Source organism: Thermobia domestica, chromosome 3 (genome assembly GCF_964235325.1).
Source record: "Thermobia domestica chromosome 3, izTheDome1.hap1.1, whole genome shotgun sequence".
Lineage (NCBI taxonomy): Eukaryota > Metazoa > Arthropoda > Insecta > Zygentoma > Lepismatidae > Thermobia > Thermobia domestica.
Genome location: NC_137456.1, coordinates 216751348 through 217039705, shown reverse-complemented (window position 1 = coordinate 217039705; position 288358 = coordinate 216751348). Strand labels below are relative to the sequence as shown.

General features: G+C 36.1%; 4 protein-coding genes across 5 annotated transcripts; 2 read left to right on the top strand and 2 right to left on the bottom strand.

Annotated features, from left to right (window-relative positions):
* Positions 1-125015: 125015 nt before the first annotated feature.
* LOC145681582 (uncharacterized) lies at positions 125016-206722 on the bottom strand. The gene is made up of 6 exons (XM_081753212.1): positions 206593-206722; positions 174740-174825; positions 134275-134407; positions 133246-133360; positions 128804-128974; positions 125016-125473 (listed from the first exon to the last, which is right to left on the bottom strand). Exons 2-6 carry the CDS (start codon positions 174811-174813, stop codon positions 125361-125363), a joined length of 606 nt encoding a protein of 201 aa, XP_081609338.1. The 5' UTR covers positions 174814-174825; positions 206593-206722; the 3' UTR covers positions 125016-125360.
* A 5280-nt stretch (positions 206723-212002) lies between these two features.
* Positions 212003-255895, top strand: Ostgamma (oligosaccharide transferase gamma subunit). Of its 2 annotated transcripts, none has more exons than XM_081752179.1 (9): positions 212003-212148; positions 215813-215971; positions 219358-219530; positions 227266-227383; positions 230006-230146; positions 237212-237352; positions 245133-245283; positions 251373-251538; positions 255562-255895. In XM_081752179.1, exons 2-9 carry the CDS (start codon positions 215882-215884, stop codon positions 255575-255577), a joined length of 996 nt encoding a protein of 331 aa, XP_081608305.1. In that variant the 5' UTR covers positions 212003-212148; positions 215813-215881; the 3' UTR covers positions 255578-255895. The 2 variants fall into 2 exon arrangements, with proteins under 2 accessions (XP_081608305.1, XP_081608306.1); XM_081752180.1 differs by having other exon boundaries at positions 212094-212235.
* A 2130-nt stretch (positions 255896-258025) lies between these two features.
* LOC145680964 (uncharacterized) lies at positions 258026-274639 on the bottom strand. The gene is made up of 2 exons (XM_081752178.1): positions 272068-274639; positions 258026-262169 (listed from the first exon to the last, which is right to left on the bottom strand). The coding sequence occupies exons 1-2, from the start codon at positions 272311-272313 to the stop codon at positions 261231-261233; spliced, it is 1185 nt and encodes a 394-aa protein (XP_081608304.1). The 5' UTR covers positions 272314-274639; the 3' UTR covers positions 258026-261230.
* A 279-nt stretch (positions 274640-274918) lies between these two features.
* LOC145680963 (uncharacterized) lies at positions 274919-283021 on the top strand. The gene is made up of 4 exons (XM_081752177.1): positions 274919-275910; positions 278725-279383; positions 280694-280934; positions 282884-283021. Exons 1-4 carry the CDS (start codon positions 275745-275747, stop codon positions 283009-283011), a joined length of 1194 nt encoding a protein of 397 aa, XP_081608303.1. The 5' UTR covers positions 274919-275744; the 3' UTR covers positions 283012-283021.
* The last annotated feature ends 5337 nt before the right edge of the window (positions 283022-288358 follow it).

The window sequence follows — 288358 nt, the reverse complement described above, 5'->3', positions numbered from 1 at the left end:
ATATATATATATATATAAATGATGAAAAAATAACAACATAATTATCTAAAATATAAGGTTTTTTCTTTATGTACAGAATCATTTAATAACAAGAGTATTTTACAAACATTAATCTGCAAAGTATTACAAGGTTAAAAAAGTAATGTTAATCATGTCCACCAAAAACATAATTGTTGTGCATTACGAAATGCACATCCTGATTTTTTTCTCAAGTTTAATATTTTGTTCATAAAACGATCATTAAATACGTTCGCGTGCAATGTGTATAATGCACCTTTGCAATAAAAGGTTGCATCTTGTTTATAAACTTCATATAGAATGTTACGTATATGTCATACAGTATAATAATATTACACGAATTTAACAACGGTAGTAAATTATATTCTACTGGTAATTTTATTAAGCAATGCAAATTTACTGTATCATCACATGCAGTTAAACAAAATTCACAAATAATAAATTCATAATTTGAAATCTTAAATCTTGTATGTCAATAATGTATTCATTTGCACATGTTTACGTTGCAATAAAAAATGGAATAATTTGTCCAACAAATTCAATGTTTCGTATAAAGTTTATACTTGAGATTTCACTATGTCTTTCTTCAAACAAATCAATAAGAGTTACTTCATTGGATAAATACTGCACTGCAAAATCGTCAATGTTCTCAGTGTTCATTACAATTGTATTAAAGAGTAAAACATCAATAACTGGAATATTATATCACAAATATTCACTAATATAACAAATCATTTTGTAAGTATTTACACAGTCACTTCACATATGGTTTTATCATGTCTTTCAAAATTGTTATCCACTCAGTTAAGTGTACATGCACATTTACACAATCACTTTGCATATGCTTTATTTTTGTCTTTATTTTCAAAAATGTCAATCAATTCACTCATAAATTTTTCGTCTCTTTCTTCAAGTAAGTCAAAATAAGTCTTATAAAAAATTTCTAGTGTACAAATGCCAATTACGTGTGATTTCGCATACGTATAAAAAAATTTCATCAATATCAACATCCATTAAAATCGTCACTACTCTTTCTTCTAATTCTTCTCTCGACATAAACAAACAGTCATGTGCCATTTGATTCTCAACCCCTTCAGTACAACAACTGCAAATTAAAATTTGTCTGTCTCCCACTCTTTAATCGATTTCACAATGCACTTCACATCCACTTTATAATTACTACAACAGCAATTCAAACTCCAAAATCGTGATGTTCTCGATAATAACGATGGAGATGAAGGTGGTGTCCGTGAAAATAATTCTTCGATATCTGTTTCATTTGATGATGCATCTTCTTCTTCATCCGAAGATGACAGGTATACAACATCTGCTCTCTTTTCTTTCTTTTCCATTAATTCTCGGCTCTCGTCATCAGAAGATGATGATAAATATACAACTTCTACAGAGTCCAAACTGTTAGACTTCAACGGGGATTCAGTTTTCGATTTCTTCCGCGGCAATGGCGAAGAAAGCATAGTTTCTTCATCGTCGTCAAACACTAGCTTTCGTACAGGAGCCATACCGAAATACATACAACATGGTCCTAACATCGAGTATTTATGCGTTTACGTCAAACAAAATGGCGTCCATTGATTAAACAAGCTTCCTATCAAATTTTAATATTCTCCCAAGTATATTCTACACGATAATCAATCACTTCTTATCAACAATACAAATTCCTAGAATTGTAATCATGTGTACGTGCCATCAAACAAAATCAACATTCGCATAAACGTCCACATACGCCCACGCGTTGCGTCGCGTTTTCCGGAACTTATCTTTATTATTATCATTTATATGATACCCATCTTCTACTACATCCTGTTCCTATTTATCATTTTCTACTTATCAACAACATACCACTCACCCCCTTCCACTACATCCAATTAGCGTTTATCATTATCAACATCCGGAAAACATTGATATCAAAAATATAGGGTCTTTATAACATAGTGGATACCAATAGCGGAAATACATTGATAAATCATTCTTATCAGACCGGATATCCTGAATATATATTGGCATCTAACTACTAATGTCCCTATCAGCAGCGATGCCATATGAGACGGGACCTACAGATTAACGTGAAATCCGAATCACATGAGTTCCCGCTGGACATCGAACCCGGTCTCCCACGCCAAAGGCGTGTACGCTAACCGATTTATAGTATTTATTTCTACTATGCATTAATACACGCAAAACTTACAATCCATTGAGAAAATACTGTACACACGTTAAATTATTTTTTTTCAATAGTCAAAGAGGGTTTTCTGTACATATGGCTGCTTGTCTGCTCAACTTTCCACAGAGATTTTAGACAGAGAAACTATACTAAGTATGTCAGTGTCATTTCGAAGTATTACATATGTTGCAATCCCTTTAAACTTTTGACAGAATCTTGATATGTCTTTAGGTTTCTCCTTTCAGACTTTCCGTATAATTCTCAACTAAAGCATATATATCAGTCTGGTCTACTTCTGTTTGCACATCACTGTCTGTTGTGCTAAAAATATATCTTACAATTGGATGTCTAAAAACTTTCTAAATGCTACACTCCGAAAGTTGAAATTTTCTGTTAGAAAGCTTATTTTGATTTCCATTGTCCTCGTAATACAGTTTCCATTTAATTAAAGGAACTTAAGACGATTTCGCCAGTAAATTCATGGGGCCGTGAAATATTTCCATTTAACAAGTTTCCGTTTATCAAAGGGTCCGTTGAAGACAGGTTTTATTGTATTTGTATTTGCATCTTAGTTACTGTGATAAACGTTTGCTATATATTATTAGCGTAAGCAACGAGTTACTGAACAGTTGAACGAAAAACCAAATACAATTATAAGACAAGAAATTTCAAAATTGGAAGATTAATTTTGAAAATCTGTAGGATTTAAATTCCAAAGATTCAAGCTGTAAACGTGAAATGTTCTGTAAATATATATTTTGCTCTATAAATATTAGAATTCAAAGAAGTATATCTCACAAAGCAATGACGTTTATACATTTTATTTCTGGGCAAAATTTCACATGATTTCCTGTTGTTGGCAACGTCGCGGTGAAAATTTGCGCAATTTCAGCACTTTCTGCTCCTCTTTAATAAGTCATAGATTACAGAGATTATCAACGATCTAATCCTTAGAAAAATTCGCGCAATGTCGTTGCACCGAATTGACAAGGTAATAACTGAAGGAGGGGATGCTCTGGAAATAGTGGGGGGCGTAAAAATTTGAAGTCCGTAGGGCGCCGGAGAGGTTAAAAACGGCCCTAAATATAATGCTACTGCAAAAAAAAAAAAAAAAGTTATTATAGGAAATAGCTTTTCAAAGATCTTCACATAAGGCAGAATTTCGTAAATAATACTTATTTAAGAAGGTATATCAATTTTTTAAAAAGAATGTATCAGTTCTGTTAAATAATTGTTGTTATTTCGTTAAATAAGTCTAGAACGATGTATGGCTTTCGTTCGTAATGATTTTAATAATGATAAGACGAAAGCAACAAGTTTTATAGCTACTGCTACTTGGTAGTTTATTTCAGGGTTGTAAGTGAGCGCGCTCATTTGAAAATGAAATGAAATGAAACCTTTGAATTTTACGTCCCACTGTTACGCCGGCCAGGCTGATGAGTAATGAATGAAATGGTGGAACGAAGAAAGTGGGAGGAAACGGGAGAACCCGGAGAAAACCCACCCACGCGGTGTTTGTCCACCACAAAGTTCACTTGGCGGGGCTGGTATCGAACCCGGGACCCCAAGCACCAGAGATGAACGCTCTACCACTGAACCACCGCGGCCCCGCGCTCACTTTTCGTGAGTTTTATAATGAGCTAACTCCTTTTGAAAATGTCGGTTTTGAGTTGAGTTTAACTCGAAATATAAGTTAGTTTGAGCGAAAACTACGCTCAAATTCACGCTCAATTAAGATTATTGTTATTTTAACACAATATTGTAATTGGCCATATGTAGAGTTATTCCTGTCCGATCTCTGAGAAGAGAATTTCGTAGGCATAGGCGGAACTAGAGGAGGCCCAGGGGAGGCCGGCCACCCCCAGAAGGAGGGATGGTATCGAGACAAGACGAGACGACACTTTGTACAGTCTCGGTTTCGGCTCGGTTGATAAGTAGCGGTCTCGGTCTCGGTCTCGATCTCGTCTCGAGTCAAAAGTCGCCGTCTCGGTCTCAGTCAGCAGATGCTTGTCTCGATCTCGGTTTCGGTCTCGAAGGCCAAGTCTTGGTCTCGTCTCGAAAGTCTCGAAAGTCTCGAAATAACTAGTGTGAAATTAAAATTGTGAAAGTATTATTATCGTAAAGTCTGTCGTTTCCGCTTCTTATTTTTTGCCTTCATTCTTGACTTAGAATTATGGTATGATGTACTACCATGAGCAAAATAAATGACGCGTCTCTTTAGTTTGAAGTTTTTTGAAAATATCTCCGTTTTCTTTATATGTTCGAAATTTCGGAAGGTTTCCCCAGCAGGACAGGTTAATAACAAACCCGTTTTTAATATTTGTGTTAGATATTAGCTTAAAATAAAGAAATTAGAAGCAAAAAACATTAAATCGACAGAAATCTCGAGAATTACCAACTCTGCTAAAGTGGGAAATTTTCAAGAACACGAGGGAATTCTGCAGTTCAACACGAAGCAGCGACATCTATGTCATTGAGAGAAATGTGGATTAAATCTACAAACTAAACTTTTAACGAATATTTCTAGTATGTCTTATTATATGCATTATCTGCAAACTCCAAATATATGAATATATGCTAAGTATTAACATAAAGATAGAGCAAATAGTGGAAATTATCTATGGAAAAGGACGAATTGGTAGGACGATCGTAATGAAATGTCGTCTTTACCGGAACAGGCTCAGTTCACGTAAAAAAACAAATAGCTCAGTTAGTTAAAGCAACGAGTCTGTATGCTGAAGGTAGCGGGTTCGATCGCGTGGAAGTGCCGTTATCATTTTTATCACTACACTACGGTTATTTTTTTTTATTTTTTTATTTGGGAAAGAATCAAATTGTAACGTATGTGTACAACTCATGACGATACCAAAAAAAGAAAAAATGCTGTTGTCGCACTTGCATTAGCGTCCCTAATTTTGTTTGCAAACAGTTTCGTAATTATTTCCCCTGTGCTCACTGCTCACCATATGCTCGCTGGCGCATAACGAATGTTTCCCAGTAAATGTTAATTCTAATTTGGAGAATTTTATAAAGTTTCACAATATTTATCACTACATAGTCTTCTATCTACGTGTTTGAATATTTTGATAACAGATTTCCCTATTAAATGTTTAATTTTCCCTAGATGTTTAATTAGGGAAAAGTTTTACAATGTATTTGTATTGAATTGAAATTGTTTTGAATTTACTACATAAGGTAAGTAGACCGAAGGAGGAGAACTCAAGTAATTGATATTCTACGTAAAAGCAACCTATTGTAGAATGATGATGCTTCTTACCTTCAGCACATAATCTTTACGTTAGAGAGTCAGACAGAGAAAAATCTTGGTTTTTCCTCCTCTATGACCACCCATCTTAAACCTCTACATATCATTGTTCGTCTCACAAAATTTCGGTGCTCCAAAAACATTCAAATAATAATAATAATAATAATAATAATAATAATAATAATAATAATAATAATAATAATAATAATAATAATAATAATAATCCTGAATATGCCATCCTTACATAATGTAGGATATCTTAGATTCCTAGTTTAAATCTTAAATATCTTAGTTTAAAATGCTTTCTTTAGTACTTATTTGAGCAACCATGTAGGAGGGGGTACGACTTTTTATTTTGCCCCTCTCATTTCAGTAGCCTTCCAACTGAAAGTAATTTTTGATAAGCAGGACAGACAAAATGAATAAGAAATATATTTACAGCATCCTCTCCCCTTTCATGATTGGAATATCACGTAATATTTTTTATTCTACGAAAGATGGCCCTGTGCGGTTAGGGGTAGGTAACTAAAAAAATACCTAATATATAGCGCCCCTTGATTGTAATATTACCGCTTCTTTATTTGTACGAGGGAGCCCCTACACAATCAAGGGTGACAAAAAGAATAGGAAGAGTGTCTATTGATTCCAGTGGTGGATCCAGCACGAACTCCTGGGGGAGGGGACGGGAAGTGAAACATTCTTTTGATGATGTGAAGCTGTCACAAATTACCACTTAACTAAACTAAACAATAGTGGGGGGAACTGGAACCCAGTCAGTTTAAATTGATGTAAAAGTTTAATTTTTGGATTCATATTAAAGTTTTGGTTTCAAATGAGAATTTCAGTCCAAGTGGTCAATGATCAAATCTCGTGGGGCTCTTCAGTGTAGGCTAATACGGCCCCCTTATGAGAAAAGGCAAAATTATTAACATGTTTATAACTTTCGAATTTTTCGTCTATTTTAAAGAAATATTTTGCTTCGTATTAAAGTGTTGGTTCCAAATGACAAACTCAGTCCGAGTGGACAATGATCAAATCTCCGGGGGGGTCTTCAGTATAGGGGGCTACGGCTCCCTTATGGGAAAAGGCAAAAATATGAAAATGCTTATAACTTCCGAATTTTCCGTCTATTTTAAAGAAATTATTGGCTTCATATTAGTCTTGGCTTCAAATGACAATTTCAGTCCGTGTGGACAATGATCAAATCTCGGAGGGCTCTTCGGTGTAGGGGTTTCGGCTTCTTTATGGGACAAGATTCACGTAGTTGATATTGCAAAATTGTTTTGTATATGTAAGTGGAAACTTGCACCATTTGGTTAATTTTACCTCTTATGTTTTGCAGATTCATATTCCAAGCAATAGTTACTTCGCAGAGCTAAAAGAAGGCACTTACTAGTTTCATTAAAATGAAATGTCTTTTATGAGAGGAGCAGACGAACGAACAGGCACCCAAACGTTGGTTGAGTCGTACGGTTGAAACTCGTTAAGCTCGCTTCAATTATTATTATTATTATTATTATTATTATTATTATTATTATTATTATTATTATTATTATTATTAATAATAATAATAATAATAATAATAATAATAATAATAATAATAATAAAGCATTGCAGGGACCTTTGGTGCAGGGGGTCCGTGGCTCGATTCCACTTCGTGCCAAGTGAAATTTGAGGTGGACAAATACCGTGTGCATGGGTATGTGTTTTCTTGAGATTTTCCATTTTCCTCCCACTTTCTTCATTTCACCATTTCATTCATCATCATTCTCCCTTAGCGTAGGTGCATAATCGTCCAACGTTAAACTAGATATTGCAATTTCAATAATAATAATAATAAAAATTAATTCAACTGAAAGGACTGTAATTTATGTGGACAGCAATTATCATAAATATGCAACCATTATAAAAACAATGCTTTGAGTAGAAAGATAATCCTTCCCAAGTGTTAACGAATGCGCACGAGATAAGACATGTCTCGAGAAAGAGACAAGACGCGCTTTGTGACATCCAAGATAATACGAGGCAAATGTTTTGGACACGAGATAGCTTGTAAAATGTCTCGTCTTGTCTGGAATGTCTCGAAAACAAAAGTCTAAGTTTTAAAATTATTTTTCAAGATCTATTCTCTCAGAAGTAGTTCTCTGCCTTAAAATTAATAACGACATTTGTGATTTAAAAAAAGATAAACAATGCCTAAAGTTAATAGTTAACTTTTCGAAAAGAAGCTTCATTAAGGGTGAACCTGAAAGATGTCCACAAACTTCGGGAGGTGATTGGTGACATCAAAAGGAGAGAAATGGTCCTCTTGCAGTTTTCGAATTCAGCTTCGTTGTCGAGATACAGGGTTGCCAACTGGTCGTGTTTGAGAAACTCACTGGGAATAAATTCAAGTCCAAGAATAAACTACTACTCATATATTTTTTAGGTCAATTGACTTATACCATGTTGTAAGGTCAAATATTTATTTATGAAGTGTGTACAAAATTCGCCAGGGTCTTTTCTGAGAAAATCGTCGAGAAAAAGTCACCTCCAAGAATAAACTACCCCTCGTAAATTTTTCTAAGATAAATATCTGATACTGCAATATAGGGTTGTTAATTAAATATTGATTAATGAAAAATAAACAAAATTGTTAAAACCATTTTTGAGAAAATAGCGTTTTTCGATTTTCGGCTGTTTGTAAACCACACTTATTTTTAAGTGGTAGGAAAAAATGGAAAAGCTCCTGTAAGAATACTAAGTAAACCCTAAGTTTAAAATTTGGTGTAGATAAGTTGAACGGTATGGCCTCTAGGCGAGTGCATATAAAAGTGTGCCGAACGGACGGACCGGAAGGACGGGTGTCGAAAAGTCACATTTTCGGTATGTAGACGCCATGAAACATGTAAATCCGTTGAAATCTGAATTTGATATTATTTTCACAATCACTATATTTTCTTCTCTCTTTTGTCGCTCGAAAAAGAAAAGCCTGAGTTTACCACAAAAAGCTAGGGAGTTTCTCAAAAAATATTCAATTACAGGGCCACCGCACTAAACTTTTTCAATTCAATTTCTTAACTGTGTTAGGCCGCAGTTGTTACTGAAGTGTGTATTTGGATAATACGAATAAAATTATCGTATTATTCAAATACATCGAATGTCAGATTATCGAATAAAAAACTTCGATTGAAGAAAATCCATACTACAAAACTAACTCACACTTTGAGCACATTTTCATTAGACATATAATAGACCAATTAATGCAATCATTGTTTATGAAATATGAAAAAAATCAAATGAGTCACTTTGGGAAAGTCGTTCAAAAAGAACACGTCAGGAGTAACCTACCTCTTGTGAATTGTTTCGAACAATGAGTTAAGATATACTTTTGGTTATTAATGAAATATTTATTTGCGAAATTTGAACAAAATCGCCTGTCGTTCGAGAAAATTGTCGGGGAAAAAACCTTGACCCCAAAAATAAACTATCCGTTGTAATTGTTTTTCATAGAAATGACTTATACTAAAGTATAGGGTTATTAATGAAATACTTATTTATGAATTATCAATAAAATTGTCCGAGTAATTTTTGAGAAAATCGTGAGGGAAAAATAACTCCCCGAAGAAACTATCTCTTGAGGATTCTTTCAGGGTAAGCGAGTTATTCCATATTACTATTTATTTCTGAGTACGAACAAAATTGCTTGACTCATTTTTGAGAAAACCGTGGAGGAAAAACACCCCCAAGAGTAAACTACCCCTCGCATATTTTTTCAGGACAAACGAGTTTTGCCATATTGTTCGGTTATTAACGAAATATTTATTTTTGAAATATGAATAAACTCTTGAGTCGTTTTTGAGAAAATCGCCCAGACAACACTCCACCAAGAATAAACTACCCCTCGCATTTTTTTAGGACAAACGAGTTATGCCATATTGATAAGTTATTAATGAAATCTTTATTTATGAAATATGAACGAAAACGTTTGAGTCCATTTTGAGAAAATCACTGAGAAAAAACTCACCCCCTTAGTATAAACTACCCCTTGTAGATTTTTCTCAGATAAATGCCTTATACCACAAAATAGGGTTGCTAATTAAATATTGATTTATAAAAAAAAAAGAAAACAAGATCGTTAGAGCCAGTTATGAGAAAATATCTTTTTTTATTTTCATCGTACAGGAAACTACCCTTGTTTTGGGAGTAGGAGGGAAATAAAAAAAAACTATAGAAAATACTATGAAAATCTTAAACTAAAATTTGGTGCAGATAAGTTGAACATACCATAAATTTTTCAACTAATTTACGGTATGTTCAAGTATGGCTTCTAGGCGAGGTATGGCTTCTAGGCGAGTGCACAGAGAAGTGTAGCGAACGGACGGACGAACTGATGGACATGTATCGAAAAATAACTTTTTCGGTGTTAGGGGCTATAATACGTGTAAATTCGTTGAAATCTCAAATTTGATTTTTTTTTTCGAACACCATACTTTCTTCTCTCATTTGTCACTTCAAAGTATAAGGAACTCAGAACTACAGATAAAAGACACCTACTTTTACACATAGACATTCATTGATTTAAAACTGTTTTAGTTTGTGTCATTTCACTTCCAATTGAAAGGTTTTACAATGATTATCGGCATACCAAAGACGAGACGGAAGTTTTCAGGAAGTAAATGCATTCAGAAGTCTAGACTGCATTACAGCCTGTTTTTATTTCTGCAATTGTTAACAGCTGTAATTTCGTCCAAACGCTACATGAAATAATTTTTGGTTGACGTCATTGTATTACTATTTTAGTATTGTTCTCTTCAGACTTGGTTGAAGTTTTGTCTTAACGGTTATACATTTTTTCTTTCTTATTTCATCGTTACACATAAGAACAAAATGTTATGGTGAGTGGATAGATTCGAACCTACGAACATTGAGTTTATATTCTTCCAACACTTTACCAATGGACCAAGCTTTGTCTTCACGTTAACGCCCGGTTACAGGGTTTACTACGATTTAAATAAAATGGCTGGCTGTTAGAATTCCCTGCTCACATATTTCGATAAATAATTTTCATTGCTTCGAAGATACGTAGAGCAATGTTTAGATACACATTTTAGGAGAGTGAATTTTGGTGTATATAATAATTTCATGCCAGGTAAAAGCTAGATAAGTTTTGATAAAATGTTTCATATGTAGTTCTCAATAATAAGCTTGCTGTTCGGAGTGAAGTTCCAAGGTTCAGCATTGCCTAGCAGTTTTTGCTATTAATATCCCTTCTAACAATATTGGCAGTGGACAAAAGTTAGCCTGTGTTGAAGCTTTTTGCTCCTAATTTAGTTATTTTACTTATTTAAGGAATATATTGAAAATTGTCAGCAGGCACGTATGCAGTAATTTATTTCGGGAGAAGTCCGACTTCAATATTAGGATAAATTATAATAAAATTTAAAAGATAATCCTTAAATTTAGGCTAAATTTACAGAGAAGTTGGGATTTCAGAGGGGAGTCCGGACCACCTGGACCCACCCCTAAATGCGTCCTTGTTTGTCAGTAACGTTTCCTCATTTTGAAACCCTCAAAAACTTCGGATATATAAAGGAAAACGAGTTATTTTCGATAAAATATCACTTCAGAAGACGCGACAGTTTTATTGCACATGGTGGTATCCCAAGTTCACAAGGGCAAGAATTCATTAATTTTGATTCTCTGTCATTGTGCTCTATCCAAAGGTTAGGTTTGTAACATATTACTCCTACGAACAAGCATGACTGGCAGATAGGAATACTGAACACAACTCCAGAGAAATGCATGCTGAACTTACGTTTATAGCTACGCTTTGGTGATTTGCCCTCAAGGTCAATCGAGTGGTAATTCAGTTCCGTCTCTGTTCTTAAGTCATGTTCGTATTACTTCGAACAGTTTTGATAATGAAAAGCATGCCTCTTAATATAACAGACTTCTTTCGCGTAAGAAATCGAAACTCAGTTGGTCAGAGCAACTAGTCTGTAAGAATTAGGTTGTTAGTTAGTTAAAAGCCCAGTACGAGTAAGGGTTTTTATTACTGTTGTTTTTATCTTTTTTATGTGAGGAAAAATCAAATTGTGACATCGCGATATCAAATGTATTTGATTAGGTAGCTTTGTCTTAGCTAAACTTTAAACATCAGTAACCGTCGAAATTATTTCACCAACTGATCACTTACTGAACATTTCAAACACGTCAAACCAGTGGCATAACATGAAGGTTAACCTCTCCTTCGCAGTCCTTAGTTATGCGTACGTACTTTCAAGGGCGGACTAAGGGCCGGGCGACTGCCCGGGGCGCCAGAGAAAGAGGGGCACCAAAACGAGCCTCAAAAAGTAAATTTTATAATGTGCTTTCTACTGACGTTTTTGGTTTATATTCTTGTAAAGTAGTGGCAATTATATGATCTTTTTCCATTTCACTATGGAAGAAGAGAGTTTCATAGTACTAAGGGGGCTGTATCGAAAAATTGAGAGATGGCATGTAGAATAAAGAGTGCCGGGAATTAAGTATTGTTTGTTTGTTTGCTTGAGTTTAGCGTTCCACGGTTATGCCTTAATGGGCAAGGGAGATGTGGATACTAATTATAGTGGAATCCGAACCACTTTTATCGTTCAACAGTAATCCACCGGGAATTGGACCCGGTACCACAGAAGGCAGGAGTGCTAGCCACTAGACCAGGGGGGGTGGAGTTGGTATTGTTTATAGCGGGCCATATTCTTTGTGAACTTTTCCTAGGTAATGGATTTCTTTTTGAAAATGGGTTTAAAACAGATGCGTCATTTAGGGAGGGCAGGGAGGGGCATTTGCCCCCCGTGAGTTTGAGATGTATATAGATTTTATCATTAGAATAGTAGTAAATCAGTGAAAAACGCGAAATTTTACTTATATCAAGAGGTCTTGCCCCCCCCCCAAAGCAAAATCTGAAATGAAGCTCCTGGTTTAAACTATTAAAAACACTATGATAAAATGTAAAATATAGGCTACTACTAGGGGAAGGGCGCCAAAAAGTCACTTTGCCCGTGTGAAAATTTGGCCTGCTCCGCCCCTGCGTACTTTCTGTATATTTTTTGGCCTTGCAGCTTGTGCGGTCCCCACGCCACATTGTTGCGGGGGCGCTATTTACGCCTACCCTTCGAACGTAATTCAATAACTGTTTAAGAAATTCTACCATCAGCGTGAAAACGGGAATATATTTTTCTAATAGTCTCATAGAACTTTCACTCAGAATGCCAGATGCAATTTTTCAGAGTGGGCTCTGGCTAAGTAGAAGGAAGATCTGTTTCCTAAGTAAGTTCCTTTCAGAAAGTTTGCTATTTCTTTAACAGTGATGTAAATAAATATACTTATCGTTATTAGCTCGACACCAAACCATCCTGGACAAATCCCTCTAGAACAATGATCGGCAAAAGTTATTCTGCATAATTTTATAAGCGACTCAAGGGTGAAACACTTGTTAACGAAAGCAATGTTGTGTATATACTGCCTTGTTTCTGACAAAATATAAAGTCTTTTGTAATCTTTAGACACTTTTCCTATTCTTTTTGTCACCCTTGGTTGTGTAAGGAAGCCTCGAACAAATAAAGAAGAGGTAATATTACAGATAAGGGGCGCTATAAATATATTAGGTATTTCTTTTGTTACCTAACCATAACGGCCTAGGATCGTCTTCAGTACAATAAAAAATGCTACGTGATATTACATTCACGAAGGAGGAAAGGATGCTCTAAATATATTTCTTATTCATTTTGTCTGCCCTGCTTCTCAGAAATTATATACCTTCTGTTGGAGGGTGCTGAAAAGAAAGGAGGGGAAATAAAACGTCGTGCCCCCTCATACACTTTAAATTTTGTGACGTGGTTGCTCAAATTATTACTAAAGAAAGCACTTTAAACTAAGATGTGTAAAGTTACAACATTATGTAAGGGTGGCCTATTCATTAATAATAATAATAATAATAATAATAATAATAATAATAATAATAATAATAATAATAAATATGAATGTCTTTGGAGAGCCGAAATTATGTGAGACGAACAATGATATGTAGAGGTTTAAGATGGGTGGTCATAGAGGAGGAAAAACCAGGATTTTTTTCTCTCTGACTCTCTAACGTTAAGATTATGTGCTGAAGGTAAGAAGCATCATCATTCTACAATAGGTTGCTTTTACGTAGAATATCTATTACTTGAGCTCCCCTCCTTCGGGCAACTTTGCTTATGTAGTAAATTCAAAACAATTTCAATTTAAGACAAATATTTATAGAGAAAATTAAACATTTAATAGGGAAATCTGTTATCAAAATATCCAAACACGTAGATAGAAGACTATGTAGTGAGAAACATTGTGAAACTATAAAATTCTCCAAATTAGAATTAACATTTACTGGAAAACATTCGTTATGCATCAGTGAGCACAGGGGAAATAATTACGAATCTGTTTGCAAACAAAAATTAGAGACACTAATGCAAATGCGACGATATTTTCTTTCTTTTTTTTTTTTTTTTTTTTGGTATCGTCATGAGTTTTACACATATGTTACAATTTGATTCTTTCCCAAATAAAAAATAAATAAAATAACCTTAGTGATAAAAATTACAACAGTACTTCCACGGGATTCGAACCGTCTACCTTCGGTATACAAACTCGTTGCTTTACCTAACTGCGCTATTTGTTCTCTTACGTATGCTGAACCTGTTCTACAGTAAAGACGATTTTTCATTACGATTGGGCTAACAATTCGTCTTTTTCCATAGGTAATTTCCACTATTTGCACTATCTATACGTTAATACTTAGCATAGATTCATATATTTGGAGTTCGCTGATAATGCATATAATAAGACATACTAGAAATATTTCGTTAAAATTTTCGTTTGTAGATCTAATCCACGCTTCTCTCAATGACATAGATGTCGCTGCTTCGTGTTGAACTGCAGAATTCCCTCGCGTTCTTGAAAATTTCCCACTTTAGCAGAGTTGGTAATTCTCGAGATTTCTGTCGATTTAATGTTTTTTGCTTCTAATTTCTTTATTTTAAGCTAATATCTAACACAAATATTAAAAACGGGTTTGTTATTAACCTGTCCTGCTGGGGAAACCTTCCGAAATTTCGAACATATAAAGAAAACGGAGATATTTTCAAAAAACTTCAAAATAAAGAGACGCGTCATTTATTTTGCTCATGGTAGTACCTCTTCGTAGCTAATTTGCTAGCACTAAAGCTTTCCATGCGTGTGTTCCAGATTCAATCATCAGTGGGCATGTCATACCTGGCATAAAACTCTAAAGTAAAAGATATTTCACTTTCAGTAATAGACTTTGTCTCATATAGCCTCAATACTGCCTATATAATTAAACTCAATTGAATTAATCTCCAATACACTCTGCTTTGACAGTCATTTTAAAAACAATGTTCATTATCTTAACAAATAGAGGAAATTATTACTACAATATATTTTGTTTCAAATTGACCAAATGCTTTATTACCGTTTCTCATATAACTGTTTAGTTGATACTTTAAAATAGGAACTTCTTTAACCTTGTGGTGGGAGCTATGGCTTTCATCTTTGCTATCTGTGGTTTCGGGTTTGATCACCAAGCAAGTTGGATTCAAAGTCCGATATTTCGTATAGTTCGCGTCTCACTTTAAGTAAATTCTGTTTCTTATACTAGTTTATAAGGTCGTAATGTATTACATAAGCATATATCCAGTGCCGTAACCGATTTTTCGCTTCTCTTGTAAAATTACGAAATTGTGACTTTGTTTAGTTCACCTCTAGGGTCCAGATATAATAAAAACACAACCATAATCATAATCAACCATTATCAATCCACTGCTGGATGGAGGTCTTTCCAAGTCTTCTCCACAACTGTCTATCTTAAGCAATTCTTTTTCAGGTTACTCCCTAATTGTTCTTGATTTTGTCAAACCTTCTTGTATAGGGACGCTTCCTAGGCAGTTTTTATCTCGTAGTATCCTATGTAGAATTGTTTCTGTCCATCGATCATCATTTCTTACAAAATATCCAGCACATTTTCCAGCCCATGTTAAAAATTATTCAATTAGTACCAGTCATTAGTTACCAAAAATTCATTTCTACTGTAAATATTTGGCCTACAAATAGTTCAAATCCGTTACTTTTGGAGCACAGACACGCTAGTTTTTGATCCTCGTATCTGACAACACTGACTCAATTATTTAAATCAACGCAATGTGAGGACCTCCATTTGATCCTGCGGCTAGCACGTTTGACTTCGGTTCGCGTGGTCCCGAATTCGATTTCTGGTGGGGATACAGTTGAACGACCGAAGTGGTTCGGATTCCATTATAATCATTAGTTCCACGTCTCCGCCTTAGCATAATCGTGGGACGTTAAACTAAAACAAACCAAATTAAAAATCAACACAATGTGTATTACTATTTGTAAGTCCTTGAATAATTGCATATAGCTATATGGTATGGATCGAGCTTGAGGTGGTCGATGGTCAAACTAAAACAAGTGAAATGTAACTAGGGTGTAATTAGAACTTTTAATTAAGCATGGTTTTATGTACATCAGGCCTAACGCTTAGGGGAACAACTAGTGTTACTGAAAAATTATCAGTCCCTACATTTAATTTCAGTTACAATTTGCATTTAAATGTATTGTTAGAATCAAAACTTTTGACATTAACATTAACATTATAAAGACTATGAAAAACATCGTCTTTTGAAAATATTCTTGCACCATAAAATAAATTATGAGTAATTTTAAAATATTTTATAGATTAGCTACGTTATTTGAACTATATTTAGAATAATATTTAACAATTTAAGTTGGCAACACTGCTTAAAATAATGGAACTGCGACTTGTAATTAAAACCACCAAAAACTATTGTTGTAATATTAGGGCTATAGAAGCAAACGAAATCAGCAATCATTATAAAAAAATAACACAAATACGTTATTTTAAGCAGTATAACAATCACTATCCATGTGTTTGGTATCTCTGAAACGGTTTGAAATAACAATTGTTATAAATGACATTATAATCACTTAAGTGTTTTGGAAGCATCTGCATGATGAGACGTGATATGTCAGCACGTTTTCGAAGTAAAGTCTTTAGAAAAATTTAAATTTTCCATTTCTGATAACTTTGTTCATTCATTCGAAATACATTATACCACGATCATAGTATTTGACGCTAAGATACAAATGATGTGCATTGCACCGTTTATGCCGTTTGAGTTATTAGAGATCTCCAAAATGTTGATGTAAGTGATATTGTATTGTCCTTTGTTACACTGAATAATGTATGTGGTATTGTGGTTTTATTTAATATGTAAATTAGAAATAGATAATACCTTACATAGTGCAATTTGAGAAAATAGCACTTTATTTTGCGTTGGCAACACTGCATGTTTATCTATTGGTATTCCAGAATATATAGAAGAATTTTCCTTTCAATATTTCACACAACATGGTACAAAATGTCAGCATTTTATATATATAGGCGCGGATCCAAGGGCCTATATCCCCCCTTAAGGCTCAGGTAGTGCCTATACACTGAATGAAATGAGTTTCAATTCTGCTTTACACTTCATAAAGAGGCAAAGGATGGTTTAGCCCCTACCTTGATCATATCCTGGATCCGCGCCTATATATATATATATATATATATATATATATATATATATATATATATATATACAGAGAGAGAGAGAGAAGATTATATGCAACAGTACTGGATTCTGTTTCGGAAGAGGCTTGAGGAACGGGTAAGAAACATTTGTGTTGTACGTGCAATGCGAAAAAATTATCACAAATTTATTTCGGGAGGGGCTTGAGCCCGATACCTACTCCCTAAATACGCCACTGTACATCAGTCAACCAGGTCACGTAGTAAGGTCACTTAACAAAAAGAAATCATGTGAAAAACTATATTGGAATCATATTTTAGAAAAAATGTGTTCAGGTTGGTGCGGAGAATGGGGTTTTAAAGATTTCCAGAAGTAATAATTCTTTTGGAAACCTTTCTGTATCGAAAAATAATAGTATATATAGTAACACAAACGAATAAATAAAGTACGGGTGCTGTTCCAGAAAATTTGCTTAAAATTGTTATAGAAAAGTGTTTCATTGTTTCATATTATATTTTTTTCTTTTTAACATTTTTCTTTTTAACGTTTTCTCCACTTGATAACCCTGATAGGTTAATCCAACGATATTTTGAGATTAGATGGGTGTTTAATGTTAATAACAGAACCATTTAAAATACAAAATGTATTATACTTGATTTTCGCTAATCCAGCCCTTAGTAGTCCCGCCTCACATGACTCCTCTTCTGCATGAGTGGCAACAATCTGTCGACGATTAGATTTATTTATACTGTAACTACGGATAAATACTCGTACGTACAGTACTATTATGGCTTCCATTTATTGTTGCTTGTAAAGCAGTTGCATGATAAAGCATCTACTGTCGAGCATTTTCATTGTGGGAGGTATTTTTCATATTCTACGTACAAACTCAAGGCTTAAGTTTTTCTATTTTTTTCTATGTTAATATACGTGCTTTTAGTATTGTATGGATTAAACTAAATTTCCACTGGATGGAGACTCTTCCAAGTATCGTCGCTAATCTTTGCAAGGAAAGGCCAGATTGAAGAGTTTAGTGTACACTGTTCTTTTAGAAGCTTATTTACAATACAAAAATATGAAACATATGAACTTGAACATATGTCCGTGATAGGGGTTGACGATACCTGAAAACGTAAACCGTAGAGGTTCGGGTTCCTGTTTAAATCAGTTTGGAACAGAACCGAAACTGAACCGAACCGTTCCTAAATCGTTCAGAAGCCTAACTGAATTGAACTGTCGTCAAACCGAGCCAAAGAGTTCGAAACACGGTCTCGTTTACTATCGGCTAACAAAATTAAGCGAGCTCCGTCAAAGCGAATTCAGCTGTGTGCAAATGGAGCTTAATTTAACCTTTTAACTCACTTGTAACTTACGACAAGTTAGCAGATTTATGTATAATAAAACATTTTTACGTGCCAAAATTTTTACGTATAACGAATTATATTGGATCATTGTGGATCATAATATTGTTGAATTTTGTATTAAATATTGTACTGTTATATGCGAGTTGATATTGATCCAAACAATAACAATTTACAAAATTATATTGTACGTAATGATAATATTCAGTTTATTTTCATGGACTTTGTTAGGGTTAGGAGTTGATAAATATTTGTATTTATAAATTAAATAATGGTCTTTTCCACTACCCTTTATCTAGGGAGTAATATCCCTAAGTCCTAGGAAGATGAAACTTGGTAAGCAGTTACCCTATTGCTCAAAGGCGTGAACTAATATAATGTGCCTGTGAAATTCCCAAACGGCGGACCGCAGAGGTTTCTTTTTACAATCAGAATTGCAAATCTCAAACCCCAGAATACCTAGAAATATGAAATTTTGTAGGTGGATATTCTATTATTCAAAGGGGTAATACAAATTGTTAAATTTTACGTACTTTTAATACTCACTTAAATAGTATAACGGTAATATTTCCATTGTGCAGTAATATTTCCTTCGTACTAGAACATGATTTAGTACTACTAAAGTAAAATAGATCCCAATACCTCAGTCGATTATCATATGTATATGATTCTTATAATAAAATATCAATAGAAAGAAACGAGTCAGTCTTAACTCAAAATTACTTATCTTTCCTTTTCTCTTATATTGTATTGTATTGTAAGAAAGTTCGTGCGGTACGGCTTTTGTGACACTGTCTCGTTTTCGGAACTGCTGTTGCCCCAGGTGGTTATCCATGGTCAAAAACAGATAATAGTCCGATGAAGCGATGTCCGGGGAATATGGTGGATGAGGCAAAACTTCCCAGCCCAATGCTTTGATTACCTCTTTGGTCGCTTCTGCCTTATGAAGTTTAGCAAGATCGTGGAGGGGGAGAATACTTCTGTTGACCAGTGCTAGCTGCTTCTGGAACAGTGCAGCTAAAACTCATTGCAATTGTGACGAGTAGAACTTGACTGTTCTGGGTTTTACGCTTTACGCTTTCTAGATATTCATAGTGGGCTATGCCAGCGCTGGTCCACCAAACACATAGCATCACCTTCTTTTGATAAATGTCCGGTTTAGCAGCCAATGAGACCGAACCAGAAGTCGACCGTTAATATTTCCTCTTCCGGTTATCACATGATCAATTTTTCACTATGTGTCAAGATTTGGTCCAGGAACGAGGCTATATTATGTCGCGACAGCAACGACAAACAGATGTTTAACCGTTGAGCATGTTTCCTTCGGACATAAGCAACCAACTTGTTTAGCTTTCATGTTATCCCAAGCTTACGAAAATGTGGTCGAAAGGTTTCGTCAGATTCTCCAATCCTGTGTGCCAGTTCCTATCAAGTGTGATGAGGATTCTGCTTGATATTCTACTCCAGCTGGACTTTGTCGAGGGTGGAGTGGCGACCAACACGATGCTTGTCTTCAAGGCTACGAAAAGCGGCTGAACCACTTTTGAGCAGTCCGTTCATTCACTGAAATCCCTCTAAACTCGAAGCATAGACTAATTTCTAGCGGCTTCTACATCTTTGTTTTCTAATTTGTACTCGTAAAGCAAAATAGCCCTTAAACTCTCCCTTTCCAGAGACATGTTTTTTCGATGATTGCGCTTCCTTAAAAAAAAAAAAAAAAAAAAAAAAAAAGCGATACGTGCTATGCATTGAACAACTCTCTATTCTATAAGGTTTGAAACGAATGATATAAACATTTAAGACATCAGAGTCAAGTTGACCACACTAACGACACAAAAGTAATTGTTCTTAAAAACTGCACGAACTTTCTTGGTTACCTGGTAATATAGCACCATGAGATAATCCCCATAGGCCATAAAGTATGGGTCCCCCAGTCATTTCAGGATGGGTTAAATGTTTCGTTCTAAACGTAGCTTCCCCTGGAATAGCATCCACCTTTCAAGTAATTGCCCCCCCCCCTTCCAGGGTATCTCTCCTAAATACGCCCATACCGTAAAGTTGTCTTCCAACTGATATTAAGAGTTTTATTCCAATTTCCAAAGCATCAGTATATGAATCCACACAGTATGAACCCCCAATTATTTCAGTAGTATCGAAATAATTTGACATCTGAATAAAATTATACCGAAAAAGATAACATTACAGCCTTATTATAATCTCTGGGTGGACGGTTCCTTATAACGCAAACTGCATTTCCATCGATTTTGAATGTTGAACTGAAATCGAACAAAATAGTCCCCAAACAGGCCCCAATAGTTCTTAAACCGAACCGAACCATTCTACAATCCAAACCGAAGCGGTTTGAAGTCCAAACTGATTGATTTGGTTTAAACAACAAACCGAACCGAAACTGGTTAACCGATTTTTGTAACACCGCTAACTCGGATATTACATCAATACCGAAATCATAAGGAGTAACTTTATTTAATTCTTTGCAGAGGGCGCACCCTAAAAGAAAATCAAATCCAGGAGTTAAATACAGGGAGGAAGCCAAACGAAAAATAATGTAAAAACAAAGATTCCGTAGAGTAGACAGTTAACATTAGAAGATGTCTGCCAAGAAACGTTGAAAGTGAGTGATAAGATTGACAGGGCTGTTATGGACTGGATAATTGATTCTTTTGTACCGCCAAAGTTATGTCACAATCGCACACTAGACTGCTTGATAAGCACTTTGAAATGCAACTGTTATTTAAAATGAATTCAAAATTGTAATTTAATCAGGTTGGAATAAGCGTGTCCGGTCTCTGACCTGCATTGTAGGGGCGGGCACTATTCAAACTCATACAGAGACAATACTTTAGACAAATGCATATGCAGTGTCGGCATACAAATGATATGCGGGGCACTTCCTTTATTGAGTCATATATGATGGTCAGGTTTATGTAATCTATTTTATTTCTACCTTATTGTCGCTTGTATAAGTTAGTTTCTTAGGCATTCTTTCTTATTATTATGCATTGTAAAGTAATACATTTTACCGTAAAAGATCCATTTGTATGCTGGATAGTTCTCAATATGCACCATTATAAATATTTTTAGTTATTAAATCATCGGACAGTTATATTTGTAATATTTCTTATGTTGAGCGTCAAGTTGAGTTAACTCGAATAAAAAATTTAGCGTGACCTGAGCGCACTCCTTTTAGAACCTTGAGTTAACTCACGTTTTACCCTCTGAGTTTAAGCTGAGCTAAGCTCGTTTCAAATGTGAGCGTTTACAACCGTGGTTTATTTCATGTTGATTGATTTGTATGGGGATTCGGCACAAGTCCAAAACGGCACAAAACTTAAACGGCATAAGACCTAAAGGGCACAAGACCTAAACATTAGGTCTAGTGCCTGTATTTTTTAGGTCTTATGCCATTTAGGACTTATATTTCCCATTTGTATAGCGTCCTTACCTATTTTGCTAATTTTTTTGGAAAGATTAATGTTTTTCAAAACTACCTTTTAATTTCCAAGTTTTTTCTCAAATATATATGATATTAATGAGAAGGTCAACTTGTAAAAGGAAATATAATTTGTGTGAAGCATGAAAGAATATATTGTTTGGTTTTTACCTTTATGTTCATGTTTCGTTTTTCTACGGATACAGTAGTTCTTTTCCACTAAAATTACTCAGAGTATGAGTTGGCTTTCATTTCTGATATTTAGTCTGCATACTCTGAAGAAGTTCCAGTAGACGTGACACATGATACAGAAGTATCTATCAAACAAATTTTACAATAAAATTTTCGCATAACAATCTAGTTCTACATTTACGATTTTTAAAAATATATTCAATAATATACCTAGTTCTAAAACAATAATTATATTATCTCTTTAAAATCTTGAAAGAATTAGTGTCTGCTAATTATCCAATAGAAATAGGGAAAATATATCAATCGATAGAACTCGTTAAGCAGAACAAAATGACTGAGAGTAAATCCTCATTTGTACTTTTTTAAGAAAATGAACAAAAACGAATTTTTACGATAGCAAAAATATTATTATTCGTGGACAACAACAACAGACTCAATAACACGGCACCTATATTAGAGTGAAACTGATTATAAAACATATTGCTCAAGTTTTTCGTTAAACCTTTTCAACTCTGAGATTAAATACGAATTTTGCCAAAATTCAGAATTTTATTTCTAATAATGTGTCCCCTTGAATTGGGATTGTATGTCTTACCACCCCGGACAAGTGTTGATAACAACTATAACAAGCATATGAAAGTGGTCGCTTCAAGTATGATTAACTTACCAGAGGGCGATGTGGACATTCAAGTGAAACGAACTCCAGTGAAGGAGCAGAGTAGGATATCTCTATTTTTCAAGATGGCGTCCGTTTAATTAAATTGTAATCAGGCTGTATTACTGGCTTTTGTAGTGCAGTATTGCCAAATTAGGCCCTAAGAGGGTTGAAATTCCCTATATTTTGCTTATTTATCGAAAATTAGGCAACATTGTAAGAAATAATATCAAACTCCTATCAATTTAATTATACCTTTAATAAACACCTATTAATTTATTCAATCAAAGATGATTTCCTAGAATTAATTTAATCGCGTATGATTGTACACGAGACATCAATACCTTATAGTATTGTTTAATTACTTACCTTAAATACATTTATTCTTGGCGCCATAAATTCGTTTCCTGATTGGTCGCTTTTATTTCTTTTGCGGCGGATACTTCATATACGAAATAGAAAAGATTCGGAGTTTCCGAATCTTCATGATTGACTATTTTTGTAAACCATAATGTTAGAATATCAGTTACGTTTAATAAAATAATAATTTAATGAACTTGATATTATAATTGAAAAATTAGGCAAAATATCGAACCTTTAATGATTACGTAGCGATAACTGATACTCTATTTTCCGGATGAGAAGTATACGTATTCTTCCTTTATCTTATACAGAATACACATACTTATATTATTAATGTATGTAAATAAACTTATATAATACTATATGAAGCATATGTCTTCTTCCTTTATCTTATATAGAATATACATACTTTTGTATTAAGTACCTTATATGGTTATTTGTTTGTAAATGTACAGGATGTAGAAATAAAATACCGTAATATTAATTTTAACAAAAATATTCAGAAATTTGTTTGAAAATGTTTAAAACGTAATAAAATAAAAAATAAAAATTATAAATATAAAATAAAAAGTATTTTAAAAATAGGTAAAAGGATATACACATAACTAACCATTGGCTAGCTGGGGGCTCCGCACCCAGACCCCCGGCTCTGTTCGGCCTAAGGCCTCGTACCTTTCGAACCCACAATTCTGTCGTCTCTCCCTATTTCAACTATCTAAAAGATAAGATTTTGTATCCTTATTCGCATTTCGTATCTATCGGCCTTTGCATCAACAGTGAATTTCGTGAACTTTCTCTTCATATTTCCTGAATCTGCCCATCCGTGGACTTCTCCCTCACACACTGTCTTTGCGCGGCCTACGGCCACGCACCTCTTGAACCCATAATTCTATCGTTTCTTTTACTATTTCAACTAAAAGATAAGATTTTGTATCCTAAGAAAACGCCCATTTAAATAGCATGGGAACTTCTTCATCCTCCTTTAGACCCATAAAAAATTAAAAACATTCACTTTTGGCAATTTTCCTGTCGGTTGGTCCTGGAAAGCTACAATCATGCCAAATTTCATCATTTTAATCATGCCGGAAGTGCCTAAACATTTTGGGCTGTGGAACATGGGAAAAATTTTCAGTTCCCCATAAAACCACTCTATGGTTGAACATTTTTATTTATGATAATTTACTTAGGTAACGCTAACAAAAACGTATAAGCATACCGAATTTCCAATTCTAAGTACCTAAATCATGAGATTATAGGTGAAAAAAGGCCCTTTTAAATAACATGGTGAAATTCTTCATCCCGTCTTTAGACCCCAAAACTTAAAAATATTCACTCTTGGCAATTTTTCTGTGGGTTTGTCCCGAAAAGCTACAATCATGTCAAATTTAATCATTGTAATCCTACTGGAAGTGCTCAATAATTTGGGGTGAAAAGGTGCCCCATATAAATAACATGGAAAAGATTTTTCAGTTCTGTACATAAACACTGTAACGTTGGATTTTTTTTTTATTTTTACTGATTTACTTAGGTAGTGCTAACGAAAACGTATAAGCATACCGAATTTCAAGTTTTTATTCCAATTCTAAGTACCTAAAACATGAGATTATAGGTTCCAAAAAAGTCCATTTAAATAAGAGGAAAATGTTTCATTCCCTCTTTAAACCCCCTGAAAATTAAAAATATTCACTTTTGTCAATTTTCCTGTGGGTTAGTTCCGGAAAGCTACAATCTTGCCGAATTTAATCATTGTAGCCCTACAGGAAGTACTCAATAATTTATGTCAGCTAATGTAGTTTTATATATAGTTAAGGTATTTATTTGTTATACGTTGAACTATAGTTGGTTATATTATATGTTTATACTTGATTATCATTTGAACAAAAAAATTAAGATTTGAAATACACAATTAATATTTATAATATAATATATGAAAACTATTTACAATATATATTACTTGAAAATACTATTTACAATATAAACTTTTTGAAAAATATTATTTACACCTGAAGCTGTAGATTTTAGGGTGTGAGGGTGTCGCGAAAGATTTAAAGAATTTGATAACATAACATACCCAGGAATAACATAACATAGTGTATAATTGCAACGTGTTTCCTTTTCATTTATACCGTTATTATATTTTCCTCATTCACTCATTTTATTTACAATGATCTATAAGTTTATTATTATTGCATATTAACAAAATATATACAAATATTTACATTACATACACACACATTCACACATTTGAAAACCATTAGGCGCGATACCCAAAGGGTAATGACCTGTAGTCGGTCGTGCTGTCAGGATTTAGCCGTCGTCTCTTGTTGCATACCTTTTGATGGGTCTTCGTCTCAGGACGTGAAACGATTAAAAATCCTCGCTTAAATTCCCACCCGCTTAAAAATTCCCACCCATCTTTTACTTCGTCTGTTAATTCACCCAAGTATGATTCTAATGTAAGTGGAGATTTCTCATCACTTCGTTGTACGTACATGATACTATCAGTATCGCAATACAGTTTTACAGTTTTAACCGCACCAGTGATGTAATGAACGCTGCAAGAACAACGTTCGAGAATTTCCAAGACTTATTCTTATTCTCCGTATTGTGATACGTAAGAATAAGATGATTATCTCCGATTGGCAATACATTTTGCACCACCTATTGCGGTGCCCTGGATATCTCAAAAAGTTTTCTGGTGTGTCAACAATCACATATTGCGACAAGTCCGTTCTTTGTCCCCATTTCCCATAAAGCAAATTGAGGAATATTTTAGAAATATGCATCAGGCCAGGGTTCAATCCAATATTATCCTCCATTAATTCTATGCCTTCGTGGGAATAATCATCTGCTATGTATTTATTTTCGTCTTCTTTAGTTTTGCACCAAGCAGGAAATCCAAAAGATTCCTGCTTCATTTTCATGAAGGAATTCACATAGTCTTTGAACAGACTATCCGAATTATTTTCCTTACATCCAATCAGTTCTAATTCCCTCACATCAATAATTTGCAGAAATCTATATCCAGCCTTTAACGCTTTATGTAGTTCTGGGATTCAATACGTGTCTGTTAAGGTATGCTCCGAGTCGCAATGCGTGCAATCATTGATACCTTTCTCCATACACGTGTGATATAAGCCAAACATAAGTCGACCGTTACAAGTATATAACAGCACCGGAAAATATAGATCTTTTGGGGGCAACACGTACAATTAATCATCCCATGAATTCTTCCCACATCTGGGAAGTTCGGCCCCTTGTATATTTTTGGTTTACCTACAGACATCGGTTTACGTGCCATCACTAAGGGTACAATGATGTTACATAATAGTACACAATGAACTCATCGGAAGTACATTCGTACAAAGCATTGAAGCACTCGGTGCGACCAGCATGAAAGCCGTGCTTGGGTACGAGATGATCAACAAGATCGTTCCATCAAGTTTTAATAAACTCTTGCAAATCTTTGTCATTCTTCACCATGTGGTCCCTATCACATTCCCGCATTACAACTAGATTAACACCTCGTTTCTTGAGGTAATTAGCTTTTATGATGTTTTTTGTAGTGGTCTTGTAGGGATGTACTATCCTTAAAGATAGAATCGAGATTAACGTGGTGCAACGTTGTACAATGTTTACAGCAGTGGAAAAACATCCATGAAATTCCTAAACTGTATTTGTTTTACTATCATATTGGTCGACTTTATATTTGCCAATACGTTTTTTCCAATCCATTCCCTGAATGTTCAATTCTATTACCTTTAGTACGTTACAAATACCGTAACCAATACAAAGCCTTTAGACTTTCGGTCACGGTGATCGAACCCATAAGGCAGAATAATTGGATTAACTTCTTTTGGTAAATATAAGGACCGATAGGTTAGTATTGCCAAACTTGCAATCGTAGGAAGGAGATAAAACACTGGATACCATTCGCTTTCTCTTCGATTAAGTTCGAAAACAATCACAGCCTTTGGAAGAATCTTAACATCGTTCCTACAGTTTTTCACCATATTGTTTCGGAGATCATAATCCTTGCCACTTAAAGCATGTTCTTGGTGCCAGGCGATTAACTTTTCCCGTTCTTTCGGGCATCAAAATACTCTAAAGACGAAATTTTGCCTACATAATTTTGATTTTCGGATGTATTGAACAAATATGGGAAATCCCTTCCGCAAATTTCCAGACAAACCAAACGTTTCCGAAAGTTTGGACAGTTTAACTCACATATACAAATATGCCTCTCGAAAATATATCTTATTACCAAGTATCATTTCATCAATTTTTTGGTACGTAATTATTACATCTGGTACAAGATCATTTTGTACAGAACTGCGTGTCATAGTTACTTGCATTATGTGAAAGTACTATGATCTTTTTGAACATTGGCCGACTTATTAGCACGTGACTAATAAATCCGTCATTGTCCTGGAAATCAAACGAACGGAATCCATTTTTATCCCCGCATACAAATCATGGATCATGCAGCTTTGCAGCTTTGCATTTGACAGATATTAATACAGCTCATGAAATTTACGTGATGTTCTCGTTTGCCTCGTTCATTTTTGGGTAATAACATCGCCTCTACGTCAAATACGATGCACAAGAAGGTGTCAACATGCTCCACTTTGGCAGGCTGAACAAAACTAATATGATCACCATCCACATGCATGTAACATAATTTGCAGAAATGTTCACCACATTTGTGTTCACACTTCCTGTTTCGCATTTCGAACATATCACCACAATCGGTACAAACTGTCTGTAACTCACACATTGTCTTGCCGCGTCCAATAACCATTTTGTGAATGGCAAAAAACTCATGCGAAGGAAACAATCGAAAACAATCATCACACTCGCGTTTAATAGCATCATTGCAAACACCATGATATTTCTTACACATAGGGCACTTATATTCACACTTGTGATATTGTATACTATTGAACCCTTGCAGGCAATAGCGACAAAACTAATCTTGTCCAGAAGTGTAGTAATATTGGTAATCAGCTCATAATGCCCCTCTCTGTACAATATTAAGATTTGCTTGACTGCATGAATTCCCGGATATATTATATTATACTCTCGTGTTATTTTGTTTTTCTCATAGATGGCAATTTGGTAATGAGGGCTAGTTTGTTTTGGAACTTCTTCGCATCAGCAATAGTTCAACAATTTTGATGCTTAGTGGTAACATCAGCATTATCACACAATTCCTCGGTCTGGTTCAATAATCGCTCAGGATGATTTTTCAACGCATATACTTGTCTATAATTTTAATCGGCCCTAGCCTTCCCGAGGATGATAGCCTTGGGAAGACAATAGATATTTTTTCCATCGGGATGGTACACTTTTCCAAATGAGAAACATAATCCTCATACTTGGCTGATCCACGAGTTCGACCCCTTCCTTTACGTGGATTAGCAATGTGGATCTTAAAATCCAACTTCTTCCCAATAGAAAATGTTCATTACTATTTAAGGCCTTTTTGTCGGTATGGAACAATATATCGGGGTTCAATTCCTTTGTAGGACGCCATGACATGTACACCAGTTTGTTTAATTCCGACGCAGAACTTTCAATAATAATACCGATATACATATCATTATCAATGTCATGTAACGTATGCTCTTGTACAAATTGAAATAATGAGCGAATATATGCTTGCGGGTCATCAATTCCAGTAGTGCGCATACGATCAACGGTAACTTCCTTTCCACGCGGCCAAAATAAGGATAGTGCTTAGTTCTACTATTGACAATGCGAAAGTAATCCGCTTTGCCTGCAGCATACGATGTGACTTACGATGTAGAACATGTACTATGTTTTGGTGCAGTACTCGTACTAGCCCCTGCAAAAAACACCCAATAACTCATCGGAATCATAACCAGTTGGACCAGTAGTTTTTCCTGCAGACACAAATTCCATAAATTTTTCACGAGCTGCTTCTAGCATATTGGCGAAAGAAACCCATACCATACAGAGCAACAATATATTTTGCGGACTTGCAACTCTTCAATACAATAGCCAAAATGCAATACCAACTCTGGCAATAACTTTGTATATGATTCATTGCTTACCCTCAAACCCGTGGCATGGCATTGTGTTAACACTTCCCATGTAAAAAACATTTCTTCAGAGTTTTCGTATCCATGAGATTCTTGGGCTGACGACATAGTACAAATCACAGCATGACCTGCCATTGTTTAGTCATTTACCACTGTTTAAATAAAATACGTAGTTTTAGTTTTCAATTATTTTTATAATAACTTTTCTAAATATTCTTACACAACTTTTGTACTATAATTAAATTAATGATGTTATTCACTAATGATATAATTAAAGTTTCCGTGCTTCAAATCAACAACTTATTTTCTTCATTTTACCGAAGTTTATCGGCAAGTACTTTAGTACTTTCCGATAACAATTCACAATGCCCCGTAATAAAACTACTAATCACTACATGTAGTGTGCAATAGGGAAAATCTTTACCATACGATTTTTTGCTATGCTGAGTCGTCGGCAGTTTTACTTCTCTTATATAGACACAGTGATTATAGATTCCAAGAATTTCACCCGAAGTTGTTCGAAGATTACCGAAACTTTCTAAAATATCACTCCTGTAGTAATACTGTTTATCGAAAACATGGTTAGATGTTTATCGGCAAGTCCTCCAATGCTTTCCGATAACTGTAACTCCGTAACTTTTTCACTTTACCGAAAATCTACTTCAAAGTTTATTACCAAAACCGCTCACAGTTTCCGATAACACTAAATGACAACGTCCGTAATTTTTATCTAGCTGTTGTATGTTTAAATCAACATTCAAAGCATAATAAGGAACGCCTTCACTGCAGCAGTCCTTCAATAGTGACTGCGCGGGCGCACTGCACAAAATTTATAGTTTTGAAAATGTAATCTCGTATACAAACGAGCTTAGTCTGAAATCTCGTACCCAGACGCACTTAGTCTTTGAAATCTCGTACCCAGACGTACTTAGTCTTTCAAGTCTCGTAACCAGATGCGTTACAATCATGTATTAATGAAAATCTCTTATAATAAAAATGAATTAGGAATTATTATGATGCATAACTCAAAAGTTAATCGTGATGATTTCATACTATATTCTCGAAGTTTCCCGAACTAACCGAATCTTTTCGAACATTACACTTTTAATTTTCACTGACATTGGTATTTTCATATTAAAATGAACATCTATAATGTGAAGTGTCACAAATAAAATTTAGTAACATTTCTAATTATTTAATTTACATTTTTAAATTGCCTCAAATTTTTTATTCACATATATTCAAATATTAAAAGTTATTTTTATAAATTAATTTAAATTTGCATTTGTATGTGTGTCAATATTATATAATATTGCAACAATTTAATTACAAATAACAACAAAACACAAAGCACAACTCGTATACAAGCGGTGCTCAAATTTCAAACAATACATTCACACACACAAGTTCAAGCGCACCGTAAATTCTTGGTTGCTAGGCAACGGCAAAAAAATTCTTATTGGCTAAAATTAATCACCATATTCTTTTAGCAAAAAAATAAAAGCAATATTTGTCGTAAAAAGAACGTGCAGTTTAGTAAACATGCTCTAAAAAGCTGTTTATATATAATCTTAAACCTTTTAAAGTGTTATAAAACTTTTAAAAATTATAACAATATAAAGGCCCATCTAAATAAATATCCAAAATGTTAAATCAACATAGTTTCCGTCACTAAATTTGTAAAGTAGATTCTTGCTTTTAAAAAGGTCAAATGAAGAGAAGCATAAGTATACAAGCGTAAACGCGTGGCTGTTATAGAAACAATAACATTCTGTTACTATAAATACAGTTTTTAAACATTAAAATTATATCAAACTCGTCTGTAATATTATTATTTATTTGTAATTACTTCAATTCAACTAGCGCCATTGAAGTTTATATCATTACTAAAATTTAACAATCTTGCTAAATTTCCGCAATCTTTTCAAATTGTTAACACAACCCTTTCCAAAATATAGAAAAACCACTGAATACGGCGGGAAGGAAAAATTACCAAAAACAGTGTGTTAAGCTATTACTCCATAAAAAAATAATTATTCAAATCTCTATCACACCTAAGGAAACAGTGTTTCAATAGTTAAAGTGGACAGGGTGACCCCTCAAGGCAGCTTCCCTCAATAAGTCGGTAACAGAACTTAGAGGAATAACATTCCAAAAGAATAAAATCACAATCATTTTAAGAAATGACATTAACAATAAGGCAAAACGAATAACAACGTAGTAGTAAACAGAAACACATATTAACAGAAACAGCATAGTAAACAAGAAATAAGAGAAATGAAATTTAGCATTTAAGAAATAAGGAAGATAAAATGTTAGAGAAAAGGTTAGAACAGTATAAACACATTATTTACAGCATATCTGCACTACAATATGTAAACGACTATCCATAGGAGGGAAGTTTTCATAATGAAATTATTTATAAACCGCAACACACATTTAACACCGAGCGTACTATGGAATTTTAATATTTTCACAGCACGGCTGTTCTGAATTTTCCAGGCAAATGAACCAATTAAAAATCCAAACAAGTTGCCCATCAATTATTTAGAAGTTCACAACAAAGTTGCTCAAAGAGATTGATTGTAAACAATACCAAGAACAAATAATTAAGAAAGGAAATGATTATACAATAAAGAAAATTAACAATAGACAAACATTTAAGGAACATGTAGAAAATTAGCAATCATTTAGCGGAAAGAAATATAGTAACATAAATAGAAAAATAGTTATCTTGGGATAGGTTGATTAAAGAAATTTATTAGTTCGCAGCGTAGCTGCTGTTAGGAGTTTGAGCTACAAAATAAACAATTAAAGAAAGAAAGAAACGATTAGAAAAGTTTACGATACTTTAAACAAATTATTTATCATTTCACAGCATAGCTGCTCTTACAAGTTTGCGCAGCGAACGAAACAATTAAAGAAAAATTATTAAAGAAAGAAAATAATTAAAAAGCAAATTAGCATGCTATATGTTAGTTTAAACAGTTATTTACCAGAACACAACGTACCAGCTGTACAGAGTTGGGTAACAAACCAAACGTAAAAGACAGGAAGCAATGCTTGAAAAATAGAAATTTTAGTATGCTCACACTCAACAAGTGTTCTACAGAGTGTGTGTAACAAACGATTACGTAAATATTGCGTTTTCATAAACGAAAACGAACCTCGAAAATTACACAACAAACGAAAGAATTAAAAGACACAGGAATTCATGATCAAAGAAAGTAGTATAGAATTCGTGAAATATTAAATAAATTAATGTATGTAATTTACAATATCGTTTTAATGTAACTGAAAGTATATCACTTAACGTAATTGTAAATTAGTTGCAATACATGATTTATTTATTAATAAAATGTTGTTCATTTGTAATGTTTTTTCTTCATTAATTAAGTGTTAACGATATTCTATTGCCAAAAAATGTTTCTACTTTGATATGTATATATATTTTAACTATTAGAATTATTACAGCAAAATCCTTCAATAATGTTTTTATTAGTAAAACTTTTCAGATTTGTAATTTACTCGTGACGGTACTTAGAAAAATGTTATACGTTTAAAGAATGTATTTAAATTATACAAACTAAAATGCAGTTTGTAAAACAAAATGTAGTATGTAAAAATTAAAAATACAAGTTTAAAAAACGAAAATGCAGTTTGTAAATCAAAATGCAGTATGTAAAATTAAAAATGTATCTTTGAAAAAATAAAAGTACAAGTTGCATAACAAAAGTGCACTTTCAAAAAATAAAAGCGCAAGTTACAAAATTAAAAATGGAAGTTACAAAAATAAAAATGCAATTTTCAAAAATAAAAATCCAAGTTTAAAAAATAAAAATGCAGTTTTTAAAACAACAATATAACTGGAAAAAATAAAACTACAAGTTAAAAATAATAATGTATCTCTACAAAGCTAAAATACTATTTTCAAAACAAAAATGCAGAATGCAAAATTGAAAAATGCAAGTTCCAAAACTAAAAATATAAGTTGCGAAAATGAGAATGTAATTTTCAAAAATAAAAATATAAGTTTAAAAATGAAAGTGGAAGTTGTAAAAAAAATGTCAAAGTGAAAAATGAAAATGTAATTTTCAAAATTAAAAATACAAGTTTAAAAATGGAAATGCAGTTTGTAAAACAAAACCCAGAATGCAAAATTAAAAATGGAAGTTGCGAAACAAAAAATGAAATTTGTGAAAATGAAAATGTAATTTTCAAAATTAAAAATATGTTCAAAAAGTAAAAATACGATTTGCAAGAGAAAAACACAACTTTGAAAAAAGAATTAAACGAAAATTCAAAATTGAAAATGGAGTTTGTAAAACAAAATGCAGAATGTAAAAATAAAAATGCAAGTTGCAAATCCAAATTAGTGGGTGACATAATGAATTCCTTCTCGAGTAACTAGTGTCCGGCATGACGTATTTGGCTCATGCGCAGCAGTTGCAGCCAACATGGCGGTAAGCAGTGTATCTGTGGCTGTGGAGCAGCGTTGTGTAATCAAATTTCTTGTGAACGAGAAAGTTAAAGCCGCTGAGATTTTGAAAAGATTGCTAGCACAGTATGGTGAACAAACGCTATCACGGAAAAGAGTGTACGAATGGTGTTCACAGTTTTGTAAAGGACGGGAGAAGGTGACAAATGAAGTGCATGGACACATTCGCAGGACTGCAGTCACACCAGTGAATATCGCAAGTGTTGAGCAAATGATTCTTGAGAACCGGCGAGTAACAGTGCTGAGACAATCACTATCGGGAGTGTTGAAACAAGTCAGGAGTGATGAGACAATCATTCATGACCACCTACGCTTCCGCGAAATCTGTGCAAGATGGGTTCCCTGATCTGAAGTGGACACGCATGACGGCCTGTGAACAGCTTCTCAATCGGTTTCGAGCCCAAGGTGATGAATTGTTGCAATCTATCATGTCGTGTGATGAAACATGGTTGCACAATTCGAACCCAGAGACCAAAAGATGCTGCATTTAGTGGTGGTATAAAGATTCCCCGGCGCAAAAGAAAAGCAAAACGCTGCCGTTTGCTGGAAAGATCACGGGAAGTGTCTTCCGGGACATGAAGGGTGTTATCTATGTGAACTTTCTGGACAAAGGGAACACAATTAATGCCCAGTATTACTCCACATTGTTGAGTGGTGTTGTACGAAAGTCCATACGCAAGGAAAGACCTGGTATGCAGTCTGGAAAAGTCATTCTTCTCCATGACAATGCCCGTCCTCACACGGCAAATGTGACAACAACTCTGGCCGAAATGCTCTGGGACGTGTCAGGATCATCAGGATATACCTTTGCATACGTCCCTACAACTAGTTAAATGTTAAGCGGAATGTATCTAGGCAAATTTTGTGTAGAAAGTAGGGCTACTGAACTCACAAGAGCCCTAAGAAAATTTCTTTTTAAGTAATGGTTATGCCGGCTAAGCTAGAGAGACGTCGATGATGAGAATGAAACAAATTTTGGAATAAAGAAAGTGGGAGGAATCGAAACCCGGAGAAAACCTTCTCACACAATATTTGTCCAGCACAATGCCTACCAAGCAGGAGCTGGGTGGAAAAGAGTGAACCATTACATTCACAACACTTCAGTAACAAAATAATAATAATAATAATAATAATAATAATAATAATAATAATAATAATAATAATAATAATAATAATAATAATAATAATAATAATAATAAAAGTTTTAAAGTTGAACTAAAATTTGGCGAAACTTACTTAAAAGTAGAGATTTTGGGGACATGACATGGTGCCTGTATCCAGTGATGAAAATTTTCCAGAAAATTTTCAGGAAAATTTTCCGATTCATAAAAACATACTCCACTTATTCCTACATCATTGTTTAGCCGTGATGTGAGATGGAAAATTTTCTTCTATATTTTTCCGGAAAATTTTCCGTTCTTAACAAATATCAGTGATCAAGTAACAATCCTTCAGTATTCATAAAATTGATTTAATTCATGTATAGAAATGTTAAAAATTGAAAGATCGTTTAAAGAATCTGAAAATTTTCATGGGTCAGACAATTTTCAGTACTATGTAGGAACAAGTGAAACAATTTTTCATGAATCGAAGTATTTTCTGTCTTGTATGAAAAAATTGAAGAACTTTTTGTCGGAAAATTTTCATCATTTTGAAGCAAAAAGTAAGACAAATTTTTGTGAATCGGAGTTTTATTGCTCTGTAGAAGCAAGTGAAAGGAATTTTCATGAATCGAAAAATTTTCATCAAGATGTAGAAACAAGTGAAAAACTTTTCATAATCCGGACAATTTTGGATATTATGTATGGTGATGTTTGGTGGAAGATTTTTCACTATATTTACCTGCACATTCAGCTATAAAACTCAATTCCTGTAGAGGGAAGTTAGACAGCAACAAATTATCATTTTTCCAATTAGGTTTCGGAAACCAGAAAATTTTGTAATATTTCAAATTGGGAATTAAAAATATACAGTGTTTCTCTCTCTCTCTCTCTCTCTCTGTGTGTGTGTGTGTGTGTGTGTGTAAATTGCAGGGAACATACATCGAGTTCGTCGAGAACAAATATCCCATTCCAATATTTAAAATGTAACAAGAAATCGAAAAGGAACCTTTGTGAATTTATCAATTTCACAAACAGATAATTCCACTGTTCCTTCACATGTAGGACTGCGTATATAATGAAATAACTATAAAAATTCCTTATGAAGATTATTTTTGTAACAGAAAATAATAAATAATAATTTTATTGTGTTTAACACTCGTAAATCATAATTTTAGTATTGGAATTTTGTATAATCAACATCTTAGAGCAGATATTTTTATTGTAAAACTATCATTATTATGTATAAAAATGTATTAGAAATAATGATGATTCGATAGAACAAGTATATATATATATATAAGAAATATGTTTTTTATTTTGTAAATTAAAATGAAATTACTTCTTGCTTTTAGAACGCAGCGCTAATAGTGTAGCTTTTTGTGTTTCTTTTATTATTTTATTGGAAGAACAACTACAAAAATCAGCTTCTTTATTATTTATATTTCACTTTCTCTTCTGAATGAATATATGAATAAATAAATGTTTATTCCCTGAAAATAGTCAGTATTTGATTTAATGAGTTACTTAAACCGGAAGGCACTTTATATTATATCTACGTATTTATAAATGTTACAGTATGTAAATCTATAAAAATAGTAAAGCTATGAGAAAACCGTCTTATCCGTTTTAAACTGACGAAATCTAATATTGTAAGATCAAAGGTGGATTCTGAGGGAAGAACACATTGAAGTTTTTGAAACATTCTTGAAATGAAGAATCGTTAGATTTTCACTTCATGAAACTTTTTAAGACAATATTTATTACCAATAAATTTTACAGCTAAACAACGATGTAGGAATAAGTGGAGTATGTTTTTATGAATCGGAAGTTTCCGTTACAAAATTTTACGGAAATTTTTCATCACTGTACAGGACAGACAATTTTTCGATTCACGAAAAATGGTTTCACTTGTTCCTACATAGTACTGAAAATTGTCTGAGCAATGAAAATTTTCAGCTTCTTTAAACGATCGTTCACATTTTAACATTTCTATACATGAAAAATCAATTTTATGAATACTGAAGAATTGTTGCTTGATCACTGATATTTGTTAAGAACTGCAACTTTTCTGGAAAAGTATAGAAGAAAATTTTCCACCTCACATCACGACTAAACAACAATGTAGGAATAAGTGGAGTATGTTTTTATAAATCGGAAAATTTTCATCACTGATGTGGTTAAATATAATGGAAAATTTTCCACCTAACATCACTATACATATTATCCAAAATTGTCCGGCTTACGAAAAGTTTTCCACTTGTTTCTACATCGTGATGAAAATTTTCCGATCTATGAAAATTCCTTTCACTTGCTTCTACAGAGCAATAAAACTTTCCGATTCACAAAAAGTTGTTTTACTTTTTGCTTCAAAATGATGAAAATTTTCCGAATCATAAAAAGTTTTTCAATTTCAATATAAGACAGAAAATATTTCGATTCGGGAAAAATTGTTCCACTTGTTCCTACATAGTACTGAATATTGTCTGAGCCATGAAAAGTTTCACATTCTTTAAACGATCTTTCAATTTTTAACATTTTTATACATGAATTCAATGAATGTTTTGAATACTGAGGAATTGTTACTTGATTACTGATATTTTTAGAACGGAAAATTTTCCGGATAATTTTCCACCTCACATCACTACCTGTGTCAGATAAAACGTCCAGTACCACTAATATGAAAACAGTTGGAGATAAATGAACATGATAAAACTCGTATAGGAAATCACAGAGGATATTTATCATTCCACGCCTCGAAAATAATCCAACGTTGAAGAAGATTATTAAAGTATAAGTGACATAATGCTAAAGACAAAATCTAATTCTTAGAAAATTATCTTTCCGATCTCCCTCCGTAAGTGGGTAAAGTGGGAATGAATGGTAAAATCGCAAATGAGAACCCCACTTTTACTTGCAATAGGGATGGTTTGTCTGAAACACTTGGATGTATGACTGGTACTGTAATGAACCAATATTGTGCACACGACTTTTGAGCAAAACCAACGTTTGTACATATTGTTCTAAAATTGCATTGTTCGACAAATTGGGTTCGCATTTCAGTTGACTCATTTTTACACAAATCATTGCCTGCAATCAAAATGGAAGGTACCATTTAACAATAATTTTACCTATTTTTTTCCATTTCAGATCTGTATCTCTTATAAAAACACATTTCAGATAATTTTGTTGTGTAGATACAATTTGTAAAAACTAAAGTTCTCATTTGCAATTTCACCATTCCTTTCCGTCCCGCTTCACCCACTTACGGAGGACGTTGGAACGATGATTTTCTAGGAATTATATTTTCTCCTTTGCATTATGGCACTTTTACTCTAATCATCTTCTCCCCTGTTGCAACATTTTCGAACCGTGGAATGATAAATACCCTCTGCGATTTTATATACGAGTTTTATTCTGTTCATCCGTTATTATCTTCAACCGTTTTCATATTAATGGTACTGGATGTTTTATGTGATACAGACACCATGTCTCCTCGGCCATTTTGAAAACGGTGACCCATATGAACAATCTTTTGCCACAACGCTGTTTAGTGTATAAAGATCTATTGAACGAGATATCACTTGACTCATATTTTTGTTTAAAATTTCTAAGTTGGGCCAGGGCCTCCATGAAAGGCGCCCTTGGGGGACGCCGCGACATCATTCCATTCGGTCGTTTTTGTTTGGTTCATTTATGTTGAACCGTTTCCATATTAGTGCTACGGGACGTTTATCTGATACAGATAACAAATCTTGGCGGCCATTTTGAATATACAGTATATCGGGTGATTCCGTTAGTCCGTACCAGGCCTTTAAATCGAAAACGGTCCGAGATATGTACAAACTGAAAAACACGTATCCCATTAGTTGCAAAGGACAACAGAGCAAAGTAAAAAGTTTCGCCCCAGGGTTCCCCGCAGGGTTCCAGACGGGGTCCAACTCAAAATTGTCAAATGGAAAGAGGGGTCAAGTGGCATATCGCTTGAAAGCTCTTGTAGAAAGAAAGAAACTACAACAAGTCCCGATTCTCTACGATCACCCTATGCAAAATGGCGGCAGGTCAAAATGTCATCAAAATTTGCATTGAAAACAATATGGCCACCCCCTATAAATCTGAAACGGGCAGCCAGACGGAAAAACTGAAAAACAAGTGTCACATGATGTTCAATGGACAACAGATCGAAGTAAAAAGTTTCGCCCCAGGGTCCCCCGCAGGGTCCCAGACGGGGTACAACTCAAAATTGTCAAATGGAAAGAGGGGTCAAATGGTATATCACTTAAAAGCTCTTGTAAAAAGAAAGAAGCTACAACAAGTCCCGCTTCGCTACGATCAACCTATGCAACATGGCGGCGGGTCAAAATGTCATCAAAAGTTGCATTGAAATGAATGTGAAAAAACACATATTCCAATGGAATTGGCGGTAAAATTGCTGGACAGTGCCCGGTAGCCCTGGAGAGTTGTGGTGTTCATCATAAAAACACATCAGCGAGTGGTGCACACCAGGGCCTAAAATTCAACGAAATCACAGCTCCACACTGGTAAAAATTTTATATAGTATAGGAAAACTAGTTTAGTCAGCATTTGTTATGACATATAATCAGTGTTCTGTCCAGTACATCATGTTTACCTGCGACCCAAAAATTATTATTATTATGTAGGAAAAATTTGGCATATTTAATTGTATTGTATTAAACCATAAAATACAGGAAACAAACTGGTAAGAAAAATAGTCACACTGGAAGAAAAAACTCACTTTTTCTTACATAATAATTTCACTGTCATTTTTCCGTGATCATCCACGCTGTCTCAGTCTGTTTTCTGCCGAGGCAAATACACCGTTATACCAGGGCTGTTCCTTTGACTTCCTACCAACTTCAAAACGCCTTTCCTTTCTGGCCAGCCATTTCATAACAGAAGGGGTTGGGCTAAAATCTTCCAACGGACTCATTTATATTAACGTGAAGGTAATTTTTCACAGTAGTGGGAGCCAAAGGGAGTCTGTTATCTATTTTCAATATGTTGTAGTCACTCAAAATCGGAAGAAAATGGTTTCGAAGCAACAACTCGGACTAGACTTGTTGACAGAGCATGAAATGACTGATTTCCACAGATTTTCATGAGAAGGCTTTTAACGTCCAGACCTTTCAACATACTGCACGATGATTGATGCCTCTCTATATTGCATGGCGAACTGCAAAAGATCTGTATCAGGACAAATAACTTGTGGCGACTTAGGAATGGGTTTTCAGATTTGACAGGTATTATACTGTTTGCGATTGTATGTTGTACAGTCAAAAATTCAGATTTTTTAACTGTTTATCAAATAGATTTTAGTAATTTTGCACTTATTGTGTTTTTGCACTCACATTGACATATGCTGTTTTCAGCCTGTAAAACACAGTAAGTGGCATTTCTTGAAGTAAAACCATTAAAAAACACGTAACAATATTTAACAACACTTGTAAACTCAACATGGGCCTATAATTTTGAAAAAAAAATGAAATATATAAAATAGGTTCATAAAAGCGATACGGGGGGGTCTAGTCTACAGCATTCTACTTACTCCCCATTATCACTGTAGCATACACAAAACGATGGAAAGTAATGACGAAGAAACAGAAACATATGTTACGTTTCTTATATTAGTAGACGTACCTATTTTCAGGGATCCCTCCACGTGGGGCGTCGTTTTCCGCACTTAACATCGCCGGGACGCCGCCCCGCACCTTACCCGCACTTAAAATTTCCGTGTTAATACGTGAAAAGAATAAAAATACTCCGAGTTGGTGAAGTACTTCTCCACTGACAAGATAATGTATTCTTTTCCCCAACATGCCCAACTTGGCTCAAATTTACTGCGTTATAGGCTACTGCCTTCTGTACCTGTTCATACTGCTAACTGTGAGCGCGATTTCTCAAAACCGGGTAATATTTAGTCAGTACTGACTCAGTAGGGGTGCCCACACTAAGAAATTCCTGGAGGGATCCCTGTATAATTTTACTGAGGCTTTGAATTTCAGTGTTTCATATAAACATAAATAGACCTAATGTCCAACGCCCAGCAACATGGAAAATTGAATACCCTATGCTGCTTGTAGGCAAAAAGTACCGGTAAATCAACTAGATGAGACCCATGTGTCAGGTGTCGTGTCTGCAGGCATAAAGACGAGGAACATTGGCTTACTTTTTGTTTCTTTATTTCCTTCCTCTGTTCCATTTTCGTTATTGTTTCTAAAGTAATGAAATTACTTTACCGAAGACAACAATGCATCGTCACCAAACAGCGAACACTGATCTATAGACAAAAGAATTAACCCGGGTCGGCTAGTGAGATTTTTTCCCCATGCAACTTACGAACGGATAATATTTCCTGTGTTATGATTGGTTGTTGAGAGTCTACGGTGCTTCGGCTAAATTTTTGGCGGTTATTGATGTATGTTATCTCTGGTAGTACATATTTCTATAACGGATTCAAAGGATCGTGTAATTTTTATCTACAAAACAACATATTTCATTATATCGGAAAAGTGTAATGTCCTATTGAAACAACAGATAAACGTGCAGTTAGTTGCATATTTTACAACTATATGAATGCAACCGAAAACGTTTGAAAACTAAGGAGTGTATCGAAAAGTAGTTAGCAACATTGCATATGTCAGGAAAATCAGAAAAAAAGATAAAAAGTGAAGCAAACCCACATTTTTATTAATAGAGTACCTCTATGTATCTACATGACAAAGAAAATACAACTTACATGTCCCGTCGTACATATGAACGTAGTTTCTCTTTAATTCCAGCCATTAACCGTTGCACAGTCTCGACGGTGCATTTCCTCGATGCTGCAGCCCAGTTTCTCTTGAAGTCCGACATGTTGTGCACTGGTTTATCATTCTTTCGGAAGTTGCGTTTGACAATTGCCCAATATCTTTCGATTGGACGGACTTGTGGGCAGTTTGGTGGATTCATGTGTTTCCCTACAAACTCGATGTTCTGTTCATTGAGCCACCGTATTGTCGTCTTAGCATAGTGTGGTGTTGCTAAGTCGGGCCAAAACAAGGGGGGATAGCATGCCTTTTATACAATGGCAGCAGTCTTTTTTGTAGACATTCCTTTCGGTACACTTCTGCGTTTATGGTGGATTCTGTATAAAAATACCGGAGCGCAAACCACAGGAGCAGATTGCCTGCCATTCTAGTACTTTTTTACCAAATTTGTCCACATGAAAGTACCTCTGTGCAGCACATACATCCCCAGCATTGCGTGCAGTATAATATTGGGGTGCCGGCAGTGTTTTTGAGTCCTCTTTTAGGTACGTTTCATCGTCCATCAACACATATCGCTCTGGCGACTTTATGATGTTGTCATACAGCTTGCGGGCTCTTGTTTGTGCCGTTTGTCTCTGTTTTGGTGTTTGTTTCAAACGTTTTTGCTTCTTATAGGTCTTTAAATTATGCCTGGCCTTGATGCGCTGAATCATTCCTATGGACGTTCTCGCTTTGGTAGCCAAATCCCGCACAGACATTGATGGATTTTGGTGTATAAACCGCACAACTTCAAGGTCGACTCCAGGGTTTCTGGGACCCTTTTTTCCCCCGGATCTCGGCATATCTTCAATGCTGTAATGTTCACCGAATATGATGAACCCCACACTTTTTTCCTATCTGATTGTATGTTATGCCTTTGACGGTGCACCAATTGTGCAGGATTTCCCACTTCACTTCCCGTTTCACACGACATTTCCCATTCAACTCGGAACACAGCAACAAGCACGCAGTTATCCGTTTACAAGACTTCAACTGACCAGGTGCTTCCAGGTTTTGTCGTCTATGCAGCCTCGCAAGTGCACACCGACACCCCCAATGTTGCTAACTACTTTTCGATACACTCCTTAAGTATAGTTAAAATGTTCCTTCACCTCAAAATTGGCAATGGTTTTCCCTGCCATCTAGGAGACACCTATACATATTAACTCTGGCTTAATGTCATATACTAGCAGTTATATGGAATTAAGTAACCCATTGCATAATGAATGCATTGAATCAGTAAGACTTAGTTTGACACACTAAACGCGCTTAAATGTATAATCCGAGAAAAGCAAGGTACTCACATTAATACCACTCCACACTTTAAGAATTATAGTTCCACACTCCTTTCCTACAGTTCCACAAAGTGTGGAGTACTCCACTCAATTTTAGGCCCTGGTGTACACAGCCGAAATATTAAGTCAATGACACTAGTCGGTCGGGAGAAAACAACTGTTTTCACTTTGTTTGCACAGAATTCTTCGAGATGTGGAACGAGGCAAGCATGTTCTACCAATGTTTCTGCATCGGTTTTGTAAGAGGTCTGGGGCTCTTCCCAGATCTTGACCTTGGTGTCCGCACAGGATGTGTATTTGAAAGCCCTTTGTCGGTAGTTCTGATGTTGCTTCTTAGGGTGGCCTCTCCCCTCCCAGACCTCCGATACTATGGGATCAAGGAAATTGAACACTGTATCCTATCGACTGTCTAGTGCAACGGACAAAATATTTCGGCTGTGTGCACTACGCGATGATTTGTTTCCATGATGCACACCATAACTCTCCAGGGTACAGCAATTATACGGAACATTCCCCTGGGACATGTTTTGCACCATTTGCCGGCATTCAGCCCAGAACCCAAAACGGCAGTATAAATAGATCTGTATTCTGGACTTGCCGTGTGCTATCCAATGACGTATAAATCTTGCCAATCCCCGAGTGTCACGTTGCGACCCTCTCCGCGTTATTGTGTTATTTCCGTTCGAGAATGCATTTTCCCCCCAATTTCCGACCTAGGTTTGAATGATGTCACAGCCTGGTTCGTCTGTATACCTATCTTAAGCTCAGTGTTCCTCAGTAACAACAGGCGAATAATGGGATTGACGCAAGGTTCCAGCCCTGTCCTTACCTGCCCTTTTCTTCCCTATGCATCGTGTAAAAGTAAAATTCATGAGACATTAATGTCGTGAAACGTATAACTTCAAATGAAATACCGAAATGAATAAACATACACATCTTTGATAACGATTACTGCAACTGGATTATGCTGTTTGCTGGTTTATGTTTGTTGTACAAAACATACGCCTTTCGTTGCGTCGAGAAACAGTCGCAGACAACCTTGAAAGGCACGAACGTGAGGTACGCTGGAACACAGTTTGTTCCAAAGTAAGTTGAGCAGGCTTTGCTGAAGGGTCGTTAGTACGAATTGTAGTGAAGTACTTGTGCTGTGCAAAAGTAATACACGCTACAAATTGAGTTGTGTGTGTGTGTGTGTGTGTGTGTGTGTGTGTGTGTGTATGTGTGTGTCAGAAGGCTTCCATTTCATTGTAGAAGGTGGCACGTACTACCCTAATATCGTGTGTTAGTGGAGTGTAGGCTAAAGATAGCATTGTATTGGAACAATGCCATATACGAACGGGGAGGTATTTGACATGTTAATGGTGTTAGGGGAATGTAGGCAAAACTATAGAACTGCAGCCCGAATTTATAACGCAAGGTTCCCACAGCGACAATCAATTTCCCATAATGTACTTCGACGGTTAGCAAATCGTCTGAAACAAACAGGGCGCATAGTTCCTCAATATGAGGGTCACAAACATGCTCCAATTGTAGATAACAACGATGTCGTTATTGATGTTTTGGCTGCTGTCGACGTACGTCCTAATGCATCCTCAAGAGATATTGCCCGGGATCGCGGAATTAGTCAAACAAGTATACTGCGTATACTGTGGAAGCATAAACGCCACCCGTATCATATCTCATTGTGCCAGGTGCTAACAGATGCCGTCCGTAATAAGCGCCTCCAGTTTTGTAATTGGGCCCGTCAGAAATTGAAGACAAACCCAATGCTTATCAATATGTACGTGCTGTGGACAGACGAAGCAATATTTACAAGTGATGGTCATGTCAACCTACACAATGCACATTATTGGGCTGCGGAAAATCCGCACTGGACACTATAGATCGACCGACAAAGACATTGGAGCATCAATGTGTGGGGTGGTATCATTAAAACACATGTAATTGGGCCTTGGTTTATTGATGGAAATTTAACGTCGGCTCTGTTCCATCAATTCTTGACAGAACATCTACCGCAACTGCTGGAAAACATCCCACTTCATGTTCGGCGTAATATGTGGATGCAATTGGATGGTTGTCCAGCACATGCTGCTCGTATATGCAGAGGTGCATTAAATACTTTATTTCCGCACCGTTGGTTAGGAAGAGGGTCCAATACTCCTTTCCCTCCTCGCTCTCCAGACCTTACGTGCATGGACTATTATTTCTGGGGTCGACTCAAGGAGCTTGTTTACACGAATAGACCAACTACACCAGAAGATATGAGGCAACTTATAATGACTGCATTTCGAAGCATAGCAGAGGCAGAGCTTGAAGCTGTGGGCTATAATTATTATCGCCATCTGGACCGTTGTCGTGCTGTACATGGACGACAATTTCGGTAAAACGTGATGTAAAACGTGCTGTGTGAAGTGCACATCTGTTACATAACGGACAGCAGCCGTCTCCAAGGTAAATATGATACGTTATGCGATGGCAAATTAATTCTTAGAACAACGTTAGACGTTTCAATATAATATGCTTACCTGTCCACCATAACGCTTCCATTTCCATACCGTGTATGTTACCAGTGTTGACTACGAGACGAGACAAGACAACACTTTTCAGTAGTGTCACGAAAGAGGACTGAACAGTCTCTGTAGTATTGTACCCGGAAAACGTATGTTACCAAGGAAATATATAGCTGTTCAAAATGTTCAGGGTCTTCCCTCCAGCACAATCAAACAACTGCTAATTTGGAGGTGGACCCTGCCTGAATATCTAGAACTGGTTACCGTGATAAGTTGTACTTTTGAAATAATGAGACACTTGTTTTTCAGTTTTTACGTCTGGCTGCCCTTTCAGATTTATAGGGTTGGCCATATTGTTTTCAATGCAAATTTTGATGACATTTTGACCCGCCGCCATTTTGCATAGAGTGATCGTAGAGAATCGGGACTTTTGTAGCTTCTTTCTTTTTACAAGAGCTTTCAAGTGATATACCACTTGACCCCTCCAGTGACGACGCCAGCTTTAATTTCGTAGGGGGGCAAAGGAGGGGCAGATATATTTTTGGGGGGGCAGTTATTCTTCATGCCAAAAATAATAGTTTTATTATGTTTGACTTACATTACAGTATAACGTGTATTTCGTTGTTGTTCTCATATCGTATAATTATAAATTAAACTTATTTCAAGTAAAATTTGTATCTAACAAATAAGGTAACGTCTGCACATGAAATATTTTTCAGTACAACTTATGACAACTTAAACATAAATTAATGAATTTTGCGTATGCTACAAGTGACACATTTTCTCTTTATTATATGTAGTAATATGTTATATATATATAATATGTAACTAGGGGCTGCTGAAAAACTAGTAGTCCAACCGAGAAGAAGTGTAGGTAGAATGATGAAATTGTATAGTTTTGAAGAACATATCTCTGTATATACAAATACAAATTTTCATATTAATAATGAAATTCTTATTGCGTTTTCAGACGTGTCTGAAGTGATTATGTGTGCCCAACCAGCGAACTTTAAGAACATCGAGATCACAGCTCTCATAAAGAGGTAAACTCATGAGGAAATCAGTGAAACATTATGGAACTCTCCTTCGTTATACACAATTAGAGATGCAAGGGCTCGGATAAAAAAACTCGGTTTTTTCTACTTCGCTTTTTTTCTGGGAAATTTTGGGCTTTTTTCGGAATTTGGCTTTAAATTAATAAAGCAGACTTTGTTTCGCTTCTCTACAGCACAAGAACTCATTTGATTAGTGGTTGATGTAGATAATAATATAGAACCTCTAAAATAAACCATGAATTTCGAAAAGATTTTTCTAAAATTCTTAACATATTTACATTATGAATTCCAAAGGATTAACCAATATATATATATATATATATATATATATATATATATATATATATATATATATAATTTTTTCAACTTTTTATATACAAAAATAAGTACTTTTCTTTTAAAAAAGATACACAAATGACTAGCAAAATTATATGTAGTATTTTTACTTCAAAATACCACACACCCTCTTTTTGAAACAAAAAATAAAACATGAGAGAAATACATTTACATGATAATCTTAAAAGCTGCACATCAAGAACTTGGTTTCGAGTGGTTCTGTACATTCTTGAAATTTTTAAGTTTTAACTTTCATATACATTGTATGAATATTTCGAACAAATTTTTCATTCATTGATCACATACGTAATAATGTTAACACCTATCAGGTGCAAAATCGGTAAAATTCCGAATTCTATAATGCACTGACTGTTCCTTAAGCTTGTTCAGAATCGGGAAAGTACCAAATTTTGTGTTAATGGATCATATGCGTAATAGCGTAGTAGACTGTTCATCTGATCGTGCGGTTTCCTAGACTTATAACCACCATCACGGTTTACCCGTCCTAAATGTTTCTGAATTTTTAACGACAGGAATTCAACATATCATTACGAACCTTATAAAAAAAAAAAAAAAAAAAAAAGGAAAGCTATGGAATACATTTAAGAAGAGTGGAAAGAATCAATCACTGTTCCAATTCACAAGAAAGGCGCCAAAACTGAATGTAATAATTATCGAGGCATTTCTCTTAATATTCTATTTATAAGATTGATTCCATACGCAGATGAAATTATTGGAGATTATCAGTGTGGATTTAGGGAAATCGATCAACTATCGACCAGATATTTACTATTCGATAAATACTCGAAAAGAAATGGGAATATATTACCCAGTACATCAGCTGTTTATTGATTTTAAAAAGGTTTACGACTCGGATAGGAGGGAAGTATTGTACAATTCTTACAGAATTTGGAATACGGAAAAAGCTAGTTAGAAAAATTAAAATGTGTTTAAATTAATCCCAGAGTAAAGTTCAAGCAGAAAAATTCTTGTCCATGAGCTCCCACGTCGAGAATGGCCTGAAACAAGGAGATGCGTTATCGCCATTTGACAGATATACTGACAAACGTACGCTCTGACCGATATATTGAAAAACAAAAGGTGGTATGTGATATGTGGTAGAAGCTAGAGTAGGCCTACTAATTTCTAGGAAATGGAACACAGATGACTAAAAAGAAATGATGTAGAAAAGAAAAAAATGTCAATAACTTAGGAGTTAAAATAAAGTTAAATATCTTCTACAGCTGCCCTCAAATACTACGTACTTTATGTTTACTTTAATTCATAAAACATGTGTTCCATCCATCATGATGGTAAATTCCAGAGCGAAATATACCGGTAGCATTTAGGTCATGAAATGTTATTTAACTTTAGAGTATACTATAAGAAAGCTATTTAAATAGAAAAATCATGAAAATGAAAAAAGCCAAAATTTCCAAAATTCTCGTTTTTTCCCCAAAAAGCCGGCTTTTTATGTGCAAAAAACCATCAATTCAAAAAAGCCGGCTTCTTTGCATCTCTATACACAATGGTGAAGAAATGAGTGCTACAGGATTTAAAAGTGGTGATTTCTCAACACATGATGCTTTACATCCAGGATGACCAAAAGCAGTGACTGTCCCCGAAATCATGGATGCAATTCGTGATATTATTCCTGAAAACTGCAAAATTTCAGCACAATCTTTTGATTGTGTGTCAAAGATTGTGGGCATTTTTGTGGAACGTGTCGGTAGCATAATTCATAATGACTTGGGCATGCGCAAGTTCTCGGTATATTGGGTTCCCAAAAATCTATCAGGAGATTAAACGAGTAAAAGAGTGACGACATCAAAGGAAGTCTTCTCCCATTTTGACGATGATGCACATCAACTTCTGTCACGAATAGTAACCATGGACGAAATATAGTTGTTCTAGGTTAAAATTGGAACTGAAAAGGTAGGGGCTAGGGGGGCGTATAACGTCACGCCATCAACCTTGTCTATCATTGCCCATTGTAATTCTTTCAGAAAGTGGGGGGACGCCACAGATATTCTCTGAAACTGAGAGGACGAAGTCCCTCCGCGTTCCCTTCTCTTTTACCCCTGGTTGTACTGCTACGATTCTGAAACAAAACAACAGTCAATGGAGTGGTAGCATTCATTTTCCCTCGCCCCAAGAAGTTCAAGAGACAGAAATAGGCTGAGAAAGTGTTTACAGCATTCTTCTGGGATAAGGACGGAGTCGTACTCATAGACTACCTGCCCAAGCGTCAGACATTTAATGCGAAGTCTCAGCATTACTCACAAAACAAAGAAAAATTGAAAATACAACGCCGCAGAAAATGAAAAGAAAGAATTTTGTTACTTCAGGAGAATACACCTTTTCATCAAGCATGACAAGAACAACTGACCTTGCATGATCTAGGATTTTAATGTCTAGATCATCCTCATTCCCCAGATTTAGCTCTGTCTAACTATTACTGATTTCGCAAACTCAAGTAAGATTTGAAAGGATGTCATTTTAGATTTCTAAGGATGATGCTATGAACAATGGTGCGAGGAAGTCTCTAGATTTTTTGAACTGGTCTGCAAAAACTGGAGCACTGTACAAGGAAGAGTATTGAACCTCGACGAAAGTATATAGAATAACTAAAATTTAACCATTCCACGTACGAATTTTCTAGCAGTTCCTCGTACATTTCTACTCACGTTACGTTAGTGCTTTGAAGCAAAGTAACTAAGGGAGCACTAATTAGTAACTAAAGATCAACACTCTGACAATATGTTTCATTGAGACAAATCAATTTAATTCCCTATCTTTATTATTATTTGCAGTAAGAAAAAACACAACTCTTTTTATCTCCTTCATAAATTAACTTCTGGTACTCGCAAATTAAGCTTTATAAGAACATTCTATGAATATTGAATGCTGTGAATAATGTTTCAGAAAAAAAATACAGAACCTTTAAATAAAACAAAATGTGTAACTGAAAACTTCAAACGTGGATCAATACACACGAGTTATTTAATGTATTTAATATAATTAACGGTTTTACCTTCCTTCTGTTTCTAACAAGTTCATCCAATACGTAGAAAACAAGTCGACCAACTCTATTATTGTTATTTGTTAGGCACAATGAAAAGTTATGTTTTCAGTTGAATCGGACTTATAATGTAACCTATTCTCACTGTTGGAAACTAACAATCATAAGAAAGAACTATAACTAAAAATTTACCGCGAAAGACGCTAAATTAGAGAACAGAAACATACGTGCATGCTCAAAGAAGAAAGCTTGAGGACTAATCTGCCACCTAGTAAGTGTAGTATATATATAATATAATTTGACAATGAGATTGGTTATGATACTGATGTACAAAATAACCTATGTAGAATATTTGAAGATCGTAGAAGTCTGGGGGGGGGCAGTCCGGGTTGCAGTCAGGGGGGTAGTAGTAACTACTAGGGGGCGCTCGCCCCCCTTGCCCCCCTCTGGCGTCGTCACTGGACCCCTCTTTCCATTTGACAATTTTAAGTTGGACCCCGTCTGGGACCCTGCGGGGGACCCTGGGGCGAAACTTTTTACTTCGCTCTGTTGTCCTTTGCAACTAATGGGATACGTGTTTTTCAGTTTGTACATATCTCGGACCGTTTTCGATTTAAAGGCCTGGTACGGACTAACGGAATCACCCGATATATATATATATATATATATATATATATATATATATATATATATATATATATATATATATATATATATATATATATATATATATATTTGGTCTAGGAATTAATTCGTGCGGGTGGACAAGAGATGGCGCAACGAACGGAGCGTCCCACAGTTCCGTGTATCCACACATGTGTTGCAAACCCCTGTCATCGCGTATCGTTCGTAGTATAGGGCAGTGGATTAAAGCGTCAACAACACCAGTTTGTAGTTAAGTGAACATGGCGCAATTTGTGCCTGATAAAGTGTTTTTGCGGGGTGTCCTGCTGCATTACTTTAACATGCAGAAAGTGCGACTAAAAGTCATCGTATTTTGGTGGAAGTGTATGGTGACCATGCTCTAGCTGAGCGAACGTGTCAGAAGTGGTTTGCACGGTTTAGAAGTGGTGATTTCGGCTTGGCAGACCAAGAGCGAGCTGGACAGCCAAAAAAATTTCAAGACGAAGAATTGACAGCATTGCTCGAGCAGGATTCGTGTCAAACGCAGGAACAACTTGCAGCAGCATTAGGCGTTGATCAAACAACAGTCTCCAAACACTTGAAAGCCATGGGAATGATTCAAAAGATGTCACATTGGGTTCCACATGAATTGAAAGACAGAGACGTTGAAAGACGAAAAAACATTTGCGAATTGCTGCTTCAACGACAGAGCAGAAAGGGGTTTCTGCATCGAATTATTACGGGTGATGAGAAGTGGATCCATTACGAGAACCCTAAACGAAAAAAGGCCTGGGTGAAACCAGGTGAACCAGGTCCATCACAACCAAAACGAGATATTCACTGTGCAAAGGTTATGCTGTGCATATGGTGGGATATGAAAGGTGTGGTGTACTATGAGCTGCTGCAACCGGGTGAAACTATGAATGGAGAACGTTATCGACGACAATTAATGCGTTTGAAGCAAGCTCTGGCCAGAACACGACCAGAATGGGAGAACAGACATGATAAACTTATTGTTCAACATGATAACGCTCGCTCACATGTCGCAAAACCGGTCAAAACCTATTTAGAAAATGTCGGATGGGAAGTTTTACCCCACCCGCCGTATTCACCAGACGTTGCTCCTTCGGACTACTACTTGTTCGATTGCATGAACAACGATTTGATTGGACAGCGGTTTACTTCTTCAGAAGATATCGAAACATGGGTCTCTGACTGGATCGCTTCCAAGGATGAGGACTTCTTTCGCCACGGAATCCGTACATTGCCTGACAGATGGGCGAAAGTGGTGGCCAGCGATGGACAATATTTTTCTTAAGGTATTTATGTATTTTGTGTTTGTACTACAGCTTCAATGTGTGCGTACCAACCGCACGAATTAATTCCTAGACCAAATATATATATTTAATATATATATATATATATATATATATATATATATATATATATATATATATATATATATATATATATATATATATATATATATGTTTGTGTGTGATATAAGGTAAAACCAGTAGAGAGGAACCCCCCTGGGTGAGACGAACCAGGGTCATAATTCGTAAACTATCCACCAGAGTGCCGCATGAATATTGGTATAGTGCAAGGATCTTATAAAATAGAGGATCTGCCCTTACAACGAAATCTTGAAGCCATACATCACAATTTCGCCACCCCTACTCTGCCCACTCCGCCCAATAGGATCGCAATGTTTTGAGCCAACAATCATGGCGGAAACGAAAGTAGCCAATCAGACGATGGCAGAAACGAGAGTAGCCAATCAAACGTGTCGATGCTCGGTTGTTTTTTGGCTTCATCGATATAATAGGATGAAGATACATATGGGCAGATCCTCTATTTATAACATCCTTGATATAGTGTTATGGTGGATGTATGTTAGGCACTGTGTGTTTTCCTGAATGAGAAGTTCATACATTTCATCAGAAGATGAGATTTTTGATTTCATGTAGGCCAAAACTTTTTTCTTTAACCACATTTTATTGAAAGCAATATTCAACATTTTTTATGTAGATTTCTTCGGTTTTATTTTTTACTAGCGCATTTCATCATAAATGAATGTGTAACTGAAAGCAATGAAGTTTCCCGGGTTCAAAAACTATAACAAGTTAACTACTCTTCTTAGCCCTCCTTCTTGGGATAGATGAACCACTGCCATTGTAAGATAGATGGACCACAGCAGCTTACAGAGAAACGGAAAGAGGAATGTTAAGTACACCAAATCAAAAACAAAAAGAAAATTCCGATCCATATCTTCATCTTCATCCAGTGATGATGATAAATCGATAGTATATGCTGGCAGTGATGATATCGAGGAGTATCATGAAAATGAGTGTGTTGGATGCGTCGAAAATTATAATAGAACAAGAAGAGAAGACGACTGGATATAGTGTATTATGTCTGAATGCTGGTTACATGATGGCTGTTCGAAATATGAGAATGTGTATGATCTGCGTAGCAAGTTTTCAAATATACAAAACAAGCTGCAATGTACGGTGTAATGTAATCACTGGCACTCACTTTTCTTCTTGAAACGTGAATCATATGTCTTCTTGCAATTTGCAAATGTTTCTTTTCTAGATTCCATGTTAAAAAGAAAGTTCAGTTCTAGATTTTGTATATTTCTATCTTACTTTAATCATTATTAGATTATATGAGATGAATATTAAATTTTAGGAAAAACTTGGTAGCTATAGATACAATAACTACTTTATTAATATAACATGTTTATAGACAAAACTGTTCCTTTTTATTTGTTTATTTATTTATTTATTGTTTAGGTTCTGCATATGGTCCATTACTCCTACAGTGCAAGGTCCATCTAACCCATAGAACTATGAGTCAGATAGACCAGTCAGCTATTTGTTCAAGCTTCAATTTCGGGTAGAAATATATCTTTTGTAATCCTAAAACCTTCAGTTATGGTTACAGAAAGTCCTTTCTCGGATTTCGTGCAGAAAAACAATCTCTACATACACAATTATTTGAGTTATTGGGGACAGAATAAAAGCATCTCTACCGGACTTACTATATTAAAATATAAATAAGTAAATAAAATTTCACATTATTGAGATATTTGAGGTCCTGCTCCATTTTCATCGCTCTGAGAGCGTGTGTATGAGTATTGGTTTGAATTATACTGTTGCTGAAATAATTTCTTGTCTTTAAGTATCTTCTGATGAAACTATACATATGGAAGATCGATAAAACGGGTCTTTACTGTCACATGTGCTTCAATGATATCGATGTTCAGTTTATTCCTTTCGTTTGTCCATAATGAATTTATTATTGAAGACATATGTTCTACGGAGGCGTTAATCCCGGGAAGAGCAAGGATGAATTCTTCCATAGATAATAATACTGAGACAACGATTCCTCCATGAAATTACTTAAAAAGTTGTACCCATTTATGATAGACAAATCATTTGAACTGGAACTCCACATCAGCCTCATGGATTCTATTACATTTTTGACGAATTTATACTGCTCCAAGTACAAGACATCATCTAATATGAATGATCAAATTATTTAAAACAACTGCCAACGATGATTTAGCTGTAGCCTACGTCTTTTGAGGTCAAACGAAGTCAGGATAACAATACAAGATTTTCAATACGACTTTTTGAGACCCACTTTTCAATGTAACTCACGCAGAAATACAGTTGAAAATAGTGGAAGGCAATATTATTGTAAAAACAAGCTTTAAATAGACCCCATCAACATCTGATTGCTAGGCGGATGCAAAGAGAAATAATGGCAATATTACAGTACCGGTACATATTTTGGGTTTGTCAGTTCATGTTAAGGCCTTTGTGCTTTGAGATCTTATATCCATATAGTGAAGAGAATTTAAAATATATATTAAGAAAATATATTTTCCCTTGTTCAATGAAAGCCGGGATATTTATGCATCCCGAGTCGGCGGGACGCAGATACTGGAAATTCCGGAATATACAGCAACTCTATAACAGTGTATATAAAATTTGTTTCATTACTCTTGCCTAAACATAAGTAAAAATATGTCTTTCTTTCAGTGCTCGAAATGGACCAATGAACACAGGTATGCCATTACGGCACTCTTTATTTCATTAATTTTTATACCAGCACTTTTAGATTTTTTTTTTTTTTTTTTTTAGTGGTATATTAATTCCTTATTCATATGGGTTGGAAATTCCCGAATGAAACAACCATTATTGCATTTTCATCGAGATTAAGAAAAAACTAAAGAAATAGCTGCAAATTTATTTGTCAATACCAGGCGCGCATCCATAATTTTTTGATGGGAGAGGTCCAAGGTTTGGGAGGGTCCAATAATATAAAACACTCTGTTTATGTAGTATCGAACGGGCGTTATTCTACATCCGAAAAAGAAGCAAAAAAGAGGGCGTTATTCTACATCCGAAAAAGAAGCAAAAAAGATAGGTAATTTTTAGGTACTGACACGAACAATGATAACATTCAATTGTTTTAATCAAAAACGAAATAGTACGGATGATAAATAGGTCAAATCTTTAGTCTATATCAAGTATTTCTCTGCTAACAAGTGCAGTTTTATTACGAAAATATACAAATATAAGTCGTTACAAAGTTCTGGGGTCTGGACTCTATTGATCCCCCGTGAATGCGCTCCTGGTCTATACAAACGATCCTATATTACGTAACTTTTTTTTCGCTTTGTCCTGAGTGTTTGTTGGTGGTTGAAGTGAGTTCAACTTGCTATGGATAAATATTCCCCAAAACAAAATAACAAACGAAATATCTTTCATAGTTGCATTCAAGTAGAATGTTTTATTTATTTATTTATTTATTTATTTATTTATTTATTTATTTATTTTTGTTTCTAAAACACTTGAAGTCGATTAGTAAAAGAGAGAGAGAGCAGCTAATAAGCTACTCAATAAGACAACAAATGGTGAAAGGGATCGAAACAGCAGTCCACTCTGCGCGTACTGTGGGATTAGAAGGACCCCATGCATCACAGATGAACACCCTATCACTGAAGCATCGCAGTTTCTATTATTATTATTATTATTATTATTATTATTATTATTATTATTATTATTAGTAGTAGTAGTAGTAGTAGTAGTAGTAGTAGTAGTAGTAGTAGTAGTAGTAGTAGTAGTAGTAGTATACGAGCGAGAAAATTTAGGTTATCTACTAATATTCAACGTTTTACTGGACGGTATACAGTGAGCGCAAAAAAGTGTTCGTACACCTTTACTATTGAAACGAGAATGCCTGTGAAAAAGAAAGTGTAATAACTAGGGCTCGGAAGTTGAAGACCTAAAAATTGCCCAAAAAGGACCTATAAAAAAGACCTAAAAATATCTTTAAAAAGGGACCTAAAAACTGGAAAAAAGGACGTAAAAATAAGACCCAATGTAATTAGAATTACATGTTTAATGATTATACTGTTCAAGAAATACAAGCTTCCGGTAGTATACAATATAAAGTTAAAAGAAACGGTGCGGCGTTGCACATCCTCCTTTCGGAGGGTCAACCCGTCAGGAATCTTCCGATTTGTATACTGCTCCAAAAATATTTTGAAAGTTTAATTGTTTATCTTTACCGACGGGATTCTTGCTCCAACCGGAGACGACTTAGAATGTCTACGTACTTTGTCCTAACAGAAGCTGTATTTCCTTTTTCTCCGCGGCCCGGGAAGCTGCTTTCACGTGTTTCTCACGTCCTACGGGCTATTGGGCATGGAATCTTTTTTTTTTTTTTTTTTCTGAACTCACTTTCACTTCGCAATATTTGCAGAAATTATTTCCATCCGTAGAAAATAGTTCTGCTCCAAATTCGGACACAAACTTGACGTAAAAAAGAAGTTTTTTTACGCTTAATTTTAGGCATGTTAACGATCTGTTCTTCCATAAACTGAAGTCCAAACTAAAATATCCCCCCCCTCACCCCCCTGCTGTAGAACATTGTTACGTCTCATCTGACTTGCGATTGTTGCAGATCTGGTCTTATCTGTCTAATCGTTGAAGAATGTCTTATCTTTTGAATCTTCTTTACTAAAGAAAAGATGTTTAAGAGGTGGTGGTGATTCGAGTTAATGGCCAGTAAATTTATTGTCGAAAGATGAAGTTCAAAAAAAGACGTTAAAACCTATAAAAGCTTTAAAAAATACCAATAAACAAAAAACGCCGAAAAAGGAAAAAATGAAACAAAATCCACCATTTTCTGACCTATAATGACCCAAAATGAACATACAGTATATTATGTTAAGCCTCGTCTTCGGGCACTCGTCAAAAAGAGGATTTTCCTCAACTACCGGGCCCTAGTAATAACACACACAATATGAATAATGAAAACTAAATTTTATCAATATATCAATAAAGAACCACAAAGACAAGTGTAATGTTTAGAAAGTAAACTTCTTAGAAAGTGTGTAGAGTAGATGCAAAAAGTGGTCGTACACCTGACGTAAGAATACGAAACGAAGACACCACTACTGGGGTTCACTAGTATTCATCTGAGTATATACCGTACCTCTGTATAGCAGTGACGACTGATAGAATGAGTTTAGCTGCGAATAGGAGTGAAAAAAACTGCACAGTGGACTGTCAAAATGGGAAGCAACCGAACAGAAACAAGTGAGGAGACAAGGGAAATTATTAGGCCTACTAAATTGCTTAAGAAGGGTAAGTCGTTGAGAGAGATAGCAAACCTTGTAGACAGCCCTTGTTCAACAGTACAAACAATAATTGCAAGGTATATTGTTTCTAACACGATGCAAAACAAAAACAACAACAAAAAAGAGCTGGAATACCAAGACTGTTGAGTGCACAAGACAAACGTTACATCATGAGAGAAATAAAAAGGTTCCGAAAAGTAGTGCTGTGCAATTGGCAATGAATCTGGAAAAACGCGGTGCTAAAGTATCAGCCAGTACAGTGCGGAATATTTGCAGAAAGAATGGACATCATGGTCGGGTAGCCAGGAAAAAGTTATGGGTGAACAAGACAAATCGTATAAAGAGACTAAAGTTTGCAAAAGAGTATAGAGGTAAGGGATCTGACTTCTGGAATAGGATCATATTTTCGGACGAAAGTAAATTTAATCTTTTCGGGACCGATGGGAAGTGTATGGTGTAGCGCAATGAGACTACAGAGATGAATCTTCAAAATCTGGTCTCTACAGTAAAACACGGAGGAGGGTTCGTGCTCGTCTGGGGTTGTATGAGTGCCTCAAGAGTGGGTCGTCTCCACTTGATCGATGGCGTGATGGACTACAAAGTGTATATTAACATATTAAAGGAAAATCTCGATACTAGTGTCAGGGTTTGAAAAAACCCGGGTTTTTCTGAAAAAGCCCAACCCACCTGGGCCCATATGGGTTTTTCGGGTACTTTCGGGTTTTATTGGTTTTTTTCGGGTTTAATTGGGTTTTATCAAAATATTTCAATGTCTTTGGGGTAAAAGTTTAAAATGTGATTTATATTTCAAGATTATCATTGTCACAACTTGCAACAATTTTCTATTCACTGCTGTTTTGAAAAAATGGCCGCCATTTTGAAATTTTACGTTGGATCATCGCCAAAATATATACAGCTAATTTAGAGTATCTCGTGCTTCTGCTCTAAAAATTTCGACTTAAAAGACAGAAAATTGCGCTTTGTAGCGTGCATACCCGCTATTTTGAAAAAAATAAATTGTCACCATTTCGAAATTTTACGTTGGTATGCCGCCAAAATCTATACAGGAAATTTAGTGTGTCTCGTGCTTGTACTCTGAAAATTTACACTTAAAAGACCGGAAGTGATTTCCCGAGCACTTGTTGCAAGAGGGATCTTTCCAAAAAATTAATTTAAGACCATTAAGAAAGATATATACTACCGGTAATTCATATTTTATAAAATAAACTAGCTTTGCCCCCAGACCCCCGAGTTTGCTCGGCCTACGGCCTCACATTTCTTATCTATCACCCTTTGCATCAACAGTGAATTTCGTGAGCTTGCTCTTCATATTTACTGAATCTGCCCATCCGGGGGCATCGCCCCCCACGCACTGTCTTTGCTCGGCCTACGGCCTCGCATCTCTTGAACCCACAATTCTGTCATTTCTTTTCCTATTTCAACTATTTAAAAGATAAGATTTTGTATCCCAAGAAAACGCCCATTTAAATAACAAGGGAATTTCTTCATCACCCTTTAGACCCCTAAAAATATTAAAAATATTCACTTTTGGCTATTTTCCTGTCGGTTAGTCCTGGAATGCTATAATCATGCCAGATTTCATCATTCTAATCATGCCGGAAGGGCCTAAACATTTTGGAGTGTAGAAGACGGCCCATATAAATAACATGGGAAAGATTTTTCAGTTCCCCATAAAACCACTCTACGGTTGGAAATTTTTATTTCTGATGTTTCACTTAGGTAACGCTTACGAAAACGTACAAGCATACCGAATTTCAAGATTTTATTCCAATTCTAAGTACCTAAAACATGAGATTATAAGTTAAAAAAAAGGCCCATTTAAATAACATGGGGAAATTCTTCATCCAATCTTTAAACCCCCTCAAAATTAAAAATATTCACTTTTGGCAATTTTCCTGTGGGTTTGTCCCGAAAACCTACAATGATGTCAAATTTAACCATTGTAGCCCTACAGGAAGTGCTCAGTAATTTGGGGGTGTAATAGGCGTTCCATATAAATGACATGGGAAAGATTTTTCAGTTCCCTATAAAACCACTCTAAAGTTGGATTTTAAAATTTTTACTGATTTACTTAGGTACTGCTAAGAAAACGTACAGCATACCGAATTTCAAGTTTTTATTCCAATTTTAAGTACCTAAAACATGAGATTATAGGTCCAAAAAAGGCCCATTTAAATAACATGGGGAAATTTTTCATCCCCTCTTTAGACCCCCCTAAAAATTAAAAATATTCACTTTGGCAATTTTTCTGTCGATTAGTCCCCGAAAGCTACTATCATGCCAAATTTAATCATTGTATCCCTACAGGAAGTGCTTAATAATTTATGTCAGCTCATGTAGTTTTATATATAGTTTGGATGTTTCAGAATGTCTTAAATGAAATTAACAATCTTCCAGCATAAAATAAATAGTTTTATTGTTGAAGTATTCAGTTCCGATGCTTTGTGCGTTCAATTGGGAGAATTTCCCGAGAACTTCTTTCGGGACTTTTTTTTTTCTCCTCCCTCGAAAATGCAGCTACCTTTACTGTACATCGAAACTTCCACTAGTACGAAAGTTTGAATTCAGCACTTGAAATAGTAATCGGTACGTAGTTCGGAACTCTGAGCATCGAGTTTCTTAAATTTGACGAATGTTAACACTTTTGTTGGTGTTGATTCTACAGAATGCTTATTTGAAGAGTACCTACAAATAGTGATGTGAGGTGGAAAATTTTCCATTTCGGAAAATTTTCTGCTATATTTTTCCGGAAAATTTTCCGTTCTAAAAAAATATTTGTAATCAAGTAATAATTCTTCAGCAATCTAAAATTGGTTGAATTCATGTACAAAAATGTAAAAAAGTGAAAGATCGTTTAAAGAATCTGAAAATTTTCATGGCTCAGACAATTTTCAGTACTATGTTGGAACAAAAACAATTTTTCCTGAATCGAAATATTTTCTGTCTTTTATGGAAAAATTGAAGTAGAGAAAAACACTATGTAAATTTTTACTTCCCAACTTTAAATATTAGAAAATTTTCTGTTCCCGTAATCTAATTGGAAAATTATAATTTGTTGCTGTCTAATTTTCCTCTACAGGAATTGTATATCTCAATGTGCAGTTAAATATAGTGGAAAATTTTCCACCTAACATCACTATACATAATATCCAAAACTGTCCGGATTATGAAAAGTGTTTTCACTTGTTTCTACATCGTGATGAAAATTTTCCGATTCATGAAAATTCCTAACATTTGTTTTTCAGAGCAATAAAACTTTCCGATTCACAAAAAGTTGTTTCACTTTTTGTTCCAAATGATGAAAATTTTCCGATTCATAAAAAGCTCTTCAATTTTTGCAAGACATAAAATATTTCGATTTATGAAACATTGTTTCACTTGTTTCTACATAGTACTGAAAATTGTGTGAGCCATGAAAATTTTCAAATTCTTTAAACGATCTTTCAATTTTTAACATTTTAATACATGATTTCAATCAATTTTATGAATACTGAAGAACTGTTACTTAATCACTAATATTTGTTAAGAACGGAAAATTTTCCGGAAAAATATAGAAGAAAATTTTCCACCTCACATCACGGCTAAACAACGATGTAGGAATAAGTAAGTAGAGTATGTTTTTATGAATCGGAAAATTTTCCGTTTCAAAATTTTCTGTAAAATTTTCATCACTGTATAGGACAGACAATTCTTCGATTCATGAAAAATTGTTTCACTTGTTCCTACATAGTACTGAAAATTGTCTGAGCCATAAAAATTTTCAGATTCTTTAAACAATCTTTCAATTTTTAACATTTCTATACATGAATTTAATCAATTTATGAATACGGAGGAATTGTTACTTGATCACTGATCTTTAAGAACGGAAAATTTTCCGGAAAAATATAGAAGAAAATTTTCCATCTTACATCACGGCTATACAAGGATGTAGGAATAAGTGGAGTATGTTTTTATGAATTGGAAAATTTTCATCACTGCTACAAATAACTGCACTAAACTGTTGTTGTTAGAAAACTAAATTTTACTGAAGAATACTTGTGTTACCATCAAAGGTAAGAAATAATACTAATAGTTTTACTAATGCACTACATGTTTACTGGTAGTACCGGCATCTATGGCTTTAAACGCGTCAAACGTATGAGGGACAATGTCCCTCGGCGTCGCCGAGCTGAGGAGCACACTATTCACGGAAAGTATTTTCTAAAATATAAAATTGCATTTTTTCCTTCGAATAGGCTATAAGCTAAGGTAAGTTTTTTTTTTTAATTTATTTATTCAGTGCATTCAGAACTTTATAAAGGTCTTATATTGAATGTTGTATACCTTAACGGGAAAGCATTCAATTCGCCCAAGGAAAGTCCAAAATCTGATAAAAACCACTTTCAATGTGACCACTTTGGTTGTATCAATAATATATTAATAAAAAGCTCAAAAACCCAGGTGGGTTTTAAGGTGGGTTTTTTCAGGTGGGTCCAACCCGAAAAAACCCGGTGTTTTTTTTCGGGCTGGGCCCACTTGGGCAAACCCTGACTAGTGTTCAGTAGATGAGTCTTGAAAACAATTTTATTTTTCAACAAGACAACGACCCCAAACATACAGCGGAAAATACTCGATTGTGGCTCCTTTACAATACCCCAAAACAGCTTTGCATACCTTCTCAATCCCCAGACATTAACCCCATAGAACATCTATGGTCTGTTCCGGATACAAGAATCAGAAGGCACAACTTCTCTACTAAAGAAGGCCTGAAAAAAGCTACTCAAAAGGAATTGAACTTAACCAGTCCCGAAACTACAGAATACTTGGTAAAATCAATGCCGCGAATACTAGAGGCAATCATTAACGCACAGGGTAATCCCACAAAGTATTAAATAACGTAATATACTTTATAAATATTAGTCCAAGCATACATGAACGGTGACTTTTTGCGCTTACAAGTTAGGAATTCTCTTTTTTCTTTTGAACAAAGCAGTGATTGTGTTTGTTTGGCCCTTCTCTTGTAGGCTATATAGAAATAAAATGTATGAATGTGGTCTTAATTCCGGATTTGTATATATTTTCCACCTCCCGTTTTCATTCTATGCTGTTTTCTATATAAAGTGTACACGGTGTACGAACACTTTCTGCGAACTTAGTGATACAGCAAATGGTGAAAGGGATCGAAAGAGCAATCCATTTGGCGCGTGCTAGGATTACAAGGACCCCATGCATCACAGATGAACACCCTATCACTGAAGCATCGCAGTTTCTATTTTATTATTATTATTATTATTATTATTATTATTATTATTATTATTATTATTATTATTATTATTATTATTAGTAGTAGTAGTAGTAGTAGTAGTAGTAGTAGTAGTAGTAGTAGTAGTAGTATACGAGCGAGAAAATTTAGGTTGTCTCTAATATTCAGCGTTTTACTGGACTGTATACTGTACATCAGTGTTTCTCAAAGTGTGGATCGCGAGCCGTTTCTAGGTGGGTAGCAAGAAGTTTTTTCTTTTAATTATGAAAATTTTATTTTGATGTAGAAACATATGAACTACTATTCAGAAAATGAAAATTGGAAGTGTTTGTTAATGAGATGAAGAGTAAGGCCTAAAGTTACTCAGAGCCCTGCCCTGTTGTACAGTCAGTCGAGATACTGGGCAAGAGCGTGGGTGAGTCAAAATCTGTCACGGAGTAGAGCATTGGTTGGGAGTAGTGATAACTCCATGTTGCCTTTCTATGGAAACACTTTAGCCCTTTCTGTGCATGCCTACAATTTCATATGAATAGTTATTGAGAAAGAAATTTACATTACACTTGCTCGATCGTCACTGACTGATATTTTCGTACCAAGTGGGAAGCTATGTTCATAAATTTACATTACAATTTAGTTTGAAAGTGAGATATTTACGATAGATATAAAAGAAACCAACTAAATTTTGATTTATTAAAATGTAAACATCGAACTCTACTTTGTAACATTCGAGGTTGCTCGGGGTGTTCATAACATCCCCAATTAAATTACATGTTAATCACTCATACGAACTGCTATTGAACGAACTGGATTAGAGATATGATTTACAAAATCTAATTACTTTGAAATATACCATTACGTTGAATGTGAATGTGTATTTGAATAAAAGTAGGTGGGCCACAAAATACTTTTTATTATTTAATGTGAGTAGCGGTAACAAGTTTGAGAACCACTTCTGTACATGTCTGAACATTGAAATACAAAAATTGAAATTCCATTGAAATACCAACACTTTTTATTATCCTTTTCGACTACTGTTTCTTTCTACACATACTACGCACCAGTCTAAATCAATCCACCAGGAGACAGCCTTGATAATAAAGCTGATAATAATCTTATAGGTCAATACAGGTATTATATTGATTCATCCTGTGTGCAGCGATCATTATGACTAGAGCATGCCACCACCTACCGGCAAAAATTTCAACTTCCTGTTTGTGCAAAGTAGACAGACTTATCATTTAATGCTATCGGAAGAATTATTGTGCAATGAGTTCAGTGTTGTTGTTGCTCCCACGATTGCCAACTGTACTATTTTTATCTTGCACTATAATTCTTCCGTTTGTATGACAGCGGTGGTTTGTACCAGATAATTTGGAACGAAGTGCATCAAATGTTTTATGTCCTTTTATACTTTTTTTTTAAACTATGCAAGGGACCGACGTAGTGTAGGCAATACCGTTCCATTTTAAATTTTGCCTTTGATGCAGGAGAATAACTTAAATGTTTTAAGTCAACTTTCGGTAGCCTCAGTAGCATAGCTACAGTTTTTTTCAGGGGGGGCCAATGAAGGGCCCAAGAGGATTTTCAGGGGGCCATCTCCAATATATATATATATATATATATATATATATATATATATATATATATATATATATATATATATATATATATATATATATATATATATATATATATATATATATATATATATATATATATATATATATATATATATATATATATATATGTGTGTGTGTGTGTGTGTGTGTGTGTGTGTGTGTGTGTGTGTGTATTCAAGGTGAATGTTTCCATCTTTGTTGTTCATGATTTTACTCTTTGGAAAACAGTGAAAATATAAGAATTTAGTACCTCAAACAACTAGGATTCATTAATGCAATTGATTTCCAATATAAGTAAATAGTTGTTTAATCATGGCGTTTAAAATGTGTGTAGCTGGTTGACTTAAGTGGAAGCAAACTCACTTTTACAGGTAAAGAAAATAGCTTATAGGTTCATGCCTCTACTTGAAGAGGATCTTTCTATTCGTGTGGGTAGCAGCAAACATACCCACCACAACTTGTTAAAGATCTAACGATTTAGCAATTTTCTTCTCAATATAAAGTAACACTAAGTTTTTCAACCTATCATGAGTCATTGAATTACGTATACAAGTCTTTAATCTTTTCAAAGAAGAGAATGACCTTTCACATGTAGCACTAGAAACTGATATAATCACAGAGATGATACCTAGCTTGTAGGTTTCTAGGAATGCGTTTTTGTAGACACAAAGAAGATCAACGAAATTCGTTAAGGAATCAGCTTTGGTTTTCTTCTCGTCTTCATACAACTTAATTGTTAGAGCAACCCACATTATGCTTTATTTCTTGTTTAATTATGCTTTTTTTTCAGATTATGCTTTATTGATAATTTCAATGATTATTTTACATTAATCGTGTATAATGTATAATATTTATTATACATTAAATAGCCTATTCTAAATATCTTGATCTATTTATTGATATTTTTGCAACTAGTTTCTCTCATATTTAATGAACTTTCTACTTAATTCATTGTAAAGAGGTGTGCTTTGCTCGAATAAATTTTTTCTATCATTTGTTTTTTTTTTTTTTTTTCAATTGAGGTTTATATATTTATTTCTATTCACCTATATTACGTAAGTTCTAGTGACGTATATTACGTATTACTCTTATTAATTGTTATTTAATAAAATAAAATCATAGTTCACTCGACTCTTCTATTACTAAATGTTTCATAGTATAAAACTGTTCATCATTACTTGCTTTAAGGGATCTAGATACGGTTAATAATGTTCAAGTTTAAACATCGTTTGTATTTTTTTTTTTTTTTTTTTTTTTGGCTGTCAAACAGAATATTTATTAATATCAAGTGTGAGTATTTTTTTTAAAAACATAGACTGCGTGTAAGAGGTCTACATATATTATAATTTCACATATATTTTGTCAATTCGAAGAATAACAGAACATTGAAACTTTAAAAATCATATTTATGTATACAAAAATTTGACACATATTTTTTTGTTTTCTCGGATTAAAATACTGCATATTATAACACTTAAATTCCATACAATTGACGAGTTTTTATATATAATATATGTAGTATCCGTAATTTCTTATATAATATGTAACATAATCAGCAGAAATTGGTGAGAGGAGTTTGGTGAGAGGAGGGTGGTCACAGAAGGAAGATTTCTTCCAGTGCTTTTCCCGGTGGAAGTGTTCCTAGCATCGCTGCTACGTTCCCTCTTTGCACAGCCATACTTAATCTCTGTATAAGAAAGGCTGAAGCTCGAGTGTCGCCTGTTTTGAGAGTTATTCGGCGCCCAACTTCTTTAATAAAGTTTAGTCCTTCATGACCCCCAGGACCCACAAGTTTCGATGGCGATGGTGATGAAGTGGTATTTGTCCAAGAGGTTGTTATATTTTCGTCTCTTTTCAGATTCTCTACGAGTTGCGACCATCTCGGCTTTTGTATTTGGTCTAGGAATTAATTCGTGCGGGTGGACAAGAGATGGCGCAACGAACGGAGCGTCCCACAGTTCCGTGTATCCACACATGTGTTGCAAACCCCTGTCATCGCGTATCGTTCGTAGTATAGGGCAGTGGATTAAAGCGTCAACAACACCAGTTTGTAGTTAAGTGAACATGGCGCAATTTGTGCCTGATAAAGTGTTTTTGCGGGGTGTCCTGCTGCATTACTTTAACATGCAGAAAAGTGCGACTGAAAGTCATCGTATTTTGGTGGAAGTGTATGGTGACCATGCTCTAGCTGAGCGAACGTGTCAGAAGTGGTTTGCACGGTTTAGAAGTGGTGATTTCGGCTTGGCAGACCAAGAGCGAGCTGGACAGCCAAAAAAATTTCAAGACGAAGAATTGACAGCATTGCTCGAGCAGGATTCGTGTCAAACGCAGGAACAACTTGCAGCAGCATTAGGCGTTGATCAAACAACAGTCTCCAAACGCTTGAAAGCCATGGGAATGATTCAAAAGATGTCACATTGGGTTCCACATGAATTGAAAGACAGAGACGTTGAAAGACGAAAAACCATTTGCGAATTGCTGCTTCAACGACAGAGCAGAAAGGGGTTTCTGCATCGAATTATTACGGGTGATGAGAAGTGGATCCATTACGAGAACCCTAAACGAAAAAAGGCCTGGGTGAAACCAGGTGAACCAGGTCCATCACAACCAAAACGAGATATTCACTGTGCAAAGGTTATGCTGTGCATATGGTGGGATATGAAAGGTGTGGTGTACTATGAGCTGCTGCAACCGGGTGAAACTATGAATGGAGAACGTTATCGACGACAATTAATGCGTTTGAAGCAAGCTCTGGTCAGAACACGACCAGAATGGGAGAACAGACATGATAAACTTATTGTTCAACATGATAACGCTCGCCCACATGTCGCAAAACCGGTCAAAACCTATTTAGAAAAAGTCGGATGGGAAGTTTTACCCCACCCGCCGTATTCACCAGACGTTGCTCCTTCGGACTACTACTTGTTCGATTGCATGAACAACGATTTGATTGGACAGCGGTTTACTTCTTCAGAAGATATCGAAACATGGGTCTCTGACTGGATCGCTTCCAAGGATGAGGACTTCTTTCGCCACGGAATCCGTACATTGCCTGACAGATGGGCGAAAGTGGTGGCTAGCGATGGACAATATTTTTCTTAAGGTATTTATGTATTTTGTGTTTGTACTACAGCTTCAATGTGTGCGTAGCAACCGCACGAATTAATTCCTAGACCAAATAGAAGAAATAGGAAGATTAGAGGGGGCTAGAGTATCGGCACAAGTGAAATCCCATATTAAAGCCTTCCCTCGTTTCCATGGCACCAAAGACATTCCATATCAGGTCTCTTGCCGTCAGAACGACTACACCCTATTGGCTCTCTCACGGAAGGCGTTCCAGAAGAGATGAGGGCTCTCATGATGAGGTCATTAACATCGGAGTAGCGAGAGTATCTGCCAGCACTGTGAAGACATGATAGGCCATGCATACCTTTCTTATCCACTAAACTTCCGCAAGCAAGGCACCGGTGTTGTTCGCAGACATCTGCTCCCAAACGTAACGCACAAGCGATTCTAAAACTTTCGTCGGGAAGATGCAGCCCTAGAGATGGAGATGGAATAGCCTGTACCCAGGCACCTGCTTCAGGGGATGAAGTAGCTAGAAGACGTGCCTTATCCTCAGGATTGGTGGAGGACTGAAGAAGAGAAGAAAATCTGGAGTTTATAAGAGAAGCGTCCCATGAAGATTGTAAACTTCTCTTATCAAGATCAGGTAGAGCAAGTCCGCCGCACGATGTCCACTGGGAGATACAATCATTAATCTCAGCTTCAGAATCTTGATGAATATCCTGGCGAAGAAGAGAAGAGATCAATGGCATAGAGCTATGAATGGAAGAAAGGAAAGGTGGAGTGGCCAAATCAAGGGCTCGACGAATACATAGACCTCCATGATCCACTGGGAGAGATGCCTGTAGCCTTGACCTAACCGTAAGAGAGCAGTTGAGAAGAGATTCGAGGCCAAGTTGGATGGAATTATCGTATTGATTTAAAAGATCTGTCTCGCGCTAGGATGGAGAACTACGAAGGAATATAACAGTCTAGGTATTGCTAATGAGGCCCGCAAGAGATATACAGCTGAGTGTGCAGAAATCTTAGATAGGCGAGTGAAAAAGAAATCTAATTTGGATATTTTGTCCAGTAACATGATGCGTCGACTGTCAGTGTTTAGTGCTGCACCTAAAAGGAGGGTCTGTCTGGTGATATAAGTTGAATTCCAGGTGCGACTTCGTTGAGGAGGGTGAATATCATTTGTGTGCGCCTTACAGGTACATATATACAGAAAGGGAAAGTAAAAGATGCCACCAAAAAGTAAACATAACAATATAGTATGGAGTTCTTGCATACTATTCATTGTTGGCGGAAAAATTTCTTCTTCTACTTTCTTTCTTTTCTCCACATCAAAGGATTACACCGAAAAGTTTACAGAAATGAAAATAAGCTTTTCATTGTTGCATTGTTATGTTCTCAATGATTTTGCATTGTAAATATTGGTTTTAAAAAATATTAACACAGTATGTTAAACTTTCAGTGAAAGATAATTTTCCAAGAATTGTGCTATATATTTTAAATTATGCTTTATGCTTTATTTTCTAAAATTATGCTTTTAAAACTAGTTTCTTCTGAACTCTTAGACAATCACAATCATGTTCAAGGTACCAACCATATGTGTAAATTGCTGTTATGCTTTATATGCATTTATGCTTTTGGGTTGCTCTATTAATTGTTTTTGGGAGGATTTTGAGTTCTCACTTTAATGTTTGCAGATCACTCCATAATGCTGGGTTATAGGCTCGACAATGTTGTAATTTTAAAAAGTTTTTACTTTTTGGATGTAGAGTGGTGATTGATCTGATGATTTTGCAACATGATACAAAGCGGTTTTCCATATCAGTGATTGTCTATCAATAGTAGGGAGAAAAATGCCTCTTGATAGATATATTATCTTTAGAAAATTCGTTTTCTGCATCCAATGAAGGAAAAGATTCATCCAAAATGAATTTGTGATATTTCGATGGCGGATGTCTAGTTCGTTTCCACGAGGAACCCCTATATTCTATCTGTTTCCGGCTCTGGAATTCGAGACAATTTTCTTTGCATATCTCCAAACATTCTTGATAAATTTGTTCGAATATTGTTCGTTGAGAGTCATATTTACCAGACCTCACCTTGGACAGCGTTTGAGCTAGTGTATCTACAAGGATCAAACCTTCTGACATGTCTGCATCTACTTGAGATAAGGCGAAACTCAAAGTTATAGCATGGCACCAGTAATCTTAATTTTAGCAGCCCAAAAACATTCCCTCGTGTACAGATCACACTAATTTTCCGGATGGAATAATGGAGGTAAATATATATCAGAAGTTCCAGATTTGTTTTAATACCGCATGATAATATAATGTGTTGAAAACAGATTTTATGAAAAAAAAGGGGTAAATGGATATGATAATTTGTAAAAAAAAAAATGATAGTGCTTAAGTGAATTATAAGAAAAAGCCTTGAAAAGTAATCAAGAGGAACCATTAATATGATTTTCCTTTGTTATAATAACTTGTCCAAAGGGACAACGGTGATAGAAACTAATGAGACTTTATACTTGCAAAAAAAAAAAATCATAAAGCACTTAATTTGAAATTAAAGATTGATAATATTTGCTAATATAATGGGGATTCAGGCTGGCACAGAGGGAGAGTGAAAACGGAGGCAACAGAGACGTTCTTTTTTTTCAGCCATGTGCAAAGAGATTAACCTTGGACTTCGGATGAGAGGTTACCATATACTCATGTGAATTTCAATTGCTACCACTTGTAAAAGTTAGCTAAGAAAGACAGTCTGAGCATAGTTTTAATTTCCTACCGTAATTAGTTTTTGTGACAAGTAACTCGTATATGCAAATAGCATCGTTAATATCATCTTGTATGTTAGAATTGTCTTTGTGTAAATAAAATTGTAATTAAGCATTTCGAGGTAAAACAGGTTCTTTTACTTAACTTCTACAAAGAAAAGATTAGAACTTACCTCTTATGCACAGATACGACAGCGTGGGATACTGTCGGTCAATAAATAATATAATCTGAAGTCATCTAGCATACGTAACTAAATATAATTGATTGGTAGATAAACTCATAATAATAAAAAATAATAATAATAATACCAAATCATTTAATAGATGCTATGCATTTGTTCTATGTCGCCATAATTAATGGAAATCAATTACTTTGTGTACGAAGACTTTTTTCGTCCAACACAAGTGTAATGTTTTACTGCAGTGCATGTTATTTGTAAGTATGCATATCATATTTTAGTATGACTTTCAACATTGAAGCGAATCAGAATGCCGACTGATTTTCTATTTTTCTGGTTGTTTGTCAAAAACAGAGGAGATAACTAGATAATGGACAGAGGTTAAAATGAATGTCCAGATGGCGAGGTCAATGCAAGCATCCCACAGATTTCCGTGAATTAGATCTTCCCGTACTACAAACTAAAACGAGTGGAGCTATTTTATTCGGAACGCAACGGTATTCTGCAGTTCGTAACTTTGTTGTCGAGAGATGTTTTGGAAGTAGTTTCACTTGTAGCCACTGGCAACTCACCGTTTGTCGACCTATAATAGCATCATCTGCGTGGGATGGGGCACTAGGGGGCCAAGAATTTGAGCAAGGGGGCCTGGCCCCCCTTGGCCCTCCCTTGGCTCCGCCACTGGGTAGCCTATTGACTAAGCTTCCTGAGACAATTGGTAAGCTCCTCATATAAGAAGGTAGCGACTTCTAATGTAGAAATTTCTAGACAGGAATCGGATGAGTATTGAAAGTAAATGATTATGAAAGAATTGATGTAATAAAAATGTGGGAGAAAACGGGAGAACATCGGGAAAATCCACAGACATGATGTTCACCATGACCATAGCTTTCCAATCTAGAAAATCAGATTTATCGGCTGTAGAAACCGGAATATTGACTACCTATTGCCCAGTGGTAAATTTAGGCACCGGGCGGCGGTAAGGAATATATGGCTAGTGGTCTATCATACGCCATTACCTACCCCGTGATAAGCTGGCCATTAATAGAATCGGCCAATCCAACGTATGTTTGACTTTCGCCCTAGTCGCCTAGACTGTTTTACAGTATCTACTGTATATATTTGGGGCAGTGACGATAAGCCGGTATCAGCGAAGCGGTTGTTAAAATTTATCAGTTTCCTGGTAGGACTGTGTGATATCCGGACTTGGATATCGAAAATCGATATCGACAAACTATCAAAACTTGATCGATATATCGAAAAATATCGGAGCTATCAAAATATTAAAGCTATTGAAAATACGATGGAAAACTAAGTTCATCTTTTGAGCCTAAATACAAAATAATAATAGGGAATGGAAAACAGAGAGAGAGAGGGAAATGTTTCTCTCTCTCTTGTGTAGAAAAAAAAACACATAAGGTAGGGGTCATCTAAGGCTTATCTTGAATTGCAACTGTGTAACCTATTCTATTCAGAGTTTCAAGGACATAGGAAATTGTTCAAGAATAAGGAATTTTAACGCATTTGATTTAATAAAGGAAACTTAATCAAACATGACAGGAAAGACTAACTTTTGAATACTAGTGTACCTAACGAGTTGTGTATTTAGCAAGATTTCTATGTAAATACCAATATGTTACTATATGTGTTGATGTTGTTAGTTAATCCGTCTAGAAGATATTTAGTGGTGTAGTGCTTTATATAAACAAGTGAGACATTTACAGAGGTTGTTCAGTCTATATTTGGCCAATTTCGACTTACCTAAAAATTTAGAAGAATCCATGCCGTCATATCCGTAAGTGCTCGGTGTGTTTCCCTTGGTTTCTAACAATAGCCCGTCAAAGTAATTTCCACTGTGATAGGCTTCTCTGAAGAATTGGGAGAGGAATCTTATCCCATTCCCTTTGCACAGCTTTCCAAAGTCCTTCCACAGTTGTCACACGCCGTTTCCCCAAAGCCCGCTTCAGCAATCCAAACCCACAATAGTCCATGGGACTTGCATCTGGAGATTTAACAGGTACCTCATTGAAAGGTATCATCTGTATACACTTGCCTCCATGGGCGCCGGCAGGATATTTTCCGAGGGGGGGGGCAAGACACACATACACACACAATTGCTAGAATGAACCCCCCCCCAAAAAAAAACTTCATTGCTATCAGCACCACGTCAGCAAAAGAAACAAAGAGCGAAATTATCTTTTCAACTCAACTGACGGATACTATAATTCAAAATACTTAGCATTGCATGCAGCATCAGGCTCAATATAATTATGACTTAAAAAATATGAAACATCACATGGGAGAGAGAAGGAGATTAAAGTTTTGGGGATGTATTTGACTAAATTTTGTTACTCCAAATCATTTAGTGATGTTGATTTTAAAAGTATACTATTGTCAGCAGAACAGCCTATAAATGTTAACCTTTTTCAAAAATCCAGGGAGGGGCAATTGCCCCCTCTCTCCCCCTCTGTGGGCGCCCATCCTTGCCTCCTCCATCTCCCTGTAGAATAAGAGGGACGATCGTGAGGTATGTAATGAGGCCTTGTCCATGTGAATGCGCACCAGATAGGCGTCATTTCCGTACATTGTTGAAATCTCATGCTCGTAGATCGGCCGCATTATCTGCTCCTGAAAATACTGCGAATTTATTTTGGAGTTCTTCGCCACTCTACGAATCTTCAGTTTACCTCGATAACAGTAGCCAGTAACGACCATGAACCCTTTTGGGAAGGATTCTTTACAGACTCGGACCGACCTTCTGAAGTTCTTGGCCCCTTTCTCTCGGTACGTGATGGCTCTCGGTTTGCCGCAGTCAGAAAGGTAAATCCATGCTTCATCGACCGTTACGACGTACATCCAGCTTTGTTTTGCCAGATGCCGTTCGCACAGCTTCCGGGCGTTACACTTTTTTTTCCTTTTAGTGGGAAGATGGCCGCGAGGTTTCATTACGTTTTCCAGCTTGAGTTGATGGTGTAACGTCCGGCTTACAGTCCCCAAAGACACGTCAAGACGAATACCCATACACCTTTGTGTTGGCGGATTTTCTTGCATTGCCGTTTTGCGAAGTTTCCTCTGCATGGTGGAAGTGGCCTTGGTGCATTCCCACTTCCTAGGCAACTTCATTAGTGATCCAAATGGTGGAGCTTCGTTGCCCTTGTACTTTTTAATAACATTTTTTTATTTCACTTAAACTGATGTTGCAACCATTCTTCTTGCACTGTTTCCTAATGACAGAAACACTAAAGTGGGCGTCATAAAGAGCCGCAACACAGCCTTCCCAAAACCGGCTTAGTTTGGGCGGCATTTTGGTCACAGAGGGAAAACCCACACACTTGGAAACAAATTCAACACAACACTCACAAAAATGGTCCTGTTTTGTGCGTTATTGTCGTCCGCGCGGAAAAACAACCCCGTTCCCAGGAAGCCACTGCACAACACTGCAGGACGCCACGAGCCAGGTCGGGTGAGTCAATTCTGCCCGGGAGGGGGAAGGAACGAAATCGGCCAAAGGTAGGCTGAACAACCTCTGTAGTACAGCTTGGTTTAGGAAAAAAAAACCTGGTTTAAATTATAATAGATAATAAAGCTACCTAACCCCAGTAAATAAAAAAAATGTTCGTGCATTTGTGCATTCCAGGTATTCCACTGAGCCCCCTTTTACCTGCAAAGAAAGTGAGTCAGGAATCTACCAAATTTCCTTGAAAATGTTCAGGAAGACATTACTAGAGTAATAACAAACACTTGTTTATTTTAAGTCATCAAAACAAAATGTGCAACTACATAAAATACGCCATTAGCTTTTGTCGACGACAGAACGTCACATGATACAGTAGGAAGTGTTCTGTCCGTTCATGTCTATTAGTAAGTTACTATTATAACGCTCTTTCTTTATGTGTAGTTCCAGGTTTAAATAATTATAGCGCGAAATTTTTGGTCGGCAGGTAGCCAAATACCTTTAATTTGGCAATATGCGTTTGCATAAATTAGATCTGTGCAATAAATAAATAAATAAATAAAATAAATAAATAAGAATAATGAAAACCTGAAATTTCATGATTTGCATATACTGCATGTAAGCTAAACAGGAGTTCAGAGATAATTTTCAAAACTTATTAGAACATATACTTTCTTCCTTAATGCTTCTATTTGCAGCCGCAGACAGATTTTGATGCATATTTTGAGAAAAGAGCAAGTAAAGATGAAGAAAATAGCGTATAACTATTTTGCTGAAATCTTCTGAAGGATTAAATATAGGGTTTCTAAGAAGTAAGTTTTCTTTGAACATTACTGCAGTAAGTACCCGTGTACTTGAGGCGATCGCAAAGCGTATTTATTGCTCATGCGTATGCTTGGAATACGCTGACCATGTATTTAAATGTAGGTGGCTAATCTCAAACGCGAAAGCAATAAAAACGCGACGAAAACGTCAGTACGAGCGTATTTTGTGCATTTCGGAACAATAGGCCGCCTGCTGTTTAAAATATTTCAAAAGGAAGGACAAAAAGGAAAGACGTGTTGCCAGGCAAGGGGATTGTAGCAAGAAACAGCTGCTTGTAAGACGCTTTGTGCATAGATTGGAACTCTGCTATTATGAAGTACGTGTGTATATATATATCAAAAGAAAATTCACGAAAATACAAGGAAATTCCGAAAAATTAGCTAATCACAGAAAAATCTATGTAACACAATAGGTTTATTTCTCGTGATACACTTGATTGACAGTTAACTGGTGCCATGATAATGCATAAGCAAAATATTTGGCTTTAGGCAAAAAATGAAACAACGAAATAACTTGAATTTGAGCTCCTATCTCTGAAGCTCGAACTCCACCCCGAAGCAGATAACCACAAGTGAATCACAAAGAGAAATTTTCAGTTGTGTTTGAAAACGTGTCCTGTGTAGGGGAGAGGAAGGGAATGGCTATCAGCCCACTTTGCCCTCTTGCGTGACTAGGGATGCGCACGAGTCGAGACATGTCTCGAATCTCGACTCGACTCGACTCGAATTCGAGTCGAGATTAGAGTCGAGACACACTTTGTAAAATTCGAGACGAGTCGAGACAAACGTATTTCTCGACTCGAATTTTCGGGTCGAGACTCGAGTCGAGTCGAGACAGCTGGTTAAAATCTCGACTCGACTCGAATGTCTCGAAAATCTTTCTATAATTTTTAATATTATTTTGAAGAAAGTACTCACTCAGAAACACTCGGCACGAGAATTTTGGAAACTGCAGAACTTGTCAGGTGTTCGAGGAGTGCTGTGGTGATTGTCTTCAACAAGTGGCGAAACCAAGGGGAAAGGACGTCCAAATGTCGAGGGGTTGGGCGCCCCCCACCTCATTACAGATATCGGACGTCGTAGGCTGAGCAGACTGGTAAAACAGAACAGGCAGCGAACTGCGCTGGAACCAAGATCAGAGTTTAATGCATGCTGACTGCTGTTGGGTGCATGCTGACTGTACTGCTGTGGACTCACCACGTGGGTATATCTGTGACGTGTCTTTGAAAAAACGTCAATAAAACATTCAGTTGACGTTTCTCAGTCTTTAGAAGGCGCAGTTTAGCAAAAAAAAAAAAAAAAAAATCATGAACTGCCTATGGAACTATGTATGTTTATTAACCATGTACTGTGATCGCCATTACCAACATTGATGGGAATGTCGACCAAAATAGCAATTTGAGTTTTTCCCATCGTGTTCCCGAACTGAAAGAATTATCCTCTTTTTATTGTACACACTTATTGTAGAAGGATTGGAGTATATATTTACAAATTTGTTTCAATATATTTTGCAAATGAAACTACGTAATAACCCATTTTTCTTAGGTGATCGCCATTGCCCAGCTCTCCCCTACATCCCCAATCATGGTTAGTGTGTTTAACACAGAGGCGTTTATAATCGAAATACAAAATAGGCCATGCCTATACGATTTAAGAGATCCGAACTACATGAATCGTGATTTAAAAATAAAAATGTGGAGAGAAGTGGCTGAGATATTTGTTCCAGACTGGAAGCGAATGGAAGGAATTCTCAGAATGAAGAAAGTAAGAATATTCTTATTTTATGATTTCATTTAATACTGTTAAGTAGAGCTACATCGAGCCAAATTGTATGTTCACTTAATAATAATAATAATAATAATAATAATAATAATAATAATAATAATAATAATAATAATAATAATAATAATAATAATAATAGTTTGTTAAAGTTGTGCCAACTTCCAATATACCTAATATATACCAAACCTTACGGCGCAACAGCCCGTAAGGGCCAGGGCTGGCTATGCGACATTTTATGGGGGGGATATGTTAGATGGTCGAACAATTGCCCTTAGATGGTCTAGGTCATAGATGTGTGCACAGGAGAAAGGCGGAAAATGCCACCTCTAATAGTTTGGTACTTAGGTATATCGAAAATGTTTTAAACAGCAAAGACCATAATTTTGAATTGGAATTCAATATATCTTATTCTCTTTCCAGCCTTTGAAATGACCGAAAAACTACGTTCCCAAATTATTTCGAAACTTAGTTTTGTAAAACAAACACATAATGTTTCAGTTTCCAGACATTTCTTTCCATGCAGCTTAGAAATATTCCTGGGAAAGATTATTTTATTTTATTTATTTATTTTTTTAACTGCAACTTCTCGTGTTGTATCAACTTTGTTCTGAAACTGAGAATAAGATGCTAAAATTGGAAGACAATAGGAATTTCAGAATAAGGCAAGATCATGGGAAGAGGAAAACTATCAGATTAAACCAGAGAATTGGTTTAAAATATCAAGATGTAAATTTTATAATTGGTGACTTGGAATTTAGCGGCCCTTTCAACACCAAAGCTATTCAAGATGTGAACCTACAGTTTTAAGGTGGAATCTAAACTACCTTTATGCGTTGAAACTTTTCAATGATCTCCCACCAGGATTCGAATCCGGAATCCCATGCTCCAAAGGCACGTGCATAACTAGTAAAGTATAAAGTAATGTAAGTGTTGGAATTTATTGATTGAGGTCTAATATTTGTTTTCGATACAGAGGATATATTAAACAAAATGTCTTTTGCTCCGTCTCTTTCGACTATATTAGCGAGGCTACATCAGACGTGAACTACAGCTCAACGTGGGATCCTAACCACATAAGCTCCTGCCTAGAATTGAATCCAGGTCTACCACGCCAAAGGCACGTACGCTTACCGCTTTGTCACGAAGGAGCTCCATATATTGATCGAAACGAGACCGACTGATACGATGTTTTTCGACTCGAGACGAGACCGAGAGTGTATTGAGTTTTATCTCGTCTCTATACCATTCCTAACATACATACACATCCTTTTTATACAGATACACAGATTAATGTGGATGTAGGAATAAATTGAAAAAGCAACAATCTAACACCAACTGAATTGTTTTCCAAGTTTGATTAAGATAAAGTAAGCTGTTTCGGTCGTTTACTTTGTCTATACTTACTTCAACAAAGGGGGAAAAATAACAGTTTCCTATATGTTAATACTATGCTGATAAATTTACCGATGACGAAATTACTGTGTAAAAATTTCCGGTAACAAAATTACCTACATGCTAATATTTTCGTGACAAAATTACCTAAGTTTGGCACATTGTCCAGAATGGAGGTGGCAAATTGTCCCCTTTAAGTAAATTTGGTGCAAATTGTTCGGTGTCAAATTGGCATACACAATGGGCCTTGTATCCAGTAAATTTCGAAACCACAAGCACGATGATCACTATGATCGTGCTAAATTGGGTCAACGTAACTCAAACCGCTTTGCAAAACGAAGATGAAGAAGTGCATTCTGTAATACTTGTAATGTTATATTTATCCACTTGACGAATGTCTGATATTTGATGCTGTGATTTGATTGTTCAAACATCTTTGGAAATATAAATGTTTTTTTCTTTCATCCATTTTTGAGTGGTGTTTGAGGCTGACATTTATTTTTGTTGTTTTAGTAATGCCATCTCTCTCTTTCTCTCTCTCTCTCTCTCTCTCTCTTTTTTTTTTTTTTTTTTAAGATTAAGATCATAGAGTAAGGAAACTTCTTGTCCTTCCGAGGTAGGAAATTTGTATACTAACAACTAATGAAACTGTGCGTTCATAGAAAAGTCGAGCGAAATATGTATTATTTTAATTGTAGGTTTGATAAATCCCAAAAAGATTAGCACTTAAGAGTGTTGAATATCGACACCATCATGGTTTCTCAGTCCTTTAGTTTATGTGAGGAAACATTCTATTTATTCTTTGAAATAAACGAGAATTTTAACTAGTTTATTTTATGGTACTGATTTATTCTTTTGAGATCTTTAAATGTATACTATGCGAAATTTAACTACTGTATTATGTAATGTTAATATTTATAAATAAAAACTAAAGCAATATAACATTAATATTAGAGTATTAATATAAGAATTATAATGATATAAGAACATTTTTAAAGCAAGTGACACTTAAGTAGATCAGAAGGAGAAATTAGTAAAATCATACAATGAAAATCCTGTCCATTTAAAAGAAAAATACTTCCTCATATAAATCAATGGGCTAGAAAAAAAGGTCGCAATTCAACATCCAAGAAAACACACACACGCTTCCTTTCATTAAAGTCTATTTTCGAAAGCTACTCTGAAACATTGGCGTGTCGTTTGTCACAACTCGATTTTGGTGTAGTTTGTCACAATAATCTTATTGCGGATATATCTGCTCCTATTACAGTGAAGATTAGCACATACCGTACCTGACGAAACAGCTAAATGTTGCTAGGCACTCAGGCCCGCAACCAGAGAGGGGCTAGGACCCCCTCAACTTTTCGTGGCCCCTCCAGACCTCGATATAAAATGCGATTTTGTAATTATTAATTGGGTGCACTTTAAATCGGCGTTTGCCTCTGCGTCTTTTCTTCTTTATATAAGAAGAAACTGCAGCTAAGACCAATACTTCTTCGATAACCTTCATGTCTTCTCACAAGAAACCAACTAAAGCAGGTCATTCTCATTTTACACTTCTGGCGCGGGAAATGAAAACAAAAGACCTGGAAACCCTGACTGGCTCATAGTATGATTTATAACTCTGGTGAAAGTAAAATTAGCCAGTAGCCACCTAGGTCGCGTTCGCTGTGGGGGGTAACGCATTGAAAACGCTTTCTCGACTAGCCACAGTCTAAAAGTCTGCAAAATCTTGAGTTAAGAGAATCAATGGCGCCGACCGTCTGGAAGCCGATGCTCCCTCAAAATTTGCTTCGCCTTCTCACAATCTGGATCTGTTTGCTTGGATCTTTGTTTGGATATATGACAAAAACTCATGCCTGAAATACCCTCCCAAAATTATATAGAAACCGGCGTCGCTGGTAGAATTGGCCACCGGATTCATATCCTGGAGTCAGAGGCGAAGTTACGGGGGCATCGGGATATTCGCCCCCTAGCCTTCTGAAACGATTTTTTTTTAAATGTAGTATCCCTTTATCAAGTATTATACAGGATATAATCATGGAAAATAGGAACAAAATAGGTATTGTGGCTAGTGCTCTCAACGGGTCGGGTTGAAGACCGTCCCGGCCCGACCCGTGACCCGAATTGATTGACCCGACCCGACCCGTGATCCGATCCGATTGACCTGACCCCACAACCCGACCCGTTTGAGAGCACTATGGTCACGACACTGGGTGAACGCCAAAATGCACTCCCATTGGGAATTAAACCCGGACCACGTGTACCGAAGTCTTACAAGTTAACCACTAGCTAGATCAAGCGGGGGATTTGTATATGCATCTTAATGAATATTTGGCACTTTTGAGGTTTGGTTATTATATATATATATATATATATATATATATATATATATATATATATATATATATATATATATATATATATATATATAACTGATACCAGTGTCCGACGTGGGAGAATTTTTTTTTCTTGCTTTAGTTCTATGTGACGAAATTTTTATCCAAGATCAGTGTTCTCACCTGCTCGGACGGCAGGAGGTCTTTTCGGCAGGCAGTAGCAAGAGTCTCTTGGCGGAGACAAAAGGAAATCGTTTAACTACAATGATAAGGGTTGAGGAAACGGGAGAACACCTGTGATTTTGCATTTTGCATATAACGCTATGATAATGAAACTGTAAAGGTAAAAGTAACAAACATTAACATAGTTACGGAAATAAAAATAGCTGTCCTTTATAAATGTTTGGATACTGAATATGAATATAAAAAATATCATGTCCTCCTGGCACACTATCGGTGTAATAGCACTCTTAACATTTTGCATATAGCGCTACAGGACAAAAACTGTATTGGTAAAATTTACCTAAAGTATCTGTTTTAAACACGTCGTCTCTTTGCTTGTTTCTTGTGAGGAACATCTGGAATATCTCTTAGAATCATCCAGCAGAAATCCGCTAACATTGAAACTGACCACTTTCCTTTGTAATGTTGTTCCATCTCTGAAATATCCTGGTGAAATCGCTCTCCTTGCTCGTCACTGAAAGATCCACAATTCACTGGAAAGACATCAAGATGGTAATGGAGGAAGTGCATTTTGAGTAACATATTGCACCCAAGTTTCTCGTAGGAAGATAGCAATTCTTCTACTAATTCTTTGTAATTTTCGGCTCGGTGGTTGCCCAAGATTCTGGTACAAACATTGCGGAAACAATGCCACGCATGGAGCTCATCAGCACTGAGAATAGATTCAAACACCTCGTCTTGCAATAGCTTGCGTATTTCAGGACCAATAAAGACTCTCTGCTTAATCTTTTCTGTGCTTAGACGCGGAAACTTTTGGCACAAGGATACCAATGTGCGTTCATTCTTGTTCATGGCCTTCACAAATGCCTTCATGAGTCCAAGTTTGATGCAATGGTGGTAGCACAATGCTTTGTGGGTTCACGAGAGGTACATTTGAAATGTTTTTTTCGCCTGGCAACAAAGCTGTTCGTCCCGGCCATCCCTTTTGAGTGTAATGGACATTTTTTGCATGACTATCCCACTCACATATGTAACAACTGTACTTTCTATAACCACCCTATAGAACAAGAAAAATTGCGATCACCTTAAAATCACCACTTGTGTTCACGATATTTTATAAGAGCCAGAAGGCGTTCCAACATGGGATAACTTTCTTTACCTAGGGATGCATAGGCAACAGGGATTGATTCTGATATCTTCTTACTGTTGTACAGGAACACAGCCTTAAGGCTTGTTTTGGAAGCGTCTATAAACAGTCTCCAATCTTCTACTTTGTACGGAATCTTCAGTTTCTGCATCAAACCTGCAACATCATTGCAAAATACTAATTCATCGGTGCAGCAGAAATATTTTGCGAGATCTTTTTGACGATCGCGTAGAGTTGATACCCTAACTGTATCCTCCAGAAGGTTTCATTGTTGTAACCTAGATGCTAAGAGCTCAGCTTTATTCTTTGGCAGTTCCAAATCTCTAATCAGATCATGAAGCTCCGCTTGTGTGCGTCGGTGTGGTTCAGGATAGTTGGTTTTCGGCTCAAATGAAGGATCAGTATCACTGTTATGTGGAGCAGATTCAACTTTACTTTCATTCTCTGTGTCACTTTCCGTCGGAATGGTAGCTGCGGAATTGGGAACAGGCAATCCTTCTCCATGGGCCACTAGACGAATGACAGATGGTATCACTGGGTATTTGATCTTCCTCTTTTTCTTCGTATTTATACCTTTCTTCAAGCAGAGTAGCATGCAAAAGTAGCAGTCTGTACTATGGTTTGTTGGTTGACGCTAAATGGTGGGCACAGCAAAGAGCATGCAAACGTTCTTCACATGCATCCAGACATCGAGAGTGGATGAACAACTCGTACAACAAACGTGGGGAGCCCGTGATTTATCCTGGTCTTCAAGACGACACCCAAAGTATAGTAAATATGCTCTTCGCACTGCAGCAGTCAATGGCCGCTTCCTGGAACCACAAATCATGTCCGGGCATGCTAGCACACACTGTCCACCGAATTTTTATAAACGCGGGGCATTGCTGCACTTTCCTTGAATCACTGACACTTTTCAATGAAAACAATATGTACAACAACGATAATGTCCTCATTCACTATTTTCAAATTGCTGGTTCACCAGTAACACAAACAGTCTGCCCAACTACTGTTTGAAGCACGCCACGAATACGATTAGAGATGCTAACTGGAGCTAGTTGCAACTTGCAATCATTGCCTCACGTGATTCATGAGACGCTCGCACTAGCTGTTGATAACGTACAACGTTGCCAAGTCGAATATGCAGCAAATACTTGTCAAGAACGACACTTTGCTGGCTGTTAACTGACTCCAGTAGTGAGACCGTGTCTTCCTTGACTTTTCGGTAGTGCGTTTATGATACACTACAACACTACGCTTCCTTTATAGTGTGATGTAGATAGGGGTAGATCATATTCTTCAAATAGCTCGTAGAGAAAACAATCGCATGGTGATAAATCAGGGGAGCGTGAACGCCATTCAATGTCTCCGAAACAAGAGACTCTTCGTTAAAAATAAGAAAATACGTGTTTCTAGGGATGCGCACGAGTCGAGTCGAGACACACTTTGTAAAATTCGAGACGAGTCGAGACAAACGTGTTTCTCGACTCGAATTTTCGAGTCGAGGCACGAGTCGAGTCGAGACAGCTCATAAAAATCTCGACTCGACTCGAATGTCTCGAAAATTTTTCTAAAACTTTTAATATTATTATGAAGAAATTATTCACTCAGGAACAGCCTTGAAACCGATTCCAGCATTTATTACTTTAGAAAGGTACAGAACGCATAAATTTAATAGTTAATCTTCCGAGATCAAGATTTAATTTTCAGCTCAATTCAGTTAATTAAAACTAGCAATTAATGTCGTGATATTTGATTGTACTTCAAATATAATAATAATAATAATAATAATAATAATTGATTATCTAGTTTGTATAAAACTATTATCTGTAGCCTATATCTAGTCTGTATAAGAACATTGCAATAAAGTGAACATCATAAATTCTCTGAATGAGCAATTGGCAGTCTATAGTAATTTAGCATAGTTATAACTATTGTGTTTTTTTCCATGAACGCCATAGGGCTACATAACTTCTGGACAGGGCTGGATTAAGGGATGGTGCAAAGGTGCACGCTACCCCCCCCCCCTTTGTTGTAAATATACCTATCTAAAATGAGAAGCTAGCAGTGAAAATACCGCGACACTGGTGTGTCGTGAATGGGCCACTGGTGTATTGCGAGGATATCAAAACAAAATTATTAATTCTATAGCAATCAAATTGCAAAACGTAGGGGAAAATGTATATTTGTATTGCACGTTACTATCAACCTCTACTATGAATATACAATTTTAAGTTTCATGCCGTGTTACTTCTCTGTACATTTCTAATGTTGAAAAAAGTATTTGTTATTGTTATGACCATTATTGCTTCTTTATCGTTACAGACTATTTCGTAACTTGAAAATTAAAATATTATTCAATCCTTTCGATAAATTATTTACATTTGTGTTTTAAAAGTAAAATAGATTTATTTGTTCGTTCGTTATTTAATGATCTTCATTCTTAGTAAAGGGTTGGATACAGTTTTCGAAAGAGTAAGCGTATTTTTAATAACCTGAGTCCAACATTTCATTGCAGTTGTTTTCTCCTTTTAAATTAGAATGAAAAATAAGCATAGTGATTTACCACGAGGAAAACCCAGTGATTGAGCTTTCTTCTCTGTGCGAAGGAGATAAGTAATCAAAGAAAAAAATACCATTGTATTTTATATTTACAAATAATAATATCTATGTGTGCCGCGAGAATTCATGTTACACCCGTAGTGTGCTGCAAGTTGAAAAAGGTTGGGAAACGCTGGTTTAGAGAAAAGAATAATTGGTTCACTCCATCCTCCCTGCTCTCTCTCTGCCTAGTATATTTTCTTTATTTTATTGTCTCCGAAACACCATTCCAGACAAATGCTTTTCGGTAGAAAAGTTAGAAACAAACCATCCCGCTCTTGGACAAAGTGGGCAACATGCGGTACTCAGGTCAATGAACCTGCTTTGGAAATTTTCGTGCAATTTAGGTTACTGAGAGGGTGTAGTTTCTTCAACTATGCCGCCTTCTACTATGGCACGTGCCATAAATAAGTCATCGTCTGATCGTATGGGAAACACCGCTAGTTGTCCTTGCCTGACATATGTTTCATATTCATATTAGCCAGTGACAGCGATAAAGGGCGCGCATACCCTGGGGTGCGGGGGAGCATACTTGAGGGGGCCTCTACAACGTACGCTCAGCAAGGCACCTTTTACTTGTCATTTATAATTTTAATGCATTTTGAAAGCGTTTCTACACAGCTTATAATTAATTCTAACAGTTTCACAGAATTAAACCAGTTGAGAATGCTCCATGAGCATTGCCAGAACGAACTTAAAAAGAATGGAGAGATGGAGCGGGAAGGAAAACTGTCATTGTTCCTACCTCGCAAACTTACAGTTCTCGAGATATGGCTGCTTAAATATCTAGAAATTTGAACTTTTTGGCCAGTATTTGGGGAACGGTGGCCAGTTGGCCAGTAGACAGTTAATCAGTGGACACTGTTTATTATTTGGTATTAAAATGTTCACCACCCTCTTAGGTATTGATCAACACCAATATGATCTCTCTACAGCTTACGGCTCCCAAGCTATGGCTCGTTAAATATCTAGAAATTGGCCATTTTTGGCCAACATCACGGGAACGGTAAGTCATAGAGAGATGATATTGGTGTTAATCAATACCTAAGAGAAAGGTAAACAATTTGGTACCGATATTAATTCGTGGCCACTGGCCATTGGCCAAACCAGTGGCCAGTTGGCCAGTGGCCACCGGTTACTATTTGGTACCAAAAAGTTCACCATCTTCTTAGGTATTGATCAACATCAATGTCATCTCTCTACAACTTATGGTCCCTGAGCTATGGCTCCTTAAATAGGTAGAAATTGGCCATTTTTGGCCAATATCACGGGAACGGTAAGTCATAGAGAGATAATATTGGTGTTAGTCAATACCTAAGAGGATGGTATGCATTTTAGTACCGATATTAATTGGTGACCACTATACAACTGGCCATTGGCCAAACTAGTGGCCAATTGGCCAGTGTTAATCGGTTACTATTTGGTACCAAAATGTTCACCATCCTCTTAGGTAATGAACAACATCAATGTGATCTCTCTGTGACTTATGGTTCCCGAGATATGGCTCCTTAAATCTCTGGAAGTCGGCTATTTTTTGGCCAATATCTTGGGAATGGTAAGAGTGACGCGAAAAATTTAATCACTTTTTCTGATAGTTTTTGAAGCTCTATCAAATACACGGTTCAAAATTGAAAAATCGCAAATAACAGACAGACGGACCGACAGACAGACATACACAGACATAGAGAATTCAGTATCGAACTTTTTAAGTTCGTTGATAATGAAGTAATAATTAAAATCAAATAATGAGGAATGACTGTGAACATGAATGTCAGGTTCCTCTTTGCGATTTTCCAAAGATTTTATTTTCCAGTGTAATATTTGCATATTATTATGTTAGTCTATAATGCCATATTTTCGATATCGTGTATCTTAGACTAGAATTACAGTGTATTACAATAAAATATCGTATTTACCAGAAATATCTTCCAAGAAAATAATTCGAGATATAACAACTTGTTATTTGAAGAAGACAGTTGCTTACTGACAAGGGAGTGGCTCCACTGAGATCCGAACGAGACAATTGTGTTCGCATTGGATATGTTATAACTAGACGAATCCCGAAGTTATACGTGTCACCGGGCGGGATATCGTGAGTTACAACATATTCAACGAACTTAAAAAGTTCGTTACTGAATTCTCTATTTTGTACACTGCATTAGATAGAGCATCAAAAACTATCAGACAAAATGATTAAATTTTTCGCGTCAATCTAACCGTTCGCAAGATAGTGGCCAAAAAATGACCGATTTACAGAAATTTAAGCAGCCATATCTCGGGAACCGTAAGTCATAGAGAGATCATATTGGTGTTGATCAATATCTAAAAGGATGGTGAACATTTTGGTACCAAATAGTAACCGGTAGTCACTGTCCAACTGGCCAGTGGTTTGGCCAATGGCCAGTTGGCCAGTGGCCACCAATTAATATCAGAACAAAAATGTTTAACATTCTATTAGGGATTGATTACCACCAATATTATCTCTCTATGACTTACCGTTCCCGTGATATTGGCCAAAAACATGGCCAATTTCTAAATATTTAAAAAGCCATAGCTAGGAAATTACCTGCTAGAATAGTTTGAACCGAGTCATTTGTTCGGAAACGATTGGGTAAATGGGAAACTCGGTGAACATGTATCCCATCATTTTCAAGGCCACACTTTTTTGGGGTAAAAAGTTTGCCCCAGGGTTCCCCGCAGGGCCCCAGACGGGATCCAAGTAAAAAGTTTCACATGGCAAGGGGGGTTAAGTAGCACATCGTTTGAAATCTGTTGTAAAATGAAGGAAAATGGAGCAAGTCTCGACTCTCTACGACAACCCTGTGCAAAATGGCGGCGGGTCAAAATGAAAACAAAAACTTAATTGAAAAGTTCACGGCCACTCGTATAAATCGAAAATGGTGAGACAAATGTAAAAACAAAAAAGGACGTGTGGCATTACGAAATCGAGCTAAAGAGAATTTCACAGTAAATATCAAGCTCAAGCTCGAATTAGTGAGAAACTTGACTAGTGTGATCCTCATTGAGATTAGCGAACGCGAGCTCCATTGAGGATAGAGAGCATGAGCCCGAGTGAGTCACGGTTGCAAAATTACCAATTTTACTTCTTTCTTTCTTTTCTTTTCTTTTCTTTTTTTTCCTACTCCAATGCGTAAGGTTTATGAACAGCAGAAGTGCTTGCTAGAAAGACTTTAATTAGCATTGCTTGAATTATCCATAGACTAGGAACTACTTAGATATCTAATGCAACTTACGTTCGTATTTTAACAATTCAGGTTGTAATTAAAACCTTGAATACTGAGCAGATGAGCACGCAGAATGTTTTGTTTGGGTGTATTTCTAATACGCAATTAATTATTCGTAAACAAATACAACTCTATAGTATCTGAAGCGGCTTGAGTTGGATTGAATGAAAACGTGAACATGTATTCGAACTGCGCAATGTATTGTTAATTATCATGAACTGGAACAATTAGAAAAAAAATGGAAGCGCGACTGATGAGCACCAAACATCAACATTTCACAAGGCATGGTCAAAGCTCACACCTCAAAGACCAGAAAAAAAGATTGCCCCATCAACTAACCGTTGTCTTGTCCAAGTCAGTTGCTTCTTTTCATTGTGAAATTTCCTGCAAGTTAATCAGAATGTTGAAAATTTCCTACATTTTAAATTTATTTAGTATGTACTGATCAGTCAGAACATTATGACTACCAACCTACTATCGATATAATTTCCGTCCAGGCGATATCTGTCACCTGCCGACGAATGCCTGCTAGTCAGTCACGCGTACGGTGCATGCAGTATCAGTGAGAGTGCTGGCCGTGTGTAGAATGGGGAAGGCGCGCGATCTGAGTTTGACCGAGGGCAGGTTGTAATGGCCCGCAGACTCGGCAGGAGAATTTCGGAAACTGCAGGACTTATCGGATGTTCGAGGAGTGCTGTGGTGAGTATCTTCAACAAGTCGCGAAACCAAGGGAAAACGACGTCCAAACGTCGAGGGGTTGGGCGCCCCCACCTCATTACAGGTGTCGGACGTCATAGGCTGGGCAGACTGGTAAAACAAGACAGGCAGCGAACTGTGGCAGAACTAACATCATACTTTATTACTGGGCAAAGTACAAGTGCGTTTGAACACACAGTGCACCGAACACCCCTAACGAGGGGCCTCCGAAGCCCATGTCCCATCTATGTGCGAATGTTAACACCACGACATCGGCAACTACGACTGAAATGAACACATGACCACCGTCATTAAACCTTGGCACAGTGGCAGAGCGTTGCACTGTCTGATGAATCCCAATACCTTCTTCATCATGATGATGGGAGGGTGCGAATCCGTCGTGTTTCAAGAGAACAGTTCTTTGACACCTGTTCTGCGGGACGGAGACAAGCTGGCGGTGGCTTAATTATGCTCCGGAAAACATTCACGTGAGCATCCATGTGTCTAGTGAAGGTCGAGCAAGGCACCATGACGGCCAAGGCATATCACACACTGCTTGCAGACGACGACCATGTTTCCCAACGGTAGTGGCATTTTTCGAAAAGATAATGCACCATATCACAAGGCCAGGATTGTGATGGAGTGGTTCGAGGAACACAGGGGCAAGTTCCAAGTGATGTGCTGGCCGCCCAACTCGCCTGATCTGAACCTAATCGAACACAAATGGGATGTGATTGAACATGACTTCAGAGCGCATCGCCCCTCTCCCTGGAATTTACGGGAATTAGATGACCTGTGTGCAAGGGCGCCGATCCTGGGGGCCGAGGGGGCCCGGACACTCCCAAAGCTCATGTGAGCCCCCGCATTGTATTTATGAATATACAATATTTGGCATAATTTGAATACAATTTGTCTTAAAATCCTCATATATATGCCTTCTGCATCTGAATGCCCTCCCGCATTTACAGAAAAATCGGCGCCCTTGCCTATGTGTACCAATCAACTCTCTCCAGTGACCTTTCAAGGGTCATTGCGTCCATGCCAAGACGCGTCGCCATTGTTATCCGTGCCAAAGTTGGACACACTGACAATAAGGTAGGTAGTCATAATATTCTGGCTGATGTGTGCGTATATTTTAACTCGTATATTTTGTCTCGACTCGAATTTCGAGACGTCTCGACTCGAATTCGAGTCGAGTCGAGACAGAGTCTGTCGAGTCGAGACACGAGTCGAGACAGAAACATATTTTCGAGTCGAGACACGAGTCGAGACAACATTTTCTCGAGACGAGTCGAGACAGGCTTAAATCTCGACTCGACTCGACTCGAACGCATCCCTACGTGTTTCAGCGTTTTCGAAACTTCGCTACTAAGTAGAAAAGAGGTATCGTTTCTCTAGAAACCAAACCACTGGCGTGACAGTCCTTTCTGGACCTGAGCTCCTCCAGCATCATCTGTTAGAGAAAGCTACGTTTAGCCTAACGACAACACGTGGTCAGTGCGTTGCTTCGTCCTATCTCTAACAAGTGTCTCAGGAGCTTTCTGGACCTAGTGACCGTCACGTCTTTCATTCACGTAATTCCCGAGTTTTTCTTCACGGCGCTGGGTGAACGCCGAAAGTTGGGGTGCACCGGCCGGGAATCGAAACCGGGACCACGTGGACATGAGTCCAACGCTGTAACCACTTGATTTCGGAGATCCCTCTATCGTTTCTCTAATATTCAAATTTCTCTTCCTTTATTCAGAAAATGCTGAACGTAAAGAATCACGTTGGAAGTGTGAAATTATGTATATAGACTTTTAATTACAAGTAATTACACATGTTTCAGTGTTTTAAAAAAATCCGCTCTTAATGGGGTCATTTCTACATCCAAATTTCCCTTCTTTTTCTTTATTTTGAAAGTGTTGAATATAAGGATTCTTTAGCATGAAAGTGTGAAATTTCGTATTTCTTTTAAAAAAATTAAAAATAAGGAAATATGTGTTTCAGTGTTTCTAAAATGTTTCTCTTCTATGGATGGAAAGTAACTCATTTATATATATATATATATATATATATATATATATATATATATATATATATATATATATATATATATATATATATATATATATATATATTAGTTTTGTTTATTTAGAAAAAGACCAATCTAAGCATGGTCAAGTTGGAGGTGTAAAATTCGGTATATAAACTCTTAATTAAAAGTAAGGGAACACTTTATCGGAAACTTCTCTCTAAGAAAGAAAAGGGAGAAATTTACCTAGGTATAACATATTGAAATTTCTGTTTCTTTATTCCGGAAATTTTCTATATTGAGATTTGCTTAAGTTGGAGGTGTGCCATGCGGTACAATCTATTCATTTAAAATATGTACCGGTAATTTTAAAAATTGCTTCCATATTTGAAGCGGGGAAAGGATAACAATTTCATCAATATTCAAGGGGCAAGACTCTCCGATATACATAGTCTCACGATTTTCATTAGTACAGTAGAACTCCAATTATCCGAACTCCGACTATCCGAATCGCTTTCAGGATTTCAGAAAAAAATAAGACTGAAACGAACTGCCATTAGCAAAATAATGATTCGTCTACGCGCGCTATTGTCTTTCCCTCCGCAAAGCTAGTGTAGACGCAGCGCGAACATTATTGGGATGATGAGTCATAGTCTCATAGTGCAGTTCTATTATTGGCTGTCGTAAGTAGCCATGTGGCTGCCCGGCCCACCTGTCATTGTTCGTTTTGATTACTCAGTTAGTGTGTCGTTGACCTGCTACTGTGACAGTACTCTTTCGCGTATGTGCGTTTTGTTTGTGAGTACGTTTCGTCGTTCACCTGCTTTCTAAAAGAAAACGTTTTGTTATCGTTAGCGGATAAACTAAAAATTATAGAGCAATAAGGTAAAGAAGTTACGGATAAACAGTTGGCTGAGATGTACGGTGTTGGACAATCAACAATTTCAGACGTTGAAATAAACAAACCTACACTTCGTGTAAGTGCTTGAAAACGAAGATGGAAGTTCTTCAAGAAAATCAGCGAAGGCAGCGACAAACAAAAATTTAGAAGATGCCGTTTTCAAGTGCTTTTTACAGAACGTTCTACGGGAAATCCAATTTCGGGTCCGATTCTTTGTGAGAAATCTCCCCTTTTCCCATCTTCAACATACATACAGGGCAATTAAAATAGACCCTTTTTCGAAAAAAATCCAATTATCCGAATGGGGTCCGATCCCAATTGATTCGGATAATTGGAGTTCTACTGTATATTATTATAGTACTAGCTAAACCTATGCTCTCCACACAGCACATAATTCACGTATGACCATGAATCAGTCATTCCTCACAACATCTGTACATGTCTCTTTACAAACACAAGTGAAGGACATCTTAATAAAAATCGGCAAGGGGTATGATAAAGGGGCAATTTTTTCGATTATTTTTTCAATATCTTGCACCGTTTGCAAGATTCTAGCCTACTTCCGATTGCAGTCTCTAATTCATGTATGATCAGTGTTTTCTTTCTTCTTGCATGCAGTATGTAATAAGCACATACTACACACACACTTAATTATGTCAGTGATATATGGTGTTCATTGGGCAAAACACTCTAAACAGTAAAGATTCATCTTAGATTGGAGAAATAGTTATCCTTTGTTTTTCATTATCATTTGGCCATAAAACAAAGGCCTGAGAGGCCACAACTGTATACTAACCCCGGATACAATTGCGTGCCTTTGGGATGCATAACTCGTAGGATAACATGCTTTACTTTTTAAAATTACAATACTTCCTGTGTACCCCTAAAAAATGTAATATAGAAATAACGGCCACTTCTTTTAAATATTCAATTAGAACTGAGCAATCTAGCCTACACAAAATTTGTAATCGATCAGTAAAAACGGCATCTTTCCAGAGCTTGTGGTTTCCAAGATATCATTGTCAAAAGAATTGGCCACAAACATATAAACGTCCACAAACGTATAAACTTTTCTTGACCACAAACATATAAACCTAGCATTTTAATTTATAGATTGATTAAAATATACGCGCGAATTACTAATGAATTAGTTTCTAGGATGAATCTCTCTAAATATTGCTATCTGTTCAAGAATAAACATTAGAATATGCTGTATTGGTCTTTAGCGTCCCTTTCAACACCAGGGTTATATAAGACCTGGACATATTGTTTAACATGGAATTCGAACCACATGAGCTCCTACCGGGAATCGAATAAGGATCTTCCACGCCGGAGTAAACGTTAGAGATAGAGGAGAAGGAGAAATGATTTTGTTTAGTTCTAACGTACTATATTACATAGCTGTGATATATATGTTTCCTGCATTTAAATATGCATGCTCTTTGTTATTAAAACGCAGATACTTTATTTACTAAAAAAGGTTGCCCAGCCATGTTAAAAATAAACATTTGCACGCGAGTCCACTATGTTATTCCCTAGACCAAGAGCATATGCATATTAGCATTTTACGTTTGTTTCTATTACTATTCTGTTGACGGTGTACTTTCCACATATTTTAATCTTGTATCATGTAGTATGCCAATGAGTGTTTTCTTATATGCCATCTGAATATTTACTTGAAGGAGGCAATGTCCAGATGATTTATTTCTATTAGACAATACACACATTGCTCTGTAACAGAATGGAGGGGGAAATAGATTTCTTTTGTAAATACATACGAGGGTACTCAGTATCTAAGTTCAACTTTTTGGAAGGCAGTCCCACTTTTTGTAACCTATCCTTAGAATGTTAAATCGATCTACTCTACAGTGATCAACGTTGAGACCAGGAGCGGTTTATTTCTCACTTCTGGTTTTAGTAGGGAGATTAGAGTAGAAATAGAATCTATTCTTGAGACATTTAATTCAGTACATAAAACTGCTTCTCGGTATCTATTACAATTTTCACTCTTCAGCTACTAATCTTCTATTAAAACTGGAAGTGGCAGAAATCAATTACTTCCAGGTTGAATTTGAAAATTAGGAGGAAAGACGCTACATATTCTTAAAATGCTAAATCGATTTTTAAAAAAGACTCTTCTCGTTTTCTATAACTGTTTCTACTATGTAGCTAGCTTTCAAAGTTTGATCTATTTCTGCCACTCCTAGTTTGAATAGTGAGTTAAGAGGGAATATGCTACCTATTTCTAATAACTCTAAATTGATTTTTAAAAATGATTCTCGCTATCTCTTGTCGTTTTTGCTCTGTATAGATCAATATTAAAAGCAGAAGTTTTAGTGGATTTCTATCACTTTCGGTTTTAATAGATATTTAAGGATGAAGATGAAGTGTATTTTTTGGGACGCTTAATCGATTGCAGGAAACCGCTTCTCACCATCTATCACAATTTTGCTCTATAATGATTCTTATCACCGGAAATGGTTGGTTTATTCCACTTCCGGTCTGAATATCAGTTCTATCAATGAACTCAATTTCCAAGTTAGTGGCTCAGTGGTAGAGCGTTCACCTCCGGTGCTTGGGGTCACTGGTTTGATCCCAGCTCGCGCCGTGTGGACTTTGTGGTGGACAAACACCGTGCTCGTGGGTTTTCTCGGGGTTCTCCCACTTTCTTCATTCCACCATTTCAACCATTTCTCATAATCACCGTCTCCTTTAGCCTAACTGAGGGACGTAAAACTTAAAAAAATCAATCTCATTTCAATTTCATATATATGCAAAGAGAGAGAGAGAAAGAGAGGGTAAATATACAAAAGGAATATTGCTAAATCAAACTCTTAAAAATGTGAAGAGAAATCAGATTTCTTTTATTTCAAGAAAATATGTTGGAACCGGGTAATTGGGAGAATCCATTAGAAAGAAAGCACTGGACACAAGAACAGCAACCACTAATTTTCGTTTTCCTTCTAATATATCTTCCTCTTTTTTTTTTTAAAAAAAAAAAGACGTCAAATTGCTTTTTAAGCCAACACTATTATGTTATTATTCTTTTCTACTCTATTTACGAAGAAAGTATAAAAATAATAATTGTTGAGTGGCTCTAATAGAGAACTTCCATAAATTTTTGTTTACATTTTTCCTCTTTCCTTTCTAACAGTGATTTGTTACCAAAATGAACTTTGATTTAGAGTTCTATGATGTTCTATGATGTAACTTTTCGTTCATAACTATACGTGCAACTCCTCCATAATCTTCGTCGTACAAAGTATTCTTTGTCGCCAAATGCTCAGCACATTGAATGACAGCTAGAATGAAATAAAGCAAAGGAGATGTTATTGTGTGTACCATTTAGATAGGGAAAAGAAAGATTCAACAGGTAATTTTTACAATAGTAAGCCTAATACATATACAGGGTGGCCGAAAAGTAGGTATACAGTCCTACAAAGTATGACATTTTAGTTTATTAACATAATTAGTTTATTTGCTTCTGTTTGTTCAAAGCTTAAGGTATGAGTGAAAATTGATTAAAACAATTAATAAACTGTAAATCACTGCTTGTATGGATAACAATAAGTAAATGATATAAAATGCTATGAGCCGGTCAATACAGGACTGTATACCTACTTTTGGGCCACCCTGTATACAAATAATCGAAGTATTTTAGTTAGGAAGAAAATTATGTAACATTTTATATAAGGTACAGTATACTTGAAAGCAGGAGCGGTGATTAGGGGGGAAGGAGGGGGCAGTGCCCCCCACTTTTGAAGTGACCCCTTAATGTATAGTATATAGTTTCATTTGGAAATGTAAAGTTTATTTTTCTACGTAGTACTGGTTCATTAAAAAAAATGATGCCGTATAATATTTGCCGTTGTGTATGTACGTATTGGTTATTTGTCATCCCGTTGAGTTAAGAAAGCGACAGGAACTGCATTTTAATCTTCACGGAAAATGGTCCCAAAATTAATCTATTTGAGCGCAACAATTCCTGCGTATTTTCATTTCTTGTTACAAGGGCTCCATACCATAATCAGAAGCTTTGAAACTAATTTCGCAAAAATAAAAAAAAAATAATAAAAAAAGTCTTTCACAAGCTATTCTTTAATTGCACAAAAATCGACAGTCCCTAAAATGTTTGTTCTTCTTTCTAATAGAAAGGAATATTGATTTAAAAAAGAGTAATAATAAACAACTTGTATCTCTTCCATTATTTTGCCTACAGCATTTATATTTCACAGTTACAAATTGGTGGTGAAAGAAAAAAAGTTTCTGTTTTTATTAGCAGACAACAATGTTACTCGTTTTCGTTCGCTTTTCGTTCTTAATAACATATTTAATAATGTGCGTGAACCTGGCAGAAGTCATTTTCGGGAAAACGAGTATAAACCATGTAGATCGTTTGTTCATTGTTTATTCACGATTATTCACAACATTTTCGTTTGTTCACGATTTATAAACAATTTATACATAAAACAAAATGAGCGGTGCCAACTTCAAGTACCAGAACCCATTTTCAGAAATCGGAAATAAACCATGTAGATCGTTTGTTCATCGTTTGTTCACGATTGTTCACATAAAATTTTAGTTTGTTTACGATTTGTAAGCACTTTATACCAAAAACAAAATGGGCGGTGCCAATTTCACGCAGTAGTCCCACACTGAGAAAATCTGTTCTCCGGACAGCGGTATATTGCACAAATATACGGTATCCTCTTGCTTACTACAGAAATCAGTACGGAGCATACGACATCCGTGTGCTACATAGGCACTGCCCTTAGATGTTACATCATGCCGTTGCAGGATGTCTGACATCTAACAGTTTTCCGTATATCACATACATATACTTATGTTACATTCCTCAGCTATATGTAATATACGTCCATTTGTGTGTGAGATCCTGCCCGCCTATATTGTTTCATACGGAAAGTACGTATAGATGGAACACTTATACGGAAAGTATTATAAAACATGCGTTTTCAGTTATACGTCTGCTGTACGTTAAGTCCAAAAACTACAGGAATTACGCATGTAACCTACTTTTTACAGTACGCCACCTACATTTTTTTCTTAGTGCAGTTTCGGAAATCGAAAATAAGCCTTGTAGATCGTTTGCTCTTTGTTTGTTCACGATTTTTCGCATAAAATTTTCGTTTGTTCACGATTTATAAACAATTTATACGAAAAACAAATTGGGTGGTGGCAACTTGACGTTCCTGAAAAAAGTATTGAAAATCGAAAATAAAGCATTCAGATCGTTTGTTCTCGATTGTTCACATAAAATTGGTTTATTTACATTTTGATAAACTATAACTTTGAAGAACTTTTTCTATTTACCCCTTTATTACTAACCGACTTCAAATGGGGTGCTACTGTAATGTAAAGAAAGGAATCAAATGAAAACAGCATATTTTCTTCCATTATTTTACTGCAGGGAGAATGGTTCTTTGTGCATTATTTTCCTACATATCCTCTCATAGTCCAATACAGTTATACCATCAGATAAGAAGTGCTTCGAGGTACCGCGTAACAAAAATATTTTGGTTGATACTATAGCCATTCGCCCACAGCCGATTGGACGTCTTCATCAGACTTGAACTTCTGCCCTCCAATGTCCTCTTTAATGCATCAAAGATGTGGAAATTTGATGGTGCCAAATCTGATATCTATGGTGGATGTAGAATGGACTCAAAGTGTAGGTCGTCAACAGTTTTCATGGTTCCACGAGTAGAATGAGAACGGATGTTATCATGTTAAAGCAAAACACCTGCACTTAGTAATCCCTTTCCCTTTGTGCATATTGCAGGCTTCAAATGGTTTTTGAGAAGGTCGGTCTAGGTGGCACTAGTTACTGTGGTATGTGAGTACATGTAATGTTCCAGGATAGTGCCATTCTTATCTCAGAATAAATCAACATGATTTTAACTCCAAACGGCTGGCTGCCGAACTTCTTTGGTTTCGGCGAAGGAGAATGTCGTCATTCTTTGCTTGCACGTACGGTTGAAAAATGTAGGATCCCTGGTGATAATGTGACCTAGAAAATCCTCACTCTCCTCTTCATAACGGTTCAGCAGCTTTTGACACATGTCAATCAGACGATCTTTCACTTCATGCGTCAGCTGTCGAGGAACCCACTTGGCGGACACTTCTCTGTAGTGGAGTTCATCATGCACTATGTATTGTACTGAACCAAAGCTCATACTCAGCAAGGAAACCATTTCACCCAGGGTGATATACCGCTTTTCTTGAATAAGCCGAGCGTCGGTTGCTCAATTGTAGAACGCTTCCCTCTGGTGGGTGGGTTTCCTGGTTCCATTCTCGGTTAAGTAAAAGTTTATGGTGGACAACATCGTCTTTCGGGCTACTCCCGTTTCCTCCCACTTTCTTTTCTACCAATTCTTCCAAAATCAATCATTTGCTTTAATCATCGTCTGCCTTAGTCTAAAGGGCATAATCGTGGGACGTTAAACTGAAAGATTTCATTTCATTTTCTGAATAAGCCAATTTGCTGCGGCTATAGGCTTCTTTGTAAGAACTTGATGAGCCGGACCCGGGTGAGGAGCATTAGTCAATAAAGTCGTACTTTCTGTGAATTTCTTGCACCACTTGTAAACTTGCCGCTGTAAGAGACAGGCGTCCCATTACTTCGTCTTCACTCTTCGATGAATATCAACCGGTTTTACAACTTTACTCTATAAAAATCGAATAACTCCACACTGTTCTTCCTTGGTACAACAGCATAGTGGTGCTGTCAGGTTGAATCAGCAGTTACTCAGCTCCAACCCCATTTACCAGCACTGCTTCGTACTACCCACTTGAAAGGACATCAAGGACTGTGCCTGCAAATTTTCAAACACCTAAAAAATAATGCCACTTTTGCGGTTTTCATTTGGTTCTTTCTCTTATGTTCTGGTAAATTGAAATAGCTGTACGTAAGATATACTGGAAAATTGATTTTAATATCAACTTCCAACATGGGGCGTGCATTACCTTCTTTAGACACTTTATTCTTGATGGATTGCAACCCCAATCGTTTGTTTCCCAGGGTTGAAGAAAGTATCATACCAAGATTCATTAAAAACCGATAAATTTTACGAAATTATACTGGAACAGACCATAGGCGCAAATCTGTCTGCAATGTTCAAAATATTTATGAAGTTGAAAAAGAATGCTGCGAAGGATCAGGGGAGCAGAATTGTCTTCAGTGACGTATTTAGAAGTCTATCGGGCTCATTCTCTCCTCGAAATAATTTATTAGTTTTACGCATTCCACATACAACAATAATCCTTCTTACCATTTCTAAGAATGTCATTGACTTTTCATTTTCTTATGCTTTTTGTTCAGAAATAATACTGTATTTGTCAAATTTTATTCCATGTAGGCCTAAGAGCTGCGTCCTTAATTGTTCTTTCTGTCATCCTTTCTATTTTTCTGTTTCTTTTTCTTGACGTTACTACCTTCATTTCGCCTATCATACTTTATCGACCGTTGTCAGTTGTGATTCAAGTTGGCCGTCATCAGTAACACCAAAACTAAGAGGAGTTGATAAGCGAAACTAGTGTTCCACACCAACATGCGCGGATATCAACATGACAGGACTTTAGTTATTATAAAAAAGGAACAATTATATCGTTTAGTTATTTTTAAAAGAAGGAAACGTTTGAATTAAAGAAAATCAAAATGGGGGAATAATTAGCCCGGGAAATTAGGACGGCCAAGAGGATGCTTTCTTTTTCTTGTATGAATAGAATAAAGGGTTAGATTCACTTCTAAATTTTTGTATCATATCATATAGGATTTATCGATTTGTAATTCTTGCCATTATAACTTCAATTTATGCATAAATTAAAATATATTTAATTCTCAAACTCAGGTGGGCAATTGCCCACTTCCTTCCTTGTGTTGGGCGTAGCCCTCGAAAGAAAATCCTAAATACGCCATTGGTTGTCTTCAACATTGGAAGATGGGCAGATTTGAGGCTTATTCTAGATAAGTGAGATGAAACTCATATTAGGGTAGATGAATCTGATCAACTGTTTTAGAGTATATTATATATTAGGTGATGTAGATGAAGTAGTTGTACATATCAGTATTACAAATCACTGCCGTGAAAACATTCTGAAATCTGAATACATGCATATTTATAATTGGTATGTTTCTAATTAGGCATCCACAAAGATCCACGTTAAAATTGTTTTATAGTAATATAATAATATAAATGACGACTTCCCCAAAACTATGAAGAAAGAATATCAATTATGTATGACTCAACAATACTCTTTGAGCAAAATGATTATAATCTCAATAACATTACAGGAATCGTTTCAGAAATCTGACGCATCTCTTTACTTAACAGATGTAACCTTAAGATTATAGAGAAAAATATTCCAGCAATTGAATTCTTTTCTTTGCTTACGAAACATCCTCTCTCAAAAGAAAAATTGGGACACGCGGAAATACGTAGGAACAAACCATGGTTCGAACTAGCAGAGAAGAGAAAATAGGCAAAATTACGTTGGCTACAAACTCAGAATGAAATAACTACACAAAATTTCGTAGACATCAGGCGAGGAACTTCCAAAACTTTTAGAACAAAAAAACGCGATATTTTGAAAGCTAAAATTTAGGAACTTGAAGATAATAGTAAAAATAAAAACATTCGGGACATGTATAAAGGGATCAACGAATTTAAGAAAGGCTATCAACCTCGTGCTTATATATTAAAGAAATCTGACGGTACAGTTTTGACTGATACGGATAGCATCTTAAATAGATGGAAAGATTTCTTTGACGATTTGCTTAACACGCAACCAAAAACTAGTGTGCGTGGAGAAAAGGAGATACACACCGCAGAACCATATATTCCAGAACCCAATCGAATAGAAGTAAAAATCGCTATAAAGAAATTAAAGAAACACAAATCTCGGGTGTAAACGAAATTCCGGCTGGGTTAATTTTAGCTGGAGGCAAAAAATTGTAGAACAAGATACACAAACTCATTCTCCTTATCTACAACAAGGAAGAATTGCCACAAGAGTGGGAAGAATCAATCATTGTTCCAATCCACAAGAAAGGCGACAAAACTGACTGTAATAATTATCGAGGCATCTCTCTTCTGTTAACATCCTATAAAATCCTTTCAAACATTCTATTAGCAAGATTGACCCCATACGCAGATGAAATTTTTGGAGATTATCAGTGTGGATTTAGACGAAATCGATCAACTATCGACCAAACATTTACCATTCGCCAAATACTCGAAGCGGGAATACAGTAGTCCGGTACATCAACTATTTATTGATTTTAGAAAGGCTTATAACTCGGTTAGGAGAGAAACATTGTACAACTTCTTACAGAATTTGGAATACCGAAAAAGCTAATTAGATCAATTAAGGCATGTTTAAATGAATCCCAAAGTAAAGTCCGGGTAGGAAAATTTTTAGCCACGAGCTTTCACGTTAAGAAACAAGAAGATGCGTTGTCGCCATTATTATTCAACTTTGTCCTGGAATAAGCTATAAGGAAAATCAAAGATAGCAACCAGGGCCTAGAGCTGAACGGTGTTCACCAGGCTATGCGTACGCTGATTATGTAAATTTAGTAGGGGATGATAGGAGAAAAATAGAAAGAAATGCAGAGGTCTTATTAGACGCGCTTGCATGGACATGGGTTTAGAAGTAAATGCAGAGAAAACTAAATACATGGGAGTGCGTCGGGACCGTAATACGGCAAATTATGTATGTGTTAAAATATTAAATAATATTTTTGATAAAGTGGATACTTTCAAATATCTAGGATCAATATTAACAGACGAAAATCATATTCACGAAGAAATTAAATGTCGACTAAAAACAGGGAATTCGTGTTATTATTCAGTTCAAAACCTGTTGTCGTCGCGAATTCTGTCGAGGGATTTGAAGCTTAAAATGTATAAAACGATAATCATACCTGTTGTTCTGTATGGTTTCGAAACATGGTCGCTTACTGAGTGCAGAGCATAGACTGAAAGTATTTGAGAACAAGATCCCGAGAGAAATATTCGGACCAAGAGGAACGGGAATGGGGAATGGTGGAAACTTCATAACGACGAACTACGTAAATTATACGGCTTACCAAACATTGTTAAGGTCATCAAGTCTAGGAGGCTTAGGTGGGCAGGACATGTAGCCAGGATGGAAGAAAGTAGGAACGCTTTCAAAGTATTAGCGGTAAGACCAATCGGAAAACGACTATTAAGAAGACCTAGGCGCAGATGGGAAGACAATATTAAGATGGATATCGCAGAGATAGGAATACAAAGTAGAAACTGGATCCAATTGGCTAAGGATAGAAGTCAGTGGAGAGCTTTTGTGAACGCGGCATTGAACCTCCGGGTTCCATAGGCTATAGAGTTAGTTAGCTTACGAAGCATGAGTTGATGCCTAGGCTGATACTACAAATAAATTAAATGCGCATTTACTGAAAATATGGGATCTACTGACATTGGATAGTGTATATACTCTTCGTGTGCTAGGGCCTAGGGGAGAGGAGGAGATAAGATTTCATATCAGGTTACGTCACGCATAGTCGCACGCCTTCATTTTCATTAAAAATGTTAAAGCCAAGAGAAACAAATTTCATCTCACTTTCCTTTGTGGCAGTCGGATACAGTTCATCACAGTTATCTGCAAAAAGCACTTTTCAAATCGGATTATTGGGAGAGCCTCCAGTTCCAATGTTGGGGGGGACATGTCTCCCCATTTCCCCGGAATTTGTGCCCGTACCTAGTGTTGTAAAAAAACGGTTTTTTTCTGTGAAGTTTTTTTCCAATAAAAAACATCGTTTTTTTTCATGTTTTTTTTCAAAAGTCTGTTTTTTTTCTGGCAACTATTATTTATTGATTTATGTTGCAGATTATTGAAATAATCAACAGAACTTGAGTCGAAGCCCTCGTAACTTACAAATCGTTTGTTTCTTTGAACCTATACGAGCAAAATTGTGTGATTATTCCTTTCGCCCCAGGTCATTTTTGGCGTTTTCCTACATTTCCAGTTAGTGACTTATTGCTCAAAAACTATTCATTCGATTGATATGGTTAAGGCCTTGTTTTTAAGAAAATGGATGTGGCTATTTTTTGGTGTAAGTTGTATTGCAGTGTTGCCAACGGGTGGGAAATTATTAAGGGAAATGTAGGGGTGAAAATTTACAAAAAAATCCCTAACCGAATTTCAAAAATTTTTTGTATCTAGCACCACTGCTGCTATATGGGTTCAAGTCACCTAAACAAATATTTGGTGTGTTGACAAGGTAAAGTAAAATCCTGAAGTCGCTGGCTTCCATTCAAAGAGGGAAAGAAAAAATTCTGTCATACACATGAAATTTTGACACTTTTTACGCCTTAGAAGCAAAAATCAAATATGCCGGGGTACAGCTTCTCTAATTATTCTATTGAAACTTTTTATGGTGCGTTCTATAGGGCAAAGAGGAAGCTTTCAGGTAGTGGTACGTTTTTTTCAATGTAGCCAGTAAGAGGGTAATAATAGAGGGGAAAAGGGAAATTTTCCGAATTTTTCACCTAATAGCGGGAATTAATTGTTTTGGCTGAAAACGCTGCCATCAGACAGACGAAATCTACCTGAAAATAAACCGTAGTGCTCCAAGAATATATCCTACAAGTATCATGGCGACATATAACAAAGTAAGCATGAAATTTTAAAAAAAATCTCATTCTACCTTAGAAATTCACCATTTTCTTATCATTTCCAGAACATGGTTTATTATAAACCTCAACTGTACTTCCCCTAATTATTCTAGTAAAACTTTTTATGGTACGCTGTGTAGGCTAAGGATGAGGCTGTTACACACTGGTACATTTGTTCGAATGTAGCCAACAAGAAGGAAATAATAGAAATAAAAAGGGGAATTTTCTCCAAAATTTGCCCCTAAAATCTGGAATTACATTTTTTTTTTTTGTAGCTAGCAACTCTACTATCAGACACACACAAACTATCTTAAAATAAGCTTTGGTATCCCTCTAATACATCCTACAAGTATTGTGACGATATCTAATAAAGTAAGCATGTCAATTAAAAATATCTCATTCTACCTTTCAAAAATCCCAGTTATCTTTCCAATTAGAGAACAAGGTCCACTGTAAATCTCAACTGTATTTCCCCTAATTATCCTATTGAAACTTTCTATAGTGCATTGTGTAGAGCAAAGACGAGACTTTCAGATACTGGTACGTTTGTTCCGATATAGCCAACAAGAGGGAAATAATAGAGACAAAACATATAATTTTTCCAAAATTTCCCCCTAAAATCTGGAATTAAAATATTCTGTAGCTGGCAACACTGCTACCAAACAGACGCAAACTATCTTAAATTAAACATTCTTACACCACTAATATATCCTACAAGTATTATGGTGATATTTAAGGAACAAAGCTTCTAATTACCAAAAATATATTACGGTAAACTGAAAAGTAAGGGAAAACTAGGAAAATCAAGGGCTAGAACCTAAATACGAATTTTATGTGCGCCCCCTAATTACCCCATTGTAACGATCTGTACTTTCGTTTGTTAAGTAAGGACAAATGTTTGATTGGCGTAAGTTGATTTGCACTCGGACGTATAGGTACAGATTTATAAACAAAAATTCTAATTTTTTGCCCAAATATAGGAGAATTTTAATTTCCCTAAATGGCAACACTGCGCGCAGGCCCGTCCAATTGATGTCAACAGTTAGGTATCCATTTGAGGTATCTACCTGGCAAGTCTTAAGGATGTCTTTGTACAACGAAGGAAGCTACAGGGAAAAAAAAGTAAAGGAAATTCGAAATTAGAAAATTTTCGAATTTTTGACTGGGGTGAAATTTGAGAAGGAAATTCGACACCAGAAGAAAAAGAAACTCTGGTGAAAGTAAAATTAGCCAGTAGCCACCTAGGTCGCGTTCGCTGTGGGGGGTAACGCATTGAAAACGCTTTCTCGACAAGCCACAGTCTAAAAGTCTGCAAAATCTTGAGTTAAGAGGATCAATGGCGCCGACCCTCTGGAAGCCGATGCTCCCTCAAAATTTGCTTCGCCTTCTCACAATCTGGATCTGTTTGCTTGGATCTATGTTTGGATATATGACAAATACTCATGCATGCCTGAAATACCCTCCCAAAATTATACAGAAACCGGCGTCGCTGGTAGAATTAGCCACCGGATTCATATCCTGGAGTCAGAGGCGAAGTTACGGGGGCATCGGGATATTCGCCCCCTAGCTTTCTGAAACGATTTTTTTTTTAAATGTAATATCCCTTTATCAAGTATTATGTGGCTAGTGCTCTCAACGGGTCGGGTTGAAGACCGTCCCGGCCCGACCCGTGACCCGAATTGACTGACCCGACCCGACCCGTGATCCGATCCGATATGACCTGACCACACAACCCGACCCGAGCTGACCCGACCCGTTTGAGAGCGCTATGGTCACGACACTGGGTGAACGCCAAAATGCACTCCCATTGGGAATTAAACCCGGACCACGTGTACCGAAGTCTTACAAGTTAACCACTAGCTAGATCAAGCGGGGGATTTGTATATGCATCTTAATGAATATTTGGCACTTTTGAGGTTTGGTTATTATTATTATTTTTTTTTTATAACTGATACCAGTGTCCGACGTGGGAGAAATTTATTTTTTTCTTGCTTTAGTTCTATGTGACGAAATTTTTATTCAAGATCACTGTTCTCACCTGCTCGGACGGCAGGAGGTCTTTTCGGCAGGCAGTAGCAAGAGTCTCTTGGCGAAGACAAAAGGAAATCGTTTAACTACAATGATAAGGGTTGAGGAACCGGGAGAACACCTGTGATTTTGCATTTTGCATATAACGCTATGATAATGAAACTGTAAAGGTAAAAGTAACAAACATTAACATAATTACGGAAATAAAAATAGCTGTCCTTTATAAATGTTTTGATACTGAATATGAATATAAAAAATATCATGTTCTCCTGGCACACTATCGGTGTAATAGCACTCTTAACATTTTGCATATAGCGCTACAGGACAAAAACTGTATTGGTAAAAGTTACCTAAAGTATCTGTTTTAAAAACGCCGTCTCTTTGCTTGTTTCTTGTGAGGAACATCTGGAGTATCTCTTGGAATCATCCAGCAGAAATCCGCTAACATTGAAACTGACCCCTTTCCTTTGTAATGTTGTTCCATCTCTGAAATATCCTGGTGAAATCGCTCTCCTTGCTCGTCACTGAAAGATCCACAATTCACTGGAAAGACATCAAGATGGTAATGGAGGAAGTGCATTTTGAGTGACATATTGCACCCAAGTTTCTCGTAGGGAGATAGCAATTCTTCTACTAATTCTTTGTAATTTTCGGCTCGGTGGTTGCCCAAGATTCTGGTACAAACATTGCGGAAACAATGCCACACATGGATCTCATCAGCACTGAGAATAGATTCAAACACCTCGTCTTGCAATAGCTTGCGTATTTCAGGACCAATAAAGACTCTGTGCTTAGACGCGGAAACTTTTGGCACAAGGATACCAATGTGCGTTCATTCTTGTTCATGGCCTTCACAAATGCCTTCATGAGTCCAAGTTTGATGCAATGGTGGTAGCACAATGCTTTGTGGGTTCACGAGACGTACATTTGAAATGTTTTTTTCGCCTGGCAACAAAGCTGTTCGTCCCGGCCATTCCTTTTGAGTGTAATGGACATTCTTTGCATGACTATCCCACTCACATATGTAACAACTGTACTTTCTATAACCACCCTGTAGACCAAGAAAAATTGCGATCACCTTAAAATCACCACTTGTGTTCACGATATTATATAAGAGCCAGAAAACGTTCCAACATGGGATAACTTTCTTTACCTAAGTAGAATAGTGTCCAATCTTCGCCTTCGCCTTTTTAATCCTTAGGATAGGTATACAGGTATATACGGATTTACGATAGTTTTTATATGCTTAGAGGGACTTTTTTACCTGTTTGTGGATTGATAATGACATAATTTTACCCATAATTCACCTGATTTTCATTAAATAAACACAATTCATTTTTTATTTTCCCTGTTCATTTTTTATTAGACATTAGAAACCCTCTATTTATTTTTTATCAGCCCACAGAAAGCCCTGTTTATTTTTTATTAAGCATTAGAAACTCTTTATTTATTTTTTATTAGTCTACAGAAAGCTCTATTTATTTTTTATCAGTCCACAGAAAGCCCTGTTTATTTTTTATTAGTTCTCAGAAAGTCCTGTTCATTTTTTAACAGCCCTCAGAAGGCCCTGTTTATTTTTTAATAGTCCACAGAAAGCCCTGTTTATTTTTTATTAGTTAACAGAAAGTCCTGTTTATTTTTTAACACTGGTTTATGTTTATATTTTATTGCGCATTAGAAAGCTATATTTATTTTTTAACAGTGCTCAGAAGCACTGACTGTTTTTTATTTAATTTATCACGTATGTGTGACCTTTGCGCTGACGCCATTACTGTCTGACCGTAGTGCGACTTCCCTTTATACTTTCCCCGCCCGCCCACTTTGTATATTACCGACTGCCCGGCAGCCGCACTGTATTGAACGTTAGCTTTGCACTGGCGCCATTACCGTTGCGAGTTTTTTGCCCGTCTGCTTTGTATTTTGCCGCTTGGTAGCTGTGGACGCTAATGGTATTTTCCTTTATAGATACCGGCACACTTTGTATGTTTATTTAATATTTTAACTTAAGTAAGAAGAGAAAGTTTACTTATTTAAATACCTTTGATGACACGCCCGCAATTTCGCTGTTTATTTCCTGGTTGCGGTTGGTGGTTCATTGATGTTGACAATCTTCTTTATGACGTAGAAGAACTTGTTGCGCGAACCGAAAGCAAACAAATATTGCGATACCGCCGTTGTATTTTCGGTTTTAGGTATATTTATAACCTCGGTTGACTATTTGATTCAGGCTATTTTTGAATTTAATAAAATAATAATTAATTGGATGAATATATAAATTTGATATTGTAATTTTATGAAAAACATAATTATTGTGCACTTATGTATTGAAGAATTTTTAAAAAAGTACGAGAAACTATACATTATTGGAGTGGGGATATTTTTATGGCGCTTACACGTACACTATCCGAAACTAGCTATGTTTACAAGCTAATGTTGTATGTTGGTATTTTTATGTTGCCTTTTTCCGGAAGCATGGCTTATTTGACACTGATTGCAGGTACAGCATTTGAATGTAGGATATTTGTTGTATCTTGCAAGTCAGAACTATGTTCTTTTACACATTTGGATTGATAATACAGTTTCAATTGGAATTTTTTTGTTATTACTATTTATTATTATTATTATTATTATTATTATTATTATTATTATTATTATTATTATTTGAAGTATGAAAATAAGTATTATCTTACGTAAATAGAATTGGAACTTGGGCTCTGAATTAATACTCCGTTATGTTAGGATATATATGACTGGAAGAAAGTTAGTTTTGTATGTTGCAGGAAATTATTATAAGTATGTGATTGCGTTTTTAGTATATGAAATTGGATATAGAAATAACAGTACATAACATGTAGATGCGATCGTTTTTATTGCATGCCCCTATTATTTAAATGTGAAATTGCACGTTACAATTATTTGATATGTGTAATACAGTTATTATTTTGTTACTAATTGCGGAGGCCATATGATTTTAGTTTACTTTTGGATTGTGATATTCAGATTTTAATGTTTAGTGTGTGTATCCTACCAGTTATGTAATTGGCAAGATCGGACAAATAATTTGAAAATGCGTAGAAGGCTTGTTTACCAACTTAATTTTGCGATGTTTAGATTTTCATATTATATATATGCATAAGAATAGACATTCCATATATAGGATGAATATATTTGAAACTGAAATTGTATTTTTAGATATTTTGGAGGGTGGATTTTAAGGATACCCATTTTTTGTTTTGTTAAATACTTATTCTTTTATTTAGGGTGCTGCATTTTTATTTATAATATTAATGCATAGACATTCAGGATATAAGACCCGAATTTAATAATTTTATTACTAATTTAATACAGCTTGTATTCAAAATAATGGTGACATTATGGATTGTCAAGTCAAACGTGAATTTTACTAATTAAATTATATTTACTACGTATGGCACTAATTTTACTAGAACTTGCAATGGTTTAAGCTGTTTTGCTTGCATGAAATTAGCATTAGCGGTTTGATTTACATTGGAGTTATTTGAATTATGCTTTGAAATTAGAATTTTTTCTTTATAACGGGACACTTTATAGTTGAATTTACTTAGAAATTTTGTTTCAGCGTTTGAATGGTATATACGTTTACTGCATGATGGTTGTTTTTGTAGGTGAAATGAATATCTGTTTACTGAATGAAGATTTGATTACAGAAATATTTGATTTTTTGATAGTATTATCAGGAATTGAACTAAACATTTTACGCTCCAGAGGTTGCAATCGTACACTAAATAATTTTAAGTTTATCGTCCTGCGATTATGCATGTTAAGGTAACATGTATCAGAACACTTTGTGGTGACTTTTCCTTTTAAGATGAATGAAACGATGGAATGAGAACGTAGGAGGAAACGGTAGAACCATGAGAACATTCCATATGTATGATGTTTGTCCATTACAAACATACATGCTCCAGAATTGAACCAAGAATATTGACGATATTAACTACGAAGTGTGTTCACAATAAGTAAGAGTAGAAGGTATTCCATTGTTTGAAGCGAATTTAATGGGAAATTGTTGAGGGTAAAAGTTATTCACTTTATGTGATAGATAGTGTTGCAGAACTATTTATATATTATGTGGACTTAAATGAATACAGTACCGGGACTTATTGATTTAGCCGAAGATTATAGTTGATGCCTTTTATAGGGAGTTTTTTTTAGTTTAAGCTTGTTGGGGAGTGTATTATTATACTTTGAAGTAAATATACTACGGATATTTAATTTTACACTCACAAGTGGGCTTGATTTACAAGCCTTTTGGTTAACACTTGAATGTGCTAGCTGATTATTTATTTTCTATGGTGTACAACAATATTTTAATATATATGCTTTATTTGACTCATTTTATATACATTTAAATCACTGACAGAATAATTATAGGTAAAAATTGTTTTTGTTTCGAAATTTTATGTTAAGTGTCTTGGTTGTTTACCGTAAAAATATTTTTATGGAGTATATGTGAATTTGATTATATCTAAGACTAGAATATATTGTTATTGACAGAGTATTTGACATAGGTTTAATTGAAGTTGGGAATCAGAGATTCACAAATTGACATGTGATGCATATATGGAACATTGATATTTAGTATAGCGTAGACATATTTAAATTTACAATGCACGATAATATTAGAATTTGACATAACTTGTATTGTGGTAAAAGATTACCCTACAGAACCATTATATGAAGATTTGATTGATTACACTTTGTATTTTGTTGAACTATGTCCTTTAGGAGATTAGTTTTGTATAGAGATACAGATTAACTACACGCTATTACTGTATGATGATGAAAATGATTGATACTTTATTGTTTGGATATTAGATATATGGGTTAATGGTTTTTAGAAAAGAATTCATGGAAACTTGTGTGCATTAAGACTTTGGAATTTTACATTGCAAGATTAACTTTGTTTGATGTTATTTGGTTTATTTATGGATGTTGATTTAAATTTGTTGAATAATAATTACACTATTCAAACTTGAAACTTGTTTACTGTATTATATTCATGTGACATTACCAGAAACAACTACAAATTAGTTTGTTATATTACATTAGGCCATATTAGAAACTATTTATCAGAATTGATAACTATATTTGAAATAAGATTGAAGACAAAGAACTATGCTTGAATTTGGTGATGAATAATATTTACTTATTATACTGATTAGAACTTTAATTATGTGTTATGGTACCACCACTAATTTACTACTTTACTGTTCACATATTGCATACATTTTAAGATAAATTAGTTTTTATGACTATTTGTAGATATTACAGTAGGATTAGAATTTATTTTATATTTGAAATATGACACAATATTAAGTATGAATTATTGATAACTAATACTACCTACGGTTTACTAGGAACACAAGTCCAGACTATACTTTGTAGGTTTGAAATTACTAGTCTTTTAAGAAGTAGATGGTTACTATGTTTTAAAAGCAAGGACAAATTATTTGTACAATAGTGACAGCTATTATACTGGATTGGAGATATTCTATTTATATAACTTTATTAGTATTGCAATTAGTAGATAGAAGTACATTATTTATAAATATTGAGGATACCGAGTCTTTTAATTATCTATAAATGGTATGTTTATTAATATCATTTAGATTTGTTTAACTGGAAGTAACTAAAGTAATAGTCTTAACTATGACTAATATTTTGATTCACTGGAGAATGTTTTTGAGTTGATATCAGTGAAAATGTACGATAGAGACTTATTATATCCTTGGAATTATAGTTTTTACTAAGAAACACTATGATTATGAATTATTATGATCTTGAGAGATATATTGATATATATTGCTTTAATAATAAGAACTAATTGATTTAGAATATTAGGATTGACAGATGATTTCTGGAATATTGTTATTTATTTATTTATTTTAGATACAAAGTATCACAGCTAGTGACAAGTATTATCCTTTTGAACTACTAAACACAATTGACAGATTGCCACATAGTACTTTATAACATAAATGCATTGTAATTACATGTAATGCTAACTGAAGAGTGTACTATCGACATTTACTTAATAGATAGCCAGGCCACCACAAATAGTGACAACCTTTAGGACACACACTCCTAAAGGTTATACGAATTAAAAATGTCACATGTCCCACGTACATTGTTCAAGTACTAACACCTTCTCAAACCACTAATGATTCTCTTCTAACTAGTGGGGCATACATTTATAACAAAAACAGATTTAAACTTTTACGGTCACCAACACCCTAACACTTCAATGCGAAAAATGCTGTACATATAATCAACACTCTACCGCAATATGCCCAAATACTTCCGTCTGCAGCTATTGATCTGGTGATCACTCCAGTCATTCATATCCCAATCTACAACCCCCAAATTGTTACACTTGCCATGAACAACACCCGACATATAGTTACAAGTGTAAAGGCAAATCCGTCCATACCAAAGTTCACCCTAAGTAGGTGGTACCACTACGTATATACAACTATTCTGCAAACGTTCTACAATCACTGGACGCTTCTATAACAGTACGCAATATATTGTGGTCTTTCTAACGCATACTCTTCAAATATTCAACCAATTCATCGTTCACATGTCTTAAAACAAATCACCCACGCAGCAAAAATATTCCATGTTACATTTCATACTACTTATTATAGTCAAAATATCTATTTTCTTACAGTACCTTTGGAAACTACTGTCTAACCTACTAATCATGGATATAGTCTATATTTCTCAATATTAGATCCATTCATCAGAATAAAGCATTATTCGAAGCGCTGTTAGTGGAAGAAAGAGCTGTAGTGTTTATTCTTAACGAAACCTTTCTCACTCTATCCATTATTTGTCATTTTTCTGAATATACAATAATTCTACAGGGTATCACCTTCCTAAGAGACGCACAAATGGATAAACAGTTGTGGAATTTTCTCCACATATTCCATCACGCCAACACTTTTGCAGGCTGGCAGATCTTCCTGAATATCTCATCATTACTTTATACTTCCGTAATATAACTATAGTCGCTGCTACAGTTTATATCAGACCTGTAAAACCGGTACCTACTGTAATCGTGCAACACATTTCCGATAATTATAATAAATTCATAATTATGAATAAGTTCAAAATGTACAGCAGATCAGAAAAAAGACAGATCTAACTTTCAAACTTTTGTCATAACTTACATACCTGGTATCATTCATGATCTTCCAAAACCCTATAGGTTTGTATTACAAAGCATACCAGATGTTGTCATTACTTCTGTTAATCATGTTTCACAAATCCAAATTGATGTTCTCGATCCATTAGGAAGTAACGTGACCATGTTCCAATCATATTACAACTTAGTACTCATCATACGACTCAATCTACAAAATTTCATCCGTTTTGACAAATTCAACTGTGAACAATACAAACATATATATCGTCAACAGTAGACCCCATTACAACCGTACATCAATGAATGCACTGTATCATGACATTCATACTAACATATCTTCAATCCAAGAGGCTAGTTCACTTTACATACCAGTAACTACATCAACGCGTTATCGACCAACATTGCCAACAAAATATCTCACTTTTATCACTCGCTCTCAACAATTTTAGCGTGACTATCAATGCACATAAATCCAGAATCACTCCGTCATCACCGAAAACTTCAAAGAATGGTCAAAAATTACATCTATGCTTACAAGCTACGGTGTCTAAATAAAATATGTAATATTCTCTAATGTCACTCGTCCTAACAACTACTGAAAACATTTCAATGCCCTTTGCGAAAAACGGTAAAACACCATATCCATTATTAAATGATGCCTTATCTATATAGACAGACTCCTCCAAAGCTAAAGCTTTTGCTGATTTCATTCAAGACATCTTCACACCACTCAGTCGCACATATTTCTATAGACACCCAGCCAACACAATCAATCCAACTTCTCCTTCATTACAGCCTCATATCCTTCATACTCTTCAGCAACTGAACCTCTAATAATAAACAAATTGGTTGTTATCATTTTATCATTTTCATTTAAATATCACAATACAGTTAAAACATTTTTCACTATACTGAAAAAATAGGATCAACAAACGTAACATAAAACATATCTTGCAGAAAATAAAGGAATCATTATAATGAAAACAATTCTATGCAATTGTTAAAGTCAATATTCTCAAAACTGTCACCTAAAATAAACAAGCGATTATAGTTACTAAAAATTCAATTATTCTTTGTATGTGCTGAAACTATGAACAAATCCTACAATGTGTTGATCCCGTCATTGATACGTTTATTAAAACATTAATAAATGAACATAACATTCGTCTATTCACAAACATTGTCTTGGGAGGATTTCAAACCTTCAAAGCGCTTAATACTGTAAGTGTCATAATCTATAATACAATTAAATTATCATGTAATTCATCAGTAGTAAAATACTATATAATTTTTATTTGTAATCAATCTGAAATTAAAAAAATACTTGCTGTCACTATTAAACAAAAATACATAAAGAGTCTTCATAAGTAAAAATGGCTATTTTCTTATCCATCATATTCTCCTGATATATCTCCACATCATAAAGTCATGTCTCATCGTTTTAGTTTTTACCAATTACTTGTAAATATTTCTTATGATTATTTAAACTTCATGTATTTGAAAAATTTCTGTTCAATAAGGATACAGTGTTCTTCAGTACAAGAAAATTATTCCATATTCGTAGAAAGTTATCCTTAATGTTATGCTTACCGATATACAAATATAAAATTCACAGTGTGTTTGTTCAACTCTTCATCATCAACTCGTAAATCAAACCAGTACTTATTCAATATGTAGGCTATAAATATATAATTTCAATTTAACTGTGTTTATACAATTATATTTATCTTATCAAATTTCTTTAACAAAAGGAAATGTCTGCAATAACAAGTTAATATATGCAGCAAAATGATTGAAATATAAAGTTATGCAAGCAAAACAGCTTAAACCATTGCAAGTTCTAGTAAAATTAGTGCCATACGTAGTAAATATAATTTAATTAGTAAAATTCACGTTTGACTTGACAATCCATAATGTCACCATTATTTTGAATACAAGCTGTATTAAATTAGTAATAAAATTATTAAATTCGGGTCTTATATCCTGAATGTCTATGCATTAATATTATAAATAAAAATGCAGCACCCTAAATAAAAGAATAAGTATTTAACAAAAAAAATGGGTATCCTTAAAATCCACCCTCCAAAATATCTAAAAATACAATTTCAGTTTCAAATATATTCATCCTATATATGGAATGTCTATTCTTATGCATATATATAATATGAAAATCTAAACATCGCAAAATTAAATTGGTAAACAAGCCTTCTACGCATTTTCAAATTATTTGTCCGATCTTGCCAAATACATAACTGGTAGGGTACACACTCTAAACATTAAAATCTGAATATCACAATCCAAAAGTAAACTAAAATCATATGGCCTCCGCAATTAGTAACAAAATAATAACTGTATTACACATATCAAATAATTGTAACGTGCAATTTCACATTTAAATAATAGGGGCATGCAATAAAAACGATCGCATCTACATGTTATGTACTGTTATTTCTATATCCAATTTCATATACTAAAAACGCAATCACATACTTATAATAATTTCCTGCAACATACAAAACTAACTTTCTTCCAGTCATATATATCCTAACATAACGGAGTATTAATTCAGAGCCCAAGTTCCAATTCTATTTACGTAAGATAATACTTATTTTCATACTTCAAATAATAATAATAATAATAATAATAATAATAATAATAATAATAATAATAATAAATAGTAATAACAAAAAAATTCCAATTGAAACTGTATTATCAATCCAAATGTGTAAAAGAACATAGTTCTGACTTGCAAGATACAACAAATATCCTACAATCAAATGCTGTACCTGCAATCAGTGTCAAATAAGCCATGCTTCCGGAAAAAGGCAACATAAAAATACCAACATACAACATTAGCTTGTAAACATAGCTAGTTTCGGATAGTGTACGTGTAAGCGCCATAAAAATATCCCCACTCCAATAATGTATAGTTTCTCGTACTTTTTTAAAAATTCTTCAATACATAAGTGCACAATAATTATGTTTTTCATAAAATTACAATATCAAATTTATATATTCATCCAATTAATTATTATTTTATTAAATTCAAAAATAGCCTGAATCAAATAGTCAACCGAGGTTATAAATATACCTAAAACCGAAAATACAACGGCGGTATCGCAATATTTGTTTGCTTTCGGTTCGCGCAACAAGTTCTTCTACGTCATAAAGAAGATTGTCAACATCAATGAACCACCAACCGCAACCAGGAAATAAACAGCGAAATTGCGGGCGTGTCATCAAAGGTATTTAAATAAGTAAACTTTCTCTTCTTACTTAAGTTAAAATATTAAATAAACATACAAAGTGTGCCGGTATCTATAAAGGAAAATACCATTAGCGTCCACAGCTACCAAGCGGCAAAATACAAAGCAGACGGGCAAAAAACTCGCAACGGTAATGGCGCCAGTGCAAAGCTAACGTTCAATACAGTGCGGCTGCCGGGCAGTCGGTAATATACAAAGTGGGCGGGCGGGGAAAGTATAAAGGGAAGTCGCACTACGGTCAGACAGTAATGGCGTCAGCGCAAAGGTCACACATACGTGATAAATTAAATAAAAAACAGTCAGTGCTTCTGAGCACTGTTAAAAAATAAATATAGCTTTCTAATGCGCAATAAAATATAAACATAAACCAGTGTTAAAAAATAAACAGGACTTTCTGTTAACTAATAAAAAATAAACAGGGCTTTCTGTGGACTATTAAAAAATAAACAGGGCCTCCTGAGGGCTGTTAAAAAATGAACAGGGCTTTCTGAGAACTAATAAAAAATAAACAGGGCTTTCTGTGGACTGATAAAAAATAAATAGAGCTTTCTGTGGACTAATAAAAAATAAATCAAGGGTTTCTAATGCTTAATAAAAAATAAACAGGGCTTTCTGTGGGCTGATAAAAAATAAATAGAGGGTTTCTAATGTCTAATAAAAATGAACAGGGAAAATAAAAAATGAATTGTGTTTATTTAATGAAAATCAGGTGAATTATGGGTAAAATTACGTCATTATCAATCCACAAACAGGTAAAAAAAAGTCCCTCTAAGCATATAAAAACTATCGTAAGCCCGTATATACCTGTATACCTATCCTAAGGATTAAAAAGGCGAAGGCGAAGGCGAAGATTGGACACTATTCTACTTACCTAGGGATGCATAAGCAACAGGGATTGATTCTGATATCTTCTTACTGTTGTACTGGAACACAGCCTTAAGGCTTGTTTTGGAAGCGTCTATAAACAGTCTTCAATCTTCTACTTTGTACGAAATCTTCAGTTTCTGCATCAAATCTGCAACATCATTGCAAAATACTAATTCATCGGTGCAGCAGAAATATTTTGCGAGATCTTTTTGACGATCGCGTAGAGTTGATACCCTAACTGTATCCTCCAGAAGGTTCCATTGTTGTAACCTAGATGCTATGAGCTCAGTTTTATTCTTTGGCAGTTCCAAATCTCTAATCAGATCATGAAGCTCCGCTTGTGTGCGTCGGTGTGGTTCAGGATAGTTGGTTTTCGGCTCAAATGAAGGATCAGTATCACTGTTATGTGGAGCAGATTCAGCTTCACTTTCATTCTCTGTGTCACTTTCCGTCGGAATGGTAGCTGCGGAATTGGGAACAGGCAATCCTTCTCCATGGGCCACTGGACGAATGACAGATGGTGTCACTGGGTATTCGATCTTCCTCTTTTTCTTCGTATTTATACCTTTCTTCAAGCAGAGTAGCATGCAAAAGTAGCAGTCTGTACTATGGTTTGTTGGTTGACGCTGAATGGTGGGCACAGCAAAGAGCATGCAAACGTTCTTCACATGCATCCAGACATCGAGAGTGGATGAACAACTCGTACAACAAACGTGGGGAGCCCGTGATTTATCCTGGTCTTCAAGACAACACCCAAAGTATAGTAAATATGCTCTTGGCACTGCAGCAGTCAATGGCCGCTTCCTGGAACCACAAATCACGTCCGGGCATGCTAGCACACACTGTCCACCGAATTTTTATAAACGCGGGGCATTGCTGCACTTTCCTTGAATCACTGACACTTTTCAATGAAAACAATATGTACAACAACGATAATGTCCTCATTCACTATTTTCAAATTGCTCGTTCACCAGTAACACAAACAGTCTGCCCAACTACTGTTTGAAGCACGCCACGAATACGATTAGAGATGCTAACTGGAGCTAGTTGCAACTTGCAATCATTGCCTCACGTGATTCATGAGAACGTTGCCAAGTCGAATATGCAGCAAATACTTGTCAAGAACGACACTTTGCTGGCTGTTAACTGACTCCAGTAGTGATACCGTGTCTTTCTTGACTTTTCGGTAGTGCGTTTATGATACACTACAACACTACGCTTCCTTTATAGTGTGATGTAGATAGGGGTAGATCATATTCTTCAAATAGCTCGTAGGGAAAACAATCGCATGGTGATAAATCAGGGGAGCGTGAACGCCATTCAATGTCTCCGAAACAAGAGACTCTTCGTTAAAAATAAGAAAATACGTGTTTCAGCGTTTTCGAAACTTCGCTACTAAGGAGAAAAGAGGTATCGTTTCTCTAGAAACCTAACCACTGGCGTGACAGTCCTTTCTGGACCTGAGCTCCTCCAGCATCATCTGTTAGAGAAAGCTACGTTTAGCCTAACGACAACACGTGGTCAGTGCGTTGCTTCGTCCTATCTCTAACAAGTGTCTCAGGAGCTTTCTGGACCTAGTGACCGTCACGTCTTTCATTCACGTAATTCCCGAGTTTTTCTTCACGGCGCTGGGTGAACGCCGAAAGTTGGGGTGCACCGGCCGGGAATCGAAACCGGGACCACGTGGACATGGGTCCAACGCTGTAACCACTTGATTTCGGAGATCCCTCTATCGTTTCTCTAATATTCAAATTTCTCTTCCTTTATTCAGAAAATGCTGAACGTAAAGAATCACGTTGGAAGTGTGAAATTATGTATATAGACTTTTAATTACAAGTAATTACACATGTTTCAGTGTTTTAAAAAAAAATCCGCTCTTAATGGGATCATTTCTACATCCAAATTTCCCTTCCTTTTCTTTATTTTGAAAGTGTTGAATATAAGGATTCTTTAGCATGAAAGTGAAATTTTGTATTTTTTTTTAATTAAAAATAAGGAAATATGTGTTTCAGAGTTTCTAAAATGTTTCTCTTCTATGGATGGAAAGTAACTCATTTCTATATTTTTTTTTTTTTTTAGTTTTGTTTATTTAGAAAAAGACCAATCTAAGCATGGTCAAGTTCGAGGTGTAAAATTCGGTATATAAACTCTTAATTAAAAGTAAGGGAATACTTTATCGGAAACTTCTCTCTAAGAAAGAAAAGAGAGAAATTTACGTAGGTATAACATGTTGAAATTTCTGTTTCTTTATTCCGGAAATTTTCTATATTGAGATTTGCTTAAGTTGGAGGTGTGCCATGCGGTACAATCTATTCATTTAAAATATGTACCGGTAATTTTAAAAATTGCTTCCATATTTGAAACGGGGAAAGGATAACAATTTCATCAATATTCAAGGGGCAAGACTCTCCGATATACATAGTCTCACGATTTTCATTAGTACAGTAGAACTCCAACTATCCGAACTCCGACTATCCGAATCGCTTTCAGGATTTCAGAAAAAAATAAGACTGAAACGAACTGCCATTAGCAAAATAATGATTCGTCTACGCGCGCTATTGTCTTTCTCTCCGCAAAGCTAGTGTAGACGCAGCGCGAACATTATTGGGATGATGAGTCATAGTCTCATAGTGCAGTTCTATTATTGGCTGTCGTCCGTAGCCAGGTGGCTGCCCGGCCCACCTGTCATTGTTCGTTTTGATTAGTCAGTTAGTGTGTCGTTGACCTGCTACTGTGACAGTACTCTTTCGCGTATGTGCGTTTTGTTTGTGAGTACGTTTCGTCGTTCACCTGCTTTCTAAAAGGAAACATTTTGTTATCGTTAGCGGATAAACTAAAAATTATAGAGCAATAAGGTAAAGAAGTTACGGATAAACAGTTGGCTGAGATGTACGATGTTGGACAATCAACAATTTGAGACGTTGAAATAAACAAACCTACACTTCGTGTAAGTGCTTGAAAACGAAGATGGAAGTTCTTCAAGAAAATCAGCAAAGGCAGCGACAAACAAAAATTTAGAAGATGCCGTTTTCAAGTGCTTTTTACAGAACGTTCTACGGGAAATCCAATTTCGGGTCCGATTCTTTGTGAGAAATCTCCCCTTTTCCCATCTTCAACATACATACAGGCAGAGCCGTAGCTAAGGGGGGGCCAGCGGGGCGCCCGCCCCGGGCGTTGACAGCAAGGGGGCGCCGCACGAGCAAGGAAAAACATGAGTAAAAGACGAGTCGCCCCCAGAAAGTATTGGCGCCCTATTAGATAAATATTGCTGTAGGTTATCAATGAAATACATAGATTTCTTAAAAATTTTCTTGCTCGCTTCGCTCGCAATGCAAGAGTTTAAATAAGTCACAACAAGTTTTTACTTATTACTTGAAGATTTATTATACATGATTTCTTAATGACATGTGGTGTACAAGGTGCTGAGTAATGACTTATAGTGTACGCATGAGCATTTTCAAAATCAAAAACGAGCAAAGTCGTGTTCGGCGTTTTGACAGTGATGAATTTGCTGACTTCAAAACGTTTTTCTACCCAATCGGATTAATCACGACGCACAGTGGGGCCAAAGCACTGAATTCTTGGCAAAAATAAGAATTCGCAATATGAAGCGGAAAATTGAAATCAATTAGTTCGGCGTATGCAGTGGCTACAATAATGTTATTTCGACATTATTTAATCAAAAACATAGAGTTTTACATCATAAAAGGAAATATCCGTTATATTCGCGCCTAAATTATATAACAGATTATATGATTGGCATAAAGAAACGCGTGGTCAATATGCGTTGATTTGGCAATTTACGATTGGCTTATATTCTTATGTATGAAAGGAAAGAGTGTACTTATTCATTTTACAACTGAAGAGTAATAAAATTGAAGAAAAGTTCTTGCTTCTCAAAATTATTTCAAAGTTGTGGAGGATTCGTTATGACAATGAAGATGCAAGGACCTTCAATACATAAAAATTATCTCATCACAAGTTCTCGACATGAATATATTATCAGATACATTAAACATATTATGATTTACAAGCATCAGTAACCTGTTCAGGTTGTTTCATATATTGCATCGTGCATTACGTGAGCTCATTTCATAGCTTGATTGGAACACTCTGGGCTGGAGCGAGCGGAGGCTCATTACAGTTGATTCCAATGTCACTTCTGTGCATGCATCACAAAAACACAATACTGAATTGATCAACACCATTTTAATATGGTTCATAGATTGTTTAGCATTGGCGTTTCAAAATGTCGCCACCATTAATCAAATATGTTTGATTAGAGTTTAGTTCTGTTGGTGAATGACAGAGAAGTATGACTAGATGTTGGAAACAAGATGGGTCTGCGGGCAAAATTCCCAGAATCGACCTATATTTATTTATTTATTTATTTATTGAACAATTTCCCAGATACAGCATAACTTTGCCATTTTACACAGGGACATGCTAACAAAAGAAAGAAAAAAAACAAGACAACAATAACAACAACATAGAAAAAAAAGAGTGTAAAAGTAAAACTATTCCGTCAAAGCTCGTTTAATTGCTCTTTCAAACACTGGGTAGCTCGAAAAAATGTCCACATCAGTTGTTACTTGATTATAACTGTTTGGTATTCTATAACAAAGAGACCTCTGTATAACAGCCAACCTAGGACGGGCAAGATGGAATAGGTGGGTATTCCGAGTGATGCGGGAAGGGACACGTAAGGATAGTTCCTGAAGTAATATTTCCGATCTTAAGGTTCCATTAACTATTTTATGTAGATATTTCAGGTCAGAGATATTTCTGCGTACTTCAGGAGTCTGAATATTAAGATGTCGCAAGAGCTCCTTCTTAGATAATATTCGAAGTGCAGGAACACGAAATCGGACTATAGCAATGAAGAAATTGAGAACAGAATCAAGTCTGGAGAGATGTGTAGGTGCTGCCATGGCCCATATGGGAGAGCAGTATTCAACTTTGTCACTGCGTGCATGTCTAATAACCTAACACTTGTTCTCACATTCATCCCAACTCAATTCAAAAGCAGCATTGCATCCAAAATGCGGTTTTCCTCAAACATTTTCATGTGCTATATTTTTCAAACGTGCAAATATGTGCAGGTTTTCTCTTTGCATACAGTAAGAACAATGTTTCTGTTACGACATATTAAAAAATCACAGACATATTATGCCATATTTTCTAGTAAAATGTCATTCTAGCGTTTGACCATACTTTATATGCTTTCAGTACCAAAGCATTTTCCACATATGATATTAAATAGGGGATTATCATAAGGATATGATAATGATATTAGTATCATTGCTAATATGATTATTGACTACACATCACATCAATATTCTAAATATACAAAACGATTCATACATGTCGGTCGTGTCACCATGTTTACCAGTCACTGAATATCTACACGCAATGTAAAAATAGTCGCATTCAAAATCAATTTCCTATCTTCTCTCCGGCTTCAGCGGATAACCAAATTTACACGTCCCATGAGTTCATTGTAAGTTGCTATCACTTATTTTCCTGCACACTATCTTACGTGTACACTATTAAGGCTTCATTATAACAAATTATATCAAGTCAATCTTTTACTTCATTCTTCGAGTTTTTGCTAAGAATTGCCTGGTTCGGCCCCACTGTGCGACGGTGAGAATGAAGGTATGAAAGTGAGAAGAGTGAAGAGACACATTCAAGCTGCTGTTTGTGCGATAATATTAAAAATAAAGGTAAACGAGGGGAACAATAACATTTTCGAACTCTAAGCAGTTGTAGAATAGGGACTTAAGGGATCAGAACTTAGCCCAAAGAAGTTCAACTTTTTTTTAGATACTATTCACTACCAATGATTTATTTTTAAATTCCATTAACATATGAAATTCTTCCAGTTTGAAGGAATTTATTGGGGTCATTTTTTCATCAACTTTTTGTATTGTCAGCATATTATTTTGTGCATACGTGTCTAGTTGTGTGATGTTTTTATCTATTTACATACGTACAAAACATAAGTAGGCACACTCTTAATATAAGTACGTGTTAGTGTATTTTAATATGTTAATTAATAATAAGTAGCTTAAATTCGGAACTTTCATTCATTAAGAAATTAAGTAATTACTATAATTTCAGACATATGTAATAGCCAAAGTATATTTTGGATTTTAAGTACAAACATTGAACATATTCTTCACCTCCATCGATCAATATTTAGAAATTCACAAAGAAGGCTTCTTCTGAATTTCCATTACATTTCACAAAATATTTTTTACCGTAAAAAGATCGAAATTAAAATGCTATTGATGTAGTCACACAGAATAAAATTAAAATGTTTACAATTATTATTGGAAATTAATACTGTCACCCATTTCGAACAATTTAGAAGCACATAGTTTTTAATGTATTGAAATATAATTTCTTATCGATAGTATTAAACGTAGTACATAGTAGTAATTTTCCTGAACTGTTCTCCTAGTGAATTTGTATACAACCAAACGTAGTTTTGTCAATCTTAACAAAAAGCCCAAAATAAGACTCTTGAAAACAGCTCTTATTTGAAAAAGAATACATAATGATCGTTTTTAGTTGTTGCAATGGTCTTTCCAAGAAGATTTATAAAAATTCAGCGTAGCATAACAACAAAAGCTGCTTTTCTTATATATATATATATATATATATATATATATATATATGTATATATATATATATATATATATATATATATATATATATATATATATATATATATATATATATATATATATACAATGATGGGTAAGATTAGTAAGATGAGTGTAGGGGCGCCGAATTCTACTTCGCCCCGGGCGCCGAAATCTCTAGCTACAGCTCTGCATACAGGGCAATTAAAATAGACCCTTTTTCGGAAAAAATCCAATTATCCGAATGGGGTCCGGTCCCAATTGATTCGTATAATTGGAGTTCTACTGTATATTATTATAGTACTAACTAAACCTATGCTCTCCACACAGCACATAATTCACGTATGACCATGAATCAGTCATTCCTCACAACATCTGTACATGTCTCTTTACAAACACAAGTGAAGGATATCTTAATAAAAATCGGCAAGGGGTATGATAAAGGGGCAATTTTTTCGATTATTTTTTCAATATCTCGCACCGTTTGCAAGATTCGAGCCTACTTCCGATTGCAGTCTCTAATTCATGTATGATCAGTGTTTTCTTTCTTCTTGCATGCAGTATGTAATAAGCACATATTACACACACACTTAATTATGTCAGTGATATATGGTGTTCATTGGGCAAAACACTCTAAACAGTAAAGATTCATCTTAGATTGGAGAAATAGTTATCCTTTGTTTTTCATTATCATTTGGCCATAAAACAAAGGCCTGAGAGGCCACAATTGTATACTAACCCCGGATACAATTGCGTGCCTTTGGGATGCATAACTCGTAGGATAACATGCTTTACTTTTTAAAATTACAATACTTCCTGTGTACCCCTAAAAAAGTAATATAGAAATAACAGCCACTTCTTTTAAATATTGAATTAGAACTGAGAAATCTAGCCTACACAAAATTTGTAATCGATCAGTAAAAACGGCATCTTTCCAGAGCTTGTGGTTTCCAAGATATCATTGTCAAAAGAATTAGCCACAAACATATAAACGTCCACAAACGTATAAACTTTTCTTGACCACAAACATATAAACCTAGCATTTTAATATATAGATTGATTAAAATGTATGCGCAAATTACTAAAGAATTAATTTCTAGGATGAATCTCTCTAAATATTGCTATCTGTTCAAGAATAAACATTAGAATATGTTGTATTGGTCTTTAGAGTCCCTTTCAACACCAGGGTTATATAAGACCTGGACATATTGTTTAACGTGGAATTCGAACCACATGAGCTCCTACCGGGAATCGAATAAGGATCTTCCACGCCGGAGTAAACGTTAGAGATAGAGGAGAAGGAGAAATGATTTTGTTTAGTTCTAATGTACTATATTACATAGCTGTGATATATATGTTTCCTGCATTTAAATATGAATGCTCTTTGTTATTAAAACGCAGATACTTTATTTACTAAAAAAGTTTGCCCAGCCATGTTAAAAATAAACATTTGCACGTGAGTCCACTACGTTATTCCCTAGACCAAGAGCATATGCATATTAGCATTTTACGTTTGTTTCTATTACTATTCTGTTGACGGTGTACTTTCCACATATTTTAATCTTGTATCATGTAGTATGCCAATGAGTGTTTTCTTATATGCCATCTGAATATTTACTTGAAGGAGGCAATGTCCAGATGATTTATTTCTATTAGACAATACACACATTGCTCTGTAACAGAATGGAGGGGGAAATAGATTTCTTTTGTAAATACATACGAGGGTACTCAGTATCTAAGTTCAACTTTTTGGAAGGCAGTCCCACTTTTTGTAACCTATCCTTAGAATGTTAAATCGATCTACTCTACAGTGATCAACGTTGAGACCAGGAGCGGTTTATTTCTCACTTCTGGTTTTAGTAGGGAGATTAGAGTAGAAATAGAATCTATTCTTGAGACATTTAATTCAGTACATAAAACTGCTTCTCGGTATCTATTACAATTTTCACTCTTCAGCTACTAATCTTCTATTAAAACTGGAAGTGGCAGAAATCAATTACTTCCAGGTTGAATTTGAAAATTAGGAGGAAAGACGCTACATATTCTTAAAATGCTAAATCGATTTTTAAAAAAGACTCTTCTCGTTTTCTATAACTGTTTCTACTATGTAGCTAGCTTTCAAAGTTTGATCTATTTCTGCCACTCCTAGTTTGAATAGTGAGTTAAGAGGGAATATGCTACCTATTTCTAATAACTCTAAATTGATTTTTAAAAATGATTCTCGCTATCTCTTGTCGTTTTTGCTCTGTATAGATCAATATTAAAAGCAGAAGTTTTAGTGGATTTCTATCACTTTCGGTTTTAATAGATATTTAAGGATGAAGATGAAGTGTATTTTTTGGGACGCTTAATCGATTGCAGGAAACCGCTTCTCACCATCTATCACAATTTTGCTCTATAATGATTCTTATCACCGGAAATGGTTGGTTTATTCCACTTCCGGTCTGAATATCAGTTCTATCAATGAACTCAATTTCCAAGTTAGTGGCTCAGTGGTAGAGCGTTCACCTCCGGTGCTTGGGGTCACTGGTTTGATCCCAGCTCGCGCCGTGTGGACTTTGTGGTGGACAAACACCGTGCTCGTGGGTTTTCTCGGGGTTCTCCCACTTTCTTCATTCCACCATTTCAACCATTTCTCATAATCACCGTCTCCTTTAGCCTAACTGAGGGACGTAAAACTTAAAAAAATCAATCTCATTTCAATTTCATATATATGCAAAGAGAGAGAGAGAAAGAGAGGGTAAATATACAAAAGGAATATTGCTAAATCAAACTCTTAAAAATGTGAAGAGAAATCAGATTTCTTTTATTTCAAGAAAATATGTTGGAACCGGGTAATTGGGAGAATCCATTAGAAAGAAAGCACTGGACACAAGAACAGCAACCACTAATTTTCGTTTTCCTTCTAATATATCTTCCTCTTTTTTTTTAAAAAAAAAAAAGACGTCAAATTGCTTTTTAAGCCAACACTATTATGTTATTATTCTTTTCTACTCTATTTACGAAGAAAGTATAAAAATAATAATTGTTGAGTGGCTCTAATAGAGAACTTCCATAAATTTTTGTTTACATTTTTCCTCTTTCCTTTCTAACAGTGATTTGTTACCAAAATGAACTTTGATTTAGAGTTCTATGATGTTCTATGATGTAACTTTTCGTTCATAACTATACGTGCAACTCCTCCATAATCTTCGTCGTACAAAGTATTCTTTGTCGCCAAATGCTCAGCACATTGAATGACAGCTAGAATGAAATAAAGGAAAGGAGATGTTATTGTGTGTACCATTTAGATAGGGAAAAGAAAGATTCAACAGGTAATTTTTACAATAGTAAGCCTAATACATATACCGGGTGGCCCAAAAGTAGGTATACAGTCCTACAAAGTATGACATTTTAGTTTATTAACATAATTAGTTTATTTGCTTCTGTTTGTTCGAAGCTTAAGGTATGAGTGAAAATTGATTAAAACAATTAATTAACTGTAAATCACTGCTTATATGGATAACAATAAGTAAATGATATAAAATGCTATGAGCCGGTCAATACAGGACTGTATGCCTACTTTTGGGCCACCCTGTATACAAATAATCGAAGTATTTTAGTTAGGAAGAAAATTATGTAACATTTTATATAAGGTACAGTATACTTGAAAGCAGGAGCGGTGATTAGGGGGGAAGGAGGGGGCAGTGCCCCCCACTTTTTGAAGTGACCCCTTAATGTACAGTATATAGTTTCATTTGGAAATGTAAAGTTTTTTTTCTACGTAGTACTGGTTCATTAAAAAAAATGATGCTGTATAATATTTGCCGTTGTGTATGTACGTATTGGTTATTTGTCATCCCGTTGAGTTAAGAAAGCGACAGGAACTGCATTTTAATCTTCACGGAAAATGGTCCCAAAATTAATCTATTTGAGCGCAACAATTCCTGCGTATTTTCATTTCTTGTTACAAGGGCTCCATATCATAATCAGAAGCTTTGAAACTAATTTCACAAAAAAAAAAAAAAAAAAAAAAAAAAAAGTCTTTCACAAGCTATTCTTTAATTGCACAAAAATCGACAGTCCCTAAAATGTTTGTTCTTCTTTCTAATAGAAAGGAATATTGATTTAAAAAAGAGTAATAATAAACAATTTTTATCTCTTCCATTATTTTGCCTACAGCATTTATATTTCACAGTTACAAATTGGTGGTGAAAGAAAAAAAAGTTTCTGTTTTTATTAGCAGACAACAATGTTACTCGTTTTCGTTCGCTTTTCGTTCTTAATAACATATTTAATAATGTGCGTGAACCTGGCAGAAGTCATTTTCGGGAAAACGAGTATAAACCATGTAGATCGTTTGTTCATTGTTTATTGAACTTCTGCCCTCCAATGTGCTCTTTAATGCATCAAAGATGTGGAAATTTGATGGTGTCAAATCTGATATCTATGGCGGATGTAGAATGGACTCAAAGTGTAGGTCGTCAACAGTTTTCATGGTTCCACGAGTAGAATGAGAACGGATGTTATCATGTTAAAGCAAAACACCTGCACTCAGTAATCCCTTTCCCTTTGTGCATATTGCAGGCTTCAAATGGTTTTTGAGAAGGTCGGTCTAGGTGGCACTAGTTACTGTGGTATGTGAGTACATGTAATGTTCCAGGATAGTGCCATTCTTATCTCAGAATAAATCAACATGATTTTAACTCCAAACGGCTGGCTGCCGAACTTCTTTGGTTTCGGCGAAGGAGAATGTCGCCATTCTTTGCTTGCACGTACGGTTGAAAAATGTAGGATCCCTGGGGTGATAATGTGACCTAGAAAATCCTCACCCTCCTCTTCATAACGGTTCAGCAGCTTTTGGCACGTGTCAACCCGACGATCTTTCACTTCATGCGTCAGCTGTCGAGGAACCCACCTGGCGGACACTTCTCTGTAGTGGAGTTCATCATGCACTATGTATTGTACTGAACCAAAGCTCATACTCAGCAAGGAAACCATTTCACCCAGGGTGATATACCGCTTTTCTTGAATAAGCCGAGCGTCGGTTGCACAATTGTAGAACGCTTCCCTCTGGTGGGTGGGTTTCCTGGTTCCATTCTCGGCTAAGTAAAAGTTTATGGTGGACAACATCGTCTTTCGGGCTACTCCCGTTTCCTCCCACTTTCTTTTCTACCAATTCTTCCAAAATCAATCATTTGCTTTAATCATCGTCTGCCTTAGTCTAAAGGGCATAATCGTGGGACGTTAAACTGAAATATTTCATTTCATTTTCTGAATAAGCCAATTTGCTGCGGCTATAGGCTTCTTTGTAAGAACTTGATGAGCCGGTCCCGGGTGAGGAGCATCAGTCAATAAAGTCGTACTTTCTGTGAATTTCTTGCACCACTTGTAAACTTGCCGCTGTAAGAGACAGGCGTCCCATTACTTCGTCTTCACTCTTCGATGAATATCAACCGGTTTTACAACTTTACTCTATAAAAATCGAATAACTCCACACTGTTCTTCCTTGGTACAACAGCATAGTGGTGCTGTCAGGTTGAATCAGCAGTTACTCAGCTCCAACCCCATTTACCAGCACTGCTTCGTACTACCCACTTGAAAGGACATCAAGGACTGTGCCTGCAAATTTTCAAACACCTAAAAAATAATGCCAATTTTGCGGTTTTCATTTGGTTCTTTCTCTTGTTCTGGTAAATTGAAATAGCTGTACGTAAGATATACTGGAAAATTGCTTTTAATATCAACTTCCAACATGGGGCGTGCATTACCTTCTTTAGCCACTTTATTCTTGATGGATTGCAACCCCAATCGTTTGTTTCCCAGGGTTGAAGAAAGTATCATACCAAGATTCATTAAAAACCGATAAATTTTACGAAATTATACTGGAACAGACAGATAGAGAGAGGTATACATACGGAATTGAATCGAATGGCAGAAGCTCGCTACACTTGCTTCAATTATTATACAAACTACTTAGTTACATCTATTTGAGCTCTAATTATTATTATTGTTCATGATTTCATTATTTTGAGTGCAGAAAACAATTCTTTCCTTATTTTTACTTGAATATGAAATTGTACGCTACGGACGTAAAGCAGTAATTATTAGCTCCCGACGTAAGCACACGGTAGCTTAAATTTCACTGCAGGATTGTGTGTGTGTGTGTGGTAATTTATTTCTCTGAAACTACTGGTCGAACCTGAACCAAATTTGATTGGTAAATTGCCCATGGCCAAGGAAGGAAAAAATACTATATTTGGTGACTGAACTCAACCAGGAGCAGACTCGACTCGACTCGCCTTGTATGTGGTACTTTATTTGACGGTAACTACTGGCCGAATCTGAACGAATTACTTGCTGGAAACATAATGTGAGAAATACTACAGGAACCAGTTATTCAGTTTTTCATTCAGAGCTGAACGTCTCTATTGAGAGTTCAGAGTATAGAGATACATTATAGAAGACATACATTATAACATGTCATCCAAGTCACATGTATCCCATTGGGAATTGAACCTAAGTCTACTATACAAAAGAAGATAAAGATAACAATTTGACTACAAGCGATCCCAAACAATTAATTTCACTTACTTCTCTGAAATGTGTTGATCTTGTCTTTCGGAATTTTTAGAGCATTCAAATCAGTAGGGCACACTTCACGAGGTTGGCGATAGGAAGATTGCTGGATACTCGATGGAAGCTTATGATTTAAAGGCAAGTCTATTCTTTTAACTGTGTCGTCCAGCCGTGCTCTTAGCTCCTCTGAAAATATACATAAAAATATATATACAGTAGAGTCCATAAAGGTTGGTGTTATTTACTGAAACTTGTTTACTGTTTGTTTTGTTTATACAATAGCAGTCGTAATTACTACTACGATGGATAAATTTATATAATTCATAACTAACTAACTAACTCTATGGCCTATGGGACCCGGAGGTTCAATGCCGCGTTCACAAAAGCTCTCCACTGACTTCTGTCCTTATCCAACTGGATCCAGTTTCTACTTTGTATTCCTATTTCTGCGAGATCCATCTTAATATTGTCTTCCTATCTGCGCCTAGGTCCTTCTAATGGTCGTTTTCTGATTGGTCTTCCAGTTACGACTTTGAAAGCGTTTCTACTTTCTTCCATTCTGGCTACATGACCTACACACCTGAGCCTCCTAGACTTGATGAACCTAATAATGTTTCGTAAACCTTATAAATTATGCAGTTCCTCGTTATGAAGTTTCCGCTATTCTCCATTCCCGTTCCTCTTGGGTCCGAATATTCGTCTCAGGATCTTGTTCTCAAACACTTTCAGTCTATGTTTTTCCCTCAGGGTGAGCTACCATGTTTCGCAGCCATACAGAACAACAGGCATAATTATCGTTTTATATATTTTAAGCTTCAAATTCCTCGACAGAATTCGCGACGACAAGAGATCTTGAACTGAATAATAGCACAAATTCCCTGCTCTTAGTCGATATTTAATTTTTTCATGAATATGGTTTTCGTCTGTGAATATTGTTCCTAGATATTTAAAAGTATTCACTTTACCAAAAGTATTATTTAATATTTTAACGCTTCCATAATTTGCCGTATTACGATCCCGACGAACTTCCATGTATTTAGTTTTATCTGCATTTACTTCTAAACCCATGTCCCTGCAAGCGTTTAATAAGACCTCTGCATTTCTTTCTATTGTTCTCCTACCATCTCCTATTACATCATCAGCATACGCCATAACCTGGTGAACACCATTCAACTCTAGGCCCTGGTTACAATTCTTGATTTTCCTTATAGCGTATTCCAGAACGAAGTTAAATAATAATGGCGACAACGTATCTCCTTGTTTCAGGCCATTTTCGACGTGAAAGCTCGTGGACAAAAATTTTCCTACCCGGACTTTACTTTGGGATTCATTTAAACATATCTTAATTAATCTAATTAGCTTTCTCGGTATTCCAAGTTCTGTAAGGACGTTGTATAATGTTTCTCTCCTAACCGAGTCGTACGCCTTTCTAAAATCAATAAATATTTGATGTACAGGGGTATTGTATTCCCACTTCTTTTCGAGTACTTGTCGAATGATAAATATTTGGTCGATAGCTGATCGATTTCGTCTAAATCCGCACTGATAATCTCCAGTAATTTCATCTGCATATGGGACCAATCTTGCTAATAGAATGTTTGAAAGGATTTTATAGGATGTTGACGAAGAGAGATGTCTCGATAATTATTACAGTCTGTTTTGTCGCCTTTCTTGTGAATTGGAATAATGACTAACTTTTCCCACTCTTGTGGCAATTCTTCCTTATTCCGGATAAGGAGAATGAGTTTGTGTATCTGGTTCCACATTTCTCCTCTATCTAAAATTAACTCAGCCGGAGTTTGTCTATACCCGGAGATTTGTGTTTCTTTAATTTCTTTATAGGATTTCTACTTCTATTCGATTGGGTTTTGGGATATACGGTTCTGCGGTGTACATTTCCTTTTCTCCATGCACATTAGTTTTTGGCCACATGTTAAGCAATTCGTCAAAGAAATCTTTCCATCTATTTAAGATGCTATGTGTATCAGTGAGAATTGTTCCGTCAGCTTTCTTTAATATACAGTGGACTCTTTTTAATTCGAAGTCCAAGAGGACACGAAAAAACTTCGAATTATCCTAAATTCGAATTATCCAACAACATTCATTTTCACATATATATCAACAAACAAACGAAAGTACTGTGCATCAAAAACATATTCTTATGGTGTAGACTTTACCTTTAAAGCAGCTTATTATTTGCGTGATCGAATACCGCAAACTAACAAACGACATTGACTCCACATAATTCAAACTACGTGTACAATGGAAAATATATTTACGTACAACACTACAACATACATTGAATAGCCCAAACAATTAAACACCAGTAACAATTTGAGTATTCTGTTCTCACTTTTAAGAAGTCGTAAACCTCATTTGCTTAAATTTGATTGTTTTTGTACGGTCAATAAATCTTGAATTTCATGTATTGCGTGGAATACGATATTAAATTAATAACATTTGGTTGACTTTATCAATAATTCATCTTAAATTTTCAACCAATTCTGAAACAAGATGAGATTGGCACACGTTCTCTATCTTTACTTCTTCCCAAACTCACATTCATCTTTATCATTACATAGATTTTCTATTTATCTTTCGTATTACTCTTCCCTATGGCTGCATCTGGATAACTGAAAACACGTTAAAACTGTATTTCTCTGTTTACATCTGTCCAACATTAAAAATTTTCAACTGTATTTACTTCGAATTATCCAAAACATAGGTTCAAAAGTTCGATTTATCCACGACTTTTTTCTATTGTTTTCAATACAGTTTTCAAGGGGAATGGGCTTCTGTTCGAATTATCCAATATTTCGAATTATCCAAGTTCGAATTAACGAGACTCCACTGTATAAGCACGAGGTTGATAGCCTTCCTTAAATTCGTTCTTTTCCTGACACATGTCCCGAATGTTTTTATTTTTACTATTATCAACCTCCTTAATTTTTGCTTTCAAAAAATCGCATTTCTTAGTTCTAGAAGTTTTGGAAGCTTCCCGAATGATCTACAAAATTTTGTGTAGTTATTTCATTCGGATTTTGTACCAACGTAATTTTGCTTGTTTTCTCGTCTTCTAGTTTAATGCATTCCTGGTCGAACCATGGTTTGTTCCTACGTATTTCCGGGTGTCTCAATTTTTCTTTTGCTGAAATTTTAATGCTATCTCTAATTTCAATCCAAGAGTGCACCAGTGTTGAGAACACTTGGAAGTACCGTAGGATTCTAAAACAAGGATGTTTGGATAGGGCACATACTAATTCCTAAGTGGAGTCTTGACCCGACTGTGGTAGGCATCATAGTTTTGGAGCTATGGACCTTTAAACTTTATTTTTTCATGTTTTCGGCAGCCTATACACACTACTCCGAAGGGAAACATTTGTGCACCCAGGTTGGTCTATTCTTCTTATTTTATCTTGGTGCCAGGAATCACCTCCCAAACGTTGTCGGTGTTGTTTTGAAACGCCCTGTATTTAAGCTGGGCACTTAAGTTTCCATACGTCCAAGGGTGAGACATAGGCCTATACCAATCGATTTAGATGAGTGTAAATTCTCATATGTAGTTTTCGAGTAAAATGATTTTTTTTTTTTTTTGTTTGTTTGTTTTTGTAAACCTAAAAATTGATGTAGCTACGTTAACCGCGCCACATACTAATATGAAATTGACATTGAAGCACACGCTAATCAAGCATTAGATGATCAAGAGGAAGATATGACAATAGGCAGTGTGGTTAATGTCATATAATCCAAAATTATAATTACACTTTAATATTTTTGTGTTTAATTATAATATTGTCAAAAGGTAAGACATACTAATCGATAGGTCAGATCATGCTGTACAAGATCTGATTGAGGCAGACGCGCATCCAGAAATTTTTGTTGGGGAGGTCGAATACTACAAGCTATCTCGTCTATGCAGTATTAAACCGCTATATTTCTGCACTGGAAAAAAAAATGTAAAATACTTCCTCCTATACTTTCGGAAAAAATGAGAGAAGTAGATAATTTTTATAAAAGAAAGAGTGCAGATGAAGTGTAAGATCAAATTTTCATGTTTACATCAATCATTTGCCTGTTATACTAGTTTTATTGAGAAAGTGTACAAATGTATATTGAGTTAGGAAGTTTTTTTTGGGGGGGGTCTGGATTCGGTGGACCGCCTCCCTCCTCCGTGGGTGCGCCCGTGAATTGAGAGTAAGTTCTCTTGTGTAGCTTTCGATGAAATCAAGAAAAACTCATTTTAAGGCGTTAAAAAAACATGTTCTTCGTTGCCAATCTGATGAAGTTGATAGTTGTTATTCCACTGGAATACATTATTTATTTGTATTTATATATTAAAGAATTACACTGTCAGAGAACCGTGACACACATAATCCTAACCCTAATGCAAATACTACTTGTAACTCACGCTTCCTCTAAAATGCAGCATAAAAAAAAAAAATTTTTTTAGTAATTACCACTCATTATTGGAAAATCGCTTTGGTAAATAGTTAACCGTAGATCCTTCTTCTTCCTTCTTACTGTATCAATGGAAGGCACATCATGCTTCGTGTACGGGAATTTTTTGTTTATCTGAAAGAAAATTTTAAAAAAATGTATTTTTATAAAGAACACTATCATTCAGCAGTGTAAATCTAAAACTATATTCAACGAAATCGTACAGTGCCGCTTTTTGTGGAATTTGGTTTACCAAAACTTATTTATATATTTAACCTATCCGTTCATTTGTCCGACCAGGAAACCAAAAATCTCAAAAACCACTGAAACCAATCATCACCAAATTTGGTGAACATTTAGATGGCCAAAAGTTACGAATCAAGTTCTTTCTTAGAGCAGATACTCAAACCGGAAGTAGTGGAAATAAGAATAAGTACCATCTTCTCTCTTAACCCCCTGTTCAAGCCGGAAATGCTAGAAATCAACCACTTCCGGTTTTAACGTTGATTGTTATAGAGTAAAAACAATAACAGGAAGTAAAGAGTGGTTTTCTGTTATCCATTAATCGTCCCAAGAATATATTCCATCTACACTCTAACTTCTCTACTAAAACCTGAAGTGATAGAAATCTACTGCCAGTTCCGATTTAAATAATAATCGAGAAAATGTCACAGCATGCAAATCAAACTCCACGATGTATTGTACACATGACACTGCTACTTGTTAAAATGTGCCCAGATTTCCGATCAATACAAGTCAAATTATACGCAAATACATCTCAATTGAAACTAGCAACAACTTTACCCATTTGGCGCACACTATGTATAAGAATTAAGGGTTCCTCAATTATGTACAAGTACTTGTATCTTTTGGACACGGGTTAGTTTCGAAGAGTTGAAAGCAAGAACGAATTACTTCCATTATATGTTTGGGAAAAGTCAGAAATCGAAGTCAAAACACGCTTCTAAGCATATAGCGATTAATTATTCAGTATAGCGTCCAATGTGGCGTTCACACAAAACTTCTGTTGAATTGCATTATTTACTTACCCGATCAATAACCACCGAGGGACGTTCTTTTCCTTCCTCGATGTCCTCATCATCTTTAACAGGGGGAACATGATCTTTGAACGGTGCACTGATTGCATTATCGAATTCTTGATCTGGCAACCATATTGGAGGCCTGAAAAAATATTTTAAAAAGTGTACTTGTCCATTGTACATCAAGTGTAATTATGAAGTGTATTATCAAGTATTATGTATTATCAAGTGTCATATTCTCAATGATTGTAATAGTCATGCAAGATATAATTTTGGTTACTTCAATACATCGCCTCTGTGTTTAGGGATGCATTCGAGTCGAGTCGAGTCGAGATTTAAGCCTGTCTCGACTCGTCTCGAGAAAATGTTGTCTCGACTCGTGTCTCGACTCGAAAATATGTTTCTGTCTCGACTCGTGTCTCGACTCGACAGTCTCTGTCTCGACTCGACTCGAATTCGAGTCGAGACGTCTCGAAATTCGAGTCGAGACAAAATGTACGAGTTAAAATATACGCACACATCAGCCAGACCATCATGACTACCTACCTAATTGTCAGTATGTCGACTTTTGGCATGGATAAAAACGGCGACACGTCTTGGCATACACGCAATGATCCTTGATAGGTCGCTGGAGAGAGCTGGCACCACATGTGCTCACTCAGGTCACCTAATTCCCGTAAATTCCGGGAAGGGGGGCGATGTGTTCTGACGTCACGTTCAATTACATCCCACAAGGGACATCACTCAAATGTCCGGCTCCAGTTTCAATGAAACTTTTTTTGCTGATAGAAGGCATGTATGCATCATTACTTGTGATGACAAATTTTTGCCATGGTGCATGTTTTCTATTTTTTTTAATAACTTTTAAGAGTTGTGATGTGGTTATTAGAGATTACCACAGAAGTCCCTTACTACCCTTTGTAAACGGAGCGTTAATGAAGAAAAGTGAAGAAAAACCATGTGGATACATATAAGTCCGGGGGGGAAGTCGTATGGTAGATATGACCTTGATGGCAGCCATCTTGAAATCCGCCATTTTGAATTAAGGTCAAGTTTTCAAAATGGGAATAGGGTAATATGATACATAATTTCGGGCTAGAATTTAATTAGAAAAATAATGGTGAGGTTAGTTTTAAGATACACCCATTTGGGGGAAAGTTACCGGCATATTAATTGTTTTTACTTACTGTGTGCGTAAGACCCTTCTTACTTTCGTCTCAAGACCTGTAAATCGATCGCAACGGCAGAGCCCGGTTTCGCACTAGTGTTTAGAAATCTTTAAACTCACTTGAGGCAATATTTGTGGATTATTGTATTGTATTTTGCCTTTAATTAAATTTGAACCCACTTCATGATCTTGTGTAAAGTATCACTAAAAGAGAATTTCTGTTTTTATGGAGAACGTAAGCATAGCAATTATAAAAGGTGAGTAAGGTGCGTATGTATTTATAAGAAAGTTTATTTTACGAGTCTTTTGTGGTTCCGCCAACCTATTCTTTAGTTGTTTTTTTTTTTCAAAATACTCATATCTTATAAATAAAAGAGCTATTATAAAATCTCTTACCACTATTCTTTAATACTTATAAAATTTTATTTATTGTAAAAGCACTGGCGAGATATTTCTTATCGCCCACTAAAATTATGGTGGAGCTCCTTCGTGGCTAACGGTTAGCATAATTGCCTTTGGCGTGGGAAACCTGGGCTTGATTCCCGGTGGGAGTTCATGAGGTTCGGATTCCACGTTAATCAGTAGGTCCACGTCTCACATAGCCTCGCTGCTGAACGGGACGTTAAAATCAGAATCAATTCAACTCAAAATTAGGGTTTTGACTTTATTATGATGTCATTAGTTTAAACGCCCAACTGCCCAGTAATTATAAACATTGACTACATTATAAAATTGTAATTTGTGACGACTAAAATATCAGAAATTAAAAATTATTCTTTGGGTTTTGGAACATTTTGAAGAACGTGAAAAACTGGTACTGCACCGATACAACACACTTTTTGGATTTGTCATTGTGTAAAGTGATACAAACTAAAGAAGAATTACAACTTTATGAAATTGTATTAGGACTTATTATTTAGAAATAAACACCAAATAAGTGTAATAGTTCATATCCGTATCAAATATCAAGTTTATGATGAATCAACTACACAAAGTAGGATCCAAAAACGCTCATTGCAATTTGTTCCATCCTTCAGTCGAACCAGGAACTGAAACATAAAAAGTGACATTTTCTTTTTAAAGATACTTTGTCCAGCTAAGTATTGTGAAGGTTTATGTCAGTAGAAGGAATTGCATTCCATTATACAAGCGCAATTTCACAACTTTATGTACACATTACTAAATATCGAACACCCTTGTCCATATGATTAGCGTACGCGTGACCTAGGGAGACCTAGGTTCGATTTCCGATGGGAACTCCTGTGGTTCTGAACCTACGTTAATTTGTAAGTTCACGTCTCATATAGCCTTGATGCTGAAAGGGACACTAAACTCTAATCTAATACTAAATACAAATATTTAAAGAAAAATGATGACGCACCAAGATGACGTGAATTTGGCTATCAAATCCATTTTGTGTTTTCAGTTATTTTCTAGTAGTATTTTTTCTAGGCATCCTTTCAAAAGACAGTGATGCAAATTTCGTAACTGCGAATTCCTGTTAGAAGCCATGAAATTATCCGATTAGATGCAAAATTTCCCGTCCACTAAAATAGATACCGTAAATTTACAATATCTAACAATAAATAATTTTGAAAGATATCGCTTTCGACGGAAAAAATGAAGTGAAATCTTTGAGTTTTACGTCCCACGGTTATGCCGGTTAGGCTAAAGGAGAGGGGTGATGATGAGAAATTAGTGAAATCGTGGAATGAAGAAAGTGGGAGGAACGGAAGAACCCCGAGGAAACCCACGCACACGGTGTTTGTCCACCACAAAGTTCACTTGGTACGAGCTGGGATCGAACCAGGGTCCCCAAGCACCAGAGGTGAACGATCTACCACTGAGCCACCGCGGCCCCGCTTTAGAGGGGCCATGATGTATAGTTGAACTCATTCTCGTAGTATGAAAGGCATTATTTATAATTATGCATGATAGGATCACAAACAAAATTTAAAAATATTATGTGCACTTTCTTTTAACAAACATTATATTGTCTTTTATGGTGTGGAAGGGAATGTTATGTTCGAAAAAAAAGTCCTTAACACGATTCTTGTTGCTACACACTGCATGTTTCTAGCCACAGAAAAGATGCAGCGATAGGTAGGCTATTTTTCAATTGCTTTACATTAGCTTGATGTTTCAAGTCTTTTGTGTGTTTCTGAAGTTCACTTTTACCACAAAAGAGCTCAATATTAACATGTCTTACATACCTTTGGTTCGATTCTCAACACGGACTGCAACTACCCGTTAAATTGTGCATCCGAAAGGCACTCTTTGTTAAACCTCGCTTATCACCGCTCATCTTAATAATATATATAACTTCACCTCCAAGCAAATGTTGCATTTCTCTCTTTCATCCTAACACAAAACAAAACTAACCACAGCTGTGACACGAAGGAGCTATTTCAAAAAGAAACAAGCTGTGCTTCATAGAGATGTGTACCAAATGATAGAAGTATAAAGTATTGTTTTCTTTCCTGTTTATTGATATTAGTTGGTGTTCTTAATGAGTTTACTCATTAGTTTAGAAAGAGTATATATGGAATTTGGACATATGTTGTACGTATTCTCCTGAGAAATTGATGAGACCAGAAAAATTATAAGGACAGATGGAATAGGTTTAAGCGCATCTACGTGACTTTATCAAATATTTATTCTCCATACTGGTACCACGCGGAAAACTTGGTATAGGCCTACTTTTATCTTTGCCTCCCTCTGTTAGCTGTTTTGTATCATATATATCGGATGGTTTTGATATTTCTTCTGATCATTAAAACAACAATGGTACCTGTGTGCGTGCAGAAATGCAAAAGCACAAGGTAACTTCCTATTTGTTTTGGAAACAACAAACCCATTTCACGTGTGCGAGAGAAATTGAGCACAGCGAGATCGGGTGTTTACTCACGGTCAGTTCGCAGCAGGAGTCCATGGTAAAAATTTGGCTATCTCGAAAACACTCGCAAAACTTTACAAATACAAAAGACTGCGCTTCAAAGAAAGTTTAGACACAGATGTTTCAATTTTCTTTTAGCATCGTTCTTCAGCAAAAGAGTCGGTTCATTGTATTCGAAAAAGAGAAGGGAGAAAGGGTGAATTTATATTTTATGTGGGGGGTAACGTTGTAAGTAGTATAAACAATACATACCGCTTCCGACTGTACGCATACACTAGCCGCGGAGTTCACACACACACACAGAATCAGAGTCCTCACACACCAAGGGTGAGAGCTGTGCCACTGAGTCACAGCGGCCACGGGGCTAGGTCGAGTCCACTTTACGTTCATAGTTTCTTAGTACATAAATGTTACGATTATGAAATAGATTTTCCTTAATGAGTTGCATAAAAACAAAAGCTTTCGAAATGCATTAAACAATTAGCTCGATTTGAGTGTGAACTTAAAGTTATATCAGAGTGTAAATACGGATACGCACCAAAGCTCGAAAACTTAATACACTATTTCTCCTATATAGTCAGCATGTATCAAGCAATCATTCAGCTTTCATTTGAGAGGATGGAAATCGAAGGCTCCTGAACAACTATGCTACTAATGTACGGAATGTATTTATCTTACAGTGAACTGCTTTGATGCCAAGTGGCCTAACTCCAAAATTGAAATTTTCCAGGAGTGAAAGTTGAAGTTCAATATCTCATGAACAATCCATATTTCTTTTATGTTGGGAACCAAAACAATAACTACTGTATGTAGTTCATTGTTTTATAACTTAGTGTTTACAAAAATCCTTTTAAAAAATACCTATTCATAGAAGTGGATGGTACTTATCTGTACTAGTTCTTGGCATCCAAGCAGTCCATTTATTGTAATACTAGCTTAATATACCCATTCTTCGCATGGGGGCTGTATTTGGAAGTCAACACCTGTGGAAGTATCACCATTCATTTCAGTGACCGCGAAAACTATGCATTTGACACTAGTATCAATCAATATGGGCTATTTATACATGTCTCGGTATTCCTCACCCGCTGAAACCCGGCCCGCATACAGTAGTAGCTGAATTTGCAAGTCATCGCTGATGGAAGTGTCACCATTGATCTCAGCGACCGTGAAAAATATGGATTTGACACTAATGTCGATCAATTTGGATTACTTTTACTACATGTCTCGCTAAACGCCCCCCTAAGACCCCCTGGTTCCAATTTTGACAAAAACGCTTCGCCTTAGACTGGGACCTGGACCAAGGTATCCGTGACCAAAATTTGGTAACTCTCGGTCAACTTGTCTGGTCCCAGGTCGGTCCCAGTAAACGTCCACCCCGAGACCCCCCCGGTTCCAATTTTGACAAAAACGCTTCGCCTTAGACTGGGACCTGGACCAAAGTATCCGTGACCAAAATTTGGTAACTCTCGGTCAACTTGTCTGGTCCCCAGGTCGGTCCCAGTAAACGTCCCCCCCGAGACCCCCCTGGTTCGAAATTTAAAAAAAAACGCTTCGTCTTGATCTGGGGCCTGGACTAAGGTACCCGTGACCAAATTTTGGGAACTCTCGGTCCACTCGTCTGGTCCCCAGGTCGCACAGACAGACAGACAAACACACAAACAAACTCTTTATTTTATTTATATTAGATAAGATATACTATGTAAAATAGTATCGTATCATAATATGTGATGTACAACAAATGTTACATTATATATTATCCGTAGCTCGTGATATGCTGCAACATATTAAAGCCTCAGAATAGTTGGGCAAGTGAATAATCCAGAAGTTACGTAATCCTATTGCGTTCATGGGAACGAAAACACAATAATTATAACTATGCTAAATTACTATAGACTACCAACTGCTCATTCAGAGAATTTATGAAGTTCACTCTATCGCAATAGTTTTATACAAACTAGATTTAGACTACGGATAATAGTTTTATACAAACTAGATAATCAATTATTATTATTATTATCATTATATTTGCAGTACAACCAAATACAACGACATTAACTATTAGTTCTAATTAACTGAATTGAGCTGAAAATTAAATCTTGATCTTTAAAGATTAACTATTAATTTTATGCGTTCTGTACCTTTCTAAAGGAATAAAAGCTGGAATTGGTTTCAAGGCTGTTTCTGCGTGAATACTTTCTTCAAAATAATATTAAAAATTATAGAAAGATTTTCGAGACATTCGAGTCGAGTTGAGATTTTTAAGAGCCGTCTCGACTCGACTCGTGTCTCGACTCGAAAATTCGAGTCGAGAAATACGTTTGTCTCGACTCGTCTCGAATTTTACAAAGTGTGTCTCGACTCGAATCTCGACTCGAATTCGAGTCGAGTCGAGTCGAGATTCGAGACATGTCTCGACTCGAGCGCATCCCTATCTGTGTTACACAAATTGTGTTAAATTTTCACACATAGTGCTACCTCTATTCCATCGGATTTTAAGTAATTTGTTATACATAGTATAGAATATAAAATAGTTTTAGCAACACACCATTCGTGTTTTTTGTGTACAGTCACCAAACTACTACTGTTACAAAAATACCTCTTTCAAATTAATGGGAATTGACTATTATTTATAAATATTATGAGGAACAAAATATAGTCGGCGACGAACATGAATATTGTGGACTTTGATTTTGGAAATTCGAAACCAAACTTCCTAGATCAAAAGCCTTGGGAAATGGCTATAAACATAACTAAACTCAGTATCAAATGTTATTAGCTTAGCGGAATTTTGAAGAGCCTTTGTGCGTTGAAATGTATTGAGAACAAGTGCAAAAACACAAAACAGATGGCAGCACTTCTGCTCATGTGAATTCTGTCAAAACAAAATGCATACTCACACAAAACTATTTTTGTAGAAGGTTACAGAATATGTAGTCCAGTGTTCGTTACTTGGTAGAAATGTCAAATATGTCGCACAAAGATTTGCTCATAGGTCAAAATAAAAAATCTAATTTCTTAATGGTACTTAGATAGGCTTTTATGACTCTCTGTAAGGTAGTGTAGACGCTAGACTACTATCTACATTTCCATTGGTCCACTAATCAATATTGAGGCACTTTCCCGAAGAAAGGGCAGAATCCTTTAAAACGTTCAGCCCTATGTGCATCTATTTGATCCACAGTAAAGTTTTACAAGTGGACCACATGTATCTATTTTCCTCATATACTGTATATTGGTTGTCTCCTAGGGCCTGTGTATCTGCTAGACTCACAGTTTTCATTTGACTAAATGGTTCAATTGGAAACTTTGGTCCCTAGAAAAGGAAATGTTGATTTCAGTCATGAAAATTTCAACAGGTGGCAACCCTTTATCGTTACACTTTCCATGCCTTTATTGTTACATATTGAAATGCCCAGGGTGAACTGTGTTTTGGTCCGAGGTAAACTTTACTCATGTAGGGCTGGAGCTGAACGTGTTAAATGGGACAAAAAAAAAAAAAATAAAAATAAAAAATAAAAAAATAAGCGATAGAAATTACAGTATAAATGCATCTCTCTCTTATATATATAATTTTGAAGTAACTGTGATACCTTTGCTAAATGAAACCTTTTAGGAAATAAAACGTTTAGTTGATCAATGGCGAATAATTCAGTTACCATTATTAATATTTCATTGGTTTACTTTTACCGTGCGAGCTAGAGTGTTACTATCAAGACATGGATATATTAAAATAAAACTGTGGCACTGTTTCTATTTCCGCGTTCCTTCGTTCATCCACCTAATTTTTAACATCGACATTGTGCCATCAATGGTACATATCTTACTATCGACACCTGCCATGTTTTAAGTATCAGCTGTCCAAATTCTATGGTTTTAGTGTGGCATTTTGGCATAAATTAGAAGATAAAAGTTGCATTCTGTTAGCATGTTTTCTTAGGAGTATTTACATGTTAGTAAAATAGATCGTGTCTGATAGCTGTTAGAGAACGGTGAAACGCGATGACTCATTCAGCAGTGTTCTCACCACACAGATGAGCAAATCTTATACAACTCCCCCATCTATCCGGAATCAAATTGATCACCTGATACTCTACAGAAATGTGTAAAAACTCGGCAAAACAGTCAGGTGGAATCCTTGCAATTCATCTGCCAATCTACGTACTATCACTCTCACAATAATTTTATCAAAAGTCACCGAGAGATATTAGTACAGTAAATACCTTCCACACGTATTTCCGATCCAGCAAAGCACGCGCCTTTGGCGTGGGAGACCCGGGTTCTATTCCCGGCGGGAGCGCATGTGGTTCGGATTCCACGTTAATCAGTAGGTCCACGTCTCATATAGCCTCGCTGCTGAAAGGGACGCTAAACTAAAATCCACTCCACTCCGATCCAGCAAGGAACTTTCTTCTCATCAAGCTTGTTTTTTCCTTCATCATTTCATCACTTCTGTGTTATTAACGATGATCAGAAAGCTTTTCTCAAAAGGTGCAAATGAGTACCAGCTTTTATGGATTTTACTGGAACTTTTGACTGTGTTTGGCAAGAACGATCTCTTGCTCAAGCTTTGTCACCTTCTGCTCCCCATAACCACTATTACATAGCTCTACAACTTAATGCAAAATCAAACCTTTAAAATTAAATTGGACAGTCTGCTATATGATCACATTTTCATGCAACGATCCCACAACGATCGACTATCAGTCCTTTTACCTGTCTTCTATTCAGAGATGTTAATTCTCTATTAAACAAACCTCACCTGAAACTTGGGTTCTATGCGGATGACACTGACTATTGGGTCATGATGAGACGAACCAGTCACATTCTACCACGCCTGGGGAAACAAATCTTTACCTTCTCCATTGTTGGTGCCAAATTTCAAAACTTGAAGTCAATCCCAACAACACATAACTGATTCAGTTTTATTCTCCCAGACAAATAAGAAGGATACGAAATGATCTCCAGAAAATTATATTTATACAACATGAAAGCATGTATCTCAATGGAAATGTAAAATATCTGGTCATCACTTTAGATCGCCATTTCAATTTAACTAATTATTTACAGATCACCAGGAAAAAGATCTATTTTCGCCTTAAGTAAAATTTTCAATTCAGAGTTAGTTGGTATCAACAGAGTGCATCTTTACAAGTCAGTTATTCTATCTCTGCTCAAAATGGACACATACATATATATATATATATATAGTGTTCGAAATGGAAAAAAAAGCAGAGGCGGTATGTTTTATTATGATTTTGACTCAACATACATGTTATTTAAATATTGTCTTGATCACTGAAAAACCAGAGGCGGTATGGCATACCACCGCATACCGTCTCACTTCGACCACTATATATATATATGTATGTATGTATATGTATATATCAAACAAAATATCAAAGCTTTTGTCAAGACAGAGAGATGTTTGCTTAAGAAACCTTTTGGGGATTTTACAACTCCCATTTACTGAATTACAACTTCAGCACGAACCTATAGACGTTACAGGATTTCATCTGCAATGTAAATCGAAAATACGCAACCAAACTTATCCATAAAGACTTCTACTAAGACAACTTCAATAAAGATGAAATTCCCACCCTTTCTCCTCTCGCTACTCTCCAAGCCTTGCTTTTCTTCTTTAACCCAAATTAACCTAAAATTCTAAATTAACTCAAAATTCCTTATCGAAATTAAGTTTAAGATACTTCGACACTTTATTCATAGCCTCCGAATGCCTTCTAGCCATCTCTTGTCTCTTGAAGGACGGAAGCATAATTGTTAAAATAACTAAAACTAAATTTTTTAGTTGAATATCGACTTCGGCCAGCACAAAGTTATAAGAGGAAACGTCGACCCCCGAAATGGGTATTCGCATTTTTGAAGCTATTCCGATACTCATCTTAACATAGCCTAGCTGATATCTTCAGCCATGTATTCAGGATTTTCATGTAGATCTTCTTCTCTTGTGTTGATTGAACCAGGTATTCCCAGTTACTAGTGAATTCTGTCTACAGAAATTAACCAGCCCCTCTATTACCTTTCATTTCCTCCGCCTGAACCAGATTTGCTCACGTTCTTCTTGTGTTATTCAATACACACTTTGACAAGAATGTCAACTACCACGGCCTCCATGATCAACAGGTCTGACTTTAAACAAGCATGGTAGAATTGGACTAAAATATGTGGACCCGTTTGCAACCCCGGCAATAAATTTCTGTCAACTGAAATATCTGATTGAAAGAACATGAAACCTTGTTCAGTATGATGATACCCAGCACTTGTACAGTCAAAGATGAAGACAGACCTCCATTGCAGCTGGAGGAAGATGCACGTCGCTGTACTGACATGGGTTTTGACGTATCTTTGAGTTTAACGTCCCATGATTATGCCTGTTAGGCTAAGGGAGACGATGATTAAAACAAGTAAATGATGACTGAAGAATTGGTGGAATGAGAAAGTGGTAGGAAACGGAATTGCCCCAAGGAAACCCACGAGCACAATGTTGTCCACCACAAAGTTAATTGGCCGGAAATCGAACCACAGACCCCACGCACCATAGGTAAGCGCACTAGCACTGAGCCATTGTTCCCCCTTTGACGTATCTTATACATGGTGTCTATAGAGCACAGTATGCGTATGATTATGTATGTACAGTCAGCGACTGTAAAAAGTGGAGGTTGGATACATAAGAAATGATAGCTTTTTCCAGTAGCAGAATAGTTTCACTGTATGTCTGATAGTTGGACAACCAACATGACAGCAAATACATGCCCGAAAACATAACATGCCAGGATATTCCTCCATTTGGAGGAAAAAGTATTACTATCTGAGAGCATCACTTAGAGAAACAACCACGAGATAAATCTCCAGAAATTCCATTTACTTTAAGATCAAAGAGATAGGAATTAATGCAAAGGAAACGAAAACAATAATACGCATCATGCAGAGACCGAAAAAGTATGGAAAGCTAAACAAAATGAGAAAAGAAGGAAAGGAAAGAGCAAAAGACATGGGAATAAATTAAATTTTAACACTTAAGGATAAACAGAGTCCGTCTTTCCCCTGCCCCCATCGTGGGTTTTCTCCCTTCATAGGATAAATCTCTTTCAGTATCAAACGCGAACATCATTTATAGTGTTGGAAAAAATTTAACTCAGTCTAGGCCGAGACTCGAACCCCACACCCTTAGAATGACAGTCTCACGCGTTATCCACTTACCTACACAGGCTCTATCTATAAGTCAGCTATTACCCGCGCTGTTATCAAACGTGTTAACTCAGCCATTGTCGGTGAGCCACCCCAGTTCCATTTGAGGTTTAAATTTTATTTACCTCACTTAGCCATCTATGGGTAGCAGTCCCCTTGCTTTCATAAAAAAACATTTGTTCTGTAGATTAAAATCAAGAATGAATTAATCTGTACTCTTGGGAGCTTACTGGTGCACCAACATATCTATCTATCTATATATATATGTCTATATATATATATATATATATATATGTGTGTGTGTGTGTGTGTGTGTGTCGAATTGATTTTGTATTAAAAGAGCGACTTCGTAAATTTACGGAACGCGTGTTAACACAACAGTAAGGACATCTCGTAACGTTGTTACGTAACACACGCAGTGTAAATAAAGTTTCAAAACCAGAAATCGGAAGATATGCCGTGGGTAAGTCGGTAAGACGTCTGCTTGCTGAGTGGAGAAATCCGGGTTCAAATCTGGGCTGTTACGTTTTTTTTTTTTTTTTTTGTTCCGTTGAAAATACATTTCTATATTTTTGCGTTTGAAATTGCTTTCTTTCATTTTTTGTAGATTACCTTAAATTAGTGAAGGCCAAGTAAGATCAGATTACATATATGTCTGCTTTATCTGTGTGTACAGTCCAGATATGGAGTGGGTCAATTGTGTCAAGATTTGTGAGTAGGTCAGTGGATCGTGGGTCAACAGGACGTGACTCACTGTGACACACCACCCACCGTGACCTCTCTGACTCACGCTGACCCTACGTTTTAAATTTTAAGGTGTCCCTCTTTATTCGGCCTACCTCCTTCAAGGTCTCCCTCCTTATTATTAAATTCAATGTATAGATAATTATTGAGTTGAGTTGATTTTGAGTTTAGCGCTCTTTTCAGCAGCGAGGCTATATGAGACGGGACCTACTGATTAACATGTAATCCGAAACACATGAGCTCCCGTTGGAATCAAACCACGGTCTCCCACGCCACAGGTATATAATTGTGTCTTATATAGCAGTTAATATTCTTGCTATAAAGTATAAAGTTAAAGAAACTTGTAGCTTCACGAAAGGCATTTGTTGGTCCTTCAAGGTCAACACAAAAACAAAAAAAAAAAAAAAAAAACTAATACTAGGTGTGTCTTTACAAGTGACTACTATGATAACAACAGAATGCTGCCTACGTTTAACATATTATGCCTCCGGGGGTTAGTAAAACGCTGAACTGTGTGAAAATCGCTGCACACAACAGGTCTTAGGAACACTCACAAATACGTAAAATTGAAAGAACAGAAAATAGTGCATTTTTGAAATGAGCATACAATTCACACTTCACGCAAAGTTCTAATATGGGAAATCAGTCAATATCTTCAGTTGGAATTACTGAAAAAGACAGAAACTGGCTATTTAAAATTCCAAGTGTAAACCTGCGCTTGGAGCGATTCTATTAGCTATATCACAACGCATTTTCGTGAGTTGCCTCTGTGGTCAAGCGTGCTTAATAGCGCTGTTAAATTTCTAGAACCGGAGGGCGGCGGTTCGAGCCTGAGTACAGTATTTTTTTTTTTTTCAAAATAGGTTTGGCTTTTTAAAAGTATATATGAAGTTGTATTTTGAAGTGATTGTAAAACAAATTCAGATGAACTTTCACATTTCCAAGCTCACTCGTATTTATTCGCCATGTCCCAAATTTCACAGAAATAAATCCCTACGTTAAGCGGGTTTACATATCCAGACTCCTAACAAGGAAGGGTCACGCAGTGGCTCCGTTGAGATCCGAACGAGACAAATGTGTTTTCATTTGATATATTATAACTAGATAGATCCCAAAGTTATACGTGCCACCGAGCGGAATATCGTGAGTTACAATATATTTTGTAATGTAAGAACTACAAAGCTGGCAGAATATTTTGACCGAATCATTTGTTCGGAAACGGTTGGGTAAATGGAAAACTCGGATAATATGTATCCCGTCATTTTCAAGAACACACTTTTTCGGATAAAAAAGTTTGCCCAGGATCCTCGCAGGGTCCCACATGGGGTCCAACTCAAAATTTTCAAATGACAAGAGGGATTAAGTAGCACATCGTTTGAAAGCTGTTGCAAAATGAAAGAAGATGCAGCAAGTCTCGACTCTCTACGACAACCCTGTGCAAAATGGCGGAGGGTCAAAATGTAAACAGAAACTTAATTGAAAAGTCAATGGTCACCCCTATAAATCGGAAACGGTGAAAAATGTGAAAATAGGAAAGGAAGTGTGGCATTATTTTCAAAGTACAACAATTTAAGGTAAAACGTCTTGTCCCAGGGTCCCCACATGGTCCCAGGTGGGGTCCAACTAAAAAGTTTCAAATAGCAAGAGGGGTTAAGTAGCTCATCGTTTGCAAGATCTTCTTAAATGAAAGTAGATGGAGCAAGTCTCTACTCTCTACGACAACTCTGTCCAAAATTGCGGCGGGTCAAAAAGTAATCAAAAGCTTATTTGATAAACTATGGCCACCTCGAATCCAAGATGGCCGGTTAAAATTTATGTCGTTCATAACAGTACAAACTTAAATCTCTATTTTTCTCTATTATACATTTAGAAACAATAGGAAGATTAAAGAACAATTGAATTTCGATTCACCTCAACTATAATTTCATTCGGTAACAACACATATATGTTTTGTTTGGTTCCCTCGCCATCATTTACTTTAATATAACGAATATGCGATGAACACACAACTCTGACTTCCTCTAATTTTGTCATACGTAGTTCATGCATAAAGGACTTGCTGCACCAGTAGGTGGGTGGCTCTATTGTAATTCGTAACTGCGTATTCGTGGCGGTTACATTTGTATGTCATTCGTTGGTTTGATCACAATACTCCAAGCAATACCAAATATACAAAAAAAAAAAAAAAAAAATCATTTGCAAGATTGGCGAGTAGTACCAAACCATGTGTAAGTCATTTCAGTACTTCGAGTTGCGCCAAACTTTGTTGGTTTAATTACAGTATTCCAAGAAATAACATATTTATATACAAACTCATTTTTCACGCTGGCAGCCATATTGGATTACCTCCAACACCAGTGGTTTGAGCTGGACATGCGTTCGATACATACTATGGCATTTTGAACTCAAGACGTTTCGTTTTTTGAACATTTCGCATCTTTTCGTCATCCACTGATCAACATTCATGCCAAATTTGGTTTTCCTAGCTTCAGCAGTTTGGTATGCCTATCCTTTCGATATAGGTTTTAAGCTGTCTCTTGGATTCAAGGTGGCCATAGATTTTCAATTAAGCTTTTGCTTATATTTTGACCCGCCGCAATTTTGGACAGGGTTGTCGAAGAAAGTCGAGACGTGCTCCATCTTCTTTCACTTAACAAGAGCTTTAAAACGATGTCCTACCTCTCTTGCCATTTGAAACTTTTTAGTTGGACTCCACCTGGGACCATGTGGGGACCCTGGAACAAGACATTTTCACGTTGTGCTTTGAAAATAATGCCACGCTTTCTTTCCTGTTTCCACATTTGTTTTACCGTTTCCGATTTATAGGGGTAGTCATGGACTTTCCAATTAAGATTTTATTTACACTTTGACCCGTCGCCCTTTTGCACACGGTTGTTGTAGAGAGTCGAGACTTGCTGCATTTTCTTTCATTTTACAACAGATTTCAAATGATGTGCCACTTAACCCCCCTTGCCATTTGAAAATTTTGAGTTGGACCCCATCTGGGACCCCGCGGGGGACCCTGGGGCATTTTTTTCTTACCACAAAAAGTTTCTCGTTGAAAATGGTGGGATAAGTGTTGGCAGAGTTTTTCACTTACTCAACCATTTCCGAACAAATGACGGTTCAAACTATTCTGCATGGTAATTTTTTGTAGTTCTTACATTACAAAATATGTTGTAACTCACGATATTACCCCGGTGGCACGTATAACTTTGGGATCCATCTAGTTATAACATATAAAATACAAACACAATGGTCTCGTTCCGATCTCTGCGGAGCCACTGCGTGACCCTTCCTTGTAAGTATGAAAACATTTACGCTCACTCCAACCTCAATCATTTCATGAATTCAACCTGATTTACATATGTTATTAGGACGTAAAATTGAATGTGATTTATTCTACAAACACTTTTATACATTGCAAGAGCTGTGACGTCTAAATATTCACTGAGAACTCATAGTCGTATCGCAATAAACAAAAGCGAGTATGGAACAGTAAACTGCTTTCACAAAGGTTAAAAGAAAGCCTGCAAAAGCATGCAAAATGGTCGAGTGGTTTAGGTCGATACTCTATCAATCATATGTTTGTGTGTTAAAACCCGATAATAAGTTTTTCTAAGTGTCTTCCTATTTTCATTTGGAGGCGGAAAACATTTCTTTGAATAACTCATTGGAAACTTCTTTTGTTTCAAATTCGGCTAAGACGGAACAAAATATCAATTGCAAATCTAAAATCCATAGCTGAAAACAAAATATAAAGTATGTTTTCCCATTATTATCCTCAGATTTGTAACGAGACCCGGGTTCGATTCCCGGAGGGAGTTCATGTGGTTCGGATTCCACCTTAATCAGTAGGTCCACGTCTCATATAGCCTCGCTGCTGAACGGGACGTAAAACTCAAAATCAATCAATCAATCTCCAAGAGAGAGAAATAAAAAAAGTTTTTTTGGTAAATTCTAGTTCAAAGTTCGAAGCACTTGCTTTTGCACGTGATTTTTTGTTTCTTTTTTCAGGGAACAGAAAAGTTCTGGCGCCTAAGAAATTATACCATATAATATTGCAAATTTGCAAGTGGATGTATTTACATTGCAATTTGTGGTAATAAAGATATTATGATTAGAAAACAATACTGTAATAAGTAAGTTTAATTTCTTCATCCATCGCAAGTCTTAGGGGCCCCTTATACCTCGCCGCCCCCCGAATATCGATATCGAAAATTTCGAATGATATATTCATGTCCATATATTCGCGATATCGAATGTTGATATATGATAATATATATTTATATATCAACGATAGCGATTTATCGACATATCACAGGCCCAGGTCCGAGAAGTGATGCTTGAAATATACTGGAATCAACAATCAAATTCTAAATAAGTTCTCCATTTCCGTATTCAATGTTGAGGGGGAAGAATGTGAACCCGAATAGAAATTTTAAGAAAAACAAATGTTAAGATAAAAGTAGGTTTTCCGTGTCCCCTTGAATATAAAAATTAACAGAAAACTATTACTGCAATTTACCTTTTACTTCTGTTTCTGATTGTTATCACAAATCAGCGACAGTACACATACTTTACATAGTATACCAATACACTCTATAACTTTTCACAACCAAGCAAGCCGGAAGATGAATTTCCTGTAATATTAAAGTGGAATATTCTACAAAATAGTCATAATTCATTGGCTATATTTCTATCAGAACTTTGGTACGGACTAAGAGCTACAAGACTAACAGAACTAAAAATTAAAGATTTCATTCCTTTTTTCTCTCAGACTAAAAGACTTCTGCATTTTCCTAAGATTTTCATTTTCTTAATATAAGTCCCCTATCCTGGGCTAATTCTGGCTACCGCGGTTTCGAGGTAATCGGTAAACGAAAGAGCAAAGTTTTTCGACTCTCAACTCTCGACAGTTTGTAAGAAGATATTTCACAGTTCATGTTGTTATTTCTTCGTTACAAAAACACTTCTAGTTGACTCTATTCATGGTGAATTACTGAATTTATAAACATTGACAATTATTGAAAAATTAATAATTATTTTTAAACATAAAAGACATTACAGTTCACTAGAATGCAGTAGTAGAATGCAGAAGTGAAAGAAAATATTGTTGAGATGCGCAAACTGAATGTGAATAATAAGTGTTTCCCATTCTCTTGTCCAGAGGTGGATCTACGATGGACTTCTGGGGGCTCGGTGGCTGGTAATACTCCTATTTAGAGCTACTTTTAAGAGCTCCAAACTCTGGAATGGGTTTTATTTATATATAAAATAACAAATATTCCCTTTCTGGGAGGCTATCGCCATGATCGCCCACTGGATCCGCCCCCGCTCTTGTAAAACTGGAAAAAGGGGCCGTTGTCATAGAAACCACTGTTGCCATAACAACGAATCCTGTCACCGCTCGTCAATCTAAAACTGATTGAAAAAAAAAATCTGCAACAAAAGTGATGCACAGAATAAGTCGTGAGTGGGAACCCTTCACCCCTGGTAGGGATGTTCATGAAGCTATCAGCTTATGCCTAATTATATTGGAATATAATTTCCATTTCTTAATTTCGAAACATACTAGGTTCGATCGAAACGAGAAAACTTTTTATCGGACTTCTAAAGAAAATAAAATCAAATAAATACATGACCGTGTTTATTACATATAGAATTCCCAGTCACGACCCCCCTTTCAGTTTTATTAAAAAGAAATTAGAAGGAGGAGAAGAAGATGAAGAAAAGAAAAAGAAGATAGAAGAGGAAAGATGTAAAGTAAGAAGGTGATAAAGGGGAAGCTGTTACTAAATATTTTGAGGAATATGGTAAAGGAAAGTGAATAATTATCTAATTGTGATCATTTCCAATAGCTATTGGGTAAATGTCTGGTATTAGGGTGATCAAAGATAGACACATGTTAACCCATACATCCCCGATCTAGATCCATTTGACCCCAACTACCGAATTATCCCAATCTAGCTCGGAGATAGATGAGAAAGTTTAATTTTACCGTTTATTCAATATTTCCAGAAGGTTTAGACTAATATTCAATATTTGAAAAATGAACGACGAAGTTGATGGCATGTTAGAAACGACCACAGGAAAAAAAAAATCAGAGTATCACATATGTGTCGAAGATTTTGACTTTCACAGTTCTCTCATGATGATCATTCGTTCAGGCTACTTCAGTCCTTTTTACTTCCTTCATAGAGCCAACTTAAGTTAGTATTAACATTCAATGAGTTCAATTGATAACTACCAATAATTATAATAAATTACACATGTATGACAAGATAATGGATGCACTTAATACTAAACCTACATTTCACTCACACACACATTCATACAGGACAATGTATACTTCGGGTTGTATTTAGTTAAATTAAACTAACCTAACTACATTGCTATAGACATTTATTACATTTCAATAGAAGAAGATTTAGTTTGACATAACAAAAAAAAATTTAATACATGAAAAGAATGTTTCATAAACATGCACAGAAATTCGCTACTTGCAACAAGATCAAATAACACATTTCCCTTTTATATATATATATTAAAAGTTGAATTACATGAAAAAGAATTAAACCAAAGACGAAACAAGAAAAAAGAAGAAAAAAAAACCTTCAAGGGTCAAGATATATTTAAAATTCAATGCAATGAATACATATCGTTGCAGGCAAAAGAGAAAAAATAATTGGTTAATCATTCAAAAAAAAAAAACACTTTAGTAATATTTTATTGAGTCTTTGTCTCAATAGGAGACATATCGACAGTTTTATGAGTCTTTGTTTTTACGTCGATAATAGCTCCTTTTTTTTTTTAACTCTCTTTACGCACTGTGGTTTGTGTCCATGAGAGTATTCAATTGGTTTTGTTTTAACTATAGACAACTAACTGCTTCATATCACATATATGTTTATATTTTTCACTTTGTCACTCGACGCACTTGATCTAAAATTTCAAAGTTTGTTAATATTAAAGAAAAATTATCAAATCCAGTCACAGATATTGGGAACATATTTCCATGTTCCGGTATTCACATTAACTTATTAAACAGCTTTCAGTTCGTTGAATTTAAGATCACTAATTTTTTCCTAGTATAGATCTTGTAGTCAAAAGATTCTAAATATTGAATAGTTTGGTTTCCGATCGCAGGGGAAGGATTTGTTTCATGTTTACTGATGGAAAAAGTCGTTGGAGGGGCGCACTGTTTCGTAGGTTGCTAATTTCACTCGCAAAGTAAATTTGGGTAAGGATTAGGGTTATTCTTATTTATCTTACGACCCGCTACTTGTTTTATTCACATGCAGTAGTTAACATTATATTCCACTTTAATAGTTACAAAAATTAATAACAACTCAACAAAAAGTAATTTATGACAATTTACGCGGGAATACTATATATCACAAATAGTTAATTAATACCGAGTGTCAAAAATCTATGGCAACCTAACAAGACCAGGGTAAATATCGAGCCCATTACATACATACTCGCATATATATATATATATTCATATTAATCCATACAATAAATTTCACTTTAATATTTCGTCGACGTTTAAATTCTACATAACCGTTCATATTCGACAAGTATTCATATTTTATAAATATTTATATTTATTTGGCTCAAAGACAAAACAAAAACCCTGACTATCAAAATTCACCTTTTTTCCTTCGTAAGGTTGCAACATTGTATTTCATATGAATAAACCCGATAATCAATAATCATTTTCAATTTACTAAAGATCCGCGTATATATACAAAAAAAAAATAGCTGGTGTTATTTAATGAGTTGATATAAGAGGTGGAAAATGCAACAAATAGAGCAGGCACGTAACTCTTAAAACTATGTAAGTACATATATATATGTATATAAAAAAAATCAATGTTATTCGAAACTAGTGGGCCCAAACTATTAATACATACACACTATATGACCAATCAATAGAAATAAAAACCAGAAATCAGTAATCAATTGATATAAGTTGTATGATCAATGAATAACGAAGGTTTCTAGGAATCTGAAAGCATAGTGTACCTTCCCGTCAATTTCTCCCGTGGTGGATTGAATATCGCGAAAATGGTCCTGAGTTGTGCTGCAATACCTCCACGAATTGCATCCTTCGATGTCTCAGTTAGTACATACGATCGAAATAAGTGAAATGAATATTGTATGTTTTATGAGTTTCAGAAACCGGGGGGGGGGGGCAAGGTTGAAAAATTTGAAAAAAAAAATCTCTAAGTAATGAAGACAGAGAGAGAGATAGAAAAGAAAGAAGACGAAGAATAGGGGCGCCAAAGACTTAAGTGAGAAATAACTAACGCTACAAAGACAGAAGTCGAATTTCACTCTCAACAAATCCTTAGCCAAAATATTATTAACATGCCAAAAAGGGTGGTCTACTCAAATACGTAGACTCAAGGAGCGCCCTGCTGCCAAGGAGCAAGTCTGTGTCTTGTAAATAATAACTTCACAAGTTATTGCTTGTAAAATTATTATCTAGTAACCGTATCCGGCCCAAACCAACAGGGTCCCGAAAATCGTCCGGAAGGTTGGAGTAGGCGTTAATTTAGGATTTCAAAGGAAAAAAAAATCATCCGACCACTTGGAAACTAGAAGATTCCAGAATAGTAATGAAATTAGAGTAATAGCTAAGATATCCCTAATTAGTGATTTGCCAAAATTAAAAAAAATTAAATAAACTGAATTTTGGATCGGTGATTTCAATAACCAAAACATCACCGATAGCTACCCTGCGCAGACACGCCACAGTCTGGGATGTCGTTAATTTCCCTCATCTAATTAAACTAAGAAAAGAAACGAAAATACTTAAGGGGACTAGGGGTCGACATCCGGGTACGCTATATTTAGTAGCAGTTAATTTAATCGGATAGTCCGAACTGAGTTATATGAACACTGCACAATAAATAAATAAGGTAAGCAACAAAAAAAAAATCTCGGAGAGGCTATGAATGCTAAAGGTACAAATGACCGAAACCTGTACTTTTCGATGATCACAGGATATAGCAGTTGGTTTTCTTAATTATCATTTCTGTCACCCTTTAGAAGTAATTCCCACATAATACTACTCTATCTATTGAAAGGCTTAAGATCTGGGGCTGTTATTATGAGGTACATAAATGCAAAGTAACACACAATTCCCAACTATAATTTACATTCAAGTAGCAAACTCGGTTGGATGAATGCACTGGTGTGGAAGTCAAAACGCGAGAGATTTTTTTTTTTCGTAAACATATTCATATTTTCACTATATAAAATTCACTAGGCCTATCCATTTAAATATAGGGGTCGTCATCTCGTTCATATTATATATCATATTATTAACATATCATTACATTCATTCATTATCTACTAATTTTCGCACGAAGTAATATTTTATAAACACCCTATTTCGTACATTTTACACGCAGGCCATACACATATCTACATTACGCAGTAATAAATATATATATATATATAACTATCACAATCTATCACGCTCAAACCACCACACGATCACATTCATCGAACCACGTACTCTTTATTTCGAAGCACCCAAATTGTATTTACCTTGCAGGTTTAAAAAAAAAATCATACATGTATTTACGGAAAGTTAAATTGTCAATGATTAATCTATTTCTGATTTGTTGATAAAACTGAAGCAACAATGGAATTTTCTACAGCCACGGGAAAAAAGAATTTAATACTACATTTTTAAACAAACAGTAACAGCATATGGGCTTTACTTCTATTAAGAAAATAGGTGTTCTTTATTTCAGCGGATTATTCATTAACTACTGGACCTAGCAAGCTGAAATTTTCAGTACAGTAAGATCTCATGCTATTTTATACGAAGGTATACTCATCCGAACCGAAAACCATGTCCACGGGAAGTAATTTGAGAATAACTGTCCAAAATCAAACAATCTAAATCACTAAGTCATGCGATGTCGTACTGTCAACAAACAATTGACTACCGAAAACTGACGCTATGGCGCTGTAGTGGAGGCATAATTTACCGTGTACTGAAATGTATACTTGTACTCATTAATCAGAAATTTAATATTTACTCTGGTTTATTTATGTTAGAAAAATGGTACTAAATTAAAGCATATTTATACACTGTCCAAATCGAAAATTCACACACTCACACAAAACTACTAACTACATACACCACTGTTAGTACTATACATAAAGACAACTAACTAAACTAAACATGCACCATTTAGTTACATGCATGTTGACGAAAATAACCTAACACATTAAATTTAAAATACATTACTCCCTCGTCGATATATACATAGTCGGCTCTATTTAATTTAAAGGGGGTAAAATGAGAAAGGTAAACACTAGGTCTAATTGACCTGACCAATTGTTTACATAATGATTGCCAAAAATTGATGCCCTGGGGGAACCTTAACGAGGTTTATGGAGGGACCCTTCCCCTGAAAGGGGAAAAGGCCCTAAAACGAACAATAACTAACCCATTCCCCCGCTAGAACTGGTTCAATTTGGAAAAGGGGATAGGAGCCCTTTTAAGCTAACTTAAGCTGCCATTATTATTATTCACTTTACAACCATCAAACCTACGTACATGCGATTACTGAATAAATAATAGAAAGTCACATTTACTTAATACACGAACAACATGCACCAAACAGGTCGTAATTTCCCTAATCCCTACTTGAGTTTGAAATAAAAAAATATAAAGTCACTCTTTCACTGTTGTCTATTCTCGATAGGCAGCAAACATGGCTTCCTAGTAAACAGAACTGGAATTTGTTATTTCACTGAATTGCAGCTTCTTTACCAAAATTTGCGGATTTTTCGGGCTCCTATTCCGTTGTAAATCTTTAACTATTGAATTACATTATATGTTACCTTAGTTGTCCTTGGAAATTGGAATTCTTCCCGAAAAATATGTAGCACAAAATTCACAAGCTGCTCCTTGCAAGGTGTCTTCGATTGTTCTGATAACATTGCGCCGAAAAAGCCAGAGGTAGGAGAATTCCTCCAATCAGAACGAAAACTTTAGCCGCGGAAATTACAAAGCAAATAGAAATTTGGCAAATCCAGATATAACCGGATCTGAAAGTGACTATGGACTAGTGAGAGGGGGTGAGGGAAAGATTAGGTACCTGGCTAAATTCTACATTGGTCTGAAATTAAGGAAATTTATATCCAATAACGGAACTATGTTTCGGTATGACGTCAGAATGGTAAACCTTGTAACTATTCAAGTTATATATCCGTAAATGGGATTTACACTTAATCAAAATATAAATAAATATATTATACAGTGGGAATATGGTTACTAACGAAACCTTTGGGTTCATTATATTTAATTCGAAGTAAAGAGAGTAAATAAATTGTGTAACTAAACCGAAATTGAATAAAAAAAATTACTAGGTACAGGGTGCGTAAAAAAAAATTGCCATTACTTTCAACTGTAATGGTACATTACACTTGTGTAGCAGACTTTGAAGATATTTAGCTCCTGCGATGGTGATTAAGGATTGTAACATCTGGATAATTTTTATACTGATATCGGATAGAAACTTATCCGGATTTGCAATATCCGGTTGACGGACAACAAAATGGATGACGGATAACGGATAATATCAGGATAATGGATGACTGATAATATCCGGATAGCGAATGACGGATAATATAGAGGTAACGGATACTATCCGCATGATGGATAACGGATGTCGGATAATATCCGGATAATGGATTTATCCGGATAATTTATAAAATTAAGATAACGGATAACATCTGGATAATAGAACATTCGGATAACTGATTACATCCGGATGACGAATAAAGGATAATATCCGGATAAAGTATGTGGTTTGAAAAAGACAATATAGGAGAGAGACTTATCAATGCTTTCTCCTCATGGAGTTATTAAAAGACGATCATCGGGCAGTGGTCTTTACCATTGAAAGATATTGCTTCTTAAAATGTTTCCTAGTAACTTCCAATTTTCTTGTTCTTGTTGAGCGCGGTGGCTAATGGTAGACCGCTTACTTTGGCGCGTGGGGTCCTTATTGTTTCGATCCCCGGCCAAATAAGTTTGCGGTGGACAAGATCGTATCCGTAGCTTCTCTCAGGGTACTCCCGCCTCTTGCCACTTTTCACTCCATCAATTCTTCTATTATCATTGACTTGCTTTAATCATTCGACACGGCAGCTCAGTGGTAGAGCGCTTCCTCTTTTGCGTGGGGTCCTTATTGTTACGATCACCACCCAAGGAAATTTGTAGTTGACAACATCATATCCGTGTTTTTTCTCAGGGTACTCCTACTTCTTCCCACTTTTCATTCCACAAATTCCTCTATTATTATTGACTGGCTTTAATCATTGCGCGCGGTGGCTCAGTAGTATAGCGCTTCCTCTGGTGGACCAATTAACATTGAGGTGGATGAGATCGTATCTGTGGGTTTTGTCATGGTACTCCCGCTTCCTCCCACATTTCATTCCACTAATTCTTTATTATCATTGACTTGGTTCAATCATTGGGCGCAGTGGCTCAGTGGTAGAGCGCTTCCTCTGCTGGGCCAAGTAAGTTGTGTGGTGGACAAGATCGTATCCGTGGGTTTTGTCAGAGTACTCCCGCTTCCTCCCACATTTCATTCCTCGAATTCTTCTATTATCATTGACTTGGTTCAATCATTGGGCGCAGTGGCTCAGTGGTAGAGCGCTTCCTCTGGTGGGCCAAGTACGTTTGTAATGGACAAGATCGTATCCGTGGGTTTTCTCAGGGTACTCCCGATTCTTCCTACTCTTCATTCCACCAACTCCTGTATTATCATTTACTTGCTTTAATCATTGGGAGCGGTGGCTCAGTGGTAGAGCGCTTCCTCTGGTGCGTGGGGTCCTTATTGTTTCGATCTCCAGTCAAGTAAGTTTGTTGTTGACAAGATCGTCTTCGTGGTTTTTCTCAGGGTACTCCCGCTTCTTCACACTTTCCATTCACCAACTTCTCTATTAGCATTGACGCTTTAATCGTTGGGCGCGATAGCTCAGTGGTAGAGCTCTATCTCTGGTGCATGGGATCTTTGTTGTTTCGATTCCCGGTCTAGTAAGTTTGTGGTGGACAAGGTCGTATTCGTGAGTTTTCCCAGGTACTCTCGCTTCCTCCCACATTTCATTCAACCAATTCTTCTATCATCATTGACTTGCTTTAATCATTGGAGATGCCTTGGTCCCGTGAGGATTGCGGTGATGTCAGAAATCAGATTCGATCCCAAGCATTTGGGTTGTGATGTAAACCTTTGCTGTGGTTCAGTCTCAGTATTTTATTACGCGAGATAAAACCATCCATACAGCTATAAATGTTGTTCTAACTTGCGCAAGCAGGTATTGATTTTGAGCCAATTCGGAACCACATTTTTGGCGCTTTGAGGCCAGAAACCGATTTCGGACATTACGCTGTCCTCAAACTACTAGGATCTTTTCAATGTTACCATCCGCGTCCAACAACCCCATGTTTAAAAGGGAAATAGAAAGGACTCGTGTCTAAAACTTCCGGACCCAGTTTCTTGAGGTTCAAGAGTAGGGATCGATTTCTGATATCACCATTGTGCTCAACGGATCAAAACCTTTGAAATGTCGCCAACGCCGTCCAACAACTTCATCTTTAATAGGTGAATAGAAGGGACCTGAGCCCATAACGCCAGGACCCCATTCCTTGAGCTTCGTGGTCTGAGCCTGATTTCTGACATTACTACTGCACTCAGGGGCAGTGGTTAGGGATGGGCACGAGCGAGTTCGAGTGTTTTTTTTTTAAACTTGATTCCACTCGAAACAGACATCTTTTAGCTCGACTCGGGAACTCGACTCGAAAAATTTCTTCCGACTCGACTCGAATTTGGATCGAGTTTCGAGTCGAGTTGAGCCAAATCGAGCCAAATCTTGTGTGTAGTTTCAAGTTCCTTTTTCACTTATTCTGCATAAACAATATAATTATTATCAATGTTGCTACTTCCACTACAACTTATTATTATTATTATTATTATTATTATTATTATTATTATTATTATTATTATTATTATTATTATTATTATTATTATTATTAAATTCTGTAATTAAGCTTGAAAGATAGACGGTTTCCATCTGAATACTAAAAACTAGTTAACTGCCGATTTCGGTAGTCGTGAAATCTAGGACACAAGGACATCGTTCACGAGGTTCTAGGTTTGAGTTCCGGAGGATCAAGTATTCGTGCTTGGGCCAAAATTTGTTAAAAGTTATAGCGTGCCAGGCAAACATGTTTAAAACTGTTCTGCCTGGGTCTACGGTTGTCAACGACTTGTGCGGCTTGGCTCACAGCTTATTCAATATCGAACCGAACCGAGAACCGAACCGGATGTGCACGAGTCGAGACACAATTTGTAAAATTCGAGTCGAATCGAGACTGCTCGTAAAAATCTTGATTCGACTCGAATGTCTCAAAACTCTTCACATATTTTTAAAAATAGTTTTGAAGAAACTAATCACTCAGAAACAGTTATATATATATATATATATATATTATACAGGTGCGGATCCAAGGGGAGCTACAGCCCTCTTGACACTCAGGTATACACTGGATAAAATAGGCTTCAATCCTGCTTTACACTGGATAAAGCGGCAAACAGTGATTTAGTCGCTCAATTGATCATATCCTGGATCCGGGGCTTTAAGGGTTCATAGCTGTAAAACTATGGGACCTATCGTTAGAGATGCGCACGAGACGAGTCGAGACAGAATTTTCCTGACAAATTTCGAGTCGAGACACAGCTCTTGCAATAAAAAAGAATACATTTTTCGAGTCGAGACATCACTTTTACAGTACATTTTCGAGACGAGAAAGCCTCAAATCTTGTCTCGTGCGCATCCCTACCTATCGTAGTCGGGTTAAGACTTCACTTAGAAACTAATATGTGCGCTATCCAAAAATACAATGTTTCAGAATCTAGAGTACACATGCGACAATTTTTATAGAGGAAGTTTGGCTATGTGCATATAATTTGAAGTACTCACCAAATACCTGTATAAAAATTGTTGCAGAAGTATGTTAGAATTCTGAAACATGGATATTTGGATAGCGCACGTACTAGTTCCTAAATAAGGTCTTGACCCTACTACGGTAGGTCGCCTAGTTTTGTAGCTATGGACCTTTAAAGTTCATTTCTTCATGTTTTTGGCAGCCTATAACTCCGAAATTAAGCATTTGTGCGCCCAGGTTTGTTATTATCTTTTGTCTTATCTTGGTGTCAGGAACAGTATTTCTTCCAGATATGTTTTTGGGGCACTGCCCCCCTCCCGGAGCTCTGAGAGTGCCCCCCGGAGGAGACCCAAATATTACGTCTATAATACAATAATAAATAGAATAGTACCAGCAGTGCTCCCCTCACCCTGAACATTTTTTCTGAAAGAACAACTGGTCAGGAATCTCCTTGCATTTTTTAAATGGAGTATCGCATCGCAGTTTGCAGTGCAAATGGGAATGCAATGCAGCGCAAACATGGAAATGCAACATTGCATTTACATGTTTGCACTGCAAGTTGAAAAATGTATTGCAAATTGCGATACATCTTTGTGTCTTAAATTACTACATAAGCTAAAATAAGGAGCAAGTTAAAAATATATTACTATTATTTCAAGAAACTTCCCCCGACTTGAAGGGTCGGTTATTGCAAGAAAAAATGCCTCGACTTTGGATTACAATAGTTTTCCACTTTTGTATTTCCTTCCCTTTGTCAGTTTATTGTTACTGGGTCATTCTCCAGATCTTCTCAGGTTTCGGGTGATTATCCTTGTTTCTGAGCGTGTAATAATAATAAAAAAAAATGTTCCTTGAAGAAAAGGCGCATTGGCAGCAGATTGGACCTAGCCGATATATGGTATATATAGCATGATTGTGGGTTGGTTAGTAAAACGCAGAAGTGCGTACAGTAGATCAATAAAACAGTAACGGTATTCTTCAATGCCAAAAATACAGTATAGGAAATTACTCGTCTTTATCTCTCTTTTCTTTTTGCTTTTCATTTGAAGTACTGATATACCTGATACCCATTTACGTTCCTTGTTAAAAACAACATATGTTTTAGCAAGATTTCTTCTTGGGAGACGCCGCGAACCTCAAAAAACATCCCGAACAAATGGACTCTCTCTTTCTGTGTGTGTTTGAACCAATGAGTTGTTTTTCCAAAACCTAATTGTTGAATTTGCCGCTGTGGTAAAACTATTTCGCTCAATTTGACAAATAATATAATAAAATATAATACTTATCCAGCAATGAGCGTGGATTGCAAGGAAAAGCAGTGAACTCTAAAGTACCCCTGTAGCAGGGGCGGATCCAGAACGGACTTCTGGGGGGGGGGAAGTGGATTGTAGTACTGCTACTTAGCTAGTTTTAAGAGCTCCAAATTTTGGGATGGGTTTTATTTATATATAAAATAAGAAAGCTTCCTCTTCCGTGGGAGGGGGGCAATTGCCCCGATCGCTCCCTGGATCCGTGTCTGCCCTATAGCCTCTCCTCGAAATTAAATGCATTGATCTATTATTTCCAATTCGAAGTCATTTTCGCTTCCATGTTAATAGTGACGGAGTTCTTGTTCTTTGTATCTCTGTACTCAAGAAAATAATAATAATAATAATAATAATAATAATAATAATAATAATAATAAAAATAATAATAATGAAGCATCTGAATAATAACGATATTTTTAACCCCCTTCTTTAAACTTTCTGTGTATTTCTCTGAATCTGGATATGTTGTTTTATAGTGTATAATGCAAAAAGGCTTCAAACAGTAATCAGGCAAAAATTATTTGTGTAAAAGACACAAACGCCTTATCAGTGGCTCTGCAACTGACGTTGTTTCTGCTTGCCTTTAAACATAATGTTACGATTTACAAGGCACAGACAAAAGTAGAGAGCAACGTGAAATTTCGCCTAAGGGCACCTTCGTTGCTAAACTGAAGACTAGCACTCTGTCAACATATTGCATAGCTATCAATAAGTCACACTCAAAGGTTCTTTCCAAACGTTTTGGTATAACAGGTTAATCAAACTACGCTGTTGTAGGTAAGGGATGAGACTCTGAATGACCGATAAGTGTTGGAGTTCAGAGCAGTAGCTAGAAATTTCGTTGCCCGGGGCGAAGTAGAATTCGGCGTCCCCCGACACTCACCTTACCAAACTTTGACTTTTATTTTTAACATATAAGAGAAACACCTTTTTGTTGTTATGCTACGCTGTTTTTTCTTTTTTATCAAGCCGCTTAGACAGACCATTGCAACAGCCAAAAGCGATCGTTATGTATTCTTTAACAAATAAGAGCCACTCTGAAGAGGCTTATTTTAGACCTGCTGCTAAACTTGCCAAACTACCTTGTATACAAATCCATTTGGAGAATAATTATGAAAAAAGCATGGAGTCGATCCTCCTACGTCAGGACGACCATGTTAGACATGGAGTTGCTGGACGCGAGTGGTAGCGTTGGAAAGGTCCGGGTCCCCTGAGTGCAGTAGTAATGTCAGAAGTCTGGCCCAGGCCACGCAACTCAAGGAATGGCGTCCTGACGTTATGGATTCGGGTCCCTTCTATTCACCTATTAAAGATGAAGTTGTTGGACGGCGTTGGCGGCATTTGAAAGGTTTTGATCCGTTGAGCACAATTGTGATGTCAGAAGTCGATCCCTAAACTTGAACGTCAAGAAACTGGGTCCGGAAGTTTTAGACACGGGTTCTTTCTATTCCCCTTTTAAACATGGGGTTGTTGGACGCGGATGGTAACATTGGAAAGATCCTAGTCGTTTGAAAACAGCGTAATGTCCGAAGTCAGTTCCTGGCCTCAAAGCGCCAAAAATGTGGTTCCGCATTGGCTCAATATCAATACCTGGTTGCGTAAGATAGAACAACATTTATAGCTGTATGGATGGTTTTACCTCGCGTAATAAAATACTGAGACTGAACCATAGCAAAGGTTTACATCACAACCCAAATGCTTGGGATCGAATCTGATTTCTTACATCACCGCAATGCTCAAGGGACCAAGACCTCTCCAATGTTTAAAGGAAGTCAATGATGATAGAAGAATTGGTTGAATGAAAAGTGGCAAAAAGCGGGAGTACCCTGAGAAAACCTACGGATACGATCTTGTCCAACGCAAACTTACTTGGCCGGGGATCGAAACAATAAAGACCACACGCACCAGGGTAAGCGGTTTACCATTGAGCCCCACAACAAGAACAAGAAAATTGGAAGTTACTTGGAAATATTTTAGAAGCAATATCTTTCAATGGTAAAGACCACTGCCCGATGATCCTGTTTTAATAACTCCATGAGCAGAAAGGACTGATATGTCCCTCTCCTATATGGTATTTTTCAAACCATATACTTTATCGGGAATATTATCCTTTATTCTTCAATTCATGAATTGTTTGAGGTTGAAGTGAGCGTAAATGTTTTCATACTTAGGAGTCTGGATATGCAAACCTGCTTACCGTGGGGATTTACTTCTGTGAAATTTGGTCCATGAAGTTATACAAAAACCGGTAAAATAAGGAACGTTAACATTCTTACAATGAGAACAGATTTCAATTCCCGGTGGGAGTTAGCGTACGCACGACTTTATCGTGGGAGACCCGGGTTCGATTCCCGGTGGGAGCTCATGTGTTTCGTATTCCATTTTAATCAGTAGGCCCACGTCTCCTATAGCCACGCTGCTGACCGGGCAGTTAAACTCAAAATCACAATCACCACCACACGGCGGGAGTTTACATGGTTCGGGTTTTACGTTAATCAATATGTCCACGTCATATGGTCTTGCTGTTGAAAGAGACGTTAAACTCCAAATCAATTCAACTCATTAAGATCAGAGTTCTGAGTTTAATACCAGCTTGAAACCATACGTTCAAAACAAAAATTGAAATAAAATGAAATCTTTATGTTTAACGTCCCATGGTTATGCCGGTTAGGCTAAAGGAGACGGTGATAATGAGAAAGAAGTGAAATGGTGGAATGAAGAAAGTGGGAGGAAACGGGAGAACCCCGAGAAAACCCACCAGCACGGCGTTTGTCCACCACAAAGTCCAAACGGCGCGAGCTGGGATCGAATTAGGGACCCGAAGCACCGGAGGTGAACGCTCTACCACTGAGCCACCGCACCCCCCAAAATGAAAATTATTCATGCTTCTGATACCTATATAAAAATGGAGAGAGAGAGAGAGAGAGAATAAATATGGCTGTATTTTTCATAGGGCCAAAGTGGCTTAGTGGTAGAGCGTTCACCTCTGGTGCATGGGGTCCTTGGTTCGATCCCAGCTTGCACAAAGTCAGATTTGTGGTGAAGAAACACCGTGTGCGTTCGTTTCTTCAGGATTCTCCTGTTTCCTCCTACCTACATCGTTGCACAATTTTCGTTCACTTCTCATCATCACCGTCTCCTTTACCTCGCCGACATAAGCATGGGACGTCAAACTTAATTTAATTTCATTTCATTGAAAAAATTACTATAATTCATAATCTGCATCTTTATAAAGCAACTTTAACAATCATATGGATGTATAATGCTTAAAATTGAATTAAATCGCAATTGCAGTAATCTGCAATATTTTAGGTTTCTCATTTATTTACATCAAATGTTTAGTTATTTGACACTTTATAGCAAAAATATTAACTGCTATATAAGACACTATTATATACCTGTGGCGTGGAAGACCCTGGTTTGATTCCCAACGGGAGCTCATGTTTTTCGGTTTCTATGTTAATCAGTAGGTCCCGTCTCATATAGACTCGCTGCTGAAAAGGGCGCTAAACTCAAAATCAACTCAACTGAATAATTATCTATACATTGAATTTAATAATAAGGAGGGAGGCCGAATAAAGAGGGAGACCTTAAAATTTAAAACGTAGGGTCAGTGTGAGTCAGAGAGGTCACGGTGGGTGGTGTGTCACAGTGAATCACGTCCTGTTGACCCACGATCCACTGACCTACTCACAAATCTTGACCCAATTGACTCACTCCATCTCTGGACTGTACACACAGATAAAGCAGACATATATGTAATCTAACCTTACTTGGCCTTCACTAATTTAAGATAATCTACAAAAAATGAAAGAAAGGAATTTCAAACGCAAAAATATAGAAATGTATTTTCAACGGAACAAAAAAAGAAAAAAACGTAACAGCCCAGATTTGAACCCGGATTTCTCTACTCAGCAAGGAGACGTCTTACCGACTTACCCACGGCATATCTTCCGACTTCTGGTTTTGAAACTTTATTTACACTGCGTGTGTTACGTAACAACGACGTTTCGAGATGTCCTTACTGTCGTGTTAACACGCGTTCCGTAAATTTACGAAGTCGCTCTTTTAATACAAAATCAATTCGACACACACACACACACATAGATGGCTAAGTGAGGTAAATAAAATTTAAACTTCAAATGGAACTGGGGTGGCTCACCGACAATGGCTGAGTTAACACGTTTGATAACAGCGCGGGTAATAGCTGGCTTATAGATAGAGCCTGTGTAGGTAAGTGGATACCGCGTGAGACTGTTATTCTAAGGGTGTGGGGTTCGAGTCTCGGCCTAGACTGAGTTAAATTTTTTCCAACACTATAAATGATGTTCGCGTTTGATACTGAAAGAGATTTATCCTATGAAGGGAGAAAACCCACGATGGGGGCAGGGGGAAAGACGGACACTGTTTATCCTTAAGTGTTAAAATTTAATTTATTCCCATGTCTTTTGCTCTTTCCTTTCCTTCTTTTCTCATTTTGTTTAGCTTTCCATACTTTTTCGGTCTCTGCATGATGCGTATTATTGTTTTCGTTTCCTTTGCATTAATTTCTATCTGTTTGATCTTAAAGTGAATGGAATTTCTGGAGATTTATCTCGTGGTTGTTTCTCTAAGTGATGCTCTCAGATAGTAATACTTTTTCCTCCAAGTGGAGGAATATCCTGGCATGTTATGTTTTCGGGCACGTATTTGCTGTCATGTTGGTTGTCCAACTATCAGACATAGAGTGAAACTATCCTGCTACTGGAAAAAGCTATCATTTCTTATGTATCCAACCTCCACTTATTACAGTCGCTGACTGTACAAGCTATGAAACTTATGCATAAAACATCATTCACGTGGAACCACGGATTCGTGAAACCGTTTTCTACTACTGTATTTCTCATATTTGTTGTTGCAATCGATCATTCTTTGACAAAGCTATTATAACTGATGACAAATTCGTCGTTTATTGCTGTTTGTGCTTTTAGCGTGGGAGACCCGGGTTCGATTGTCGGTTGTACCTCATGTGGTTCGGATCCCACGTTAAGCTGTAGATTCAAGTCTCATATAGCCTCGATGCTCAAAGGCACGCTAAAACCAAATCAAATCAAATTATTGTTTCTTTATTAGAGTTTTGCATTCCGTTTTAGCATCGATACTATGTGAAGCATGGACCTAGAGTTTAAAGTAACAGACAAGCCATATAGTCCTAGGTTCCGTAAGAGTTGATAAGAAAATAAATCAGTAAACAGAAAAATGACTTTTTCTTTTTCTGTATCTGTTGCAGCCTCTTTAGAAAATAATGTAGTTTCATGACCGCACAGTATCATTCCTTAGGAATTTGAATACGAAACTTGCACCATAGTAGATCACTTCGACAACATGAGAATGTCCTTATGACTATAATGTTAGGCGTCTTCGGCACAGAAGAAATGTATTCGATTTCGGCGGGATCTTATGTAGTTTGGTTTACACGCAGTGGCGGCGTAAGGCAAACTGGGGCCCGGGGCCAGTGAAGTAGATCGGGGCCCCTTCTCGAATAATCATGATTTATGCATTGCTATTTTTGACATTCATTTGCATACTTATTCTTTCTGTTTACTCCTCCTCCCCCTTTCCCGTTGGTGTGTGTGTGTTTAAACCATCTTAATTTGAGATATGTTACATAAATGGGGGTGACGTTCAGCATATATATCATATATATACAGTATATATTCATTTTTAAAGAAGGGGCATGACAGAAAAAGAATTAGGGATACAAGTGTAACGGAAACTACAACCCATGACAGAAATGACATAATCTTAAGAACAAACAAAACATAACAACAACAAAGAATCCAGAAGTTATCCGACACCTAAGTTATACTATTCTAGGTTAAAAGCGTACTGTAATTAGATAAAATAGTTTAAGTAATGCTCCTAATAATACATTTAGAGACAAATTTACGTACAAAATCTAATAATGAGCTGATATTGAAAAATATGCAAATAATAATATAACCGATGCAGTTTCTAAATGTAAGTTCTTATTTTCTATAGAATTTTCTTGTTTGGTTCTCGCCTTTGGTCTTTGTCCTGTGCAATTTATCATGTGATAAGTTTATACATAGTCTCTCACCTGTCTGACTTTACGCTACATGGGCTTTATTTGATTAGATTTTTTTTCATACAATTAGCCCCATTCGCTTTAACATTCGTTTTCTCTCCAGTAATAATACATGATACTTAAACACTTTTTTTTTTTAAACCGAACTAGTAAATAATGGCCAGAATAGATTTCTCTCCAGTGCGTGTCTTCTTCATTTATCTTTTACTAGATTTCTCCCCAGTGATAATATACGATCTATTTAGTGCCACTGCTTTTCCGAAATATCAATAAATAGTTAAGCATTAGAATCTTTCTCTCCTGTTTGTTCTTTTTAATGTTGTTTCCAGACTTCACACTTGTTTTATGATTCCATTATTTTGTATTTAATAATTCAGTCATATTTATATTCTGCCACTTATAACTGTTTCCATTACCACTTACTAACACACTTATTATTAGAATATACTGTAACAAAAAAATCCTGAATCCATTGAATAATTGGGAATAGGGCTACATCATAGATTAAATATGTGAGCACAGAATTCTACTATGGGTTGTGTACCATCCTACTTTTCAGTACCACCCATCACTAGTCAATTAACAGATCTTGACGGCTTTTTATTATTCTTTTGGTACTTTTGTATTTTTATTGTCTTAAGTTGAAACCTGAAACTACTTTCGGCAATGGTTCCACTACCTTATTAGCCTGTGTTCCGCCAGTATTCAGAATGCTACCTTCCTTGCTTTAGTAGCTGCGAAAGTATCAACTATATAATCAAAATCCAAAGTAGATGCTATTCCATTATCGATAGAAAGAATGTCCGGATTCGTGCCTTTCTTGACTCCTAGTGGAGCGTAAGTATGGTCTTATCAGCTTCATTTTGCTGAAAGACCTTTCAAATGATGCGACAGATACGGGTAGTGTTATCAAAATCTGAAGAGTGGTTGCCAAACTTTTGTAAGCTTCAAGCCTCATTGAAAATACATATTTCAGTATACCTTGTGAGGAAAAGTCAAGTTGTTCTTTAGGTTTCTAAGCACACCTTAGTGAACGTATTATATGTAAACAATTCTATGCCATCCAGGTCATTCGGTTAGAACAAAGCCAAATCAGAGCAACAAACATGCTTTTAAGCTTTCCTCGCTCTCATCATTTAGCTGCTGCACAAAGTTGGCAAAGTAAGAAAATAGTTCTATTTTATTTCTATCTAAATATAGAAGGAAGCAATATAACATAATTCACGTTTTTTTTTTTTTTGTTGTTTTTTTTAAACATTTGAACCTTTGTTTTCTTATTGAACATCTTATTCACTCTAAATTTGTGGGCTGAAGTGTAAATTTGTACGCCAAGAAACAAGAGCAAAAAAGGAGAAACCAGCTAAGCAAAAGAGTTTCGCTCGCTGAAAATTCGACTTGTAAAGGACGAAAGAAAGAAGGCAGAAGGAAAACAAGCGAATCAGCAACTATAGCGTCTGCACCAAAGAGCTTTTAGTCAGGAACAGAATGCTAGTACCCTAATATAAAGGGTAACCAAGAAAGTTCTGTCACTTTTTCACCAACCACACTTAACATCAATGTGCCACCTAAGACGTACCTGGAAAATCAAAAATAGTCCCCATCAGAATCGATGACCTTCTGCCAACGTTCTGGAAGGCCATAGATTCTATCGCGGTAGAACTTGGTGGGCCGTGAAGTGAAGAAGGTATCAAGTGCATTTTGCATCTCTACTAGGGATTTGAACTGCGTCCCCTAAGGTGATTGTCCAAGGAATGGAACAAGTAATAATCGGACGATCCAATGTCCGGGAAGTGTGGCGGATGCAATAGTGTTTTCCATCCAAGGCGTAGAATGGTGTCCTGGGTCATCCTAGCCACGTGGAGCTTAGCGTTGTCCTTTAACAAGGAGAAAACCTTTGCGATTCAGAAGTGCTTTCCCCAGAGTTTTGAGTTTTTCTTAAACACTGCTCAACTGCTGACAGTACAGTTGCATTGATGCTTTGACCAGCTGGTAGTATTTCTCGATGCACGATGCCGCGAGCAGTCTACCAAACAAACTGGAGGACCACTGGTCCACTGGAGTGCTGGTTTCGGCTGTTTTGGAACCGGTTCTTGGAATGCTAACCAATGAAGACGGGACCATGGAGCTTCGTACAGGACCCACTTCTCATCACACGTCAACATCCTGTCCAGAAATGACTCCTTCCTCAGACGAGACAGCAAAGAAACACAGGTGTCTGCTCGCGTTGCCTTCTGGCCCAGAGTCAAATCATGTGGAATCTATCGACCCAACTTGTAGTACTTCCCAAGTTGATGGAGGTGCTGCCGAATGGTTTCTCTACTCACACTGAATTGTAGTCTCAGTTCCTCACATGTCTGGCCACTGTTCGCCTCAATTGCTGCCTGAAGAACTTCATTTTGCAGATGTGTTTGTCTTCCGGCACGTGGTGCGTCTTCGAGTGTTTAATCACCGTCCTTAAACTTGTTAAACCATTGCTGTTCTGTCCACGTAGTCACGCCACCCTCACCAAAGGCCTGGTATGTCTTTCGCCTCGCTGTAGCGGCGTTTGACTCCTGTGTGAACTCGTACAGCATATACGCCCTTACAACGCTCTGTGGAGGTCCCGTGTTTACTCTGTCCTTACGCAAGTTCAAGGTGTAATTGAACTGCCACAACCAGGTAGTGTATTGGATACCACATAAACAACTGATCTTCGCCTTATCTTCATTTGCATTCAACTCTCGTTATGAGGGCCATTTGAACACAGACGTCCACAAGAAGCGACATAACTTTCTTGGTTATATTTATAAAGCTTTATGTACGTTCATCACTTCTTTGTGCCATTCCCTTGAACTGATAAATAAATAAATAGTGATATTTCAAACAAGCTAGCAGAATGTAGACATCACAGTTTTTCTTTAAATTTCTTTGCAGGTCCCCAAGAGAGTGAGGCCCTAACTTAGTATATATGTTGTTTAGCTTATACGGAAATCCGGCACTGATTAGTTTTATTAGACAAATGTTTTTGTTGTTTAACCTGTTATTTGGTGTAATATTGATTGACAATTAATCAATATTTACTTTTACTTTTAGGGAAGCCTTGAACTATAAACCTTGACGGTCCTTGTACCTCACGCTAACAAGTTTCTTTAGTAATTATTTTTTACCTATCGTCCGGGGGCCCCCACAAAGTGGGGCCCGGGGCGGGAGCACCGATCGCCCCGCCCTTACGCCGCCACTGTATACACGTTAAGTCTAGATCCACGTCTAATATGCCTTGGTGCTCAAACCCAATGTTACCAGACCTCCCTTTTGACAGTATGATTAGCATCTGCTCAATCAGCGTGAAAGTCCCGGAAGGGGAGAGTGGGGGAATCGTGCGCAGGAGGAATCATGCACCTTTCTGAAGTTACAAACCAGAGAATGAGCTTTCGATTGATGCTACAACCTAGCGGTCGTCACAGGAATTACTGCCACAATGGGCTTTTCGTGCCAGTTGTATTGTGTTGTGTGGGGCGAGTGGATGTTTGTTTTTCTGTCCTTTCTTGTTCTTTTGCTGTTGAGGAAAATAAAAAGGCTTAAATGTTTACTGTTTTGAACTATGCTTGTTTACATAATGCATGACTTTGTCTGTATACATGTCTACTTGTTATGAGGTTTACTTTTTAATATTTTTCTAGTAAGTAAGTTTTATTTTGTAATATTGGTGTAGGGCAATGGTACACTTCGGAGGAAGGGTGCGCACGATTACCCCGTATACGTAATTGAGTGCGCGTAATTCCTCCAAATGGCATTAAAGGTGAAACATGTATTGATACCAAGGTTTCTATTTTGTTTGCAGATGCTTAGAAATTACAGTTAGAAGAATTCCTGCTCTCAGGAGAGTTTGAGAAACGTACTGAACGCTATCAGAAATGAAAGAAGAAAAGTACGGGAAGTTGGCGGATGCTCCAACATACCTGAGTCTACTTTATGAAAAGAAGAAACAAGAAAGAAGTGGAAATAAATTGAATAAAGTAGTGAAAAATCATAAACGTCCGTGTGGAAAGAAAAGTATCAAGAAGGACAAGGCTGTGCTTTGATTGTAGAAGATACTAATGAACGTTGCAGAGTTTGTGGTGAGTTAGGAAAAGACAATGAATTCTGGTATCGATGTGTTTTGTGCAGTGAATGAGACCATACAAAGTGTACTGATGTCGAAAAAGCCAACAATTACGTGTGCAATTATTGAAAACGAAAATAAGAGTAACTAAGAATACGAACACACAGAACGTGATGTGAATTGATGTGGCACGAAGCGAAACGGCACGAGAAAATTAGATGCGAATGTCGAGATCGGGAGGAACACAGAGAACGCCTCACTGCGTTTCGTGCCACGTAGCTTCGCTTCACGTTCCGTGTGTTTGTACGGTGTTAGAATCATCCCCATTCATTTTCTTTCAATTTTACATATTGACACTTTTAACACATTCGATGTATATATTTTTAATCTAATATATAACTATCTATATATTTTAATTCCTGAACTATTTATTACTGCTCACCATTGATCTACCCGTTGCGTATCATTACCACACAGGTTGGGGAATTGTGTGCAAATGTAGAGTTGCATTAGATGTTGCATTACTCACGTACACTTTGTTTTCTTTCAATTTTCATTGTTTCATTCAAAAAGAGAAAGGAAAGAGAAGACTTAAGCTAAATTTTATGTTTTCTCAAACAATATTTTTCCAATTATAACAGAATTTGGTTAGGTGCGCAAAATTCTCCCACTTTCTCTTAAAAGCTCATTGCTTAAGGTTCACCTGCTCCGAAAAAGTTAGAAATACAAATTATAATTTTTAAAAAAGCAAAATGTTATACTCGTACACTACTATGTTCATACCGTCTTTCCTACTCTGGTGGGTCAACCATGAGGCCCCATTCGAAGGCAGTGGAACACTTTATATTCCACCCTTTGACGCTGATGAAGCATAGTGATGCTTACTTCTTGTTTACTTGTTTACTCTCCGCTATCTGAATACTCCGCTTTCGCGCAGTATAGCTCTCAACAGCTAAACAAAGAAGCTGCTGTGTTCATGCATGCGCCACCCGCAATCAAGTAATCAAGAGATCGACATTTTCTCCTAGAGGTCTATAAGAAACAAGGTGGCGACCAACGATATGTCACACATATTCCATGGACGACATATTAGGCGACCGTGCAGGCCAGGACAACAACGGTTCTCGTCGTTCGTCTAAAGAGGCTTGGATATTAGATTACTTGGATAGGTGGTTGGTCACTGGGCTGCTGAAACGTAAAGTCCAGAGCTGTCTTAAGGAACTATATTACCTTGACCTTATGTATGTGCCAATGCATAGCAGCCGAGATCGCGTAGGTATAAAGTAAAATAAAGTCCCAGACCAATGGTCTGCTACTAAGCAAGCCAGTGAAAGTCTTTATATGCACCTAAGCCTAGTAGCCTAAGACATTCTGGGTCTGAAAGCTGGATGCTGGAAGCCGACACAAAAGTATGTATGTCTCCAATTCAAGGTTCAACAGACCCCATTGAACCATCGACTCTCACAAGTCCATATCCGTTACCGTGCTGCAGTGTGGACGTAACATTCTAGAAGACACTGTACATTCCATATCGGTCTTGAGACCAAATGTGTCACCCACTGCTTTGATCACATTATGTGGTGCACTCCGAGATTGTCGCTGTGCACGGTACTTTTCTATTTATTGTGTTCCTCACCAACATTACTGTTGTGACGGGGTATACGCAGAAATTTTGGAGTACAGAAAACCAACACTCCGCAAATAGAGCACGTTCCTTTGGTATAGAGATTCCTGGTTCGATTTCCAGTGGACGACCATTGAACCTACTACAGTCATTCATATTCAACTTCTTGTCCTATATGGACCCGCTGCTATAAGGACCTATTGTCTTGTTCTATATGGACCCGCTGCTGACAAAGAGCGTAAATACAAATCAATTAACTGAACATTGCTTTGAAAAACTCATGCCAACTAACAGGCTAAGAACGCGCAAGACACTTATACATTAGCTTACCAAATATTAAAGAGTCTTCATTTAACTTGAACATCCCATACCTGGCAGTTTTAGCTCCTTCTCGGTCCCAAGTATAATCGCTTTGGTAAATGGTCTGAAATTCAAATGCTGGCATCTTCTTTTATCACTGATTTGAGAAAAACGAAAGAGAAAAATGAGTCTTGATTCCATTTCAGAAATAATTCTCAGAAAAGGTGACTTCCAAATAATTTATCCAACTACTACATAAATTCTTTCCAGAACTGCATTAGAGTACGACTCAGTGTGCGACTCACCAGGGAGGATGAGGAGGAAATCCCCCTCTGCAGAGTTGGATGTCTCCCATAAGTTTTGAAGTTCCCTATGTTAAATTTATCGAATGTGCACTTTATTCACCCTTAAAATGCCCTTTAATTCGCACACTGACTCCTACCGGCTCCGGTGTCACTTCAGAGGACACACAACTTCACAATAGAGCTATTTTCGAAGACATTTTTGCGACTTATCCCCAATTTCCTTCTCCACATGTCACGGAGCAATATGCGTGATAACTATTGAAACGCTTGCTTCATTCTACAGAGAATGTGGTATTATCTGTCAGGAAAGAAAATGTACATCTATTTTTCGAGTCTGGCATTCCTGCGCTCCATCCGTGGAGAGTATGAGAATTAAATCAATCAAATATTTACTGAGGGGCAAAAAGAAAAGTTTAATCTGAATAAGACATTGCAGAGGAGCACAAATTGTGAATACGAATAGTGCATAGTGTAAATAAAGGACGACACCAAAAGAGAAAGCCAGAAACAACTGTTAAACTTAGAAAAAAGAGTAAAAATTGTCGAAGTGGGAACACAAAACACAAATACAACAAATACGCCGACAACTAAATGTTCACCATGCCATGATCTTGGTGTAGTTGTTAAGGTGCTGGCTTACAAGTGCAAAGGACGCAAGTTCGAATCCTAGGCAAGGACATTTTTAAAACTTTTTGTTAATAATACATACAGCTCATGAGAGATGGTAAAAGAGGTCGTATTTAGTTTTTCGTAGCAATTATTATTGGTAATGTTTAGTAGTGATAATACTTTTTGTCTTTGCGTATTGCTTTCGTTCTTGTCTTCATTTCGAAAGAGAAGAATATCCGAACAAATGCCACCAAAATTCCTCTTATTTTGAATGTAAACGCCATTTGCAATTAGTGAAGAATAAAAATTGAACGTTCCGATGTAGCTGCAAAAAGTAAAAGGAAAAACATGGAAGTCGACCATACTCATGGTTACTAAAAATACAATTTCTACATGCCTTACACCTCCCGACCACGTTTCTACGTTAGCAAGTAAGAGGCTTCTGTTTAGGTTAGGCTCGTCAATACGTTTTGCAAAGGGGCCCGGTTTAGCTCTGACGCACCACAGGTGCGAGAAGGGAGAAAAACACTTTTTCTCTCTCCCTCTGTGTGTCTATTTATCTATCTATCTGTATGTATATATATATAACGCTATTTGTGAATGCCATAACCACCCTAATTTTCAGCGGATTGAGACCAAACTTGGCACAAACATTAATTGTTGAAATATCTTGATGAGTTCGTTAACCAGAATAATCAGATGAAAATGTTCAAAATGGCGGCCCTTTAAACTCTTAAAAAGTTCCAAGGGAACCAAATTTCTCCCATAAATAGGTATTCAAAAAGTTTGAATAAATTTTCCTCTTTTACTGAAATATTTATGTGCAGGGACTTATTGAAATATTGGGCCCAATTAATCGCCTAAAGAAGGTTCACGCCCTTTCGCTACGGTCAGGTTTTTTTTTTCAGGAGGGGGTTATTTTCCTATCGGAACAAGATGATTGTTAGTGATGATATGAAATTACACATTGAAAGTGAAGTAACTTGTGAAACGTGTTATTTGAAAGAATAATATAATAAATGTGCTTTCCTCTAACACAGAGAATTGTAAATCATGTATTTCGAGTTCGGGAGCCTGAATGGCGAGGAGTGTTATTTGATTTGCTTTTTAGTAACACATTGCATTGCAAATAAAGGTAGGCAACATTAGTGGTAAGTAAAACAACAACAACAACAACAACAATAATAATAATAATAATAATAATAATAATAATAATAATAATAATAATAATAATAATAATAATAATAATAGGTGTTGTTTGTGGCAAGGCAATATCTTCCTCAGTTCTTCTTCAAACGTAATGATTGTAACGCCATATCTCCCTTACAAACAAAATATTAGCAATTTATATCGAGAGAACAGGAAACTGTAGAGCGATGGGAGCAACGTTGGACAGTATGCACTCATAGTACTCAGAAAAGTAAGCGATTTCAATGCAAAATGAACGAAGAGTCAATGTCATGGGTACTCATGGGGCCACGGCAGAGCCCTCTTTAGGCAAAGTGTCAATAACTTATATCGAGAGGTGATACGGGGATGGGACCAACTTTGGACACCGTGGACCCATAAAGCGCATCGAAAAAAATAGGGGGGTGCCAGCCAGCCTTACTTATTTCCATATAATAATATAAAATTATATTGTCGAAATACACACACGAGTTAGCTATTAATATTTCATATTATTATTATTATTATTATTATTATTATTATTATTATTATTATTATTATCTACAGCGTCTTTTCATTACGTGAGCATGTTTGACATGAAACCAAAGAGAAAATCCATCCTGTAGCGAAAAGAAACAATACTTTCTCTCAAATGGATAAAAAATCAAGCCGAGATTGATTCGAACTCGCATGGACGGCGCGAAAAGCCAGTGCTTTGTCCACTATTTTTTTAACTGACTTACCGAACGCGTTTCAGTAACTTACTTATTGCTAATTTTACTTGCTTCACTCGTTTAACTTGCTTTTTCTAATAACTTGTAACGACAGGGACACGAAAACAGAAACATCGAGAACAGTTAAAAATCATAGATGCTCTCCCGCCGAGAATCGAACCCGGGACTCCATACACCCAAGGTTCACCTGCTAGCCTCTAGACCAGCGGGGATGGCAACGCTCACTCCCTGTGTCGTTAAGGATTACGACCACTGTATTGCCAGCTATCACTTCTGTGAGTAGTATACTATGATCACATGTTTTTTCTTTGCTGGAAGAGTAAAACCTACATTATATGTAATACATGGGGTATTTAGACCTACATGCTCTTCATATAATATAATAAAAGGGTCATGCTGTCGGATTTTAATACGGAAATTGCTGTCGGATTTTAATACATGACGTATTGCAGGATACAACATGCTTTGCATTACTTGTTTGTTTGTACACAGCTACTAGCTTAGTGTTCTGAAAGGTTGTGTATAAACTCGGGATAGCCCGTTCCGGAATTATTAGTTTTCGGACTCCCGAAAGTAAAGCCGGACAAATTCCGGAATTCGGAAAATTCCAATTTTGTAATAATTTCGGAATTCGGAAAAATCCGGAATTTAGAAATTTCTGATTTCGTTAACATTCCGGAATTCGGAAAATCCGGATTTTTTTCGAAATTCGGAGTTTTTCTCAATTCCGGAATTTTCTAAATCCCGGATTCTTTCCGAGTTCCGAAATTCTTCTGAATTCCGGAGTTTAACTGAATTCCATAATTTTGCGAAATCCTGAAAGTGAAAGTTCCGCTTCCGAAAAATGAATTTATTTTGGTTAATATGAATCGTGGCGGAAATAAGTCTTTGACCAGGTAATGGCGACTGCTTTGAAAGAAATGGGGAGTATGAGAATTCAATCTGTCATATTTGTAGTTTCGTGTGGAGAAAAAACGAACTTGTGAACCAGTGGTTTAAGAAAAACTCAAGTTATTAATGTAAACTTCATAAAAGAAATACGAAAGACATTTTGAATCGAAAAATATAACATACAAGTTTGCAAGCGGAGACAAAGAAACCTAACGTAACCAGACTAAAGACGAATCGTTTACCGCGTAGCGATCGCGGTTCAGTGGTCAAGGCGCTTGTGCGAATGCACGTTGCATTTTTTTTTTATTTGAGGATTTTTGATGGCGATTGATCAGCGATAACATACGTTTTATTATATTCAGATATTTGAATACTCGGATGTTTCAATACTTGAACTATCAAATCTTCAGGAATAATAATAGTAATAATAATAATTATTATTATTATCTCGTAGAAGATTAAAAGCTAGAAGCTAAATTATCGCTCAGGTCATACCATTACAAGCAGAAACGTGACATTTGGAAAGAATATTTCGGTTTGGTTTAATGTTGCTCACGAGAAGAGGAATTTCTCATCTCGTTTCTAAAACAAATAAAATAACATGAGAATTAACATTTTACATTCGAGACGGGACAATGCTAACTCAAAATTTTCGTCTCGCTTTGGAGATGAGAATCGAGACGAGACGAAAAGTATCGTAAACATTTCCCGTCTTGTCTCGATTCTCGAAATAGTGTATGTCCATTCTTTAAGTAACAATTGCTCTGTAGACTGAATCTCATAGACTATTTCGTTACATTGTATTTCAGAGCTCATTGAATTATGCTCTGTGTAGGTATTTTTGTAGCAAAGCTTTTATATTTACCTCTGCATATTCTAAAAATTAGTTTATTATATGCCTTACTGTCGCGTGATATTCAGTTATATTTATTACAGTTATTTTCCTCAAAACATACAGTAGAATACTTTCTACATGAAAATTCAATGAAACGTTCTAGTTTAAAATGTTGGTAGTTGCAGAGGTGTGTCTTGAAGGTACGGAACCCTTTCCCCGAAATCTCTACTTTTAAGTAAGTTTTGCCAAATTTCAGGGCAAGTTTAAAACTTTTATTATTATTATTATTATTATTATTATTATTATTATTATTATTATTATTATTATTATTATTATTATTATTATTATATCAACACCATGTATAATTTTTAAAAGATATACGGTTTGTATCTGAATAGTAAAAGCTAATTCACTGTCGATCTCGGTCGTCTGGAAGTCTTCAGGAGGCAAGGACATCGGTCACGTTCTGGGTTTGAGTTCCGAAGGAGCAAGTATTCGGGCTCGAGCAAAAAATTGTTAAAAGTTATAGGCTTCAGCCAAACATATTCAAAACAGCTGGGACCGGGTTTGGGCTTCTCAACGGCTCGAGCGGCTCGGCTTACAGCTCATTCAATATCGAACCGAATCGAGAAGTGAGCCGAGCCAACAGCTCACCCAACCGAGCCGATTTGAGCCATCGGCTTAGTTGAGCTGAGTCGAAACGTGCTGATGAACTAGTTTCAACTTAGCTGGCTCGAACCGGTTCACATGAGCCGAGTAGGTGACCCATCCCAACCGAGAAAGCTCGAGCCATCGGCTCAATTGAGCTGAGTCGATGGCTTTTTCCAACCGAGCCGACTCGAGCTGTTCGCTCAGTTGATACGAGCCGAGCCGGTTGATATCACTACCCGAGTTGGTCTTTTGCTTGGGCTCAATAATTCGACCGTGCAGATCTCAGCCTTGATTTTAAGAACTACAGTATATACTTATATTGGTGATTACGACATTTGAGGCTGTCTCGTAATAATAATAATAATAATAAAACTCTTGTCTTCTCGTTATCTAGACGAGACGAGATACACTAAAATTGCCCCACGAGATGCACTAAAATTACGAGATGAGACGCATCTCTGTCGTGAGCAACACTAAAAGTATTCGACATTACTGCTTACATTTCTCATGGCTTTTGCTTTCCAGTCTAATCAGGCCAATATTTCAAAACGAGTTAAAACGAGCTGAACGAGCGAGCGAGCCATTATCAAACTCAACTCAACTCGAAACTCGACCTCGCAAACAGCGACTTGGCTCGGAACTCAATTCAAGAAAATTACCTTTGACTCGACTCAAATTGTACTCGAGTCGAATTTTATTTTGGCTCGACTCGTGCTCATCCCTATTCGTATTTGTATTTTATGTTTCCACTTCAACAATGTCTACTCTTTTTTCTCCTTTTACCTGCTGTTTCTGGATTTCTCTTTCGGTGTCCTCCTTTATTTACACCGTGCACTATTCTTATTCCCAGCTTGTGACCCGCTTCAATGTCTTATTCAGTTTAGGCTTTTCTCCTTACCTTGACTTCACATGTGATTGATTTAATTCTCACTTTCCGCGCAGGACCGATGAAAATTTATTATTATTATTATTATTATTATTATTATTATTATTATTATTATTATTATTATTATTATTATTATTATTATTATTATTATTATTATTATTATACTATTGAACTTGCACGGCGAAATTACTGTATAATACGATATCATTTCTGTAATTTTATTCCATTGTATGTTATTTAGTTTATTAATGGGCACTAAATTGTCTCCAGATCAACGAATAAATTAACTACGGCATGCACTCTGGTGGAAATATCATTACAATAAGATTATTGGTTCGTTCCAAACATGTTCATGTAATGATATTTCCACCAAAGTGCATGCCGTATTTAATTTATTCGTTGATCTGGAGACAATTTAGTGCCCATTAATAAACTAAATAACATACAATGGAATAAAATTACTGAAATGATATCGTATTATACAGTAATTTCGCCGTGCAAGTTCAATAGTATAATAATAATAATAATAATAATAATAATAATAATAATAATAATAATAATAATAATAATAATAAAAACATTTTCATCGGTCGTGCGCGGAAAGTGAGAATTAAATCAATCACATGTGAAGTCAAGGTAAGGAGAAAAGCCTAAACTGAATAAGACATTGAAGCGGATCACAAGCTGGGAATAAGAATAATGCATGGTGTTAATAAAGGACGACACCGACAGAGAAATCCAGAAACAATAGGTAAACGAAGAAAAAAAAGAGTAGAAATTGTTGAAGTGGAAACAAAATACAAATACGAATAGGGATGAGCACGAGTCGAGCCAAAATTCGACTCGACTCGAGTTCAATCCGAGTCGAATCAAAGGTATTTTTCTTGAGTTGAGTTCCAAGCCAAGGCGCTGTTTTCGAGGTCGAGTTTCGAGTTGAGTCGAGTTTTATAATGGCTCTCTCGCTCGTTCAACTCGTTTTGAAATAATGGCCTGATTAGACTGGAAACCGAAAGCCATGAGAAATGTAGGCAGTAATGTGGAATACTTTTAGTGTTGCTCACGACAAGGGTGCATCTCCTCTCGTAATTTTGGTGCATCTCGTGGGGCAATTTTAGTGTATCTCGTCTTGTCTAGATAACGAGAAGACAAGAGTTTTTTATTATTATTACGAGACAGCCTCAAATGTCGTAATCACCAATATAAGTATATACTGTACTTCTTAAAATCAAGGCTGAGACCTGCACGGTCGAATTCTTGAGCCCAAGCAGAAGACCAACTCGGGTAGTGATATCAACAGGCTCGGCTCGTATCAACTGAGCGAAGTTGTTGTATTACTATACATCTGCTTCCGCCCCTGTCAAATCTGGTCGATCTCGTTGACGCGACATATATGCTTTTTTATACCCCTTTCTTCGTTTACTGAACAAAACAGTAACTATTCTGAAATATACTACTGCGCATGCCTCGTAGATAAATATTTCTGATGCCAATAGTTTACGTTTGGTCCAAGGAATGTTCTTTTTCTTATTCCCAGCATGACCCTTTTATTACATTATATGAAGAGCATGTAGGTCTAAATACCTCATGTATTACATATAATGTAGGTTTTACTCTTCCAGCAAAGAAGAAACATGTGATCATAGTATAAAACCCACAGAAGTGATAGCTGGTAATACAGTGGTCGTAATCCCTAACGACACAGGGAAAGAACGGTGCCCTTCCCGCTGGTCTAGTCGCTAGCACGTACGCCTTTGGTGTATGAAGTCCCGGGTTCAATTCCCGGCGAGACAGCATCTATGATTTTTAACTGTTCTCGATGTTTCTGTGTTCGTGTCCCTGTCGTTATAAGTTATTAGAAAAAGCAAGTTAAACGAGTGAAGCAAGTAAAATTAGCAATAAGTAAGTTACTGAAACACGTTCGGTGAGTCAGTTAAAGAAAAAAGTGGACAAAGCACTAGCTTTTCGCGCCGTCCATGCGAGTTCGAATCAATCTCGGCTTGATTTTTTATCCATTTGAGAGAAAATATTGCTTCTTTACGCTACAGGTAGTCCACTCTTTTCGTATTTTTCGCTGTCGTTCACAGTTAAAGTAACTGACTATTATTCTTTCTACGAATGATGGATCTTCTCTTTGGCTTCATGTCAAACACGCACACGTAATGAAAAGACGCTGTCGATAATAATAATAATAATAATATGAAATATTAGTAGCTAAGTCGTGTGTGTATTTCGACAATATAATTTTACATTATTATGTGGAAATAAGTAAGGCTGGCTGGCACCCCCCCCCCCTATTTTTTTCGATGCGCTTTATGGGTCCACGGTGTCCAAAGTTGGTCCCATCCCAGTATCACCTCTCGATATAAGTTATTGACACTTTGCCTAAAGAGGGCTCTGCCGTGGCCCCATGAGTACCCATGACATTGACTCTTCGTTCATTTTGCATTGAAATCGCTTACTTTTCTGAGTACTATGAGTGCATACTGTCCAACGTTGCTCCCATCGCTCTACAGTTTCCCGTTCTCTCGATATAAATTGCTAATATTTTGTTTGTAAGGGAGATATGGCGTTACAATCATTACGTTTGAAGAAGAATTGATTAAGATATTACCTTGCCACAAACAACACCTATTATTATTATTATTATTATTATTATTATTATTATTATTATTATTATTATTATTATTATTATTATTATTATTGTTTTACTTACCACTAATGTTGCCTACCTTTATATGCAGTGCAATGTGTTACTAAAAAGCAAATCAAATAACACTCCTCGCCATTCAGGCTCCCGAACTCGAAATACATGATTTACAATTCTCTGTGTTAGAGGAAAGCACATTTATTATATTATTCTTTCAAATAACACGTTTCACAAGTTACTTCACTTTGAATGTGTAATTTCATATCATCACTAACAATCATCTTGTTCCGATAGGAAAATACCATCCTGCAAAAAACCATCCTGCAAAGAACCATCCGATAGGAAAATACCATCCTGCAAAAAAAAAAGCCTGACGTAGCGAAAGGGCGTGAACCTTTTTTAGGCGATTAATCGGGTCCAATATTTCAATAAGTTTCTGCACACAAATATTTCAGTAAAAGAGGAAAATTTATTCAAACTTTTTGAATACCTATTTATGGGCGAAATTTGGTTCCCTTGGAACTTTTTAAGTGTTTGAAGGGCCGCCATTTTGAACATTTTCATCTGATTACTCTGGTTAACGAACTCATCAAGATATTTCAACAATTAATGTTTGTGCCAAGTTTGGTCTCAATCCGCTGAAAATTAGGGTGGTTATGGCATTCACAAATAGCGTTATATATATATACATACAGATAGATAGATAAATAGACACACAGAGGGAGAGAGAAAAATTGTTTTGCTCCCTTCTCGCACCTGTGGTGCGTCAGAGCTAAACCGGGCCCCTTTGCAAAACGTATTGATGAGCCTAACCTAAACAGAAGCCTCTTACTTGCTAACGTAGAAACGTGGTCGGGAGGTGTAAGGCATGTAGAAATTGTATTTTTAGTAACCATGAGTATGGTCGACTTCCATGTTTTTCCTTTTACTTTTTGCAGCTACTTCGGAACATTCATTTTTTATTCTTCACTAATTGCAAATGGCGTTTACATTCAAAATAAGAGAAATTTTGGTGGCATTTGTTCGGATATTCTTCTCTTTGGAAATCAAGAAAAGAATAAAAGCAATACGCAAAGACAAAAAGTATTATCACTACTAAACATTACCAATAATAATTGCTACGAAAAACTAAATACGACCTCTTTTACCATCTCTCATGAGCTGCATGTATTATTAACAAAAATTTTTTAAAATGTCCTCGCTTAAGATTCGAACCGGCGACCTTTGCATTTATAAGTCAGCACCTTAACAACTACACCAAGATCATGGCATGGTGAACATTTAGTTGTCGGCGTATTTGTTGTATTTGTGTTTTGTGTTCCCACTTCAACAATTTTTACTCTTTTTTCTAAGTTTAACAGTTGTTTCTGGCTTTCTCTTTCGGTGTCGTCCTTTATTTACACTATGCACTATTCGTATTCACAGCTTGTGCCCATCTGCAATGTCTTATTTAGATTAAGCTTTTCTTTTTGCCCCTCAGTAAACATTTGATTGATTTAATTCTCATACTCTCCACGGATGGAGCGCAGGAATGCCAGACTCGAAAAATAGGTATACATTTACTTTCCTGACAGATAATACAATTCTTGATATCAGGATAAATAGTACTACGCTTATATATTTTTTTATATTATGCTCTCTATATTGGTCAGGTCAGAGGTTCGGTTTTCTATGTACAGAGTGTATTGGTATACAACCTTTCCCCTCATACTTTTCCGTCTATCGAAACAAAACTTGGTACATACATTTCTTATCCACTATAGTATTTTTTAAAATATACTTGGATTGTGTGCTTTTACCCAGGGTCACTCCAGAGTGGGCCAAAGTTGATGGGAGGGATATTTGTAGGGAATTTCCCCGACATTCTCTCAATTTTCCCTGTTCAAGTACTTTATAGGCTCCATTACATAGTACTTCTGGAAAGCTTGTTTCATGCTGAAGAGATTGAACTAGAAACCATGACTTTCCAATGAACAATGTTGATGCAATAGCAATTCACTTGAGTCTACGATTTTCTTTATACTAACAGGGTTGATGGACCTCAGGGACTCACTCCGTTGTCCATGGTATTATCTGTCAGGAAAGTAAATGTACACCTATTTTTCGAGTCTGGCATTCCTGCGCACGATCCGTGGAGAGTATGAGAATTAAACCAATCAAATGTTTACTGAGGGGCAAAAAGAGAAGTTTAATCTGAATAAGACATTGCAGAGGAACACAAGCTGTGAATACGAATAGTGCATAGTGTAAATAAAGGACAACTCCGAAAAAGAAAGCCAGAAACAGCTGTTAAACTTAGAAAAAAGACTAAAAATTGTCGAAGTGGGAACATAAAACACAAATACAATAAATACGCCGACAACTAAACATTCACCATGACATGATCTTGGTGTAGTGGTTAAGGTGCTGGCTTACAAATGCGAAGGTCACCAGTTCGAATCCCCGTCAAGGATATTTTTTAAAAATTGTTGTTAATAATACATACAGCTCATGAGAGGTTAAAAGAGGTCGTATTTAGTTTTTCGTAGCAATTATTATTGGTAATGTTTTGTCCTCATAATAATTTTTGTCTTTGCGTATTGCTTTTATTCTTTTCTTCATTTCGAAAGAGAAGAATATCAGAACAAATGCAGCCAAAATTTCTCTTATTTTGAATTAAACGCCATTTGCAATTAGTGAAGAATAAAAATTCAACGTTCCGAAGTAGCTGCAAAAAGTAAGAAAAAAACATGGGAGTGGACTGTATTCATGGTTACTAAAAGTACAATTTCTACATGCCATACACCTCCCGACCACGTTTCTACGTTAGCAAAGTAAGAGGCTTGTGTTTAGGTTAGGTTGGTCAATACGTTTTGCAAAGGGGCCCGGTTTAGCTCTGACGCACCACAGGTGCGAGAAGGGAGCAAAACAATTTTTCTCTCTCCCTCTGTGTGTCTATTTATCTATCTATCTGTATATATATATAACGCTATTTGTGAATGCCATAACCACCCTAATTTTCAGCGGATTGAGACGAATCTTGGCACAAACTTTAATTGTTGAAATATCTTGATGAGTTCGTTAACCAGAATAATCAGATGAAAATGCTCAAAATGGCGACCCTTCAAACTCTTAAAAAGTTCCAAGGGAACCAAATTTCGCCCATAAATAGGTATTCAGAAAGTTTGAATAACTTTTCCTATTTTACTGAAATATTTATGTGCAGGGACTATTTGAAATATTGGACCCGATTAATCTCCTAAAGAGGGTTCACGCCCTTTCGCTACGGTTAGGCTTTTTTTTTTTTTTGCAGGAGGGGCTTATTTTCCTATCGGAACAAGATGATTATTAGTGATGATATGCAATTACACATTGAAAGTGAAGTAACTTGTGAAACGTGTTATTTGAAACAATAATATAATAAATGTGCTTTCCCCTAACGCAGAGAACTGTAAATCATGTGTTTCGAGTACGGGAGCCTGAATGGCGAGGAGTATTATTTGATATGCTTTTTAGTAACATATTGCATTGCAAATAAAGGTAGGCAACATTAGTGGTAAGTAAAACAACAACACCAATAATAATAATAATAATAATAACAATAATAATAATAATAATAATAATAATAATAATAATAATAATAATAATAATAATAATAATAGATGTTGTTTGTGGCAAGGCAATATCTTCCTCAATTCTTCTTCAAATGTAATGATTGTAACGCCATATCTCCCTTACGAACAAATTATTAGCAATTTATATCGAGAGAACGGGAAATTGTAGAGTGGTGGGAGCAACGTTGGACAATATGCGCTCATAGTACTCAGAAAAATAAGCGACTACAATGCAAAATAAACAAGGAGTCATGTCATGGGGAGTCATGGGGCCACGGCAGAGCCCTCTTTAGGCAAAATGTCGATAACTTATATCGAGAGAACAGGAGATGATAGTGGGATGGGACCAACGTTGGACACTGTGGACCCATAAGACGCATCGAAAAAATTAGGGAAGGGGGCGCCAGCCAGCCTTACTTATTTCCACATAATAATATAAAATTATATTGTCGAAATACACACACGAGTTAGCTAGTAATATTTCATATTATTATTATTATTATTATTATTATTATTATTATTATTATTATTATTATTATCAACAGCGTCTTTTCATTACGTGTGCATGTTTGACATGAAACCAAAGAGAAGATCCATCATTCGTAGAAAGAATAAGAATAGCCAGTTACTTTAACTGTGAAAGACGGCGAAAAATACGAAAAGAGTGACTACCTGTAGGAAAAGAAATAATACTTTCTCTCAAATGGATGAAAAAAACAAGCCGAGATAGATTCGAACTCGCATGGACGGCGCGAAAAGCCAGTGTTTTGTCCACCCGCCGGGAATCGAACCCGGGACACCATACACCAAAGACGTACGTGTTAGCCACTAGACCAGCGGGGAGGACACCGCTCACTCCGTGTCGTTAGGGATTACGACCATTGTATTACCAGCTATCACTTCTGTGGGTTGTATACTATGATCACATGTTTCTTCTTTGCTGGAAGAGTTAAACCTACATTCTATGTAATACATGAGGTATTTAAACCTTTTAGACCTACATGCTCTTCATATAATGTAATAAAAGGGTCATGCTGGGAATAAGAAAAAGAACATGCCTTGGACAAAACGGAAATTATTGGCATCAGAAATATTTATCTACGAGGCATGCGCAGTAGTATATTTCAGAACAGTTACTGTTTAGTTCAGTAAACGAAGAAAGGGGTATAAAAAAAGCATAAATGTCGCGTCAACGAGATCGACCAGTGTTGACAGAGGCGGAAGCAGATCTTTGGTAATACAACTTGGTTAAATTGATAACTGATTCTTTATCCTGTAGTAGATCGTATCACAACTTTACGGGAGAGCAGAAAAAGACTTACTAAGGCTACCATATATTAAGCTTTAGTAACACGATCATATAGACACAAATGGATGTAACTGTGAGTACTACAACTTGGATTTAACGAAATCCGTTTAGATATTCAGTGGTTTGTAGGGTTGTATAAGACAAAAAAAGATAAGACACAATATAATTCTTCATACATCAACTTCCAGTAGCTAGATACATGCAATTTCTGGTTAGATACTGAAACTGTTGTCGGATTTTAATACAAGACTTATTGCAGGATACAAAATGCTTTGCATTACTTGTTTGTTTGTAGACAGCTACTAGCTTAGTGTTCTGAGAGGTTGTGTATAAACTAGGGATACCCAATTCCGGAATTATTACTTTCCGGACTCCCGAAAGTAAAACCGGACAAATTCCGGAATTCGGAAAATTCCGATTTTGGAACAATTCCGGAATTCGAAAAAATCCGGAATTTAGAAATTTCTGATTTCGTTAAGAATTTTTTTTCGAAATCCGGACTTTTTCTCAATTCCGGAATTTTCTAAATTCCGGATTCTTCTTGAGTTCCGCAATTCTTCTGAATTCCGGAGTTTAACTGAATTCCATAATTTTCCGAAATCCGGAAAGTAAATTTCCGCTTCCGAAAAATGAATTTATTTTGGTTAATATGAATCGTGGCAGAAATAAGTCTTTGACCAGGTAATGGCGACTGGTTTGAAAGAAATGGAGAGTATGAGAATTCAATCTGTCATATTTGTAGTTTTGTGTGGAGAAAAAACAAACTTGTGAACCAATGGTTTAAGAACAACTCAAGTTATTAATGTAAACTTTGCCGACATCATAAAAGAAATACGAAAGACATTTTGAATCGAAGAAATATAACATACAAGTTTGCAAGCGGAGACAAAGAAACCTTACGTAACCAGACTAAAGACGAATCGTTTACCGCGTAGCGATCGCGGTTCAGTGGTCAAGGTGCTTTTGCGAATGCACGTTGCAATTTTTTTAAAGGGTTTTTAATGGCGATTGATCGGCGATGACATACGTTTTATTATATTCAGATATTTGAATACTCGGCTGTTTCAATACTTGAACTATCAAATCTTCAGGAATAATAGTAAACTAATAATAATTATTATTATCTCGTAGAAGATTAAAAGCTAGGAGCTAATTATCGCTCAGGTCACACAATTACAAGCAGAAACGTGATATTTGTTAAGAATATTTCGGTTTGGTTTAATGTTGCTCACGAGAAGAGGAATTTCTCATCTCGTTTCTAAAACAAATAAAATAACATGAGAATTAACATTTTACATTCGAGACGGGACAATGCTAACTCAAAATTTTCGTCTCGCTTTGGAGATGAGAATCGAGACGAGACGAAAAGTATCGTAAACATTTCCCGTCTTGTCTCGATTCTCGAAATAGTGTATGTCCATTCTTTAAGTAACAATTGCTCTGTAGACTGAATCTCATAGGCTATTTCGTTACATTGTATTTCAGAGCTCATTGAATTATGCTCTGTGTAGGTATTTTTGTAGCAAAGCTTTTATATTTACCTCTGCATATCCTAAAAATTAGTTTATGATATGCCTTACTGTTGCGTGATATTCAGTTATATTTATTACAGTTATTTTCCTTAAAACATACAGTAGAATACTTTCTACATGAAACTTCAATGGAAGGCTCTAGTTTAAAATGTTGGTAGTTGCAGAGGTGTGTCTTGAAGGTACGGAAACCTTTCCCGAAATCTCTACTTTTAAGTAAGTTTTGCCAAATTTTAGAGCAAGTTTAAAACTTTTAATGCCATTATTATTATTATTATTATTATTATTATTATTATTATTATTATTATTATTATTATTATTATTATTATTATTATTATTATTAGTTTACTATTATTCCTGAAGATTTCATAGTTCAAGTATTGAAACAGCCGAGTATTCAAATATCTGAATATAATAAAACGTATGTCATCGCCGATCAATCGCCATTAAAAATCCTTCAAAAAAAATTGCAACGTGCATTCGCACAAGCACCTTGACCACTGAACCGCGATCGCTACGCGGTAAACGATTCGTCTTTAGTCTGGTTACGTAAGGTTCTTTGTCTCCGCTTGCAAACTTGTATGTTATATTTCTTCGATTCAAAATGTCTTTCGTATTTCTTTTATGATGTCGGCAAAGTTTACATTAATAACTTGAGTTGTTCATAAACCATTGGTTCACAAGTTTGTTTTTTCTCCACACAAAACTACAAATATGACAGATTGAATTCTCATACACTCCATTTCTTTCCAAGAAGTCGCAATTACCGCCACGATTCATATTAACCAAAATAAAGTCATTTTTCGCAAGCGGAACTTTCACTTTCCGGATTTCGAAAAATTATGAAATTCAGTTAAACTCCGGAATTTAGAATAATTTCGGAACTCGGAAACAATCCGGAATTTAGAAAATTCCGGAATTTAGAAAATTCCGGAATTGAGAAAAACTCCGGATTTCGAAAAAATCGGATTTTTCCGAATTTCGGAATGTAAACTAAATCAGAAATTTCTAAATTTCGGATTTTTCCGAATTCCGGAATTATTCCAAAATCGGAATTTTCCGAATTCCGGAATTTGTCCGGTTTTACTTTCGGGAGTCCGAAAAGTAGTAATTCCGAAATTGACTTTCCCTAGTTTATACACAACCTTTCAGAACACTAAGCTAGTAGCTGTCTACAAACAAACAAGTAATGCAAAGCATTTTGTATCCTGCAATAAGTCATGTATTAAAATCCGACAACAGTTTCAGTATCTAACCAGAAATTGCATGTATCTAGCTACTGGAAGTTGATGTATGAAGAATTATATTGTGTCTTATCTTTTTTTGTCTTATACAACCCTACAAACCACTGAATATCTAAACGGATTTCGTTAAATCCAAGTTGTAGTACTCACAGATACATCCATTTGTGTCTATATGATCGTGTTACTAAAGCTTAATATATGATAGCCTTAGTAAGTCTTTTTCTGCTCTCCCGTAAAGTTGTGATACGATCTACTACAGATAAAGAATCAATTATCAATTTAACCAAGTTGTATTACCAAAGATCTGCTTCCGCCTCTGTCAACACTGGTCGATCTCGTTGACGCGACATTTTTGCTTTTTTTATACCCCTTTCTTCGTTTACTGAACTAAACAGTAACTGTTCTGAAATATACTACTGCGCATGCCTCGTAGATAAATATTTCTGATGCCAATAATTTCCGTTTTGTCCAAGGCATGTTCTTTTTCTTATTCCCGGCATGACCCTTTTATTACATTATATGAAGAGCATGTAGGTCTAAAAGGTTTAAATACCTCATGTATTACATAGAATGTAGGTTTAACTCTTCCAGCAAAGAAGAAACATGTGATCATAGTATACAACCCACAGAAGTGATAGCTGGTAATACAGTGGTCGTAATCCCTAACGACACGGAGTGAGCGGCGTCCTCCCCGCTGGTGTAGTGTCTAACACGTACGTCTTTGGTGTATGGTATCCCGGGTTCGATTCCCGGCGGGAGAGCATTTATGATTTTTAACTGTCCTCGATGTTTCTGTATTCGTCTCTCTGTCGTTACAAGTTATTAGAAAAAGCAAGTTAAACGAGTGAAGCAAGTAAAATTAGCAATAAGTAAGTTACTGAAACAAGTTCGGTGAGTCAGTGAAAAAAAAAGTGGACTAAACACTGGCTTTTCGCGTCGTCCATGCGAGTTCGAATCTATCTCGGCTTGTTTTTTTCATCCATTTGAGAGAAAGTATTATTTCTTTTCCTACAGGTAGTCACTCTTTTCGTATTTTTCGCCGTCCTTCACAGTTAAAGTAACTGGCTATTCTTATTCTTTCTACGAATGATGGATCTTCTCTTTGGTTTCATGTCAAACATGCTCACGTAATGAAAAGACGCTGTAGATAATAATAATAATAATAATAATAATAATATAAAATATTACTAGCTAACTCGTGTGTGTATTTCGACAATATAATTTTATATTATTATGTGGAAATAAGTAAGGCTGGCTGGCGCCCCCCTCCCTAATTTTTTTGATCCGCCTTATGGGTCCACAGTGTCCAACGTTGGTCCCATCCCACTATCACCTCCTGTTCTTTCGATATAAGTTATCGACATTTTGCCTAAAGAGGGCTCTGCCGTAGCCCCATGACTCTCCATGACAATGACTCTTCGTTCATTTTGCATTGAAATCGCTTATTTTTCCGAGTACTATGAGTGCATACTGTCCAACGTTGCTCCCATCACTCTACAATTACCCGTTCTCTCGATATAAATTGCTAATATTTTGTTTGTAAGAGAGATATGGCATTACAATAATTACGTTTGAAGAAGATATATCCTTGCCACAAAAATACCTATTATTATTATTATTATTATTATTATTATTATTATTATTATTATTATTATTATTGTTGTTGTTGTTGTTGTTGTTGTTGTTTTACTTATCACTAGTGTTGCCTACCTTTATATGCAATGCAATGTGTTACTAAAAAGCAAATCAAATAACACTCCTCGCCGTTCACGCTCCCGAACTCGAAATATATTATTTACAGTTCTCTGTGTTAGGGAAAAGCAGATTTATTATATTATTCTTTCAAATAACACGTTTCACAAGTTACTTCACTTTCAATGTGTAATTTCATATCATCACTAATAATCATCTTGTTCCGATAGGAAAATACCCCCCCCTCCTCCAAAAAAAAAAGACTGACCGTAGCAAAAGGACGTAAACCTTTTTTAGGCGATTAATCGGGTCCAATATTTCAATAAAAGAGGAAAAGTCCCTGCACACAAATATTTCAGTAAAATAGGAAAAGTTATTCAAACTTCCTGAATACCTATTTATGGGTGAAATTTGGTTCTTTGGAACTTTTTAAGAGTTGGAAGGGCCGCCATTTTGAACATTTTCATCTGATTATTCTGGTTAACGAACTCATCAAGATTTCAACAATTAATGTTTATGCCAAGTTTCGTCCGCTGAAAATTAGGGTGGTTATGGCATTCACAAATAGCGTTATATATATACAGATAGATAGATAAATAGACACACAGAGGGAGAGAGAAAAATTGTTTTGCTCCCTTCTCGCACCTGTGGTGCGTCAGAGCTAAACAGGGTCTCTTTGCAAAACATATTGACCAACCTAATCTAAACACAAGCCTCTTACTTGCTAACGTAGAAACTTGGTCGGGAGGTGTAAGGCATGTAGAAATTGTATTTTTAGTAACCATGAATACGGTCCACTCCCATGTTTTTTTCTTACTTTTTGCAGCTACTTCGGAACGTTGAATTTTTATTCTTCACTAATTGCAAATGGCGTTTAATTCAAAATAAGAGAAATTTTGGCTGCATTTGTTCTGATATTCTTCTCTTTCGAAATGAAGAAAAGAATAAAAGCAATACGCAAAGACAAAAAGTATTATCAGGACAAAAATACCAATAATAATTGCTTCGAAAAACTAAATACGACCTCTTTTAACCTCTCATGAGCTGTATGTATTATTAACAACAATTTTTAAAAAATATCCTTGACGGGGATTCGAACTGTTGACCTTCGCAATTGTAAGCCAGCACCTTAACCACTACACCAAGGTCATGTCATGGTGAATGTTTAGTTGTCGGCGTATTTATTGTATTTGTGTTTTATGTTCCCACTTCGACAATTTTTAGTCTTTTTTCTAAGTTTAACAGCTGTTTCTGGCTTTCTTTTTCGGAGTTGTCCTTTATTTACACTATGCACTATTCGTATTCACAGCTTGTGTCCCTCTGCAATGTCTTATTCAGATTAGACTTTTTTTTTTGCCCCTCAGTAAAAATTTGATTGGTTTAATTCTCATACTCTCCACGAATGGAGCGCAGGAATGCCAGACTCGAAAAATAGGTGTACATTTACTTTCCTGACAGATAATACCTAGTTTTTTTGTGCATGAACATATGTTTGTTATGTTTATCGAATGGATTAGGTTTGATTAGGATGTCCGGATGACACGTCCATGTCCGTTCCTTATGAGAAATGGAATGCTGCATTATGAACAACGTGTTAAAATAATTATGTTAAAAATGAAACTACAAAACAACTAAAACAACTTTGTGCTTCCTGCACTATGGGTACTATTTATGAAGCACTTATTTGCCAACAAGAAATCATGTAATCCTGTGGATAAAACTGAATTGACTGATAAGCTATGTCGTGCTAAATCTGTATATTTAGACCTCCACAAAATGTGGTTGAATTGCCTTGTACAATATTTAAAAGGCAGCGATATCAAATCTATAATGGCTGAAGAAGCAGAATTGTACAGTGAGAACCGTTTCAACCTATAATACTTTCGTTTACTTAATCCATTAAAATGTATTTCCACTGTATTGGGAACATCACATCAGTTGAGCAAAGTCAACCTTGATGACCTAAAAGTAACTGTAGTAGATTCCAATATTCCATTTTCTCCCTTTGTAAAAGATCTAGGCTTAATAGTAGATCAAGGGTTTAGCTGGAATAAACACATTTCTGAACAGTGTACTAAAGCTAAGCGCATCTTAGGACAGCTTTATAAATTAAAAGGCTATTTGTCGCAAGAAACAAGACTATATCTTGTTAACACTCTCATTTTGCCTCTGTTCGATTACTGTGATTTAATATATGATAGCTCTCTCTCCACTCAAAATACTAGGGCAATTCAGAAAATACAGAACTAGTCTATACGCTTTTCTCTCAATTATAGAAAGTCTCAGCATATACTGCCGGTACTTAATGAAAACAATATCCTAACCATGTCCCGGAGACGGTATTTCCGGTACTGTTGTTTTCTATATAAAATAAATTCACATAAAACACCATCTTACTTGTGTTACGGGATATGAAGTAAGGACAAGCTAGGACATCTTTATTTCATGTGGAAATTCAACCAGCCATCAATGGAAGCCAAACAGCCTTCAAGAGTTCACTGCCTGATGTTATTAACACCAATATTCTTTTGTACGTCACTAGCTGACTTTACATTGAAAGATTAATTAACTATTGCTTTGCTGTTATTGAGGAAGTCTTTGTACTTAAAATTTGTAATAAACAGTGGTAGCGACCTTTAGAACCTTCACCCTTTAACAGTCTCACACGCGACGTTTTAATTTGCTTTGTTAGATCAATTGCTTCTCTCAATTGGTTCGACCTCATTGACCCCTCATAGTCAGGCTACTGCAATACATTGTCCATTTCGTTCGTTTACCCACGACACGATGTTACAACAAGGAAGTAATAAATATAGAAGTAAGTACTTTGACTCAGGTGAGTCTCCTTTTGGTTCGTTTACCTGACAACGTTAGCAATCTCAGGAGCAAGTTTGAGAACTTTGTTTTGAGTCGACGACATGTAGAAACATGGACTTGGTCAATGTCAGTTTTGGGTAATCGGCCACGCTCAGGAAATTTTGTGGTGTCACCATCATCTCATTCTGACGTAAGAGGGACAGTCAGATCAAAAGCAATTGAGAGAGCATGATCTGGCTCTTTGGATCTCAACCACGACGGGAGACACATCGGAGTCTCCCTGCCTTTTGGGATCCGGCGTTCAATGCCATGGTTGATTGTCGGAAAGTTTTCATCATGGACTTCATTAGGACAACCCAACCTGCAAGTCACAGGAACTTCGAGGACAGCGCTTAAAGATCACCTACGAGTAAAAGGAGGAGAATGGAACGACTTCGAATTAGGGTGAGACTGTTCAAAATTAGTTGCTATTCCTTTGCTCTACCATCTATTCCTTAACGCCCTTATTGCTACCAATTCTCAATGAAAAATGCATTGGTTATTTTCAAACTATTTTAACACTAAATTCATATTCATTACCTTGTCTAATTTTGCTCGTAGTTCTAGTCGCCTAAGACTAGTGGTAGAGTCGCCCCCATTTAGCATGTGCTTTATTGCTATGAATTTGGTATTGTTATCCCGCGCCTCTTAGGTACCTCTCGTTTATATCCCGACAGTCAAGTTGTATCGGAACACTTGCATCATAAATTAACATGCAGGTCAGAGATTAACCGTTACAATACCCGAGGAAGTAATAAACTGGATATGCCGTGGCATTCTTTAAATATAACAGAGAAGGCATTTTCAATTTCGGCAGCAAAAATCTGGAACTCCCTACCAAAGTCAATCACTGACAAACCATACAATTCATTTAAATCATCACTCCCAACATTATTATTTAGAGATCAGAGACAAAGCATTGGCACACATGAAGGATTTACTACAATATGAAATTGGACTGAAATTGGTATGAAATTGAGTATAGTATTTATCTTTCTTTTTTTAATTTACTGAGTGCTTTGTTTATCCTTAGTATTATTGAATGTATCATGTTATGTTGTTATTTGTATCTGTCTTTTTCTTTGTAATGATGACAAGGGTTAGGTGGCAGAGCAGCCTCCGGCTGAAATAAAGAGCAATTCAATTCAATTCAATATTAAACAGCCATCACTACAATAGAGGCGTTAGAGAACACGAACGCCCGAAGAGATTCTACCTAGATGGACATGGCATCAGCGTCCGTGTCAGATCGTTTTCAAGTGAAATAATTAGAGGTTGTCGTTTAGTTAGTTTATAATCCTTAGCCAAGAATTCTCAAATTTACTAGATCTAAGTAAGTAATTGTAATGAAATGGCACAACTCAGAAAGAATGGGAGATATCATAAAAGTGTCACTACATTTCCTAAGGTGTAGACCATACTTCGTTGGCTCTCATTGAAATAATAATAATAATAATAATAATAATAATAATAATAATAATAATAATAATAATAATAATAATAATAATAATAATAAATATTGGACAAATGTTACGAAGATAATGGCGTCAGCATGAAGTGGCTCATCCACCATTTTTAATCGCGGTCCAAGATTGCAGGACCACAACATTATGTGGCAGCATGTGTTATTTTCATATTCTAAAATATCATAGTTAATAATCAAAAAAAGTACCTACATCTGAAATATTTTGCCACTACTGCATGCTCTATCACGTAATCCTGTGAATAAACCTGCAGTTATGCTCAGTTATAAGGAGCATGAAATAGTTACTTACAACTTATTACCAGTGATTTAGTTGGACCGGAATCTCGTTCCGGAAAATATTGTATATGAACAAAAACACCAGAGATGCAAAAAGTGCAGCCAAGTTCGTCAGCCTCAAAAAGTGTTGAGATGAGGATGGATGAGCCAAGTTCCTTGGCCACTGCATCTGAAAGGAACACTGGAACTTGGCGCGAGGTGTCTAACATATTCGAATACATTAAGATGTCTGTTCCTAGTTTCACGGCCGGGACATTTTAGCCCTAAGGCTAGTGGTGACCCCCAAATCCACCACGCTCACAAACACCATCCCTAAGGCTCGTTAATATCATTTACTTTGACACTTCGTGGATGAATATAAGTTTTCCTTGTCTGGGTTTCGAACCATCAATCTTACTGCAGTATACTGTATATGTGCCTTAGCGCCTTAGCAAAGTTGATATTCCTAAGGTTGGTGGTGGTCCTAAACCCACCACGCCCACCACTACTATCCCTAAGGTTCCTTAACATAATTTTCCTTGACACCTTTCGCCAAGTTCCAGTGTTCCTTTCAGATGCAGTGGCCAAGGAACTTGGCTCATCCATCCTCATCTCAACACTTTTTGAGACTGACGAACTTGGCTGCACTTTTTGCACCTCTGGTGTTTTTGTTCATATTTCACTTCTTCTTGTAGTTCACCATGTCAATATCGTATATTGGTATTCTCAATTGTGACATATTGCTGGATTTAAATTTAAAATTGTACATTTTTAAAGGAGTCATACTGTGTCACATGCAACATTAGTTCTCAAGGGCTTTCCCACCGGGAATCGAATCCAAGACCCTATACAAGAAAGACGCACATGCTAGCCACTAGAACAGCGGGGAGGATTTATTCTTTTAAATATCTGTCAGAGAGTTATGTCCAAACGAGATTCTAATTCATTTACCCGAACTACAAAATCACGATCGCTAACATATCATTTTTCATTACATAAATACGAAGTGTATCAACAGGGCCGAAAACCCTTGATGCTGAATCCTCGCTGCTACATCACTAGAAATGGCTGGTGTTTCAATATACTTAGTTGTTCTCTACCTTTCCACATTGCGAAATTACGAAGTTCATTACATGAGATGCATGTTGCGCAGTTTCATACTGCCTCAGGGTTTCCTTCCAATGATATACACCTTTCAAATAGCTTGTAATTTTAATTATATTTGCCACCAACATATCCTAACTGTATATAAAACTACATGAACTGACATAAATTAAACGGGTGTTTCCGGTTGAGGTGGAAAGTTGAAATAATGAAGGAAGATGAAGAATTTTCCCATGTTATTTAAATGGGTCTTTTTTTTTTTTTTTACATATAATCTCATGTTTTAAGAACCTGGAATAAAAAAATGAAATTCGGTATGCTTGTACGTTTTCACTAGCATTACCTACGTAAAGCAGTAAAAATAAACAATTCCAACTTTAGAGTAGTTTTATGGGGGACTGAAAAATCTTTCCCATGGTACGTATATATATGGGGTACCTTTTACACCCCAAAATTATAGGGCACTTCCTGTAGGGCTACAATGATTAAATTTGGCATGATTGTATTTTTTCGGAACTAACTGACAGAAAAATTGCCAAAAGTGAATATTTTTAATTTTTAGGTAGTCTAAAGGGGAGATGAAGAAATTCCCCATGCTATTTAAATAGGCCATTTTTGGACTTATAATCTCATATTTTAGTACTTGAAATTGGAATACAAACGTGAAATTCGGTATGCTTCAACGTTTTCGTTAGTATTACCTAAGTAAGTCAGTAAAAATTAAAATTTCCAAATTTAGAGTGTTTTTATGGGGAACAGAAAAACCTTTTCCATGTTATTTATATTGGACGTCTTCTACACCCCAAAATGTTTAGGCACTTCCGGCAGAATTAGAATGATGAAATTTGGCACGATTGTAGGTTCCCGGGACTAACCTACAGGAAAATTGCTAAAATTAAATAAAGGGAGATGAAGAAATCACCATGTTATTTAAATAGGAGTTTTCCTGGAATACAAAATCTTATCTTTTAGATAGTTGAAATAGGAAAAGAAACTTGAAATTCGGGAATTGTAAGCTTAAGAGGTGTGAGGAAGTAGGCCGAGCAAAGGCGAGGGTGTGGGGGGCGAACCCCCAGGAGGGCAAATTTATGAAATATGAAGAGCAAAGGCACGAAATTCACTGTTGATCAAAAGGCTGATACGTAAGAGATTCTCACGCTGTTCACAGATAAAGACATGAAGTATCAAGAACATTTTTACATAACGACTGTGGTAACTATAATATAACTCTGGTACCAATATATTTATGAAATCGGTTACTTTTTGTTGGTAGTCTCATATAAATTCGAACAATTGGATTTCTCATTTCTTCGAAAACTTCATTAATTTTAAATATTCTCACCTCTACATTATCTTACTTATCAAATTAATTTCAATATCTATTTAATACCAATGACTGCAATAAAGGAAAAATCTTCACCGTAAAAAGAAAAAAAAAATATTGGCTTTCCTTGTTTGGGTTTCCAACCCCGAAATTTACGGCATTATGTACGTGTCTTAGCCCACGTTTTTAAAAGTTAACTGATTCGCAGAACGTGCCTCATTAACTTGCTTAACTACTTATTACTAGCTTTCACTTATTTTACTCGCACACTGAGAAAAAATGTATGTGGCGTACGTAAAAACGTTGGTTACATGTGTAAATCCTGTAGTTTTTGGACTTAACGTACACTAAACGTATAACTGAAAAAGTATATTTTAAACAAATTTTCCGTATAAGTGTTCCGAATAAACGTACTTTCCGCACGAACGAAAAGACTGTATGTAGGCGGTCAGGGTCTCACATACAGATGGCCGTATGTAACTTATAGCAGAAGTACTTAATGTACGGAAGACTGTTAGATGTCAGACATCCTGCAACGACATTGTGTAACATCTAAGCGGGAAAGAGGGCAGTACATATGTAGCATATGGATAACGTATGTTAAATATTGATTTATGTAGTAAACATAAAGATCCCGTATATTTGTACACTATAGCGCTGTCCGGATAACGGATTTTTCTCAGTGACCTTAACTCATTTCTCTATTAACCTAGAACGACAGGAACACGAACACAGAAACATCGAGGAGAGATAAGATTTCAAAGGCTCTTCCACCGGGAATCGAACCCAGGACCCGATACACCAAAGGCGCACGTGGTAGCCAATAGACCAGCGAGGAGGGCACCAACTCGACCACCCAGACGATTGACAGTATCACTATGCACATGATGTGTTCAATAACGGAATCGTTCCCGATTTCTGATTGTAAGGACAGTTTTTTTTCTAATGAAAAATTTTCCATAGCAAATTCCTCAAATTTCATTTTCAAGCCGGTATAAGGTACCTTTATGGAGAGTTTCGCATCTTTATCTCATTAAAAAGTACCTAATGGCTATGGACAGTTTTTCGCCCATAAAAATTTCCATAGTACATTCCTTAAATTTGGAATCTTTTACTTACACAAGTCATTACGTAAGGTAGGTACCATTATGCAGAGTTTCAAATCTCTATCTCATTTGGAATCACCTAATCAATGATGAGTAAGTAAATGAACCGATCTCTGTTTGAGTAAGGACAGTTTTTCGCCCATAGAAAATTGTATAGCACATTCCTTAAATTTCGGATATTTTTCATATTCAAGCCATTATAAGCTACCTTCGTGTAGACATTCACATCTTCATCTCACTGGAAAGTACCTAATGGCTACGGACACTTTTTCGTCTATAAAAAATTTCCCATAGCACATTCGTCACATTTCGGACCTTTTCCATACTCAGGTCATTATAAGATACCTTTATGCAGATTTTCACGACTTATCTCATTGGGAAGTACAAAATCAATGTGATGTGCGAGTGAGTGAACCGATTTCTGCTTGACTAAGGACAGTTTTCACCCCAAAATTTTTCCATAGCACTTCCTTGAATTTCGGATATTTTCCATACTCAAATCATTATAAGGTACTTTTATGCAGACATTCATCCTTCTATCTCATTGGGAAGTACCTAATTAATGGTATGACTGAGTTAGTCAGTGAATGAACCGATTTCTGCTTGGCTAAGGACAGTTTTCACCCATAAAAAATTTCCTTTAGTACATTACTTAAATTTCAGACCTTCTCTATACTCAAGTCATTATAAGGTACCAATATACAGACTTTTACGTCAATATTTCATAAACAAGTACTTAATCAATGTGACGAGTGAATGAATGAACCGATATCTGCTTGGCTAAAAATAGTTTTTCACTCATAAAAAAATTCCCATTGCACATTCCTCACATTTAAGACTTTTTTTCACACTCAAGTCATTATAAGGTACCTTTATGCAGTTTCACGTCATTATCTCATTAGGAACTAGCAAATCAATGTGATGAGTGAATGAATGAACCGATTTCTACTTGGCTAAGAACAGTTTTTCGCCAATAAAAAATTCTCATAACACATGCCACACATTTCGGAATTTTTCTATGCTCAAGTCATTATAGGGTACCTCTATGCAAAGTTTCACGTCTCTATCACATTGAGAAGTATCTAATCAACTTGATGAGGGAGAGAATGAACAGATTTGTGTTTGACTAAGGACAGTTTTTCGCCCATAAAAAATTCGCCCATAGCACATTCCTCAAATTTCGGACTTTTTCCATATTCAAGTCATTATAATGTACCTTTATGCAAAGTTTTACGTCTCCATCCCATTGGGAAGTACCTAATTAACTTGATGAGTGAGTGAGTAAAAACGATTTCTTACTTAGCTAAGGACAGTTTTTTGCCCATAAAAATTTCCCATAACACATTCCTTAAATTTCGGACTTTTTCCATACTCAAGTCATCATAAGGTACCATTGTGGAAAGTTTCACGTCTCTGTCTCATTGGGAAGTACCTAATCAATTTGATGAGTGAGTGAGTGAAACGATTTTTTCCTGGTTAAGGACATTTTTTGTCCATAAAAAATTCCCATAGCACATTCCTCAGATTTCGGACTTTTTCCATACTCAAGTTATTGCCAGTTACTGTATATAATTACAATAAGGCAGATTTTTTTAAATATATAAAAATGCTACAGCTACAAAATTGGAAAAGTTTACTAGAATGTAATATTATTGATGATGCTGTTAAACAATTTTATGATATTCTTAATTATATTATTGACAAAAATGTGCCTAAGAAAAGAATGTTTAAAAGATATCCAAGTTGGTTTACCTCTGAAGTTATTAATATTTTAAAAGAAAAAGAATATTATAGGAGGCATAAAAATGAATCGGACTATAACTATGACAAATATGTTAATTTACGTAGACAATCAAAAAGTAAAATATCTCAAGCTTATAAATCTATATTATAAAAGAGAACGTACAAATCCTTTGTTCCCTCATCACGCTAATACGGCTGAACCAATTTCTTTTATTTTTGGGGGGTTATTAGGATTTGGACCCTAGATGGTTTTTATCATATCACTTTAATTTTTAATTACCAGTGTCTTGAGATAATTGACCATTCAAGTGTCCATAACGTACAAATCCTTTGTTATTAGTTCATCATAGGTAAAAATAAACGTATTTATATGCAACCCGCATGACCGTGTAACTCGGCGGGTTAACATAAATGACAGGCGATATAATGTTAACATTTACTGCAATTTGAAAGCGAAAAAGTAAAAATTATCTAAGTAACAAAGTTTATTGCGACCGTGTCACTCGGCGGGTTAACATAAATGACAGGCGATATAATGTTAACATTTACTGCAATTTGAAAGCGAAAAAATAAAAATTATCTAAGTAACAAAGTTTATTGCGTTCCGGGGTGACCGCAGCGAAGCGGGGTGAACGCTGCTAGTCATATATAATACAAGTTGAGGATACAATAAAAGGCAATGCTCAATCGTTCTGGAATTTTACTAAACGTAAAAAGAGAAATAATAACACAATCAATTGTATGTATTATAATAATCAACAGTTGAATACTAGTAATTCTATTGTATTTTTATGGTTTTGCACGATATTTTAGAAGTGTATATCCCGTTCACTCTGCTACATAAGATTTCCCTCAAGCAGGTAAATTGGATGTTTTTCATCCGTTATTAATTGATGCAATTACAGATAACGAAATTTTAATCTCTATAAAAAAGTTAAAATCCTCGAAATCAAGTGGTCCTGATATGATTCCAGTTTATATTTTTAAGGGGTGTGCTGATGTATTAATAGCACCTCTTGCACACATATTTAATCTTATTTTAAGAACATCCACTTTTCCGGCATTTTGGAAGACTAGTAAGGTATGTCCAATACTTAAAAAAGGTAATCCAGACAAAATAGAAAATTACAGGCCGATATCTTTGATATCAGGTCTAGCTAAAATATTTGAACAGATATTATATACAAACATTTTCAACCATGTAAAACCATATATTTCGATTTATCAGCATGGATTCTATGCAGGATGGTCTACCACTACGAATTTATTTACATTTATTCAAGACATATTCGACTATCTTAATAACAAATCTACAGTTGATGCTATATACACAGACTTTGCTAAGGCTTTTGATAGACTTGAATACGATATACTGCTAATGAAATTATCAAATATGGGTTTTTCTGACAAATTGTTGATGTTGCTACAATTGTTGCTTATTTACAAGGTAGGAAGCAGTACGTAACGTTCAATCAAACCAACTAAATAGTATATGACATAACTTCAGGTATACCCCAAGGCTCTAATCTTGGGCCACTGTTGTTTTTGTTGTTTATAAATGATTTGCCTATTGTCATTAGATATTCAAAATGTCTATAATATGCAGATATGAAAATATATAAGGAGATAAAAGATAGTAATGATGTATCACAACTGCAAGCAGATTTGGATAGCTGTTATGCATGGAGTATTAAAAATAAGTTACCATTTAATATCAATAAATTTGTATCAATTTCCTTTTCGAGAAAGGTTTCTAATTACGATCATGACTATAAAATTAACAATATTATTATACAAAAAGTGTATGAAGTAAATGATTTAGGTATACTTGTAAATAGTAAATTATGTTTCAAAACATATTGACAATATTGTAAACGATGCATTTAAATCTCTTGGTTTTTAAATACGAAATGCAAGGGAGTTTAAACAGATTAAAGCTTATACAACCCTATTTAACAGTATGGTTCGTAGTAAAATTGAATGTTTCTATTATATGGTCGCCTTACTATAAGAGTTATAAAAAGAAAATTGAACGTATTCAGAAGAAATTTTTGAGATATTTGTATTATCAAATTTATAAGCAAAATTCCATTAGAGAAAACATATCTTATAAGGAATTACTAAATACATTTAACTATTCTATGTTATCTGTAAGACGGGAGATTTCCCTGTTACTTTTTTTGTTCAAGCTAGTAAATGGCACTGTAGATAATCAGGAATTACTGAGTAAATTACATTTTAATGTAAAAAATACCTATCTTCGTAGCAGGGTGTCATTCCATCTTACAAGAGCTAAAACCGAAGCATACTTGAATTCACCACTAATAAGAATGTGTAAAACTTACAATAATTTATCGGCAACCAATATTGAGTTAGATTTTTCATAATCTTTTTCATCTTATATAAAAACAATTAAACCTATTGTAATATAAGCAGCATATGAGTAAATACTAAGCCTTGTTGTGAAAATATTTAAGTTGAATATTATATTTTAAAATTATCTTGTACGCTGTGGAGTTACATTATTAGTGTCTTTTTAACTGTTATTTATCTTTTCTCTTTTCTCTTTTTCTTTTTCTTTTTTCTCTTTTCCTTTTTATATTATACTCACTGATGTTTTACTAATATGTAAGCCTATTGTAATTGGGATTTATTTCCTGTAATAGGTACAAATAAATAAATAATAAATAAATAAATAAGTTATTGTAGAGTACCTTTATACAAAGTTTCAAGTTTCTATCCCATTGGGAAGTACCTAATCATTTTGATGAGTGAGTGAGTGAATCGATTTCTTGCTTGGCTAAGGACAGTTTTTGGCCTATAAAAACTTTCCCGTAGAACATTCCTCAAATATTGGACTTTTTTCATACTCAAGTCATTATAAGGTACCTTTGTGCAGAGTTTCACGTCTCTGTCTCATTGAGAAGTACCTAATCAATTTGATGAGTGAGTGAGTGAAACGATTTTTTTTCTGGCTAAGGACAATTTTTTGCACATAAAAAAATTCCCATAGCACATTCTTCAGATTTCGGACTTTTTCCATACTCAGGTCATTATAGGGTGCCTTTATGCAAGGTGTCACGTTTCTATCTCATTGGGAAGCACCTAATTAATTTGATGAATGAGTGAGTGAACCGATTTCTTGCTTGGCTAAGGACAGTTTTTTGCCTATGAAAACTTTCCCATAGGACATTCCTCAAATTTCGGACTTTTTCCATAGTCAAGTCACTATAAGGTATCTTTGTGCAGAGTTTCACGTCTCTGTCTCATTGAAAAGTACCTAATCAATTTGATGAGTGAGTGAGTGAAACGTTTTTTTTTCCTGCCTAAGGACATTTTTTGCCCATAAAAAATTTCCCATAGTACGTTCCTCAGATTTCGGACTTTTTCCATACTCAAGTCGTTATAGGGTACCTTTATGCAAAGTTTCACGTCTCTATCTCATTGGGAAGTACCTAATCAATTTGATGAGTGAGTCAGTGAGTCAATGAGCCTGAAAACTGCATACTTTGGTGGTCCAGTACTAGAATATGGTTGAAGGTAGGAATGTGAGATTCGGCATATGAGTACATCTGTGGGATATCTCCTCACATTCTACATTTCATGTTTCTACCCTTAATAGAATCGTTTTTACAAAGCCTCGAAATCTGCGATTTTACCCAAAACTCTCGTTCGTGTATAATATGCTTACGGCAGTGCAGGCCAGTTTTCATTTTCTTCGCGGAACTTGGCTGCCATGCATGTTGATTTGTCTTAGATATTCTGCAGTTCACTAACAAATTGGCTCGTGAGCAGTGAGCATTATAACGTGCCAGTAAATATTTCTTTTCCACCATAATCACTACCTATTACTATGCCTATGTATTATTCATTCTCATTATGTGCTGGACCTAATAAAATAATCAAATGGTTTGTTTTCGATACAAGAAATACATGCTAAATTCATAAACAACTTTACCTCTTATGAGACGTTAGTTCAAAATTCTGCTGTCTAATAATTTCACCGTTTGAAAAAGTCTGATTGCTTCAATTTCTTCCTTTCGCGAAATTTCTTCGTTGACTAGTTAATTTATATTAATTTGCACAGCAATATCAACAATGGCAGCATATAAATTGTTTTTAGAATAATATATCAAGAAATCGCATAATTATACTACTATAAAAATAACACATAAAGTATATCAATAAAAAGTTCAATCAAATTTCCAGCAATCTTTACATGTAAAGAGTAGAAAAGATTTATCCATCATCCAGGTCATGTAACTATATGGGTAGAATTGTAAAATTTGTACAGGAAATTAACTTTGTCACGAAAACTTGAGATAATGAAAGATATTTAAAAATACGTATCCTAAGGCTATAACTATTACTTTTTTAAAAAAGCGAAGAATAATGTATCTCACAAATCCTTGAAGGTACGAACATGAAACTCACCATATCAACTTCCCATTAAAATAACTGAACACTTCAGTGTTTTCGAAAATTCTGCGTCTAAAGGGGAAAAGAGGACACTTTCTATAATATTCAAATTTCCCAGGACTTCCTTTAGTTGGAGATGTGAAATTCGGTACGTAGAATGTGAATTCGAATTAAAAAAAACTAGCTACACCTGCGCTCTCTGCAAAGCACATCATTCGCATATGAGCATGAATCTCTTTGCCATTCCTTATAACATCTGTACATATCCCTTTACAGACACAAGTGAAAGACGTATTGATACCCCCCCCAAAAAAACGCCAAGGGGTATCATAAAGGGGAGATTTTTTCGATTCTCAATATCTCGCATCGTTTGCAAGATTTGAGCCTACTTCCAGTTGCAGTTTCTAATTCATGTATGATCAGTGTTTTCTTTCTTCTTGCATGCAGTATGTAATAAGCAAATATATTACATACACAATTAATTGCAACGCCAGTGATATATGGTGTTCATTGGGCAAAACACTCCAAACAATAAAGATTCATCTTAGACTGGAGAAATGGTTATCCTTTGTTTTTATTATCATTTGGCCATGAAACAAACGCCTGAGAGATATACAACCCCTGTATATGACTATGTGGTGTTGGAATGTATAATTCGTAGAATATGATGCTTTACTTAAAATTTCAAATTTCTACACTTCCAGTGTACTCCTAAAAATGTAATAAAGATATAACGGCCATGTTTTTTTTTTAAATATTCAATTAGAACTTTACAATCTACACAAAATTTGGAATCGATCAGTGTAAACGGCACATTTCTAATTATGGTTTTCGAGATATCATTGTCAAAAGGATTGGAAACAAACATATAAACCTAGCATTTTAATATACAGTATATATATAATACTGAAAACCTAAAGACCAACTTCAATAATTTTCTATAGCTTTCTTTCTTAATAAATAACGTGAAACTTGTTCATTTCATCACGATAAATCACGTTTCGTACTAATATGCCTTTCTTTCTCTCTCTCTCTCTTTATATATATATATATATATATATATATATATATATATATATATATATATATATCAGTGATGTGCCGTAAACTATAATTTTACGTCTACGCGATTGTCTACTGTAATCTATACGTAATCTACATTACACCTTTTCCCGTGTAGACTATGTAGACAACCACTATCAAATGTAAGGAAGAATTTCGTTGCTCGTTTGTTCATATTTCCTCATTCAGTTGTTTAGCTTCGGTGCAGCGAAAGATTAGGGAAACGACTAACATATAAAAAGTAGAGAGAATTATCTAATCTATATGTTTACTCTGCTCTGCACATACCACTTATTTAGATTTTCCACTTCGAGCACTGCTTTTATAATGAAATTTACAAAACTAATTCTCACCTGTGGGCTTTCAGTTTGAATCTGCTGTATTTGCCAATTTTTTCTTGCATATTTTACAAAATGCATAATATTTTTCATTTTCCTTCATCAAGACGAAACTAAGTATTCGAAAATTACTATTCGCTGGTCTAGGCATTTTATTTTGTACGCAATTTCTCAAGGTAACGACATAAGAAAGCTCCTTTATTGTCCACGACGCCATATTAAATTACGTGTTGTTGACATATTCTACATAGTCTACGTTGTTTACATTGTCTACGCATAGTTGACACGTAAACGTAAACTATCGTTTTTACGCGTAGATGCACATCTCTGATATATATATATTTCACACTTTATTGGAGACAAAAACTGTTGTTTTCCCAAGAAAAGAGGATGAGAGAAGAAGCTATACAATAGCATAAACTGAAAACAATCGGCATTACTAATAGTACCCTAATTCTGAATAAATACGTCATCAGAAGAAACAAAAAGTTATTTCCTTATTATATTGTTTCGGTTCTTATTAGCATTAAAACTATACACTTTATTTAATGCTTTGTACAAAATAAAATGGATGGTATGGGATTCGATCTGGTGTCAAAACAGTATAAGAACTAACAGTCCACCACTCTACCCACTTGACTACAGAGACTATGTTTTGTTGCGTGTCTTTTTTTAAACAAATAAATGCTCATGGCTATAGAGCATGTCACTTCCAAACTTAAGAAAACTTTTCCTCTTTGGTTCTATATTTCCGTACAAGATCTTGGTTACAGAAGCAAATTTATATTTGGCAGACAACTTAAACTTTAGATTTAAACCAATAAATGCAATATTTTACTCCACTTTCCAGTTCCTTGATTCAGCTCTTTCCCTGCCAATCGTGTTATTCCCTCTGCAATCGTGCTCTGCTACTGTAAAATCCCTCGAAAACAGTAATGCCAGTATACACAAAACCGAGCATAATTTTGTTTTTTGCTTATATTTTTATTATTTTATTATCTTTTTTGGAAATATCTTCTTACATGTATTGTTTTCTATTACCTCCACTTACTAATAACTGAATGTTATCCATAAACGTAAGGAAAATGGAATAATTGCAAAAAATCGTGGGTTATAGTATACGCTTTTTTTTTAAATTCCTGAGGGTACATGTCCCTTTACAGGCACAAGTAAAAGACGTATTGATTTAAAAAAACGCCAAGTGGTATCATAAAGGGGAGATTTTTTCGATTATTTTTTCTCAATATCTTGCACCGTTTGCAAGATTTGAGCTTACGTCCGGTGGGAGTTTGTGATTCGTTTATGGCCAGTATTTTCTTTCTTCTTGCATGCAGTATGTAATAAGGAAATACATTAAATACACAATTAATTATAATATCAGTTATATATATATGGTGTTCATTGGGCGAAACACTCCAAAAAATAAAGATTCATCTCAGACCGGGAAAATGGTTATCTTTCCTTTTTCATTATTATTTGGCCTTGAAACAAACACCTGAGACATATGCAACCCATATATACAACAATGTGATGTTGGAACGTATAATGCGTAGGATGTAATGCTTTTTTTTTATTTCAACACTTCCAGTGTACCCGTTAAAATGTAATAAAGAAATATTGGCCATGTTTTTCAAATATTCAAGTAGATCTGGACAATCACTTTGGAAGCTTTATGCATTGCACAGTCAAGGGGGAAGGTTGAAGTATCCCACAGGTAGGCCCTACGGTTCGTCTAGGAGACTCCTACGCGGTTGACTATGCATATGGCCCTTAATACTATGAGGAAACGTTTTCATCCACATCATTTACACTTTTGGTTGTCGCTGGGGACCCAATTATCCGATTGCAATATTTCCTTTACCAACCTGTTTCTTTTTTCACACCTTTTCATTTTATGTGTCGCAAGGTATATCTTCCAACATTTTTTTTTAATTTGGGGGGCTAGGGGCAGGTTCTCGCGTAACGCTAATAACATACACATACGTCCTCCTCCATTCTATACGGTTCCCACCAACAGCATGCTCATATATTTTGTGGTTCACGAGTTATCGCACTGGCTAGTTTTCAAATGTACACCGGTAATGTCCAACGGCATGAACAACGGTAATAAAAAAAGAATTCACAAATCAATAAATTTAGCAAGCTAAATTAGGTACACACTCGCTGAGATGCCCGTATCTAACGTTTCCGAAATATGTTTGAATATCTGACACTGTATAATATACATTAAAGGGCCAAAAATAGTGGCAGTTTAGAATATGCTCAAACTTTTTATCAATAACCTTTTTTGAACACGCATCCATGGCATCGGTGCTTTAGTTTGTTTCTCGGGGAGATCAAAAAGTGATTAACAGAGGAAATCCTCCTCATTCTGTATTAATTCATACCATGGCTATTTATTTTTGTTTTTGTTCTTTTCCTGCACACGAATCCACGAAAATATAAACAAAAATTAATTTTTGTTTATTTATTTATAACGTAATGTGTGCGAAGTTAGCAATAGCTAAGTCTTATGTACCGTATACCTAGTAATTGCATGAGAACAAACGCCACAGAATAAACCATAAATAGTTTTGTTCCATATTTTCATTTTGCCGTACTGTTTTACTCTGAAATTACGGTATATATTAATTTATTGAAAAATAAGTTTTTACTGTAAACTTTTGGTCTTACTTTTAGCTGTTAAAAAACATATTTTTAGATTATGGTCTCCCTAACCAGAAAAACTAATTTCCTCGTCCAAACCAATATACATTTTAGAAATTGAAAGTTAGATAAAACCAGAGTGTTTTAGGTTATTAGAAATTGATTTTACTCAATCAGCAAACAAACACTACGAAGCGCAATGCCACGCAAATCTCACGCAAATTATACCTGCTATGCCTATTGTAGACATGGTACCTCAGTGGTAAAGCGTTTATCTGTGGTTCGATGTCCGGCCAAGTAAGTTTGTGGTGGACAACATCGTGTCGGTAGGTTTTTCCAGTGTACTTCGTTTCCTCCCACAATCTCGTTACACAAATTCTTCATTATCATTCACTTGCCTTAATTATCCGACTCTCTTAGCCTAAAGGACATAATTGTGGGGCGTTAAGCAAAACATATTTATGCCTATAATTGCAAACTCAAAAGCAACTTTTGCGTTGCATTGACACGGACGGTTACGAAATGGGTCCATTGCCTTTGTTTATTCCAAGGATGTTATAAAATAGAGGATCTGCCCATACGTATCTTCATCCTATGAACTCAGTGAAGCCGAAAAACAACTGAGCATCGTCTGAACTCGTACGTCTGATTGGCTACTCTCGTTTCCGCCATGTTTGTTGGCTCGAAACATTGCGATCTTAGTGGCGCGGAGCGGGCAGAGTAGGTGTGGTGTAACTGTGACGTATGGCTTCACGATTTTGTTGTATGAGTAGATCCTCTATTTTATAACATCCTTGGTTTATTCATACATTTCTGTTTCTTTTTAAATTTATTCACTTCGCTTCCTCAATCTAACACAACTTTTTCTTTTAATTTCTCTAAACCAAAATGATTGTACACCGGATCATCCTATTCCCTGAAATGTAAAATTGCTCGGCAGTCGAATAAAAACTAGCAGTACTCAAAAACAGAAACGAATCGAAACCGGCATGTGAAAGAGTTGGGAAGTAATGGAGTTCTGACGTGTACTTTGTTGATGAAGATGAATTGTGAGCTTCACTGTTTTCTTAAATTTAATTACCTAATATTTAATTTCCCGATATATATAAGTGTACATAGTATAGAAGTGTATTTTTGTAAGTAATTCAAATTGAATTTGGTATTTATCATACCATGTATTTTGTCAACATTTCCGGAAACACAATATAAAAAAAGATGTAGATAAAATAAGGTTTAAACGTTAAAAGACCTATTGTGAGTGGTTGCGATTTCAATTTTGGAAATACTTGAGCGGACGGTTCCTCCAAATTCTGACACAATTCTTATATTATCAGGCTAGGTTAGAGCTTTGAGCTGAGCATCCATACTCCATGCAGATTGACTTCAGGAGGGCTCAGGATAAATAGTGTGGACGTATAGCATAACCACAGTGCATAAAATACATACCAACTTGTGTTATGTGGCCACTGAAAAGCACGAATACTATCTAACTGAGTCAGGGGAGGAGTGCAGCAGAGGGGCCTAAGCCTTAGCGAGGTGATGCATTCGTAGGGTGCAGGCGCGTTAACATCGGGGGTATATACATAAACGACGATAGTGGAAGAGCAAACTTACGCATACAATATTTTCACTACGTATCACTCAAAATTCATTTCAATATGCTGTGCACTGCCAGTATAATTACTTATATTCACACTCTCATTCCTTCACGAGAAATGTTTTTACACCGTATTTTATCTATAAATTATCGGCATTAGTGCTGTATCGCCGGGCCAATTTGAAAATCGAAAAAAGTCCCAAAATGTACTGCATTCGCTTATATTTGGTTGGATTAAATTACGTTACATTAGGCGTTCAGTTTTACTATACGGATCGATAGTATAAGTAGTAGTGGTAGTAGGAACGGGTTAGGAGCCCCACAGGGGTTGGTTGGGTTCTGTTCTCGACATGAAACGGGCAAATTAAAGACTTGCCCAAATTTTTCTGTATTTCGACACTGCCTTTCGCGCCACCATATCATAACAAGTATGTCTCTCCGCGAAATAGTCCATCCACCTCCACATGCAATGTCCTTTACAACATCAAAAACAACCACTTTTTTAACTTTTACTATTCCCCTTACCTGACGTTCACTCATTGTTCGTCACAACCTTAAATAATTTGTCCAATTGACTCGGTAAATTTCCGAAAATACAGCACTTAACCCAGTTGTCTATTTGGTAGAATCGTCTACTCGAGTGAGCCAAAATTTGGCAGCAGTATCTTGAGGTAAATGTCGTTAGTTGTTATCACCGAGTAATAAATAAAATTTGAAACTTTTATCTGAATAGTGAATCAATGGTTGTTTAATTATGTTTCTGGCAAAAATTTACTTTAGGCAAAGCAGTGACAGGAACCGATTCATCTGAACCGGTTTCCGTAGCAGTTTGCAAGAACGAATCGATTCATCGGAGCAGTGACCAAATCACTCAACCGGAACACACCGATCATGGAAGCAATGCATCTAAAAATGTAGGTGCATTTTTCCCATAAGCAGCGTGTTGTGATTTCTTAGCAGGTATTGTGAACAACTTGGCCAAGTTGAGAATAGAATCCTCGTAACCAAAAGAATCACTTGCATTAAATTCCATAAAAGGTTCACTAACAGCAACTCATGATTAATCTACATTCGCCATATAAGTTACTTGCTTCAACACACATGCGAGCGAGCCGATGATAGCTGGTATAAAAACAGCAACGACGTCTAGTGAGAAAATATAAAAACTACATCCATGTGAGTTAGGAACATGAAGGAACAGGTGACAACCTGTGAATAATAGTAAGAGAGACAGGATCACCACCTTGCTCAAAAGTAACGACTTACCGTATTTCTAAAACAAAATTCCAAAATTAAAAGTATAATGGAATTAAATAATAATAAAAGAGTTAAATTTACAATGCCTGTTCCAGTTAATAACCTTATACAGAGGCGAGAAATCGCAAAAATAAATTTTAACAAAATGTGTCCAAACTTCCCCGACCCTCCCCTGCCTTACTTAACTTATTTGTACTCTTGGGGCACGGTGGCTCAGTGGTAGGTCACTTACTTCTAGTATATGAGGTCCCTGGTTTGATCCCCAGCCAAGAAAGTTTGCCGTGGACTATAGGGTGAAGCGAAAAAATCAAATTTTCGAGTATCGAATTCTAATAGGCTCAAAAGTTGCGTATTTGCGTGTTAATCAATGGGAAAATAGCGAAAAAAAATCACACTTTAGATCTTCAGTTCGTGCAAACGGCCCATTGTTGTGCAAATTTCAATTGAATTAACAATTAATCTGTAAATTTAATTAATTGCAATTAACAATTAAAATAAGTAATAGTCAATTGTTAATTGCAGTTGGCCATTAATAAATGAGAATCTTGCAATCAATCAATCGGTTGAAAGTAATTGCAATTGATTTCCGCAGCAATTACTTTCAATTGATTGATCAATTGCAATTGATTTTCACTGATTAATTTTCAACACTGTAGTTCAGAGATGAAATGAAATGAAATCTTTTGAGTTTTACGTCCCACGGTTATGCCGGTTAGGCTAAAGGAGACGGTGATTATGAGAAATGAATGAAATGGTGGAATGAAGAAAGTGGGAGGAAACGGGAGAACCCCGAGAAAACCCACGAACACGGTGTTTGTCCACCACAAAGTTCACTTGGCGGGAGCAGGGTTTGAACCCGGGACCCCATGCACCAAAGGTGAACGCTCTACCACTGAGCCACCGCGGCCCCTGTAGTTCAGAGATGGCGTGGGTCAATGAAAACTTGACCCACCACCAACCAACTGACCCACCACCCACCATGAACCACTTCACCCACTGTAACACACGAACCAACCAAAACCCCATCGTCATCAACTCTGACCCTCTTCTCTATTGACAAAAGAGTTTACACTTATTATATAATATGGCTATGAAATTATCACTATCGGAGTTTGAATTTCTGCGATCAATCGCTCAAGCACCGCTCTACAACATATTTATAGACATATGTAATGGTGTAAATCTACGCCTGATATGTTTTCAAGAGGTTAATGAATACGTGAAACAAATGTAGGATGATATATTTATAAATTTTATATGTTAATGCTATTATTATTATTATTCGTATTCATTTTTTCGTATTTTCTTGTTTTATTTTTCGTATTGTGCCTCTCTCGAGTGATGATCTTTATCAGAATTTTTATCGTCCCATGCCTACAGTATACTTCGTGAAATTTGTTATTTTCTTTGTAAATTTGATATTTCTTGCTATTTACGATACTTAACGTATATTATTATTATTTACAAAAATCCAATATGATATATATTGCAAAACTTATTACTTACTGCTGTACAGAGCCATATTCTGTTTGCAAATATCCTTTTTTTTAAATACATAGGTAAATTAAGAGGTTCCAGCAAGATATGGCTAATAAAAATAACTTTTTGTAAAGTACTGGTGTAGAACTTCTACAAAATTTTAAATTGAAGCTTCTTACTTGTATTGTATACAAAGTATAAAATACAGCCATTATAGCTCCGAAAATTAAGCTTGCTGTGGCAAGCATACGATACACTGTTATCTTACGCGTATACTACGTTTGTGTGCAATTAGAGTAAAATACTTGGCGAGATACATTTCTGTTGTTGAAATTTATTTATATGAGGTGTGTGTATTCAATTGTGTATCTTATTTCTAGGAATGAATATTAGAAGTCAGCAGAAACTCATTTTTTTGTAAACTGAGACATTCATCAGTATTAACAAAGATGTTAAGCCCGTGGTTAAGATGGAGTGGTTTGGTGCTGACACTCCTTTTTCTTCTGCGTTTCTCAGATTGTCAGCCGAGAAGAAAAGAGGTATGTCTTGTTGTTATCAGTTTGTTTTGCTCAAGTGTACCATAAATTTTGTAAGAGTACGGTGAATGAGTGCATGTTTGAAAGGGGGGCTCTACATCGACACGTTAGGGTAAAAGACAGTCACTTTATTCAGTTATGCTATGGGTCCAGGTAAATGGCAACGTTGCATTTTTATTTAACATTGGGCGCATAAAGAGTGTACAGCCCAAACGGCTCGTCCGATTTAAAAAATTCCTTCACTTTAGATTGAAAGCATCATATTTGGACACTGTTTCCCCTCTTACATTTTGTTGTACCTCTGATAATAAAAGAGTTGTCCTATGTTAAGCGACTTTTGTGACACCCTGTATATGCCAACGAATGCTGGTGAATTCCTCAATATATTTACGTACTTCAGGTGAGGATCTGTGTAATTACTCCGAACTCACTCGACATGCCCCCCCCCCCTTCCCCCTTGTGGCATCTTCTGTAGCATTTTAACCCGGGAACGGTCGACAGGTGAGCGCAGTACTCATCCTGGTTTATATTTTCGTTTCAAAGCCATCCTAGTGGGGTCACAGACTTGAGGCGTACCCTAGCTGTCTCTTGATGTGTCTTGTACGTGAGGGTCAAGTGTAACTTTTTCATTCTCTTCTGCTGGAGTAGCACTGGCCTTATAAATGTGACTGTGCGTAATTTGTGAGCACCACGCTCACCTGTCGACCAATGGCGAGAGTGATTTTTTCGAGATCATGGACAGCAACAATGAGCAGATTCAGCTACGGCTTGCCCTGTCCGAATTGCCCAATTGGTTCTGTGAAGTGCCAATCTGTGGGAAACACTCTGTCAGCACCTGCTGGAAGTGTAATGGGTGACATCAAGACTGATGAGACATGGAGTAGGACAGTGTTTTATTGAAATACCTACTGTATGTATCAAGAGACATAAGTAGTGTGTTTAAACTATGATATTTATATAAGTAATTTCATTAGAAATTTTCAACTCAAAATATGAAAGGTATGAACATATGAAGAGCGTAAATAGAGAAAACTCGCTCTAATTATGTAAATATTTTTTTTAGAAAATGTAACCCTTATGTGATAATGATAATAAAAGTGTAATTTTATGTGACAATGATAATCAACTAATTGTATTGTTTATGGGATAACAGAAATTGATTTCATAAAAAAAATTGATAATAAAAAAGTATATAACTTACAATAAGAAATAGTTCTATATAAACATATTATAATTTTATTTGCAATTTTATTTTAATAATACTAATAAAATAATAATAATAATAATAAATCACAAATTGTCAACATATAAAAATTTGTTCAAAATAAATACCATATAAAGTATGAACAGCTAAAAAACGATTATATTGTAAGTGAGCGCCGCGCTCATCTGTCAACCGCTCGCGTCACAAATCAACACTCGAACGTTCCCGGGTTAAACCATGGGAAGGTGATAAAAGTGATTTTTCAATGGTAGTGCACCCAAGAAAGTGTTGTCTTAGTGTGAAAGTTGTCTTAGTTGTCTTAGTGTACTATCAGAGGAACTATGTATCAACCCACTATTTACGTTCTATGACTGGTCAAAAATAGTGTGTGATGAGTGTACTGGTGGCTAGTACCAAGTGAAGGATAAAATTTAATTATACTTCACGTGTTTTTGTAATCAACTTTTAAATCACTATTTACTGTATCGGAGGTTGACGTAAACATTATTTTATGTACGGATTTCACAAACTGTACGCCTTGGCTGACTGGCAACAATGCCGCGAAGTATAGGAAGTTTCACTGAAATGATTCTTAACCCGTTGTTTTAAGTTCAGATATACTCTGACTGATCTTCAGTTTTTCTCTCAAAACATGTTCGCGGCTTTTTCACTAAATTGTTCGTGAATTCAAAATATGTGATCTATATATATGAAATTGGAATAATGCGTTCTCAAAAATCAGGACTAGACCTCATCTTTCTCTTGTATACGATATAGCCGTACATAAAGAATTCACACGAAGTTTTATCCAATACAACGCCTTGGGAAATGTAAGCTAAGCAATCTCGAACATGGCTGCGCCTAGTGGGAGTTACAACATCATGCAGAAAAATAATAGTGGGAATATTCCCCAATACGAAACATTAAACTTAGGGCTATTTTGCTCGTATTTTCTGGTTACCAGGAGGTTCGTGGAACCTCATATTCCACAGTTGCTCTTTTCTACAAACATATGAAAGGGTGATTCGTTGCTAAAACGGATCCGTGAAAGAAATTTGGGTTCTGTCTCAATGAGAGTAAGCATGTCTAGCATATGCTTTCTGCTACGGTTTGTTATTTGACTCATATTTTGGTGTAACTGCAGTTTATGTGCGCCAAGGTGGGGACGTTTGTTAAAAACTTCGTGCATTTTTGTTGAACATGCCATATTGAGTTCATGACTAGCAACGTGGATCGACTTTTTTTTTTTTTTTTTTTTTTTTTTTTTTTTTTTTTTTTTTTTTTTACTCATATCTTTTATAGTAACTTCCCTTGCTATTTCTTTAAACTTACTTATACTTGAACTAACTTACATATGCAGAAATTACTGTAATACATTTTGAAAAGAAAATATTCACATTTCGCTTAATCCCGTTTATCGTAATCAGATGTTTAAAGTAATGTTACAGAAGCAGTGCCATGCACCGCTAAAATATTAAACTTGCTAACTTTACAGCAGTGCATGGTGCGAAGTTTAATACCTAGACTGCCGCCATAAGAAGAATTTTGATAATCCCAAGCCATGGGCAATGTAGTATGTATCATAAGTTGAATGATCAATATGTATTACTCATGTGACCAAAAAATTGTGTAGATTTTCCTTATGAACCAGTTTATTATACCAGCAAGCCGGTTAAATGAAGCTACCATAGGAAACTAGTGATTGATTTGTACACACAGTTGGCAGCTTAGCCTGAGCAGCAACAACTGTATGTGCCCACATGTTGGACTGGCCGACGGCCTGGCATAATACTACGGGTAGCTCATGATGTGGACAACACGACAGTCTAAGTATTAACGAAGAAAGGGGAGTAGATATCAGGCAGAAGTTACTTGGTTCGTGTTTGTCGTGGGAATTTGTTAGAAAAAGAAATCATTGCGTTTCGTTGTCAGTAAATATATTATGATGTGCTTACTATAACTAGGATATAAGTTCATAATCACACTCATGTCGTTGTAGGTGTAAAAATGTGACTAGAAAATGATTAACATAAATACACTATATGAATTCAGCAAGATTCTTGATTTTAAAGTTTTTTTATAAAATACTTTAAAATGTTTAATTAATATTTTTATGGGAGGACAAATTCAATTCTAATATAATCTTTTCAAACCCATGTTGATTTTATGTTAATTTCTTTTTTAGGGTCAGACATTGAACGAACGTGTTCAGCATCTAATGGAAATGACTGCTAAAAGACCTTTGTTGCATTTGAATGGAAATAAATTCCGTGACTATGTAAAAGCTACTCCTCGCAATTATTCAGTTATTTTGCTGTTCACAGCTATGTCACCACATAGACAATGTACAGTTTGCAGGTATGGATCACCAGTATATAATATTGTACACTTCTGTTCACAAAAAGCAAGACTGTCTTCCAGATACTAAGTACAAAAAAGTTGAGCGTAGATCGTTATGTCCCTCAAATCTCTACTTACAGGAAAATTTATTTTCCCTTCATTCTGCCACAGAGTAACATGCGTATTCTTACAAGAACAAAAGACCATCTGCATGTTGTTGCCAAATAAAGTTGGCATATAGAATTCAATCATGTCAAATTAATATATAGATAAATAGATGTATGTATGTATGTATGGTATGTATGTAAAGTATGAATGTATCGTAAATTACTCCCCAGTTTTGCCGCCAAAAAAGGGAAAAGGACAGGGCATGTTTTAGAAACAATCGAATTGTCAGTGAAACAATTAATAAATCACATAAAGAAGATGGTTAATCATTGTAGTCTGTTTGTGGATACGATGTTGCCCGTCTTCTATCTTTTTTTCTAGTGGTTTTAGATTAAATATTTGTTATCGTGGTTTTCGTCGTGGTTAGAATATCCTGCAAGCACAGATACATTATTTATTTTTCTCGTCTCTTTCTCTCTCTCTGCATAATCTGTCTTTCTCTCTCTCCTTCGTTTTCCCAGCTGCGCCACGACGAAATTAGATTTATCCAATACTATACTCTATCACAACTGGAGCTGGGAAGCGGCGGATAAAGATATAAGTACCGTAAAAATCTAAGTGAATGGATATACATTGGAGCCTCGTTAATTCGAAATATTGAATAATTCGAACAGAAGTCCATTCCCCTTGAATTCTGTATTGAAAACAATAGTAAAAAATCGTGGATAAATCGAACTTTTGAACCTATGTTTTGGATAATTCGAAGTAAATACATTTGAAAATTTTTCATGTTGGACAGATGTAAACAGAGAAATACAGTTTTAACGTGTTTTCAGTTATCCCGACGCAGCCATAGGGAAGAGTAATACGAATGATAAATAGAAAATCTATGTAATGATAAAGATGAAGGTGAGTTGGGGAAGAAGTAAAGATAGAGAATGTGTGCCAATCTCATCTTGTTTCAGAATTGGGTGAAAATTTAAGATGAATTATCGATAAAGTCAACCAAATGTTATTAATATCGTATTCCACGCAATACAATTAAAATTCAAGATCAAAAACAATCAAATTTAAGCAAATGAGGTTTACGACTTCCTAAAGTGAGAACAGAATATTCAAATTGTTACAGGTGTTTAATTGTTTGGGCTATTCAATGTATGTTGTAGTGCTGTACGTAAATATATTTTCCATTGTACACGTAGTTTGAATTATGTAGAGTCAATGTCGTTTGTTTGTTTGCGGTATTCGATCACGCAAATAATAAGCTACTTTAAAGGTAAAGTCTACACCATATGAATATGTTTCTGATGCACAGTACTTTGGTTTGTTTTTATGTTGTATAAGTGAAAATGAATATTGTTGGATAATTCGAAGTTTTTTCGTGTCCCCTTGGACTTCGAATTAAAAAGAATCCACTGTATATATATATATATACACCTTAATCAAACGTGAACCACAAGCTAAAAATCAGTATTATGAACAAATGAGGAAAACTCAGTCTGTAATGTATAGCACATGTAATAACGCTCAATATAGATTATGGTACATACAAGTAATATCGTACATACAACCAGGGTGGAAAAAAATCATGATTTTTTTAATAAAAATCATTTTTGATGATTTTTTTTATTTAAATCGATTTTTTTGATTTAAATCAAATCTTTCTCCTCGTATAATACAAGTCGCGAACTGAAGAAAAAGCATTACGAATTAGTATTAAAGGCCAATTATGCCATTTAAGTGAAAGTATTGGGGTTGAATTTTGAATTAATCCCAAATCGTTAACCTATATCAATCCCAAACATTGTTTCTTAACTTTTTTGTAAATTATAGACTTTCAGTCAAGCATCATCCCTATTTATCCTAGGATCATGGTTCATACCTCCTCTTCAGAATAGAACAGCCTTTAAAACGGTAACATTTACATTTTGACTATCATGTCCCTGAAGCAGAAAATTTTGAGAGAAGTCGAGATTTTTTCTGATTTTTTTTTCAAATTTTGATCCCCTCTGGACTCCTCTATGTTAACGCACAGATCTCAAAATCAAGTGGGAAATACTAAGGGTGACTAAATGTTTGTACAAAATTTCAAGCTGCTATCTTGAATAGTAAGGGCGGGAAAAATATTTAACAATGAGCTACGAACATCCCCACAATACCCCAGATGACCCGGATGTAATATAAAAATTTCCTTAGACATCCCTATTTATCCTAGAATCATGATTTGTACATTATTCTCTTTAGAATAAAACAGAGTTTCAAACGGTACCATTCAAATGTCTTCATTGTGTAGGCTATCTGGGGCTGGAAAATCACGAAAAAAAGGGATTTTCTGTTACGAAATATCCCCTTTTTTACTTTTTACCCCTCTGTACCGCTTCTGTTTAGAGGCAAAGATCTGAAGCAAATCTGAAAAATATTAAGGGGTGCAGTGAATGAGTGTCCAAAATTTCAAACTTCTAGATGCAAAAGTAAGCCCGCGAAAAATAATATCCCCAAATGCCCCAGATTCCCGTATAAAACGGGATCTCAGGTAACAGTTTCCTGAGACATCCCTATTTATCCTAAGATCATGTTTCGTACATCATTCTCTTCAGAATAGAACAGCCTTTCAGATGGTACCATTCATATATCTCCATCTTAGGCGGGAAAATTGCGAAGAAAGCTTTTTTACATTTTTGCCCCTCTGGAACCCCCTGTTTTCACGCAGAGATCTGAAATCATCTGAAAAATACTAAGGGTGCACTGAACGTGTGTGCAGAATTTCAGTCTTCTGAATGCAAAATGTAGGCCCGCCAAAAAATAGTAAAAATAGGCACAACAAAAAATATTTTTTAAATTTATGACGTCATCACATCCTATGTCTCGACGTAGAGAGGCATGAAAGCATATGTAACGTGCTCTACAATGCCTTCAGTCCTGAAAAAACGAAGTAAAAAGCTTTATTGGTACTTTTTTAATCGAATAATGGAGATTTTTTATCCTATCACCTAAAAATAGGTGATATAATTTAAAAGGTTAAGCGTTAAGGAAAAAGTACAGCAACGCTTATCAAAGTGACACTTTTTTTTCACAAAAGTTACTGATATTTGGCAGGGGCATATTTTTAAGAAAATTGTAACTAGCTTGCGGCATGAAATCCATAAATTTTGCCTAGTTATAAAATTTAAATAATTTCGGAGAGGGGGTAGGACACTTCTAAATACACCCGATTATCTGGGAACAAATATATATACGCGCACACAAAAGAATCTTCGTCTTAAATGTGGTGATTTCCCCGCTGGAATAGTTAACGATTTACAATATTAACCCTATGTTACGAAGAGAAGAAAACAGGATTGCCCTGTTACCCGTTCAAAACGGGATTTTCCCTAATCATCCTCTGCATGACACTTGTTTTCATACTATGCTGTACATACTGTACATTTTATTCTCATTGTATTATGATTATCATCTTCCATAATCGAAATAACACAACAGAAACGGGACTTTACTTATTTTCACTTTAAATTATTTTGGAATTTGATTTAAATCAACGATTTTTATTTAAAAAATCAAGTGATTTAAATCTTGATTTTAATCGTGATTTAAATCAATCCACCCTGCATACAACTAAATAAATTCCTAATTTTAATATTTACAGCCGTTCGATTTTGAGTTTTGGTGACTTGGTGGCATGATTAACTATTTGCACTAAGGATCATACTCACTACAATCTTCGACCGGTCAAGTTGTTCAAGAGTCGTCGTGTCGTGGTCCTGGTGTCGGATCCCTACTAATCACAAGAATTCCATAATAAGCTTCCCAAATGATGATCCTAGTTTGTCCATCGGATTCCCACTTCTAGATGCTTCAGGCAACGCCAAGTTATGCAGCACTCGGAGGCTTACACGGGCATCGGCATTTATGAAACCACTGTAACTATCACTGCGCACAACATTTAATAAACTAGATCGTCAAAACTGATTTAAGAACCCACTTTGATGTTTGTATATATGTAGTTTAATTTCAAATAAGTATTTAAGCTTTGAATACTCAACTCAGGCAGGGGAGTTCACTTCACACACACACATACACAAAAAAAGAACAACTTCGAACAGCACGGTCACGAGAAGTCCGGCTTCCAACCACATAAACCCGCGAATAATTTCGTTTGTGCAACTGGCTTCCACATACAGCAAGGCGTGGGTGGAAGGAAAGTTTCCCGAAGGGTCCAAAACCAAGGGGCAGTCACAAAGAATGTAGACGTCACGTGAGTAGCCACCCTGTTTCTCAACCATATATGGTCGCAGCTAAACGCACCAATACATAAGTAGGCATACCAAACTTGTGAGAGAGCAGTTTCGAGAACTTTCCTTTATATATGAGGCTTGGTCAATTAAGTTCAAAAATTGACACTGTCTTTCGCATTTTGATTAAATGCGACAGATGGGCTTGGGAGGGGGCAGTGACATATTTAAATAATATATCAAATTTGTGAGTTAAAATCACCGTAAGTTCCTGTATGCAAGCTACTTTTAATTATTATTTACAACGAAATGTTCCTATGTATATTGCAATATTGCTCAATTTCCATCCTAGATTGTGGAAAAAGTGAAGGAAAATGAGCCAGACCTAAAAGGAATTCGTAAGAATATAGGGTCAATTTTTTGGACTTATACGCTGGAAGGCAGTTTAGGTTTTTGTGAATAGAAGTGTGTACCCACTCGCTAATCAGGCCACTTCTTTCAAGGAGGAGTGTTAAATTGTTGGCCAAGAGTCACAATACAGTGTTCTTGATAGCGACAACGTAAATGAAAAATAAAATATAAAACCGTTTTGACGGCCAGATTAGCAAGAGTAGTTTCTTCTGTTGTATGTCAGCAATACTGCGAGAAGCATGTGCAGAATTGTAATCAAGAAAGATATTTTTCATGAAAATGCATATTTTTGTAAATCACACAGCTCTTCTCTTTTGATTAAATAAAATATAAATTTTAGATATTTTAGATGTCACAGACAGAATAATTTTTAGATATCACTGACAGAATAATTTTCTGAGTTATTCGTGTGAAAACTTATTTTGAATTTGAAATAAACATAAGGAGTGGGTAAATGTTTTTCCTTTCAGTCCTGAACACTAGAAAATTTATATTGTCATGATAACTTTAAAATTGTTTTATACGGAGTGTTTTTCTTTGTTCGTTCAAATTGATTGACCGTGACATTAATTAGGCTTTTTTTTTTCTGTACTCGACAACGAACGTTTGAGACTAAAGTTAAGTGTCATTATTTGATGCTTTCAGTGTACGTGTGTGTTGTAAGCAGTCGTGAAATACAAAGGACTCTATTGAGATATTTACTACCTGATGGCAGCTTTTTCTCCGGGACGATTCAGCCTCCATTGGTTTTCATATAGAAGTGCTGTCACATCTGAATGAAGAAAACTTCAAAATTTTGATTGAAATATTTTTCTAATGTACGAAGACTGTTCAAATAAAACTCGTTTTGTAGCATTTTCTGGAAGGCATTAAACGTATTTACATGTAATTGAAATCCACAGATGGAAAGATGAAAAGCAAGATCAAACTATTGGTAGAATCATATAGGATTCGTAGCCCGCTGATGTTTTTTACAGATGTGTTTCAGAGAACAAATTCGAAAGGGCCACTTCAATGTTTTTCTTTGTGATCACAACACACTCTAGCATCCAGTGTTGCTGTATTCGGCGTGTCTACCGAGTACCGCTTTTTCTTTGGCGTTAGCCGTAAATTTGACAACGTGTGTAGCAGAAAATGTAAATTCCCCACTGTTTGAAATAAATATTTGGAACGATTGTACGCGAGGTTTTCCAAAGCAGAACGAAAAAGTAAGCGACGGAAATGAAGGCCTTTTCCAGCATTGTAATTGCCCAACTCCCAACTGCCATAATCAAATAGCCTCCATATAATGAGAGATTCAATAATTTATGTTGTTTTCTGTCAGAATGTGGATATCGTTTGCCGATTCTTCAGTTAATTTTGGCGCTGAAAAGTAGATCAAAGCATTTAAATAGTTTTTGTTCAAGTCATATTTAAGACTTCTCTCTCAAAAGAGGGGATGAATATTTTAAAGTGACATATAAAACAACATAAAAATTACTTTTACGTAGAGAAATATTTATCGGAGAACGGGACAAAAATTATGCATATGCACAATAGTGGTAAAATACAATATTAAAAACATTAAGTAACATTTCATTCACTTACAGTGGAGTCATCCTTGAAGTACAGTAGACGTCATGAGGTACTTCTGAAAGTAATAACGTTATTTCTTCTCTATATATCAGATCTGTTAATAGTGAACACTATCGTTTTTTTTATATATATTTTCGAACTTTTACTACTTGTATAAATTTAAAATATAAACATTAAAATTTTGATTTCTTCCTTATAAGCACATCTAAGAATACATAGATTATCTGTAGCTATCATATTTGTTCCAAAATAAACATCGGACAAATAAACAATATCATTCGGGTCTTTAACGATTTTGAGTAACAAAGTAAAATCTGTAGATAATGTTGCCACCACTCCCAAATTTACCGGTATTAGCCATGACTTCCAACAATGTATATTTATCCAAATTGGATTCAAAACATTCTTCATGAACATAGTCAAAGTGGTTGTCAGCCTCCTCGGATATGTCTCCTTCCGTCTTATTGTGTGTTATAGAAGAAAAATCTCGTCCAGTTCTTTACCAGGAGGTAATGTGCCTAAGATCGATGACACATTCCCGCGCTGGATGGCGATGCTGATACGTTGGAAAAGGAATGCAGTAGCTCGGGGGTCACCAGTTTTCATTGCTATTCGATGACCAACTTCATTAATTAAATTAGATCCTTCGTGACCCCAAGACCCACTGGTTTCTATTGCTACTGTTACAAACCAGTATTTGTCCAATAGGTTTGAGTATTTTAGTCTGTTGTCTGATTCTCTGTAAGCGGCGACGAGACCTGCCTGAATTGAAGAATGGGGTAAGTTGGAAGGAGCAAACGTATTGGACTCGTTGTTTTAGTTATGTAATTTGAGTTCATTTTGAGTTTAACGTTCCTTTTAGCAGAGAGTTATATAATTTGTTTCAGTTTCTGTAATACCTTCCGCTGTATTATTCCATATGTACGTAGTTATTCTTGTTTGTATATACGTGGTTCGGTTGTAAAACAGTTAACGTCACATTTTAATGAAGCTGAGATTTCAGTTGAGAAAGAGTCAACGTGGAGAGTATATCCAAAATCCTGCTCTTGAATAGTTGTTCATTTTAATTGAACTTAAGAAATACCCTCATGCTAATTAAAAGTCAAAGTATACCATTATCTTTAATCAAAGTTTTTGACATTGGTGTTTGCAAGTTTGTTTTACTTTCATAAATTACCCCTTATAATAGGTTTCCTCGACATTCTCTTTCAATAATCAGATGTCTGTTTCGATATTAGTTGTGGCAGAATCAAATAATTCCCGGTGGGATCTCATGTGGCTTTGATCCCACGTTAAGCTATAGGTCCATGTCTCATATAGTCTCCTTGGTGAAAGAAACGCTATACTCATATCCAATCCACACAAATAAGGACAGAATATATAACATGTGTCATAGATTACAAGACTTTTTTTTTTTCTTTTTTCTTCAGGCATGCTTACGATGAATACCAAATCGTAGCAAATTCATTCCGATATTCACAAGTGTATTCCAACAAGCTGTTCTTCGCCGTCGTCGATTTTGATGAAGGTCCAGATGTTTTTCAGACGGTAAGAACTGCTCATGTTTGATATTTTACTGTAATAAATAAATAAGACTTTGCAGAGAAAAATTATAAGTTAGAATTAGTCGATATAAAGTAATCCAGAAAACGCTAGCATATTTTATGTTATACAACCCTTAATTTTTTCTTTCTTTTTTTGTAAGTTTATGAATCGTGGTCAGTGTTGATAAGCAATGTTAAGTATTACTGTAGTATTCCTAACTACTAACGTTGCTTACTTTACAACCCACAGAAAGCGATGTTCGGCCTCAGTGCTTTTAGTTGTCTGATGAAGTTTAGTAGTTTCCATTGATATTATTTCTGATTTTCTAGACAGAAGTTTAGTGTCACTTCATGTAGCTCCCCACCTGTATCACGAGGCTGAATTTACACTGAAAGTTTTCTGCCTCGTCGGAAATCGAACCCTAAACCGCGCACAGTACCATTCAGATATACGGGAGCATCAATTTTACTACTTCACAGAAGTTAAATTCGGTGAGTGTTAATACTGTTTAGTAGGGCAGCTATTTCGGTTTAGTGTGTTAGGCACAAAGTGCTATTAAATTGATCACATGCGAGTTCTTGCAGATTATCAGATTAGAGTCTCTGAGATCAGAGAATAAACAAGATTGAATAATAAAGAGTTTTTGTTGAGAATTAGTTTATCAAGACCTAAAATTACGAAAAATTATAGAAAGATAGTGTAATCCATGTATAAGAAAGAAAGCTAGCGTTAACTTTAAAACGCCCGCTCCAGCAGGTACACTCACTCAGAAACGAGAAATTACATTCTATGAATTTATAAAAATGGATCAAAACTTACCTAACCTTAAGCTAACCCTTTCCTACCCCTACCCTACTTATCTCTATCATGCTGTATTCTACCCTACCCTACTATACTATACCCTTTTAAAGCGGCCCTACTTATCGATGCGCATCTGGAGCGTGTTGTAAAGTTTACCCGAAAGCTAATATATTATTCAAGAAAGAAAAATTAAATAAATGAAGATATGATTAAAAGTGGGAGTGTTCTACGTTTATCTAATTGTGATTCACTTTAGTTACAGTTACATTTCTTTATCGTGATTTAGAATTCGGTGATTGTGTAAAGTAGAATACGACTGCGTTTACGATTCAGCTTAATATAATAATAACAAATATAACAGCTATTTCAAGGAAATATAAAGAAAGTACTTTGTTAAATAAACAAATTAATACACTCATAACTTGTAAAAAATAAATAAATGAAAATTTAGCTTAAGGTCCTTCATTTGTGTCCCGTTAAAAAAAAAAGTAAATAAAATGACACAGTAGTAATGAACAGTGGGTAATTTTAGATAGTGCAGTTCTTCTAGTATGTATAAGATGCTCTTAAATGAACTAATAGTTTGTTTTTAAGACCATTCATTTGAAATAGATAACAGTGAAATTATGGTGGTGTTACAGGTCTATGGACTACAAGAAAAAGTTCTGAAAATATCCTAATTTTATTTAATATAAGTGTTAGGTGACTAGCCTTATTATTATTATTATTATTATTATTATTATTATTATTATTATTATTATTATTTTAACTAAATATAATGTTGGTGAAATAATAATAATCATCTTTAGAGCGGGAATATGAGTTCAAAGAAGTTAATTTTCGTGAATTGTTGATAGTTGGAGTCCGATGTTCTATATTAAAAAAAAAAAAGTCATGAACTAATAAATTTCATAGAGAGCAGCTAAATTGATTACGTTTGTTTCTGTAAGGCCATCGATTTGTTGATTGCTGATGGAGTCTTAATGTCTTGGTTGTTTTTGAAGGTATTCTAGATGTAAATTTCACTTTCTGAATGAAATTGAAACAATAAACAAGATGATCTTAAAAAGATATTCAAAAACCAAACTAAAACCCAAGTTAAGATATTTATTAGAAAACCATATGTTACGAAAACAGCTTCGAAATTGTGAAGTTATGAGTGTTTTGTACGAAAACAAGTTCTAACCTGTTTTATCCAATGCATCTGATTGGGGCATTAAGTCAATAAATCAAGCAAGGTTCACTTTATATTTCTTATAAATAATGTGTCTTTCATACTCGTTCTATATGCATGAATTATTCTCCAGATAATAGTATAAACATTATTATACATCACTAAAGAATGTACACAGGTCTTTCGTTTTTAATAATTTCATCAGATAGGGAGGGCAAGATGTAGGAAGAAAAGAAACAAATAACAGAAAAGTAGCTGTGAAATGTCCAAGTGGGCACCATGTTGAAACTCTGTATTGAAGTATGTTGTCTTATTTTTATGTGAGCTATTGAGAAATACAGAATCTGTAAAGTATTACTGTAAACCGCCTTATATAAGTTCTATATTAAAGTCCTATTTGGACTTGTTAATTATATTAATCACATTGATATGATTTGAAAAATAATGGTATTCAAAGAATTTCTGTGATGCCTTCTGCTGTTTTATTCCGTATATAGTTATTCCTAAGGAATTTCTCATGTACATAGTACAGGTACCGATTTTTTCAGAGGGGACACTACGATACTAAAGGTTTTGCGGGAGCCCTTATCAGCACTTTTGAGTACAAAACGTCTTTGCACTTGATCGAAGTGTTACTTTATTTATTTCAGCTCCGTATCACGTCAGCTCCGGTATTTATGCATTTCCCACCAAAAGGCAAGCCGAAACAAGGAGATATTATGGACCTTCCAAGAGTTGGTTTGGCGGCTGAAACCATTGCAAGGTGGATAGGTGAACGGACAGATATACAGGTAATAGAAACTTATTGAGAAGGTAGTAGTGTGTATTTTTGAAGAGTTACAGTTGTTTTCATCTCCATCATTCATTCCAAGAATTTTCATTATTACGAGATTCTCATTTTCCTTGAAAGTCGTAGAAACTGCTAGATGGTGTTCATATTCTTATATTCTTCACAAACTAACTTTGTGTTCAAAAGAAACAAGTAGCAATAGAGTTCCAACGTTTTATCCTGTTTTCACTCGATCAAATATATTGGATGCTGAAATCAAATGGATTGTTACGATCTTCATTCTCACGGTGAACTTTCAAAACCTCGTTAACCTCAAGCTTAAACAATATTAATGTTAATATATTCTCTGAAACTATAAAGGCTAGATATTTCCTCGTGATGCTTGCAAATCTGTCTCGTATCTTTTGATTAATAAATTCTTTGTTTTCGTATGGGATGTAGTATAATAAGCACAGACCGGATGTTAAGCAAAATGCCTATTCTTTAATATTAAAGATATGATTAAAAATAACGTTTTAAAGTTTAAATGGGGGTTATAGTTTCAATTTAAGCCAATTTTATTTTTCCTATTTCGTGCATTCCTGCCTAAAAATTGCTTTAGTGCCTAATGTTGCCTATTCTATGCATTTTCTTTAAAATAATTCTTTATTGGGGAAAAATATATGATTTAGTATTTTAAGAAAGGATTCTGCCTCTTCCGAGAAATATAAGTGTTGTTTATAGTGATGAGATGTAAAACTTCGGATGGCTATCTGTACTGATAAAGTGCTGTAAAACTTTGGACTGCTGAGTGTACTGATAAGTGTATAAAGTTTGGACTGTTACGTGTAGTGATAAAGTGTTATAGGGAAATATTCACCAAATGTACTCAGAATACATGTCAAGCTTCGTTTCTATATATACAGTGAAAGAAGATATTAAAAAACAGGTATATTTCTATATTATGACTTGAATTTATTTTTTAATCGTATTGAGTATTTATCTTCATTATTTCGAGTTACATTTTAGTGCCTATTTTACTGCCTATTTTCTAAAATTTAAGTGCATATTTGTCTGCCTATTTTCCAGTTTTTAATGCCTGAACATTCGGTCTCTAATAATAAGATTAGTATTATATTATAGAAACGCAGTAACAAAACAATTTATAGAGTTCTTTCTTTATTTTTCCCCCCTAATACATATGAAGCAATAATGTATACCATTCATAACAAGCAGGGCTGGATATAGTTTGACTTTGAACACAAATTACCGCATTTGCGCAAATATAGGTCGGACTTTTTTTTTTCTTTCTTCGTAAATTTGCCTTGAAAAATTATGGTGCGGCCTACAACGGAGATTTTTCACCTCAGATCATAAATAGTTAATTTCAAAATGACTTGTACACTTATGTTGTGGGTTGAAATTAATACCATTATAAGTTCTGCGGTTACTTTTTTAAACCATCAAAAACTTAAGAAGAAGCAGAAAAACTTACCTTGTTCGCAAAAATTGCCACCTTCATTGGGTAGTGGTAACACCGTACACTAGTACAAAAAACACTTTTACACTTACATTTATATTAACAGGAATTCGTATCTTTGTTATATAGTATATATAATATATGATATATTTATATAGAATAGCTATTCTTGAAAAAAGAAAAGCAACATTGTTTCACAAAACTGCGTCAGGTAGTTTGAACCCACCCAAGTCTTCACCCTTGTTAGACGATCCAGAATGCTGCTCAGAATCACTATCATAAAGAAAGTCATCATCTTCAGTCCCATCAAGATTATTGGAAATTACAGTTTATTATTATTATTATTATTATTATTATTATTATTATTATTATTATTATTATTATTATTATTATTATTATTATTATTAACTTTTCAGAGCAAGTTCTTCCGATATGATCGTTAAAGAGGCAAAATCCTTCTTCTGACACAATTACACGTTGCGAACGGCCTCCTGGCGTCGAAGTTGCTTTGTTCGTGATGGAATTTCTATAGAATTGTCGTACACTAGCTTTCAATGGATGATTGAAACACACTAGTGCAGTAAATGAAGCTCAAATTTTAATGAAGAAAGGAACAAATTACTAACAAGCTGAAAATTGGTACAGATGTTGGGAATGATGTTCTAAACAACATACTAAAAGCCCCTGAAATCCCAGGTGACCTTCACCGCCATATTGGAAAATAGCTTCCGAAGTGTCAAATGAACAATACCCAGATAAAAATAGCAATATCTTCGCTATGGTTGAACATAAAGAGATAAACTTAGTATCGTTTTATAGAACATAGATAACAATATTTTTTATAGAGAAAGAATTTTTCATAAAACGCACACTTTTAGAAATATTTAGCTCTAAATTCTAAAATTCCGAAGTTCATCGTCAAACTGATTTAAAATTTTATTGAACTTAGGATGTAATTATTAACAAGTTAAAATTTGACATAGATGTTGATAAAGATTATTTAAATTACATACTAAAATCCCACTACTTCTTCGTTCACCATATTGAAAAATGTCCAAATGTCCGAAGTAATTGAAAGATAATATTTTGTTAAGTGAAATACAAAATCTGGACCGGGGTAAATATTTGAGAAACTGTCTATGCAGGCGATCCGAAGTCAATTGCAATCAATGCTGGTGGGAGGGGCGAAACTTTATGACGTGTTTAAGGTTGTCGTCCGCTATCTTGGAATCAACTTGATTATTTTAAATGGCAACATGGTCGTATGACATATTAAACAACATCCTCGTTCGAAGAGAAACCCAACGGTAAGGTTATTTTCCAAAACCTGCAACAGTTTTGAAGTTGTGAATAGGTTTAGGATATGTAATGTGTAAAATGCTCTGAAATGTGCTGTGTCAAGTTTCGAATTAAAGGATAAAGTAAAAACAAGCTTTGTAACATCTCACATTACGTATTCTTTAATAACCAGGAAAGGGGAGAGCCAACACACATGAGACAATTACATTCCCATGACATGTTCAGCATGCCCACCGTTCTGTTCTATGCATATCCTTAACCTTGAGACACAGTGCTTAGCACTCTGTGGATCATAGTTAGTGATATTTGTTCACAGACAGTAATGATTCTCCTTTTCAGGTAGCCAATGTTAATAATTTTATACTGGTAGACAATAGCTGTAAAGTGCCCCCAAAGATAGAAATCCAACGGAGGTAGGTCGGGGGACCTTGCTGGCCACTCAACTCGTCCATGCCGACCTACCCAACAAATGGCAAAGTGTTCATTGAACCATCGATTACATTAAGACCATAATGCCGCGGTGCCCCATCTTGTTGCCAATATTGATGAAATCACCCTTCCTCGTCCAACAAAAGTGGCATAACAGTGTCTTCAAGCATATCTCCATATTGTGCAGCATCCAAGGTTCCATCAAGTCCAATAAGTTTTCACCCCATATTCCACACCACACCATTACCTAACCTGCATCTTGCATCTTTGATGCATCTATCCAATTAAGATTTGTATTATCCCAGTACCGGACATTTTGGTTGTTAATCTCACCTGTTACATAGAAATTTGATTCATCACTAGAAACAATGTTATGAGGAAACTCTCGGTTACGAGCTATCTGGGCCAACGCCTACTCACAAAACTCCATTGGTCTATCCAAATCATCCTCTGGCAGTTTTTGTTTCAACTTTAATTTTTAGGGGTGCCAATTTTTCCTTTTTAACATTCTTTGAACACTTTTGACACTAACATTATGTTCACTTGATAGACATCGCACATTCTCCATAGGACTTTTCACCAATACACTCAACACAGCTGCTGATGTGTGTGGATCAGTTGCATTTCGCGGTCGTCCTGATCGAGGTAAATCGTCAACATTTCCCCTTGCCATGAATTTTCAGATTAGTTTTCGTACAGCACTGTCTGTCACCGGCTCGCGATTAGGATCTCGCTCTTTAAAGACGGATATTATTGCTGAACTGCGTTCTCCAGAAAAAAAAAATCGATTCTTTCCTCTCGAGTTAGCATCCTGTCCTACTTACAAGAAAAAAAAAAGATAAAGAGTCAGTCGGTTCCTGTCTATAGGATGTTCCACATATAACAAAATTTAAGTCTAAATGATAGCATATTCTAGCCTAAATCCATTCACAACTTCAAAACCGTTACAGATTTAAAAAAAAAAAAAAAAAAAACTACCGTAGGATTTTTCGGTATTGGGCAAAGTGTTCGGTACAGGGCTAATACACATCTTAATTAGATAGATGCTTCAAAGATGCAAGGTGCAAGTAAGATAATGGTGTGGTGTAGAATATGGGGCGAAAAACTTATTGGACCTGTTTTCATTGATGGGACCTATTGGACTTATTTTCATTGATGGAACCTTGGATGCTGCACAATACGGAGATATGTTTGAAAACACTTTATGCCACTTTTGTTGGAAGAGGAAGGGTGATTTCATGAATATTGGCAACAAGATGGGGCACCGCATTATTGTCGTAATGTAACCGATGGCTCAATGAACACACTCCCGGTTGCTGGATAGGTTGGCATGGACCAGTTGAGTGGCCAGCAAGATTCCCCGACCTAACTCCGTTGGATTTTTATCTTTGTGGGCATTTTAAAGCTATTGTCTACCAATGTAAAATTAATGACATTGGCTACCTGAAAAGGAGAATCATTACTGTCTGTGAACAAATATCACCAACTATGATCCGCAGAGTGCTAAGCACAGGGTCACACGGTTAAGGATGTGCATAGAACAGAACGGTGGGCATGCTGAACATGTCATGTGATTGTAATTGTCTCATGTGTATTAACTCTCTCTTTTCCTGGTTATTAAAGAATACGTGAGACGTTACAAAGCTTGCTTTTTGCTTTATCTTTATCCTTCAATTCGAAACTTCGCACAGCATATTTCACAGCATTTCACATATAACATGTCCCAAATCGATTCACAACTTCAAAACAGTTGTAGGTTTTGGATAAATAACCTTACCATTGGGTTTCTCTTCGAACGAGGATGTTGTTTAATGTCACCCGACTATGTTGCCATTTGAAATAAACAAGGTGATTCAAAGATGGCGGAGGACAACCTTAAACACGTCATAATTTTTCCCTCTTGCACCACCATTGATCCAAATTGGCTTCGGATCGACTGCACTTACAGTTTCTCAAATATTTAGCCCGATCCAAATTTTGTATTTCACTTAACAAAATATTATCTTTCAATTACTTCGGACATTTGTACATTTTCCAACATGGTGAACGAAGAAGTAGTGGGATTTTAGTATGTAATTTAAATAATCTTTATCAACATCTATGTCAAATTTTAACTTGTTAATAATTACATCCTAAGTTCAATAAAATTTTAAATCAGTTTGACGGTCGTTTTCGGAATTTTAGAATTTAGAGCTAAATATTTCTAAAAGTATGCGTTTTATGAAATTTTTTTTCTCTATAAAAAATATTGTGATATCTATGTTCTATAAAACGACACTAAGTTTATCCCTTTATGTTTAATCATAACGAAGATATTGCTATTTTTATTTGGGTATTGTTCATTTGTCACTTCCGGAGGCCATTTTCCAATATGGTGGCGAAGGTTACCTGGGATTTCAGGGGACTTTTAGTATGTTGTTTAGAACATCATTCCCAACATCTGTACCAATTTTCAGCTTGTTACTAATTTGTTCCTTACTTTTTGGTTGTCATGCCGCCAGAAATAATCATAAGTAAAGTTTCCTTCTTTCAGTGTTCGTTTCACTCAACCACCATTGTACCCGCGAAAACTACCCAACAGAAGCATTGATTTTGAGCGGAGAAGAGCTCCTAACTGCTTACTGCACACTGCTGAGATCCAGTCTAGTATCAGTTACTCTGTCATCAATCCACTGTCACGAGCTCTTACAATAATACCAACTGGGAAACTCTCCCTTGGGAAGGGTTTTCCGATTAAAAACCACATACGGTGGCAGTTTTCATCATTAGCCATAATGATCAACATCACTATGCACCGCTGCTTTTCAGCACCACATGTACGTATTTGCATAATATGTTTCCCTACATTATTTACAGTAGTTCTGTTCGGCATATCAAAATAGACCGGCGCATGGTCTGCATTCCCTATTTGGGAACGTAAATAAAAATTTTTGTGGAAGTTGGATCACGTAACGCTAAAAAGATATCAAATTGTTGTAAATTTGAGGCAATTTTTGTGCAATTGTAGTTCTGCTACGAACAGATAGATTATTTCGTTACATAAATCGCCGAACCCATAAATGAAACTTTAAATTTCTTTGGCGAAATGTCTCTTTTACCTGCTATTTTACAGCCTTCAGTTTGAATAATTTCAGTTGTAACGGTATATCCACATTTTCTGTTTTGAACTACAAAATCAACCAAGTCTTTTTCCACATCTGGTTATTTGCACTTTTGCCTTCGAAATGAACACCGACTGTTCGAATAATTTAAAGAGTTTTTCTTAACTTGCACACCACCGATGAGCGTTTTTTGAACATCAAATCTACGTCCAGCTTCCGTCTGTCTTGTGTTCCTTTGCATAGCTGATAACTTGATGTTTAAATTTCGCTGTATAACTGGTACGCTCCTGTTCCATCGTCACACACAAACCAAATGATAAACTTTTCTTGAATAAATCAACTTCGAACCCTTACACTGTCGCTTAAATTAGTCACGTCACTAGACCTCCCAATACGGAAAACTTGTCCTGTTGGTGATGAGTCACACTTAATTATGCGGAAGTTGAAGAAGGGGAGGGAGAGAGATGCAACTCCAAGAGTACTGTCTAGTTGAACTTTCTCGTAAATTTAGTCGTGCGGCTTATATTTGAGATTTACTTTTTCTATAACCTCTTGTTAAAAGTGTAAGTGCGGTATGTGGAAAAGAGCACTAAATTTCAAAATTTTTAGAAACATTTAAAATATACGTTGTTTCCAGTAATTGTAACTACTTTGTCTCAGAAATTACGAAATTTTGTAAGAAATTGCATTCTGAGTCATGGATTGTACTTTTTACATAATAATAATAATATATGTTTAAACTGATCTTTGTAGTACCATTTTTTTACTTTATTTTCAGATTCGCGTATTCCGACCACCAAATTATTCTGGAACACTAGCATTGTTCGTACTTTTTGCTTTGGTAGCGGCTTTCCTGTATTTGAAACGCAACAATCTGGACTTCATTTATAACAAAACTGTATGGGCTGTAGCTGCAGTGGTAAGGTTTTCTTTCATATTTCATGACCCTCTGATGTAAGAAAGAAAAGAAATGTAGTTTCCTTAATAGCCATAAATTTCCTATAAATGATGGTACTGAAGTATTTAACAAAATAAGTATTAATTGCTGAGTTAATAAGTATTTCATTATTCTTCCGAAATTCTAAGATATAGTATGCAATATATTGTTACAGATGATTGTACATTCGATGTTTTTAAATTGTTATTCTTTAAAAGTGGACTCTGCCAGATTTTTTCTTGTAGTGTGTAAGTTTGACGATAATTGAAATGTTGGTGACAGCCTTTGTATTTTAACTGTCATTTTAATATTTTTAACCGATATTTCCAGTATGTCCCACAGGTACTTTTCTTTAGGGCTAACGCTTAAGAATATCCTCTATGCAGCCACAAAACATTCAGTACAAAGGGTAAAGGTGTTACACCGGACCACCAATAACACTGAAAGCAACGGATTTGAAGCTCATTATATTAGGACCAAAAACTCATTTCTGAATATCTGAAAAGGAAACCTTGAGGACTGGGATTCGATTGTTACAAATTACATAAATAGAAACAAAAATTAAGACTACAAATACTTTCTTAATGTTTGAAAAAGAGAACACAAAAATATAAATTGGGAGTTAAATTTGTATATAAATTGGCAACAGTGTTAAATATGGCAACATTCCTATACAGAATTTAATAGGGGATTGAAAGACATAAGATACGCAGAAGATCTCAAGACTAGATATTAATAACAAGCGAGTTTCGTTTCACAGTGTGAAACTACACTAGACTTACAAATTATGGGAATTCAATACTTAGACTTGAGGTAGTACATCTCTAAGTACTGGTTGCAATTGATAAGGTCAAAGATAGAATCTGTTCCTCGGATGATGAATCTATATCAAAAAGCCATTACTCGCTATGCTTATGACGATAAAGGTTGAAAACCGGAAATCGTTAATTTGGACAACTTCCGGATCAGATAGTTAAGAGAGGAGATATAATCTACACTTGAGAAACTGGTTCTCGGTCTCTCTTACCGTTTTTCCTCTATGGAAATCAATATTGAAACTGGAAGTAGTAGTAAATTTTAACCATTTCTGGTTTCGGTGGAATGTTGCGGATTGTAATGGCATGTTCTCTTGACACCCACCACATGTAGCTATATAGTATCACTTATGTTCTGTGGCGACAAATATTGAAACCGGAAATCGTTAATTTTAACACTTTCGGTTTCAGGAGAGGGTTTGGAAGAAGAACCTATTCTTAAGAAGGTAAATCAATTGCAGAAAACCATATCTCGATATCTCGTACCGTTTTTGTTCTATGGTAATCAAATCTGAACTAGTAGTAAATTTAAACCACTTCTGGTTTAGGTAGAGTGCTATAGAACCTACTTTTGAGAATGTTAAATCGGTTGCTAAAAACTGCATCACGATCTCTCTTACAGTGTTCACTTTATGAAAATCAGTATTGAAACCGAAAGTAGTAGTAAATTTAAACCACTTCCGGTTTTCGTAGTGTTGCGGGTTGTGATGGTATGTTCTTCTGAGATTCTGAATCGTTTGCAAAAAAAAACCGCTTGTCTCTGTCTAATACCATTTTTGTTCTCTGGTGATATATGTTGAAACCAAAAGTGGTTAACTTAAACCACTTTCGGATTGAATACAGGGTTAACGGAGAAGATCGAACCTATTCTTGGGACGCTAAAACCATATCAAAAAGCCATTACTCGCTATACCTTACTGTTTTTGTTCTATGGCGATAAAGGTTGAAACTGGAAATCGTTAATTTGGGTCACTTCGGGATTGAATAGAGGTTAAGGGAAGAGATAGAACCTACTCTTGGGAAGATGAATCAACTTCAAAAAAATGCATGTCGATATATTACCGTTTTTCCTCTACGAAAATCAATATTGAAACCAGAAAAGTAATGGTACACTTCAAGCACTTCTGGTTTTGGTAGAGTGTTGCGAGTTGTGATGGTATGTCATCTTGACAACCCGGAATCGATCGCAGAAAACCACTTGGCGTTATCTATTCCATTTTTATTCTATGGTGATAAGTGTTGAAACGGAAAAGGGCTTATTTGAACCACTTCCGGATTGAATAAAGGGTTAATGAAACTGGAACCTGTTCTTGGGACAATAAATAGATTGCGGAAAACGGTGCCTATATCTTTTACCGTTCTTGCTTTATGGAAATCAGTGTTGAAACCGGAAGTAGTAACATTTGAACCACTTCTGGTTTTGGTAGAGTATTTGGATAGTCATGGTACGTTGCCTTGATACATTGAATCGTTTGCAAAAAGCCGCTTTTCGCTATCTGTTAATGGTTTCGTTCTATGCTAATAAACATTGAAACGTGAAATGACTAACTTGCACCATTTCCGGTTTGAATAAAGAGTTAACAGGGAGGCGGAAGTTATGCGTGGAACGCTGAATCGATTGCAAAAATCGTATCTCGATATGTTAACGTTTTGCTCTGGTTCCTGTCGACAGACGAAGCCCATCTATAAGACTTCCGACACTTACGCATAGCATAGTTTGGAAGTCTAAAAAAATATAGAATAGGTGATATTTAGGGTTAGTCCACCAACTACGAGGGGTAATCAGAAAGTAAGGTTATAAAGCCTGGAGTGAAACGTGTATATATTATTTCATTCAACCGATACAGTCAACAGATAATACATATATTAGGTTATTTTTCGACATAGTCTTCATATCGGTTGAGGCACTTGTCGCATCGTGGGGTGAATATGAAGATCCTGTCCTTGCGTGTTCAGCCACGTTTTCAGGACCGATCGGCCACTGCGCTCCTCGTCGGTGACGTTTTCTCTATCAGGCGCAAACTTTCGACACCATTCTGCGACACACTGACGAGACATTACAGTCTCTCCGTAAACCTCTACCAGCTGCTGGTGAATTTCAGCCGCGGTTACATGTTTCACCCACAAAAATCGGACAGACTGACTGAGCGGACTTCTTCGTGAGACCCATTTCCAAACGAGTCACCATTTGTGTTTACCCACAACTAGCGCCGTAGGTGGCGGGTGGCTAAAACTCTGCTCAGTTGCCAACTTCACGTATTACAATTACCGCATACTTCTCATTTCTCTATAACAGACGAAACTCCAGAAATATCGGCTTTGTAATCTTAGTTTCTGATTCTCTCTCGTATTATAATATTAAGAGTGTATATACAGTATGCGGCAAAACAAACAGTACTGCAATCACATCGTTGATATTTCTTTATTTATTTGTTGTGCAACAAAATAAAACATAAGAAGTATTGTCAAATGGATGTCAACTAAATGTTACTCAACACATATTGTAAATTTAAGATGAACAGCGCCTGTACATCATGTGTTGAAAATGTTGACCATTACATCGCACACATTCTTCATAGAGGTCCTGTAGATGGATAAACATGTTAGTGAACACGGGTTGCTGAAACGACAAAACAAATGACCGAATCTTCTCTCTTAACTCGGGTATAATGATGCCGGTTATCTGTCCGGAAAATTTCTCCTTCAATATATTCCATATGTAGGAATCTGGAGCCGTGAGGTCAGAGAGTGGAAAGGATATGAAAAATCCGTTCCACAGGAAATCAAGCGATGTCCAAACTCTCGTGGGCAGAAAGGCAAATAACTCACTTGCTGTATAGGCAGTAGCTCCGTCTTGCTGCATCCATTGTTGTTATAACCACAGATTTTTGGTGCGGTAAAAACCACGCAAATCATGCAGGAATGGGGGAGTAATCAACTGTTGATTGGTGTAGCGATCAAGGTACATATGACTTTCATCAGTGAACCATATGTTGCTGATGAAATCTTCATATGCCATAATTACACTCCAGAGCAATACAGTAGACGTGTGCGCTCATATCCTGCAGTGAGATGCTACCCCACACCATATTGAGCGTAAATAGTGCTCGACAATACATACCTTCTTTTCTGTTGTGAGTAACATTATCTTCACGCCAACTGCACAGTACGCTAGTCCACATACAACTGAGTACACATGTGGCGTTCACAGCTCATACCACATTGCACCTGCGCGCAATCCGTACGCAAATTTCAGTATTGTTTATTTTACCGCATACTGTATTTTCACAACACTTTGTTATAACATAAACATGTGAATAACAACATAGAGGATATTCTTAAGCCTTAGTCCCGAAGAAGATTAGCCATGGAATGTACTGAAAATACAGGCTAATATTCATTAAAATTACGGTTAGTTTTGATATTTTTTATATTATAATGTGTTCCATATACTCAATTACCAATTAAGTCACAGTTATTGTACAGGTGGCAGTTCGTAAAATCGAGAAGGGTGCTGTACTGAACTGTGCGATAGCCAGCGCTCTGGAATTTTTTAGAAATAGAAGAATTTCAAATAGAACTATTTAGTGTTACAAGAACCGACCTATCGTCAGTTGACAGCAGATGATATCCCAATTCAGCTGCGATGGTGCTTAACATATTCAGTGCACTCACATCGCGTTGAATCACCATCCAGAAGTTTCTAAGAATTTTGATTTTAACATCTTGGCATCAGAATGCATCTCTCTCTCACCTGAATCAGACAATATAAACATTGTACTTTGGATTACGGCCATCATGTCATCTTGTTCGTTAAAATACATTTATTTTTTCGAGTAGAGAGTTGTATGTGTGAGACTTCAAATTTCATGAAGCAATCCATATGAAAATCTAAGCCTATTAGCAAGGTGGCACACAAGTCGATAGAGGCTCTGAATGGTGTGAGGATGTTAGTTGAAGCTCTTGATTTCCAGTAAGAAATTAGAATTTGTCGCGAAAAGTGTAAACTATATTTTTGTTGCAGTGACTTAATTCATGTAAAATGCCCGCTGTTATTTGTGTGAAGAGATGATAAAAGCTCTTGGATTTTGACTCTACAAAGAAACGGCGATAATAGAAAATAAGACGTACTGGAAAATCAGAATTAGTCTTCCTCAGTAGCAATAACATGTCTTGAATGCCCACATCCAATGAGTGAACCGCTTCATAGAGAGTTAGTAACCGTCTCCCCATAAATAGTTATCTAACGAGTAAAACAAATGATAATCGATGGTGCATTGTCGGGGAAATATGAGATATACACAGGGTGGGAAAAAATCATTTTTGTTGATTTTTTTTTATTTAAATCGATTTTTTTTTATTTAAATCAAATCTTTTTCCTCGTATAATACAAGTCGCGAACTGAAGAAAAAACTTAGGAATCAGTATTAAATGTCAATTATGCCATTTAAGTGAAAGTATTGGGGTTGAATTTTGAAGTAATCCCCAATCGTTAACGTATTTCAATCCCAAACAATGTTTCTTAAGCATTAAGGAAAAGTACAGCAACGTTTATCAACATGACACTTTTCTTTTCAAGAAAGTTACTGATATTTGGTAGGGGCATATTTAAAAAAAATCGGAACTAGCTAGCGGCACGAAATACATATAAAGTACATAAATTTCTCCTAAAATTAAGTAACTAACTATGGCCTATGGAACCTAGAGGTTCAATGCCACGTTCACAAAAGCTCTCCATTGACTTCTATTAGCCAACTAGATCTAGTTTCTACTTTGTATTCCTATTTCTGAGAGATGCATCTTAATATTGTTCTCCCATCTGCGCCTAGGTCTTCCTAATGGTCTTTTTCCGATTGGATTTCCAGTTAAAACTTTGAAAGCGTTCCTACTTTCTTCCATCTTGGCTTCATGATCCGCTCACCTGATTCTCCAATACTAGATGATCCTCACAATGTTTGGTAAACCGTATAAATTATGTAACTCCTCATTATGAAGTTTCCGCCATTCCCGTTCCTCTTGTTTCCGAATATTCATCTTAGGGTCTTGTTCTCAAATACTTTAGTCTATGTTCTTCCCTCATAGTAAGCGACCATTTTTCGCAACCATACAGAACAACAGGCATGATTATCGTTTTATATATTTTTAGCTTCAAATTCCTCGACAGAATTCGCGGCGACAAGAGATTTTGAACTGAATAACACGAATTCCCTGCTTTTAATTGACATTTAATTTCTTCGTAAATATCGTTTTCGTCTGTTAATATTTATCCTAGATATTTGAAAGTATCCACTTTATTAAAAGTATTATTTGATATTTTAACGAATCCAGAATTTGCCGTTGGTATTTATTGTATTTTTTGTATTTATTTTATTTGCCGTTTGTATGTATTGTGACGTATTTAGAGGGATCCCGAGGAACTTCTATGTATTTAATACGTAAATTTCGCCTAAAGGTTTAACATGTATTATATTATTATTATTATTATTTGTTGCTGTTGTTGTTTCGGAGAAGAGATCGGACCCCTCTAAATACGTTCCTATTATCTGCAAACAAACAAATAGACATGGATACAAAATAATTTTCGTCTTAAATGTCCATGGTGATTTCCCCGTTGGAATAGTTAACGATTTATAAACCGTATGTTACGAAGAGTAGAAAGCAGAATTCACCCGTTACCCTTTCTAAACAGGATTTTTCCTGATCATCCTCTGCATGATACTCATTTTCATACTGCGCTTACATACATTTGAGTTTCATTGTATTATGATTATTTTCTTCCATAATCGAAATAAAAGAACAGGATTTTACTTATTTTCACTTTAAATTCATTTATTTCGGAATTTGATTTAAATCAACAATTTTTATTTAAAAAATCAAGTGATTTAAATCTTGATTAAAATCGTGATTTAAATCAATCTACCCTGTATATACATATGTTTTCCTATGAAGTTAAATAATGATCTTTCAGGTGACCTTACCGGTAAGTAGCTTCGTGTTGTTCTAAAGCAAACATTACGGGTATTGAGTCTATAGTGTTTTCAGTTTTTCATGTACACGTTCTAAATACTGCAAGTATAAAGTTGTATTGGTCGTGTGCCCAAGTACTAGTAATTCTCGATGCACGATACGCAAACACAGCATAAGCAATTTTTTTGGGGGGGTGGAGGGGGGTAATGTGTTGAAACTAGTTAACTTCTCTCACATCAGCACTCTGTTCACATACGAATATTTCTCCTGAAAGACAACAAAGGAACAGGGACTTGATTTGCTTTCTGGACGACAGTTAACTCTATCATCCTATGTTATACCATTTACCAGACTAGTTGAGGACGAATAGTTTCTACGCTGCAGTCAATTGGTTCTGTGAATGCCTCACATGTTAGAACATTATCGGCCTCAGTAACCGCATTGAGTGCCTTGTCTGTAACTTGCGGGTATGGAGGAATTTATAGCGATTCGTAAATTGGTTAAAGCACTGTTCATTCACTTACCACTTTCCTACCGAATGCCTGGCACATCTTTCTTCCCATTTCAGTAGCGTTTGCTTTCAGTTCAAACTCGTAGATTGTACAGGCATGGACATTTCTGTTTAAATGTAACGACTGTAACCAAGCTACAAGAGGAAAAATTCAGTAATACGTTACTTCTATTGTCTACACATCTCCAAACGAAAGGTGTGGGGAGCGCGTACAGGACCGTCATGTTGGAAGTCCAGCAATAATATTTTGTCATATCAATTTATATTAATATTTTATTTTTAATAATTCTTTCTTAATTTTGTTTAGCACTTAAAATCCAGATAAGATTTAGCCATAGTAGCCCTCTGTCAACAATTTCCGAGAGTTTCTTTTTTTCTCTTTCTTTTAATATTAAGGTACATTCCATTCAGTTGTAAAATGAAAACAAAAGAAAAATCATCCAGTAATTATTCCAACTTCTGCTTTCAGTCTTTTGCTTTTACAATGACATCAGGTATGATGTGGAATCATATCCGTGGACCTCCATTTGTTCAGAAGACGCCTTCAGGAGGAGTTGGATATATTCATGGCTCATCTCATGCTCAACTTATATTGGAAACGTACATCATTATTGTACTAAGTATCCTTTTATTGTTCTATGTCTGTTGATACAAAATTAGATTCACTTATTTTAATTTAATAATTTGGAAAGAAACGCTATTGAAAGCATTTAGTACTCTTAAAATACTCACCTCGCTCGTCTCTATTGTGTTAGGATTTATGAAACAATTGCCAATTTGTTCAATTTTTGCCTTATTTATTGGCAGTATTTTCAACACAAGATAAGATAAAGAGATTAAATGGAAATAGGATGAATGGGAATTAATTAGACAGGTAGCGATTATGTAAACTAACATAAGTTATAATCACGAACATATTGAGGCTTCGAGTATGGGCTTCTACACAGTATAAAGCCGTGTTTTCTTTTGTAGTTAGTTACAACAGTGAAAGTATCAAAAAGGTTTAACCGCCGATTGAAATACAGGTATATAAGACCTCCTTTCATTGGCACGAAGGAATCAGAGTTTAGACAATTAAGATATTGCATTAAGTAGATCTGCGTGTCTCACAAGAATGATATTAAGTTGTTTCATTTCATGGTTTTATGTGGTTAATTTCTAGAAGAAAGTGGAACCGCAATCCCTTCTCGTAAGTCGATGAATGTTACAATGTACTAGATAAATAGCGAAAGTTCATAAATAACAATATTAGTTGTTATTATCTACAGCTTTCAATTTATGTTGTCCTCTTGCTGGGGCCGTGGTAGCTCAGTGGTAGAGCGTTCACCTCTGGGGCATAGGGTCTCTGGTTCGATTCCAGCTCACGCCAAGTGAACTTTATGGTGGACAAACACGGTGTTTGTGAGTTTTCTCGGAGTTCTCCCGCTTCGTCCCATTTTCTTCATTCCACCATTTCATTCATTTCTCATCATAACCGTCCCCTTTAGCCTAACTGTCATAACCGTGGGACGTAAAACTTAAAGATTTCATTTCATAGTCCTCTTGCTAGCCGTTAGGTAGAATGAAATAAATAACGGGTGTATTAAAAAAAAAGTCTGGGAACATAGACTTTATAGGCCAAAAAATAAAAAAACAGAGAAAAGTTCGTGGAAATGTAGTTTTTCAATCTAAAATGGTACAATTTTCCAATGGCACCAGCGTTTGGGCTCCACACTGGAAAAGTACCACACGTTAAATGAAAAAGCAACGTATCCAGTTCAGCAGGCTATTCGAATGGAACATAAGAGGACTCAAAAATGACGCGGTGAACATACACATTGTTAGATGAGGGAACGTAGATTAATCTCATATCCATTTCTCAACAATGCTGTATTGTTAGTATTGTAAGGGCACAAGGAAACAACAGCTTACTGAATTGACAACATTGTTTATATATATTGGCTGTCCTTATTTAAGCAACAAATGGATACTCAGGTGTACAAGAAAAGTAAACGCATGCTGGTGAACAAACTGTTATTGAAATTAACGAGGCAGTTATTTTACGCCATACAGTAAGGAAAACCACCAAATGAAAGTACACTCGTGGGGAAAAAATGATGGACGTAGGTGACACTGAAACTGGGAAACACTGAAGCCGTAAAAGGATGGCTTGCTGACACTAATAAGGAATATGATCACCGCGCATAGCAATACAGGATTCACGTCGTCGTCTCACGCTGCTAATAAGAGTTTGTACCATCTCATTTGATATCTGGGTCCATTGTTGACGAAGAGCCCGTTGAAGATCTTGGAGAGTTTGTGGAGGGAGTACAGGGCTTGCAATGAGTCGCCCTAGAGCATCCCATGTGTTCGATTGGATTAAGGTCCGCGGACCTCGATGACTACTCCTTTCGTTGAATATGGTGTTGCTCCAAGTACTATTCGACCAGTTGTGCTATATGGGAACGAGCATTATCGTTCTGTAGAATGAATCCCTGACCTCTAGCACGTGCGAAGGGTACAACGTGACTATCCAGAACATCATTCCTATAGCGCTGAGCTGTCATTGTGCAACGTGGGAGAACATACAGATCAGTACGTACTCTGAGTGAGACGATACCCAACACAAGCACACCAGCACCACCATGTCTGTCCCGTTCAAGAATATTGGATGGATGATAAGGGGTCCTTGTTTCTCGCCAGACCAATCTGTGTCGAGAATTACTGTCCAGAGAAAATCTAGACTCATCAGTAAAGGGATCTGACTGCCATTACTTCTGGGTCCAATTCACATGCGCTCTTGCCCGATTTAATCGCTGCCTCTTGTGACACCGATTAAGGGATACACATACCACTAGTCTTCTGGCATACAACCGACTTTGTAAAGTCGTCTGCTACTGTACTCGTTGATAGAGGACTCCAGCGGCAGCAACAGCCTCCACACGCACTTGAGTTGCTGTTGCAGACCTGTTTCTTCGACTTGTCAAACGGATATATCGATCATCCCTGGCAGTATCACGCCGGCTGAACCGGTCGACCGCCGCTGTAACTTCTGGGATCATTTTACGTTCTCTTGTACTTGCTCCAGAACCTGTTGACCACTGTTCGATCGACATTAGCCACCGGCCCAAGTCGTCCTCACGGTGTCCTGCTTCCAGTCTACTGATAACATGCCAGCGCGTAATTCATCCGGCAAACGATGCCTCGTTGCCATATTCGCCTGTTTCACTCCATTAGAATTGCTTCTGCGCTCTACACGAACTGTCAGTCAACAATTCCGTGAGGTCATGTACTCCTCGCCCGTACCTAGTGTTACTACTTGAATTAGGTACGTTACGTTCCGAAAATATACTATTTCAGATTAGACTTCTGAAATTACTCTAATATCATTAATTCATACAACAGTTGCACACGCCTTCATACGTATCTCTATTACCATTTAGAATTAACAGTATTTCCAATCATATCTATTTATTCCATACTCCTTACATATAATTCCTTGTATCAACTTACGACTGTAACTATATCGTTCTTTCTGACACTTGAGATACTCAATTCTTCCACTAAACATTCAACTTACAATATCATCTTATATCACAACTTAGTAACCATTTAACAACAAACATTCTTCACTTAAAATCAGTAATTATTCATTTGTCTTTTTAACAAATAAATTCAGTGGCACTCTAAACAAGGCCTTTCTTGCCACTATACAAGTTTGATCCTTTTATTGTTCATTTCTTGCACCTACAACATTCTCCCCGCTTTTTTCTTTTTTTTCTTCTTCTTCATCTCTTTTGGTTTTTGTTCCTCACTTGCTATCAGTCTATCCGCTTGTAATTTAAATCTGTCAATCATCCTTCCATCATCTCCTTTTTCTTCTTTGTCTTCTTCAGTTTCCTTTTTGTCTCCGCCTTCCTCCATCGACTCGGTTCGTTCCCTGTTCAATCCCCTTCTTACCCTTTTGTTATACTTGTCATCCCATTTATCTTCTATGGTCCTGTTTTTCTTAGTTTCTTCTTGTTTATTGGAATTCATTTCTTCTAGTACATCTACCTCCTCTAACTTCATAAAACATTCATCTTTTCCTTCTGTCCTCTTAGCACGTACATCGTCTTTTTCAATATCGTTTTCATCTTTTTCTACAGTTATTAGATGGTTTGCGTATATATGCTTGTATTGGTTATGATTAAAATTCGTATCACTGTTCCATCGACTTTCACTTCGGTCTTCATCTTTTCGTAGCTGTACTTGATCCGTGTTGTACTCATAGTGTCGTGAATGTTCGTTCATTTTATGTTGCTTGCTATGTTCATGTCTCGATGTATCCTCATATATTTCCTCTGATCCTCTGCTTACTATCTGAATTTCTCTACTTTCATCGATACTTAATCTCGATTCTGTCTTGACCTCATAGTAAGAATTCAGCATGAAATCATCCATTGAAGTAAGATTTTGTTCTTTTTCTTCATCATCATTGGCTACCAAACCATCTAACGCTTGTTGGAAATCTTCCATAATAAAAGTGTGCTTATCTTCCTTCTGCAGAAATTGTTCCTCTGGCATCTGATTAAGTCTTCTTTTGTTAACGTCCCTCTCTCTTTTAGGACAACATCTGGCGAAATGGTGATATTCATTACAATTCCTACATTGTACATCTCTCGCTGGACATTGGTACGTTACATGTTGTCTTCCACAAGCTACACACCCATAGTTCTGCCTTATGGACTTTCCGGCAAAATTGGTGTTATATTGAACCGTACGATTTGTTGTTGAGCGCTGTGGTTCTAATCTTGAATCCGGAAGCTGATTGGTTGTTCTTTTTAGTTGCCCTAACCTCGTATCAGCACTATAAAATACTGTAACTTCTTTTTCTAATAATTCTATTTGGTTGGCAATCTCTATAGCCGTCTTCATGGTTAATTCTTTGGTAGACAACATCTTCTTCCGAGCAACCTCGCTTGCTATACCGGAAACTATCTGGTCTCTCAGGGCATCTTCTCTGAATTGTCCAAAGTTACACCGATTGGCCTGCTTTTTTAATTGGAGAATATAATCTTGACACAGTTGACCAGGTTGTTGTTTCATATTATGGAATTTATATCTTTCCACTATGAAATTTGATGTTTGCTGGAAATGTGTCACTAGAAGCTCTTTAATAGTATCGTAGTTCAATTCTGGAACTCTTTTTGGTGCTGCCAACTCTTTCAGTATCTTATACACCGAGCTTCCTATCAATGATAACAAAATGCATACTTTTTTCTGTGATGGTACATCATTAGCCAAACAATATTGTTCATATCGTTCAATATATGTTTCCACATCAGGTTCGTCTACATCTAGCGGTTCAAAATATGATACTGACTTATGTTCTGCCATCCTGTATTTCGTGGATTCTATTACAATGCTCGTCGCCAATTGTTACTACTTGAATTAGGTACGTTACGTTCCGAAAATATACTATTTCAGATTAGACTTCTGAAATTACTCTAATATCATTAATTCATACAACAGTTGCACACGCCTTCATACGTATCTCTATTACCATTTAGAATTAACAGTATTTCCAATCATATCTATTTATTCCATACTCCTTACATATAATTCCTTGTATCAACTTACGACTGTAACTATATCGTTCTTTCTGACACTTGAGATACTCAATTCTTCCACTAAACATTCAACTTACAATATCATCTTATATCACAACTTAGTAACCATTTAACAACAAACATTCTTCACTTAAAATCAGTAATTATTCATTTGTCTTTTTAACAAATAAATTCAGTGGCACTCTAAACAAGGCCTTTCTTGCCACTATACAAGTTTGATCCTTTTATTGTTCATTTCTTGCACCTACACCTAGTACTTTACGAAGTCGTGTGAGGCAACATACGCGAGTTCTTCCGCAGAATCTTTCCCCGATCATTCGTCAGTGCTCGTTTTATTATGACATCCATTTTCTCTGCATTTCGTCACACCCGTCCGGGTCATTCCTTTTTATTACAGATTTTGTCTTTGTTGCTTAATTTATGACGGCCAGTGTATATAACATAAGGCACTTTGTCAATATGAAGCCCAATGGCTGACGCAATTGGGAAAATTTCACCATTTTAGATTGGAAATCACCTGTTTCGTCTTTTTCAGTTTTTTTCGTATCTTTATTCATAACGGAGTTGCCTTATAGCTCCTAAGTTTTGATACATTCTATATATTGTTGTATTCCATTCTAATGATAAAAAGGAAGTGATCTTGTGAAACTTAACATATATCATCTGACCTTTTTTGTTAAGATTAACTTATAATGTATCTTGGCCTTGGGAATTTTTATATTCCTAGTGTAATTTTGGCAACTAATCCTGTTGCCTTCAACAACTATGCAGTAAATAAGAACTTCTGCTTCCGTTCTTAAATGCGTTTTTCCCATTCTACATTTTAAAATTCCCAGGGTATATAATAGCTAAGTATTAGTTGATCTTGTGAGAGTTTGGAGAAGAGTGTATAAACAGTTATAAAGAAAGCTTTTATATTCAGCATATGTTATAAAGGAAGCTTTTATATTCTCCAAACTACCAGTTTACCATCATCCTTGTTTTTATTTTACATTGAAATCATAAATTAAATGTAACATGTTTCTGTAGAACCAAGAAGTCATAAACCTCAATATGCTTTATGTGTACATGTGTAATAGTGTCTTTGTATGTGTGGTGAATCCTTAACATAGTAATAGATGCAGCTGTAGTGGTGGGAATGGTGTTGCTAACCGAGGCTGCAGCAAGAAAGGATGATGTGAGAAAGAGAAGAATCCTTGCAATAATTGGCCTTGCCATGTTTGCCCTGTTCTTCAGTTTGATTCTTTCTATATTCCGCTCTAAGGCTCATGGATATCCTTACAGGTAATTAAATATGTTGTACTACATGTATCTACAAAGATATTTTAACTTTCTTCACGTATACGGCTTTTCTAAATTTATTTTCGAAATAATTGTCTCAAACTACGTTAAACTCATTTATTATACTTTTGTCCGTGGTTGAATTTTAGTTCATTACTCTTAAAAATGTCTGCAGAAAATAGTTTTAAAAAACTTTGAATATTTCAAACTTATTTATGATTAACTTTAAAAATTTTTATCTATAAAAACTGCTTCGTAACTCTGTCTTTGAATTTGTTTTTACGTACCGAAGTCAACTACCTTACATAAGATCATAATGTAAATTCATGATTGACAAACATAATACAAGTATATTCCCGTAGGTAGGTATACGTACCTACTATTTTCATCACGAGTAAAATGAGTGCATTACCTCAACATTAATCAAAAAAACAAAACAACTTGAATTCTTTAAGTCATGACATTGCAACGTTCAACTATTTGTATGTGTGTGTGTGTTTTGTTTTATTGCGCATCCAATCTTGAATTCAATCTAAACATTAAAGTAATAGTTACAGATACTAACGTGTGTTGTGTGCAGAACTTATATTATTCAAACATCTGTAGTTCTACAATATATATGTACTCAGTTCATATTTGTCACTGTCTAGTCATCATATGATACTTAAAACATTTCTACAAACACAAATAAACATAACTTTCACGCATTAAACTCAGTTCTTTTTATTTCACCATAAACAGAATGTTCATAAATATTGGTGTAAAAATTATCAATGCCAAGTTTCTAATAAAATGTTAGTTAATATTATAACTACAATATCTCTTGCTAATACTATAACTACAATATTCCTCGCGTACATCCCTAAATCATGTTAATCATAAGTAACTCAGTATAACCGCATGATGGAGTGCTTAAACTAAAAGATGTAGTACCTTACGATCTTGAATACTAGCTAAATTTAGATTTTTCAATTGTCTCAATCTGGCATCGATCCCAATATAGATCTATGCTAATCAATTTCAGTTTATGGAAACACCTGGAATAAAAGTACAACTTACCAGATTAATAAGACGTTGGACCACATTTTGTCCTCAGACAGCTCTAGTGCGACAGAATGGAATCATAGAGATCGTGAATGGTAGCAAATGGAATATTACACTATTCCGCATGCAGTGCATTACTCAGTTCTGTGAGAGAGGATGGAGGTGAAATGAACACCAGATTCACGTCTTCATAACAGGCCACAAATTTTCAGTTACGTTCAGTTTCAGGGATTGGGTGGAGCAGGGGAAGTGTTCAACTTCACCCCGATGGACCTTAAACCGTACCGCAACCGCTCCAGCTGCGTGAATGGGCGCGTTATGAGCTTCGAATGTGACGTTATTGCCCGAAAACAATACCTGGACCATATGATGCACAAAGTCCTTTAAAATGGTGACATAATCACAGGCAGTAACGTGACCGGTAAGCATCAGCACAGACCCACTGAAAACAAGGATATTGCGGCCCACAGCATCACAGAGCCGCTGCTGTGTTTCACGGTTGGGCGGAGACACTGCGGATCGTACTGTCCTTTGAGAATCCGCCACAGATAAAACAGCCTGTGCTTTAAAACAAGGTAAATTATGACTCATGCGACTATACCACACGTTTCCAGTCATCAGTAGTCCAGATTGCATATTCGCGGCACCATTGGCGTCATACTAAAGCATTATGGTCCTTTATCAACGGTTTGCCCGTGCACCTCGACTGTGTATAGCCATGTCGTAACTTGCGGCGGACTGTGATTGTTGACACAAGCTACGGGAGGTGCTGTTTGACAATCTGCTGTGATGTTCAGCGGGATCTGTTACTAAAGATTTTGTTCCAATCACTATTCTTCTTCGCCGATGTGGTTCTGTAGCCTTCATCACCTTGGACACTATCCCTCGCAAGACACCCATCGTCGCCATTCATCACACTCGCACTATATAACCAAGCATAAAAAATTTACCCTCTTTTGAAATCAAAGAGATCATCCATTTTACACTATCATCTGCTGTTCAGTTCACTGGATTCTGCCGTTCTACTGTTTCTCACGTAGCCCAGAATTTACTCTAACAAATCATCACCAGTCCGAAGCTGCGGTCGGCACCTGAAAGTTGCAATCTAAAAATCTGACGTGTTTTCAAGTCTATTTTTTTTTACCATTATCTTGGTAAGTATATATATAGAATGTGATGAGTCCATTTTGAACTATAAAATCTCAGTTAAGTAACATACATAGGGTGTGGACTCGATTGTTTTCAGTTGTTCTAATTTTCATTAAAACAGAGGAAATTAAAATTGTTGATTGAGCAACTCTAAATTTATTGACAGAATTTTTAAAGCTTTGCAACAACTAAAATACTTTATTTAACACTGAATAATACATCCTGGTTTTAATAGGTAATTAAATAAATTAGCCGTTTATAACATTCACAACGGATAGCAGTGGTGACTCGTTATTTTTGACATTCTAAGCTGGACTGGAAATATTAGCGAAACTGGTCTTGTTCCTTTGCCCAATTCGTTGTATTAAGATTTGAAAATTGTTGTTTATAAACTTTTACTCTTATTAAATGATGTAAACATTGCTATTACAAACTAAGAAAATATTTATTATCTTCACTCCATTTGCTTTGTTTGAACCTTCAGTCTTACGCAGGGAAAGCCAAAAGAATGTAATTAAGCGATTACTGAAAAAAAACTAAAACATACAGTAATACACTGATTTAAACATGTCATATTGTATAAATTCTATGTTAATAATGTTTAACGAAATAATAAACCCGAAGATGAGACATTACTATTCGATAGATCTCATTGAGCTGAACAAAATTATATGGATAAGTAAATCCTCATGCGTAGTTTTAGAGAGGAAATATGATAAAATGACACTAGCAAAGCTATAATACACAGTATCCTTAGTGAGAGCAAAACTTTATGATTAAGTCTTATAACTTAATATTTGTTTAACTGTTATATTGTTCAATGAGACATGTATCAATTGATAGGTCGCATCAAGTTGAACAAAATTAGATACTTGAGGAAAAATTATGTGGAGTTTTCTAGACAATCGACAAAATTGAATTTTTGTGATAAAAAGTAAATCGTTCGCTCCCAGTAACAGTTGATAGCGTTCGTTCTACTGGGATAGTTTATTTATTATTTATTTAGGTACTACTAGCTGAAATACCTAGCGTTGCATGGGAACAATAATATTTGTACACAATATTTGAAAATAAACAACTAAGTAGAAGAAATAACGAGCAACGCCTTCGGCGTTGTCTCTGTCAATTTCGGTCCAACTGACATGCGTATCGCTTTCGACGTTGCCTCTGTCAAAAAGATAATAACTGAGTAGAATAAATAACCCCGAAAACTATGCATTCGACATTTCAGTTAGTTTGGACACTTTATTTTGCACCCTTTCTCACCTCTAGTCCGCACCGATAAGGCTGAACTTGGATTTGGACAGCATCGAGGTGTCACTATTTATCTCAGCGGCCCCGAAAACTAGCGTTCGACACTAACATTGATTTTTTTTTTAAATTTTTTTACATTTCACCCCCTTTTCTCCCTAGGTCTTACTCCATACCTTTTTCTAGATTCTAAGCAATATGAGTATCTGAGTATCTTTTTAACAAATTTTTGGATCTCCTCCCCCTTACGATACGATCCAAAAATTTCTATATAGCCTACGACATATTCCAAACTATGGTCTCCTCCATAAGTAACCAATTCAACATTGTGGAATTGTATATCGAACAAACACACAAACATTTTTTATGTTTAAGAAGGCATGTAAAAGTGCATTTAAGTAGCAGATTATATTGTTTTCTTCTTCAGTGACACACATACTACTAGGAGTCTGAGCATGCCATTACAAATGCGTGTCACGGTTTATACCCTTATCATCGTGAAGTGTGCTTGAACCTAGTGAGTAGCTGTATATTTTCTGTAAAATATATGGAACTAATAGTTCATTTTTCTTTTCTTTTCAGTTTCCTCTTAAAATAATGTGGACTGTAATTAGATTAAATCAATGCAAAACTACAACAGTTTGTTACAGTGTGTTGTGTAAGTGGCATGAATTGAGCTATAGGAATTGTTTTCATGTGAACTTGATGTATGTGGTGAAAGCACAGTTATATTCGTTGTGAGTTAATGGAACACTTAAGATTTTTCATTGAGATTTTGTTTCCAGTGAACTGCTCTTGCATTTCCACTTTTATGTTATGAAATGTTACGCATTCTTATTTTCGTGTAATTATTAAATTCTATGAATAAAACATGTTAATGTTGTAATATGAAAATACAGTTTCAACTTTTTAAAAATTGGTTTTATTGCTTCTTATTACCCTTAAAAATATAAAATCTGACCAAACACTTACTAATTTATATTACAGTTTCGACAGTATACCATTGCCTTCAACAGCACTGGTGGTTCCAGGATTTTCGAACAAGGAAGGCACTTTTCATGCAGCGCTCGTGACCTTGTGCCCCTTCCCATCTCTGCTTAGTTTCATTTGTCAACTTTTTTAAACTTGGTTTTATGCAAATCACTACAATTATACATAAAATTTACGTTGTAGAGTTGAAGGGATGGAACGAAACTTGGTCAAGATTCTTGCTTCTATTCTTCGTAGGCACACCGTTAAAATTATAATACATGATTGAATAACTTGTAAATCACGCTAAGCAAGCACGCACCCAGAAATGTATTTTGGGAGAGGGTCCAAAGTTTTTTATTTTCTTGGGCTGGTAGTTGAAGAGGCGAGGAATAGTAGAAGACACTATGTTTGTGTAGTATTATTTCACACTCTAGAAAGCGATAAGGAAGTCTCAAATACTTCCACCTATATTCTCAGGAAAGATGATAGGACTAAATAATTGCTTTTGTAAGACAAGAAAGAATGCTTATGAAGTGTAAGAACAAATATTCAGGCTACACCAATCACTTCTCTGATAAATAAGTTAATTTTATTAATAGTTACGAAGTTTTTCCTGGTTTCAAAATAATGTTTAAAAAAAAACAATAGTAAACTAGCAAGAGGAATACCAATTTCCTAGTCACGATTAATTTAACTAACTTAACATTGAAGTTTTTACAAAAATTGAACACTAAAAATTCTAAATATTAGTCTTCGAGGTCCGTAGCTTTTAAATATTCTATACGAGTTTCTATTGGTACATTCTTGCATCGGTTTCTCTCTATAAACATTATCAGAAGGGCCTTCAAACAGTACTCTGATATCGTGCTCCGATTTTTGTCTTTACAAGGGAAAGGTTGGAAGATGTTCTTTCGGTACTCGTAGTTCACGGGATGGTAAAAAAAAAAAAAAAAAAAAAAAAAAAAAAAAAAAAAAAAAAAAATAATAATTGAAACTTCCTTTAGTGTTGGATAGAGAATGGCTGTTAATGCATCGTTAAGGCACGACGCTATCTGACGCACATTAAAAACCTTGAAAAGTAAATCTTAAAAATAAATCTTCCTTGCGAAGATTCGTCAGCGATGTCACCAGCTTCGATACTACGCAGACGCCACTTTCTTGATATTGTTTTACGAGGATGTTGGATAAATCAACACTTCTTAGAATGCTTGTAATATCTGAGAGCCTTAAGAGCCTGCCTCAGTTAAATTTTTTTCAGCATTCAAGGCAAGGTTTGGCAATTGGTTTTATAAACATTGGAAATGATTTTCCGTTTCCCTAACAGATGGCATCTCATTCGGACACCCACTGCTAGTCAGTCACCCCCCACCCCTCTCACCCTACTTCATTCAGATGGTTGCTAAAACGCTTGTGGGCGGAGAAAGGCAGAAGGTTGTTTGCTACCTGCTCTTTTTGTTAGCGCAACTTTTCCACGTCTTTTCTTCCCTTTCCTGGCTTTCTGTGCTTGCTCTTGTGTGTTTTTCTCTGATTGCTTTGCATTGTTCAATGGGACTGCTTTTGCATTTGTGGTGTTGGAACAAAATATTACTACCAGTGGCGTATTTACGATTTTGTTTCGGGAGGGGCTTTGCTAACTTTCGGGGGGGCCTTTGCCTGGAAATGTGAAAATTCTGCAAGATATTTCATTTACTTTACTATACTAAGTAAGATTTCGGGGGGGATTAAGCCCGTTAGCCACCCCCCTAAATACGCCACTGATTACTACTTATATATTTACTTATAGTTTTTTATTTATTTACTTATTCCACAATTTCTGGTAGGAATACAATATGCCTAATAATAATAATAATAATAATAATAATAATAATAATAATAAAGTTCAGTGTTGGCGCTAGGTCGCAATAGTTGGGCCAAGAGGGATGGTAAGAAAAATTTTGGAGAGGCGAGGCAATCACACTTCTTTTGCTATTATTATTATTATTTAATTCTGAGCTTCTACGAATCCAATTTATTTGTGACTGCACAGCTTTATGCTTGTGGGTAGCAAATGAACATCGGTAAGTTTCTCGATACACTTTAATGTAAGCACAAGACAGGAACATAAACTTACAGCAAATATTGAAATAATCATATCAGACAAATACAGTAAAGTGGATTGTAAATGTTAGAAGCACGTATGTCTACAGCCTACATGCTGTAAAAATGCACAGTACTTGAAACAATTTTATAAAGCCATGTAACAGTATAATGAAAGCAATTACATGTAAAGAAACATTAATGTCCACTACTGTGAGAGTTTTTCAGTTTTTATATAAGGTTCTGTTCACTGTAATGGCAAATATAAAAAGTTAAAGCTCACAACATATCTAAACAAAAGTCGAATGGATCTTAGGGCAACAAAATTCTTCAGCTGTACAACAGCGAATTCTTTTACAAGTTTTTGCAAAGTCAGAACTTTAAAAATTCGTCTTCAATTGAAAGAAAAGCAAGTAAATTTAGCTGAATATCATCAATCGTGTTTCTCAAATATGACTTCAGGATTCTTAGACAAGAGAGCAAGGAAACATGGAAATACTCAATGGTTAACCATACTCAGGAGAGCTTAGTTAATTATGGATCAAACCAAGGGTGCTGATTTCTCTGTAAATTTTGGGGGGCCCATTCAGATGCAGAAGGTATATATGTAAGGATTTTAAGACAAATTGCATTCAAATTATGCCAAATATTGTATATTCATAAATACAATAGGGGGGCCCATATGAGCTTTGCCCCCCCCCAGGATCAGCGCCCTTGGATCAAACCTGCATTAAAGAATGCGTTAATGAACAAAGGTAGCTTCTATATCTATAAACATGTTAATGAACAACAAAGATTTCAATGTCATATAGATTTCAGTGACAAATTCTACAGCAGCAGTTCGTGACCATGAGTGCAGTGGTTATGCATAGAAAAAATGAGAGGGGAGCGAGAAAAATATTAGAGTGGTGGTCGTCCTTTCTCGCCCTGCTGTAGAACAGCCACTGACAAAGTCGTCCTTCTTGAGGGCATATTTCAAACATGAGAAATAGCACACAACCTATTACTGAATTTAATAAGGTGCAAATAATAGAACAATTTTCAGTTTTTCATTACTGTAAAAATAAACTTGTTTGTTTGTTGAGGAAGAATACAACGGGCGTATACCCAGTTATAGTATTCTATATAAGGTAAATTACATTTTAGTTTTTGTATCACTAGAAATCCTTAGGAAAATATAATCAATCCATATTGTCAGTAGCACCAACAAAATTTAAACACAATATAATACACATAATATACTAAACGTAATATAATATACTAAACACAAAAGAAATGTATCACAATATAAAGCAGGGGCCGCGGTGGCTCAGTGGTAGACCGTGTGCGTGGGTTACCTCGGGGTTCTCCCGTTTCCTCCTACTTTCTTCATTCCACCATTTCATTTATTTCTCATCATCACCGTCTCCTTTAGCCTAGCCGGCATAACCGTGGGACGTAAAACTAAAAAATTTCATTTCATTTTTCACAATATAAAGCCAAATTTAAAATTAACACAGCCAATCCAATTGTTAATATTATACAATGTAGAAACACAAAATAAATATACAAATATAGATACAAGAGTGATATTACAAATACAATAAAATTATTTATAATGTTTTTTTTGTGCCCTGCGTAAGCCTGTTTTTTTCCCCATCCTATGTTTATAAACTAGAACTTGCTATATAGGAATTTTGCTTGCTTTAAAATAATGTATTAGATTACTCTGAGAACTTCTTTGGCTTTGATTAAATGTGTTTATCTCGTTTTTCATTCCACATAATCTATTGTAGGAAAAGTACATTTTCCAAATGGGTAACTTTTTTAAAATCTCTGTTCGGGCTTTCATACGGTAGAAAAGGTCTTGGCTATTCATACGAATTCTAGTACCTGGTATCCGAAATTGGATTTCAGGGAGTAAGTCTATAATATCTACGCTGTTATGAATTAGTTTATAAGAAAGAGTGCGTCATGCTCAGAGTAAAAACATGAGAAATAGCATATAACCTAACACTATATATGATAAAGTACAAATGATAAATATAAAATGATTTTCAATATTGTAATTACCAACCCCACTAGTCTAGTGGCTAGCACGCGCACCTTTTGTGTAAAGCGTCTCGGGTTCGATTCCTGATGGGAAAACATATTGAAAGAGTGGTTCGGATTCCACTTTGAAATGTAGGCCGATGTCTCATATAGCTTCACTGCTGAAAAGGGACGCTAAACGATAACCAATCATTACTGGAATTACAATATAAACAATTATTGTATACATATACCCTAATAAATATAACACAAAGATGTAAATTATTCAATTATACAATGTTTGGCTAGACTCGCTACAATTATCACTCTTTATCCCATTTTTCTTTTCCTGTGCCTTATTGCGTTGTGCTTCCAAAATATATGGGGGATCACGGATGGGCAGAGATCGTCTGTGACGTGGGTCTACTAATTCTGGGAGAAGACAATTCATATAGAATTTCTCTAGATGTGGAAGCATGTGCTCTTCCCAAAATTTATCGTCCCGTGAAATTCTTTCAATTTTGAGACCCATTGGAGTCCAAACTGCATATAGGCAAAAATCACGTTTAGTAATATGCAGCTGGCCTTGAATTTGATAAAAGTGATTGTGATTTCTGTTAATACCCACTATTTTCCCTACTTTAACGTTCCACATTGTGACCTTTCGTTGAATTATAGCCTCATTGGGTGTCATTGAAACAGCAGACGAAGACATTTAATTTCAACAATTCCATTACTCCCAATGAGCCCATCAGGAGACGCTCCAAGGTATGGAATCTCTGAATCGATAAAAAGCCCACACTTTTCTATGGTGACGTTGCATTCTTCTTCAATTGCCTTTTGAGCTGTTGCTTCATTGACTCGCCCATACGCCATGGCCTCGCAATCAAATGTGGAGTATAGAAGAGTTCTGACGATAGATTGGCAGCTTGTTGTAGGTAGCACTTTACACACGCGACCGAAATTCGATGCTGTAAGTAACTTTCTTCTGTGCTCCATCCATTCACCACTGGTGCGCTGACCTATGGTTAGTCTTTCAAATAGTGCTCTTTCTTCTTCAGATCTGGAAAGAGTCTGAAGAAACACTTCCTTCTCAACTTCCAAACGATGGGGAGATAAATCTGGCCTTTGGGCCGTAATCTTTATCTTTCTTGCTACATGAACCCGGAAAAAGAGACTTCCTACATTTTTTCTTAGAACCCTGTTCTCGTTGCGCATCTATTTTTCTCTTCCTCCAGCTCACTTGCTTTTGCAATGTCTCCTGGACTGGATTCATACATATTTTTATGTAAATTGTAGAATGCCATACCTGTGTTGTGCCGAACAACAGCGCCAGCACATCTTCCGGCGTAAGAGCGACCGCCAGCAAAATTTATTCGTTTGCCCCCAATAAATTTAGCCACCGCAGCGTTATAATGTTCCACCCTGTTGCTGTCCACGTCATGAAGCAAACTTCTACTGTTTAAACTCAATAGCCTCACTGCCTCTCTCACTTTGTCCAATAGACCAGAAAGCTCCATTTCACGTACAATATTTACATCCGGTGTTCCGTCTTTGTATTTACAAAAGTAAGTGGCACAATTGAGATGACTACCAAAAATGTGGTCTGTGGCATTTATAATGTCTTTCCGTAAATTTTCTATTTTGTCATATAATGACAGGTTTGTCTTCTTGTGATATTGAACTGCCTTTACTACTGCAGTTCGAAACCGCAGTATGTTATCTCCTACCTTTTTCCTCATTGTGATGTTTCTGTTCTTTCTATCACTGTTTCTGGCAATGTCCCTTAATTTATTGCAGAAGTTGCGTAGCAAATGGTTACGACACTCAATTTTTTCAACTGTGATATTCTGGTAAGGTCGCGCATCTAATATTTTTTTGTATACGCTACTATCCCCATCCGCGATAAGCTTATTGTATCGGATGCCGTACATTTCCTCACTTTTGCTAAAGCCCTCCACTATTGCTGCAGCTTCCATCCCACTGGAGCTATGGTCCGAACTCCAATTCTTGAAGCACATATGGTCCTTTGGATCACAGCCTTGACTAGAAGCTCGAGTGCATGTGTAGCAATATTTGTTTTTTACTTGGATGTATAGAACCTTTCCAGTTTCGAATCCAACAATAGCACCCTGAAATGGAAATAAGTAAATATGATTGTTTCGTCAGTTTTATCATATGTTAGAGGGTGTCAATAAAATCAACTGACAAACTTCGGGAGGTAATTCCTCACATTAAAATAAGACAAGACCAATAGTAGTCGTCAGCTCAAGACCACTTAGGAACTAGTATGAACCCTATCTGAATATCCATGCGGTAAAGGCGCAACAAATTGCATAGAGGAAGTTGAGATACTTCAAAACGTCTCTTTGAAGTTAGAATATGTGTGTGCTTGCATAACTTCTGAAATTAATATTGGTTGTTACACGAAAGGGAAAAATTAAGTTAGTGATTTTCGGTTACGAATAGAAAAATGAAATGATTTCAAAATATCGTTCACATGAATATTGTCATTTATGCTTAATTAGTACTTAAAAGTGCCTCCTCGTACTCCAATTTCTTTTATACAATTCGTTGCGCAAGTACAGCAGGATTCTGAAACATGGATATTTGGATACGGCGCCTACTAGTTCCAGCGTGATGTCTTGACCCGACTACGATCAATTGCATAGTAATTGAGCTATGGGCCCATAAAGTTCATTTTCTCACGTTTTCGGCAGTCTATAGCTCCAAAACTATGGACTTTTGACTACGGGTTGATATATACTATTTTCTTATTTTGATGTAAGGAATCACCTCCCGAAATTTATCGGTAGAATTTTTTGACACCCTATTTCTAATAGATACTTACTTAGAATTCTATATTTTAGTATACCTTCAATAAATTTGCTGTCTACAATTTTCTTTCTTGTATATAAGGGTTCAATATTAAAACACCAAAATTCGTAATTATATTGTGTGTATGGTAATTAGAATTCATAACATAAGATTCCAATAAAGCATTTTTAACTGCCTTTATTTTTTTTCTGCGGATGTTTTATACCCGCATGCCATATGGCAGCTGCATATTCAAGTTTAGTTCTTACTAAACTTTTACATAATATAAGGGAAAGTCAATAATTATCCGCACAATACACAAGAAGATTTCAGCGCAATACACGAGGATAATGTTTTGCCACAGCGAGGTGTTTACCAGTGGTCAAACGAGCGTGAAGGATGAGGAAAGAGCGCGGGGCGAACAGCCACAACTGAGGTCAATATTGAATGCGGTCGTTTGACCACTTTTGAACTGTTCAATTCACTGGTGAACACTTCGCTATGGCAAAAAATTATCCCCGTATTGTGCTGAAAGTGTTTTATGAATTTCCACTTCTGGTATACCTTCAGACCACAAAAAACGGCCTACGGAACGCTGTTCTTTTGTGATGCAAACAGATAGTGACGCGGCCATATTTACGTTGTAATAGCGCAAAGTGGACTGATGTGATCAGAGATGGAGTGGGTCGGTGGGTCAACAGCATGTGACCCACTGTGACCCACCACCCACCGTGACCCACTGTGACCCACCACCCACCGTGACCCACTGCGACCCACCGACTCAGTATGATCTACCGACCCTCTCTGCTCACTGCATTGTAGACAGTATCTTCTGAAGACTGGTAAATTTGTCTCCGTTTTACTTTCAAGACCTTCATTTCCCTTTCTTTTCCACTTGTTTCTGTCTATTTACTTGAGGTGAGTATATCTAACCAAGTGAAAAAAGAACTTCAGGCACTTTTGGATATTGATATTTTTAATAGTAATAATAGCAATAGGACTTACACTACAACTTGGCTTTCGAGACCTGAGAGTTTTTAGAGCTAACTACTGGGAAAAATACATTTTTGAATCACTGTAATATATTAATTATTATATAAACAATTGAATGTAACTATGTGTGCCTGATCTTCACGGTCAAATTGCAAAGTCAAATGAAATTACTTTTGGTATATAGTTAGGTCTTAATCCAAGCTGGGAAGTTATATTGCTTTTATTATAATGCATAATATCCTAAGGAGATAGTGAGGATCCGAATTTTTGCGGGGAAAAAATGAATATCTCGTAAGCCGTTAAACTTATGGAGCTGAAATTCAGTGTATTAACTCTTTATTGAAAATAAACAGAATGTGTCCTAGCATTTTTTAAGTGTGTGTGGGGAGTGCACTTTCTATATATGGAAAATTGGTAGTGAGTTGGTTTCTAAAAATGATCGAAAACGATCGATGTTATTTAAGAGGAAAAAATCAGAAAAAAAAAACAGTGCTTGGCTTCATATATCCATTGCTTTCTGCTATAATAATTTCTGAAGCTTATGTTTATTATATGGAGCGCTTACAGCACAGGGCAATCAACCCATAAAGTTGTGAGAAAAATACACATAAAATTTGTACTGTAAGCTTAATTACACGGAAATTTGAAGTTTGGATTGTACGCATAATTGTATGGAAAATTTTACTTTTTTTCCCTTTGCGTTGGTCTACTTACTTTGATTTGGAACTTTGAAATTTCATCCTTTTTTCCACTGAAAAGTATTGATAGTTCAACAAGGAAATAATTATACTATGATAATTTAATTGAAATACGTCGTAATTTGGCCCGTAACAAACAGCAGTGTGGTAATTGAAGGGGAAGAAGAAGCGAAATTCCCATTCACCTCTGAACACTTTCCAGGAACCTCGTTCCCTTTCGCTTTCTAGACGGGGGAGGGAACTTGCTAATGGTATCAAACCTTCATGTGTAATTACAAAAATTAAATTTATAAACAAATAAGAAATCATCAGTTTATCAGGCTTTAATTGATAATTTATTCACAAGATTCCCTATCAAAGGTGTGGTAGATGAAGCTTCTGTTCTACATGGGTCGACATTGCTAAATGACATGGTCGATATGGAAAAGATGTATGGTAATAGAGAGATGATACTTCCTGCTGAGTATTTCAAACCTGACCAAGAAAAATCATTATCAGACTTAAGTCTAACAAGTAGATTGTCGATAAGAAGTTGCAGAAATCGGGTAGAAGTATTATCAACTTCCACGACACAGTGCAAACGGGGATTTCCCGTTATGAATTTACAGATGACTGATATTAGAAATAGACTAAGTGCTCATTGTCTAACTTGTTGCTAATCAATGTTAATGGCCCACCGCTAGACAAGCTCAAAGTAGGCGAGCTAGTTATTTCTTGTCTGAAGGATGGACATCATTCCGCTGCGGATGATTTACCGCCAAAAAGTCACCAACAGGAAATAAATCCGATTTCAGATTTGTTTTAAGGTGGAAAATTACGAGTTACGGAAAATGTATACTTGTATTACTAGTGGCTTATTTGTGTTATTCAACTTTGTACCTAATTTTTAGTAAGCCTCTTCTTTGCTTTAGGTAAACTACTTTGAATAAATATTCATAATAATTGCAATTATGCATATTTGTAACTTAAATTTAACGTGGTGTTTTAGTGATTACACAAATTACAATTATGAGCATACTTTATGGAAATGCTCTCACACAGGGTACCCGAGCACCTTTATACGCTATGAAAAACTGATTTTTCAAGTCTTTTGTGAGAAAAATACTGTGAACTGAGAAACCATAACCTCTTCCATATTGTACAGGGGTATTTTCCTGCGAATAGAAGTTTCTTGTGGAATGCGTTCAGAAATTAACACTTGCAAGAATACTCTCTTAGTACAAGTATATTTTAGGCACACACTAATTTCTCCCCACTTCGAACTGTTTCAATTTAATCACTGACAAACACTTTACCATTTTATATCGTAAAGGTCAGATCCACCGTTATTCTAACAGAGTGGTGCTTGAGCGATTGACTAGAAATTCAAACTCCGATTAGTGACAATTTCACAGTCTTGTTTTATTACAAGTGCAAACTCTTTAGTCAGTACAGAAGAGGCCGTGGATCGTGTTCAGAGCATAATGTTCATTTTACTTCGACCTCACTCACCCTCGCCCTCGCAGTAGCAGTTGGCCCTCGCCCTCGCGAATGGAATTGTCCATCGCCCTCGCGCGCCCTCACCCTCGCTGTCGAAACTTGTCCTCGCCCTCGCCGTCGAAGCTTGTCCTCGCCCTCGCGGCCAAATTTTGTCCTCGCCCTCGCGCATCCTCACCCTCGCCATCGAAGCTTGTCCTCGTCCTCGCGCACCCTCGCCGCCGAAACTTGTCCTCGCCCTCGCGCACCCTCGCCCTCGCCATCGAAGCTTGTCCTCGCACTCGCGCACCCTCACCCTCGCTGTCGAAGCTTCTCCTCGCCCTCGCACACCCTCGCCCTTTTTGTCGAAGCTTTTTCTCGCCCTCGGACACCCTCACCCTCGCCATCGAACCTTGTCTTCGCCCTCGCGATAGGAGTTGTCCATTATCCTCGCTCGCCCTCGCCTTCGTGCTCAAAACTTTTCCTCGCCCTCGCGCACCCTTGCCCTCAATGATATGAGGGCGAGGGTAATTGAGGGTGAGGAGGCCTCGAGAGGGCCTCCTTCGTGAGGATCAGAGCATCAATTATTCAACCTATTTGTTGAATTATTTCCTTATCGTCAGTGGCGGATCCAGGGGGGGCGATCGCTTCCCCCCAGAAGAGGAAACTTCTTTATTTTATATATACAAATAAAACGCATCCCAGAGTTTGGAGCTCTTAAAAGTAGCTCTAAGTAGCAATATTACAACCCACCACCCCCACCAGAAGTCCGTCCTGGATCCGCCCTTGCTTAACATACGTCCTAAAGAAAGGAAACTAAACACATCATCGTATAACTTACTGTGGAACACCTAAAATGGAACAACTGTTACAATGGAGATCTCGGTCGATAGTGACGTTTACATCATTTATCAACAGTATCCAATGACTTTACTTCAAAATGTTGCTTGAACTACGATGCAAGCATAAGTATTCAGTCACACAAGGGCGGCTCTCATGAGGGTGAGGGTGAACTCAAGGTTTGATGAGTGGCGGTAGAGTGACTGCCGCGGACTATCTGTCAGAATTTGACAGTCAACACGTTGGCCATCCCTGATGTATGTAGCGTAACTGAGGAATTTGAACAAATTCAAAGAGAAAGATCTAAAGAGCTTAATTTTGAAACTCCGTCAGCAAACAAATAAAATACTTCAGAACACTATTGTTGAATTATCACTCGGAAATATATACCCACTCTAACCTATAACATGAATGACTTCATTGATTTGAATGTGATTCTAAGTTAATTGGTATTTTAAAATATAAACTGAAATGTGTCAATGTGCTTGTAAGGTTAAATTCGATTCTCAAATATTGTTAATATTCACCACTAATAGAGATACATTTGTCCTACCTTAACAATGTTAAAATTTTTAATTTTTTTTCAATAATTGCCATAAATATGAAACTTTGTCTTAAGAAACAATTTGTGCACTTTATCACTTTGGTCTTGGTTCATTTTTGGCAGCTATCATTGTTGGAAAGTTTATTTTCAGTAATTCCCACAATTATGAAATGATATCTTTCAAACGTTGTCTCAAGGATTCCTTACACTACAAATACGTAAAGGCAAATGAAAAATGAAATCTTTAGTTTAAGATCCCACGATTATGCAAGCTAAATGCTAAAGGAGACAGAAGTGAATGATGAAAGAAATAGTTGAATGAGAATGTGGTAGGAAACTGGAGAATCCCCAGAAAACCCACGAACACGATGTCCTCCACCACGAACTTACTTGGACGGGAATCGAACATGCGACCCTTCGAACAAAGGTAATTTCTCTATCGCTGAGCCACCGTTCCTCCCTAAATGGCACGCTCAGAGCTTAGCGCCTCCAGGGGCCTTGGAAAGATTATCGAGCCTAAAATGATTTAGCACTGACTTTTATAAATCCACCAATTCAACAATTAATAATGTCGTGCAAACTTTAATACGTGCAAACTTTAAGATTGTAGTAATGAAAGAAAAGATGAAATCTTTAGTTTAGCGCCCCAGAGTTATGTAACTGCTAAAGGAGATGGATGAAATTGCAAGTGAATGATGATGAAAGAAATGGTGGAACGGGAAAGTAAGAGAACAAACCTTTATTTTCTTTAGCACAAATAATTAAATGTGTAGATTAATTGATTTCCAGAAATTTTATTATAATTAGCAATTAAAAACTGAAAGGGCGACCACAAACTTTTCTTGCCCAGGACCTCGCAACAATTTGTTACACGCTGCCATATATCATTAAAACAGGAGTAGAGTGACTGAATTATTTTGCTCTGTGGTTGAAAAGTAATAATGCAAAACAGACAATTATTGACTTGAAGAGAGAGTATAGTTTAAAAATTCTGACTGGGGAATAAAATCTTCATTTTTACGTCCTACGATTATCGCAGTCTTGTAGCCAACCTGGAACGAAAGAGATTCAGCCCACTGAAGATTCTTTGCGAATATCATTTCAATGTGAATTTCGAACAAAGATCTAAGCTTACCTTCATGCTTACGTTACGTCAAACAACTAACATATAAGGTGGAAATTATTCAACTTTTTTCATAAGATGTAATCCAGCTGACTAATTAAAATTTTTTAAGCTTTATATGTTATATGTTGATTGATTAAATGTTGCACCTGATAATATGTAGTCGTTACTGCTTGTTACATAGTATTAGCGTGTGTAATGGTTGTATGGGGGAGAGGAGTATTTAAACGCTAATATTCTAAAGTGAAATATTTACATAAAAATTAGGATAATTAAACATTTTCAATAACTCCCTCTTAGATTTCGACTCTGGTTATAGGTCGATTACCGGTGATTACTGAAAGTTAATGATATTGAAATATACAAAGGAAGTTAGTATAGTGTCTAGCAAGCATGTCTGCTTTGCAGCAAGTCTCAGGTTCGATTCCCTTGAGTGAAGTTTGAACGCATTATGGTGGTTCGGATCCTACCATAAACTATAGATTCACGTACTATTTAGCATCGGTATCGGTGATGAATCACTATTGTATCGATTTTCATTGTTTCTGCTTTTATAATCTACGTGGGTAGAGCTATCATTTAGTTACAAAATAAATAATATGTTTTTTCTTGTCCTTAAATAGAAATATCTGACACGTTAATATTGAAATTTTGTTAAAAGAGCTGCTTTAACAAAATAAATTTAATAAGTTCCACAAGACATAAGTTGTTTATGCAGCCGAAATTTGCAGCTGTTGACTGATTGCCGTTTAGCGTCCTCTTTCGTCGGCGAGGCTATATGAGAAGTGGACCTATAGGTTTAACGCGGAATTCGATCCACTGTCGTTCAATGTTCTCCCACTCGGAATTGTCCCCAGGACCCTATGCACCAAAGGTTCGCGTGCAAGCCAGTGAGATAGGGTTTGTATGTTGTGTTGTTCAATGATTTTTATTAGGAATAAAATACGTTACAGGATGATATACTGATTGTAAATATTGTAGTGCAAGTATTGAACGATTGTGTGGTAAAAGGAGAAATATAAATTTGGACAAATTAAAAAAAAGGCCTGAAAAAAACTGTAGGATATATGAAACATATAAAACTTAGGAAAAGCCACTTCAGCAAAACGAGCAGGATTTTGTTGTGGGTAAACAGTTTAATCATATTATTATTAATTTCGCACAAATGTGCCACACATCATAGCATGGGCGGCGATTATGGGGGCAAAGGGAGACAGTTACCCCCCCCCCCCACTCTTTTGAAATGACCCATTAATGTCGCTGTATAGTTTCATTTGGAAATATAAAGTTTTTGTATGTATTAAGGTTCATAGAATGAAAATGGTGCCATAAAATATTTGCCGTTCCGTGAGTACGTATTAGTTGTCTTCCCGTGCGGTTAAGAAAGCGACAGGAGTTGCGTTTTAATTGTCACGGAAAATGGCTCAAAAATTAACCTATCCGAGTGTACTTTCATATTCATTTCTTCTTACAAGGGCTCGATATGGTTGGGCTGTCACAAAACTATGAAAAGTTAAAAATTCAGATTAATTGTAACAATTTTATCAGTGGTGGACATTGGAGGAGGATGTATGCTATTAATCAGCCCATTTCATGGGCATCCAAACTCACGAGCCCAACGCTCGCTAGCTCGGCATTCACGCTCAACCGTTCTTGGGTTCAATAATTAAGCGCTACCCCGAGCGCCAATGAAATAAGTCAGCGCGAGTCCAACTGAGGGAAGTGAGCCCGAGCACGATTCCCAAAGGAATAAATGAGCGAGAGCCCAGTTGAAAAAAATGAGCCCGAGTCCGAGAGAGTCCAGAGCAAAATGGCCATCTATGAACCAAAGTCATTCCATCAAGTCTTTTTCCATCTGATCTACTGCATTCTGATGGTTCTCTCATTGATTGTGTTTGTTCAGATATCAGCGCTCTTGTCATTTACTGCTGAATGACGTGAGTGACTGTCTGTCTGTCTACCAACACTCTTTAAACATGACAGTGTAGTAGACACTTCTTATCTAAAACTCTCCAGCACAGGGAGGGCAACAATGAGGCACACTTACTTCTTAATGTAGCGCTATTTCTACCCGGAAACTTTCATGGGAAAAATCAAATATTATTCTTATTTGCATTATCATTTTTAATAATTATGTACGTACACACGAGAAATTGTCTATTGCAATTAATTGAAAGGAAAAATACGATTAATGTATAACCTTGCTATGCCACTAACTTTTCATCTAGGGAACATGGCAGATGATATTTTAAATTTTGCCTCTCTCCAAAAGAGGTCAAACAGCAAACTCCAAAACAGTTGCTTTTAAGGAAGCTTGTCCTCCTCCCTCGCGTGCCCTCGTTCTCCTGAAGGAAGTTGTCTCTAGCCATCGTGCACCCTCGCTCCCGCAGTAACACTTGCCCTCACCCTCGTTCACCCTTGCCCTCTTCGTCGAAGCTTGTCCTCGCCCTCGCGCATCCTCACCCTCGCTGCCGAACCTTGTCCTCGCCCTCGCGCACCCTCGCCCTCTTCGTCGAAGCTTTTCCTCGCCCTCGCGCACCCTCACCCTCGCCATCAAAGCTTGTCCTCGCCCTCGCGCACCCTCACCCTCGCCATCGAAGCTTGTCCTCGCCCTCGCGCACCCTCGCTCTCGCGGCCAAAACTTGTCCTCGCCCTCGCGCACCCTCACCCTCGTCATCGAAGCTTGTCCTCGCCCTCGCGTCACTGTGGGCGAGGGAACTTGAGGGTGAGGATGCCCTCGAGAGGGCCACCCTCGCGAGGGTGAACATCTCTGGTTCAGAGTTGATGACGATGGATTTTGGTGAGTCAGAGTAGGTCAAAGTGGATGAGAGTGGTTCGTGGTGGGTCACGGTGGGTCACCGTGGGTGGTGGGTCACAGTGGGTCACGGTGGGTGGTGGGTCATGGTGAGTCGTGGGTCAGTGGGTCACGGTGGGTGGTGGGTCAGTGGGTCGTGGGTCAAGTTTTCATTGACCCACGCCAACTCTGGATGTGATAACGCTGCAACCTACCACATGCGAAGATAACGGTACGACGTGCCGGCTGGTGAGCTCACAAAGCCGTAGAGCCAAACTAAAGACAATTAAAGCAAAATTCAGGATAATTATTGACTTACCCTAGTAATATGACTTTGCACTAGCGATTTCAGACCATTGATTACAAACAAAATAATAATAATTTCCTGTATCCTGAACCAAATGTGTATGTGGATATTAAAGTATTAGTATAAAACATGGATAATTTACGACACTATAATAATAATAATATTTGAATAAAAATTATTCTAATGACCTATCATTGGTATAATAAAATTTTAACATCTGAACCACGTGCACCAAATCAAAGTGCGAAGCTTATTTTCAGACATTGTTTTTCTATAACTTAATGTATTTATTTCCTTACTCCCACAAATACAAAGACCGTCCAAAATTTATAGAAGGGATTCCAAAACGAAAGGTGTCGATCTGTGCGGATTTTTATCTTCTTTTTTTCTCGAGAGCAAGCGAGAGAGAAAGTAAGGACTACAATACTACAGGAGAAGAGAATAATCCATAGTACTTACCACACCAGATAGAGAGCTGTAATTTGTTCTGTATGATCTCTTTTCCCAGCTTCCATCAGCAACAACAGTTACAAGCGGTGTTCCGTCAGTATCCACGTTGTTTTTCTCTCTTGCTATCTTCGCTTCTTCGTCTGCAGCCTGTTTCATTTGTTCTATGGATGTATTTACCCACGAGTCACAAACAGTGTCATGGTATTTCTTAAATGTATTTGGAGACATACATGGAATATTCATTGATGATAACATTTCATCTAATTGTGCATATCCACCACCCGTTGAGATTGTTCCTGCCACGGCGGTGGACGTGATATTTCCACTTGTTTGACACAACACACAAACAAACAAAATAGAATTCTACGAAGTAATCTTTTATTGATCTCAAATATAAAATATAAGTACATTTTAAATGCCTAACAATAAAAAAGTAGAAAAATATATTCTTCTATATTAGCCCAATAAAACCTACATATAAATCTGTCATGGATATCCTCCAACATCCGTTAATTACGATGCTGAATGTTAACGATACATATATAGTAAAACTCTATAGTATGCATGTACTACACATCACATTTGCAACCAAAAAGTCAAATACAAAGCATACAGGAACAGTAACAATAACTGCTGTAAACATAAAACTTTTTAACATGAACAAAAGTCATGAAATTGCTCCCTTTATATACATGAACAACAGATTGAACTTAAATCTTCATAATCTCGAAATATGAAACCATTCATGTAATTTAAACAATTGTGGGAACATTTTTTTGAATCGTATAAAAATATAGTAAAATAATACTGTTAAGGCACTGACGAAGTATATAATTTAAATAACACAGCGATGTTATTGTATTTTTTTACACTTCAATATCAGTATATATATATATATATATATATATATATATATATATATATATATATATATATATAAGATAGATAGATATAAATTTTACGACCATGTCTTGTACGAATCAAACTATGTAGAAATCATCGTGATATACTTTCGTTCCTTGAAACATCCAAAGCTATTAAAAAAAAAAAAAAAAAAAAAAAAAGTGATTTTGAAGACTTACGAGCAATAAAACAATACGAATGATTGCTTTTGTATATTTATATATATATAGCCAACCTTAATGGTTTCACGAGACAATTTTAATAAGCGAAACAAAATCCAGGTTTTCGACGGTGCTTTCGTACACTACCTACGCGTACCCATATGAAAATGTGACAAATTCCAGGCAATGTTCTGTGCATGTACAGGTACATGTGACTTTAACAGGTACTATACAGGCGCCTGTAGCTGTAAAAAGCATGTTAGTTTCCCACTGACAGGTGAATCTACCTGTGGCTATAAACATGTGATACATGTGTAGATGGTGTTCAATGTTAGAAGTTCTCAAACATGCAATGAAAAGTATCTGTACATATAAAGGAGACATGTAATGTACATACACCAAGGTACATGCATAGTACAGGTCCATGTAATATACCTGGGACATACAAGAGCAATAGGTATGTTCAAAAAACATGATTCAAATTGATGGCATGTGCCTGTAATCTATCAGTCACATGCATGGGAAATGCTAGTTTTTCCTCTTAAGCCCATGTACTTAACATGTACATGTAAAACACATGCAAAGTACCTGCAGAACGATAGAAAAAATGCAATGTAAATTACATGTTTACATGCGTAAGTTAGGAGTGAAAAACATGGAATGTACAATACGTGTACATATAAATGAAAACAGGTAAGGGACATGCATCCACGGAAAATGAATGTCACAGGTGCATGTATTGTACCTGGCAGACGTAGATAAAGCGTACATGTACAGGGAATATAAGACAGGTAAATCACTATGTATCGGAAACTACATGCCACATGCATGGGAAATGCATTATTTCACCAGTATGCCCAGGTACTTACCATGTACATGTAAAACACATGCAAAATACCTGCAGAACGATAGAAAAAATGCAATGTAAATTACATGTTTACATGCGTAAGTTAGGAGTGAAAAACATGGAATGTACAATTCCTGTACATATAAATGAAAACAGGTAAGGAACATGCATCCACGGAAAATGAATGTCACAGGTGCATGTATTGTACCTGGCAGACGTAGATAAAGCGTACATGTACAGGGAATATAAGACAGGTAAATCACTATGTATCGGAAACTACATGCCACATGCATGGGAAATGCATTATTTCACCAGTATGCCCAGGTACTTACCATGTACATGTAAAACACATGCAAAGTACCTGCAGAACGATAGAAAAAATGCAATGTAAATTACATGTTTACATGCGTAAGTTAGGAGTGAAAAACATGGAATGTACAATTCCTGTACATATAAATGAAAACAGGTAAGGAACATGCATCCACGGAAAATGAATGTCACAGGTGCATGTATTGTACCTGGCAGACGTAGATAAAGCGTACATGTACAGGGAATATAAGACAGGTAAATCACTATGTATCGGAAACTACATGCCACATGCATGGGAAATGCATTATTTCACCAGTATGCCCAGGTACTTACCATGTACATGTAAAACACCTGGAAAGTACATGCAGATGGATAAAAGGATACGATAATGTATTTGACACTAACATCGGTAATTTTCGCTTATTTCTACGTGTCTCGGTGACCCGCTTGGTGACTCTCGGCAGTAGCGTACGCAGGAATTTATTTCGGGAGGAGTCCAAACTCAATATGAGAGTATTTTATATTAAAATTTCTAAAGTTGCCCCTAAAATTAGGCTAAATTTACATAAAAGTCGAAATTTCGGGGAGGGTCCGGACCCCCAGGACCACTCCCTGCGTATGTCCCTGACTCGGCCCCTAGGCGATGGGGCTGTATTTGGAATTATATACGGGATCCATAGCTTCAGCGTTAATCTCAGCGAGCCTGTAAATTATAGACTTGACACTAATATTGGTTATTTTCGATTATTTGTACATGTCTCGGTGACCTGCTGTTGACTCTTGGCCCCCAAGGGGGGTGGGCAAGTGAACGCAATCGGGAGTTTCACTATGATCTCAGCGATTCCGAAAACTATGAAGTTAACATTAATATAAGTCATTTTCGACTATATTTTCATGTCGTAGTAAATCCTCCCTTGCGACCCCTAGTTCGAAGTTTGGAAAAAATGCTTCGTCTTGGTCTTGGCCGTGGACCAGCATACCCGTGACCAAAATTTGATAACTCTCGGTCCATTCGTCTGGCACCCAAAGAAGCATACGCACAAACACACTAACATTTTATTTATATTATATTACTGCACAATTAATTAAGAGATTCTGAAACTCATGGGGCGATTGCCCCCTTGACTTTCTCAAATGACACCCCTGAGTCTGAATAATAAGTTTCCTTTCCTTAAGAATTGCGATATGTGAACAATACACAATTATCGTCATACACATATAAGTTATTCTTATATGTATATTGTAAACTTGGGAGACAATATCGAAAACAACATAATTATAACGTGATCAGAACCTATATGTTTACGCACAGGAAAGACGCTTGGCGCCACAGCGTTCGTTTGTTCGTTGTCAATCGTCTGCTGGTTGTTGACGTTAGGGTTTGTGATCAGTGGTTTTTCTATGGTTGTGTGCTCGATGGTAGCGGATGAATTGTAAGTTTCCACAAGATTACAGTGGCTTTCAAGATGTCAACGGCAAATAATGCGTATGTTGTAGTTGAATGGGATAATAATACTTATTCCATTCTACACCGCAAGAAATGTAAATGTACAGGTAAACTTACACTTGGAAAAGTGTACCCTGTACAATGGAAAGGAAGCACGTGCTACGATGGTAGAATTCTTTATGTAGGTGAGTAATGTATTTGGCTCTAACAATACTTTAACAGCTATAGATGTAATTAATTTAAGATAATGACATATATTTAATGTGTGATTCATTACCGTGTGTTTTGCAGTGAACTGTCGAAACAGAAAATTACCGCGAATTTGTAGTAACTACCGAACGATGGAAATACAAATCGCATGAATCTACGGATGTTAATGACTCAGCGAAGTACATTGGAGAAAATGTCTTCTGGCTAAGTAACAGAGTATTGTGCTCACTTTTAATTCACTGTCACTCTGTTATATTTTAGAAGTATTTACTATTTATAATCCTAAGTTTTTTTTTTAAATTTATTTATTGTGTGGCTAGATCAACAACAGTTGGCGCCAAAATAAACTATTTAGTACACTTTAACTGTTGGCAGTCGACCTGAATCTAGATATCTGAGTTTAAATAACACTTTTGTAGGTATCAGAGTAGAATAGTAGATTTTTAGTGATTAACGTAAAACAGTGTGAACCATGTTGGTTCTTGGGGTTTAAGTGCTGTACCGCCTCCAATATTTTGGAAATCTACTGGGTGAATTGGATAATTTATTTTGGGGCCTATGTTTAGCAGAAGGGGTCCAGCACTTTTCTCTAAAAAATGTTACAATTTTGGTAATTTCTGTTCACATTAGGCTAGTTTAGGGTAGGTTATGTTAATTTAGGTAAGCTTAGGTTAGTTTATGTTATATTAGTGTATGGGTCCAGCATACTTTTCCAAAGAATGATAGAATTTCGCTTATTTCTACTAATAGTAGGTTGGTTTAGGTTAGGTTAGATTTGGTTACGTTCTGTTACGTCTAAGTACTTGCATCATTCGTTTCTTCTGTAAATTTTCTGTTTTTTACGTGCTTTTGGACCTCTTGTACTAAACATACTCCTATTTTGGTTTGTGAAGGAGCTTGAATGAAAAGCAGATTAGGGGAATAGCTGAAGTTAAGAAAGGGGTTTGGTAGGCTGGTTTTGGTGTTCTAAGCGTCATTGTATGTGGAGGCGGAAGAGACTATTTCACATAGAGGTACACTTGTTATGATTTAGTGGCGAGAAATGAAGTGTGGAAATGGCGCATATATATCAATATTATGACATATCGTGTGAGTTTTATAGAATTACGTACACGAAAATAACGAACGTCAGCTGTTGAAATTGTGTGAAAGACACGGTGTACTATTTACAAGTGGAGTGTTACTAGTATGAAACAACGACAAGTGCTATTCAAACTCTTATCATTGCCAACACCCACCTGTTTTCACTACCCTCGCTCATGCGCCTGTTCCTTTACCCGCCCTAACTAACGCGCTCTGCTTTTAGTGAGCACCTAGCACAGGTTGGTTAATGTCTTGTACTGTAGTTTTCATATCATATACATTCGGACGTCTTATTTATACGCAAATAGTAATGTTCTATTGCAAATTGTAAAAATTTACATGCCTTTGTTTTGAAGGTAATTGACTTGTAACTGAACCTAACCTGCCTAATGTAACATAACCTAACGTAAAGTAATGTACTCTAACCAAATGTAGTTCATGTTGGTACTTCTTTTTCGATTTTCATGTGGTCTGGCGATACAGCCAGCACAAATGCCATTTCTTGGGATGTAGGAAATGAACTGCAACATCATACGTTGTAGTTTGCGTGTAGGTTTTGTAAGTCTCGAATGAGATTATGAAGAATAGCTACACCATGCAAACATTACTACTGTGCCTAGATTCGTGAATATTTACATACGTCGGCAAAATAAAAATCATTTGTCTTAACTTTTCTTGCTTCAAATGATTCCATAAGGCATTCTTAAACTCTTACTGTACAGGCCCAAGTAACAATGTACTACTACCGAGTAATAATGTGTGTGTGTGTAAACCAATTTATAAAAGTTTTGTCTTCGGTTTACAGACATTCATAAAACATTTACTTCTTTCATCAGTAAACTTTAGGAATTGCACTACTGGGGAATAAACGAGGTTTATGCTTATTCTAAAAGCGCACCCACTGACTTTAAGTTTTGGAGTTTCCCGTTCTAATAGTTGAGTTGATTTTGAGTTCAACGTCCCTTTCAGCAACGAGGCCATATGAAACGTAGACATACTGATTAACAGGAAATCCGAACCACATGAGCTTCCACTGGGAATCAAACCCAAGTTTCTCACGTCAAAGGCGCGTGCGCTAACAGCTTAGCCACGATCTATTCTAATAGTCTTGCGACAGCGACATCGCAAATGGACTAACTAATGCGAGAACTGGTGTTTGTCCTGCAGGAGGCATGGAGAATGCAGGGCACTCCGATAGTCGGAATTAATATCGAACACAGTCCTCTTTCATATGCAGTCACTCGTTTAACCGCAAAGTTATCATTTTTATGTCCACATATTTTTAAAAAATCTGCGCCCCTATATATTAACTATCAGTATACACTGTTCTCTACGAAATTATTTATTATATATTTGTACTCCTACTGCGAACGAGTGATTTAGAAGCATCGGCTAGATTGAGGTATGCAGTTTCTGTAGTTTGCTAGCTGTATAAGGGACACTTTATCTCAAACTTTACCACCCGGGTCAATTAGATAGCCTTCTCACATCTCCCGCAATGGCACTACTTTCAATCGGTCAGTATCTGCCACGATTATTTAACTACTAAACCTACTACTTTTCCTTGGAAGCTGGTGCATGTAATCTGTAGTAGATCCCTTTAACGGGTGGCCCTTTTCTTGTATTGCTTATATTTTATGAAGTGATTATGATGTACCACCGAAAACTTCAGATGCAGATGACATCATGATGGATTTTTTTTTCAGGTACTAAAACCGAATGTGAGGTGGAACAAAGGAAGTTTGTCGGGAAGACGGAACGGGTAATAAGATATGATTCTGGCAGCAGTAATAATTCTGATGACCTAAGTTCAACAGATCCGATTCCAACAGATGAAGAGGATGAAAATCGTAGAAATCCAGGCAGTTTGAAAGAAATATTTGAAAGGAACTTTGAAACTATTGTGAAGGACCCCACACTATGTACGGATAATTTTCCATCTGAGTCGGCTACAGAAACTACACCCGGCAGTAACGTCTGGCAAGAGCAAATAAACAGAACTTCTTGCAACGGAAGTTTACAGTCAGCATCCGCCAGTAACGTTTGTCAAGAACAGATAGACAAGCATCCAAGCAACGCATACTTATCAGCTCAGAACAGTCCATCAGGCTCGAAACCAAAAGTACGAAAGATCGACAAATGTCAAAACTGCAGCGTACTGAAAGAAGAAGTTAATGATTTGCGCACCAAATTAGACGAAGAAAAATGCTTAGTAGATGCTCTAAAGAAGGAATGCGCTTCCAGAGATAAACAGCGGAAGCTCAAAGTACCGAGAAGTGTCAAGACATTCTTGTTCACATTGCTAGATGCCGAAGATCTTGAAGAATCCAACCATGAGGTGTCACCATCCAGTCAAAGTAGTAACGTAAGTTTCTTTTCTAGATTTTAAGACTAAGGTTTTAGATCAATTTATCGCCGTTTTGTAGGGAAGGGGTGCGGGCGTACAATTGTTCAAATTCTTAGGGTCATACAAATATGTAAGTGGCGGTCCAAATTTCTCTTTCTGCTTGCTTATTTCAAACTATGAGTAATTTAAGGTAACGGCATAGTCTCTATAAGACAGACAAAGTCTGCATTAAGTATTTTGTCTCTTTTCTTTGTGTGGGGTCGCAGTGGCTCAATGGTAGAGCGTTTACTTTTGATTATTTGATTTGATTATCGCTTACGTCTTTTTTTTCAGGAGGGAGGCTATATGAGACGTGGACATATAGTTTAAAGTGGAATCCGAACCTCTCTTTCAATGCTCTACCACCGGGAATCGAACCGGGATCTTTTACGCCAAAGGCGCGCATTCTAGCCACTAGACCAGTGGAGAGGGTTACAGCGTTCACCTCTGTTCATTCCATCATTTCATTGGTTCTCATCATCACTGTCTCCTTTAGCTTACTCCACATAACCGCAGAACGGAAGACTCGAAAGTCATTTCATTTTCTCTTTCTTTGTGTGTATATATTTGCATTTCATCTGTGCTTATAGGAAGATTGCACCTCGAAAATTCTTGCGTATAATGTATCCATTCTCGTCCCTTTCAAATGTGATTGGGTCACTATTTTCGGAAAGCCATCATTTGCGGTTTGCTTGTTTTAATTAGATTTGACGGCACTGTTCTTACATATGTTTCTTTTTGTTTCCTTTTTGCTAGCTGGAGGCGTATAAAATTATATGTATTCCCTAGACAATGCAATTTTAAAAACACGCTCAATTTCGCTGTTGTAGTAGTGTTTGATACATACTGTTCATATGTTGGGCAGTTATTGTGCTTATATACGGTAGAGTTACAATTATCCGGATTAATTGGACTACACTCGATCCTGATAACTTACGAAAATAGTATTTTTATACAAAAATCTAAATTTGCTTAAATGACAAATTAAAGACTTATAAAAACAAAGTAGTTTAAATTTTGCATGTACAGTGTGTTAAAATCAGTCAATCAGCTCACACTACTAGTTTCGATCCAGCTAAGTCTCGCATCGTTTCGGCTTTCGTTATCTCTACCCTTGTTTTGTGTTGGGGGGGTTCAAGAACCAAAATCAAGCGCAAAAGATTGTTCGTGGTAAGATCGTTTGTTTCCAAAGCAATTCGGGTAATTTTATTTCTACTGTACATCATATATGTAAAAGTAAATGGTAGAATGTGTTAAGATTAATTATTGTGTTAAACTTTTACTTACAGGAATACTCGAGATCCGTACATGGAGATGATGTGGTTCTCAGTCCTGATTACCCTGACATTACAATAAAGCATTCCCGATTAATTCGCTGCGTAGCCAGTGCAGGCCATTCTGCTACAAAGCTCACGAGAAATCTTATGTCGTGCTTTTTTGATGATGATGATGAGCTTAGTACAAGTTCAATAACTGGTCGTGGCAAAATAAAGAAAACACTGTCTCCAGATATTATTAGTGCTATCAAAGGTATGTTAGGTTTCATATGCCTTTTACTTATAATTTTTGTTTCGCATTTCTTGCATAGTACATCATGGAGGAAGTGGGCTATATTTTTAAATACAAATTGATACTTCTATAAATCAATAACAAAACAATTCTTTATTTATTTGTATCATGTTTAAGCACAATAATTTAGCTTATGCTGTATTCATTTTTTAATTCTTCCTTACTGGAAGTGTGAAAATTTGCTGATTTTGAAACTGCTCCGATAAAGTGGATCCCTGGGGTCTTCTGTTAATGGGCTAGAATCCTGTAGCACAAAAGGTGCTGAACGAGAAATTAAAGACGCCGGTCTGTAACCTTAATTGTCCTATCAAAGTTTTGTCAAATTACAGTGAGTGATAGGATGACCTGTAGGTCTGAGGTACATTATGATTTCTCCATTGTAGAAACGTTTCAGAACTCCAATGACCGACTTGTCCAATGGCTATAACAATACTGCAATGACTTGAGAAACTCGTACATGTGTGCATTTGTGTATCCAACAGTTATATCTGCATTAAGTTTACACATTTTAAGTTATGCCAGTCATTAATTCAGTAAAAGAACCTTTAAAGGAGCACTGCTGGAAAGGTTGAGCAAACTGGACTCTGCTTCACTTTAGCTACCATGCCGGGGTCCACTTTATCCGCCACCAGTAATTAAATATTTTTACATGATGGTTTTGATGTTCTTGTAAGGTCTAGTCAAGACAATGTCACCTATTTGTTCTTAATATAACATGAATCTAAATGAAACTAAATACATAAGGAAAGACTTTTTAACCGTTCGAAAGTTTTGAAGTCTGCTACAGACATAAATTTGCGTATTCTTATTTGCATTCAATGACATCTTCAGTGAAAGCTTTGACATAAGAGTAAGCAATTTGCGTTCTCTGATAATGTTGCCAACTCACTTCAAGAAAATCGACAAAATAAAAAAAGGAGGGTCTGCTTTAGATGACGGGTTCGCCAATACCCGAATTCCCTCTAATTTGACCTCGAATATAATTTTTTTTTGTTTTGAACAATGTCAGTACTGCAATTCAATCTGTGTTGGTGCGAGAGGATTTATGACACTTCTTTTTCACGTGTAAAACTCTATTTACTGTTTCTTTATTGGTGTTAGTAATTGCTCGAATTTTCATGTAGCGGTTTCGAACAATTGTACCGATTTTCTACACACATTCTCTGTCACAGTGGGTTTTTGGATTGTCCCTCCTTCCTTTAACATTCTTGAACCACTCGAATACGCGTGATAGATAGATACTGATCTCCATTAACGTATGTGAACAAATTGTAAGTTTCTGTGGCGAATTTTCCAAGTTTTGTACTTGTTTAACTTTTACACTTAGCATGATTCCGACTGATCCACCTGAACCCTTCTCTTGGTCACCGACATGACCTGAAATGAGAAGAAATCAGTCCAGGATTGAATGGTACGTTATGGCCAATTAATTTGCCACTTCTTTACCCAATCCTATCGCTACTTGACTCATAGCTGTAAAGAACCCTCGCTTGGTCTAGTGGCTAGCACGCTTGACTTCTGTTCGCGTGGTCCCGGGTTCGATTCCCGGTGGAAGTACAGTTGAACGATCGAAGTAGTTTCGATTCCACTATAATCAGCAGGTCATTCTCCTTTAGTCTAGCAGACATAACCGTGGGACGTTAAACTAAGTCAAACCAATCTTATAGCCGTAAAAACTATAAATACACTTCTAAAATACTCTTTAAACAGAATGTAACTATTTCTTTCTTAACAATAACTATATCTGTAGTTGTTAGTTTCTCTACTGTCCACCCAGTCACCTCCTACAATCAGTGTTCATTGTTCAATATATGACTTTTTTTTAACTTGGAGTTTGTTTCTTTCGTTATATTTTCAGCTTAGTATATGTGTAAAAGATCCTTGTTGATAAGACCTTTCTTTGATCACAGATTATGTTCTCCTCAAATTTCCTAATACCAAGACGTCTGCAGTTCACGCAGCTATGACGGACAAATGTGTACAGGCGGCTCGGAAGAATAGGCACGGAGACAAGCAGAAGGATCAAGATGATCAGTAGAGTTTGTGTTAATTTTGCTTCATACCAACAGTATAATAGTAATTTGTAGATACAGTGTATATATATTCTTTTGAGTTATTTGTAGTTACTTTTTGTATGTTCATTATACGTGTTTAAAATATAGTTACGTTAACTTATAAACTACAATGAAACGAAACTACAAACAATATGTTGCATGCAACAGTCCCACTCCCTCGGTGCTTCAGGTACCAAGAAAAACACGATATAGGTGGAATAAGCGTTTACATGTTAAGAGAGTAAACACTGAAATTCCTGGCACTCAACGAGAAGGTACATTATGTAATAGCCTTAGTACATCGTCTTGTTCTTCACGAGAAAAGGACGAAAACAACCATTATTCTTCGATACAATCCGATAAACCACAAATTGACCCTTTTCCCAATTACGCGGGCTTAAAAATCGGGGAAAATAAGTTGACAGGCAGTGTAAGCGTTGGTTCATCGGGCTGTATCGATGAACAATGTTCGTTTCCGGCGTTTCCTCTTGAGGAACAAAACGAAATACTTCACGGCACATATTCACAGCATCCTTTTAAATCAACGTTCGACTTTTCGCCTGATAGTTCAGAGTGCAATTCTGAGTTAAAAGATATTTCTGTTCCTGAATTGCAATTAAATGTAGTTCATAACGTTTCGGGACCAAACAGTTCTACATTGCAGGAGAACGTTGAAAGTAAATCTGTTATAAAAATAATGCAGTTTGTTCATAAGCACAAGCTCACGAAAACTGCAACATCAGATCTTCTTAGGTTAATGCATTCTGTAAATATTAAAGAAGTACCACGCACGAAATATTTATTATTGCAAGAATTCATGGCTTTACGTAACATAGAAGTCCAGCGGCATTTCTTCTGTTGTCAGTGTGCATATATTCACGATTCAGCCTGTGCTTCCCTTTCATGCAATAACTGTACTAAACACGTGTGCAAAAAAGCTCACTCTTTTTTTACTGTAGATATTGGTAAACAACTGGAGAACATGTTTTCCCGACCACATTTTCTGGCAAATCTGTCAATATCGCAATCACGTCAGGGTAACTTGAGTAGTGTTAGAGATGGTAAAATTTATAGGAAATTCAGGGAAGAACACCCATTATTAGTGGATGAAGATGGAATTTTATCTTTGACAGGGATCATAAATGTTGATGGCGTTACCTGTTTTAACAGTTCTCATATCACTTTCTGGCCATTCTACATTTCCATATTAGAAATAGATGAACCGATGCGATGGAAACCAGAAAACATTCTTCTAGTTGGATTGTTCACTTTCATCGGACTTCCAGAGTTGCACGTTAAAAAGAACGATTTATTGCATTCTGTATTTTATTCATGTGTAGCTGCACAATTGAAGAAGTTTGAATGTGGTGTTCTTCTACAAGGACAATATACTTTGAAAAATAATGTTATCACTCAGGTACGCTTGCATGCCATTCTTGGCACGTTTGATAAACCTGCAAAGTGTGCTGTACAGCAGCTAGTACAATTCAACGGCAAGTTTGGATGCAGTAAATGTCTTCAACCAGGACAGTACTTACAACATGGACTACGTATTTATCCGTACAATGTGGCACATCCTAAAGGTCCGCTGCGAAATGACGCAGACCACTCTCGACATAGTGAGAATAAAGAGTTTGGTGCTAAGGGGATAAGTGTATTTGCATTCCTTAATAATTATCAGATTATTGAGAGTACAATGATAGATTACATGCATTGTATATGTCTGGGTATATTTCGTTCTTTAGTCATGAATTGGCTGGATTCCAAAAACAAGGATGAAGTGTGGTACTTAGGCCGCAAGATTAATGTACTCAACAAGCGTTTGACAGAAATAAAAACGCCATCATGTTTAACCCGTTCTCCACGATCGATCAAAGAACGTCGAAATTGGAAAGCTATCGAGTTTGAGAATCTTTTCTTACTGTACTTTCCTATATTTTCTGATATTTTCAATAATACTGATTATTTCAATCACACTTTGCAAATCATCAAACCAGTGGCGTGTTTCTTATCAAGTACAATTTCCGTGCAACATTTGGATGCAATGGAAAAATGTTTGCATGCATTTGTTTTCCAAACTGAACATTTATATGGTAGGAAGCATATGAGTTCTAACGTACATGATTTATTGCACCTCACTGATTGTGTCAAAAATGCAGGACCTTTGTATTCTTTCTCATGTTTCCCGTTTGAGTCACTAAATGGAAATTTAAAACACTACATGCATGGAACACAAGAGATAGGTTCACAGATTGTTAATGGCTTTGCACGAGAAAATGCGTGTAGCGGAACATCTGCAACAGTTAAGATTACAGAATTCCTTTTAAGTTCAAAATCAGTCTCGTTTGCCAATACCACAAAAACTGATTGCTCTACACAGTATATTTTAACACAAGTGTCCGGTATTCCTATTACAGCAACGTGTTTTTCTGGTAAAGAAAGCGCAAAAATATATAAATGTTCTCGAATAGGTGATATACACACAGGAAAAATGCTTTTCTGCACTTCTAAACACTGCACTAACAGGAAGCACGATGACAGTTACTTTTTGCTTGATGACTGTAGCACAGCACATGTTTGTAGGATCATAGAAATATATGTTATTGAATGCGAATCTTGTTGCAAAGAACATATATATTTTTATGTTGAAAAGATGGAAGCTGAAACTGCTTTCACAGAAAAGTGGTACAATCTGCCCATAACACACGTTTTTCACTGTAATAATGATTCGTCTGTTACTCATGATTATGTCATCCTTACGAAGGAATTATTATATACAAAAGTCATATGCATAAAAGTTGGACAGGATAGGTACTTTTCAACCTTCTTGAATTGGATGATATACAATTGAACACTACACCTGAGTCATCTGCAGATGAAGAATTTAAGAATAGCAGTAAGGTACTTTGCAATTATTATGGAATGTAGAGTTTATTAAGTTAATAGAACAAAACTTGTATCTTTTGTCTTGCAAGGGAAGTATCAATGAGCTCATATAGAAACCTACCGTAAAATTTCACTCAGAGAAAGGAAGTCCCACAGAAAGACCACACACAAAAAAGCAACTGCGTTTTTGAAGTGGAATTAACCGAAATGGCAGATTGAAATGTCGCGTATCCATGTCGACAATTGCACAATCGTTCAGTACCACATCTTGTAAACTGCCTGTTAATAATAAAAAATCAATAACAACAATGTGGGTACATACTATACTTAAGGGGAAGTCGTACGGTAAGGTGAACCTTGACAGCAGCCATCTTGAATTCAGGTCAAGTTTTGTAAATGGGAATAGGGCAAAATGATACATGATTTTGGGCAAGAATTTAAGTAGTAAAACAATGGTAGCAATAGTGTTAAGATACGTACATTTGGTAAAAAGTTACAGGCATATTTGTTGTGTATATTTCCATGCACACAACTCCCGAATGAAGCAGCTGCCCAAAAGTAAGTTGTCGCTATTGAAATATAACTAAAATTTGTAACTAAATGTTACTAAAATTTGAGACAGATCAGAGGAAAATTGCACATACAGCATTTAATATAAGAATTTTGTTATCAACGATTTTGGCTAAATTTTCGTATTATCTAGTCTATCTCCGCTCCTATTCAACAGATTTGAACCATATTTTCAGAGTACGCTTTCGAAAGTATTGAGTTGTGACCACCGTAATTTCAAACAAATCATCAGAATTACATGGTGTTTAAACTATTTTGTATTTTTCCAATGGAATTTTCGTTTTTCCGGCTTGTATCTCCACCCCTATTCAACCAATTTGGACCAAATTTGCCGACTAATCTCCTACAAGTGTGTACCTTTGCTTAACAACATTTGGGACAAATTGGGAAAATATAAAGGGTGTTTCCTATATTTTTGTATTTTACAAATTGTTGGACAGCTGCTTCATTCGGGAGTTGTGTACATGGAAACATACACAATAAATATGACTGTAACTTTTTACCAAATGCATGTATCTTAAAACTATTGCTACCATTGTTTTTCTGCTTAAATTCTTACCCAAAATCATGTATCATTTGGCTCTATTCCTATTTACAAAACTTGACCTAAATTCAAGATGGCTGCTGTCAAGGTTCACCTTACCGTACGACTTCCCCTTAGGTATAGTATGTACCCACATTGTTGTTATTGATTTTTTATTATTAACAGGCAGTTTACAAGGGGTGGTACTGAACGTATTGTGCTATTGTCGACATGGATACGCGACATTTCAATCTGCCATTTAGGTTAACTCCACTTCAAAAACGCAGTTGTTTTATTGTGTGTTTTTTCTGTGGGATTTCCTTCCTCAGTGAAATTTTACGGTAGGTTTCAATATGAGCTCATTGATACTTCCCTTGTTTAGACGCACGGTTAACATTGTAAACTTGCTTTTGGTTTAATATTCACTGCTAAGATTTTCATAATTTATATAAAACGATGGAACAAAGAAAATATTGTGTTTTCTTTGCAAGAATTTAAAAAAATGTATTTTCAGTCTTTATATAATATACATTTGTATGAAAGCATTTCATTATTTCTTTAATAAACAAAACGAATCTTAAACGTGTGTGTTTCTTTGTTGTAAATACATTTGAATTTCACGCTGGCGACATACAGCAAACCTATTTGGAAGAAAAACGATAAATTGTGTACATCAGTATATCGTAAATTGCTTTGTTACTCAAAATATAAAACTACCATTCAGACAGTAAGACATGAAATAAAATTTATCCAGGTCTCTTTTCGGGTCAAAACGTGGTGACTGATTGGCATAAACATTGTTTCCAAACAGGAAAAGGTAATAAAGTATAAGTAAAAATAAAGGGGAACAACCGTACTTCAATGAAACAACTATGAAAGGCAACATGATTATTATTTCTTTAATGAACAAAACGAATCTTAAACATATTTGTTTCTTTGTTGCAAAAAATTCGCTGGCGATACACAGCAAACCTGTTTGGAAGAAAAATGAGTATATCGTAAATTGCTTTGTTACTCAAAATATAAAACTACCATTCAGACAGTAAGACATGAAATAAAATTTATCCAGGTCTCTTTTCGGGTCCAAACGTGGTGACTGATTTACACAAACCTTGCTTCCAAACAGGAAAAGATAATAAAGTATAAGCAAAAATAAAGGGGAACAACCGTACTTATATGAAACAACTATGAAAGGCAACAGGATTGCGTCTAAATATCTTTCGTTAATCATAGTTTTTCTGGCATTTCCTGTTAAACTTGCTTCTTGGAAATGGCATTTTAGTCGAAAATTCGCGTTACTCAGTTCTTCCATCGTTGTTTCGTATAGCATAGTAGCATGTACGAAAAATGTT

Excerpts from the sequence above, each read along its gene's own strand:
- LOC145681582 (XM_081753212.1), bottom strand. The coding sequence starts at position 174,813 with ATGCCAGCATTTGAATTTCAGACCATTTACCAAAGCGATTATACTTGG. Across the intron at positions 134,408-174,739 it reads GAAGGAGCTAAAACTGCCAG|GCCTCCAATATGGTTGCCAG; the intron begins GTATGGGATGTT and ends ATATTTTTTCAG. Across the intron at positions 125,474-128,803 it reads GATCAACACATTTCAGAGAA|CTGTCATTCAATGTGCTGAG; the intron begins GTAAGTGAAATT and ends ATTTCATTCTAG.
- Ostgamma (XM_081752179.1), top strand. The coding sequence starts at position 215,882 with ATGTTAAGCCCGTGGTTAAGATGGAGTGGTTTGGTGCTGACACTCCTT. Across the intron at positions 230,147-237,211 it reads GTGAACGGACAGATATACAG|ATTCGCGTATTCCGACCACC; the intron begins GTAATAGAAACT and ends CTTTATTTTCAG. Across the intron at positions 245,284-251,372 it reads GTACATCATTATTGTACTAA|ATGCAGCTGTAGTGGTGGGA; the intron begins GTATCCTTTTAT and ends ACATAGTAATAG.
- LOC145680964 (XM_081752178.1), bottom strand. The coding sequence starts at position 272,313 with ATGTTATCATCAATGAATATTCCATGTATGTCTCCAAATACATTTAAG. Across the intron at positions 262,170-272,067 it reads ACAGCTCTCTATCTGGTGTG|GGTGCTATTGTTGGATTCGA; the intron begins GTAAGTACTATG and ends TTTCCATTTCAG.
- LOC145680963 (XM_081752177.1), top strand. The coding sequence starts at position 275,745 with ATGTCAACGGCAAATAATGCGTATGTTGTAGTTGAATGGGATAATAAT. Across the intron at positions 279,384-280,693 it reads CATCCAGTCAAAGTAGTAAC|GAATACTCGAGATCCGTACA; the intron begins GTAAGTTTCTTT and ends TTTTACTTACAG. Across the intron at positions 280,935-282,883 it reads TATTATTAGTGCTATCAAAG|ATTATGTTCTCCTCAAATTT; the intron begins GTATGTTAGGTT and ends CTTTGATCACAG.